The 253,217-nt window shown below is 49.4% G+C and overlaps 2 protein-coding genes across 3 annotated transcripts; one reads left to right on the top strand and one right to left on the bottom strand.

The window, feature by feature from the left end:
* Positions 1-23,735: 23,735 nt before the first annotated feature.
* ZHX2 (zinc fingers and homeoboxes 2) lies at positions 23,736-179,884 on the top strand. Of its 2 annotated transcripts, none has more exons than XM_082721771.1 (4): positions 23,736-24,598; positions 95,257-95,327; positions 163,971-166,733; positions 178,600-179,884. In XM_082721771.1, the coding sequence occupies exon 3, from the start codon at positions 164,205-164,207 to the stop codon at positions 166,728-166,730; it is 2,526 nt and encodes an 841-aa protein (XP_082577897.1). In that variant the 5' UTR covers positions 23,736-24,598; positions 95,257-95,327; positions 163,971-164,204; the 3' UTR covers positions 166,731-166,733; positions 178,600-179,884. The 2 variants fall into 2 exon arrangements, with proteins under 2 accessions (XP_082577897.1, XP_082577898.1); XM_082721772.1 differs by lacking the exon at positions 23,736-24,598 and adding an exon at positions 57,142-57,969.
* A 26,275-nt stretch (positions 179,885-206,159) lies between these two features.
* On the bottom strand, positions 206,160-235,793 carry DERL1 (derlin 1). The gene is made up of 8 exons (XM_082721769.1): positions 234,733-235,793; positions 222,520-222,631; positions 216,654-216,718; positions 215,409-215,435; positions 214,741-214,836; positions 213,692-213,744; positions 211,791-211,901; positions 206,160-208,386 (listed from the first exon to the last, which is right to left on the bottom strand). Exons 1-8 carry the CDS (start codon positions 234,883-234,885, stop codon positions 208,245-208,247), a joined length of 759 nt encoding a protein of 252 aa, XP_082577895.1. The 5' UTR covers positions 234,886-235,793; the 3' UTR covers positions 206,160-208,244.
* Positions 235,794-253,217: the final 17,424 nt, after the last annotated feature.

The raw sequence follows: 253,217 nt of genomic DNA, 5'->3' as shown, positions 1-253,217 counted from the left end.
CCCTTGGATAAGTGAGGGCGCTACTGCGTAATACTCCACCTACTTCCTCCAATGGGTTGTTTTAGTCATTAAATAAAATAAAACCTGGAAAAGCATACTTTCCTTAACTGCGAAGCCCTATACAAATATAAGGAAGAATTTTAAGTTCTTACTAGTTATTTGTGCTTTTCTTTTTCCTTAATTAGTATCAACACTTTTACATTCATATGAAACAGATCGAGTTGTCCATTCAGGATAATTAAGAAGTAAGGTTTATTTTAGAAAGACTGTGGGATGTTGGAGTGATGGTATGTCTTTTCTTCCTTTTCTTCTTTTAGGAAATAATATGCAAATGCCTTTATCTTGCTAAGGTTCTTCCACGCAAACTGGACTAGAAAATATCTTGCACCTGAACGAGATGGGTATGTTTACGTCGTAAATAATAACCCAGGGGAAGGACTAACTGACGTGAGCAAGGAAAGGACAATACATAGTTACAACTGGAACGTCACTGGGTGACGCTCCAAAGCAGGCAGAAGATATATACGGTCAGAGATTGTTTGGTGGCCCTCCCTCTGTGTAAGCCAACCCTTTCCTTTCTCACTAACACCTGCATTGTACGTGTCCATGTGCGTAGTATGTGAGTGTTGGTATAGGCGTACTTTTTCCCAGTCTTTTTTAGCTTGGTTGTTTTCCTGGGGTGGTGGAATTTTTTTTAAAGATTGATTTAATTATTTAATTATTTATTTATTTTAGGAAGCGGGGAAAGGCAGAGGGAGAAAGAGAGAGAATCTCAAGCAGACTCTCCACTGAGCATGGAGCCTGCCTCGGGCCTCGATCCCAGGACCCTGAAATCATGACCTGAGCTAAAATCAAGAGTCGGATGCTTAATTGACTGAGTGGGATGGGAGTGTTTAATTTTATTTTTGACAGAGTCGTAATACATATATGTGGCATTAAAATATAAGAAACTATCCTTTTTATGGAAGGCTGCTGCACAGCTCTCTGGGGTTATGCTAGAGAGACAATTCCAGAAAGGGCAGAGCTGGCAAGGGAGACGACTGTTTTCTTTGAAGCGTTCTTGAGGTGGGTGGAGTCTTGACGTTCGCCTTATCCAACCCTGTGCACCTCTGCACTTCAGAGATAAGGACATGGAGGATGACCAGAGAGGGAGACTGACTTGCCTGAGGTGACAGAATTTTTCAAGCCTTTCCGGAGCATCTCCCACAAGCAAGACTTTATTCTATCCTTGAGGTGGTTCCAAGATGAATAAAGTGTGAGCTCCATACTCAAGGAGGTGACAGACTAATGGAGGGGCATTAAATGTCCTCTAACACAAGGCAGAGTGAATCAAGTCCAGAAAGAAGTGTTTAAGAATACTGAAAGAACTGAAAAGAATTCCTGATTGGGAAATTAGAAAGGGTTTTATGGAGAACGTGACATCTGAGGAGGACATCAAAGACAGAAGGATCCAGGACACATAGGACCCACACTGATCTATTTATGGTGTCACCTGCTGTCTGAGGCATCCATTTTGGAAAACAACATCAAAATACGAGCCCATAAAAAAAATAACGATAATAAGGCACGAAGGGAAACTGAGAAGAAGCGCGGGCTGGGAAAGGACGAGCGGAATGAAGTCTGCAGGGGATAGGAGAAAAAACACGGAGCACCTGCTGGGATAGTGCTTCAATTTAAAACCTAAAAGCAAATCAGAGAGTAAGTATTTTCTGGTCATGCTAAAAAGGTAAAAACAATTCCGCAAGATTAATAAACATGATTATGGTGCACTGACATCCTGTGTATAAGCTCAAGGAGAGATGCCTGCTTAACTTGAGGTCAGGCAAGGGAGACCAGCTAAGGGGGAAAAATGGACAGAAAAACAATTTTTAACTAAATTCCCAAATGACGGGTGGTTGAAATGCCACCGTGAGTGTGGGGACACCGAAGTCCTGCTTTGTGGGGAAAGGGACCAGGTCAGAATGGGGAATAATGACCTGAGAAATTAAACAGCGTGATGTCATCACCTTGAGTGATCATTGAAGCCCCATGGTTGGGGTGAAATGACCCAGCAAGAGTGAGGGTGAGTGCAGGATGAGAGGTGCCCCGGGACTCTGGAAAACCCTCAAGGGCAGGATGTAGCAAGGAAGAGTCAGTGATGACTTGGCTGGTTGCAGGTTTCTGCTGCGATGGGAGTAGAGGGCAGCTCTGTGTTTTGCGGTAGATGCAAAACAAGGAATTGTTCTTAAACTTGTCCTCTAGGGGCTCCTGGATCACTCAGCTCCTTAAGCATCTGCCTTGAACTCAGGTGATGATCCCAGGGTCCTGGGCTCAGGCCCTGCATTATCAGGGCTCCCTGAGAGTCTGCTTCTCCCTCCCCCTCTCCCACTCTCCCGCTCTCCCTGCTTCTGCTCTCTCTCTCTCTCTCAAATAAATAAAATGTAAAACAAAAAACCTGTACTCCAGATTGCTGTATCGTACTGCAAGCAGGAATGGGTACAGAATGATTTGATCTGCGTAGCAGGACACTCCAAAGACCAAAGGAGACTCTCTCAGGCAGCCCTGGGAAGGTCATTTGCCCTCGGACAGCTAAAGAGCTTCATTAAGACCTTCAGCCACACTCCCAGCCACACACCTATACCTCCACCAACACCACCACCTAGAAATAAAACATTTAATTAGGGGACCAAACACCACAGCTTACACCTGCTGTCTTAGCATAACAATTGATGGAGTCTCCAGTGTATGCCAGTTTGGAAAACAGATTAGTGGTAGCAAGGGTTAGGGACGGTGGAGACAGGGAGTAGGCGTGACTATGAAGGGGAAGCAAGAGAGAGATCACTGTGGTGATGGACTAGTTCCACATCCTGATTGGTTACACAAACCTGCACCTGTGATCCATGACACAGAATGATAGACATACATTGTATTGATGTCAAGTTCCTGGTGGCGATACTTACATAAGATGCAATCATTGGTGAAAACTGGGTAAAGGGTACAAGAGTCCTCTCTATAGTACCTTTTCAAACTTCCTGTGAGTCTACAATTATTTCAAAACTAAAGGGTTTTTTGAAAAAAAATGCTCTAACCGCATACACCAAGTGATAGAGCAGACACTGTGCAAAACTGAGGTCTGGGCAGCCAGCACTTGCTTGGATCCTTATAGTTGCTAATAGGTACATAAATCTCAGCTGCTTCAGGCATGGTGCTGGGGGAGACTCCATTCTTTGAAGCTGGGAATTACAAGACGGGAGACTGAGAATTCTCTGTAACTCTTTCATTAGCTGTCACAAGAAAGTAACTGTTCTGGCATGAATGGGCAGAGACAGATATAAGTGTGGAAATGGATCAGTGGAAGACCCAGAACCAGCTCAAAGACAGCAAAGGAGATCAGGAGGACCCAGGAGAACAGCCCTTCTTTTGGTAGCTCCTGGCCATGAGCTTCATTATTGTTCAGGAAGCAGAGAATTAATAGTTCAGCCCAGGTCTGCTTCATAGGATAGCTGTAAATGCAGTGGGGGTAAACCGATTTTCATTTACCCCATATCTGGACTTCTGTTGTTCTCAGCTACTCAGTTTTCCTTTTCAGGACCACAAGGGAAAGGAATCCCATGAGACCTTTGGTTTGTTTAGTTTTGTTTCGTTTTTAATGTAAATCACTTCCACTTACTGAACGTCATATGTCTACACCATTCCCATATCATTTCAATACCCCCATACACTTACCAAGTGGATATTGTGATCCCCCCCCCCACTTTGTGTTTGAGAAAACCAAGACCCCAAGAGGTTAAGTAACTTTCCTAATATCACACGGATAATAAGGGCCAGGATTCAAGACCAGCTCACTTCAACTCCAGTCATCCTCACCTTGCTGCACCACCTCTCCTGGGTGGAGCGAGTCAGGGGTAGCGAGAGTTACAGGGTCACTGAACTCAATGCCATCAGTCACAATCTCATTGCTGTGGTGGATAGACCAGGAAATGCACCCCTTGGAGAACAGTACCCGAGCCTGCCCTGTGCTCCATCGACCCTCCATTTCCCCCGGAGTCAGGAGTAGCAAGGACTGCTCGGTTCCTTCCATCCTTCCCTTTTTCCCTGGGGGTCTGGGTGAAGGAGAAGCCCCTCCACTTACACCAGGAGCCACGTGCTGATAAGCTCTTAGCTCAGAGAGCCATGGGCTCTGCGCAGACCCACCCATGCTGTCTTCCGGACCCTGGACTGTGGGTACTTTGGGTGTGAGACATTAAACTAGACCCTCATGGTACAGCCAGAAGTCCTTGGCACCTTTGAATACAGAACAGAATCTAGGAAGCTCAACCACGGTGTCTCTTTCACTGCATCCTTTATGTAAATGGCATTGGCACATGAGGGGAGGGGAGGAGAGGAGAAGGGAAGGGAGGGGAGGACGAGGGAGGGGAGGGAAGGGCAGAATTTTCCTGGCCTGAGAACATCTCCAGCAAGGGCTCCACTGGGAAAAGCCTGCAAAATCTACTCTCACAGCGAAATCTGAGGATACCCAGCCAAGTCATTGGATTGGAAATTCTGAAGCCAAGAAAAGAGAGAAAGCAGCCGAGACAGCAGACATGTTGACCATTTGGCTCTGCAAACACCACCAAGGATTTTGTCTCCTGTTCACGTGACTCCGATGGGCAAATGGAGTGTCCGGGTCAGACCAGGAGAGGGTCAGGGTGAGGTTAAGCAGCTCTGAGATCTCTCAGCCTTTTTCCTCAGACATGGTCACAGAAGAATGAGAAGGGCTTGGAACAGTTAGCAGCCTAATAAAATATACTAAGAAGCTAGCCACTGCCATTTCTCCTCATGTCCCCACAGACCTGGGATTGCACCCAATTCACACGCATCTCATTACAACCTCATGACAGTCGCACTGATCAGGGTAATGATGTCCCCGTTTTACAGGTGAGTAAACTGAGGCTCAGAGACACCAAACAGTTTATCCCACTGACAATCAGCATAGAACCAGGACTTGAAACCAGGCAAACCAATTCCTGAGCCCACACTTTCCATGGCTTGTATTCTGTCTCCCACACGGATGATAGTGGGGGGTGCTGGGGGAGGGGGCAGAACTAGACCCCAGGGTCGCCCAGCTCTACTGTTCTTATACACATACAGTAACTCACTTAATACATCCAGTAAATGAAGATAACGGACTTACGATACTCATCACACGTTAGGAATATTATCAAGATGATACATGTGAAACTGACAGTAATAATGCTTGTAATCATGGCGGTGATGGTGGTGGCACCGGGAGGTGATACTGACGGAGAGGCGGGGTTTCAGGTGGTGAGGGTACTCGAGTTATAGAGCAGTGGGCAAAGATACGGATTGGGAGTGTCACAGAGACCTAGGTGCAAATTCCAGCTCCCGGCTTACTCATGGTATGATCTGAGGCAATGAGCGTCAATGAGCCTCAGTTTTCCTCATCTGCAAAATGGGAATAGTATCCCCCACAAGGTGTTATCGAAAAGAGAAACATGAATGTCCGTTTGTTAGCACCGTCCCTGGCCCTTGATGCACAGTGGCTACTACAGAGGGCAGAGGGACCCCAAGAGCAGCAGCAATGGGGAAGTTATCCCCACAGATATCAAGAGCTTCTCCCCAGTGGAGGGGGAGCTGGCTCCTGGTTACAGTCTCCACAGCACTTCCAGCGGAGGAAAAACTCAGGAGCCTTCACTTCGAGAGGATGCTTTTAATTTGGCCACATTCAATGTTCAGCCCCCGAGTAGGCAGGAAGACCTACCACACTCACCCACAATGCAGGCGCCACTCACTTAACCATTAACCCAGCTGGCTGGAGCTAAGCTGGGAAACAAATGAAGGTTATCTCTGGAGCTGTTACATCACCTTCTCACCCCTGGCCCTGGCACCTCCTGGCCTGAGACTGACCCCTTGTCTGCTGGGACTGAAGCTGCCTTGCCCCATTTCCTTCCCCCTCACACCTCCCCCCATCCTCGCTGCTTTAACCCTTCCCTGTCTAGCCGACATCTGTCATTTGAGATTCTGAGACATCCAAATTAATAATAATAATAATAATAACAAATTGCTTGCCTGTGTTGTGGGCTGGCTGGGACACATGGATTGGTTTATTTCCACCTCACAACCACCCTGTGGGCTGGTAGAATCATTTGTCCCATTTCATAGGTGAGGAGACTGAGACTCAAAAGGCGAAGTCACTTTTCCTAGGTCACACAGCTTATAAATTGCAGAGCAGGTCCTTTATTTGAGGCGTGTTTGATCTTGGATCCCAGGCTGATTCTACCAGACGATGCTGCCTGCCTTTCAAAGACTGAGTCCACAGGAGTGAGAGTTAATTGAAGAGCCAGGATGGAGGGGTGGTGTGTGTTGGGGGGCGGGGGAGGGAGAATGCACTTGGCCGAGTCTCAGATCCCCCTAGGAAGGGAGCCCCCCCTCCACCAGCTTCTCTCTAGACACTGACCCGACATAATTGTGGTCCAAATGTCATGGTCAGTTGTGAATCTTAGAAATGATGCGTCATGCTTTCGGAAAAGACAGACGTTAGAGAGGGGGGAAAAAATCGTGGCATGCCCTTTATCTCACCAGTTCCACTTCTAGAATGTTATCCTTCAGACATACTGGCACATGTGTGAATTGACATATTTACAAAGTTACTCATTGTTTGTAACAGCAAAAAAATTGGAAGCAACCCAAATGTCTGTCATGGGGGAATGGTTAAAGAAATTGTGGAATGTGCATATGATGAAATACTCCGCTGCCATAAAAAAAAAAAATTAAGAATAAAGCTCTAGCTGCAGGGATATGTCAGAATACGTAGGATAGGAATCTCTACAACATATTGCTAAGAAAAAAAAAAGTAGTCATGGCATGTATGTTATGCTGCCATTATGTCAAATATGGGAAGGAGGAGGATCAATACAGATGTTTTCCTAGATATGCAGAGGTGGTCTCTAAAAGGATGGGGAAGAAACGGGCACCATCAGTTGCTTTTAGAAAGGGATCTTGGTGGCTAGGAGACAGGAGTGGCACAGAGAAGTGCCCCATCCCATTACAGACCTTCTGAATTTAGGCACCTTCACCCAAATTAATTTTCTATATAGAGTGCCTGGCTGGTTCGGTTGGTAGAGCATGTGACTCTTGATCTCAGGGTCATGGGTTCAAGCCCCACATTGAATGTGAAGCCTACTTAAAAAAAAATTATCTATATAAATATACACACATGTATGAATAATCGTAAAGGAATGTTCGTGGCACATTAATAACGTCACTGGACACGGCATCGGAGACCTTGAATTTGACTATTGTTTTTGTCACCTTGGAAAAGCAACTTGATGGTTCTGAATCCAGATTTCTCCGACTGTAATAAGGCTGAGGGTGGGGGTAGTGATAACCACTTCCCAGGGATGACGGAGAGGGTTAAGAGGCAGAGTGCATTTGGTTATTATTCTCTCTCCTGATATTCGTAGAGCACTTACTCTGGGTCAGTTGTGAGCTCACAATACATATGAATGAGGTGTGTCCAGCCACGAGCCCCCACCCCCACCATTGTGTATCATGGGGTTCCAGTCTAGCCGGGGAGAAGGACATGAAATCACTACAGACCGAGGCAGTCGCCTGTTGTCATAAATCCTGCAGCAGCGGAGAACTGACTCTGCCAGGCAGAATCCCACTGGGGTTACAGAAGGCCTTCCCGAGACAGGGACACTTAAGCTCAGACCCACAGGCATTAGCTTAGCCAACAGAGAAGGGAGGGGCATTGCAGGTGAGAGGTCTGAGCCAGAAATAAACTTGGAGAGTTCAAGGAACAAAAAGACAATAAAAATGATGGGGAGCAGCGAGCTGGAGGGGAGAGCTGGAGGCATAAGGGGGATGAAAACATCCTGAGCCTCCCGGAACCATGGGAAGGGCCATGGGGTAAGTTCCAGAAGCAGGGAGAAGCCACTGTGGTCCTACCCAAGGTGGTGTGACAGCAGGGCAGAGCAGGGCATGGACTCAGACGCCAGCTTCAAGTCCTGGCTCTCCCACTTTCTGGCTGGGTGCCGGGGGGGAAGCCCTATGCTCTCAATAAGGAGGCAAATAGTGCCTCTAGTACTGTGTGTGAGGTTCAAGTGCATCCCCGGGGGGGCTCTTAGCTTGGTGCCTGGTGCCTCATACACACTCAGCAGACGGCCATGCGGCGGCGGCAGCCGTAATAGCAGTTGTAATGCATTTGTGAAAAATCCTTCTAGAGCGAGCCTAGGCAAACAATGGCCCATGGATCAAATCCAGCCCACCTCCTATTTAGGGACAGTGCACAAGCTAAGAATGGTTTGGACATTTTTAGGGGTGCCCGGCTGGCTCAGTCCAAAGAGCATGTGATCCTTGATCTTGGGGGTCATGAGTCTGAGCCTCATGTTGGGTGTAGAGATGAGTTAAATAAAGAAAGAAGTCAACTTAAAAAAAGAAAGAAAAAAGAATGGTTTTAGTATTTTTAAGTTGCCTTTAAAAAAAAAAAAGAGGAGAAAGGTGAACATTTCCTGATGCATGAAAATTTTGTGAAATTTACATTTCAGCAGCCACACGTAACATTTTATCGAGACACAGTGGCCCGGATTCATTTACGCATCCTCTAAGGCCGTGTCTCTGCTGTAACAGGAGAATTCAGCAGTTGAAACAGAGACTTGCGGCCTGTGAAGGCTAAGATATTTTCTCTCTGGCCTCTACAGAGAAATTGTGCTGACTCCCGCTCTAGAGAATAGATTGGAGATGCCCGAAGATACAAGAAGAAGGACTGATCAGAAGGTCCTCAAGACTCTGAGCAAGAGACCACAGTGAAAGGGGAGAGACAGAGGCAGAGTCTGTAGACGTTTTTGGAAACTGGCAAGGGCTCCCCAATACTGGGCTTTCCCATCTTTCCTACCTGGGTCATGGTTGCTACTGTATCTGTCTGTACGTTTGAGAGGTTTTGAGGTTCGGTTCTCAGCTCCAACACATTGCAATCCCAGGCCCCTTGATGACAGCAGAGGATGATTCCAGACTCGGGAGACTGACAAGCTGATGACCAGATACATAATGCAGGCATCCTCTGAGCAAGCCCAGGGCTGGGCTATATAAATAGAAGCCAGTGTACATCAGGAAGTATTCCTGGGGCTGAGGTCATCCTCCCTTTACACTGTCATGGCCGACTCCAAGTGAGGGCTGGGTCCACACCTCTGCCCCACAACCAGCTTGAGTCAGGAGAACATGGTGACATTGAGCGGCATTGAGAGGGGGAGCCAGGACCTTGGCTGGGGGACAACACTCGTGAGAGAGGTAAAGCAACTGGGATTGTCCGATAATGGTAGATCCCACGTCTTAGCATCCACCGGGCCCTGGGGTGGCTGCAAGCTCTTTACATGGATTGGTTCATTAAGTCCTCGTGATCACCCTTAATTACATGGCCACTACCACCATATCTCCATGTCACAGACAAGGACAAAGAGACAGAAGCGTAACTTGCCCAAGGCAGCACAGCTAGTAAGTGGAGGTGTCGGGATGTTATTCCCAGAGATCTGGGTCAAGAGCCCCTGTCCTTAACCACTATGCTTCATTATCTCTTGGCTCTGGCCATCAGGGAAAGACCGTGAGTCATTTAGGAGCAACATTTAGGCCCCTTGGGTTTATTTTCCTTCACAATGCCTAGGGATTGAAATTCTTTGTCTACCAGATAGCATGTATTATATAATAATCACTTCATTGCTCTCTGGAAGTCGTGTGTGGCTATCAATCCTTGTTCATCAGTATGTAATACCAACCCCCAACCCCAACACACACACACACACACACACACACACACCCCACACACACAACATAGTCTCATCAAGGATGGATTAGGATTTCCAGTGGGCTTTTCTACAACCTGCAGATAAGTCTCAAAGTACCCACGTCACCATCCATAGGCTCTAGACAAAGGATGACTGTCTAAGTACACAGCTCAAGCCCTGTCCAGCTCTGCCTGACATAGCATCAGCTGAGTGGCGTGGGCATTATTATCTGCGTAAGAAAGGGAAATTAGACATCCCGTCAACAACAGTACTTACAACTGCCATTTATTAAATGTTATGGGCCTTCAATTTAACTCTCTCAACAACCAGTGGACTGAAGTGACTCAGTGAGTATCCTTAGTCCTATCTTTCACAAAGGATACAGAGGATCAGGACCTGCCCTTGCCACACGAACCTCAGAGAGAAAACATCAGAGATAGTATTCACACTCAGGACTGCCTGACTCTGAACTCTGCTCCTCACCACAGGGCCACAGCAACTCCTCTAAGGAATTAAGGGATATCTCAGGAGCAACTCAGTTCGATAGATTTTATTGATCACATACTATGTGCCTGGTTCTGGAGGAAGCCTTAGAGATGCAGTACCACAGAAACGGTCCCTGCCTAGCAACATTTAGAGTTCAATGAATACAACTATGTAGTTTATTCATTCAACAAACATCTGTTGAGAGTCTATATACCAGATCCAGACCCAATTCCAAGTGTTCAAAGATGCAGCAGTGAGCAAAAAAGGCAGTGATACTGTCCCTATAATGTGAGGTTGTTTCAAAACAATGTAATTGAGTATTTTCCACAGGCAGGAGGTAAGCTGGAAGGGAAACGAGAATCCTACACTTGGCCCCAGTTGGGGTGGGCCTTCCGGATCCTCCCGGGAGTCATCCAGTTGTCAGTGCGAAGTCTGGCCTGCTGAGGGCGCAGTCACCCACCCTGGCACTTACCAGAGCCACGTCCCAGGAGCAGGTGAGAGAAGGACCAGCTGCTTCATCCCCAGTTTTGCGGAATCCCTGGAGCTCTCCAGTTATCAGAGCAGCTTTAGGAATTCTCCTCACAAGTGCTCCAAAGATGATGAGTTTTGATCCACTTTCCTTTAGAGAGCCCTGTTTCATTGAAAAGCAACTCTGTCGATCTGGTAAACACAGCATAAGGTAAAGAGTCATTGAATTCCTCTGCCGTATGCCTGAAATTAATGTAACACTGTGTGTCAACTATTTTTCAATTAAAAAAAAAAAAAAAAAACACCACCACCACCACCACAGGGAAGGTGAAAAGCAAAAGATGCTAACCACAATGGGACCAAACTGGAAATTAATTACAGAAATAACAGAAAAATCTCCAAAGACTTGAAAACTAAATAATAATAGTAATAGTAATAATAATAATAAAAATAATAAAATTAAATATAGAACTTCAACAAAATTAAAAATTTTGTTCTGTGAAAGACCATGTCAAAAGTATGAAAAAAAAAAAAAGAGCTACAGAGTCAGAGAAAATATTTGCAAAACATACACCCAACACAGAAAGTGCTAGTCAGGTGATATGAAGACTTCCTAAAATGCAACAGTATCAAAACAATCTAATTAGAAAAGGGCAAGAGACACAATGAGATATTTCCCCGGAGAAAAGGTACAGATGTCAAATAAGCACATCTCCCATCCAAGTACTAAGCAGGCCGGAACCCTGCTTAGCTTCCGAGGTCAGACGAGATCGGGCGCGTTCAGGGTGGTATGGCCATAGACTCAAATAAGCACATAAAAGGATATTCACTATCCTTAGCCATTAGGGAAGTGCAGATTAAAGCCACAATGAGATAGCACTACACACCTATCAGAAATCTAAAATATTTTTAGTGTTTGCACTAAAAAGTGTTTACAACCTCAAATGCTGGTGAAGATGCAGAGAAACTGGGTCACTCACTCAGACATTGCTGGTGGAATTATAAAATGGTACAACCACTCAAGAAAACAGTTTGGCAGTTTGTTACAAAACCCAAAGTCAAACTCAAAGATCATAGGACCTACCAATCTCACTCCTGGGCATTTATCCCAGATGAATGAAGTCTTCGATTTCCACCAAATGTTTGCAGCATCTTTATTCAGAAGAGCCAGAAACTAGAAAAGCCCCAGATGTCCCTTAACATGTAAATGGTTAAATAAACTATAACACATCCATAACAAAGAATACGGCTCCAGAATAAAAACCAATTATTGAACCAGGCAACAACCTGCTGGAATCTTCAGAGAATTATTCAGAGTGGAAGAACCCCAGGCCTAACAGGTCCCATACAGTAAGCTTCCATTGATGGAAGATCCTAGAATGGAAATGACAAAATTATGGGTTAGATGAACACAGTGATGTTTGCCAAGGAAGAGAATGGGGTATGGATGTACAAGGGCAACATAAGGGATCCTCAGCCTGTGAATCTATAGTTATCTCAAAATAAAAATCTTAATTAAAGAAATAACTACAAAGTGAAAAACTATACCTCAAATTTCACAGGACAAAAAAAAAAAAAATCTTTTTTAAAGACTGCAGGAGAAAAACTAGTAAAAGCCAGTAATAAATAATAGTAATAAGGCCTGCGCTATTATTGTGCCAACACCAGCTTCTTCATTTTGAAAAATGTACCAGGATCATTGGGAGAAGCTGGGGAAGAAGGACATGAGATCTTCCTGTATTATGTTTGCAACTTCTTAGGAATCTTAAACTGTTTCAAAATAAAAAATTTTAATTTTTTAAAAACCACTGAACATTCTGATTTTCTTACCTCCGGTTAATTCTTAAAGGACCGCAGACCCATACAGGTCCCACTCCATAGATACTCCCAGGGCCCTGGAAAGGACATATTCTGTGACGTGCACATCAGGTATAAATCAGAAATCTCACCTCAGGCATACGAGACTCAAGCGTCTTTCATGTCTATAATCCAATTTCATTTGTATTTTAAGCTTCCATTCAGCCAATGTGGCAGAAATCATCTAGAGTAATTCAGCTCCTGGGGAGATGGCCCAAGTTTTGGGAAGCATGCATGAAGTCCGATATCAATTTGGGGTGAGGCGGTGGGGGTGGGGGTAGGGGAGAAACACCTTCTTACCTTCTGTGTCTTCAGTCCACACTGCCATCTTCTGGGGATCCACCATCCATCACCCCTGAGTTACTGGTCCACACAGGTCCAGAACCCTTGGGTTCCATCTACAAGGCTTCTTGCCCCCAACAGCGCCATTGATACCATAGTATCTGTCTCCTATGGCTTCTATCACAGATTACTACAAACTTAGTGGCTCAAAACAACACAGAAGTATTATGTCACGGGTATGGAGGTCAGGAGTCTGGAAAGGGGGTTGAGGAGCTAACATTGAGGTGTTGGCAGGCTCCGTTCCCTTGTGGAGCCTCCGGGAAGAATCCTTTTTCTTGCTTCTTCCTTCTACAGGCTGCCTACATTCCTTAGCTGTAGCTGAAAGACCCTGACCTTTAGCTTCCATTGTCACATCGCCTCTGACTCCAACTCTTCGCCTCCCTCTTACAAAGACCCTCACGATGACGTTAGGCCCACCCCAACACACACACAAAGAAGAGGTCACGTGAGCACACCATGAGATGGCAGCTTCCCACAAGCCGAGGAAAGAGGCCTCAGAACAAAATCCACGTCGCTGGCACTTTGGTCTTAGACCCCCTAGTCTCCAGAATGGGGACAAATGAATGAATGTTGTCTAAAACCCCCAGTCTGTGGTGTTTAGTAATGGCAGCCGGAAGAGACTAAGGTAGTCTGTGGGTTGTGTGAAATGTCTATCCAGAACCCAGCAGGAGGCTGACGTATTCACAAAGATGAAGGCAGTGTTGTGAGGGGTGCCCCTACCCATGCTAAATGCAGAACTAAAGAGATGTGGGCCTTCAGGAGCAGCTCCCCTGAGAGGAAGTGTGAAGCTGGGCTATACATGTCCGGAAACTGAGAGACAGAAGCAGAAGGCAGAAGGTTCTACCGAAAACCCCTCCTCGTGGAGGGGCATGAGGAGAGGCTTTTGTGACCACCCAAAGTGCATGTTTCCATTCATGTATTCATTCAGCATTTACTCTGCATCTCTCTTTTATCAGTCTTCTACTGCTGTGTAAGAAACTACGATAAACTGAGCAGCATAAAACAACACAAATTCACAATCACACAACTTGTACATCAGAAGTCTGGATGTGGTACCCTTGGCTTTTCTGCTCAGGGTCTCACTGGGTGCAAACGAGGTGGGGGCCAGAGCTCTACTTCTAATCTGGAATCTCAGGCTGTTCTTCTAATGACCGCTGTGGTTACTGACAGAATTCATTTCCTTGTGGTTGTAGGACTGAGAGGTCTCTGCTGTCTCATGATCAGCCAGCCAGGAACTGCTCTCAGCTCCCAGAGGGGGCTCTCAGGTCTTTGCCACACGGAACCCTCCATTAAGCCACAGAGAACCTCCCTTGTATAAAATCTCCCTCCTGTTTAAATGTCTCTGACGACTCCTCCTTCAACCAGCCAGAAAAACCTGTCTGCTTCTGAAGGGCTCATATGAGATGCCTGGGTGGCAGCTACCTTCTATTAAGGTCATGATCCCAGGGTCCTGGGATGGGGTCCCACCCTGGGCTCCCTGCTCAGCAAGAAGCCGGCTTCTCTCTCTGTCTCTTCTGTGTGCTGCTCCCCCTGCTTGTACTCTCTCTTTCTGACAAATAAATAAATCTTTTTAAAAATAAATAAATAAAAAATAAAGGGCTTATATGATTATATCAAACCTATCCAGATAATCTTCCTAATCTCCAGATTTTTAAGGTCAACTGATTTGTGACTTTAATTACATTTGCAATATCCTTTCACAGCGGGACCTCGCTTAGTGTTTGAGCAGCCAGGCGCTGGGAATCTTGGGGCCATCTCAGAGTTCTACCTACCATAAACCTATGTTAGGCAAGACAGTAGGACAGAAATGCCTAGCAGAATACACATCCACGAGGGACTTACAATCAAGCGGGCATGGCAAGTACAAAGAAGGGACCTGATTACAAAGGAATAATTCGAATTCAAGGAAAAGATAATATTCTGTAGGACTTCAGAAGTGGCCGGTGTCACGCTCTTGGGAAGAGTGGTTTTTCCAAAGGTAGGGACAATCGATTTGAGTCTTGAAGCATAGGAAGAGGGAAGGCATTCCAGGTAGAGAGTGCTGCGTGTACAGGATGGAGAAACGGTAACAAATCTGGGGGGTGACAAGGAACCCAGTGATGCTGAGTCTTCAGAGGACAAGGCTAGAAGCGGCAGAAGACTGGGCTGGAAAAGTTGGTTGGGACCCATTTGTGCCGGAGGACCCATGCCATTCCAGAGAAGCAACCAAAGATTCGAAGCAGGGAAATGACCTAGCAAGATGTGTGTTTTTGGAGACAGCAAGGATAATGAGGGCAGAAATTAGAGCCAGGAAAATGAGTTAGTTGGTATCGATAGCATTTTTCGTTCCTCAAACTAACCCTATGCTTCCAGAGGGAACAATATTATAACTGATGGATCCGTGAGAGGCAGACAGATGTCGGCGGTAAGGGACACGTGCCGTCGCCAGTAACGTGTGTGACACGAGATGGTTTTAAATGATACATGGACACAGCAGTAAATAGCTCTGACTCAGAGAGAAAGTTACTCCTTTCCAATTCTTTTTCCAGCCTTTTAATTAGCTCAAGGAAAAGTTCTCAGTTTGGAGGTAATCTGTCTTTAACACCTTTCTAACACCGTTCTCCCAAGTTCCACCTTCTGCAAATAACAGTATCTGGCTACATTAATAGCACTACTAATTTCTGTAGATTATTTTTTTTTTCCTTTCATTCGCTCCAATTACTATTGGATTTTTTCCATAATGATAAAAGCTATTATTATTATTATTGTTATTATATAAGTATATTTGCATTTTCAAATGTGAATCAGTATAACTTAAAAATGTTAAAGAATTCTGCAGATGGTCTATATGCTGCTGGGGCAGAAGTCGTGAAGGTGGGTTATAAACGAGTCAATTTGGGACACACGTGTGGAATGGGAGTCTGGCAGGATTCGCAGTCGGTCTAACTTGGGTGCAAGTCCCACTTCTAACTCATTAGCGCAACATTCCATGAATAATTCATAAACCTTGCTGGGCCTCAGTTTCCCCCTACAAATGAAGGAGATTTTACACCTCCTCAGAAGGTGGTGACAATTAAATTAAACAAAATGAAAGAAATTTCTGGGTGCCTCATACACAGTGGGCACCTGTATTTCACAACGCATGTCTCTGAAGAGGGAAACCTCAGTTTTTAGAAACAACAGAGACTTAACTCCAGCACTCACTGAGTATCTATGCTTGGTAAATATTATCTAAGAGCATTCGTCTGCTCAACATCTGGGACCTGTGGACGGCAGTTGGTTCTCTGGCTGAATCCAGATGTTTTGTGAGAAACCGTTTATTTAGGAAAAACATTTAACTCAGAGAGGCCAGCCCTGGCATCACAGACAGGCCCCCAGGGCCTTGTCTTGGCTTTCTCTAAGATCTCAGGACGCTACATCCTGCAGAGATCCGTTGGAAGTGGATCTGGGACATTCAGATACATATGCAAATGAAGGTACATAGAAAATACCTCCCACTTTTTTAGTTATCTCTTGCTGTGTAGTAAACCTCCCCCAAACTTCGTAGAGCTTAACAACTACCATTTTGTTATCATTTTTCACTTCTGTGAGCTGACTGGTTACACTGGGTGGTTCTGCTCTATGTGATGTCAACTAGAGCTGTTGTCACCTGGAGGGTCAGTTAATCTACCAGCATCCAAGATGGCGCACTCATGTGGCTATAGTCTGACTGGGTGTTAGCCAGAAATCACAGGAGCTATTGTCACTAGCATGATTTTCTTCCATGACGCCTCTCCATGAAGTCTGGGGTTCTCATAGAATGGCGGCAGGATTCTAAGAGGAAGGAAACAGAAACTGCCAGTCTCTTAAGGCCTGGCTCAGATGTCCCAGTATATCATGTCCATTGCATCCAAGCAATCTCAGGAGTAGTTCAGAGTCAAGGGGAGGGGACATAAACGCCACCTCCTAATGGTGACATAATTTTCATACAGGGAGGAAAATGATTATTATCTATTATTTTCACATGAGAAAGGATTGATGGCAGCCATCTTAGGAGACTATGTACCACACCCCTTAAAACTTTCCCTTTTTGCAGAGGGTTGTCACTCTAAAATTATGTGTGTATTTCAACCCAGTAAGTATTTATCTAGGAATTTATCCTAAAGAAGTAATCATGGATGATTCAACACAGGCTGTCTCTTGGGAAAAGAAAATGAAAGTACCTGCTATTCGATAGTACTAGACCAGTTCAATCCAATGGTGGTTGAGGATGTGTTTTGAGTGTCAATGGCCTGGAACGAGACAGAGTTAAGCTTAAAGCCCAAATCCGCCACTTAATATTTGGATGATGTTAAGAGAATTACTTGATTAAGCTCTATAAGTCTCAGCTTCTGTATCTGTACGAGATAAAATGTGGGTTGCTGTGATGATCCATGGAAAGGATTTAGCACATAGTGAATGATCACTAACTGGGACGTGCCATTATTATTTGCAGTCGTTAAAGCTATGGTTTTAGTACAAATATTTCTAATCTCCCCATCTCCAGGCACATAACACTTTCATGGCTCCATGTGAGTAACTTTGTGACCAGTTCCAACCAATGAGTGGTAAGCGAAAGTGATACATTATTTCCTGGCTGAACATTTAATTATCTGTACAAGATCTTTTTTTCTCTTGCTCCACAATTGACAAAGTCTGATGCATGTGTTGACTATTTTGTTAGCCTGAGTCCCTGAGTGACTGCGATGGTCAGAATTCTCCTTGCTAACTCTTCATGGACATGTAGCAAAAGCAAGAAATAAAGTAGTTTTAAATTACTGAGATCAGGGTTTGTTTGCTTTTTGTTGTTGTTGTTGTTACTGTGGCGTATTTGAGCCCATTCACTCTAGGGCCATGCTATTTTGGTTGTTGTTCAATCTTGCAATGAACAATATTATTGTGGTCCTATTAAAGGTGACATATAACAAAGCATTTAAATTCTCAATGACAAGAAAAAATAGCCATAATATAAGAGCCGCCTTCACTATGGAGGGCTCACTATTCACAGGGCCACTTACAATATGTTTGTACTTCCCACCAGATTCCCTTCATTACTGACCCAAATATTAGCTCAACAAAGAGACCATTTCTTTCTAACCTTTTACAAAGTTTTATCCACATTCACGCAATTTATCACTACCTAATATATTACATAGTTACTTATTATCTAGTTCTAAAATAAGCTGTTTATCCCAGGAACCATGTATGAAGCAGAGTAGACTTTTTTTTTTTAATTTAACACAGGCATACCTATATAGCAAAATGTGCATTGTGCTTTCTTCAGGGTGGTAAAATTGAGTGCTACCTATTTATGGAATATATTTATTTTTACTTAGGCACTCTTCCAACAAATATGTTTTATTTATGTGAATTTTCATTTTCAATGATTATTATGTATTATTTTCACATGAGAAATGATAATAATAGGTAACATTTACTGAACACTCACCGTGGGTCAAGCACTAAAGCTCAGTACTTTACATGAATTATCTCCACCTCCCTGGGAGATAGGTCTAATCATTATCCCCATTTAGTATTCATAGATAAGGGTACTAACATTTAGAGAAGTTAAATGAGCACTGGGGCTGGAATTCAAACCCCAGATCTCTATGCTATAGCCAAATAACTAACCAATGTATACATCAGGATGCAAACACAAGCTCATTGTAAAGAATAAATAGGCACATTCACACATGTTGGCTCATGGGAGGCTCACGAAAACCTTACAAGGTAAGCCAGCAGGCGTTATTATCCCCACTTCAAAGACCAAGTCTTGGGTCCATATGACTGCATCTTGCCATCCACCTCCTACCACATCTTTGCAACAGGTGCTTCCTGTCCCCAACTCATAAGCCTCCCCCCCCCCCCACAATACTTGGCTATGCACATCTTTCCTTGGCACACCGACTGAAGACACAGCTCTGTTTCTTCGTGGCAGACCTGAGGCTTTGTTGCTTGTAAGCAAGTCTGCATGGGAATTCATATAAGTCAGAAGTTAGGAGACTTGGGGTCTGGTCTGGGCACTGCCACCAACAGAGAGCCTCAGTTTTCCCACCTGTGGAATGAGTTGGCTGGAGAAACAGATCCCTAAGGACCAATGCAGAGTCAACACTTTTCGTGCTGGGAATCCAAATGAGGACTGACCAGCGATGCTCTTCCTCACCAGACCAAAGCCCGTGCACAGGAGAAATAGAAGCCTGGAGTGCAGGAAATGAAGGTCTCAGCGAAGATCATTCTAGGTAAACAGTAAATGTGTGCATCTTAAATAGCATTGACTCCCTATTACTGGATGAGCCCTATTACTGAAGAATGCACTTCATTCATTCATTCATTCATGCATGCATCCATCCATCCACTCATCAGTCACTCACTGTGCACCTACACATAATACATCAGCGGGTTTAAGAACATGAACAGTAACGAAGGAAACAAAGTGCATGCTTACAGTAATCTTACATTATAGCGGAGGGACAACAAATAAATGGATAAGCACATTAAAAAGCATATGGTAACAAAGACCTTGCCCGGTCATAATTCTCTTCCAGGGTATTGCAAGAGAGGGGGACAAAGTCTGATAGGGCCACGCTTTGGTCCCCTTTGGGTACCACAGCAAATGCTAAAGAAGGGGCACAGAAATAACAAGACCCGGAGTTAAAACATGGTCCTGGATGTAGTCTGAGAACTTGAAAACCACTGCACACTGTATACAATCACTGCAGCTTGTAAAAGCCTCAGTAGTCTGCCCTGTAAAATGGGCTTACCCTACAGGAATGAGGCAAGGATCAAACCAGACTACAAAATCAGATAAGTAAAAAGCTCTGAGTTTTCCCCACTCTAAACTTTCTGTTCTACACTCCAAGCAGGTTCAGATTTCTGCAAAGTCAAGCTCCTGCTAAGATTTGAAAACATCAAGTCCCCACCCCCCCAACTTTCATCCCACCACTGGCATGGGATTCCATCTCAAGGCACAAGACATTCTGTATCAAGCCATGGGGGGAGGGGCTGCAGGCACAAAGGGAAACAGCATCTTTCTAGCAAGCTCCGGGTTTTCTTCCCACTTACAGGTATTTGGCAAAGCAATCTGAATGTTCCAAAAGGTCACACTCTGCTTGTTTTTTTTTAAGTTTTGCCAATAGTGGCTGTTCTATGCTACCGTTGGTAAATTGATATTTAATAGTTTTCATTTCTCCTATCAGTCTCATAATGGAAAAATTAAAGTAATGTAACATATGGAAGGATATATACCAAAATTAAAAGCAGTACCTCCTTGGACAGCTGATAATCACTTCCTTTCTCTTGCTTGCATCTCTGTATGTTGTGCTTTCTTTTCTCATTCATTTAAAAAATATTTATCTAGGGATCAGACAGCTGGAAGAGGCGAACCTGCTATTTACATCTTAGTTCCAAATCTTTCTGCTCTGCCACTTTTCTTTTGGGTTTATAAACCAGTGTGGATTTGTTGTCTTTAGATTAGGGGTTCCACAGGGATAATGCTGCGTTTTTGTTTTTGTTTGTGTTTTTTTCTTCTCCTCCTGCAATTGCTAAATTTGCAAGACTTCCTAGCCAGGCCTGGTTTTCACCCAATTAGGAACAGAAGCTGCTTTCTCCCTGCTAGGCATCTATAAAACACAAGGATAGATTCTTGTCCTTCCTTGGTTTCAAAGCCGCTAGACAACGATATGAATCCAGGTTCTACGACTTACTGCCTGGGTGAGTTGGAGAAGTTTCTTAACCTCTCTGAATGGCCGTTTTGTCATTTATAAGATGACAAAGATTACTTCACAGGGTAGGTAAGGATTTGATGAGATGATACATTTGAAGGGCTTGAACCTAGCACAGCCTCAAAATGTAATTGCTGTTAACAAAAGTGGTCTTGGGAAGCACTAGAGGCTGTTCTAGGTTTGGAGAGCAGGCATGGAAGGAGAGCTCAGGTTGTTACTAAAAGGTGGAATCATGCAATCATTACCAACTCTGGGTCAGACCTGTAGTTAACGCAATTTTAATCTTTGGTCTCTCCATTTGCCTCAGGTAAGCTTGGACATTTCTCTGAGCCTCAACTTCCTCATCTGTAAAATGGGCATAATAATATAACTTCCCTTAACAGCGCTCTCAAAACGTGATCCAAGGACCCTGGAGGTCCCCAAGACCCTTTCGGGGGCCCTCAAAGTCAATGTCATTTTCCGAATAGGGCAGATTACTTCCCCTTTTCTCTCTCATGCTCTCACAAGTATACAGCAGTTTTCCTGAGGCTAAATGACCTATGACAAATGGCTAAATGACAAATGTCATTGTTCTGACGGCTATCAGAGAGTGTGTCTGTAAACTTCTGTGTTTTAATTTTTTTCAGTTTAATTTCTAATATGGTAAATGTCAGTATGTATCTAACTCACACAGGCAAAAGCTTTTTGGGGTCCTCAATAATTATGAGAGTTTAAAGGGACCTGAAATAAAACATTTTGAGAATCACTGCCTGGTACAGTTGTTGTAAAGATTAAGTAGCAACTGGCATATGCATACAAAGTACCCAATAAACAACATCCTTATTATTACTGATTCCAAAGCTCCTGAATCACATAAGGGTCCGTCTACACCGGCGCATAAAGCAAACTGAAATCATGGCACTCAATGCAAAGGCGCCCTTGTTTTGTTCACTACTGCTTATGTAGCACAAGCCCAGTCCATGCTAAACATTGAACAATTTGCAGACATTGCAACCCACCAGAAACCTCACGGTTTCTATGACACCTAAGTGCCCTGAAGACATGGGAACTCAGAGAGCAGTGCTGAGGGCTAGCCTGCTTGGCTCAAACCTGACCCTTCCCACCCCATTAATCTCTCACCCAGCCAGAGGCCAAGGGTAACACAGTGGACGCACAGGAACCTTGGCTTATAGAAAACCATCTTAAGTGATGAACCATCAAAAGGAGGTGAAGGGCGCCCGGGTGGCTCAGTGGGTTAGGCTGCTGCCTTCGGCTCAGGTCATGATCTCAGGGTCCTGGGATCGAGTCCCGCATCGGGCTCTCTGCTCAGCAGGGAGCCTGCTTCCCCCCTCTCTCTCTCTCTGCCTGCCTCTCCATCTACTTGTGATTTCTCTCTGTCAAATAAATAAATAAAATCTTTAAAAAAAAAAAAAAAAAGGAGGTGAAGACCCAAAACGGGAATAGTTTCCTTAAGGTTTCCTTAATTTCCACCGAACAGAACTACAGACACTTTTAAGGGGGAATGGCAGTGGAATGACCTAGAAGAGTGAAGGCTAAGAGTCATCAAGACTTAGAAGAGTGGAGAGTAAGCAGTACAAAATTATTAAAGTTGGTGGGGGATCCTTTTTTTACTTTTTTCTTGTAGGCTTCAGGCACACCCTCGAGGGAAGAAAAATAAAACAGTATGCCTAGATTCTCATGTTGATGGCAAATACATTAGGATCTTAGAAGTTATCAAATGAGATTGAGAAAGATGCGACGCGATCTGGGTCTTGGTCATCAAGGAAGCCGTTATTTAATGAGTCCGTTGAGAGCTGCGTCATTCGCCTCTCGGGTCTGTGAACATCACCCAAGAGACCCCTCCCAGGCCAGGACCTTGTTTTATAGGCCGTTAAGAAAACGAATAGACAGCACCTACATGAGCAATAACCGAACAAACAGGTGCAGACCAGCAAGACATTTTGCATATGAGCTATTTTTATTGTCAAAATTTTTGGAGCCCCAGTGGGGCTACATTAGAGAAATTGGAGCCCCTAGGGGAGAACCTAGAAAAACATTTCGGCCAGTTTCTCTCCCCAGCCTAAGAAACTAAAATGTCAAAAGGTCACGCAGTGCTTTGGCCACGCGGTCCGTCCCCAAGGCCAGCCGTCCCCACCCCAGTCCCCGTCCTCGCCTCTGGCCACTGCGCCGCGCACGGCCACCTGTTGCTGCCCTGGCGCCCAGAGCTGAGTCGCAAACCGCCGCTAGAGTTCGTTCTAATTCCCCGGAGCAGAGACTGGCCGGGAAGCCCCGACGCTCCGAGCCTGCTAATCCTCCGGGCGGGCGGGGACTCCGCAGAGCCTCCCAGCCCCAGGCTCCCTTTGTTTTCTCGCTGCGCTCAGACTGTCAGAAGTAGACCCCAGACAGCGTCCCTTGGCCACGGCTCCGCTCGTGCGCGCTTGCGCCCAACTCACACCAGGAAAGTCTGAAGCGTCGAGATGCCCTTGGAGGGGAAACGGGTCGGTCCCGGCAGGAATGCGAGGCGCAGACAGGTTGCCCGTGAGATTCCGAAGCGTCCCCTGGATCCCGAATTCCTCAGGGCTCCTTAGCGTAGCAGAGCTGCAGGAACGCCGCGCCCAGAACGCAAGCAAGCTCACCGCACCGAGGCCGCTGGCGAAGGGCGGCGAGATCCCGGCCGGCTTTTACTCTAAAACGCCCGAGGGGAGCCAGGGGGCGGCGGTTAGGGATCCCTTCCCGCCGGGAACGCCGGAGTCCCAGTTCCGAAAGTGACCCGCCCTGCTTCCGAAGGACTTCCCTGCGAGCGCCGCAGGGGTGTGCATTTCTCCGAGTCTGAGAATCGCAGCGAACGCCGGCCCGACTAGAGTTTAAGTCAGCTCCCGGGGCGTCTGTTTGTTTATTGGCTCTTAAGAGAAAAAGTTTGAGGATCTTTAACCAACCTCAGACCTGGCGCAAGCGCAAATCTCCGAATCTCCCAGCAAAAGCCATCTAATTTCAAGTTATATAAGTGGGGGCTCTTTCTCACCCTCCCTACCCCAAGCCCTCTTATTACTATTCCAGGAGCAAAACGTAACTCGCTTTAAAAAAAAATTTTTTTTAAAGTTATTATTTCCCTGAGCCTAAAGACGCGGAGAAAGGGCAGACAGTGCCCTGGGTGCGTGGCGGCCCCACCCGCGCGCGCGGCCGCTAGAGCCGAGAGAGGGACGCGGAGTCTGGGGGTGCCGCGGCTCAGGGCCAGCAGCCGAGCCCCGCAGTCCCTCCGTCTGCCACTCCACGTGGTCAGGATCAACAGTTTGTTGAGCTCATCAGTGACACCTTGAACTTTTCATAAAGAAAATGGGTATTGCACCGGGAGGGTTTGGCCGCGGCCGCCGGGCCGGGTCGTGCTTAATATTCAATGATCTCGCTCGCGCCTCCCCCTCCTCCCCTCGCAGAAATTCCTCCGAGTCCGTTACTGGGCTCAGACTTTTAAGTTAATTTACTGCCCCCCCCCCCAACCTCGGCTAGTAACCAGCGCCTTTAGGGCCAGCCTCCCCCCACCCAGCTCCCGCCTGAAAATGACATTTCGCCGGCGTCTCCGGAGGGGGCCGAATTTCACTTTGTAACTTTCTGCGGAACCCGAGCCCGGGTGGCAGCTCGGGTGGTGGTATCGTATGCAAATACGCATGCTGACGTTACAGATCATGTGGGTTTTGGCGTAGATTCCCCACTGATCGAGACATTTTTTTTTCCCCTTTTTTTTTTTCCCCTTCTTTTTTTTTTTTTTTTTTTTTTTTCTTTTTAAAATTTTGGCCACTGTTCCCCGTACGGGGGCTTTTCCTGTCCGTCTGTCTGGCAGGCTGGCCGTGCCCCTCTTTCCCACGGAGCCCGAGCCCGGCGCCCGGTGGGGAGTGGGGAGTGGGTGGGGGGAGCCAGCAGAGTTCCATTTTGGAACGCCCGTGCCGCGTCTCCGCGCTCCCAGCCCGGGTCCCCGCGTCCCCAGCCCCGGCGCAGGTAAGAAACTTCGCCTCGGCGCCCGGCACCCCCCGCCCGGCGCCGCCAGCCCCGAGCCCCGCACGCCGGGCGCCGGCCACTCCAGCCCAACTTTCCCACCGCCGCCGCCGCCGCCGCGGCTCCCGAAAATGTGTTGTTAATGGGACTTGGCCGGGTTTGTGATTGGAAGGGGGGTGGGGGTGAGGAAGGGGGGGGCGGTGCGGGCCCTTTTTTGCGGGTGGGAGGAAATCAGAGGATCCGGAGGGGGGGGCGATTTTTTTTTTTTAAGAGTTTTGATTACAAGTTTGGATAAATGGGAGCCAGACCGAGGAGGAGGAGGAGGAGGAAAAACATGTCTACGTTTCCCTATGTCGACATAAGCCACAAAAAAATATGGCGTCCGCTTTCGACAGGGCGTTACGTAGACCCGACTCTGTTTTTATTTATTTATTTCGTGGCCGGCTCCCTCCCTCCGTGGCCCGGCCGCGGCGCTTTGTGCAAACGGGGCAGGTCCCGCGGGGACTCCGGCGGGACGTGGCCCGGCCCGGCGGCTTTGGCAGGCAGGGGGGCTGCGTGTGCGAGCTGCCCGCCCTCCCCCGCGCTCCCCTCTTCTCCCCTCTCCCGGTGACGATTCGCCGTACTGTGGTGGCAGGAAGCATGACGCCGTGGGCTGAGGCTGCCTCGCCTCTCGTCGCCGCCGGTGGCTGCGGGCGGCCGCCGGAGCTACCTGCCGGGGGCAGGGCCGGAGCGCGGCGCCGGCCCCCACGCCCGGCTCAGGTGGCGGGGCGCCCGCGCAGGGGACCGGCGGGGGCTGGGGGGGGGCGACCGGGGGCGGGGTGGGGGGGGCTGGGGGTGGTGGCCCCGCGGTCCGCCGCCGGCCGGCCCACGCCCGCGGCCGCCTCTGCCAGCCGAGCCCACGCTCGCCCCCGGAGCGGCAGCTGGCGCTGGCGTCCGCCCCGCGAGAGAGAGGTTCATCTTTGTTGGTGTTGCGGCGTCTTTGTGGCTTCAGCAGGACTTGGTATCCTTGCCTCTGCCAACTTGCCCTTTCCCGGCCGCTGTGCAGGAGGCTGCGGAGACGGAGAGGAGCAGAAAGTTGGGAACCAGTGAGCATCCCAGGACGGTCCCCTCGGCCCCGTAGCTGTGCGGAGCTCGGAGGCGGAGGAGGAGGGTGGCTCGTGAAGCTGGGGAGAAAACTTGGGGAAGCCAAGTTGTGATTTGCTCGGGCTTCCACCTGATTGATCGGCTTCAAAGCCAGTGGGGTCTCTGCATTCTGCTGTTCGGGACGGCCTTTTGTTTGTCCGGAGTTGGGGGCGGGCGGGGGGGGGGCGAATAATGACTTTCCCTGGACCCATATCCTTTGAAAGATGCATTATCCCGCCGGCCCAGGGGGTGGTCTACTGAGTCTTGTCCGGCCCTCGAGTTCTTCCCCTACCTGGTCCCTGACGATCGATCGCCGTCTGTCCAAGTCAGCAGCTCTCCGGGTCTGAAGCGGGCCGCCTTGGGCAGGTTTTCGAGGGGCAGGAATCCCTCCCCTTCATCCCTTGGATAGCTCAGACCTCCCACACTTACCCTCTTAAAACACCACACACACACACACACTCACTCACACTCCTTTATGTAGAGCAGAAATTAATGCCTGTTGTAGTGAAGGGGGTGAGCTTCTGAGAGCTCTTCAAGACTTCAGTCAAAAGGTGATTTTCTATTTATGAGGGCCCTGAGTTGAAGCAGTTCAGTCCCAGGGCAGTAATGTCAAAAAGCATTTGGATGACAACCAAGTGGAATAAATATCTTGTAAAATGGCATGTTTAAAAGTAAAAATAGATTAATGGAGCCCTCAAGTGCTTGAATGGAACTAACATAAAGGTTTGATTCAAGTTTAAAGGGAAAATTATATAAAGCTGTATACACATCTTCTTTTAAGGCAGGGCGCCGAGGGAATCTACAAGTAAGACTGAGATGCATCGCTGACAGTAACCGGACCTGGGATCTGTGGGAATTTTGTGGGTGCTGAAAAGCCAGGCTGAGATTGTTCCTGTGCGCATGTGCCCCTTCTGGCTCAGTTTGATGTCAGTGGGGACGCACCTGAAGTTAACGGCTCTTAGGGGGAAAATCAGAGGCCAGGGATTTAGGGGAAATCTGATACATTAACCAAGCCCCATGGAAAGGAAAAGATAGAATGACAAGTGTTTGTTGGTACTCAAGGATATTCTGATGAAATGCAGGGTATCTTGACCTGCGGAGAGGTGACCCCCACCCCAGGTGTCTCATCTCCATCAGGGCCGTGTGATTGAGAGGGACGCCATGCACTTGACAAAAAGAATAATGACAGTGTTCGATCACGGTGGCTAACATTTACTGTTTTAGTGGGCCAGGCACAATGCTTTCTATTCCGGGTGCTTTCTCATTTAATTCTCACCAAAACCCTGTGAGATAAGGACAGTTATTATCTCCAGTTTGCAGTTGAGGAAACTGAGGCTCAGAGAGGTGAAGAAATTTGCCCAAAGCTGCAGAGCAAAAAGGGAAGCCAGTGTGCAAAGGCCTTGGTTCTTTGCCTTCAACACTCCTGTTCTGGCAGCTCTGGGATAAGGCGAGTCCTCATTAGTGTGGAAAAGTAAAGGGACAGGTGTAGGTGAAAAAGGAGGAATGGTGACCCCTACCCTGGAGTCTGAACTCCAGAATTTTCCTGGGCTTCATTTTTTTATTCATTTATTTAGCAACTGTGTGTTGATCTATTTGTTCATTCAGCAGCTATAATCATCCTGGGAAGAGTGCGGTCATTAGCCCTTTTTATATGCCAAGAACTTTTATAAGTGCTTCTGGTTACTTTGTCTTCATGACAACCCTGTGGGGTAAGTACTGCTGTTCTGTCCCTTTTATAGATGAGGAAGCAGAGGCAGGGAGAGATTCTCCAACTTGCCCAAGGCCCAACAGTAAGTGAAGTGCTAGACCCCGGAACATGCTCGCTTCAGGCTCCAGTGTGCTGCTCTAGACATTATAGAGATGCTGGGGAGGTAGAGCCCCCTAACCTCAATGCAAAACACTGCCCCAGGCCCTAGGAGAGGCTGGCAGGATCCAGACGCCAGGAATCTGAGCAGCGGGCAGGCCAAATCAAGCAGGATTAACTAAGTGCTGTAATTGAGAAAAGCACAATGAAGGGCATAATTACTGTGCTCCGAGGGAATCGTGGAGGATTTCCTAAAGGGGGTAGCGTCTGAACTGACCCATGGGATGAGGAGGGACAGTGTCTGGAGGTGTGTCGGGTGTGACTGCGTTCAGCTGTTAGCAGCAGAAATCCTGACCGCTGGCCACTTAACCAGAGGGGGCGTACTTGTGTCAGTCAATGAGAAGGGTGGGTGGGACGATGTGTCACTGGAGACCCGGGCTCTGTCTTTCCGCTTTGCCATTCTTAGGTACAGGCCTTTGGCCCCAGGTCTATGTTTTTGAGGTGGGAAGGTGGTTGCTGTGGCTCCAGGCTTCACATCCGCCTTCCAGGAAAGAGAAAGCAGGATGAGTGAGGCTTAGAGCATTTACCTAGTGTGGCTTTACTGTTAATGTGGGAAGAGTTGCCTCTCAGGGACTTTTGTCCTTAGCTCGTTGGCCAGAACTGTGCCGCCTGGCCACCCAGGGAGGGACAGTCGTGTGTTTTGGGGTAGGCACATTGCTGCCGTGAACAAATTGGGGTGGATGGTGCAAATGGTTGTTGAGTAAGCGGATACAGTGTGTGTGGCCTAAGAGGAGAGGAAGAAAGGTTTTCCCGGCGAAGGTAAAACCACGTCGCTGTGCCTGTTCTGAGGGGGTGGAGAGGGGGATGCAAGGAAGGTTGTGCAAAGCGACGATGCCCAGACTTGGGGGTGGACGTGGAGGAGGTTGGCTTTTAATGCATAGGTACCGGGGAGCTACGGCAGGTTTCTGAGGGATGTCATGTGTTTAGGAAGGTAAGACTGACAGCGATATGCCTTGTGCAGACAAATCAGCTTGGTTCTTATTTAAAATAAAATGAGTTCTGGAAAGTTTTGGACCAAGGGACCAGTTTTGCCTTAGGGCAGAAAGAAGACTGTGCAGTAAGGAAGGAAGGATTGATGGGGAAATGTCTTTTAGGTCCTGCCGACAGGAATCCAAAGTTAACCCGATGTTAGTCAGCTTTTCCCAGGGGTAACTAGCTCTGCCTTATCATATCTCAGTTCGTGGAGCTGAAAACCGTGGAGGTAGGTACGGTTACTCCCCAAACACTACACTTGGCCTTCCTCCTGACCCTCAGACACCTGGGTCCTACCTGCATTAGAATAACTTTGGTCATGACCCTTCGCCCTTGCTTTATTTTTTTAAGATTTATTTATTTATTTATTTAAAAGAGAGCAAGAGAGAGGGAGAGAGAGAGAGAGCGTGTGCGAGCATGTGCATATGCGCATAAGCAGGAAGGGGGGGGTGGAGAGGGTCAAAATCCTGAGCAGACTCCCCAGTGAGCATGGAGCCCAAAGCAGGGTTTGATCTCATGCCGCTGAGATCATGACCTGAGCCAAAATCAAGAGTCAGACCCCTCACTGACTGAGCCACCAGGCGCCCTGCTTCACCTTTGCATTAAATCAGGGGGTTGCGACCAAAGGGCATCAGAGGGCCTTCTGTCAGGTTCTTCACTCTGGATTCCTCCAGCAAGACTCACGTCCCTGATTCTCTGCTAATGTGGTTAGCTTTATGACTTTGGGCTGTTACTTACCTCGCTGAACCTCAGCTTCCACATCCCGAACACGGAGATTGTTCCAGTAGCCGCCTTACGAGTTGTTGTGCAGCTTGAGAAGAAACTTACGAGAGGGCTTAGCATAGCACCTAACACCGTGTTCAGGACACGTCTGCTGTTGTCACCGTCATCACGCCCAGCATCATCACGGCCACTGCCTCATGCCTCAGGCATGTGACTCCCCGGTCTCCCTGAAGTGCCAAGTGATTAACACAGGGGATGTTTATCATTGATTCCAAGAACCCCACTGTCCCCATCTCATCGAATGGTCCTCCCTCCTCTCTCACTGAAACGGACAGCCTTCCTGGAATATCGCAGGGAGACCTGGGGCAGCGCTCAGGGTCTGTAATGTGCTGTGTCATGGTCAAATCCAGACAGCGTGGTTCTGAGAGGATGCTCGGCTACTCACGTCCCCTGTGGTAGACAGTAAAGTAGACATTGCTTTTAGTATTGACAAGGTAGTTTCATTTTTAAATAGAAAAAATAATCCTTCCTGTCTCCCCTCCCCCACCCTTCTGTAAGGCCCCCCACCCTCCATCAAACAGGTTGTGATTTTAAGAACATCCACCCACAATCTGTTTCCTGTTCCTAGGCTTAGAGTCATGCATTTGAGAGGGGTTAGTTGGCAATGGTGTGAGAGAGAGAGAGTGAGTGTGTGTGTGTGTGTGTGTGTGTGTGTACACGCACACACATGTTGACTCCCAAGGAGAGAAACGGTCCTGACAACAGTACATCAGTTTCCACCCAAACTTTCAAATGGAATTTTAAAAAGCCAGAGCCAGAACCAGTTTTCTGGCTGACACCTCGCTTCACCCCCCTGGTGAACAATTCACCTGTTAAAAGGCACAGTTCACGCACTTTCTTCCTTCTTCTGCCCCCACTGCAACCCTCTGGTATAAGAAACACTCAGTGGAGATTAAATCTTACTACACAATGTTTCACTGCGATAGTAGTTACCACTGCGAGTCCGCAGTGAACGAAGGCTTGTACTACTGATCCATGGGGGAGCGATGTTAAGGAGTGTGACCGGGCAGTCGCTTTGGTGTAAGAGATCGGTGGTATGTTTTGGGGGCACACAGGCTTGGTTTAGGATAGAAAAGTGAGAAGCATGTGATGGGTTTACTTCTAGATTTAAAGCCATGCTGGGTTTGCCCTGCGGGGGGGAAACCAGCAAAATCCTGGAACCATTCGCTGTCAAGTTCAGCTTGGGGAGTGGATTCATGCATCCCCAGGGCCTCAGAGAGAAGCCAAATTGAGTTCTTTCCGTCTTTGGGAGGGAATCCTCTCTGTTGGAGGCCCAGGATAGACTCTGGGAGAGAGAAGGAGCCTGCCATTGAGAAGGGAGGAGGCAGGTTGTAAGTGAGAGTTCTTGGGATACAAGTTCTCGTTGGCCTGGTGAGGAGGCTGCCACCGCAGCTTTTAGACTCCAGAACGTCCGCGGAAACCCGAGGAAGGTCCAGGAGTCTAACCTGAGGAGGGAGAACTCCTGCACACATGCACGGGCTGTGCAAACACGAGAGCTGGAATCAGTGTTGGCTCCAGAAGAACACTCCTCAGCGGGGCTGACTTTCGTGCCCGCCCCCAGCTGTCTTGGCCCTCACCCCCCTGCCTTGTCTGCTCCGACTGGTGAGATGGAACGATGACAAAGTTCCCTATACACCCAGCCACACTGCAAACACATGGTGTTGCCGCCTGGAGAACAGCAACACGCCCCCAGCTGGAACGCCTCCTATGTACCAGGCACTGTGCTGAACACTTTCCTCTCACCGTGGCGTTCATTCAGTTGTGACCATGAGGAGCGCTTCGAGAGCAGGAGGGTTGCCCCATTGCAAAGACAGGAAACCAGAGCTCAGAAAGGTCAGGTTCTTGCCGAAGGTCACAGAGAGAAGGTGGCCAAGTCGGGATTCCAGCTCCGATCGGTCTGATCCCAAAGCCGGTGGATGCTCCCCGCTGGCTTCTGGAGGCTGGGAGGAAGGATGGGGAGAAGGGACGGTTTCAGGACGCGCTTCTGGGCAGTCTGATTGCTTTTCTGCTGAAGGGGCGTAGGGCTGTGGGTGTGCATGCATGAGTAGGAGTGTGTGTGTATGTGTGAGTTTAGTCACAACAGAAGAGATTTCCAAAACCGCGCTCGTTATCCTTAGTCCCCCAACGCCCCCCCGCCCCCCACCCCTGCTCCAAGAAAGACAACTCTAAAACCTCCGTCAGGGTCTGTGACAGAACATTCTTCAGGGGGTACTGCTCCCTCTCCACCCCCTCCCTGTGTGTTAGAGAGAAGGAATCCCAGGGGGCTGCAAGCTGCACTTGGGGACTGAGGAGACTCTGGGCGCTACTTTGGAGATGCTAAACACCCTCGCCAGCCAGTGGGGGAAGGAGATGGAGAGAGCAGGCGTTGGGAGGGTGGAAATGGCTGTGTTGCTGTTTTTATACAATAAAAGAGGATCATTGTAATTGGGAGCCCTTGAATCATAACACGTCTGCCTATGGCTCTCTCCAGCTGCAGAGCCATTTAGTTAAATAGCACACAGAAACCTCCTTTCAGCCGGTATTACTTTCCCGCTGTTCTTAAAATGCAAGACTGAGCTGAACTGTGGTAACGACAAAGCCATCTCAGGCTCCCCCAGCCCCCGGGTGTACCCAGAGCCCCCACGGAATCTCCCTGGCCCCTGGAGGAAGACATTTAGAAATTCTTTTCATTTGTACGGCACCCTTGCCTTTTTGGAAACAGCTCCTTTAAGATATTTGCACACAGTCTGGTGAGAGCGAGATGGCACAGCCAAGTTGTTTGGGGGTGGGGCTGGCCCAGAAGGGGCAGAGAGAGGCCAGCGTGCCGGTGCTGGTAGGGATGGGGTGTGTCTGTGCCTTTTGTGGGGAGCAGTGGGAAATGGAGAGATATGGACTGACAGCTAGAAGCTGGAAAAAGAGATTGCCCCCTGGCCAAGAGATTTAGGGGAAGAGACTCTCCCGGTGGCTCCTGGCAGGAGCAGAGAGAACCCCTCCCCTCCCCTAAGAGCGCGCTGAGGGTTCATTATCCTGTAGAAAGGCCTGCTACTTTCTTCTGGGGAACTTTGTGTTACAGAATTAGTGACGAGCCTGCCATGAACTTCTGCCAGAGGCAGGCTGTTCAGGAGGAGCTGGGAGACTTCACATTGTTTCCAAGAGCAAGGGCGCTCGGGCCCACGGGGCCACAGAGTAGAAACCGTTGGGCTCATTCCGAGGGTTAATGGTAGACATTGCGAAGATGGAGGGCTGTATTCGGCACTGTGACATTGAACATGGCCTGACTTCAGCACTTTCGGAAATGGGATTTATGGGTCTTCCGGTACAAAGTCTAATGTCCTCTGGGATCTCCGGAGGAGGATATTGGGGAGCCAGGGATGAGTCTCATAGCCACATGGTGCACTGGTAGGATCGGGGAATGTTCCAGCTGGAAGAAACTTCACAGCGCCCCGAGTCCATCTGAGGGAAACTGAGGCCCAGAGAGCTTAGCCCATTCACCCAAGACGACATGATCACCTGGCAGTAGATCGCTCGTGCTCATCTGTAGGGCCCAGCTTACAGCTCTTGTACCCTTGTGCCTTCCCTCACTACTCTGGTTTCTGTCTGGCCAGCAAATGCTCAGCAGCTGCTGGAGGAGGAAAAGGGCGTCCCGGCTTGCAGGAAGGTCTTGGTCACGGGGCACTTAGCAACCACGGTTGTCCTCATACTGACGTGGTAGGCGCAATGCTGAGCACCCTTTGTGTGTCAGCTCATGAACGTCCGAAGAGATAGAAGAACTCTCTTATCTCCGTTTAACAGGTGAGGAAGAGCATATCAAGAAGCCCTTTGTCCAAGGTTTCTGGGAGCCAGGCACCTGCAGCTCCTCCCTCCAGGAGGAGGGAGGCACCAGCCTCTCCTGCCCTCCGTGCACCTGGGGCTCCGCTGTCCCCGATTAGAACTTGTGGCTGAGCCACCAGCCTGTGCTGACGGTGACACAAGGATGAGCGCGCATTTGGGGCTTGACACGGGGCGTCCTCACACATAGTTCCCCCTAACCCCCCGTTTATTGAATGCCACCGTGTGTAGGCTCCTCAGGCTGTCACCCCACAGCCCAAGTCGTTAGTCCAGCGCCCCAGCCGAGCAGGGGGTGTGAGGGCGGAGCTGGGACTCCAGCACAGGCCGTGCAGTCCAACCCTGAAATAGTTTCAGCCCCATCAGCCCTGCTGCAGCCATAACGTGCTATTGGGGGGGGGGTCCTCTGTGGGCAAGGACAGGTCACTTAGGGACACCAAATCACCCTAAAAGTCCCCCTAAAACTAAAGGAACTGGGGCACTCGAGGCAACTTTCAACTGAGCATTAGATACTTATTTGAGCATATTAAGATGTACCAGTTATCTCACGAAACAAACCGAGCGTTGCTGGGGGCAAGGGGGTAGGGAGAGGGGGTGGGGTTATGGACATTGGGGAAGGTACGTGCTATGGTGAGTGCTATGAAGTGTGTAAGCCTGATGATTTGGAGACCTGTACCCCTGGAGCAAATACTATATTATATGTTAAAAAAAAAAAAAAAGTACCAATTATAGGCACCCCTGAGTGGCTCAGTTGGTTAAGTGTCTGCCTTCGGCTCAGGTCATGATCCTGGGGTCCCGGGATCGAGCCCTGCCTCAGGGCTTCCTGCTCTCGGGGAGCCTGATTCTCTCTCTCCCTGTGTCTCTCCCACATCTTGTGCACGCCCTTTCTCACTCCCTCTCTCTCTCTCTCAAATAAGTGAATAAAATCTTTAGAAAAAACTACCAGTTACAATATAGAGGGTGCTGTGTGCCAGGCCCTGTGCAGCTGTGTACGCAGGTGTTAGCATTAGCGCGTATTTTAAAAGAACTTAAAGTGTAACGTACATCTCTTAAAACTCACCCATTTATAAAGTGTACAACTAGGTGATGACTAGTGTGTTTACAGCTGTACAACCATCACAACAGTCTCATCTTAGAGCATCTCCATCATCTCAGAAGGAGATCCTGTGCCCATTAGCTCTCACTAACCAGCCCCTCTGCAGCCGCCCGTCCCCAAGCCTTAGCAACTGAATCCACTCTCTGTCTCTACAGACCTGCCCTTGCTGAGCATTCCATACAGGAAAAACTGTGTAAATGCCCGGTCTTTCATGTTTAACTTCTTTCACTTAGCATAGGGGTCGTGAGGCTCGTCTGTGTTACAGGACGCATCAGGACCTCATTGTTTTCACGGCTCCGTAGTATTCCCATGTGTGCCCGTGTCTGCGAGGGCCGCCATAAAAAATACAGCAGACCCAGTGGCTTCAACAACAACAGACATTTATTTTCCCATGGTTCTGGCGGCTGGACGTTGAAGATCAAGGTGTCAGCACACTCGATTTCTTCTGCGACCTCTCTCCTCGGCTCGCAGATGGCCGTCTTCTCCCATGGCCTCATGTGGCCTTTCCTCAGTGCATCCCTGGGGACCCTCTGTGTGTCCACACTTCCCCTTCGAAGGACACCAGTCAGACTGGATTTGGGCCCACACTCCTGGCTTCATTTTAACTTAATTCTCTCTTTAAAGGACCTGTCTCCAAATACAGTCACAATCGGGAGTACTGGAAATAGAGCTTCAACATGTGAATTGAGGTGGGGATATAGGTCAGCCCCTTTTTTGTTTGTCCATCCACCTGCCAATAATTGGGTTTCTGTATTCAGGGCTTTGGAACCATGCTGCTGGGAACACTTGTGTGCGATCTGTATGGGGGTGTGTTTTTACTTCCAGCAGGAAGAACCTAGGAGTGGAATTGTTAGGTTAGGTGGTCCCTTTATGTTTAACTTATTTTTTAAGATTTTATTTATTTATTTGAGAGAAACAGAGAGAGAGAATGAGCAGCGAGGAGGGGCAGAGAGAGAGAGAGGCAGACTCCCTGCTGAGTGGAAGCCTGACATGGGACTCATCCCAGGACCCTGAGATCATGACCTGAACCAAAGGCAGATGCTTCAACGACTGAGCCCCCCAGGCATCCCTATGTTTACCTTTTTGAAAAATTACCAAACCATTCTCCACAGTGGCAGCACCATCTCACATTCTCTGCAGCGGGGCAAGAGGGTTCTGGTTTCTCCGAGTCTCCACCAACCCTTGACATTGCCCTAAGCCCCATTTTACAGGTGAGGAAACTGAGCATGGCGTAGGGAGGGTCAGTCACGTGGCTCGAGGGCAGAGGTGCGGGATCACAGGCCAGTCTGACCAGGAGACTACCCCGGGCGGGCCCGGACTAGGGTGAAGCAGGGGCGGCCTGGCTCCTGCAAGTGTGGGGCCCGCACTGGAGAGGAAGGGCCCCTTTCAGTTTCATGTCCTTGGGTGGCTAGTTGGCCGCCTGCCTCACCCCTGTCCTTGCCCTGCCGCTAGCCTGCTCCCTGCATGTAGGGGACTGCGCTTAGTGTTGGGAGCAGCGTGCGGGAGATAAAGATGACCGAGCCACAGCCCCTGCCCAGGAGGAGCTCCCAGGCATGCTGGGCAGTGTGTGCATTTGCTGCACCACACACCTGGCCTAGCGGGACTCGCGACGGTGGAGCCCCTGCAACCAGGGTCGCTGTGTGAGTCCCAAGGGGCACCTAGGCAGTGCCCCAGAAGTGCTGGCTCAGACTGGTGTGTTATCACTGACCTATCTTGGACCTTCTCTATGGCGAGGCTAACTCTGAGGCATGAGAGCTATCCTTTTGCCTTGGATCCATGACTGGGGCCACACCCCTACCCCACTGAAGCAGCCATCACCCAGTGAACAGGAAGTGACCGGGGTGAAGGAATGGGCCATCCAGGCTCTCCTCGGACCTGCTGAGCCGGTCCTGGGAGTGGTGGGTCCCATCCGTGGAGCCCAGCGCAGGCTCTCCTTGGCATCTGGCAGTCCCTGGCTGGGCTGTCAATGCTCTGTGTCTGGTTCTGCTACCTCCCAAGCCAGAGTGTGATTCCTGTGCTTCCAGGTGTTAGAAAAGACCTGATAGATCATGCGTGGGGCCTAGATGAGCCAGGGAAGGGGCTTCGGGGCCTTTCTGAGGAATTGGCAGTCCCCTGGTTTCCCCCAGCTGGGAGAAAGGGCCCTGTCCGTGGCCTTGGTTATAACCAGATCAGCCTGCTGCTCGTTGAGGGCCGGGAGGGGTGTACGACCTCCCGGGAGGGATTCATGGAATCAACCTCAAGATTTCTGGATATAGAAAAGATACGTGCCGCTTACAGAAAGGATAGAAATGGGTGGTTCTAAAACACCCAATCTGATCATGTTTCATTATCCTTCTAAAAACCTCCCCGTGTCTATGGTTGTCCAGGAGTCACAAGCTCAAATGCTTTCAGGGGCTTTGCAGGTCGTATACGAGAGAGAAGGGGTGTAGAAGGCGGTGGCAAGTGATGGGAAATGGGTCAAAGTGAAACGCCTAAACCCAGTCTAAAGGTGTCCAAAATCCATTTTTTTTCCCAATGTGTTTTTCTATCCATTTTAATGAGGACCTCCCCTTAGTCATTTTTAGCCCATAGGATCAAGTCCACAAATCTCTGACTCGCACATGACAGCTGTCTAAGAGCTGAGCTCTGCCCACCAGGCACGTTCTGCTATAAGCAGTGGACCCCTTGCCCTGTGCCCCGCACTCCAGCCCGACAAGACTGGCCCCTAAACTCAGGTGCCATCCTCTCTCCTTTTCCTTTCCCCCAGAAAGACTCCTCCCCAAACTCAGCAAGACCTACTCATTCCTGCTAGAGGGAGAACTTGCTCCCTCCTCCGAGAAGCAAGTGTGCCATAGAAATAACCCCTTAGAGATCTTAGCACATTGATTTTCGTCTGTCTCCTTGAAAAACTGTGAGCCATCCCACCACCCCAAGGGAGGGTTTCCTGTTTGTCTCCATGTTCCCAGCACCGGCTCGAGGCTCACCCATTTAGTAGATTCAAAATGAATGTGTCTCGTGTGATTGGACTGTTACAAGGATGAGTAAAGGACCTTTTCACCGGAGCCTGTGTGGGAGCCTGTGCTCTGGGTCATCACGAGTTAGCAGAATGCGCTGCTGCTCACTGCTGCCCCCGGTGGCGAGTCTAGGACAGTCACTGGACCATTTTGTAACAGGAAGCAGTGTGGAGGAAGCTTCCGACCCAGGCTGGTTTCGTCCCAGATTTAGGATCTTTGGCCAAACTCTGCCAAACTCCCTGCCTCACTGGCTCCTTCCCACTGCCTCGTCTGGACCTCTGGCCTCTGTGTGCGGCCTGGACCCACTTTCTCCATCTGACTTGTCCGTCCCCTCTGTAGCCTCTTGGGAACACGGTCTTCAGCTTCCCGTAGGGCACCTACTGCAATTTGACGGGTCGTGGTGCATGGTCTTTCTACTACTTCCAATAGTATGCTGTTTTTTACTTTTTTATTTTATTTTATTACCCAAGTCTAAACTTGAGACCAGACTCTACTGTCAAGGTAATAGAGAGGAAGGAAACAAAGTGATTGAATGCCCGCTACATGCCAAACACTGAACCAAACATAATGTGTACTCTACGTTGTTTTAAATTATTTAATTCTCCCAACACCCCACTTGGTAGACTTTTTATACCTATTTTATGGATGAGGAAATTGAAGCGTCAAGAAATTAACTTGGCTGAGTTATACAGGAAATGGTGGAGCTGGGATTTCGAGCCGGGTCTCAGTGACATTGGGCCCCAGGGACTTGCCACAGCACGATGCTGGAGTGTTAGGTAAAGAGTATTAAGAGTCTGTGTGGGGGTGCCTGGCTGGTTCTGTTGGAAGAGCGTGCAACTCCTGATCTCAGGGTCATGGGTCTGAGCCCCATGTTAGGTGTAGAGATTGCCAAAACAACAACAACAAAAAATCTGTGTTAAATGCCTGAGCAGATGGGATACCAGGGACACTAGTTGTATATTGCCTTCTAGAGTTTAAGATTTTGCTTGTGAAAAGCTGCAAGGTAGCCTTACTACTGGAGCATCTTCTTCCTTTCCCTTACAAGGTGCCTCTTGGCACTCATATAGCTTCTCATTCCCAAGATGCATTTCCTCTTACAGTTTTGTCACCAATTTTGCCCCCACTCTGGGGAGGGAAGGAAAAAATACCTGTCATGAGAGAGTTGGCCACAGTTAGTATATCTCAGCAATCTTGCTGGGCCATCTTATGCAATGGGAAAATGGTCTCCCTGAGATTTCAGTCTGGTGCGGAAGGACTGGCCATTCTGGGACAAACATGCATGAACCCTCTGGAATGGTACTGAATAAAGATACAGGAGCAGTCAAGTGAAGCTAATCAATGATGCCATGACAAGGAAACCCCCAGATCCCACTCCCTTAAGAGAACAAGGCTTATCTCTTGCCCTTGGGAAGCACGCTGAAGGTCAGTAGCTCATCAAGGTAGCTCTCTTCCAAGCTGGAACTTAGGGATCCAGGTGGCCCGGATCCACATCATTTGAAGCAATTGGCTTTCAGGCTGCTGGAGCATAGGAGAAGAAAATGAAAGGGTCCCCTACACACTCTTTAAAGGTATCACCTCTCCTCACAGGACCCTGCCTACCTGTAGGATGCTGGAAAACCAGGAGGTAGTGGGTGGTATGTGAATGTTTGGTGAGTTATTTCTATCCCGTGAGGCCCAGGGTTGGGGCTGTGATACTTCAGCAAGTCATTGTTCCTCTCAGCCTTGCCAAGTATCGGGGAGTAAAGAGGATCGGTGGCAAAGCCCAGAATCGAACACAGCTTCTTAACACTTAGTCCAGCGCCATTTTGGCTTCTAAGGTCAGTGCTCAATTGTCCCGCCCAGTGGGTTGTGGAGGAGGGGTCCTGATGCTTAGAAGGCCCCCCACAAACATTAAAGATAAGAAATGTTTGCAACATATTTACCTTTCCTATATTTCATGGAAGACCATTACAATTTGGTTTGACATTGAATGTCCAGTGTGGCCTAAAGAAAATGAACTTGAACGAGCCCATATGTACCCCCAAGCACGCAAGATGCCAATGCAAGGGTAACTCTGAGAGCCAGCGTTTGTGTCGAGCATGCAGTGTACCAGGCAGTCTCAGCTCTGTGTGGGTTCATTAATGTGCGCCACCCAACTTCCCGAGAGGGTCCTGACTCTCTCTCCTCCTGAGAGAGGCCTGCTTATCTGCATGTAACAAACGAGGAGCGTCAGAGGCTCTGGGAGGTGACATGGCTGTGAAGCCCAACTTCACAGGCAGCACTAGCTGATTCTCAACCCAGCACTCAATTTGTGAGGTTGGGAGTATGTTGAGGATGCAGGAAAGGCTAAGGATTAAGTAGCAGTGCTATTCATGTGAGCTGTTGAATGCTTTGGGGTTATGCAGGCATGCCTCTCCTTTTCAAGGTGTACGGAAAGTGTTCTGGAAGCTGGCCACTTTGTCTGTCCAGGAAATAGTCAAGCACCTACTTTGCATCAGGCACCATGCTATATAGTAGGGATTCTACAGTGGTGGACGAGATACTATTTTCAATCTGGGTTTGATATATTCCTCAATGGAACTTCCTAGATTTAAAAAAAAAAAAATGTCCTTGAAAGATAACCTCCAGATCATGTATTTGAGTTTTGGCTTCAAAGACATGGCATGCAGCTGCTGGGCTCTGCTTCAGAAGTCGGGACCCTCTTCAACCAGTCGGTCCTTCACTTAACCAGCCCAGCCTCTGCTGGTTACAAACTGTGCACTAGTTTGTGTCTCAGTCAGCCAACCAATAATAAAGCCAACATTTGAGATTACCTAGTCTGACCCTCTGAGGTTTTGTCTTTTTTTTTTTTTTTTAAGTTGTATTTATTTATTTGACAGAGAGAGAGCACAAGCTTGGGGAGTAGCAGCGAGAGGGAAGGGGAGAAGCAGGCTCCCCATAGAGCAGGGGGAGCCTGATGAGGGACTTGATCCCAGGACTCAAGCTGAAGGCAGTTGCTTAACCAACTGAGCCCCCCAGGCGCCCTCTCTGAGATTTTAGTAGAAGTAACCAAGGCTCTAGGATGTGAAATGCTCAAGGCCCTTATTCTTTAAAATGTTTCAATATCAAAGCTCCCTCCAGAATAACAGATTTTACCAATGATACAAAAAGTATTCCTCCCTTTTCTGCACTTCCATTTATGAATGTTAAGGATACAGTGTTTTGCCTCTCATAGGCACTTGACACCTTTGATCTTAGGCCTTTTCACTAACCTAGTGCCCAGGGCGGGGCGGAAAAGCTGACAGCCTCCTCTCCTGCCTCACCTCAGACTTGAAGTGTGGTTAAGGGAGCCCCCATTCTTCCCTTCATCACAGAAAAGGTGAAAGACACGTACACGTACAACATCAGATTATTAGCAGTGAACCTGGGCTAGAACCCTGTGCTTTTTCCTTGTGCTTTGCTGTGTGTGTGTGTGTGTGTGTGTGTGTGTGTGATTTTCTTGCTTGTATGTTCAGTATTCGATTTTTATATGAAGCTCTCTCCCAAAACTAATCATTTTAGACTTCCAGGGTCAGGAGGTGGTGGCGGGGGGAGATACACATGCAGAAGTATGTCTATGAGACGGTTTTGGAGAACTTCACATTTTTTCGCTCAGGGTTTGAAGTGTGGCGTTTGGGCCCCCAGAAAGTAATAGTGTGACTTGGTTATCTCCTGGGAGGCGAGGACTTGGTTTTCATGATGCTGGTAACCCGATGAGGGAAACTGCAGGGTTCCATCTCCCTGACTGTGAGCAGCTTTCTGTGTAGGTGTCCGAGCTGGATCCCGGGGTGTGGGCAGCCTCCCTCATTCTGGGATTCTGGAGGAGTCCTGTCCTCCTGCTGCCCACCAGCCTCTGCTTTGCATGAATAACAGGCATTTGAATTTACTGATGAGAAAAACAAAATGCTTTTGACTCCTCTCACTCATCTGGAACAGCTGGAATCCATGTGTCTTGCAGGTCAGATGAACTTGACCGCGGAAGACACCAGCGATCATTATGCCTCATCCTGGCTCCCTCCTGTCCTGCCCTGCTCCCCCTCCTGGGTTCACATGGGCCCCTAGCTTTTCTGCTCTGCCAGACACCCTGCAGGGAAGCTGGTGGCAGGCCTACAGCGCCTTCTGGGAGGGGTGCTGGACAGCACAGCAGAGCCCTGAGCTGCGGCGGCCACCCGTTGTGCAGAGTAGTTGCTCAGTAAATATTTGTGGAATCTCCGAAGCAGGCAACACCCCGGAGCCCCCCATGACCTGGATCTGGGACACAAGCTGTTGGGAGATTGGGCACATGGGCCATTTGTTCTGGCAACGAATGAAACATCTTGGCCCTGTGTGCTTCTCCCCTGTGTGTGTAACTCTGAGTGCAGGTGACCAGCAGAGGCTTGCCTTGGTCAGGAGCATAGCTGGTGGTCCCTCTTGAGCCAGGTCATTTTCCAAGGGAGGAGAGAGCAGGGGTGGGTGGGGAGACAGGCTGGGAGGGACAGAGGATGGAAATCACATGAAACTGCCTAGCAAACAAACAAAGAACCTAGGTTTCCTTCCCCCAGGTGAAAACCAGGTGAGAGGCTTGCCCGAAGGACTTCCGAAAGCAGAAGAAAAACCTGCAGCTGGAGGTTCTCTCATGTGTCCACAGGTGCTCATGCACACACACATCCAAAACACAGCACAGCTAGGAAGTTTCATGGTTTTGAATCCTTTGTATTGTGTACAACTTTAATAGCAGAAAATACACATTGAACTAACGGTTTGTGTCGTAAGTTCTGAGTTAGAGAGACTCAGCTCTGCAGATCAAGGCTTTCCATGAATGAGGAGACCATACTGTGTAGTGTTTGCTTAAAATAACAGCCCGTGAGAAAATTCTTAACCCTGGGTTTGCAGAGAGGCTCTATTTATTGCTAATTACCTCCTTCACTGGGGGCACCTATCACAACATTCTCAGGGGGATACAGGGCAAAGTATCATTTTTAATAAAATAATTACTCGAGTACACATATTCCTACAAATTTCCCCTAATGCCCCTTTTTTTGTGAAGTGAGTTTCATAGGTTGGGACTTGATGTCTTTCCTCACAGGCAGCATTGTGACAGGGAGCTTACATCTGGGGGCTCTGGGAACACTGGGGGACACGTTCCTTTCAGAAGAGAACTCGAGAAATTAAGGAAGCGGAGATGTTGGTAGTGTCCTCGCAACCCCCAAATGCACATTTGGAGAAGAATAGCTATCAGCTCTGGGCAGTGGCTGTCTTTCTGTTCAGATGGGTCGACGTGGAACTTCTCCACTACTCTGGAATGAGTATGTGGCCTGAAAGAAATTCCAGGTCCAGAGGCGGGTCAGGAGGCCTGGGCACACCCAGCGCAGCCACCGACTACCCCGCTGACCTAAGAGCAGGTCATTCATTTCCTCTAGAGCCTTAGCTTCCCTGCTTGTAAAGTGGGGGTGGCCTTACAGCCTTGGAGTCACTTTCCCTCTGCGAAGTCCATAGGTTCCTCTCTGTCCACTCCAGGTTGGCAAGATTCCTGCAGGTAGGGCTGCCTGTCAGAGGCCCACGGCCACCCTGGCTCCCTCAGAGCGGCCTGTTGACTCAGACCTTTCTGGAAACCTTGTACAAAAGAACTCGACTTTCCACTGAAATTGCCCATGGAACTATGGTGACGTTTCCTTGGAAAACCCACGTGGTGTTGAGCAAGCAGCCTGCTCCACGCAGCTGCTGATAGTCCAAACTCCCAAGGCAGCCGCTCTGCAACTGATTTACAGGGAAGCATCGAGAAGGGACGGCTGGAGGGGGTGGACTGGGGGGGGGGGTGCAGGGGGGAGGCGGTGGCTGGAGGGAGGACTGGCAGGTTCTCAGGTCCCGGTGCCTGGCTGGAAAAGTTAATGGGCCACCTCCGTGAGCGGGGCAGAGCTGGCCGGGCTGCCCTCCCAGCCCGCCTCCTCTGGAATGCCGTGTTTATTTACGGCTCTGTGGATCCCTGTTTCTCTTGGGAAATCACTTCTCCCAGGGCTGGGGGAAGCTGGCAGGATGTCTCCAAAGAAGGCTCCCTTCCCCCGCAGCTAGCGCTCTCGGAGACCAGGGGGTGGCATCGGGAGAAGCTCTAGAAGAGGGGGAAGTGGGTCCGCAGGTGGTGCTGGGGACGGCTGCACCGGGAGCCTGACCGAGCCCCCTCTCCTTCCCCCCTTTCCGGGTTCGGAGCCCAGAAGGAGGCTGGGGACTGAAAAGTGAAAGCAGCCAAGCAGAAGCGGATTTCCCTCTCCCTGCCCCCACCCCGCCCCAGCAGACAACCCCAGGATGACGGCAGGAGCAGGGGTGCGAGGGCTCTTAGGTTAGTAGGTGGTGTGAGCCAGACTCGGTGGTTTCACCATCTGGCGTCTTTCTATTCAAGGCTGGGATGGTGGCTCCGGGCCCATCTCACAGTCACTCCTCCTCGCTTCCTCCGGGGACTCGCGTCTCAGCTCTACTGCTCCGTCCACCGGAGGCCTTCCCCGGAGGGGTGTCCGCTCCCGGCCCCTCGAGACTCCCACCGCTCGCTCTCGGCACTGTCGAACTTTGGGGCCAGCTTGTTCTTGGTCGTGGGGGCTGTCTTGTGCCCCGGGAGGGTGCAGCAGCGTCCCCGGTCCTCCTCCGCTGGACCGATGCACCTTCCCTCCAGTTGGGACGACCCAGAGTGCCTCCAGATGCTGCCAGATGTTTCCGGCGACCGGTGAGGGGGGGCGGGGGGACAAGGCCGGCCCCTCCCTCTGCCAACCATGAGCCCGAACCACGCTCTCCCTTCTGTTTTCTTCACAACTGTCTTCAGGCCTCTTCACTCTCTGACCTTGTTTCCTTGCTGGATGCCCAGCAGCTCCTTATACTCACCTGAGCAGCTTAAAAAAAAATCCCCAGCCAGGCCACACCCCGGGTAATTTGGTGGGACTCTTGGGAGAGACTTTATAAAAGCTTCCCGGGGTGGGGAGGCTGGGGGTAGTTGCTGGGCAGCCCTGGGGGGTGGTGAGGGGGAATCACAGCTCTCTCCCTCTAACACTCACTGCGGGAGGGAGGAGCTCGGTGGCCTTGACCACAGCTGTAAGCACCGAGGGGGCTGCCTGGCACATAGTAGGACTTGGCACTGAGATACCGTGAATGAGCAAAGGCTCCGAGAACCCATCCTCCCCGGTCGGTGTTCTTTGTTCTTTCATTGCTGTCAGGCATTCATTCAACAAACACTCACTGAATGCCTGCTGTGTGCCAAGGCCGGTGCTAGACGGGAGGGGATGCCAGGCGGAGTAAAACTTGACCCCGTCTTCTCGGCGCCTCCAGTCTCTTAGGAGGCAAATATGCAAAACTCGAGGTCGTCCGTAGAATGAGATCACTGCTAGGCTGGTGCTGTGTAGAAAGCAGCTAGAATGTAGACTAAGGAACTCCTCAAAAGACAGTAGAAAGGCACCTTGTTTCTCTTAGTGAGGTGGTGCCCGTACATGTTACATTTGACTCTCACGGTAGCAGAGCAGACTGAGGTACTGGGAGGCCACATGACTTCCGAGAGGGGTCACCTCCCTACCTGTGGCCCCGTCTGGACTCAAACCCAGACGTGGCTCCCTCGAAGGCCCAGGTTCCTTCCACCATCTGCTGCCGCATTGGGAGCCAAAACTAGAGCTCAGGATCCTGGGTTCCCTGTGTGCAGAGAGCACGTTCAAGCGAGTTACCAGAGTACGTGGGCCTGTGGGAGGCTGCAGGGCCCTCAGCCCTTCCTACCTGAGGGGGGAGGCAGGCGCGGGACTCACCAGCACTCAGCAGACCCCGCTCTGGGCTGCTCTGTAGGGGGCTGTCATCGCCCTGCACCTCAGGGCTGCCACTCGGGAGGCAAAGCAGGTCCGGAAACCAGAGAGAGCCCCCAAGCAAGGAAACCCAGGTGTCGGCAGTTAGAAGCAAGGCCGAAGGACCCCAAGGGAGGAAAGGCAAGGGGACGCCTGGCCGGCCACGGCAGCATCTGCTCGCACCCAGAGGAGCGCCTCCCAGCTATCGTTCTTGTGTTTTTAGTTGTCAGTCTCATTTTTGAGCACCTGTTGTATACGGAGCTCCAAGCTGGGTTCGAAGGTCCGAAATAGGCATTCTGCCCTGAAGGAGCTGGCAGTCACAGACAGGGGACCAGAGTGCTCTTTGCATAAACCTCCTCTCTGCAGACACCCGCCAGCAAGAAAGCATGCAGGTCCCAGATCCTGAGCTCAGCGCTCATGGCGCTCTGTGGCAGGACCCAGCCCCCTGGCGTCATTATCTCCGCCTGGAGCTCTCTGCTCCTGGAGTGTTAAACTGCATACAGCTCCTGAAAAAGCTTCATCTCTTTCTCTTCTCCCTCTGGACCTTTACACATTCCAGCACCTCTTCCTCGTTCCCAGAATAGCTCCCCACCATGAATGAATCAGGTTAATATCACCTCCTCCGGGAAGCCATCCCTGACTAACACACCAATCCAGGTGCCCTTGGCTGTCGTCGAGGTCGCTATTCTTCCTATCAGAGTAGTCGACACATGAGATCGTTGTCACATCTTATCAGTAAGCTTTGGGAAACCCACGGATGCCTGTGTCCTTTCCACTGGGCATTAGACTCAGCCTGGGTATGAAAGCTAGGCCTGAAGCAGCTCAGCTTCACAGCTTCCTAATTGTGGGGCTTGGGTCAGACTTTAAGCCTCAATTTTCCTATCCTGAGAAATGGGCACAGTAATGCTTCCCTCACAGGGGTGTTGTAAGCATTAGAGAAACTTAGGAAGATTGCCAAGAACACAGTAGATACAGGTATCCAAGTAAGAGTCCCAGCAGGAGATGGAATAGTGAGGGGAGTTAAAGAAGGGACCGTCTCCAGGGGGCTGGGCACGGGGTAAGCAGAGTCAGTAAGAAATGGGAAAACTGTGAGCAAGCAGCTGAAGGGCCTACACCCCCTCCCCAGCCCAGGCATGAAGGGGCAAGGGGGGGTGGCCACTGGAGCTTAAAGAGAGGCTGTCGTATGTAATAATAGGAGGTAAGAACCAACATTCATTGTGTGCCTATGACGGCCAGTCACTGTTCTAAATCACTTAAGCTGCATTTATGGGGGCGGAGGTATTCCTGTTTGTCCCATTTGGCAGATGGGAAAGCTGAGGCACAGAAAGATTCATTTGGTCTGGGTCCCAAAGTTGGGGGTGAGACCTCACTGTCCTTTGACTCTCTGCTCTGTGCTGGTTCCTCCCACTGGTAGAATGCACCTGGGAGCTCCGGGGGGAGGACACCCGCTGAGATGGCCCACAGGGGCCACAGAGCAGAGTAGAGCAGGGTGGAGAGGGGTTCTGTGGGACGAGGGGAGGCAGTGCAGCCCAGAGGGCAGTTGGCGAGTGGGAGCTTCTGTGGCTTCTGCTGTCCCTGTGCACCCTGTGCTTGGGCCACCAGAATATGGGACAAGCCTGGCTGGTGGGCGGGCGCAGATATGTCCCAACTGACTGGACGAAACACTGGCTGGTGAACCAGGAATCGTAGCCATATCACCTAGGCCCTAAAGGGGCATCTTTACTGAGTAACGAAATTGAAACTATCATCCCTTTAAGCTTCTGGTAATGTAGGAGATGGATCGCTCCTAAGAGTTTTAATACTATTACATATTTGTTGACTCGGTGAATTCTTTCTGACATTTATTCAGGATTTCCAGACTGCATGGGAAGGAAAACAAAACACCGTCGTCAAGGTTATAGGTGCAGATAGAAAAATCGGGATTTCCATTCGGATTGAAATGTTAGGCATTTGCAGGTGGCTTGTGAATTTAGAGGGAGAGTTTAGCACTCCCGTCTGAGACCACCCAACCTGGATGCAACAGGTGATGTCCTGCCAGGGGTCAGGTGATGTCCTGCCGGGGGGGGGAGGGGTGGCAGTACCCCACAGTCAAGAGAGAGCTCACGGTATGGACCATACAGGGCTTGGCGCAGACCAGGGTGGAGGAGGCTGGGCTGGCCATGGAAGCCTCAGTGGTAATATCTGACATTGGCTGTGCAATTCATGTCGGTAACACAGGTTTACTCAAGTGCCTATAACTGCCTTCTAGGGTGGGTTCTGTTCACAGACCCATTTTGGAGATGAGGAAACTGAGGCACCGGGAAACTAAGTAATTTGCCCGTAGTCCCCCAGGTGAAAAGTGGAAGACCCCTAATTCAAGTCCAGAGTCTGACTCAGATCTGCATCTCTTAACTGCGCTGTTTTTGTCTCTCCATCACATAAGGCCCTCTTACTTGACAAGTGAGATTCTGAGAGGGATAGTGACTTGTCCAAAGTCACCCCGCCTTGTTGGCAGGAGAGTCTGAATGGGTCTTAGGGACTGCTTCTGGCTCTGAACCATCCAGTCGCCTTGGGCAGCTCACTTACGTTTTGGTTTTTTTTTTCAGTCTACTTACTTCTCTGCAAAACGGGGCTAAGAATTATACCTTTGAATACTTTGAAGAGATGACTAATCATGTCTGCCCTGACTCCTTTTAGATGCAAGGACCATGTATGATGTATGGGGACGCCTCGGGTAAACTGCAGGGGCTGGAACAGGGTTCTGATAAGAGCACGTGTAAAGCCGCGGGCCTGGTCCGCCGAGTTCAGAGCACACAGATTAACCCACACAATTCGTCGTTCCAAATTTATCATCCTCAACACACTCCTTCCCGATCTACAGCTGAATTCCCAGTTACAGCGCCGGGAGTAGCTTGCCAGAGCACCAAAGCCAGCGAGAGCACAAAGATTTGAACCTGGCCAGTCTGGGTGGGAGCTCCTAACGAGGAGCTGTTATTAACAAAGTTGGCAATGTTACATTTTGCACAGCGCCCATCCTCTCAAGCTCTAGCTATAACCACGAAATAAAGGAAAAGCTTTTCTTTAGAAAACCTGGATCTGGAAGGGACTGGTCTTTTTTGCAACATCCTAGCAGAGAGGAGCATAATGCTCTTTGTAGCGTCTTCCAGGATGACAGTGAGGAAGCAGCTAGAGGCTGTGGGCCTCAGAGACCTGCCCTTGGAAGTCACGTTGGCAGTGCTATCAGAGGGTACGGAAGTGGCTGGAAGAGGAAAAAACCCAAAGAATCTAGAAAGAAGTGCTGGAAACAAACCCCCCAGGGACAAAGAAAGTTCACTTAGGTATAGTCCCATGGTGTTTCTTAGTTATGTCCTCTGTGAATGATTTTGGACAACAGGTGACCCCAGAAGCCCTTGTGGGCCTATGTGCCTGATGTGACCTGAGCCACATCCTTTACCAAGCCCCAGACAGCTTGGCTCTGGAGTGTAAAGTTTAAGAGCAGGACCAGAAGTGAGGCAGACCTGAGTTTGAATCCACACTCCACCCTTTTCCAGCTGTGTGACTTGAGGCCGCAGGACGCTCCCGTTTATTCATCTGTAAAAAGAGGCAGTCATTCTATCTATATCAGCTAAGATGTTTTGCAGATGATGGGAAATCCCATACTTCAAGAAGGGACCACCAAAAGAACCAGGGTTAGAAAAGGTAGCCTACGGGGGGTATGTTGGTGGGAATTAGTTTTTATCACAAGCTGGTGGTTTTCACAATGAGCCTCTGTAGTATTTCATGTCTTAATTATGAGCATTTACTTCTTTGCTAAAAGTAGTCTTAAGGCATTTTACAAGATCATGTAAACCCAGCACCATGCCCAGTGCTTGGCAAATAGTAAGAGTTTAATAAGTGCAGGCTGTTCATTTCTGGGTCCCTGGATGACTTGCTGTCACTAGTTCCTGAATATTCCAGGAAGGCGGTCTGGGCTTGCGGTTTCTGCAGAGAGCAGCGGAGTGCTCCAGAATTATGGTGGGCAAGGGGAACAGGTGTGGTTTGGACAGATCTCTTCTTGCCAGATGAATCGACTTGCTTCCTTACCCTTATGCCAAGCCCCCGCCGCCAACTCCTGGCAGGCAGGGCTTGCCCCTAGACTAGCTAGTGATGGTCTTAGGTGTTTTAAATCTCCAGGTTCCCTGGACTGTGTCTAAGGCTGTTTGGCCAAGGCTGTGAGAGGGAAGAGTGGTGGTCAATAGAAGCAGTCATGGGCTCACCAAGATCAGACTGAACCAGATGTGCTTGTTTTTTCAGAAATGGCTTTGAGGCTGGTAGATGAGGAAAACACCACAAGTCAAGCCTCTCTGGTTTTCATCAGGCTGTTTGAGAAAGTCACTCGTGAGCTCCCGGCGAACATGATGGAGAAATGTCGAATGACACCACCAGATAAATGCAGGTTAAATGGCTTCACGCCAAACGGCGTCAACAGATTGGAGTAAAATTGTCCGGACTGAGGTTCCCGGTGGCGAGCCTGGATCTCTGGGCTCACACTCCTATTCCAACCTACGTGCTAGTTCTAGAAGCCATCCAGTGTTCTTATGAGCTGTAATGATACATGAAGACCCTTCCCCTTTAAAAACCTTAGTTTTCTCATCTGTAAAATGGGGATTTTCTCATCTGTAAAACTGCCTCCCCAGTTTTGTTCTGAGGATTAAACCCCTGCCTCATTGGCTTGTTGGAGGGACAAGGCAAGGAGAGAAACCTGGTCGTACCGTGCCTGACACCTTGCAGACCTTCAGCCCCTGGTCACTTGCATTTCGCTGTGGTCAGGGAGAACATGAAGCTGGGAGCCATGGTGAGTCTGTTGGCTGAGGGACACAGCCTCCCGGAAGATCTCAGGAAGAATGGGCTCTATCTAGTGACTCCTAGAACAGCATCAGACTCCACGTGAGCGAGACACAGAGGCCTGAGGCGCCCAGATCCTGGGTGGGAAAGGCTCTAGGGACTGCAGGTCCATGTTCGGGGGTGGAGGGGCAGCAGTGGGGAGAGGATGATAGATATCCTTGAACAGCCTTGGTAGCAGAGTGTGTCCGGAGTGCAGCACTGGGAATAGCGCCTCTTCTGGGACACAAGCCTCATTGTGGAACTGTGCTCAGTTTGGAGTGATATCTGCTGTGTGGGACACCCACAAACTAGTAAGTCCAAAGAGAGTAACTAGGATTGTAGGCAGTCTGGAATCAGGCAACATTAAGGCTTCGCTTATTTAAATTTGGAACATTTGGAGTTTTAGGGGTCAGAAATGGCCCAACCCTGTTACCTGACGAGGTTCAGGACCCATCAAGAGGGACGCGAGCGTCAGACAGGTGGAGATTAGAATATCCACTCTGTTCCCCACAGAACCAGGCTAGTGAGCATGACTTCCATCCATCTGTTGGCTGGAAGGTCTCTCTAGCACTCCCTGTCCTGCGATAAAGAACCCAACGAGGGAGCTGCGAGCTTGTGGAGCAGACACACTTAACTCAGGGCCGTTGCTGTTGTCTGGCGGGGAAGCCGGAACAGGCCGACTACAGCAGTGGTGTTTGCAGCTTAGCCTCGCCGAGTCGAGAAATGGACGAGTCACTCATCTGGCAACCAGATGCTTTACTCTTCTTACAGGCCTTCATGGGCGAGGGGGATGGAAACTGTCCAGGTGTCTGGGTGAGGATCCCTCCTCACGGAAGGACGACAGGTCAGGAGTAAGAATCCCCCTTTCACATTTAGGAAGGCTGCCCGAAATTCAGTAAGCACTTTCTTGGTGTACAGAGTGCTTTCTTCTTCATCCGTCCATCCGTCCATCCGTCCGTTCACTCATTCAGTGAATCTGCACTATTGACTGATCACCTGTAATGTGCCAGGCAGTCTTCTAGGCTCTCGGGGAACAGAACCAAAAGAGAATCCTGCCCTTATGGAACTGACCTGCCCTTATGGAACTTGGCCTGGGAGGAGACAGACAATTAGTGATAATCATCATAAGTAAGAAATCCAGGTACTACGCTAGAAAGTGATAGTTGCTGTGGAAAAAAACAGTAATCCAGTATTTGAAAATGGTGAGGGAGTGGGCCATGGGGCTATTTGAGGAAAGAGCATTGTAGGCGTGGGACAAAGCTGGGGCAAAGGCCCTGTGGCAGGAGCGTGCCTGAAGGGTGGGAGAAAAGCCAGGAGACAGACGTGTAGAACAGAAGTGAAGGGAGGGTCGTGGGCCAGGAGGCACGGGCACTGGGTGGCCTAGGGCCTTGAAGGCCCCACTCAGGACCCTTGTCTGTCTTTGTGTGGGACGCATTATTTGCTTCACAGCACATGATAGGGTGTGATGGGATGGTTCTTCCTATTATCCCTTTTTATAGATGAATAAACTGAGGTTCACAACCAAACTCTCTGTATTTTACAACTGAGAAAATTATGACCCAGAGAGGAGTGACTTGCTCAAGGCCAGAGTGGGCAAAATGGCACTGGACTAGGACTTGGGCCCACTGATTCTCAGCCCACAGCCCTTTCTCCCACATTTCTGCCCCAGAAATTAACTTCCTTTGAAGGAGGGGACTCTGAGTCTCTCTGGCAGATGCAGATGTAGATCAGAATCTTCTTTCTGTTGAGGGGTTTGGCATGAGAAAGCTGGGAAGCACGCATGTTAATAAAGACTGGACGAGGGGCACCTGAGTGGCTCAGCTGCGTAAGCATCTGACTCTTGATTTCAGCTGGTCATGATCTCAGGATAGCGAAGTCGGAGGCTCCACGCTCAGTGGGGGGTCTGCTTGAGATTCTCTCTCTCCCTCTCCCTATGTCCCTCCCCACCTCAAATAAATAAGTACATCTTTAAAAAAGAGAGAGAGAGAGAATAAACACCAGATGAGTCAAAGTCCATTGGCTGTAATATGACCACTGTAGCCATTCTAGTAAATTCTGGTATGTGCTGATTGCTTCCTATGTACAGTCCTATTGTGAACTTCTGCTATGTATTCATTCATTTATTACTCATGATCACCCTGAGGGAAAAGTACTGTTCTTACCCTCGTGTTACAGTTGAGGAACTGAGGCACAGAAAGATAAACTGCTCACGGTCACAGCGCCAAGTGAAGAGCTGAGCTAGACTCAGAGTTCAGGCAGTCCGGCTTCAGAGTCTGTGCTTTTAGCCGCTCTGTTCGCCCAGATGGACCAGACCCAAAGGAGGTTTCACCAGCTGCAGGATATGGGTCGCCAAAAGCCTGTGTCCATTTCCCGTGAGCAGCTGGGGAGTGGTTGAGAACCACCTTTCACTTTCCCACATTCTTACCTGAAAGATGCTCCTTTCTCGAAGCTTCCCCCTCAGACACGCGAGAATTAACTGGCTCTGAAATAATTCACCCGCCTATGAAAGAAGTCCCAAGTAGCTCCACTCTCTCATCCCCTCTGTGACGGAAAGCACGATTGCCTGTGCTTGGAGTTCTGTTAGGAGAGAAAGAAGCCATCCCCGTGGGTGGAAAACTGGTCTCAGTATATGCTGATCGCATCATAGTAATGATGACACGCATCTCTGTGGTGCTGACACTTTCCAGCAGGCTGTCACACTCAGTCATTGCGTCAACCAGTCCCACGAGGGTTCTGGGTTGTCACCATTTTATAGATGAGGAAGCTGAGATGAAGGGGGGAAGGTTACATGATTTGTTTAGTCACACCAGTGGTGAGTGGAGAAAGACTTGTACCCAAGTCCATGTCCAAGTCCATACCCAAAGCTCTAGCTGCCACTGTATGCTGGCGGAGCGGCCATACTCAGTTGATTGACTGTATTTGTAGCCACTAAGACTGCGGGTTTCACCCCTGCTATCTTGGATCAGGGCGTTCCTATGACCTTTCGTGAGTAAGCTGAAATGGGTAAAGCAAAGACGTGATTACCGTTAACTTCTATGGGAAATATTTTAGCACTCCCAGACCCCCAAAACCACCTCTCTCAGACTTTTCAGGTACCTTAGGACACATCTTGCTCACAGATGCACAAAGCCGAGAGCACAGATGCTCGCAGACACACATCAGAGCTCTGGTGACATCAGGGACCTAGCGTAGGTTCCCGGGGAAGGAACTGGGTGCGGCCCCCCTCCCTCCTCGGGCTCGGGCTGCCTCTCTGACCACCGTGGCAAAACCAGCACTGAATGCCATCTTTGCTTTTTGCCTTTTTTTCCATAAAAACAAAGTGGATTTCTTTCCATTAGCGAAACCAGGTACTAACATAGGTCATTCCAGAATGCCAAGTGGCTTCACACACACTTTCACAAAGGGGATACCTCTGTATTCTAGATGTGAGCCCTTCAACCATGCTTTTATTATTATTATTCTATTTATTCTATTATTTATTATTTTATTTATTATATTATAATATTATTATTCTAGATGTAAGCCCTTCAACCCATCTTTTTTTCTGCTGAAAACAAGCATAAAGAAGCCATGGCAAATTCCTGGGTATTTACTTTAAACTCAAAAGCTGTTGGAGACACCGGTTTCTAGGACCAGGTTTCCACTAAAAAAGATGGGTGTTTTTCCCCCAGGATCTGGCTTGCTGGGTCTGTTGTACCAAATTAGGTTGCCGATGGATTAACACCCATTGGCCACGTTGAGGAGTTTGTGTTGATATTACTGTTGTGAAAAAGCACATATTGGTCCCCAGCATCTATATGCCTGTGACTCGCGTTTTTTTTGTTTTTTTTTTTTTTCCTCTCTTTTCCATTGCACGCAACTTTTGCTTACAGACTCCTTGGCATAATTGACACATTGGCTCAGGCCTCCAAGACTGCCAACTTGGAGCCTTGGATCAGTGAAATCAGTTATGACAGATGTGATTATTTACAAGAAAATAGAAGTCACTATAATTAGACCTTCTAAGGAGTACATTTGGGTGGAGAATGAGAAGGCACAGTCTAATCTGGCGTGTGGTGTTTGGATTTGAGCCCTGAACAGGTTCTTCTCTGCTCTGTGAAAGAAGGTGTTGGGGCGTCTGACACCCTCCACACACACTACCATTTATCAATTCTCATGACGGAGCTATTGATAGATAGAAAGGCGAGGTGGTAGAGTGAGCATTGAATTTGGCACCAGAAATGGTTTCAGTTCTCGGCTCAGCCACTTGTCCTTACATCAATATCTTTTTTTTTTTCAGTCATACAATGGGGATAAAAAAAGAAGCCCTATCTCATCATAGTGTTGAGAAAATTAAAAGTGATAAAGTAAGACAGGTGTCTAGCGTTGTGCCTGATAGAAGGCATCCTGCACAAAGTTCTTACCCGTCTGGAGCACAGCCCTCCATCTCCTCAAGCCTAACCTTTTTCATTGGAAAATACAAGTGAAAAACCATCTCATACAATGGCTGTGAGGGTTGAAGGAAATGAAGTCTGTGAAAAGGGCTTCATAACCTTTTGTTGCTATTTCATGCTTCCATCTTCCTATTATTATTATTTTTTTTTAATCCATAGTAGTTTTGATTTATTGCTTGCATCATGAGCCCGGCATGATAGTAAACAGGGTTGGCTTCTCTGGTAGGTACGCAGGTACAGAGTGCCTAGAGCTCACAATACTTTTAGGACCCTAGGAAATGTTTGATTTTAATTTCCCTTAAAATCAAAAGAAAAAAAAAGTGAGTATAATGAGAATGAATATAGGGGTGCCTGGGTGGCTCAGTCGTTAAGCGTGTCTGCCTTTGGCTGGAGTCATGATCCCAGCGTCCTGGGATCAAGCCCCACATCGGGCTGTCCCACTGCCCCTGCCTGTGTTGCCTCTCTCACTGTGTTTCTCTCTGTCAATTAAATAAAATCTTTTTTAAAATAATGAATATAAAATCAAATATAAAAATAATAAGCAGGGGCGCCTGGGTGGCTCAGTGGGTTAAAGCCTCTGCCTTCGGCTCAGGTCATGATCCCAGGGTCCTGGGATCGAGCCCCTCGTCGGGCTCTCTGCTCAGCAGGGAACCTGCTTCTCCCTCTCTCTCTGCCTGCCTCTCTGCCTAATTGTGATCTCTGTCTGTCAAATAAAAATAAAATCTTTAAAAAATAGTAATAAACAATCATAAGCATAGTGATTTATCTGACCTAGAGTATATGCTTCTTTATACCAATGCAATAGTAAAACTTAATTTTTTCTGTATTTTATTTGGGGCTTTTGTGTGTGTGTGTGTGTGTTTTCTTTTTGGTGGGTTTTTCTTGTTTTGTTTTTGCTTTTTTTAATGCTGGAGGGTACCCACAAAGGCAAAAATGTCTAGGGCTCACAAAAGATATATGCACCTTTAGTTGTAGGATCTTTATAAATGTTCGTTCTGGCATTCTCAGGAAGGCTTTTTTAAAATTCTCACTTTACAGATGAGGAAATTGAAGCTGCAGGAGATTAAGAAATTTACCCATAGTCACATGGCCAGCAAGAGGCTGTATTAGTCAGGTTGGGCTAATAGCTATAACAATACCCAAATTTTATTTTTATTTTTTTTATTTTATTTCTTTTTAAAGATTTTATTTATTTATTTGACAGAGAGAGATCACAAGTAGGCAGAGAGGCAGGCAGACAGAGAGAGAGGAGGAAGCAGTCTCCCTGCTGAGCAGAGAGCCTGATGCGGGACTCAATCCCAGGACCCTGAGATTATGACCTGAGCCAAAGGCAGCGGCTTAACCCACTGAGCCACCCAGGCGCCCACAATTCCCAAATTTTAATAGCTTAACACTTGAGGGTTCATTTCCTGAGAACACAATACAGTGTGTCTGTTTGGCAGACTGCCTTCCACACAGTGATTCAGGGACCCAGGCTCCTTCCCTCCGTGGCTCTGTCTCCTTGCACTCCTAGAAGTGCTCCCCATTCAGTTGGTAGAGAAAGAACCACAAGTGGGAGGTTTTTCTGGGATGTTTTTTAGGGCCAGACCTGGAATTGGCCCAGGGCACTTCTGTTGGCAGTCCATTGGCCAGCATGTGGTCACATGACCACGCCTTACTGCAGGGATGCCTGGGAAATGGAGTCCAGCCGCAAGTCTAGCAGGAAAAGAAGAACATGGATACTGGGGAGCACTCCCAGTCCCTGACACAGTGACAGTGTTGGATGCCAGCCCACATCTTTTGTACACAAAGCCCGTGTTCTTTCCACTCTATTTAGCTGATTCTTGTCACAAGCTCCTTTATGGGCCCTTTTCTCCTGCCAGACTTGCCCACTTACTGTGCCCAGCACCAGACTTTCACCTGCTCGGTCCCCGCTGCCGTGGTGGGTGCTGGGAAGAGAAATGCCTCCGGAAGGAGCTCCTCTTACCCTGGATCCGTGCTCAGGCAAGCTTGAGAAGGCTGTAGCCCAGGGCTGCGTTCTCTGTGTCTCCCGGTCCTGAGCCCACTGGGTGCTTCTGGGCACGTGCTAAAGCCAGGGAACACCTCCTCGGTATGAAATTAGAAGGCTGCATAGAAGGTTTCAGGGAGCAGGAGAAAAGAGGTTGGATCTTGGAGTCTTGGCTAGACCATGAGCCCTGGGCCAGGCCTCAGCAGTAAAGGGGGAGGTACCCCGGGATCTCAGCCCTCAAATGCTGCAATCCTGGTATGGCTGGTTATTTGCCAAAAATGAATCATGTGGCCTGCCCTTAATCTGTTAACTGATGTGTTGCCTTTGAACCCTCATGATGCTAAAGGACTAAACTGCTGGAGCCAGCTGGAGGCCAGATGCCCTCTGGATGTTTCCTCAACTGTAGGGCAAGCTCAGTGACCCTGGCAATGTTCTAGCAGGGCTGGTGTTGGTGGGCACCCAGGTCCTGCAGAATCAGGCCAACACCATCTGTTAGGAGACCCCTGCGTCTAGTCAGAATAGCTCCCTCCTCCAGGAAGCCCTCAGTGGTCCCTACCTGTTCAGAACTCAAGGCACTGGTTGCCATTCCACGTTAAGGTCCTGCATTGCCTTGTAACACTTGGCAGTTGGCACACAGCTCTCCTCCCGTCCCCTGTTAGTCTCTCACGCAGGCGCGAAACCCTGCTTAAAAATGTGTCTTGCTTCGAGACTTGGCATCCAGGACTCGCCCTGGGAAGAATTTGTTTTTGTTTTAATGCCGAGGACGTTTGCATGAAAACAGGATCTTTGTTGCTTAGGAATTGATCAACTCCTGCTGCTGCTTTTCTTTGCTAAAGTGCCAGCCCCATATTTGTCACAGGCAAGCGAGTGACGGTAGGGACAGCTGGGGCCTCCACAGATAAGGGGATCCTGGCCCTACAGGGAGGGCTGCAGAGGCCACAGAGTCCAAAGGGAATCCGGGATCCACCCAAGGCTGAAAAGAGCTTGCAGGTGAGCGGTGCCCTTGGCCGAAGAACCGTCTCATGAGTGAAGATTTTCCACGAGTCCAGTTTGTTCTAGATGTTTGGGGGAGAAGAGAAGCGGCAATACCTTAGGACATGGCCTCCACCTGCAAGGATAGAGAGTAAAAAAGATGACGTAGGAGTCGGTACGTGTAGCAGAGAGGCGGGAGGTGAGGAGTCGGGCAGACTCGGGGTCTGCTCCTTACCCGGCGTGTCTGCATGGACACGCTGCCTAACCTCTCTGCGCCCCACTCTCCCCCTGTGCGAAAGATCACCCATCTCTCGGGCTTATGGGGATTAACTCAGATGCTAATCGTTACGTGGTTGGCATAGTAGGCCCTCAATAAAGCCCAGCTATTATTACAAATATTAAAAATAACAATTCATAATAATACCAGATGCTCTCCATCCTAAGGAAGAGATATCCAGATGGCCACGGAAGGCTATTTAGAGAAAGGACTTGAACTAGATTTGACACAGCTGTGTCCACTGCAGCCGATTCCTGAGGAGGTTTTGGAAACAGTGTCCAAGAAATGGAAGTCAAATCTCCCACGTGAACGTGGAGGGGGTCTCCAGGCCCCCTGCTCTGCAGCACCCCTGCCCCGGCCACCACCCAAGTGTGGCCCCAGCCTGGCCTGACAGACATCCCCAAAGAAGGGACAGAGATGAGAAACGCCTGGGGTGACCACCCGACCGGTAAGACCCTTCCTCTTGCTTCAGTGCTTGGCTTCCAGAGGGTAGTGGGGTGTTTATGTCCCCAGGCCCACGGGAGGCTAGACACCTTTCTCTCTCTGTGTCCTGAACATATGCTAATCAAAGCTGAGAGCCTGCAGAAAATATCTGCTTGGCAAAGCCCCGCTCCCTTGCCTTGGCTTGCCTACCCTCCCCGGGCTTCCCCGCCCATCTGCCCATCCAAGGGCGTCCATAAATCCAGCTTTCGGAGCCCTCAGGGGCTGGCAGGGCTGCCATGGACCTCAGTCACATTTCGATGGAAACAATTGAAAACCACTTGGCAAAAAAGAAGGGGTGACCTCATGTTTCGTAGCAAGAATACATTTTTTCCTCGCCATTCTTATTCAAGCCCTAGGGGCAAAACCGGCTGCTCTCCAATTCCGTCAGGCTGGGACCTTGGGGATCCCTATTGCTTTCTCCCCTGTCCCTGACCACCCCTCGCGGGGAAAGCACGGGGAGGCCGGGCTGCCAGGGCCGTCTGTGGCCCCTCGTGCAGGTCCTGGAGGAACAGACTGGGCCTCTCCCTCCTGACTGAGGGGGAGTCCTGACTGGCCAGGCGGCCTCCGTTCCCTTAGAGGCGAGCCTATGGCCACAGGGGCCTGTGGGCGGCCCATATATGGAGCCTGGGGAATGTGGGCTCTGGCAGGCCGCCTGGAAAAAATGGCCGTGTTCTGAGGGCCAACTCTGCCGAATTATAAATAGCACGGCCTCCCTTCCCTTCCAGCTTGCCGCGTCTGTCACTGAGGGTTCACAGTTTAAGTTGGAGAGGACCAAACAGGACCGGGGGGGCAGCGAGTGAGGGCGGGGGGAGCCCAGGAGTTGGAGCTGCTGCCTTGGAATCGATAGAGAGAGCTGTCCCCAGACCATGGGGCCGGGAGTGGGACACATTTGGAGGAGAGGGACTGCTGATCGAATGCATTATTATAAGCCAAATAAATATTGGCGGGGGCGGGGGAGCTAAGGGAACCTCTAAGGAGATGGTCTTAGAGCATTTAAAAAATAATAATAAAAATCAGCTGCCTAAGAATATGAGACCTTTCAGCTGTTGTGGCTTCTGCCCACAAAGGCCCATCCATGGTGTCTTCTCCCGGATGATTTCTCAGTGGGTTTTGTGTCTCCCTGACATGGAAGGAGCAGGGGCACGCACACCTTCTCCACAAATGTCTGCCTGTTTTGCTCACCACATGGAGGGTTATGAATTTAGAAGGCGTTAGAAAAAAAAAAGAAATAAAGGAGTGTACAGCTCTGGCTGTGGAAAGCCACCCAGCCGTTTATACTTGGGGAAGAGTGATCAGTAGATGTTCCAGCAATTTCTGAGTTCTGGACAGGGGAGGGCTGCTACCCCAGGGACCTGAAGTTCTCATTTGTGCCCTTGGCTTTGGTTGTACTGGGTGCTTCTGGGGCCAGGGGCCAGGTCTCCTGATACACTGCCCAGCCTTCCGTGATCAGAACTCCATGGCTGGAACTCGGGGAGCACTGCTGGGCACGATGGGACACAGACATCCCAGGCCGGGACACCCTCCACGGGGGTCAGGACCTTCTGTGCAAGAGAGCAGGCAGAGCTAGCCAGCGATCACTTGTGTCCTTTGTTCCAGAGCTTGTCACCCTGGCGTCCATCTCAGAGATTTGGAAGTGGGCTTATCGATTGGTTTCCTCCCTTCATAATCCTCATTTCGTAGCAAATGAGCAGTCTCATATGTGCCTGGAACTTCATGTGCAATCAAACATTAGAAGAGAAATTAAAGAGGAACAGACAAACCTTTGTATCTTTTGAACACTTGTCAACCGGAGATCTGTGGACCTCACTGGATTTGGGCAACCGGTCGGCATGAGGTCCGAGTGGGTGGACGTTGGAACTTGGCCTCATGTTAGATTTGGAAAGCCGGTCTCAGGGAGGGGCTTGAAAACGGTGCTTCAGGAGCCGCAGTGGGGGAGGTGCCTCGGAGGCGACGGGCCCTCGTCGCCATTTCAGACAAAGTAGGTCCACTGTTACCTGTGTTAGGTATCAGACTGCATCATTTGGAAAGGGGATGTCAGGTCTGAAAAAGATTGGAAACCACTGTTGTGGCTCACTGTGTCATTTTAGTGCTGTGTAAATGAAAGGGCAGGGGTTTTTCCCAAGGTCACAGCCCAAGGTCAAGACCTCCTCTCTGCCCCGGGCTAGCTTGCTCTGTGATTGCAATTCTCCTCTTGGGAAGGGAGATCCCAGAGCGTTGGGACAGGGGGACAAACGGGAGCATCTTATCAACACCCTTCCTTTGGTAACTGAGATCAACTGAGACCTTTGGTAACCTCCCCAGGGAAGGGAGGGGAATTTGTTCAAGGGACAATGAGTGGCCGATGTGGGACTTGAAGCCACAGCAGGTGCTCACTAAAAAGTCATGATGTGCTATCCGAACCCCAAATGGTGGTGTTTGATCTGGTCAAGACAGCTTTGCAGAGGAAGTGACACTGAGCTGCGAGGAAAACAATGACTGGTGACAAGGAGGCGGTGAGGGGCAGGGAGAGCATTGGAGCAAGGAGCCCCGTGGGTGCCTGGTCGGGTGCTCCCTACCGCTCCTGGGCAGCAGAGGCTTGGGGAAGGGAAGACCTCCCATCTGTCTGTGTTGACCTCTCGTCTAGGGCACGGTGAAGGTGAGTGGCATTACCACTGGCCTTCGGTGGGGGGAAGGCGGTTCTGTGGGCTCTTGGAGCAGTCCTCCCGCTGACCTGGAGCCCAGCTTCTCATGAGCAGAGCCTGCTCCCGAGAGAGGCGTTTCTGCGAAGCCCGGGCAGAAGGGCAGGCTGGAAGGCTTGGCTGTGGCTGGAATACGTAATGGGCCTCATCTGATGTGAGCGCTGAGAAAGTCCAGACAGCTTTCTCGAGACAGGAAAGGACATCGCAGGGACGGTGGGCTCCGTTCGCTGGGAAACTCCCTGTGGCCTCTGGGAGAAAATATTCATCTTTTTCTCAGGCTGTGTACTTTGCATGAGTATAGGCCCTATTCAGGGCCCCGGGCCTCGGGTGTACCATTCATTCCTTTATCAGAACTGGGAGACGACTTGGGTAAAGATCCCCGGAAAGGTGGACATTGATTGTGGTCACCCAGATACACTTTTCAAAATAAATACATGTTCTTTGCAACATAACATCCTAGCAAAAGGATTCCTGTTCTTATACTCTGCTCTCTGGGGAAAAGCAGTGTTCAGGCCATCTAGCGTAATCATGTGCTTACTATAGCTTCGTGAATCCCGCAGAACTCAGGGTGAGTCCAGGACAGCCCAAGAGAGAATGCAGGGCTTAAACCCAGAAGCCAAGCAGAGCCCCCCCTAGTCACTCCCACTTTCCTTTTTTTTTTTTTTTTCCTTTAAAGAGGGCTCCATGCCCAACATGGGGCTTGAACTCATGGGCCCATGACCCTGAGATCAAGAGTCATGTGCTCTACCAACGAAGCCCACCGGGCGCCCCCTCTCCTACCCTCTGAGATGCATTTGGAGGAGGGACTTCTGTGCAAAATGTCTTCCTTTGCATTCGTGAGATTCCTAGGCTCCATGCTGACATGCTACCTCGCTCCTGTGAGAGCCCGCAGATGCTCCCTTCATTCTTCCGCTGTCTCTGGGCCAGGATTTCTCAAAGTGCGTTCCAAGGAGCAGGGGTCCTGCACAATGCTCAGTGACAAAGGGGTTCCGTGGTCATGGTGGTTTGGGAAACGCTGCGTACCAATGCACCCTGCACCTTAGTTCTTGGCTCACATATCTACCGCAGATTTCTTCCCAGACCGCCATCGCCACCACCATCAGCACCTGTCCCCTTACCTGCTTTGTTCCTCACAGTCCCTTCATATCCTGATTTTATATTTATCTGTTGCGTTTCATATTGTCTGTCTCCCCACACTAACAGGGCTTCACACACGAGGGACTTTACCTGTTTGATTCGGTGCCATATCCTTTGTGTCCAGAATGCTGCCTGGTTCAATTAAGCAACGTGTCATCGGACAGTGAGCCCGTGAATACATTAATATTTTCACACCCTCAGGACTCCTCCATAGAGAATCCTGTTTAATTTTATTTAACTCCATATTTTTTTTCATGTTAATTTCCCCTTTTCTTTAAATGCCCAGTTCCTCTCACCACATAGGCCCAGGTCCGGTGCTGGATAGTGATTTGCTGCACGAATGGCCTCTTTGCTGACTGACCCTTATGCACAGCCCATGGAACCAAAATTCCACCAAACATGCTCCAGGACAGGCTGTTTCCTGTCAACCCTCACAACCTCTCGCCACCCATTACAGTATGGTGACCACTCTACTCCTCTGTAAAATCGCCAAGTGTCAGAACCAGAAGGTACATCAGAGAGCATCCGCACCCAGGGCTCTTGGTTTTGTTGTTTTGTTTCGTTCTGTTTTTGTTTAAAGTAAGCTCCAAGCCCAACATGGGGCTTGAACTCACAACCCTGGGATCAAGAGTCACGGGCTCTACCAGCTGAGCCAGCCATCCCTCCCACCCCCCGCCGTGCTCTTGTCTTTTAGAGGGTGAAGTGGAGGCTTTGAGAAAGCAAATGGGCTCCTGTGTCTTATTCAAGTTTTCCTCCTGTGTTCATTTTCTAGGGCTGCTGTTAAAAACGACCACATAAGTCAGTCGTCTGAAATGGGTCTCACTGGGCTAACATCGGGGGGTTGATGGGACTGTTCCTTCTGGAAGCTCTCTCCTTCTGGGGAGAATCTTTGTCCCTGAGTTTTCCAGCTTCTAGAAGCTGCCTGTACTCTTTGCCTTATCGCCCCTTCCTTCCTCTTGAAAGCCAGCCGTGGCCCACTGAGTCTCTCTTGAACCGCATCACTCTGGCTCTGGACCTCCCACCTCTGTCTTTCACTTCTAAGGACTTTTGTGATGACATTGGACCCATCCGGATCAGCCAGAATAATCTCCCCATCATTGCATCCATAACCTCATCACTTCTGCAAAGTCCCCTTTGCCGTGTAAGTTAACATATTCACAGGTCCCAGGGATTAGGATGTGGGCATCTTTGGAGGGGGGTCATTCTGCTGCCACGCCTCCCTTCACACCATCTTCCTCTTGGGACACCCTCGGGCAAACTTCCATTCTCTTCCCCTCCTTGTTGTCCCAGCACTTTCTTTCTTTCTTTTTTTTTCCTCCTTCTTAAAAATTTATTTGTCAGAAAGAGAAGGAGCACAAGCAGGGGGAGCAGCAGGCAGAGGGAGAAGCAGACTCCCCTCCGAGCAGGGAGCCCGATGTAGGACTCAATCTGCAGACTCTGGGATCCTGAGCTGAAGGCAGACGTTTAGGGGACTGAGCCACTCTGGCGTCCTGCCCTAGCACTTTCTGCCACTGCTTCTCATATCACTTGAGAGCTTGTGCTATGTCTGGTGGTGAGGCGAGGCCGTGACTTCCTCATGGGCAGGGCGGTCAGCTCTGTACCTGGCTGTTAGCACCCTCCTAGCACTCGGCTGGGGTGCACCTGCTCCTCCCCCATTTACTACACCAACCCCCTGCTTGCTTTCACTGACCTCATGGGGCCTCCCTGGTGGTTCCGATGTGGTTCCAAACCCCCCAGGTTCCGATGTTTGATTTTGCTTTGCAATCAGTCCTCAAGGAGATCAAGAGACCCCCTCCACAACCAGGTTTTAAGTCTTCTGGCATATTCAAATATGAAAAAATATGCCAACTGATTACAGAAATCATGGATCTGTAAAATATTTTAACCAGCAGGTTAACTCTTTTGGCATCTATAATGCCCTGCTATAGAATTATGAGTTTTGCAAAGGTTTATACTAAAAATACTTTAATTCAGGGTATTGGACTGCCACATACAGTCCTGTCAAAAGTTTCCATTTATGCCCTTTTCTGCGGGGAGAGTCCCGGTCCGAGGAGCCTTCCCATTCATATCCCCAAGCCTCCAGACCTGGTGAGAGGTTATACTCAGAATAAAGGCTGAAGAAAACACTTCTAGGATGCAGTTTAGTACGCAGGATGAGACCCTGGGCAAGTCCCAGTCTTCACCCAAACTGTTGTATCCTTAGCTGTCAGCGAGGGGCTTGGAGCCCATGACTTCGAGGTTCCCTATTCGCCAACATCCTGTTACCTGGGGGGATCTGTGATTGATGCCGCCACCTGGCTTCTGGTTCTAACGTAGCTGAGATAGCGGCTTTGCTTCTGGCCTGAGCCAGTAAGTGATTGCTACACTGTCCTTCCTTTTTGCGGATGTCCTTGCACGTTCCTTCTGCTCGCCACAGTATTCTTAGCCTGGCAGAGTTGTAGAGCGCTGGATGCTGGCACACCAAAGAGACCCCGTCCCGTCTCCCCAACCGAGGTGCAGAGAGAGTGAACTGCCTTCCCCAGGTGTTCAGGTTGGGACTTGAACACCGGCTCCCCTAACTATCTACCCCCTGGTATTTCTGCGATGCCCTGATAGGGCTGGAAGAGCAAGGGAGGTGTGTTCTTTGCAGTGAGTGCATTGGAAAAGTCATGGAAAGCCCTGATTTTTAAGCATCTTGGATGCTTTTAGAAAGAAAACAGGACCCCCCCCCAAATCATAAACAATAGAAAGCAATTTGCATGTTTATGTGTTACATGCTTTTCTGTATCTATGTTCCGTTTTACAATAAAAGCACATTTTAAAAGTCACCAAACTGAATAAAAGGGGTTTGAGTTCTGCAAAGTAGCCAAGAACCCTCTTGGCTACTTTGTTTCTGAGCTCCTTCAGATGGTTCTTATTCCGTCCCCGCTCCCACCCCCTCCCTCCAGCCCTTCTGCTCACCATGGCCCTGCCTTACCCCACAGCACCCATGGCTTGGGCTGGTCCATCCATCCATCCGACCGTCCATCCATCCATCCATCCATCCATTCATTTGCTTGTGCACCCATCATGCCGTTATGATGGTCCTCCTGTATTGAACGCACTGTGTACCCTGGTTGCCTTTAAAGACACACAGTGTGCAATGGTAAAAGCAGCCCAGACTCTGCTGTCCAGCAGAGACCCGGACATCATTGTTGGCAAAGTAAGGGGCCTGTCCTATTTTAGACATGCAGACCCAAACGCAGACAGAAGTCAGGCAGGTAGCAGGAATGGGCGAGGCTAGGGATAAGGTAGCAGGAATGGGCGAGGCCAGGGATAAGGAAGAGGAAGCAGTAGCAACTTGGATGAAATAAGAGAGTCCATGCCCCATCTAAAAGGGACACCTGCCACTGAGCTCCAGCTTACTGGTCCCATGCAGGAGTATGGGCCAGTGGTGCCAGAGAGCCCCTTTTAGTTTTTTCCAGGGAAGTTGGAAATCTTGATTTTTATAAGATATTTCCAAAATGCTTAAAGCATCATATAGGTCAAAGAAAGCATGTCTGAGGGCTGAATTCAGCCTCAGCCACCCGTTTGCAAGCCATGGACCAGAGATTGGTAGATTACACTACAGATCTCCCACGCTGATGCGAAGGGAGGCGGCCACACATAATTTCTTTGTGCCTGGATGTGTATTTCTTTTGTCTCAGTCCAGCCACATATTGTCCCTGGGAGACCGATGGTGCTGGATACCAATAGCCATGAAGGACTGGATCTGTGTGTTATACTCCTGTGTGCCCTCTGCATCAGGACCGTACTGCACTGGGAGGCAAAGGAGTAACCAGCAGTCCCTGCTTACTCTGTACGCAAGGACGGTCACCTTCAATGATACTATGACATCGGTTAGGAAGTAGACTGACCTACAGCCTGTAGGGGAGGCCCCTGGTCTGCGGTTTATGCTTCTAACCTAGTTTGTGCAGGTGAGAGAAATGGAGTCCTGGTGGGTTAGGACATTTGTCTAGAGAACCCCCACTCCCCTGCAGGCCCCAGGCCCAAATTAATGTATTCCTCCAAGCCTTGAACGTCTCTCTCACCCTTTCCTCATTCCCTCCTCCACTGTCCCCTGCTCACCAGGAGGAGATGACAACCAACCGAAGGACAGACCTCAGACCTATCTCACGTACCAGGGGCGGGATTGGGCTTTGGGCAGAAAAGAAGCCCATTATGCCCCAAATCTGTGACCGCAAGGGAGATCGCACCTTGTTGCAGCTGAAGGGAGTACAAAGAAGCACTTGAAGCCAGTGGCACCGGCCTGCTTTTCTTCACTGGAGGGAAAATGAGCCAGTATTCTCCTTGTGCCCTATTCCCACCAGCTCCCCGCTTAACCCCCAAGTTGAGAGGCCCCACTTTTTAGCAGGTTTCTCTGCTGGACACTCCAAGAACATATTAGCATATTTTGCATTAAAAAGGGACTTGGAAAATGAATTAAATGATTGGCAGGGTGTTTCAAAAGGGTTTTCCAAACTACTAGTAATTGTGTGGTTTTCAAATTCACCATTCCTGCCTGCAGTGCCCTGGGCCTGGCAGCCGCTTAATCAGGAAACATTGTACCAAGCAGGGCATATTTATGGCTCATGATACCCAGTGATTGCCTGAACATTACCTGGAGACTTGCTAAAGAGAACCCTGTCCTAGTTTTCCAGTGGAGCTGGCAGTCATTCTCCTTCCTTACAGAGCTGAGATTTACGCCAGTTCAAAATCTCCTTTTATGAGAGGGTCTGGGTCGACCCAGGAACAGTCTGCTGAGGCGCCAGGCAGTGTAGACAGTATCCAGATCTAGACAACAAGCTAACAGAGGTGGATCCTGGGGGAAGGGACCTAGTTGGTCCCTTATGGCCTTGCTCTGGCCATGGAGGCTCTGTGTAGGAGCATGAGTGTAGTGGAAGCTTCTAGAATGTGCTTCAGGAAACATTGCTGTAGTCCAGCCTCTCCATTTTTCATGTGAGGGAGATGAAACCCCAGAAAGACTCTTACTTGCTAAAGGTCCCAGGCCATTTTTACTCTTCCTTAAAAAGTGGGAGTCAGATCCCCTGACTCTAAATCCAGGTTTGTTATGTTTACAGGTATATAGAGAAGAAACAGTAAGCCAGGATGCCTAGCTGTCTGTCGGTAGAACATGGGACTCTTGATCTCGGGGTTCTGGGCTGGAGCCCCCATGTTGGGTGTAAAGATTACTTAAAAATAAAATATTAAAATAAATAAATAAATAAATAATAAAATCTTTAAAAAAAAAAAAAGAAAAAATTAATCAGAAAATAAGGGTGTGGAGTTGGCTAGGATTGGAAGGGGATGATGAGGAAGTCTGAGATGGAGGAACATAGAAATGACAAGCTGTGGGACAGCCTTAGGCCTTTTGGAATAACAGTTGTTATTAACATTATAATTAATCATGATAATGATACTGGTTGCTAACATCTGTGTGCTTTTTTTGTCCCAAGCACTGGGCCAAGTGCCATGCCTGTGTGACCTTGTTTAATCCTCCCAACAGCTCTGTGGACCGACTTAGTACTGCATAGCCCTGTTTTACAGATGAGGAAACTGAGGCTCAGGGATCAAGTAGCCAGACCAAGGTTACCCAGACTTGCCTGCAGCAGCAGAATCTTTAGAAGGAAAGGAGAGAATCCGTAAGTCAAGGACCCAGAAGCCCCCAGCTCCCGGACCGTCTTGAGAACAGACAAAGGAGTGAGGACACCGGAGAGCCCCAGGGGCGCCCAGAGGGTGCCGGCCAAGAGAGCAGAGTGAGAAGCTCGGTGGGGAGAACAGGGGCTCAGTGACCCGGATTCCCACGTCTGTGCAGGAGCAGCTGTGACCCGGGTGTGGAAACGCAGGTCTGGAGCTCAGGAGAGGAAGGGAAGAGAGGTGGCCGGTGTTTTAGGAAGGGAGAGAGAGAGAGTGCCTGGGTAGTTTGTGTGTGTGTGTGTGTGTGTGTGTGTGTCCGTCCTCCTGCAAGCGCACGAACACACACTCAAACACAGACACATCCCCCAGGAGTGACTTGGAAGGGAGAGTGTGTCCTCCAACAGGCTCAGCCAGGCTCATTATGTAGAAAAGGGGAGATGCCTGATCAGCCGCGAACCCAGAACCAGGGAAGACAGGGATGGCCGTGACCCACACTTGGGTCCACTGGTGTGACTAAAGGGATCTCGGGATGTGTCATCCTGTAACCCTCCTTGTCTGAGCGGAGAGCCCCCCACGCTGTGGGGAGATAACTATGTGAGGTGTAACCGTAGGCAGTGCCCTGAGCTGGCCCCGTGGGCTGAGGTGGGCTACAGGACCAAAGAAGGGGGGCGCTGCCTTGAACGGGGGAGTGGGTCATCTCGTCTCGTGTACTCTTCCCTCCCTTTGCTGGGGCTGACGGGTCGTATATGTGAATGGGCTCCTGGATGACTAACTACAGAATTTTCTCCTCGGGAATGCGAGCGCATGGTGGGTCCAGGCTGTACTGCACCTGTGGGCTGCTTTTATTCTACGCAGAGTATCCAGAAACAACAGATGACCATTCATAGAGCCTACAAATTGAGCGTATTGATCTTTTTTAAAGTCACGAAAACACTGCATTTCAGCCCAAAAGTTAGAAAACATTTACTGAACTCTGAGCCAGGAAGTGGATAGAATGTGACACACTATTTAATGATATGATAATAAGGTTAGCGGCTTGTAGGGTGCACTAGGTAAAACAAGGAATATAGAGAGTGCGTGTGTAGGAGAGTAATGTTTTTTAAGGAATCCAGACAGTCCCAAAGGCAGAAAGGTTAACTAGAGTGCCCAAAGTCACACAGCTGGTCAGTGGCTGGGCCGGGATTCCCCACAGAGTATGTCCTCTTAGTCACCCCTATACTACACTGCACAGTGTACCTCATAATATGTTTTAGCTCCACATCTGCAAATCCAAAGTAAGTGGAGTGACTCTGCAAAATTTACACTAAAACAAGGCCTATAACCTTTTTCTCTGATTAAAGGGCCTCAAGAACTCACAACAGTGGTTAGAATTTCTGTACTTTTTTTTTTTTAAAGATTGTATTTATTTGTTTGAGAGAGAGAGAGAAAACGTAGGAGAGGGAGAGGGGGAAGCAGGCTCCCCGCTGAGCAGAGAGCCCGATGTGGGGCTCGATCCCAGGACCCTGAGATCATGACCTAAGCCGAAGGCAGATGCTTAACTACTCAGGCCCCCCAAATTTTGTACTTTTGAACATTTACTTAATGGGTTGATAGCCCCTTTAAAAGGATGTGCATGTACCCACGTTCATATACATCAAAAAACAAGAAAAAGAACAATATGAAAACTCTCCCACTTCATTCTAGGAGCTGGGCAAGAAAGTCTCCCTACTTGAGCTTTCTTGGGGACTCTTAGTCCACTGGGGCTGCTACAGCAAAAACGCTCTAGACCAGATGGCTTGTAAACCACAGAAATGTATTTCTCACCGTTCTGGAGGCGGGCAATCCAAGATCAAGGCTCTGGCGGATTCGGCATGTGGTGAGAGCTCACTTCCTGGTTCACAGATGGCCCTCCTCTTGCTGTCCCCAACGTGGCAGATGGGGTAAGAGGTCTCTCTAGAGTGGCTGGTCTCTCTAAAGAGAGGTCTTGCTCTTTCAGAAGGACACGAATCCCATCCGTAAGAGCTCCAGCCTCATGACCTAATCGTCTTCCATATCCCCACCCCCAAATGCTATCACATTGGGTGTTAGGATTGAACATAGAAATTTTACGGGAACACAGACTTTCAGTAGAGCAGGAACCAAACATCAAAGAGTGGTTCCACCTTCAAGTGCTAAGGAACGTAGGGACAGAAACCAAACATACAAGCAGAGTCATGGGTCAGCCATCACAAGGCAATAGCTCCAGGAATGGAGGGCTCTGAATTTTAAAAATGACAAAAGGATGCAAAATAAAGGACCCTCAGATGGCATTCACCTTGACGGGCTTTCTGCATATAGAAGGTAAGTTTGGAAGGAGGATTGGCATGGACAGATTGTAAAGGGGACTCTGGGGGTGCCGCTCCAGGCTGGGAGACTATGAACACGCCACGTGGAGGGACTCGATCACGTTCCGTTTTGAACACGACTGAACATCCAAAAGAAGGGCACCCGACCTCTCTTCCGGTCACGTCCAATAAGATAGCCACCCCACCCCTGCACCCCGGCGTCCTTCAGAGGCCCCACCCTCCCTTCCAAAATGAGACCCAGTTTACTGAGTCACCCACTGGCCACCTCATTTGCATTTGGTGGTCAGAGCGGGTCAGGGTGTAATTCGGATAAGTTAATTTTGCAAATTCTGAACAGTTCTAGATGAGGAGCGAAGGATGAGAATCTGAGATTTAAAAAATACATTTCAGAAATGCCATCACATTAGAGCGTCCTTTCAGCCCCTTGAGGTGGCCACCAAGTAAACAGCTTAATTTCCATCCCTGTTGGAGGTACAGAAGGCAGCATTCACACTTGCCAGCAGATAAATGTCTCCTGTCTCTAGCGGTGCTTAATGGCTTTTAGTGGAGTTAAGGCTGGGAAGCGAGGGACTGACTTTCTCTTATTGGTAGGACGGAAACACCAGGGAGACCATTTCTTTTCAGACAGATCCTTTCCTTCTCAGATTACCAAGCCACAGCCCAGCCAACTCCTTTTCAGCTCTTTCAGGTAAAATGGAAGACGGAAGCCACCCAGCTGAGGGGCGGTCAGTGGGGGGCTCTGACTTGTGCTGGGCGTGTTGGATTTGTCCACTGAGAGATTTGCATTTCTAATCACAGCCCTGTCCTGGGGTGCTTCAGCCCAGTGGCCGGCTGTGCTCTTTAGCTCTGCATGTATTTAGCTTGCTGGGACCCAGGAAAGAGTCTTCAGCATAAATAAATAGCTGTGTGGAAGGCGAGAAAAGCACTCGGGGTGGGGAGGGGGCTTCCCCAGAGCAGCCCTGGCGAATATTCTATGGCTATCCCTCACGTGCCCTGGGTCCACTTAGGAGAACCTTTTGTTTATTTATTTTTTTAAGATTTTTATTTTTAAAGGAGTCTCTACACCCAGCATGGGGCTCGAACTCACAACCCCAAGATCAAGAGTTGCACGCTCCACCGACGGAGCCACCAAGCACCCCAAGAAACTTATTAAGTGCTGCACTCTTGAGATTTTGAGATTTATTGTCATTTGACTGAAAGGAAGTAACCAGGCATGTCCGTCCCAGCATTAGCTACAGGACAGAAAATTGGGAAAAGAAAAGCGATATCCAACAAGAGGTGAAGGGTGAAATAATTCAACGGTTAAATAAGTTAATGGTTAAATAAGGAGTGGAAACCCACACAAGTCTATTTAGCAGTGTGATTTTTTTTTTCCAAGTGTTAAACGTTAAATGAAATGCAGGATAACGCTGTATGTATCGTTTAAGAAAAAACGTTTCCCATGTAGATGGAAATAGATCAAATGTTAACAGTTAAACCTTAGGCATGGTATCAGAGACGATTATCATATTTCTTCCCTGATTTCTGTATTTCCTACGATGGATTTTCTTCTTTTTTTAAGTAGTAAATATTGAGAATTTATTGGGATTTATTGAGAATATTTTTATTGTGAATTGCTGAGATGGTGCTTTTTGCCTCCTACCCTGGAGGGAGGAACCACACTGTAGAAAATCCCTCGGAAACCCCACTGTCCCAGCACCTGTGGCCAACACAGGGAGGAGCAAACTCATGCCCCTGCAAACTGGTCAGGCTTTGTTCACAAGGGATTTTTTTTTTTTTTTTCCTGACCATAGAAGTTAAATGTCAAAGCAGGATACTATCCTGTGCCCTGTTTGCTTGTTTGCTTTCCTTTTTTTTTTTTTTTTTTTAAAGATTTTATTTATTTATTTGACAGAGAGAAATCACAAGTAGATGGAGAGGCAGGCAGAGAGAGAGAGAGAGGGAAGCAGACTTCCCGCTGAGCAGAGAGCCTGATGCGGGACTCGATCCCAGGACCCTGAGATCATGACCTGAGCCGAAGGCAGCGGCTTAACCCACTGAGCCACCCAGGCGCCCTGCTTTCCTTTTTTATCTCCTGGAACGAGAACATCAGCTTTGCTGCCAGTAGGACCATCCAGGCTCTGCCCCTCCAAGCACTGGGTTGCTCCCAAGACACAGGACGCACGCATGTACCTGATTGCCCTCACCTGTCAAGTCACTCCTCCCCGAGTTCATCGAAACCCTCCTTGAACTTGTTTATATTTTTAGCTGGTATGGCCTCTCGTGCCCAACCAGTTCCATGTGTTTTCCGCCCTCCATGTGAGGTGGCAGAGGCCTGCCCATTGGGCATCCCCCGCCGACCTCCCTCAGACCCCGAGGGGTCCTCCCCTCTTCTGCACATCCAGCATGGGGCCAGCAAAATAAGGACGGTGGTGACACATGCACCCTTCTTAGCAAAGCCCGCCTACAGACAGAATCGATTCGGTAGAACGGACAAACTTGGGGTTGAAAAAGACCTCAGAAATTGTTTAGGCCAGTGCTTTCTGAAAAGTTCACATAATGAGAGTCACTATTTCTAGAAACCAGTGGAAATTGTACGGTACCCAGGATACGGTGGCACTGGATGCCTAAAAATATCATGGGGCCGAATGTGCGCGCGGCGCTCGCGTGTGTGTGTGTGCGTGTGTGTGTGTGTGTGCGCGTGCGGGGGGGGGTATTATGTTTTTTTTTCCTCTGGGCTGGAATTGAATAACAATGGTCACTTTGTTTGGTCAGAAATCCCAGCAGTTATACAAGTGCTTTGTTATTTGTTCATGGAGAAACTAATTAATGTAGGAGAGACAGAATCTTTTAAAAATTTGGCCTATGCAGAAGTTAGACATTGACAGGATTCTGCTGATCTGGGCCAGACCTGTGAGGTGGAGCGGGCAGGAATGTTCCAGCATGCCTGACAGATGCAGAGGTGGGCTGCAGAGCAGCCCGCTGACCCCAACTGAGGAGGCCAGGGCGCCGAGCCTGGGACTATAGTCAGGCCGTCCAGCTCTGAGGCCTGGGCTGCCTCCAGGGCGCCTCATCTGCCTCTCTGTTGCAAACCAGCCCCTGAGATGTGCGTCCTGTACCTAAAGAGACTGTATTCGTGCCTGTTCCAGCAGTGACCATCAAAACGAGGGTCATGTCCATGGCCCTCCTTGATCTTTCAGTCTCTCCTAACTGTGGAAACAGGTCCGGGGTCAGTAGGATATGGTGGGAATGAAGGTAGGCTCTGGACTCCCGACAGCCTCGGTTCAGAGCCTGCCTCCCTCTCTCACCAGTCCAGGATCCCAGCTTTAACTTCCCCGAGCATCAATTTTCCCACCTATAAAATGGGACTAAGGATCTGTGTGAAAGGGCCTTTGTGAGGACTGAACGATGTAATGAGTGATAGAAAAGTGCCAGTCCGTTGCCTTCATAAAGACGAGTCTCTCGTGTCATTGTTATTGTCAGTATTTCGTGGGAGGACCACCGTTAGGACACTGTGCCAGCTTTGAACCCATTTTGCTTCACCAGACCAGTGACCGTTACCCCACTGGCTGTATTGTTTGCTGTATCCTTCAGGGGAAAACAACCCAGTAGCTCCTTGTTCACCCAGTTCCCGTTTCAAAGGCAGCAAAGCAAGGCTGGGATGACCTACGTGACTTACACAAGGTCACACAGCTCACTGGGGCAGAAGAAAAGTGCTAAATCTAGAGCTTTTCACTCCACAGTGCCCTGTTCCCTCTGCAGGCCTGCTGTCATCCTCCAGACCGGGAAAATAGGGAGAAACCAGAGAACAAAAGAACCAGATCCCAAAAACCCTTGCTTGGGTCCCTGAGCATTTGCTGCGGGCCTTCTGCTTCCTTTCTTTTAGTGGCTTTAGATGCCGCCACGGGGTAGGGGGCTGAAGGTTCCTGTCCCACTCTCCACCCTTCCTGCCTTCCCCGGACTGCGCTCCGTAGGAGCCTGAGAACCCCGGGCCGTGGGTGGACGACAGGCACAAGGAAGCCTCCCTACCTGAATCAGCTGCTTTCTGAGATGTCAGACATCCTGGGGCCCCAGAACTGAACGAGGTGAGCGTCACTCCTGCCTTTCCCCGGGCTCACCGGTGGGGAAGGGCAGGCACAGACTGTGAACCGAATCCCAGAGAAATGTGTGCCCCTATGGGTTTGGGGAAGAGCATTCCAAGCGGAGGAAGGGTCTAAGCAAAGACACTAAGGTGTCACCTGACACTTAGCGCGGAGCTCTGCACATCGGTGTGGTCTGGTCGTTCTGAGCATGTTTGCTAGACTGTGAGCCCTTCTAGGCAAGAAATCATAGCGAGTCTCTGTCTTCTTAGCCTCTGTGTTTGTGGGGGCCACTGACTGCTCGGAAGGCACCTTCAGGTGTATGATTTTACTTAACTTGCTCAGTAACTTGGCGAGGTCCGAGCTTCTACCATTTCAGAGATGTGGAAACCGAGGCCTTGGGAGGGTGAGTTGGTGGCCCAACTACTTAGTGATTAAGCCTAAATGTGGGCTCAGATTTGAGGTCTGATTCCAACTCCACCATGAAGCGCACCCTTCCGGCCAACACTCGGGAAAGGGGCCGGGATTCAGGGCTTGACTGAGAGGGAGACACTCCCTGGGAGGGACCCCAGGAGTCCGGGGCTCCGGAGAAAGCACACTGGCTTCCGAGAGGAGGCCCCCGGGGTGGGTCTCTGCTCTGTCAAGTATGAGTTGCAAGGATTTAGAATAGTTCTTTCTCTTTGAGACTCAGTATCCCTGGCCGGAAAGTGAGGAGATGTCAGGAGATCCCTTCTCAGAAATCTGTAGAGCTGGGATCAGAACCTTGGTGTTCAGCACTTTCTTCTTCCCTGTCCCCAGCCCCTCCCCTCCCCACCCCCCAGTCTGGAGTTTCCTCCAGCCCCTGTGCTTTCCTGTCCCTAACCCCCAGCTCAGTGGAATTACCCCAGGGAGCATGTTAAAATGCCAAACATCAAGCTCCATCCCAGGAACTGATGATCCCTGGGAGATGGGCCTGGGAACCTCCATTTCTCCCCTAACCACCCGTGGGGAATTCTGATCACCAGCCAGACTTCGCAATTCGTGCCCAAGCTCCATGATCCTCAACCTTCTGCTGGGGGGAGGGGGCAGTCGTACAATGACTGAGCCCCACCCGCAGAATTTCAGATTTAGTAGTTGACGAGTTGGACCCACCAATTTGCATTTTTTAACAAATTCCCAGGTGCTGCGGGGCCACACTTGGAGAACCACTGCCCTTGTTCGTTCCTGAGCGCCCAGCTGTCAGCCAGAATGAGTCCTGTCAGTGCATGGACTTCTTTTTTTTTTTTTTTTTTAACAGAAACCTTCAGAATGATTTAGATAATTATAGGAGCAGCTGCGGTTCGCTCTGATGAACGCTACTGGCCCGGCTCGCTGCTCGATGTCTACACTCGGTTTCTCGTTCAGGATTCGAAGATCCATTAGATGGCTACTCTGAGACTGTACATACCACCAATGCAATCAGGGCTTTCTAGAGCAACGTTCCAGCTGCTTTGCTTACCCCATGGGGCCTCTCTGTACTGGCTCGGCCACGAGTGGTTCTATTATGGGCATCTCGAGCCAGGTTCAAGGAGGTTCACCAGGCAGGTTGGGGGTGGTACTTCTGGCTGGAGGAGCCTTTCATTACTTCTGCTGCTGGCCTAGGGCCCACACCGCGGGACAGCACAGCTGCCCCTCCTCTCATCATGAAGCCCACTTCTAGAGGACCCCTTGTGTCCCCAGGGAACGTTGCATCGGTAGCTCTTGGTGCTCCCTGGGTTAAAAATAGGGGTCTACTGTGGGATCTTGGACGACCCCAAACCTGGTGGGGTTCTGCCTGGTTTCTCATCTGGCTGGTGTTCTGTTTGCTTGTAAGGGTCTTAGAAAAGGACATTTGGTGTGGGATCCCAGGAAATATTCATCAGATACAGTGGACAAAGTTGTGTCATGACTTAAACTCTGGTGCATCTGGGACTTTCTTTCCCTCTAATGTGTGACAGTTTGTCCACTGTTTAATAGGAAGCTCCCAGATTTGGGAAGAAATACAAGATGGAGTAATTAGAGAGGAAATACAGTGACCATAAGGGCTTTTTCTAGACTTAGGTCTCTGTTCTCACCAGTGATCAACACACCACACACACACACACACACACACACACTTCATGCTTCTGTGTGTGGTTTGTTGGATTCCCCTCTCCGCCCCCTCCCCCGAAGTTATTTTTATATCGGGCAGGGATCTCAGGAAGTTATCCAAGCCATTAATACCTTTCCTGCAATATCTCCTACTTCCCCTACCTGTGCTCTTCTCTCTATGAAGAAAAGAAAGGAAGAAGGGCAGGAAAGAAGGAACAGCTCTCAGACGCTGACCCCGCAGGGTGGGCCAGAGATCTCCGACGCCACGGAGTCATTCAGTTATCCTTTCTGTTTTAGAAGGATAGACAGGAACCCTTGAAGCCAGGTTGGTGCAGTAAGCTGACAGTGGACTTGGCATTGAAAGTAACAGCTCTAGTCCCAGATCTGCCACGGAACCATGCCACCTTCTCCAAGCTCCACGCGGCCGGTGTGACCTGCCCAGTCGGGTCAAAGAAAAGAGTTGGAAGATGTAAGAGCATCCCTCCCATCTGGGAGCTGGAAGGGATTCTAGAAATCTAGATGTTTTACTTTACCAACAAGCACACAAGGCCCAGAGGCTGTAGAGCACCTTCTGGGTGGAAGAGAAGGCCTGGGAGAGGAAGCAGGCTCTGGCCGTGCTTGCTGTCTCCTTCTGGATGGTTGCTTTGCTGCCGCTGAGCGAAGTAAGCAGAGAAGCGGGAGGAGGACTCTGGGAGTCTCTGGCCAGAGCACCTTGGTGAGCTTTCGAAACAAGGCTTGGTGACAGATTAGTCTGGTTTTCTTTGTGTGTGTGAGCGTCTCTCTCGTTTCTGTCTGTCTCTCTCTCACACAGACATGTCTAGCAAAAAGGCATGCTCTTTTTGCTCTTCACAGGAGAGAATTACACTCTTTTTCACGGATCCTGGGGAAACCTGCGGGGCATTATCTAACTTGGCAAGTTATTTCATAAGACATGAAGGAGGGACGCTTCAAGTTAAGGAGAACTTCTGCCCAAACTCCTTTGTGTCTGTGGGCTTGTGGCCTTGGACTTGCCCAAAGCCCCAGCCCCCTATTATCCCTGTTCCCCTCCCACAAATATACACACTCCTGGTCCTGCCGCCCCCAGACACACAGAGAGTAGAACTGAAGACCACAGGCTATTGAAACAGCCAGAGGGGAGCACCTGGATGGCTTCGTTGGTTGAGCAACAGGCTTTGGATTTGGGCTCAGGTCATGAGCTCGCAGTCGTGAAATGGAGCCCTGCATTGGGCTCCGTGCTCAGCTCAGAATCTGCTTGAAATTCTCTCTCCCTCTGCCCCTCCCCCCACCACTCACACATCCCCCCTCCAGCCCCCGCCCCCCCAAAAAACTCTTTTTTCTCACTAGCTCTTGTTTCTCACTAGCTCACTAGCAGTGTGACCTTGGGCAAGTTACTTACCCTGCCTGAGTCGCAGGCTTCCCCATCTGCATGATAATAAGAGCCCGTAACATTGACGTGAAGCTTGACCTTTGCAACGGAGAAGCATGGAAAGGGCTTCATCCGGGGATGGACACCAAGTAGCAGCTCGGTAAACATTATCAGCCACTGTGACACATGTTAGAGGGACATTGAAGGTCATGTGATGGCTGTATCATTTTCATAAGGGAATTGACTGGTTTATCATTTCAATGAGATCTCACTAGGCCTCCAGCAATCTGGCTGCATAGTTAAAAGTCTAATTTTCCACCCAGGGAAGAACAAATATCATCCAAGTGTTAAGCACTCTGTAGCCGAGCTGTTATCTTTGAACACCGAGATGCTCTCGTGGTAGCTTTCAGTACTGCCTTATGTGCATAAATACCCCTCTGCCCGAAAAGGATATAAAATTCTAAACAATGAAAAGGTACTGATACAACGGAACTGGAAACCATGAAAACAGGAGTAAAAACACAAAAGCCCAATTGTCAGGGGGAGAGAGGTTCTGTGATGCTCTACTTTCTAGTTTACAAAACACGTTTTTATAATCCTGATGTCTGGTGGACTCCCAGCCGGCCTGGAAGGTCAATGTCACATCCGTCACCCATTCCGCAGGCAAGGAAATGGGGTCTCAGGAGGAGAGCCACTGTGTGAGAATGACACACAGTCAGACAGCAGCCACATGCCCCGGGGCCTTGTGGGACCTGGTAAAGGAATGTGGACTGTCCTGAGTTCAGAGGAAGGCCTTCAAAGGCGGACGCTGGAGAGCGTTGCAATCTGCACCCTTCTAGATCTCTCGGTGTGGGGAGAAGGAGCATGAGTGGCAAGAGGACGGTCACTCGGAAGGTGGCTGGGGAAAGTCAGACGAGAGAGGAGGTGTTCACAGAGAGGAAGAGAAGGGGGTGGGTTGGAGACATGGAGGTCACCAGCCAGGCTGACAGTAGACTAGGTGAGGACGCTGGTGGCGAGGGGAGAACCAAAGATGGCGCCCAACTCCGGGGTGGGCTGGCGGGCGGTGGATGACGGGACATCCACGGGAACAGGTTTCGGAGCTGGAGGGGGAAGGGAGTCCGGAGATCCATTTGCATTTATTTTGGGGAAGGAGGATCCATTTCCCCAAACACGCGGTCCTCTGATGGCAAAGAGCCGGTCGGTCGTATTCACTTGCTCCTGGGTGTTGAATAAATGCTTTCAGTGAGCAGGGTGAGCTCGGGCCCTTCCCCAGCAGCCTGTCTGTAAAGAATGCTGCCCCTGGCAAGGCTCTGTGTTCCTTCTGCCGCCAGGGAACCAGGGAACCATTCATGACCCCTTCTCAGAACATTGGGCCTGATACAAGAAACAAACAAAAAACCCCAATGTCCTACCTTCTCATGTTTCAGGCTTTCGGTAACTTTTTCTTTTGCCAATCTCCATGGGATCTTTCCTCAGCTAACATTTGAAAGTGATTCTTTTTTTTTTTTTTTTTTTCTTTTAATGTTGCACTCAGGCCTTAAATAACCTTTACCTGTGGTGGCTCATTGAATAGAGGAAACCTGGTAAAATTATAATAACATCAACAACGATAACAAGCTTTTGTAGCCGTCCATTTAATTAAAAGACCTCGCTATTTTATGTGAGTCTTAAGAAAATCTCTGAGGTAAGACACGTGGTGTGTTCAGCTCTGTGTGAGAGGCCGGAGAATGCGGTACCCAAGCGCATGGACAATTGTAGTGATAGTAGTAGCAGTAAATTAAGAGTTAAAGCAGGAATTCCTGGGTGGCTCAGTCGGTTAAGCGTCTGCCTTCGGCTCAGGTCTCGATCTTGAGGTCCTAGGATCGAGCCTTGCGTCAGACTCCCTGCTCCGCGGGAAGCCTGCTTCTCCCCCTCGTTCTTCCTCTGCTGCTGTCCTTGCTCATTCTCTCTCTCTCTCTCTCCCTCTCAAGTAAATAAATAAAATCTTTTTAAAAAATGGAGTTGAGGCATTCAGAACAGGGTCTGATGCATGAGCATGAGCTGTTGTTTTTATGATTAGTTTCTAGATGGAGAGACTGAGGCACCGTGAGCTTGTGACATACACACTCAGTAGCAGAGCGGGCTCCCTCGTGTGTATGCTGGATGCCACTCTCTAAAGGAATCTGTGTTCCAAAGTGATATTCAGTTGGATTGAGGGGCTGGTGCCAGGACTGGGTCCCCATGAAATTCGTTGCCACAGCCCTCCCTTGCAAGTCCGTCTTCTATCTGAGGCGGGGAGCACACCACCCCGGACAGCCCAGATCCTGTCCTCTCCCCACTACCTTTGCTCCCGGAGCCCTCCCCTCTGCCCACCATCCTTCACTCTTCCCCATTCTCTGAAGTAGAGCTCAAGCCCCGCCCCCACCCGCCTGGCACTCTTCTCCGATGCGCTTCTGCAGGGAAACCGTCATGGGTACCACGCAGAGGCATGTGACCTCCTCACCCAGGTGACTCGTCACCTGTATGTCTTGGCTCCCCCTGTTGGGTAGATGGACACAGAGGCTTTGTCTTGTACTTTGTGACTCTCCTTGCTCTGTGTTCCTGGCCCAGTGCCAAGCCCAGAGCAGGTGCCATGACATCCTGTCACTGATTTCTAAAAAATAATCACCATAATCATCCCTAGAACCCAGCTTTGCAAAGGGGTGATGTACCCATCCAAGTTGTTCCCTTGGGGAAGCTTGTTTCAAAGGGGGTGCCATGGCTCAGAATCCCAGGCCTCCCGAAGTTCCCACCACTGCTTGTTGGCCAGGCAGTGTCCTTTGAAGATGGTTCTACCTGTCCCATCCGTGGAACCAGGAACGTGACTTCCCCCAGAAACGCAGTTACAGGGGCGGGGTGGGGGTGGGAGAAACGGGTGTTGAGAATAAGAGCCAATGATCTAATAATGTGCCCGGTTTCCTTTTTGCCTAATAACCTGCCCGTGAAGACAGCTCCAGAAAAGGGCTTCCAAATGTGGCTCAAGCAAGGGTCACATCACTGAGCTAAATATAAAAAGGTTTGCCACGGGGACCTTGTTGAAACAAAGGTTCACTTTGGGCTGAGTCAGTTCAGCAAGTGTGGTTAAAATTTGTCCGCAAAGAGGAATGAAGAAGTGAGTGAGCCTTCGGGTAAAAGCTCATTATCTCCCAGCCAAACTGTGTGTCATTATATTTGTGTACATGTGTGCCTTCCGTGGAGGGACAGCCCCCCCCCCCAAAATAGACAGTCCTGCTTTGAAGCAGACATAACGCTCATTCCTTTGCCTTTCGCTGTCCTTCCCTGGCCCCCGAATTTGTTTCAACCCAGTGACTCCCTCCACTGACCTGAACTTAATTATTTTATTCTTCATAAAGAGAACACCTCCCCCTGCCCCGATTCCCACCCCACCCCCCAAATGAACTGACCTCTCCTCATTAAGTGTCCTAACAACCCGGTTTTGTGTGGGAAGAGATGTGGACTCTTTTCGCAGGCCCCACTGCCTGATCTCTGTTAAAATGATGAAAATTTGACAAGGCAAGGTGAGGGGGGTGGAGGAGGCTGGGGAGGATGTTTTTTCCCTGGATCCCCGATATTTGTTTTTTGTTCAGTAAAACATTTTCCTGGGCGTCGGAGGGAGAGGAAATGGACGATCTCTGTTTCTTCAGAGACCGACACCAGCTGGCTGTGCGCACTGCCCTAGCCCTCTCCTCTCTCCATCCTTGTCCTCGCAGCCGGGGTGGGGCTGGAGCCAAGCAATTTCCAGTGCGTGTATCACGGGGAGAGGAGGCCGTTTAGAAGCTCAGAATGGCCACAGTTCCCGAACGATAGTTAGGAATCCTGAGGTCCCACAGAAGCGTGTTTACTGCGGCAGCTGCCCCACCAGGGTCCCGTCGTAGCCGCTCCCAGGGGGCCCCCAGCAGCTGTGAACTGAAATCACCAGCTTGGACAGAATTCCCAGCAAAGCCCCTGGTCTGAGTGGTGGCTGCCAGGAAGTCGTGGAGTCGCTGGACGGGGGCCTTTCTGTGGTTTTCGAGATGCAGAGGTGGGGATCATGAATGGGAAAGGCATGTGGCCTCCCGGCGAGGGGCCCCCAGGGAACCCGGTACTGCCTTTCCGCAGCTCTGCTCCTCGGCTTGTCCTCGTGGCTCTGAGTTCCACTTCCTCCCTGGAGACGCAGGGGTTAACTGTACCTACCTACTGAGTGAGTAGCTCTGGAGCGGACATTTCCAGCTCTGCGGCTCACTCGCTGTGTGACTCTGGGCAAGTTACTTGGCCTCTCTGTGCCTGGTTTTCCTTTGTGTATTAGTTTCCTGTAGTTGCTGTAACACATGACCACAAATTTGGCAGTTTCACAAACAGGAACTTCCCCTCTCACAGTCCCGGAGTTCATGAAGCCAATGTCAGCAAGGCCATGCTCCCTCTGGAGGCTCTAGGAGAAATTTTTTCCTTGCTTCTTCCAGCTTCTAGAGGCCACTGGCATTCCTTGTGGCTACATCACTCCAAGCCCTGGCTCCGTCTCCCCATCATCTCCTCTTCTCTGTGTCTCTCTCCTGGGTGTCTCGTGAAGATGCTTGTCAGTGGATTAGAGCCCGTCTGGGGATTATCCAGGATAATCTCATTCGGAGACCCTTCATGACGCCTGCAAAGACTCTTTCCAAATAAGGCCACGTTCACAGATTCTGGGCACGAGGACATGGAGGTCTTGTTTGGAGGGGCACGATTCCACCCACCGGGAATGACTTCCTTCAGCCAGGGCCCAGCACGCACACACACTCCCCGTTTGCTCCGTCGTCATCCTCGCGGAACCACCGTGGCCTTCAGGGGCGCCCTTCCTGTTGCGGTGTGCGGGAACGGCGCGGGGCAGCCGTTTGGGTGGGGCCACCGTCCCCCGGTTCAGGCCCCCATCACCTCTCTGGTGTACCACTGCCATCCTGTTGGCTGTCTTCCCGGTGTCGTCTCGTCTCGGGACCACTGCCCTTCCGCCACTTCCTGCACACACCCCACGCCTGTTGACTCTCCCCACAGCCGCTTTTTTACAACCACAGGCCAGATTCTGCCAGTCGCCTGTCCCCAGCCCTCCGCTCGTTCCCCTGTCCCACTCAGAGCAGAAACCAGAGTCCTTGCAGGCACCCACGAGGCTCCACGTGACTGCGTGGCCTCTGCCCCTAGGCCTTCTGGCTCAGCCTGAAATGCAACACACACACACACCCACACACACACGCCCTTGCATTTGCTCTTGCGCTTGCTCAGTCTAGAACACTCTTTCCCAGCTGTCTGGGGTTTTCTCCCTGGGTTCCTTGAGCTTCTGCTTAAAAGACACTCCCTCAAAGGGTCTTCGCTGATGCCGGAAGGGTCAGAGCCGAGCTGGCACTGCCATACATCCCCATTCCCTGACCCCGGCTTGTCTTCAAAGCACACGGTGCGCTTGGCATTGTCCACTTATCTGCTTGTTGAATTGCTGACTTTCCCCCCCTTACATGCAGCTCCGCAAAGGAGGGAGCGGGGTCCCTGCCGATTCCTGGCCCCCGCTCCTGTTAGGGGCATGATCAATGTTTCCCGGGTGATGGGGATTATTATGGGCTGGGCTCTGCCTTTGCGTTCATGACCGCGTATCTCCCAACAACCAAGGACAGCAGCGTGGTTATACTGTTACTTGCCGGAGGGGCAGAGGGAGTAAATCAATGTCCCCCAGCAACCCCACTGGTAGGGGTTGGCGGTAGGATCAGAGCTGACTAGTCTTACTCCAGAACCCACTTTCTGTATCACCATCTGCCATGAGGCAGAAATGCCAGACTAGGGGAGGGACCTTCGGGAGCTGGCGTGTGCTACGCTGCAAGTACCAGAATGACCGTAGCCGAGCCCTCACCGAGCAGATGGCTCTGGATTGCTTTGGGTCGCCCTCTTGTTTAATTTCTCAAACTTTGAGAACCATTTGTGCTGTCTCCCTGGGTGGCAGAATGTGAGGTGGTAAGAAGGGTGTCTGTGCAGTACCGTTGCTCTGCTCCACTACTGTCAGATTTGGGTGGCCTGGAATGTTCCAGAAATGGGGCACGCGTGAATGTGTCCTTTATTCCAAAACAGGTCAGTCGGTTTTACTGCCTTCAGTAAACATGGCGTATTGATTAGAATCAAATATTTTGGTGAGGGGCCATGCAAACAGTACATTTCCAACTCTATGGCTCAGATACCCCGTGGCCTTAGTTAAAAATAGTGGCCCTCCTCCCAGGTGCGAGGCACATGCCAAGCTTTATACTTACTGACTCACTTAGTTGCTCAAACTACTCTTGGGAGTAAGCACTCTTAAGAACCCCAGTTAATCCTAGCCAGAGAGACATAGAGATGTCCAATAACTTGGCCGAAGTCACACAGCTAATAAAAGGCAGAGCCTGGATGTGAACTCAGGTCATCTCTCTCCTGAGGATGAGACTTAAGCAGCTCTCTTCCATGACTCAGCTTCAGCTGTAAATTGTGGGGAGTGCATTCAGTCCTCTTTCTAGCTTGAAAAATCTATGTTTTTGAGGCTGAGACTCGGAGTAGTTTAGAGTCATTGATGTGCGTGGAAAAGGCTCGGTGAATGGGCACGAGGCAGGGCTGAGCCAAGGAGCTCGCAGGGCTGTCTCCAAGATGCGGGCTCCCTGCTTGCACCTTGTGGTCTTGGCCTCTGCTCCTTTTCTGGCCTTGATGGTTCGCAGAAATAAGAGCCCGCAGGTGCATATCCCTGTGGCCACCTGCCCCTTCCCCCTCTCCCCTCCCCCGACATCTTTCCCCTCTGCATGGGAAAAGGAAAATGAAACCCTTATGGTTGCCTGGTATTAACTTCAAAGCAGCCTCGCATCTCTTTTCTTGTGTTATTCACACAGAAACCCTGTGTGGACAGGGAGGGAGAGTCCCATTTTACAGATGAGAAAACAGAGGTTGAGAAAGCTGATCTTGAGGTCCCATTCCCTCCTCCTGCCTCCTACGAGTGTTTCCTGGGTCCTTCCTCGGGGATTTTCCTACTTTACTGTAATCATCTTAGTAGATACCTTTGATCGCTCCCAGCTGCCTCCCGCACTGCTGCCACTACTAGGTTAGGAATTAATACCCATCACAAAAATAGTCATCTTCCATCGGTGCCCTCAGTGGGTCAGGAACTGCGCTGGGGGTGTGCCTATTTTGTTTGCCCCTACCCCCCCCCATACCTCCTTGAGATGTAGAGCATTATGGTGCCCATTTTACAGATGAGGTGCCTGAGGCCACACAGCCCCAAGATGACACACCGTCGCGGAGCAAGGAAGTGTTAAACCCAGCATCTGTACGGGTTAGCACAGGGTGTCCGAGGTCCCCTTCCTGATGGAAGCCTTGGGGGGACTCCTGGTCATGATTCCTGGATGGGGCAACATCCAGTCTCCTTTGGTGTGATGTGTAGAGCGCCCCCCTCCCCACCGCCCCAGCACTCTTGCCTCTGCCTCTCCGGCCCACAGAGCAGCTCCGCTAACTTCATTGGCAGCCACTCTCCACCACCTGCTGCTCTCTGCTCAGGCCATGCCCTTCCTCCGGACCTCTCCCCTCTGCTCCCTTCCCTGGAATTCACACTCCCTCCCGCCCATCCCTCCGTGAGCAGGCCATGGCCGCCATCTTAGCGCAGCCTCCTCCGTGCAGACCCACCGTCTTCGGCACCCCTCTCCCCACCCAAGCACCGCTCCGTCCCAGGGCACCCTGAACCTCTCCCCATTCTGGCACAGCTCGTGGGGTGTCACCGGCACCTAAGGCAGCCTGTGGAGAGATCCGAGGGACATAGGACAGCAGGTTGAAGAGCCTGACATCTGAGGGGCCCTCAAAGACCAGTGTGGCTTTTATGGAAGAGGTGGAAAATGTATACCTTGCCAAAGGGCATTCTGATTCCTCACTGTTTGTTCGTTTCAGATTTTATTCATTTATTTGACAGAGAGAGAGATGGCAAGAGAGTGTACACAAGCAGGGGAAGCAGGAGAGGGAGAAACAGACTTCCCGCTGAGCGGGGAACACAAGTGGGGCTCGATCCCACGACCCTGGGATCATGACCTGAACCGATCTGAGCCGAGGGCAGATGCTTAATGACTGAGCCACCCAGGTGCGCCTGATTCCTCATGGTTTTTTAAAACGCCATGCCAGCCCAACAAAACAACTCTGTGGCTATTCGAACTGAGCCCCGAGTCACCAGTAGGAGACTCTTGGGAGCCCCTCAGGATTCTTGTGCTTTACTACATTGTCAGTGCTTAAATGAGGAAGGGAGTTAGGAAGGAAGAATTTACCTTCTCAGGCTGCTGTGACCCAGACCCGGGTAGCTTAGACAACAGAAACCTTTTCTTCTCACAGTCCTGGAGGCTAGAAGTCCGAGATCAAGGTTCCAGACAATTCTGTGTCTGGGAGGACCCCCTTCCTCACCTGCAGACAGCTGCATCCTGCCGTGTCCTCACACTGGCCTGTCCTCAGACACACACGTGGAAAGAGACAGCCACCTCTCTGGTGTCTCTTCTTGCAAGGCTGCGAATTCCATGGGGTTGGGGCCCCGTCGTGAGGACCTCATTTCACCTCCATTATAGAGCTCCCGTCTCCAGAGACAGTCACACTGGGGTTAGGCGTTCGATATATGAATGGGGGGGGAGGGAGAGGCAGAGGGAGCTAAACATTCAGTCTCTAACACAGAGCATTCCAGATCATTTGCCCCACATATGGGATTCTGGAAACCCTGAAGGCAAGCAGCAGAGTCCAGTGGTTAAAGGCATGGGCTTTCTTATCAGAGAGAGAAGTTCAAGCTTGAAACCTCACGCGGGCACTCCAAGTGGCTTTGGACAGCCTACCCAGGTTCTCCGAGCCTCAAGTTCCAGATTGTAAAAGGGGGACACAACCACGAAGTGTGTGTTTGAGGATGAACTGAGATGAGTGCCTGTCCGTCATGCCTGCCTGTTAACTGAGCACGTACTCTGTTCCGGGCGTTCCGCTGGATGCAAGGCAGGGTGCGCAGAGCCCTTGTCCTCGTGCTTCCTGGAAGAGCCAGGTAGTGAACAAGTGAATCTGGGATCTGATGACACACAGGTTATGATCACTTGCGGAGGGGGCATGGGCTATCAGGAAATAAATCAGGCAGCAGAAGAACGGCAGCAGGGGAAGGAAGCCCTCCCCGGGGAGGCAACTTTGTCACGAAGCCCAGAGCCTCCGGTCAGAGGTGCAGTGGCGGGAAAAGCAAGCACAAAGGCCTGCAGGTGGGCTCGCTCGGTGACGGCGCAAGCTGGTGACACTCGCCCGATAGCTGTGCTTACTCTGGCCGTGGCCCTACCCCCAGGGTCCACCTCCCGTGTGGGGACGCAGGGCCTCTGCCCAGCCCTCCAGGGTGCCGTGCCCACCCGCCCGGCCTTCGGAGGAGGGCAGCTCAGCGAAGGTCGGCGTGCTCAGGAGGGCCCGCTGGTGCAGGGACGAGGGCGGCGGAGGAGGCTGTGTGGGGAGGTAGGGAGGCCGGCATTCCCGGGGAGGGGGGCTTTGGTTGAAGAGCCTGACATCTGAGGGGCCTTCGAAGACCACTCAGGCCAGACTCAGGTCTGAGAGAAATGCCCCAGGCGCCGTGTGGATGACCTCCGTGAGGGCTGACAAGGGCAGCCGCGGCCTCCATTGTCACAGCCGGCTGGGCAGGCTGTCAGCTCGAGAGAATGAGCTCCCCACTCAAGATGTAAGGCCCTGGGCGGAAATCCAGCTTTGTGAGTCACAACCAGATGCACATCTTGTCAGAGAAAACCATGGCCGCGGCGAACTGGTCATGGTTTCCTGGAAACTTCCTGAGTGTCGGGGGAGGGGCGCTCCAAGGATGGGTGCCAGCCGCGGCTGAGAGAGGAGGATGTGCTGGGGGGGGCTGGGCCCAGGCTGGCGGCCTGGAGCTGTGCCTCACGGGGTGTAGGGCTGAGCCTTCCAGGGCCCCCCACCCCAGGGGAGTCAGAGCCTGAGGCCAGCGGACTAGCTGAGGCCCATTCGGGGGGTCTCCGTCTCCCCTCCCACACAGCATGCCCCACGTGTGGGTGCGGGAAGAGCAGCTGTGCTAGGAGAGGGGCTCCTTGAGTCCTCAACCCACCAACCTGGATTCAAATCCAGGGACTTCTGCGAACACAGCGTCTCTGGCCCTCAGTTCCCTTGCCTGCAAAGTAATGGGATAAATTGGGAGCTCTCCAAGGTTCCACCCAGCTGGAATATTCCAGCACTTCTTCATTTCCCTCCCTGTAGATAAAAGAAACTGAAGCCCGAGAGCCAGGGGGTCGCTCAGAGCCAGCGCCGTCGCAGGTGGGTCTGGAGCTCCTGCTCTGGCCAGATCTGCACCCCTCCACCCTTTCTCCAATGTCCCGCCTTCTCTTCCCAATCTTCTCGTCCTGGTGGCCTCTTTCCCTCTGCTCTTTCTGCCTGTGCTTCCAGCCTGCCAGACGGCCTGCAGCCACCCCAAGAAAGATGTTCCCACCCTGGGGTGGTAGGTCACAAATCAGAACCAGGATAGGAACTCCCAGGGCCATCCAGCCACCTGTGTGCACTCGCTGGTAGTAAGCGGGCGGGACCTTGTCCTGCCACCTCCCGCCTGGATCCCACACATCTTCACATCCTTCAACCCAGCCAAATAACACCTCCCCCAGGAAGCCCTCCCGGATCACTCCAGCCAGAGTTACCACCTTACCAAGACTTTGCCACCCGCACCACTTTACAACCCCGCTGTTGGCATTCTCACTTACTTTTGTCGTAATTATTTGTGCATACATCTTAGCTCCTCAGTGCAATTCCAAACTCAGTGAAATCAGTAACCAAATTGCCTACCAACAGCCTCCCTTCGACATCTGGTGCAGTGTTTGTATTCTAAGTGTTGGGTAGACAATTGTGGAATAAATGGAGCTTTCTTTCTTCATTGCAGAAGGGTTCTTTCCCTTCAGAATGAATGGCTGGGCGTGTCAGAGCATCTGCTCTAGAGCGAGATCAGGTTGAATCTTAGCTCTGCCATCTGCACGCTCCGAGACCTGGAACGAGTTACTCACGCTTCTGTACCTCAGTTTCCTCTCTTGTAAAAGGAGGCTCGTTGTAATCACCCCACCCACCTGGGTGACCATGAAGATTAAACTAGTCCTGCATGGAAAGGGCTCGATAGAGTGCCCAGCACAGACTTGAGTCAATAAATGAAGTTGTTAAATTTCAGGGATCCTATATGCAAATTTTTATTTGATGTTTTGGGATCTATGTGACACTGCCTTGCAGAATTGGCGCCTGGCTTGAGTTAGGTGCTAAATCCTTTTTAATCCTTGTATCCTTTTGAACCTGCTTTGGATATTTGATGCCCACTGTAGAAGGTCCCCCAGGCCCCTGGAGTAGGAGCGGGGGTGGGGGGGGCCAGAGCCGGTGGGACGGCTCGCCAGCCTGGGACTAGCATACGTGAAGCGCTTTTATTCAATTCATGTGACTCGACAAATTTGGAATGTGTTAGGGAGTTTTTCCAGCTATGAGTCAGTACATTTATGCTCTCTCACACACATAAAAAAATTTAAAACGAAAAAGAGTTTAGCGAGAATCATTTATGAGTGCAAAGTGGAAATCTGTGGAAATTTTATTTTGACCCTGAAGGCAAGTCATACTTAAGAATTTAATAAAGGGCTCCAAACAGGATGCAGTGGAGAAAAAAAACACAGCTCGCTGCCTTTTCCTTGTATATTCTCAGCCACTGTGTTGCACAGACGAGGGTCTAATTTGCATGGCTTTATTAAGCACCTCCTGAATACCCAGATTTGTGCTAAATCTGGTGGGGGGGAAAAAGGGGAGCCGAACCAGCATTTATTAACTGCATGTATGTGCTTAATAATAATCAAGGCAGGAGGGGAAGAAAGCTGTCTTGAAGGTCAGGAGGCAGTGTGGGAGAAAATGGAAGAATTGTATTCAGACACATGCGTTCAAGCTCCTACATTCATAATATCATCTAATCCCCATCATGTCCATTTTTTGGATGACAAAACTAAGGCTCAGAGGACGTAAAGTATTTTGTCTGTGGACACAAAACTCGTAAATGGTAGAAAAGCATTATCTAAACCGGGTCTACCAGTTTCCCTCTGAGGGTTAAATTTAATGTCCGCAGGAGCTGTGTTTCCCACCGGGACATGATGATGGGGAGGCAGACATCCCCTCCCCGTTCTAGGAGACCATGTCTGCCGATGGTAACCCTGTACTGCTTTCCTACAGACCAGTCTCTTCAACCACCTTCTGCCACTCGCTGTTAAGTCCTGCCTGTCAGGGATTATCCAGAACCTGCTTCTCATTCAGGCTGATCCTCTTTGCTGTTGTTGTTTATTTTAAGTAAAGAAACCACCGCCCGCCCAGAGGGCTTGTGTTTCCAGCTCACTTTCCTCTCTTTTGCAAGGGCTCATTTTCATAGACTCCCAATCTCCAGGGAGCTGTGTTTTTCCCTCTGAAACATGAGCTGTAATCAAAGGTGTAGTCGTCCCCAACATCTGCCAGCAGCCACCGGAGCCAGGGTTCCCCTGAGGTCTGACAGAAGGAGGCTCAGGCCAGGTGCCCCCGGGGACAATTGTGCCCTACACAAATCAGATTGCCCTGTGGTTGGCCTTTGTAAAGATGGCAGGGTCCCAGGGATGGCTCTCTGACTGCTGGAGGATGGGGTGGGGGGGGCGTCAGCAGGATTCCACTGACCACTCAACAATGACTTTTGAGAGCTGCCATGTGTCAGGTCCTGCAGACACGGAGCTCCCAGCTCTTTGGCGCGTTCCCATCACTCACGGGTAGAAGGACCCGATGTCTTAAAATGCCTGCAAGTCCCTGAAAGATCTGGTGCTTGCTCTTTCTTTGGCCTGCTTGGCTACGGGGACTCCAGCTGGCTTCCGGTGTCTGTATCCAGCAGGGACCCCCCCCCCAGCTTTTTCTTTGCCTTTCAGATCCGCCCCCCTCTGCCGTATTCCCAGGGGCCCCTCCTGGTGAGCTTGCCACCATGGCCATGTGCCACGATTGGCACAGTAATATCGTCGAAGTCTCCAGCTCCAACCCGGCTGCAAAGGCTCATCTTATCTCCCCAGACAGCGGTGAGCAAAACAGACCCAGCCCAGCCCAGGGCCGGGCACCTCTTCCCTGAGTGTCTATTGATTGCACTGAACAGGTTTGAAGAGGAAATATTTGGAAATGAGTAACAGATCAATTCTAGAATAGAATTCAGCTTGTTCGAGGCGTCAAGCCGTGCCCGCACCCCTTGGGGAGGTTGTGTCCTCTGTGCTCTTGAGGGGATCTTAGTAGAAGAGTAGTTTGGGCTTGGAGGAGAGACGGCCCAGTTTGCCAGCAATTCCAGCCATGGAGCCAAAGTTTAAGAGCCTGTTAAGGGGTGGGAGGGGGGCACTAGAAAGACTATATCTGGTGAGTCCAGAGTTCGAACCCCAGTGCTGGAAGTTGACTCCTGTGACTTGGGGCAGTGTATTTGATCACTGAAAGATTCCGATTTCCATCTGTATAATGGAGGTGTGGACGCATGCTTCTCAGATTTGCCGTGGGAGAGAGAAAAGGCGTGTGGGGGACTCGGCTCAATGCCTGGCACAAAACGAGCGCTCAGGAAGTGGCGGACATCGTGCTAGTCACTCGCTAGTGATGCTCTTTGGAATTAAAGGCTGTCGTTGGTGATCAGGGTAAAGCAGTGTCTGGAGCAAAGACAGGCAACTTAAGACCACGCCTCCCGCTTGCAGAATGACGGCTACACAGAAGTGTCTGTAGCTTCCCACCTTTTTTGTGCTTGACCTTAATCTCGTGTCCAGTCTGGACTAGCCCCGGCCAGAGCCCCTCCCCCCCTCCCCTATATTCCACGGTCCCTTGCCCTTTCCTCAATATGAGGCCATCACCACAGGACATAATGGCCTGTTTACCAGACCTGGAGTTTCTTACTCATCTGCTAAATGTTTGCTGAATGAAGAAATGGAATGGAATAAATTGTGTTAGTGGGAGTGACCGTGGCGGTGGAGGGGGGGTGTTTTTCTCCTACAAACTGTTCAACTAGCTTTTCCTTTCCCCCTCAGGTGTCTAGCAACCAATAGGCTTAAAGTAGGCCACAACGGGAAGGGGGGGGGTGCTGTAGGGGAAATCCTACGGGCAGATTTTTCCTTATTGGGATTTTGCTCCATATGACAGGCACTTTCTGGTGAAAGGAGTCTGGAGCAGGGAGACTGGAAACGTGTGCACATTTCAAGCTTGAAGGACATCGAAACGTCCTTTAATCCATTTACAGTGCTCCCCACGAAAGCTGCCATTTTCCACGTGCACCAGGGCACTGGATCCCCCACGCGGCCCAAGGAGGAGGTTCTGTGAGAGCCCCACTTGGCTGGTAAGGCAGCCGAGGTCCGGAGGAGAGGAGTAATAAGGCGCGCAGGCACTGAACAAGGGTGTGAGACTCAGACTCAGACGTCCCGTCTCCGAGGCCAGTACCCTCCCCCGTGCTGGTTAGGATCCGGCGTCTTGTGGGTGATGGCACAGCGCTGGGTCCAGGGATAAATAGGGAAAACAGGACTGACTCACTGAGACTCCCCCCAGCTCTGAGAATAAGTCCCTGTGCAACCCCAAGCAAGTTGCTCTTCCTCTCTCTGCTCAAGAAGCAGCAGCCCACCGGCTGAAGGATAAGAATAAATATCATTAGTAATAGTAGTCGCTAATGTACCTGCTGACGGGTTTATAAGCGTGTTAGGGGGTTTCCTCCCTCAATCCTACAGGGTAGGTTAGGGCTAGTTAGGGGAAGGGGGGGGCAGAGCATTGAAGGAAACAGATTAAGGAGACCCATGGGGCTGCCCAGGCATGGCGGAGTAGGGGCCAGGCAGGGAGCCCAGAACACAGAGGGGCAAGGTGAGGCAGGGCGAGACGAGCAAGGGCTGGACCCCGCAGGGCTTGGGAAGCCCTGGGGTAAGGAGTGTGGTCTCTATCCTGAGACAAAGAGGCATCCATGAGCTGTACCCCCACCCTCAGCCCCCATACCACCTCTGCGCACATGGTCCGACTAGAATTTATCTCCTTCTTTTTTTGATACTGGGAATTCCTGAAAGGTGAGGGCTGGATCTTACTTATTTATGTCTCCCCGGTGCTTAGCACACAATCAGGTATATACGAGTACTCCAGAAATGACTGTTAATCAAATGTCTAATATATTCAGGATTTAGGATGAACACACTCAATATTTAATAAGTAGATATTAGTACCTATAATGCAACCGACCTTATGAAGGCATTTCTGCTATAAAATAATACACGCATTCCGATAAAACTTTGCTTTTTAAAACATTCAAAGATCACAGCGCTCTGGGGGGCCGTGGGGGGACAGCAGAGCACTCACAACCCACACAAGTCTGTACTGAAGCACAATCCTCGTGATGATACAAGCGCGGTTCAACGGGCATGCTGAATTTTGAATTTAAAAAAATCAGTAATCTAGGGCCTGAGTCGCTGCAGGGCTGGCTGTATTTTACAAAGGAAGAGGGGGACTTGATGGAAGGGGCTGGGCACTGGTCAAGGCTAGGAAGGCAGAAGGGGACGGATGCCTTTCCCAGAAGTTCCGGTGAAAGGGCAGCTGCAGTCTTTGCCGCAGGGTAGCCGAGATGGGTGGGCTAGCCCATGGCCCTTGCACAATGACCTGCGAGAGCTGAGCAACAGGAGTTGCTAAGACAGAGCCCATGGCCACGCTGAGCCGAGAGGAGAGCGGCACAGGTGGGCATCCGCTGCACCCAGCTGTGCCCAGGTGCTCTGCATCCAACTGCCATCACGTGGAGCAAACATGAATGGGCTGGCAACATTTCGCCCATGACCCTCTGCAACCTCCAGATTTGACCAACGTCATTCCCCCATCTACGTATGTGAGCTCATCTGCCTTAGGGAAGCCAAGGCAGTGGAAGGAACGATCTATCATGTAATATGTGAGTAACTGATCAACCAGGCACCCCAGCTGGCCAGTTTCCATGGAGAAAGGGAACCGTCATATCCCCTGTGTGAGCTGTGGACCATTTTCCTCTTGATCCATGAGTCTCTTCTGTAAATGCATTAAGTGAGCAGAGAGCCTCATAAACCTGTGACGTCATCGCTGTCCCCACCAAGAGCAGCTGAGCTATCAGAGGACCTCAAACCCAAGCTACCCCAAAGCTGTGTGACCTCAGAAAAATCACTTAACCTCTCCATGCCTCATTTTCCTCACCTGAAAAATAGCACTGATGACACTCCCCGAGTTCTTTAAAGGAGCGATTAGCTGATGGATGAAAAGCTCTTTCTAAACTCTAAAGGGCTTTGCAGAGTATTGGCCTCTCTGCACGTCAGTGCCTGGGATACTAAGGTTCAATGGTCCCCTGGGGACCTCTCCCGCTGGATGGGTAGTTCTAAGTACGGGGGCCAGAGAGCTGGCCCTGGAATCCGCATTAATTAACCACTGGTATTAATGTAGAAGCTTGAATTCTCCTGCAGGAAGGAGGCCCAGAACCTTTAGTTGGAACATTTTTGTGGGCCCAAATGCAAGTGGGGAGGAGGGAAACCAGCCTGCTGTGTGTGATGCCCCCTCCCTGAGCGCTCTCTGGGATCCCGGGGACCCTCCTGCTGGGGAGCCTGAGGTCGTCCACCCACCCCTGGCCCACTGCCCTTCCCTTGGCCCTCCCACCAAGCCCACCCCTTTGACCTCCTCATTCTGGGCTCCATCCAAGATCACACCACGGCGAGGAACACTGGCTTGCTTGGGAATCGCACAAACATGGGCTTGGATCAGCTCTGCCACTTACAGGCCGTAAGACCACCATAGCCACATCGTAGCTTCTTGAACCTGTTTCCCCTCACCTGGAGAATGGGCTATGCCTGCCTCCCTGCCTGCCTGCCTTCCTTCTGTGGTTAGAGATGAATATTACTATCCCTCCCAAGATTGCCAAGGAGAACTCTGCAGACCTTAGTGTGCCCAGGAATCACCTGAGAAGCTTGTGGCAGAGGCAAGTTCCGACTCTGTAGGGTTGGGTGAGGCCTGAGACACTGTTCTTCCAGCAAGCTCCTGGGCAAGCATCCCTTAGAAGAACAGCAGAGCAGGTGAATACAGTGCCCGGTGCATGGTTACACGACCACAGGACATATTGCCGAGAAGATTCTCCTCCCCAGTCTCCCACCGCCGGTCAAAAGGTTCTTCCTTGCAAACAGGCATAGATGAGCCAAGAACCCTCTGCTCACCGCAGAATTCTTAGGGAAACAAGAAAAAACAGGTTTTGCTTGGGAGACAGGCTGGGTGTGGGGAGTGAGGAGCGCGGCCTCCACGCTCATCAGCACGCTGCCCCACGCGCACACGTGCGCTGCAGGTGGGCCTCTGCCGGCTGCAGAAACCTCTAGAGCTCAGGCCTCAACTTGCCATGCTGGGAACGCAGCCTCCGAGCCGGGCACACGCCTTATTCCTCCGGCTACAGCTCTCCTGAGGAATTTTCAAAGCACACACACAGGGTTCGCTTGGCAGGAGTCTCCCAGGATATAAATACGCATTTGGGGCTTTTGTTTTAAGGACTGCAGTATCTTTTGGACTTGAGGCCTGCGCACCGGGCTTTTCCCCTCACCTTCATCAAAATGGAACCACACACGGCCAGCCGCTGCTAGGACAGACCCCAGGGACTCCAGGAGAGCCGGAGTGAGGTGCGGGAGACACTCCCCACCCCGCCCCGTCTGATCGTGCTTTTGGTTTCCCTCTCCTGAAAGGCCTGCATCTCAGCGAGTTGCTGACTCACCCAGGGTGAGGGTCTTTCCCCTCCCCCCACCCTTCTCAGCATCACCGCAAAGCCCAGAGGTTTTGAGGTTGGTTTAATGAGCAGCTTTGTCCTTCCCATTTCCTTGTCTTTCCTATCCTTTCCCGTCCGGGCTCTCCGTCCCAGTCTCCCGGGGCCGCTGGGCTGCCTGGAAAGACCGTTGGATACCCAGTGGCTCTGCCCTGCTTTTAATATTGAGTTTCTCTTCTTTGTAGGTCTTGACACACCGACTGCTCTTGGAGTCAACACGTACCGAGATTCCCAGGATGTAAGCGATCCGGGACTGGTGAGTCACCACGTGTTGGCCAGAGGCTGGGCCTCGGTTGGATTTCAAGAAGGGAAAGGGAATGAGGACGGGGCATGGGGCAGCCAGACCTGGAGCCTGTCTGGGGTGGGGGCAGCTGGCTTTCGCAGCTCGGACTCTTGCTTCCCTCTAGGTGGACCTAGAAATGGCGCAGTGCAGAGAACCCAGGTGTGAGTCCGTTGGAATTCACTGGGGCCCTGCCAGTCCCTCCCTAGAAGCAAACCGAGGCTGTAGGTGCCTGGGTTTCCGTCTCTGCTCCCACGCAGCAGCTCAGATGGGCCATCCAGAGGGCCCAGGCTTGGAACTGTGTCCAGGGAACCTCTAACCAGGACTAGGGAGATAATCTTCGAACAGAGAGGGAATAACCTGATTCACAGGTTTGTCACCCCCAGCCCTGAAGAGACCTGACCAGTGAGAAGTGAGAAAGCCACCTTTGCGCATTTGTAGGGCTGTCACTGAACAATGGGCAGCTTTGGCCCAGCCTAAGGACGAATTCCTAACAAAAAAGGTACACCGAGGTGAAATAGGCATCAACTATAAGTAGTGAGTTCCCTGTCACTGGGAGAATGCAAGTGTGGGTTGCAGAAGTATCAATGTTGAAGAAAGGAGCAGTCTGGGGAACAGACTGACTCTGTGGTTGGGATGCCCTGGAACCCCCAGGGGTAGTAGGTGAGGGGTGAGGGGCTTGTGAGCGCGCACTCTCTGAGCACTGCCTGTTTGGTGGGGCTCTACGGTAAAACTGTCTGGAAGTTGCTGGATGAGATGACCGTCACGTCTTCCTAAGGCCTATTGTCCGTCGGCCCCTGCTGTACCTGAGCTACCGTCAGACAGCCACACATATGACGGCGCCTCACGGGCGTGATAGGATGGGCAACTTTCCAAGCACGGTGGCCATTTTGATTAGAGGCTCTGGGGAGCCCTGTCCCCTGCCAAAAAGACCACCAAAAGATTAACCAGCTAGTCCTGCCATCGAGAGCTTTGATCCAGGCCACACAGACCAGAAGAAAAAGCCATGGGGGCCGCTGTGGCAGGATTCCCCTAGTACCCTAGGCTGCGGGAGGACAGTGGGGGTGGTTTCCTAAGGGCGCCGGGGCTCTTTGGCAAGACCAGTACCACAGACTCAAGCTAGCGTGAGAAGAATCGCTCCCCAGACCCAGGTGCAGAATTTGGGCTGGAGGGACACGCACTGGGAACCGGACGGTCTGAGGAATGGGCCCCCGGGCTTCCTTTGTGCTTTGTGACTGGGTCTTCTTGCCCTGGGCCTGGGTCAGCAGCAGCTGTAAATTTTTATCAAGGACCCCTGAGGACAGGGTGCCGTGGGAGGCTGGAGACAGGTTTTCTTTAAGAAACTGACAACACGGATGAGAATTGAGTTTGACATTTGACAGTCATTGTGTGTAGACTCTATTCAGCTGAGTCCTGAGCGCTGTGGGGGGCTGGTGGGGAGTGGGTGGGAAACAACGAATGGGAGGGGAAGGGAGGGCTGAGCAACACTTGTGAGCCATGCCTTGATGCTTTCTTGGCAAAGCTTTAAGCAGGAGTAGGGCTTTGAAGGCAGGGGCTGTGTCTTTGATTCACAGGACTTGGCACATAGTAGGTGCTCAGTAAGTGATCGTCAAATGACCAGAAAGGAAAGTGATGGGGAGGTGCCATGGGAGGTGATGGCTAGTTAAGAGGAGCAGGGCTCCTGTAGTCTATCGCCCCAGGTTCAAATCCTGCCTCTTCCACTAGCTGCGGGGTCGGGGGCCATGATCTTATATACTTCAGTCTTCTCGGCTGATAGCAGGATTGTGATACCTACCACAGAGGGTGGCTGGGAGGAGTCCATGAATCAACTCCTATCCAGCGGCTTGGCCCTGCGCCAGTACATAGTAAGTGCCCAATAAACAGGAGCCCTAGTCTTCTACATGAGGGACATGACCCTGGATGAAGGTTCAGTGTTGGGACAGCGTGAGGCAGAAGACAGAGCTCTGGGCTGGGAGTCAGGAGCCCAAGCTTAACTGGGGTTTGGGGGGGCAGGGAAGCTATTGCACCCCTGAGCCCACTCTGTAAAATGGAGATGCTATGAGAAGACGTCTCCGTTTGTCCCAGCGCTCTCTCTGATGCGCCGTTGTAATCCCGGCACCCAGCGGAAGGCAGGGGCTGCTCAGCCATTTATTACTTGTTGGGGGCCCTCCTGGAAAGTGGTCTGACTTCTCAGGACCTCCCTGTCCCGAAGTGAACTGAAAACCAGGGCAAGCCTCCTCCTCTTGCAAATGATCTTAACAACTTGAAAAGCACCGTACAGAAGAAAGATTCTGTTGATACAGATGGAAAATCATTTAAGAGCTGAGTTTGGGTGGCATGAACTTGAGCCTCACAGCCAGTGCTCCCTCCCCCATCCCCTCCTGAGTGAGGTCTGGCTGCCTCTTCAGCTGGGAGACGGATTCTCAGAACAATGCTTCAGTTTATAAAAGGCGCCACGCACCACACTGGGACCAGTAGCAGGGATCAGATAAAAATTGCACTTGCCTGAACTGGGTATAGCTAGCATCTGTGAAAGTCCAAGCCTCTCACTCCACAAGTGCCCGTATTTGCCCTGCAGGCAGACCTAGAAGGATCTAGACGGCATTGCCGGGAGGGGGGGGGGGGGCCCTGGAGGATGGTATGGGTACACACCACTAAGAGACACCTGCGCAGCTTGGACTGCCAGAAAAGCGGGAGATAACACTAGGCAGGCAGGCTAAATGGGGACATACTGCCGGCCCATTCAAGTGGCCACTTCTGAAACCCAGAGGTGGGCTACCTTCTCCCAGGGTGCGCTCCAGGCTGTTCGGGTGTGGGCCAAGTGCCAACAGGCCAAGCGAGCCCCGCGTCTCCAGCATGGGTCAAGGAGTGCCCGCTGCACAGGTGTGCATCCCGCAGGTGTGGGGAGCCCAGGACCCAAAGGAGAGAAGTGTGTGGAGAGGCAGGGTGATGGTGTTGCAGGCGGGGTAGCATAGGGATCAGGGAACAGGAGTTAAAACAGGATGGCAGGCAGTAAGCAACAGAGAAGGGGCAGTCAGGGACCTAACAAGAATAAAAACGCCAGGCACCTTTTATGGAGACCCAAGCATGTGCGTGTTTTAGTGACTGAGGATGACCCCTCCACCAGGGGCGCTAGAGAGCACAAAGCGCAGGTGCAGCTAGGACGCATGCGTCAAGTGACCAAAAGTAAGTGTGGGCGAGGTTCCCCAGAGCTCCACACTCCAGGGGGAAACCCCCCATCCCTCCCGCGAAAGTTAAGCCCCTCGCTTTAACCTCCCTACAAGTAGGTGAGACCCAAGCCTCCTGGGGCGGCTCCCTCTCAGAGCCTGCTCGCACTCCCTTCTTGAGTATGTTCTTTCCCTTTCAGTAAACTCTTTGCTGTTACGTTTTCTTTTAAAAAAAATAAATTGCATTTGCCTGAGACATTTATCAGGCATTAGCAGTAGACCTGGACTATAGAATGAGCTCATCCATGGGCCTGCCTTTTGTCCCTGCCCATCATGCTGTGACCCTAGCTGGACTGTAGGACTGTAGTGTGAGCCAAAGCCATCTAGGGCCCAGGCACTGCCCACCCCCCCACCCCACCCCGCATTGCCTGCGGGCTTTTAAAAAATGTCTGACATTTTGGCAAGTGACCCCCACTTCACTGGTACCTTTAGTGGGAAGGGACCAGGGATGAAGGACCTTCCTGGGCAGCTTCAAAGGGGAAGCATTCAGAGGAAAGAATCCCCAGTCCCTGGCTCTGTCATGGCTGCAGCTTCTCTCAGCTTCTGTGCTGCCTCTGTTTAGATGAGATACTGGGCTAGGGCAGGGATGGTAAATAGATTTCATCTTTTGGACTCCGATCAATTGCTCATGTCTGCAGGGGCAGGGTGTTGTGAAGGAGTCTGGGGAATATCAGGAAATGGTGTGCTACAATGGATTAGTGATGTCTGCTGAGGCAGCCGTGATGGGAGAGAGGACTTGTGGCATCCCGGCCAGTTCTTGGATCCCTGCATAAAGCAGTTTCTAAAACCAGTCACTCGCTACCCCCATACTTTGGACTTTCCTATCAGCAGCCTTGTTTTGCATCAGAGAGGCAAAGCCTAGGCTCAGCTTCATTAACCTGGACCACGTTAGAGCCAACCCAAGTAAGTGAGAAGTCTTCATCGTTGGGCGGCTCCTGGATACAGGGGCACTTTTCCCTTTCAGTGAATGGAATCAAATGAGCTAGCAACTAAGTAACTGGCCCCAGTGCAGGGGACCACAGTGATCCATGCTCAGCAAGTCTGACTACACGACTGAGCGTGCCTGACCCATTCTAGGACGCGTACTCTGGGCGCTGACGATGGGTACAACTGAAACGCTAATGAAAGCGGGATGTTTTTGAGGTAGAAAATCATTCAATGGGCAGCTTGGCTTCTATTTCAAATTGCCAGAGAATTTGAATTAGACTTGGCTGCACTCGCTGGGAATAAGCTGTTTTTGCAGAATTATATGCACAAGATGAGACAAAACAGTCCAGAACTAGATTTTCCCTGAGTTTCTCGATCTGTAAAATGGGGAAATAATATACCCCACAGGGCTGTCCGGGAGAGGAAGTGATACAAAAGGCGGAAGAGACCTCGCAGGCGATCTCGCTCCCAAAAAGATGGTCAAAACACTGCTCTTCCTTCTCCCCCGTACCACCTCCTATCTATAGTCCCCCTGAAAGCATAGCTCTCTTCTTACAATATGTTCGAGAAAATGCTGTTACAGATAGATTTTTTTAAAATAGCACCATACTTTTCGAATGACTCCTGTTAGCTTTTCTCAGAGGCTCTTCCTTCTTATTCTCAATGATTTTTCAATGGGAGAGGTCCCCTTAAACCTTAAACTTGAGTTACCCTTGGTCCTCTGGATGGAGTAGCAGATGTTCCCGGGGTCCTGAAGGGCATGTGTGTGAAGGCTTTCGTTGCATGTCTGTCCAGAGGATGCCGAGCCACGCGGTGAGCAGACCATGTCCACATCTTCCCTTGGACTCAACAATGTCAAAATCCAAACGCCACACCCAGTATAGGGAGAGTCGGGACAGCGAAGGTGGCCAAGTGTCAGATAGATACGAAGTGATTGGAGTGGAGGCATGCCAAAGGAGGGCATCTACTTGTTAAAAACGGGTAAGAAATTTGAAATGGAACTCCCGTTTCGGCCTTAGTCCCTGACAATCTTCAGGAGAAAGATGAAGTTCTCACTTAAGAAAAATGAAGGCCAATTAAATCTTTGAGGCAGGGAGAGGAACCCACACGGCTGGAGGAACGAGACCCCTGGTCACAGAAGCCAGCGACTGGGTGGGGGGAAGGGGGCAGGCCTGGGAGGCTCAGGAGAATTTGTAGGACTCCTGGCTTATTGGCTGAGAGGAGAGGTTCTAAGGGGGCAACAGAGCAGTGCACGCACACCCTTTCTCCCGGCCTCCTGGAGCGTCTGCCCCATCCTCTCTGGCCCTGGCCTGGACAACCTCATGCTTCTCTGTTGTCCTCTCTCCTGAGGCCTGGAGCGGAATGGTTCTGCAGCCCATGCCATGCCTCCCTGCCCGAGGAGCCTCCTTTGCCCAGCCCCAGGAGAAGGCCTGGCCAGCGAAAGACGAGTGGGTCCCTCCCTCTTCCTCTCCTTCTTCCTCCTGAGCCTCCACTCCCTGGGTCCTAACTCTGCCACGGTTCCCTCTCCTTGTCCTTGTCCAGCCTCATCTCATGGCTCCTGAGGATGGGGCCTAGAGTGCTGTGGGGGCTTGGTGGGGAGGGGAGTGGGGTCTTGAGGTCAGAGGGCATGGCCAGCATAGGCTCCCCTGAGGAGCTGGCACCTGGAGGCCCCGGGCAGGCAGGGGTGTCCCCTCAGCACGTCCAGCAGCTTCCTCTGAGGCTCTTGTCCCCCCCCCCCCCTCGCCCAGATTCCCATGGACCTTATGGCCCCAACTACAGGGTGGTTGTGACGACTGAGTTTGTGGAATGTGCTTGCAGCGGGGACAGGCGCAGAGTCAGTAAATCAAAATCGGTCAGTAAATCAGTGCAGAAATCAGTGTGTCCTGTGATCCCCGGATTGACACGAAGACTGTGAGCTTCCCAACCACAGACAAAGTCCTTCATTCTGCCTGGCGGGGGGGAGGGGGGTTTTTCTCCAGGAGGCTCTGGGCTAGAGCCGGAGGGAGGGGAAGGATTTCTGCGGATTGGGAAGTCGGGGAAGCGTGCCCAGAGGCGCAGAGGGAGAGGAAGTCTGGGACATTTGGAGGGTCCCGTTAGTCCCGTGTTGGCTGGAGGAGGTAGAGCCTGATGGGGGAGCCCACGGCAGTTGAGATGGGCCAGGTCAGATGAGTCAAAGCCCGGAGATCTCAGACACCATGCTCAGGATTGGACTACCTGAAGGAAGCAGCAAGCAGCTTTCAGAAGTTTGAAACCAGGCAGGTGATGTGATGCGGTCTCCAGTTTAGAAATGGAATGTGGTCATAGCGCAGAGGGGGGGCTGCAGGTAGGACAGAGCAAAGGCAGGATGGACACACAGACAGACAGATGTGGTTGGAAGGCAGCAGCGAGAGCTGGCCCTAGAGAGAAGGCATGGGGGGGGCAGTCACAGCAGGGGTAGAGCAATGAGAGTTGCCCCCAGGGTCCCATTCAGAGAAAGCATTGATTGGCCTGGAACACAGAAAGTGACGATAGGGGGGTCAAGAGGGAGCCCTCAGAGCCTGGCTTAGAAACCTGGGAGTGATCCTGCTGAGCTGGGGAGTGAACAGAGAGGGAGAACGTGCCAGGTAGTTCACAAGTATTTGACGCACTTGTGGGATGCCCAGAGACTAGGAGGCAGTGGAGAGCGATGGTGAAGCGGCTGGTCTCAGGGAGTCCCAACAGCAGGAATCCAAATCCTGACTTGGCCACTTACTAGCGGTGTGACCCCGGAGGGGTCATTTCCTTGTCCAGAACCTCAGTGTCTTCATCTGTGTAATGGGGATTATGCAGTTCTTAGCTGCCTGAGAGGCTGTACAGGTCAGTGCAGGAGCATCAGGAGCTATGGCTGGCACAGAGTGAGTGCTCAGTAAGAGGATGCTTGCGTCCCATTAGCAGCGGTCTTGCTGTTAGTTTCGGTGTCAGCATTTGTGTCACCATCGTGCTGGAAATGTCCAACACGGGCATAGGCCATTTCAGGACAGGGTGGACTAATTCAGGAGTCATCCATATCTAAGTCTGTGGTTGTCACCCTGATGGGGGTAGTCCTGGGGGAGGAAGAGAGAACCATCATCTGGGTTCTTCTCAAACTGTGTCACCCTCCCCAGCGGTGGCATACCCCCAACCCCGCCCTCGCTGTCCCGTGAAAAATCAGCATGGGCAACTGTCACCATCACCAAAGGGCACGTGCCACATCCCTCCAGCCGACTGGGAAGGCGCAAAGATGGACAGACAGCTGACAGAGGGGCAAGGCAAGGCCACGGGGTGATTTCATTCTCTCTCGGGGATGGCTCAGAGCAGAAAACAGAACCCAGGATGCTATCGGTATTTAAGAGGCAAGACCAGAAAAAAAAAAAAAAAAAGTACTCATTTGGGAAACCAAGCTACCACTGTCCCAGGTGCCACCAATCTGAAATGTGCTCGGGCCTGCTGGACTGGACGTGAAGACCCCATGGTGGGGGGGGGTGCTTCTCCACAGGGTTGGGTGTGAGTTCACATCACACTCCCATTCGGATGTGTGAGGGGCTTTGCTCCTTCCTCCAGCTCCTCTTGCTCCTGCTCCAGGAGAGATGGTGTCCCGCCTTCCCCTGTGTCTGTCTGACGCCCCGCCCTACCGCCCTGCCCTCAACCCGGTTCTGTGGTCTTTCCGAGCCCAGGCATCACTGGCCGAGGAAATGATAACAGTTGAAACTAGTAGGTAACAGTACTTAAGTGGGTATTTGATGATAGTAGTCAGACTTTTTAGTTACAAGCTGAAGATCTAATTCAAGCTGACGGAAGTCCAAAACAAAAAAACAGTTCATGTAATTGAAAAGTCTGAGCTGGCCTGGCTTTGAGCCCAGCAGGACCTAAACCATGTCAGCAAGGCTTCGCTTCTCCCCATCCCGAGACTCCGATGTCTTCTGTGCGGGATTCGCCCAGCCCAGTTTCCCCCCAAAGATCCAGCAGCTTCTCTCGGCAACCCCCATGGGAAGAGGGCTTGGCTTTGATGGCCATCCCAGCAAGTGTCCTGGAATTGAGGAGTTCGGGTCGCACATCCCACCAAGCAGAAGCCCAGGGTGGCTGGCTGAGCAGCGCTGGTGAGCACACACAGGAGGCTTCTCCTTTCTGTCACAAATGGTGTGTCAGTTCCCTCTTTTTCTTTGCTGTGATAACAAATACTTTGTGCCTGAAACCACACAAGCTTACAGTCCTGGAGGTCAGAAGTCCGAAAGAGGTCTCACTGAGCTAAAATCAGGGTGTCAGCAAGATGCATGCCTTTCTGGAGGCTCTGGGGGTGAATTCCATGGCTTGCCTTTTCCAGCTTCTCGAAGCTTCCCTAATTCCTTAGTTCATGGCCTCTTCCATCTTCAAAGCCAGCGATGGCCAGTTGAGTTTCCTTCCTGCTGCATCACTCTGAAACTGATTCTTCTGCCCATCTTTTCAGCCTCTAACAACTCTTGTGATGCATTGTGCCTACCCAGATAATCCATGTACTCTCTTTATTTTAAAGTCAGCTGATTGGCAACCTTAATTCCTCTTTGCCATTTAAAGTAACACATTCACAGATTCTGGGGATTAGGGCTTGAGCCTCTCTGGGGGCTGCTTTTCTCTCCTGCCACCGTCATTGTCATAACTATTGTGACATTTGCCTAGCACTGGGCACGTCCAAGGCCATTTGCTAAACTCATAACCACCCAGAGGGAGGGTACAGCCAATATCCCCCACTTTACCAGAAGGACACTGAAGACCAAAAGGTTCATCATTTCCAAGGTCACAGACTCAGTAACAGTAGAGCCGGGACAGGATCACAGACCGACCAGACCCCAGAGGCTGGCTCCTTCCCGGGTCAGCTGGTGGAGGATGTCTGGAGTCTCAAAATGATAGAGCACAGAGATTGTTTCCAACGTCGTGGAGGTGGATGGCTGGGGTGGTGGGAAAGCGGTCTGGCGCCAGACCTCTGGGTTTATGTGCCAGCTCTGTCCTTTACTAGCAGCGTGACCTTGGCCAAGTCACCCTACTTTTCTGTGCCTCCCTTCGTAAACTCTAGAATGAGCAGTGCAGGACTGCAAGGAATCACCGGGGCTGGTTTTATTTTGTTTTTTAAAGTCAAACAAATTCCTAGGCCCAAGTTTTTCTTTTTTTGTGTGTAGCTTCAGCCCGCTCTTAGTGGGAGAAGAAGCCATGTATGCGTCGCCTTTCACTTTGCTTTCCTCTTTTTCCTGTTTCCTCCTAAGACAGCATGGCAAGGATCAGCCAGCTATGCCTATCTCTGAGCAGCCTGTGTGCTAAGAATGGTTTTATATTTTTAAAGGATTTTAAATATATATATATATATATATATATATATATATATATGCGCAACAGAGACTGCATGTGACCCACCAAGCCTAAAATATTGACTATCTGGCCCTTTCCAGAAAATGTTTGCCGACCTCGGAAAGAACATGGCGTGGCAGCAGAGTTGACCAGACCTGGGTTTGGGTCCTGCCCTGGATGGTCAGGGCCCAGTTAGACCTTTAGACCATGAAAGCACCATGGGGCCTCTCTTGGGGCTTTTCCTCCCAGTAGTGGCAGGGCAGGGGTGATGGTCAGTATGTGATCGGGCACGTACTCTGGCCAAGCGCCGTGGAATCTGGACTATAATCCCCGTCACCGGCCCTCTGAGCACGCATGGTCATGACCCCTCTGACACGTGGGGAAACAAGCAGCTTGGGAGAGCGGCCACTCCCTCACGAGCGGCACAGGGGGAGGAGACGGAGCTGGGATTTGAACCCAGGCGGTCTGAGCCTGTGCGCTGCCTCGTTGTTGTTGCCGTCGGTCCTCCTTTCAGGCAAGGAAACTGTTGACCACGCCTGTCCCCGTTACTTTCCTGACCTCTCTGACTTTCCCTAACTCTCTCTGGCAAAAGACCTGCTCACTGTGAGAGTAGGCAGAAACAGCTCGAATGAGTATGTGGAAAATTTTGGTTCCGGCTTCCATCCATCCGTCCATCCTTCTGTCCATCCATCCATCCATCCATCTATGGAGCAAACAGTACAGCACCAGGTACTGGTGAGGGAACATCTCTTTAACAGTGACAACGGGGGCAAACCCCAGGTCCCGGGTCCTCTAGTTCATTGTGATGGGGAGGCACACAGGGAAACTCATTAAATTGCATCACATACTTGATTAATATGCTATAATTTGGGCAGCACCAGACTATGACAGTACCCCTCCCCCCACGCAGTTGCCATGGCGACATTAGTTCAACAAACAGCTCCTTAATAGTTAACAAAAATGATGCTCCCGACAGTCAAGCAGAAGAGCAACCGCATTACAAAGGGCTTCGAGGGGTCTACGAGGACATTTCTTATGAGGCCATCAGTTTCCCCTGATCCCTCTATGCGCGCCATCCATCGCCGGAAAATACAAGTGTTCTGGGGGCTGGGAGCCCGCGTGATGCCAGGCCTCCGTTCGGTGCAGCAACGGAGAGTCGTCCCTTCTTTAATGCAGAATGTCACAACGGCTCCGTGAGGACGGGTAGCGTGATAGCATTATTAAACGCTTCTTTGTACACCAATCTACTAATTTCACCCCTGCTCGCCCGAGGCTGCTGAAAGCCTTGTTTGCTTCCTGTGTCTTGAATCCAGCTGGATTGTGAGATGGCGTGTGGAGAGCCCGGAGCATGTGTGTGCCACTGTGAGAAGGAGCTCGTTTCCTCTCCAAGGCACCATCTGGTCCCACCCGGCCGATTCAGGAAGGAGCAGGTGCAGGGATCAGGAGACCCAGTCCTCTGCCCTCAAGGGGGCCGATGCCGAAAGAGAAAAGACTGGGGGGACACAGAACGTTCTATGGCAGCCTCCCCTAACACGATGGTCTGACATGTGCTAAGCACTGAGAAGGCACAAATTAATTACACATCCCGGACCCCCAGTGGGAAGGATGGGTGAAGAACTATAATAAAGTAGGGAGAATGGAGAGGGCTGTCAGGGCGATCTGTTGGCTGTGTGCTCTTACGGAGGTTACTTAACTTCTCTGTGCCTCTGTTGTTGTTGTTTTTTTTTTTCATCCAGAAACTGGAGATAACACTACCTATACGACAAACTGTTGTCATGAGGTTTAAAAAATGAAATAAACGTATAAAAAGCACGAAAACAGTTCTTAAAATACTCAAAACAGTAGGCACATGGTAAGTATTAAGTAACTGCTCACCAGAATTTCAGGTTCCCATGGCACCATGCATACAATTATAATAATAGCTCACATCTATCAAGGGCTTACCGTGCCTCGCACAACGCCGCGTGTGCTGGCATCGGACGATCTCATTGAGGTCATGGCAGTCCCATGAGCTAAGGCCTCTCCTTACCTTTGCCGCCCTGCAGACGGGGAGGCTGGGGCTCACAGGGGTTAGGGAGCTTGCCCGAAGTTGGGGCTGCTAGGAAGGGGGAGAGGGGTGTAGTTGGTCTGTGATTGTCACCTGGCAAAAGGTGGGAGTGGCACTGGGCACGGGGCACAGGATCCGGCTGGCAGCCCCTGGGAGGGCCGGCTGGGCACCTGCCTCTTCACAGTTAAAGGACAGGATGTGAAGGCAGAGGAACAATTCTAAGGAGGAGGACTCTGGGGGGGCATTTGAAGGAAAACCGTGGTCTGGGCGATTCGCCAAAAGGCAGATTCTTGACCTGCAATGGGTGCTTCTCGTAAATAGGACCTGTCCACTTAAAATATACTTTAGAGTTTTATTTTTAAAAAGTGGATTGGAAGAGGAAGGGTGAGACATAAGGGGGAGAGAAAAGCCTTTCGAATTTTCCATGGTCTTGTATCGGGATTTCGTTGGCATGATGCGACAGTGTCTACTACATTAAGCGGGTGTGTGTATGGAAAATGGAAACATTTTGCGCCAGGATCTCCAGCAACAGAGAAAGGATAGTTTAGATTGTGTAGCAAATTCTAACCAAACCCAGAGCATACTGTACTTTTTAATACGCACATATGGATGTGTGCGTATCCATTACTTATCGCCATGAGAACCCTTCCTAACAGCCAGCCACCAGCCTCACTAGTGAATGACAAGAAGCGTTTAGTTAGCTTCTAATCTTCAGGTGTTAGCCTTTGTGGGTTGGGTTCGCTCATGAACCCAGCAGTCGGATACCTTAGCTAAAGGTTAAGTGACTCTGCTGATCGTGGCTGGGTTTACCCAGATCTTTGGGATTGGCTGATCTAAGATGACCTCAGCTGGGGCGACAGGGGTGAGTCGAGCAGGCGCCACATGTGGTTAGCCCTGCCTCTTGCTCAGGCATGTTCTCCTGGTGGTGGCCGAGGAGCAAGGGCATAAGCTGGAAGGGGCCAGCGCTTCTGCAAGCCTTGTCTTGCATCTTGTCTGCTAGCAGACATCCAGTAGGCCAACGCAAGTCACATGGCCAGTGTCACAGTGGGAGGCCTTAGCAAGGTTACGGGTCCAAGGTTACGGAGGGAGAATCCTCAAAGACAAACTTGGAATAGTCCTATCATTTCTTCTGGTCTAGGAGCTACAAGGTCACCTTGACTGCAAAGGGAGTCCTCGATGCCTGGTGTTTAAGTCAGCATCTTTGTCTTCAACATGACACCTGATCCCTGACCCATGGTGCCTGCAGTGACCAGTAGGACCCATCACTAGAGAGGAAAGGGGGACCTGGCATACTCCCAGCAGCACTTGGTTCAGATACACGGCTTGTCCTAAGCTGCTTCTCCACGGAGCAGGGACAGTACGCCTCTGGGAGCTCAAGGTTAGCCATGTGCCTGCTGGCAGAACTTGGTACCCAAGGTTTGCCCTAAAGGCAGTTTGTCTAGAAATACAGGTCAAACGAAATGAAGATCTATCTAAGGAATTCTTTTTTATTCCACATCTTTTTTTTTTTTTTTTTTTTTTTTTTTAGATTTTATTTATTTATTTGACAGAGAGAAATCACAAGTAGACGGAGAAGCAGGCAGAGAGAGAGAGAGGGAAGCAGGCTCCCCGTCAAGCAGAGAGCCCGATGCGGGACTCAATCCCAGGACCCTGAGATCATGACCTGAGCCGAAGGCAGCGGCTTAACCCACTGAGCCACCCTGGCGCCTTTTTTAATAGTAGCCCAATACCTTAAATTTATGTCATGCTTGATACTTCTCATAGCAGTAAGGACTGGCATTATTCCCACTTCCCAGATGAGGAAACTGAGGCCCAGGGAGCTGAAGTGATTTTCTCAGAGTGACATAGCCAGGTGTGGAATACAGCTCTCTCCCTCCCTCTCTCTGTCTCTCTCTCCCACCACTGATCTCCAGCTCAGCCATAGGGACGGTGTTCAGATCCCGGCTCTGCCTCTGGTAGACATGTGGCCTTGGATATGTCACTTCCCTGACTCCCTGGGCCTCTGGGGAGAATCTTAACCTCCCTGATTGGGCTGTCATGAGATGGAAATGAGTGTATAATGAATGACTGAGATTCTTGAGTTGGAAGTGCTCCTAGCATTCTCCCTTAATCCTCAAAACCACTCTGAGAGAAGTACCATTCTTACCCCATTTTTATCACTGGGAAGCTAAGGTTCAGTGACAGAGTGCCCTGCCAGAGGTCCCCCCACGGCCGAGCTGGGGCTTGGACACAGGCTGCCCACCCGCAGAGCCTGGGAGTTTCTGCTTCCCACAGGGAGATTCAGCAAGGACACTGATAGTACAAGCCACCATTGTCCCTCTGGAAGCTTGAGATGGAGAAGCACAGTGGCGAGAACGTGCCCCCGAGAAGCAAAGGTAAAAACCCTGCCCCCACTCTAACGAGCAAGGAAAACAGATGCTGGCCCGGCATCGGGTCCCTTCGGACAACAGGAGCTCCATGTTTGAGAACCCCTGGGTTCACACCCCCGAAAACAACAGGGAGAAAAATCCTACCAAAGCTGGAGTCCCCTGAGCCCGATGACTCGGAAGGCAGTGATGTCATCTCTGTAAGTCCTCCCACTTGATGAACCCTGAACGACCTAGACGACCAGATTCCTCTGGTTCGGATGCGTCCTCGCCAGCAGTTAGCGTTGTTGCTCACGGGAGCCCCTCCGTCCTCCTCCTCACACACCAGGTCTCGGTAGAGCTTTCTAAGCATCTTGACATCAGCGCCTTTAAACTCCTGGAGGGAGGTTGGAGCAGGGATGAGTATCTGCTTTACAGTTAAAAAAAAACAAAAAAACAAAGGCTGGAGCAGTGGCGTTTGGCTGCCAGCCTTTAGGGGAGGCAAAAGAGGTCAAGGCCAACACAAACCAAAACCATTCCTCTGTGTTCAGTCAGAATCTTGGGTCCAGATTTCTGTTTTATCATTTACTATCTGTGTGATCTTGGGGAGGTTACTTTATTTCTCTGTGCCTCTTTTTGCCCCTCTGGCAAGTGGGGTGAATAGTGTTTACCTCTTAGAAATGGTAAGAGAGGGGCGCCTGGGAGGCTCAGTGGGTTAAAGCCTCTGCCTTTGGCTCAGGTCATGATTCCAGGGTCCTGGGATCGAGTCTTGTAGCTGGCTCTCTGCTCAGCAGGGAGCCTGCTTCCCTTCCTTTCTCTCTGCCTGCCTCTCTGCCTGCTTGTGATCTCTGTCTGTCTAATAAGTAAATAAAATATTTTAAAAAGAAAAAGAGGGGGTGCCTGGGTGGCTCAGTGGGTTACGCCTCTGCCTTCGGCTCAGGTCATGATTCCAGCATCCTGGAGTAGAGCCCCACATCGGGCTCCCTGCCTGGTGGGGAGCCTGCTTCCCTTCTTCTCTCTGTGCCTGCCTCTCTGCCTACTTGTGATCTCTGTCAAACCAATAAAATAAAATCTTAAAAAAAAATTAATAAATTATAAATAAATAAAAAGAAAAACAAATGGTAAGAGAATCGAGCAGTTCGTCCCGGTCACGGGTTTCCAGCAGTCTCTGGAAGGAACAGACGAAGCATGGGGTAGATGCTACCTGTTGCCATTACTACGAGCCGTTTGGATGAATCATAAATGGAAACAAAGTAGGGCTTGGCAAGTGTAGTTTGTGGACAGAATCCTTATCGGGGATGAGAGTGGGATCCCGAAGAGATCTTGGGGAATAAAGATACCAAGGAGTCCGTGAGGACAGGGGACGTGCCAAGGTCTCCCTGCTGATGAGAGGCCCCACGGAGAGGAGAGCCCATCTTCTCTGACCCCCAAATCTAGAATCCGCACCCGTGTCACTAATGGAACCTCCCTGTCGCCTTAAAACTTTCAGCCGGCAAATTTCATGGAGCTGTGAACCCAGGTTTGCATTAACCATGCAAAAAGGATACAGTGTGTATCTGAGCACACTTAATTAAGCACTAGGTTTAATTAACTTAAATCAATCTCCCTCCCTACTCCCGTGCCCCCCTGAAAAGTATAGTCCTTAACTGGAAGTTCTGATTTTAGCTGTTTCTAATCAGACTCAAAATTGCTAGCTTGTTGTCTTAATCTGCCCCTGAGATATCAGCCTTCCCTGTGTGATTAATCTTTCCTTTCTTTGGCCACGTTTCAGACAGAGATGAGCTTTGCTCCGCAGCTTATCATGTTGTGGTTATTGTTCCCTGAAAGGGATGAATGGGAGCCACCGCCTTTTCTTGCCTCATTTGTCAAACACCCACACCCACACACCCCTCGTTTTATTTTTCATTCCAAAGCCAACAGATGAGCTTTGCACTTTTGCAACTTGGCTCCACCCTCAAGAACCTTCATTAATTTAAAAAAATTTTTTTTCTTCCTTTTGATAAAGAATAGTGACCTGCCCCAAATTGCAAAATAATGAAATGCACAAAACCAGACCTTGGGTCCCCTGGAATTTCTCCTTTTCCTCCCAAGCCCACCAGGGGCAGCTGTGATGCCTTCCACCTTCGAGGCCTCCTTCAGCCTGCCCGGTCCAGACCCCATGTCTCACCTGGACCTGAGGGGTTCCCCCCTCAGGTCTGGCTAGTCCTGCTGCTTGCAATCCATCCTTCACACCTCAACTAGAATTTCCTTTTTAATATACAAACCAAATCACACCACTCCCAGGATTGTAACCAGCGAATAGCTTCTCACTGCAATTCAGGCGATGTCCAGACTCCGTCCCCTGACTGCCCAAACCCTAAATAAAAGATCCTGCCTTCTCTGCCCATCCAGCCTATAGCCTCTCCTCCACAGAGCATCAGTCATGCGGGCTTTCTTCCTGTCCTGGGGGACACCAAGCCTGTTTCTACCTTTTGTACTTGCCGCTCCCTCCATGTGCAATATTGCATCCTAGCCCGGGTTCCCGAGAGAACAGAGGCTGCGACAAGGCTGCTAATGCTTGGTGAGGGGACCGGGACAGATGTGCAGTCCCAGGCAGCACTGAAAACAAGGGGAAAGGAAAGTAAGAAAGAGAAGACAATGCCAGATCGCTGGGCAGGTTAAGCGCTTAAGTCCGACTCTTGATTTTGGCTCAAGTCATGAACTCAGGATCGTGAGATCAAGCCCCACATCAGGTTCTGTGTTGGGCTTGGAGCGTGCTTAAGAGTCTCTCTCTGCTTCTCCCTACCTCCTCCCCTCTCCTCCCCGACTCCCCTGTATGGGCTCACTTTCTCTCTGGAAAAAAAAAAAAAAGAAAGAAAGAAAGAAAGAAAAGCAGTTAGCACAGTTTTACACATTACATGTGGTTTAGGCGTTTTCCTTTGCGACAAGACCTGTGTGTTTAAGGAGCCAGGTGGCAGAAGGTGGCAGCTCGTGGGTTAGTGTGAGGTGGTGGAGGGAAGGTGGAACCCGAAGAAAGCTGGAACACTAGCTGTAGACAGCGGTGGCTCATTAACACACAAGGTAAACGGAGGTAGCCGGCGCACACTGGCGGTGTGTGCACCTGTGCGGTGTGTGTACTTCTGTGTGGTCCAGTCCAGTTGGACAGAGTCTGTCCACCTGCCGTTTCTGGTGGATGAACTTGGCCATGAGCACGTGAGAAACCCATGCCATATTCCACTCTAACACAGCAGTCCTGTTGGAACAGACTTGATTTTCAAGACAGGCATTAGGGCAGACCCGACAGGGTTGTGCTCAGAGAAGCCCATTGGGGTGAGAGCTCCTCCTCACTTCCTGTCTCGCTCATCCCAGGTCCCTGTCAGTTCTGACTCTCCTTCTTGCTCAGGGGGCCGAGCTGGCCCCTGTGACAGCCACCAGAGAAGCCAGAGTCCTTAGAAGGGCTGATCCGATAGGACCAAGGCCGGGAAGCCACTGCAGGCCCCACGTAGAGGGTATGACATTGGCCATGCTGCAGCCAGCCCCCCCATGAGAAGAGAGGTGGCATCAGAAGCGAGCTGTGGGCACCCAGCGCCTGGGGGCCTAGCCGTGTGGGGAGACACCTGTGCGGGGCCCAGTTCCCACTCTTGCCTGATCCTGGTTCTTCAGGTTTCCACTTAAAGACACTCTTTGGGGTGGAGTCAGGGACCGTAGACAGAGGGGCAGAACCCCAAACCGAAACAGGAAGCCCCTGGAGCCGGAGCGCGGGCGGTGGGAGTTACAGTCGGTTCATGATTGCTCTGAAGCCGTCCAGAAAATGGATCACCAGAGCAGGAGCGCGAGGACAGCCGCGACCAGGGATGGACAAGAGAAGCCGCGGGGAGCCGGCGGTTTCGGGCCGTCTTCTGGACGGGGAGCCGCTAGACTCGCTGATGGGGAGACTGGGGGGAGCAGAGGAGCAGGCCCATCGTGACTCCTCTAGGGAGACCCTTCCTGCTCTTGAGAAAGTCACCAGATCGTAGTTCAGAGACAGTGCGGTATTTGGCAAGTTGGTGACAGCTTAAATCATCAAGATGTTGAATTCGTTGTCTCTGGAGGGAAACATCCAGAAGCCGGTGGGCCTAGTGGCAGCGCTTGGCTGAGATCAAAGCAAACACCCCCAAGACGTGAAATGCAGGGAGGGGCACCGCCTGCTGCCCAGTGAAGGACCGGCCCCGCCCCTGGGGGTGGGGCTTCACGCGGGAGGGTTTGGTGGTTTTGAAAGTTCTCCTATACTGAACGGTGGTTGTCAGCAGTGGGAGGAGCCAGCGGGCCTGTTGTCCCCACCCCCCCGCAAGGTCTGGGGACATTCTTGGTTCATCACAGTTGGAGGCAAAATCGCTGCTGCCCTCCAGTAGTCGACGATTTTAGCGCGCTGCTCCGCGTCCTACGATGCCCACGACAGTCGCCCTCAAGAAAGTTAGCCGGCCCCAAATGTCACGTGTGCAAAGGCTGAGAAACCCTGATTATATCCTGAGCACCCAGCAGTCGTGGAGAAAAGCCTTTTCAGGCCTGTTGCAAAATCCCATAGTCTGGGACATTTGACCGTGTGGCCTGGTGGGCTCTGCTGGTAACCACACCAGATCTGGGAGTTTCTTGCTCTGTGTATTTAAGACACATTAATGGAGAGTTGAATACACATATATTTAGCTCAGCATTTCCGAAAGGTTGCCAATTCAGGAAAAATTCAATTATAGTGCACAAACCTGCTGTTAAAAGTTAAACAGTACACCCCCAAAATCGGAAACAACCAAAGTGAATGGTGAAAAGTGAATGGGTAGGCAAAGGACAGTGTATCCACGCAATGGCGTGTTATTCAGTCATAAAAAGAAATGAGCCGGGGCGCTCAGTCACTTGGGTGGCCAGCTGGCCTTTGGTTTCAGCTCAGGTCATGATCTCCGGGTCCTGGGATGGAGCCCCACATAGGTCCCCTGCTCAGCGGACAGTCTCCTTGTACATTCTCTCTCTCTCTCTCTGCCCCTCGTCCTGTACATGCACGCACTCTCTCTCTCTCTCTCTCAAAGCAATTAATTTTTTTAAAAAGAAAAAGCAATGAGCCAATAGGCCAAGAAAAGATTTACAGGAGGCTTAAATGCAAATTGGTAAGTGAAAGACGCCGATTGAAATGGCTGCATACTGGGTGATTCCAGCTCGATCACATTCTAGTGAAGATGAAATGAGAGAGATGGTAAAAAGATGAGTGGTTTCCAGAGATGAGCAGAGAGGGAGAGAGGGATGTCCTTTGGGACACAGGAAATTTTTTAGCAGGGAAAATCTTCTGTGGGATATTGGAGTGCAAGGGCACATGTCACATGTTTGTCAAAACCCATTAAATGTAACACGACAGAGCAAACTCTTAGGTAAACTACGGACTTTGGTTAATCATCAGTTTGGTTGTTTCAGTATAGTTTCATCAGCGGTAACAAATGTCCCTTACCAGTGCAAGACAGTGATAAGAAGAGAAATGGAAGTGGGGAGAAGAACGCTATGGGAACTCTGGAGTTTCTGCATATTTTTTCCATGAACCTCAAACTGCTCCAAAAATCAGTCTATTAATTTTTAGGATGTGAAGCAATGTAACAGAATTAACAAAATTATTGTAATTATCATAATAGCTAATACTGAGTGCTTCCAAAGAGACAAACACATAATAAAAAGTCATCCCTGTCATCACTATTGGTGAGGACATAATGGAAGAACAGAGTAGAAAGACTGGCTCCCATTTAGAGAATATTACTTAGGTCCAAGCAGATAAGATGATGAGCCTTATACATTTAATCCCCATCACTGACCTGGAAGGAATGTCCCGTTATCATCATCTTCATTGTATAGACAGGGAAATGGAGACTCAGAGGTCAAGACACGGGCGCAGGGTCACAGAGCGTCAGGGGCAGGATTTGAAGCAGATCTCATTAATAGGCTCATGTGCACACACATGGAAGTGTGTGTGTGTGTGTGTGTGTGTGTGCTCATGCACACACAACAGAGAAGGGAGAGGGATGGGGTAATTGGTGAGTGTGAATGGATAAAGGGAAAGGAGAAGGAAGAACATCAAGAAGTGGGAATACACATACACCCAAATGAAGTTTCTCCCCTTCCCCTGCCTTGTGTCTGGGTCTCTTCCTGTGGGTGTTACCACCTCTACCCCGCCTGACCACCAGGGCTCATCATGGGAGGGGGCGTGGCAGTGACCCAGGCTCACCAGTGTTTCCCTTGGGCCCCGGCCAGCCTGAGAGCTGCATCTGAAGCCAGCCTCCTGCCCTGGGTGGTCCTGGAGAGCTTCTCTTGCCCGAGGTTGTACAAAAAACTCCATCCAGCAGCAGGAGCCCCGCCCCCCTTCCCCACGGGTGTTCTCTTTTCAAAAGGGAATGTGAGGACCAGGCAGCAGCCATCCCATCCTGAAATGGGGACAAGCAACTCAGAATCCCAAAGAGCCACCTCTAGTTCCGCAGATAGTGCCTGCTGCGTTCGGAGTCCAGAAACAGCCTCTTGTCTCCCTCAGAAGGTGCTGGAATGAATTGTCCCGCACCACCCTGTTTCCTGAGAGCTTCTGGTCAGGCCACCCTGGACCAAATAGTGAAGCAAAGATCCAGCCGCCCCATCTGGCATTTTCGCGTCTTTATAAGGTGATGTCTTACATTGAAAGAAAGGAGGCACTACTCTCTCTCCTACTTTGGCCTTGTCTCCTTTTTAACCATCTTGGGATCTAGACCCCTGTCCCCCACCACTGACGGAGAAGCCCACTCGAGGACCTGGATTTTGTCCTGGCCTTCTCTGCCTTCTGCCCTGTCTGCACAGCGCCTGGCACAACGTGTCCTCAAGAAATGTCTGAGGCATGACACTGAATGACTAACAGTCTCGACTGACCACGGGCCAAATATTCAGAGAGGCATTTTTCTGCCCATTCCAGGAGATTTCAGGACGACCTCATAATTCTCAGATTGTTTTTCAATCACCAGAATCGATCCCCACCCCCATCCCTCTCCACAGGGTCATCACCAATGAACTGTATGAAACTGCAATTAACGTTGGCGCTGTCTCCCTCGCCCTCCCTTCCTGAAAGGGGGCACACAGGTGGTGGCAAATTGACGAGCCAATAGTAATCGCATCATAGGGGAGGTGTGAGCATTGGCAAGGGCTTTTGCAATTAAATTAGGTGGAGAAATTCAGTTTCCGAGGAAGGGACAGCAAGGGGGTGACGCCTGCTGCAGGGGACCTGGCTTCTCTTCAGAGGCACTGCGGGAGATGCTGCTGCCCAGCCCAGGAAGAGGGTGTGGCCGCTGGGATTATTTCCAGCATAATTGGCTTCGCACAGCTCAAGTTTTAGCAAGCAATCAATTTCTATAAGCCCTTTTACAGTTGGAATTCAGAAGCAAATCTGTACGTGCTCACCCTGAGCATTTTTTGTTTGCGTGTTCGTTCTGTTTCCTTGTTCTTACCAGGATCTAGTACCATCTTTTAAAAAAATCCCCCACCGGATCCTGGAAAGATCCCTAGTCTTCCCACCCGCCAAGCCAGACCCTTCCCAAAGAATGGGCTTTATTAAGAGTTTCAATCAGCGCGGTCTTAATTTTGTTTCTCTCCTGCAATCAGGGATTCATCAGCTCGTAGTTCATTAGAATTACTCTTATCGCCAAGAAGAGCACAGCTGGGCACTCGCTGTCTGGGTCTGGGCCGGAGCTCTCTGCAGACAGGAGGGGCCGATGGCAAAGGCAGAGCTGCGGACTCCATCCTGCCAGGTCCACGGATGCCCCTTGGAGGCAGAGGGCTAAGGAGGGAGGCAGTCTGACCTGCCAGACTGGACCCACAGCCCTTCTCTTCTCCCTGGACTGATTCTAGAACCTTCCTATAGCTCCTCACTGTGACTTTTATTTTTAAAGGCACATTTTTTTTTTTTTTTATTAGAAGGGATGAGCTTTCCTCTAAGAATTCTTTTATTCCTGCCCACTTCTCTGGTTTTCCTTTTGCATAAAATGGGCAGAGACCAATCTATTTCCTAGGATTCTTGGGAGATAGGGAATATAAGGTAATTGGCATTTTCAGCAGTTCTGTTTTATGTACTGTACATGCACTATGTCCTTTAATTTCTGCAGAAACACTGAAGTGATTTTTTTTTTTTAGTTCATATGTTTATTCGTTCTGTAAAAACATTTTATCGAGCATCTACTACATGCCAAATATTATGTAACATGCTGGGGCTGCAGCCCAGGCACAGTCTCTGCTCACAAGGAACCTGGGTTCTAGTCACTGCTCTTACACCATTTCATAGAACAAAACACTGAAGCTCAAAGGCATGGTCACTTGGCCAGGGTCACACGGCCACTTGTCTGGCTCTGAGGGGAGTCCCTGCTCTGCTGCCTTTGCTGCATTCCTGGGGCTGAGCACAGTGCTAGGTACCAGAGCTTTCTCAGTGTCCAAAGCTCCCCACCTCCCCCCTCTCCCCCCCCCCCTTGTTTGCTTAGTCTTGATTACATGTCCTCAGGGGGAGAACAGTGCCTGGGAATTAGGATACAATGGGTATGACCTCAGAGAAGTTGTTTAAGTCCTCTGAGCCTCAGTGTTCATACCTGTGAAGTAGGGATACGTACAGCACTTCAGGTTATGATAAACTCCCAAACGCCCAAGATATGAGAATGTCCTTCAAAGGCGGTGATGTCCTGAACCAGGAGGAGTTGTTTCTCGGCACTGTGGTGGGCCTTGGGTATCTTGGGAACCTGTTCATCCGCTCCTGACACAAGGCACCGAGTTTCTTCTAGATGGTGAGAGGTGGTACAGCCTAAGAGTTATGACTGTGGTTGACATTCCAGCTCCCCATTTACTGGTTATCTGACCTTCAGCAAGTCATTAAACTCACTGTGCCTCAGTCTTGTCACCTATGAAATGGGAATGATGATAGCACCTACCTCAGAGTTGGTACAAATTACATGATCGTGTTCCGACAGCCGGAGCCACTCTGACTCCGTGATTTCTGCCCCCACGGCTCCATTCTTAAAGAGTTCAGCCAAACCTCACGATTCCAGGACGTCTCTGATGATTCCATTTCTCAGTCCGAAAATCAAATCTAATTGTTTCTGGAAAACATTTGGCGCTCTCTTCGGTTTTAGAGTCCTCCCCTTCAGACTGGGAGGGGTTTTTTTCGTTTTGTTTTGTTTTGGTCTGTTTGTTTTGTTTCTTTAATGTGGTGTTCAGAAATTTAATGGAGCAATTTCATGTCCATTTAGCAAAGTAGATTGTCAAAGGAACAGGAAAACTGGAGACCGGGTTCTCATCCCAGGATGTTACCTCACACACAGAGCAGTTTTCGTGATTTTCTGATGAAGAACTCAGAGACTGTTCCCCCCGCCCCAAAGTGACTCGGTGGTAAAGCCTCGTCTCTCAAAATCACATCAGCTCGGTATAACCAAACAGCCGTTAGTGTGGGCCAAGTGAATTGAGCCGTCTAGACACAGGGACAAGTCCCTGTCTGTGTGTAAAGGACGGCTTTGTTCTTCTTGCCAGGTGCGGTGGCCCAGATCACTGGAAGGCCACATTTTGGTTTATGGGAGGCCTCCAGCGGTCTTGTGCAACCTGGAAACCCCAATTCATGAGGAGACATCATGGCTCTCCGTCCTCGTGAAGCAAATGGCACATTTCAGGACCTTCAAAGGGAAATCGGCAAAGCAATACTTGCTGCTGTGTCCACGCTGTGCCCATAAGCCACCATTCATTCAGCATCTCCATGGATGGGACAGACCTTTCCTAGGCGCTTGGTACACATCAGCTTTAGTGTCTACCCAGAAACCCACCTTATCCATGAGAAAACTGAAACTCAGAGAGGTCAAGTGACTGGCCCAAGGGGACCCAACTGTGGGGTTAGGGAGCAAGGTCTTCTTTATTCCAGAACTCTTATTGTCCTGGTGAACCACTGGGGAGACATGAGGGATGAGAAAACAGGAGAGCCTCAGGGAAAGGTGGGGGTGGGGGTGAGGAGATGGTGTTAACCATCAACGGAAAATTGTGGCCACTCATCATGGCGATGTTATGAACTGTTCCCTTTCAGAAAAGGACCTAAAAACGAATGAACAGATCCATAGTTGACTCAGTTTTGAGAAAGAATGAGGTGGGCAAGCGTGAATCCCCAGTGTCAGATGCAGAACGCAGCCTAGTCGGCCTGCTTCTCTGGGTTTCTTTCCTCCTTGCCTGCCTACCTCACAAGCTTCGCGTCATAGGATTTTCCTTCCAGTCCAGGGAGGACCATGCCGGCCCGTTATGTCCTGCCCACAGAAAAATACTAGCGGCTAATACTTATTTAGCGCTGTCTGTATGCCAAGCCTCGAGGGAAGCATTTACCTATCTTAACTTCTTCAAGCTTCCCAAGGATCCTGTGAAGTAGACCCCATCATCGTGATTGTTTCAGAGATACGGAAACTGAGGCACAGGGAAGCTAAGTCACTCGCTAAGTCACTCAGCTAGAAAGTGGCCATGGGGACCGGACGGGTGCCCAGGCAGGCTGGCCCCGAGCTGCGGCACCCGTGGGCTCCTGCCCCAGCTCAGCAGAACCTGCTCCTGACCTTGTTCTTCCAGCCACAGCCTTGTCTCGCCCCGACTTGTCTGAGACTCACTCACTAGATCTCCTCACAATTTTGCAGAGTCCTGGGTGTCCAGGCTTACGGGTTCAGTTGACAGCCATGGAACATCCCTCCGTTCAGCAGACCTGGACTGAACCCCTGCTGGGTCCCAAGCACCAGTCTAGGCACTGAGTCTGGGTCCTCATCCTTCCCTCCGTGGAATTCCAAGTCTCCTGAGGGTAGGGTATGTCTTGAATTGCCCTCGGTTTCCAGAACTAGAGCCCCACAGGGACCCCCTCCCACAGCACCAAGAGCATTTCTTCTTCCTGACATTCTTACTTTTTCTTCCCCATTCCTGGGTGATGGCAGCAGGAATTTTGGCCTCACCATGTGGCACCTGCTTGGCTCATAGTAGGTGTTCAGGAAATGCTTCCTTGTAGTCAAAGCTCATTCCTGGCATCTTCCCAGTTGGATCCACACAGGGATGGTTGACAACTACACCAAGAGAGACACTGCTTAACTAAGTAGCCATACCAGGCTGCAGAAACAGGGTGTCCATTTATGGCATCCTTCAGGAACAGCCACTTGAGTTTGAGATGTTGACCCTAAGGACAAATGCCATCGTGGGTGGGGAGGGAGTTTGGGGGGGGGGGTGTTACTGCCTTTGTCTTACCTACCTCTGAAAACGCTATGCCTTAGCCTCCCCTTAACCCAATTCCACATCACACCTCCCACCCCACTTCCCAGTCTCCTGACTTACATGGAAAATCAATGTATTTCAAGTAGGAAACAACTAATACAGAGCGATTTCACCTGAGGTGGAAATTATGCAGGCGGCTTAATGCAACGGGAGGGAAAAGACAAAAATAAAGTGGTGTTAGCTAGTACAGTCACACTCGGAATTCCGAGCTGCCGCTTCAGTCACTGCATTCGCAGTGAGGAGGGCAGGCTGCGCGTAGGACCCAGTTAAAACTAACATTCTGTCAAGTTTTAGGCTTTCTGGAAAAGAATGTGAATGGAAAAACAAACTGCAGATGTTTGTTCTAATCTTCAGCAGGGACACGAATTGTTTTGCAGCCTTCAAAGTATCCTGCTTTTTCCCTCTGCCCCTGCTTCACCTAAGGGGGGCAGGGGCGGGGGCGGGGGAGGGTGCCCTCTGGGAGCAGGATGATCTCATGGAGGCCAGTTTATGGTTGGAATGATTTCTCCTCACATGTGAGTGCCAATTTCTGAGGCTCAGTGACATTCAAATTGTGCTGGTCCTCCATTTTGTCCTCGTGCGGGCTTTCACGTGGTTGTTTTCAAAGGCTCCAAAATGGCAGTTGGCCACTGCCGGTGACGTCACAGCGTCCTAGTCAGGCGTGAGCCCTTGCCCACTCTACTCTTCCTCCTCCAGGAAGCCGCAGGATTTGTTATGCAGCCCTGAAAATGTGGCTCTGAGATTTCAAATGTCTGCTCAGCAGACCACACGGGTACTGTTCTTAGTATTCTAGCCAACTGTAATTGCTTTGCCGTAAAATGGCCCGTTTCCTACATGGATTGCGTGCCTATTTTAAGTGGCATGGACAAATATTATTTCTTTTCATAGTTATGCATGTATTCTCAGGAGTATTAAGGGAAAAATGTAACTAGCTGATCAAACCTGTACTTTCATGGGATTATTGCTTAGAATGATGCTAGAATTTACAAAAAAAAAAATAATAAGAACAGCACGGGTAGTATTTGTCTAGGGCGTACTTCACAACATGTGGTACAAATGACAAACGTTGGAGGAACAAGGCTAGAATGCGAGCATTTTCAGTTAACTTTTTTTTTTTTTTTTAAGATTTTATTTATTTATTTGACAGAGAGACTGCAAGAGGGGGAACACAAGCAGGGGGAGTGGGAGAGGGGGAAGCAGGCTTCTTGAAGAGCAGGGAGCCCAATGCAGAGCTTGATTCTAGGACCCTGGGATCATGACCTGAGCTAAAGCCAGACACTCAAAGACTGAGCCACCCCGGGGCCCCTCAGTTAATTTTTTTAAAAAACTCCTGTGCCTATGGTCTGTTTACCCCTTGTACTCCTGGAAGATGGAAGAAAAATGTCAGTGGGCGTCTGAGTCACAGTGGGGAATCCCTCATAGTCTCACTGAAAGAGCTTTGCTCAGTGGAGTAGAGGTGAGGCCCTGGGATTTGCATTTTAATTAGCTTCCGAGGTGGGTTGGAGGTGTGACTTCCCAAAGCATTGCCTCAGAACACGCTTCCAAACAAAGATGGGTCCACTCTGCCACAGAATGTTCACGCCCCCCGCCCCCACCCCCATGAGCCACGCCTGCCCTCTGGGAATAAAATCTTTTAAGGCCTAATTTAATTGTTGAGCGATGCTTCCTCTTGGAAACCACTGGGACATGCAGATTTGGGGGCTGCTTGGCTAGTCTGGATTTCGCACCCTCAGCACTGGGGACGGTTTGGGGCTGGCTGGCTCTTTGTTGTGATGGATTATCCTTCCATAGTGGGATGTCCAGCACTGTCCCCGGCCTCTACCCACTGAATACTAATGTCGCCGCCCACACCCCCATGGTTGTAATGACCAAAAAATGTCTTCAGACGTTGGCAAATGTCCCCTCCGGGGACAAAACCAGCCACCACTGAGAACCACCAGGCCCCTTCAGAAACTTCATTCTCCCCTGATGAGTCTTTCCAGTCACAACTGGACTCAGAAGAGGAGGGTGAAAAGGGTTTTTCTGGCTTCCCATGACGAGGACTGATTTACTTGAAAACTCAGGTCCCTGAGTGTGAAAAATAGGCTCCCAGAGAAATTATTCATAGCTCTCTGGCCCTGGAATTTGTATTCTGCTCTTTTTTCAGGAGCCTTCAGGCCCGTGGTATGTGAAAAAAGAATGTTTTATGGAGTGCATGAAGCAGAATGAGTAGCTTGCAGCCTGGCGTAAACCTACTTTAGATCGGCTATAAATTCAAGGAACTTCACAGAATCAGAGTGTAGCTAGGACGGGTCAGCTAGTAGACTGCCCTTCGGGGGAAGTCGACTGAACCTGTCACAGCCTTTCTTTGTGCTGGACACTACAGAAGCTAGTGAGGGTACAAAAATGAAGATGGTCAGGTCCTTTCCCTTAAGGGGCTTAGGTCCCTTAGACAGAGTCAAGCAAGTGTCCCACAGAGGCAGCACGACATAATGTCCTTAGCCATATGGCCTGACTTCAAATCGCACTCCACTTACACCAGCTGTGTGACTTCCAGCAAAGTCCATAACCTCTTTGTACCTCTGTTTTTTCAGTTGTAAATGGGTGGCAGAAATATAACTGGGGGGGTAGAACTGGGGGTATATAAGTTCGTATCGCAAGGCGCTTAGAAAGGGCTGGGTTAGAAAGCCCAGTGGTGAAGGGCAGATCTTGGAGTTGGGAGACTTGAGTTCACATCCTGGCTCTTCTGAGCTTAGCCAAGTTCAGTCTCTTTGGGCCTCAAGTCCTCCGTCGATAAGATGGGATGATCACACACCTGCCCCACAGCATGATGGGAAAGATGGCATGAGCTGGTCTGTGACATGTCCAGGCCAGCCTGGCACACAGTAAGCAGTGAATAATTTGTTATTTTGTGTTATTGTTGTTGTAATTATTGCTATTATAAATGGATTTTTACCAAACTCATAAGAGATCAGAGACCATTTATTTCGAGTGAAAAATGAGATAGCCAAGGGCCCAGACAATTGCATCAGTTCCCTGACACTGTCCAGAAATGGCGAGAGGGAGCTGGGTTCCAAAGGCCACCTGGGTGAGCACAGAGTCAACTCAAGGGAAGTGGTTCCGGAATTCACACATACAGAGCCCCAGACCAGGCCTCTGCGCCACAGCAGCTCTGTGGGCTTCCCCCAGGGCTGGGCCACTGCTTCTCAGCATTCTTCTAAGCATATTCTTTATTTAGATATATTAATAATTTGATGATTAGTACAGACACTCCAAATTGCCTATTCTGCTTCTTTCTTACCTTTCTTACCTGTGTTTAAGATAATTTTGCCCATAACTAATCTTTTTTTTTTTAAGATTTTATGTATTTACTTGAGAGAGAGAAAGAAAGAGCATAAGAGCAGGGTGAGGGGCAGAGGGAGAAGCAGACTCCTCCCTGCTGAGCGGGGGGCCCGATGTGGGACTCGATCCCAGGACTCCGGGATCATGACTTGAGCCAAAGGCAGAGGCTTCACCGACGGAGCCACCCAGGCACCCCATGCCTAATCTGTCTTATCTCCCTGATGCAGAATTCTGCCAACAGATTCACACTGACAGGCAAGAGCCTTTAGTCTCTCTCTCCAAAAAAGTATTTTCCGGGCATTCATTGTCATGACCTGGGTCTTTAATGAAATTAAAATCCAACTGATGACATGAAGTCCCACACCTGCGCTAATTATCCATGTCCTGGGATGGGCTTCAGATTCAGAAGGAAAGTCGTGGGAATAATGACCATATTACCCCAGCCAGACATCCCAGAAAAAACTGTGGCCCAGCCCCAACACCCAGCAGCAAAGAGTAAGTGGGGAACCTAAACTTCTACCCTCCCTTGGTAGCAAGGGGCCCCAACCTTGCCCTTGCCCCCACCCTCGCCCCCACCGGGGGGGAGTCAGAGAAGGCAGGGTAGGGAGAGGACACTTTCCACCACCCGGGGCTCACGACACCCACCCTGGTGTCCGTGCAGGCCGCACAGAGGCAGTAAGGAGGCACTCCTACCTCTTCCCACCTCGGGAGGAATTAACGGAAGCCTATGGGGAACTTCTGTTTCTGCCCGGTAACGAGGAAGCTCCCCACTTGAGCACAAAGTGAAGGCCAGTGAAGAATTTGGACTCCCAGCCGGCGGTAATGAGATGATACCGCCCCCTTCTCCTGTCAGAGCAGTATCCGGGAAAGCCAGCTAAAACACGTTTAAGAAAGTTCCAAACTCTCCTGTTACCCAGTTTAAAAATCACTCCTACCAAGAACCAAGAAGACCTCAAACTGAAAAAATGAAGGAAAATCCACATATGCCAACAACACCGAGATGACACGGAGGTTAGAATTATCTGACAAGGATTTTAAAGCAGCCATTACAAAAGTGCTTCAGTAAACAATGATGAACACACTTGAAACAAATGAAGAAAAAAGTCTCAGAGAAACAGAAGGGGGAAAAAAAGAACCACATGGAAATTTTAGAACTAAAAAATACAATAACTGAAACTAAAAATTCACTGGATGACCCCAATAGAATGGAGGGGACAGAAGAAAGAATCTGTGAACTCGATGATAAAACAGTAGAACTTACCCAGTCTCAAGAGTAAAGAGAAAATAAACTTGGAAAAAAAGGGAACGGAGTCCCAGAGGTCTATGAGACTCTAACAAAAGATTTAATACTCATGTCTTCAGAGTCCTGGAGAGAAGAGGAAGGCAAGGGGACTCCAAAACTATTCAAATAAGTCATGGCTGGAAACTCCCAAATTTGGGAACAGACATTCAAGAAACTGAGTGAATCCCAAACCAGGTAAACCCAAAGAGATCCACACCAAGACACCTCAAACTCAAACATCTAAAAACTAAAGACAAAAACTTGAAATCATTGAGAGAGAAATGACACCTTACTTACAGGCAGAATCAATAAGAATGACAGATTTCGGGGCGCCTGGGTGGCTCAGTGGGCTAAAGCCTCTGCCTTCTGCTCAGGTCATGATCCCAGGGTCCTGGGATCGAGCCCCGCATCCAGCTCTCTGCTCGGCGGGGGACCTGCTTCTCCCTCTCTCTCTGCCTGCCTGTCTGCCTACTTGTGATCTCTGTCTGTCAAATAAATAAATAAAATCTTAAAAAAAGAGAGAGAGAGAGAGAATGGCAGATTTCTTATCAGAAGCCATGGAGACCAAAAGGAAGTGTCACAGTGTTTTTGAAATAACTGTCAACCCAGAATCCTATATCCAGCAAAAACATATTCTTCAGGAATGCAAGGGAAATCAAGACATTCTCCTATGAAAGAAAAGGAAAGGAACCTCTTTGTCAGCAGACATACCCACAAAAAATGACTAAAGGGAAGTTCTCGAGACATGGGGGAAATGATGGAAGAAGGAATGTTGGACCATTGGGAAAGAGGAAGGAACCCAAACCTGTTTTCTACTTTGCTGCCTATCTTGAAGGAAAAGGACCATAAAAGCAAAGCAGTGAAGGTATTGAAAAAGGAAGACAGTCTTAAGTCTTAAGAATCCTTGAAGGAAGAGAGGATGGATGACTTGATTTCTGCCCAAGGTAGAGAAGTGGTCTGGGCACATGAGGAGGGGACATAATCTGCAGCTGATACACACAGGTTCTTGCTCTCTTGAATCAGTAGAACAGATTGACTTGAGCTAGGACACAAATGTAAGGCTGTCCAGCTTTTTCCCTTCTTCATGTTAGGTTGGTGTTACAGTTTCTCTTAGAATCCTACAACACAACCATACTTACGTTAGACCACCACGCCATTTCCCGCAAAAACCGAGCTGCAGTTAGAGAACGGGTGAGAAAATTTGTAAAAGTAGTATCAGTTCAAAACTTTTCTATCTAAATCCAATTTCCTCGTTGGATTAGGTAACGGTGACACCTGGGCCGTGAAAGTAGCCAGTTTCCATAATGATCAGGAGACAAACATAGTTAACTCCAGCTCTTTGAAATGTGCCCTTGCAGTAGGAATTGAATGGAGGCCATCAGTTAAATAAAGCGAGCTAAGAAGGTGAATAGTTAGCTGATGTTTACTGGGAGCTTATATCTCAAGTATCTCTTACATTTACAGTTATGTTTGGTAATTAATGAGAAATCGGAGACAACCAAGAGTCCATCGATGGGGTTGATGCTACATTTAGACAATGAAATCTGCCCAGGAGAATACAGATGAATCCTCCCATGTGGATGGGGAATGACAACCGAGATACATGGTTGGGTGAAAACACAAGTTGCTGGATAATGCATCTAGTGCAATCCTGTCTGCACGTGGTTGGGTTTGTGCACAGGGAAAGGATGTACACTAAACTGTTAAGTGCGATTACTTCTGGGGAGTGGAAAAGATTTTTCGTAGGAATCCTGTGCTGCTTGGGTAATGCAAAAACTAAAAATGGTTTGAACTTACAGGGGACCAAGGGCATGAAAGCCCACTGCATCCCAGTGGTCGGTCAACTTGCCCAAACCCCCTTGAGCCTCAAGTTTCCTCAAATTGGGAAATCTCCCAAGAGTGTTGGAAGAAAGTGACTGGAACAAGCTAGCTGGAAAGAGCCCAGCCAGCATGAAACAAGTCCTGTCCCATCCTAGTTGGGATGCCCAGGGCCAGGGAGTCCGGTCAGAGAATGTTTGCCCATGTATAGAATGGCTAATGACACGCATCTCATAAGGGTGCCGTGAAGATGACATGAGGTCACAGGTGTGTAAAGTGTCTGCATCGTAAGCTCTCAGGGGCGTAGCAATGTTGGTGTCTTTATTTATACCTGCCCCCTCCAGCCCCTGGAATAGATTGTTGTAAAAGGCAGGTGGCAAACACTACAGGGGCGTGGAAGTGTTTTGGTTTTTTTTTAATCCGAACCAAATGGATTGTAATGCCTCCTGCTGCGTTTCCCAAATATACATATAAAGAGTTCGCCTTAAGTGACAGTATGGTGAGGGGCCGCTGGCAAAAGGCAGAAGAAGACCTGCCTCCATACTTGCCCGGTGACCCCACAATTCAGTTCACAGAGGCAGCAGGTTCTACGTGGGTGATATGGGGGTGACAGTCCTAAGCCCTGTTATCACCGTCTTCTCTTCAATCTGACCTTAAACTGAGAAGGGTCTGGTTCCCATGCCTACCCTGCATTTGAGTATCAGAGACGGATTTCAAAATTAATTGGGGGGGGGGTGTTTAAAGACGCTTGCCAATGGAGGGCTATAACTGGGGGAATCACTGCACAGCGAGAAGGAAGGCAGAGGGAGAGCTTTCATCTTTCAGAGAAGATATCAGTTCTTGGCATCGTTTTCAAAAGGAGATGTTTGGCTCCTGGTCTGATCTGAGCGCACTCCCTGGGCCGACCTGAGCTCCACGGGCAGCCAGGGACCAGCCGGCTCCGGAGAGGGGTGCGGGGTGCTAGCGGATTAATCACTTTCTTAATTTTCCTTTGTGATTTCCTCCCTCCATAGATGTCGCTTAGTTCTAACTTGTTCTGTAATTTAAGATTTCTTCCACCTGGTTCCAGAAATCTGTGGGGGTTAGAACACACCTGCATTGGGACAAAGTTTATCTGATTTGAGCTTCGTCGCCAAAAGGAGGGAGATACGGCGAAAAATAGGACAAATGAATACTCATTGCACTTTAAGGTTAATTTATAGACCTTGCATCCCTGGAGGTTTCTAAAAATAGACGAAACACACATCCTTCTGATTCACTTGCCTCCAGGGGCCAGGCCCCACACTCCTCCTCCTCCTCCTTCCCCTAGACCAGTTCTGCTTCTGGATTCCACTCACTCGGCAGAAGCCTGGGAGGTGCCTGCCTGCTTCCCTCCAGCCTCCTGGGTGATCCTCCTCCGTCAGCTTTCCACCCCCGCCATCAGTCTCTCATTCAGGGCTTCCTGTCTCACACCTGGTCTCTTGCAGGGCCTCCGCCTGTTTACCCTGTCCCCTTCTCCGTGCAGCCAGCCTGACCTCGGAAAGCACAGGTCTGATCATGCTTTTCACCTGCTTAAAACCTTTCTGCCTTCATTGGCTGCTGGGAGAGTCCTGGTTGCCTGGGGGCCTCTCCTCCCCACGATCAGGCCTGTCCTGCCAACCTCACCCTCGCTGCCCCCCAGCCACTCACCCTGTGCCCCCCTGTCCCACATATGCACACAGAACGGATCGGCTCTCATTTCCCCTAAACATACTATATGCCTCTGAGCTTCTGTTCTGCCGCCTGCCTGCCCAGACAGCCTCCTTCCCTTTCTTGGTCACCTGGTAAACTCCAACTTGCTCCTCAAAACCCACCCCTCCTCAGAGCTGTAAATCAAACTGGGAAAAATCAGAGCCAGGTCCACCAAGACCTGCGGGACCTAATCAGCATAATAGTAACTAGTTTCTTTCTTGAACTCAGGGCACTTTCCTGTAGTCGCCTTAACTTGGTCCCTGCCCCAACTCTGAAGGCAGGTCCTCTTTTTATCCTGGTTTTGCGGATGAGGTCACAGATGTTCGGAGTTCAGGGACGTGCCCGAAGTCACCCAGCCTGCCCGTTCGTGGCAAAACTGGGGTTTCACCTCGAGTGTGCCTGCCGGGAGCCTGTCTTTGGTCAGCCGCAGCTCTCGGCCGTCCAGAGCAGGGTTTTTCAAACTGCCCGTCACAATTCATGCGGGAGTTGTAAAATCCGTCTGGTAGGGAGAGCGGGCTACATAATCTGTGGCGCCCAGAGTGAAATGAAAACACAGGACCCTTGTTCAAAACACCAGGGGAAAGCTTTTCCTCTCATCTGTAGTCTCTCAGGGTGTCCTGGTGGTTTTTATTCCCCACTTAATGTCACACTCCCTCAGGCACCGGGAGACTCGTGAGAGAGAGCAGACCCTCGGAGCATGGCTGGGGGCTGGGGATGGGGCGGCGGCAGCCCCCACCCTGGCCTTCACTTACACCACACGGGTCTGAAGATAAAATGATTAAGAACTTCGGGACAATGACTACAGAGCCTAAAAGCCCACGTGCGGGGGCCCCCTTGTGAGCCCTGTCCACTGTAGGGTTTGTGTGTCCCTGTTAGCAGGTCATGGCAGGAAGTTGTTTCCCAAGCGAATAGAAAACAAAAGAAGGTATTAGAATACGCTCTCCGTGGTGAGGGTAGCATTCTGTTCGCTTTGTTTTTGTACGTAGGTCTACGCACACACAGGATGACCACGTGAAATCTATTTCTCTCTCTTTTAAGATTTTATTTATTTATTAGAGAGAGAGAGAAAGAGAGAGCTCACATGTAGGCAGAACAGCAGGCAGAGGGAGGAAGAAGCAGGTTCCCTGCTGAGCAGAGAGCCTGATGCAGGGCGCGCTATCCCAGGACCTGGGATCAGGACCTGAGACTAAGGCAGCTGCTTAACCCACTGAGCCGCCCAGGTGCCCCATAAAATCTGTTTCTTACTGTGGATCTCAGCCAAAGAGGTCTGAAACCCAGTGGGTTGGCCTGTGACAGTTGGCTGTCAACTGCTAACTTTGAATTGTTCCCTCGCTCCAGGATGCCCAGAAGACAAAAGAGGCTACTGCCAAGGTGAGCCGTAGAGAGTAGAGCTGTGGTTGGGCAGAGCTGGAGGGGGCCCACAGACCAGGCTCTCCGTGTCCTCGACCCTTTTCCGTCCTCCGCTGTCACCCCCACACACTCAGACACACGTGCTCCCTCCTTCTTCCCCTTTCCACCAGCTCTTCCCACAGGACGGCCTTCTCCAGGAGGAGACCACGTGCCCTGTAAGGCACTGTCCACCAGGACTCCCGGCGGACACAGGCTCAGAGTTCTAACTCTTTGGTAGCCTTTCACATTTTTCATGATGGCTTCGTGAGGATGGTGGCCGGGCTTCCAGGAGTCATAACCTTGATCGTCACATAGCTCGCTGTTTTGAAAATACTGTGCCTTTTCAGTGTGTGCCACTAGCACGCAGCATGGCCTCAGACAGCTCTGACCGGCAGTGACAGACACAGTCTGGGACAGGCTGTCAGACACATCTCCAGACAGAAACAGAAAATATGGTCTGACGTGTCCACCGGCCCCCTGCTGGTCGGGGCCCTGGGCACCGGTCAGCCCACGAACTGTCCTTTCAGAGAAGCCTCCTGGCATCGGGTGAGCTGGCCTGTGTAACAGCATGGTCTCCGGGCCCTGGAAGGGACATGCGAGGGGAGGTGCGGTGGATGGCTAGCAAACAGCGCTCCCAGGGACAGGGATCCCCCTCGTGGAGCCACAGATCCAAGGAGGACCCTTCTGTTCCCCGTGCTGTACGCCAGGGGCTGCCAAGGGCTTCAAACGCCTTGTCTCCCGAACAGCCCCTTGCAGAAGGCGTTTTTATCTCCATTTCGCAGACGCAGCCACGGAGGCTCAGAGAGCCACGTATTTATTCATTAGCAAATACAAAAATACCTGCTAGGCACCAGGTCCTCCAAAGACCACAGCGGGCAGAGCAAAGGGGTCGTTGCCTCTGTGAACCTTACAGCACAGCAGGAACCAAGAAGGAGTGGGAACCCGGGTGTTTTTTTTTTTTTTTTTTTGACAGTTTTACTGAGGTGTAATTCACATTCTGTGCAATGCACTCCCCGAAGCGGACCATCCATGGTTTTTAGTATATTTGTAGTCATGAAACCATCACTACAAGTTGAAACTACTTTCCATCACCTCAAAAAAGGAGAAACCACGTGTCTGTCTGCAGTCACTTTCCAGTGCCGTCCAGCCCCGAGGCCTCATTCTCTCCCAGCCCTGGGCAACCGCTCATCTAGTCTCTGTTCTCTGTAGATTGGCTTCTTGTGGACATTTCATACAGATGGAATCTTATAACATGTGGTCTTTTGTGGCTGGTTTATCTCACTTACTGTGATGCTTTCAAGGCACGTACAAGTTGTAGCATGTCAGCACCCCCCCACTTTTTTTTTTTTTGCCAAGTAAGACTGCAGTGCCTGGATAGACCATATTTTGTTTACCCGAGCTCAGCTGATGGATGTTTCCACTTTTTGACTATTAAGAATAGTGCTGCTATGAACATTCATATACAAGGGTTCGCACGGCAGGAATCCGGATTTAAACCCTGTTCTTCCTTTCTCTAAAGCCTAGTCACTGCACGCCTCAGCAGCTTCCGTGCCCCCAGAAGACCGTGCCTTCCTGAACCTCCTGTCTCATGTTTTGAGGGAAAGAATTCATCGTCATGGACCACAGCCTTAGCAGAGCCTGGTAGACTTGTTGGCCGGTCTGAAACGCCCTCTGAGCTCTCCGGAGCCGGACCGTCCAGGAAGTTCTCCAGCAACCGTGTTCCTCTTCATCCTTCCCTCAAGACAGGAACAGGCAGAGAGCGAAGGATGAAGCACTCTGTCCCGAGCAACCCTGAACTCAGGGGATTCGGGGGCTAATTGAAAAGTTTGTGCGGGATCAGCAATGGTGCTTGAAGTGGCCCTCTTCTGCCTCAGACTCGCTCAATGACCACAGAACGTGTGGGTCAAGTCACCTGTGGTTTTTTCCCTCAGCCAATCACCAGCTTGCCCGCCGAAGGACTGTCAAAGAAGGACTGTGTCACCAGCAGTTGTTGATAGAAAGGAGGGCTATGTGCCTAGAGCCCAGCAAGCTACCAAATCTGTGGATGAATCCATCCTATAACTGTGGCCTTTAGGAGCTCATGTGCCTCCTAGGTCAAGCCTTTCCTGATCTCCACCCACAGGCCCCACATACTCTCTTCTCTGATTGTCTATGATACCTTATGCTCAGAACTTAATTCACAGAACTTAATCTGTTATTTCATTTCTGCCTGTGTTTTTATCTGCCTCCTTGAACCCAGGGAGAACAGCTAGCTCACTCAGAGTCCAAGCACCTAGCTCAATCTGCGGTGCCTGTGGAAGGAAGCAGGCAAAGCCAGAGAACAGCACTGAGGAGCTGCTGTTCTCATTCTGCTGCCTGATCCTGGCAGCCGGTTCTCTGCCAGGCTGCCTGGGCCAAGATGGCAGAGTGAACTAAGCCAGAAGGAACAGAAGAGCGCTAAAGGAACTTGAGTCCCACAAGCCAGGGTCACTATAACCACGAAATGGCGCAGAGGGGAGAGAATGGGGTAGAGGGCACAGCAGCGAGAGCAGGTGGCATCTGCCTTCAAGTGACAGGCACGAGGGCCCCCCCCCTGGTTATTTCCCAGCCCCGCCCGCAGACCTTGGTTCAGCCTGGCCCAGTTTCAGGCTCATTATTTGCTGCTGCCAGAGCGAAATGCTCCCTCCCATCCCTGGGTCCTGAGATCTGCCCTTTTAGACCCATCCTTTGGCATTTTATTGCCTCCAAGATTCGCCACTTATCAAAACCCCGACTAATTAAAACTCGCAGCTGATTTCCTTTCTTAAAACTGTGGACCTCTGCTCACTAAGAAGTCTTACAGGTTAATTCAGAACCTTAAGTCAGCTCCTGGAGAAGTCGTTTTTTCCCTATTGCTTTGTTATCTGAGTTCTTTCAGCTCTCTCTTGGATTTTTTTGTGATGTTCAAAGCCTGCAATTCAGTTATTCCCAGAGAAACTGCTTGGTGGGGGCTCGTCTGTCTCTCGAAGATTATTCTGGCTGCGATGAATGTTGGACCATGATTCCCAAAGGGGAGCATCCTGCCTTTCTTCTTTGCCGTCCCTGAACTTAACTTTCGGCTGGGTCTGTCACGTGGGGTTCTTTGCAGCCAAATCTGGGCCTCTTCTGGGCCAGGCCCCCTCCGTGTTCCCCTTCCCCCTTCTGAGAACAGCCGTTAGCATCTTAAAGCCCCGGCAGGCTGCACCCGAGTCCCCCAGCACCCACCCGCCCGGTCTCCAGGCCTGATGGATAATGCCATGACACCTGTTAGGAACAGGACCCAGAGCAGCAGGCAGGCTCCCCTGCAATGGCTTCCTCCACGGGGAGGCCTTGCCAGAGTTCCCGCAGACCCGCAAGCAAGCGCCAGCCAGCCCGAGAACGTGGCCGGTGAAGGCTCTGAGCCCACCCTGCTCCTCTTTTCTTCTCTTAACTCTGCTTCCCCGGGTCTCCCACCATCTTGATGTTTTGTAACCCCAAAGGATAGCACGTTCTTTTCAAACTTGGAGAGTTCTCGAAGTGCGCCTCCTAGATCGTTTGTGGAAAATAGGAAATAAACCGTAAGAAATTTTGTAAGAGGGCCTACACTGATCATTTGGGAATTTCAGTTGGAAAATCGCCTCTCTCTTTCTGCTTTCACTTTCTTGGCTTTATGCTGCGAGAAAACATTTGCTCTCCCTGGTATGGGTCATTACTAGGACCCCGCCTGGGCCTTGGGTTCTAGCAGACTTGCAGAGTTTCTCAGGAGAACGAATAAAAGCAGGAAAAAAATTTTTTTTTCACATCTCCTCGCAAGCAGGCTCCTTCTTTTCTCCATTCGGGAGGAGTCTCGTTTTGTGACGGCAGTGGGAACACGGATTGTTTGTGGCGGTGCTACTGCTGCCCAGAGAAAGGGATGGATGAATTCAGTGTCGGGCAAGGAGAGGGGGTGACGGCTCTTCAGGTCTCCAGCTGTCCTAAACGCAGGTTTCGGGCACAGGAGGCTTCGGTGATTCACCTTCTCCTCGTCCTCCTGCAGCCCCCGGGGGATGTAATGACCAGCAGACTCGGGTCCCCAAGCGCAGGCCCTAGCGGGGAAGGGCGGACAGGCCCCTTGCCTTGGTGGGTTTCAAACCGCCTGCCTTGAAGTGCAAATGGCAGGTGTTGGCTCCTCTGTGCCTTTTAGAGCATCCGCCTGGCTCTTTTATGAGATTACAGGCACTTTCATCTCAGCTTTGGCCCCGTTTTTCCTCCTTCTCAGCAAGGCTCCAAAGACAAGCATCGAGGCGAGAACAAGGAGAGGAGGCTCATTGGTGCCTGCGTCCCCGCTGGGCAGGGCGACCTGGCCTGTGCATCTTCCAGCCGCGTCCCTTTGAGCCGTGGAGGCTGGGAAGGGAGCACGGAGGACCAGGTTAAGAGGGGTCCTTCCCCCTTGGCGCCGGGAGGAAGTTGCATTGCATCCTGGGAACGCTCTAATCATCCTCTTTGCTTTGTGCCTTCCACTTCAATCCAGTGCACAGGGGCTCCGGTGCCTTTCTTTTCCTTTTTCTTTTCTTTCAAACCTCGAGGTACTTTTTTAAGGCTCGGAGCCGAGAACACAGCGCATCTCTTGCGCTTTTGCTTTATGTCTGCACGGACACGCGCACGCACCCTTCCTCCGTGGCTCTATCTCCTCATCGTCTTGCTTTTGCAGGGTCCCCCTGCTTTAGAAGCCCTAACGGGCTTTCCTTCCCATATTGCTCTCAATGAAAGAAAGGCGAGCTTCCATCCTGTCCTAAATCCTGATGCCTTCCTTCCATCTATCCATCCTGCCATTTAAGCGTCTCTTAGGGAGCCTGCCCTCTGTGCTGGCCGCTGTCCGAGGAGCTGGGGATGTGACCGGGAATAAAGCAGAGGCCTAGCTCCTGACAGTCATGCTCCTTCCAGCGTGCCTTTCCCACCCTTCCTCCCCTTCTAGATCTCTCTCCCACTGCTTGCCCCGGACCTCTGCCCACGAGACACCCAAGCCCTTCACTGAGCCAGCATTCCCTTTCCTGTCTCTGCACTTTAGCTCAGGCATCTTCACCCATCTGGGGTGCACAGAGCCCCATCCTCAACTTCACCTGGCTCAACTGTTGTCTCCGTGAAGCTTCCTGGCACCTCTGCCCCCCAACACTGGACACTGGCAACAACTTCCTCTGTGCACTTGGGGCCTATGCGGCATTAGAGCTATGACCTGTGTTTCTTAGGGCTCCTCGCCCTGAGCTCACATTTGGGTCACTGTGCATAAGGTTCTGTCTCCCCATGTGTCATGGTGCGACCCCCCCCCCCCAGGCCCTCATCATCTCCAGCCCTCTAACTGTTTCTGGGAGTTAGCAAGGAATGGCACAGGGTTCTTCACTCTAAGAGACCACTGTGAAACTACTTCCTGCCTCTGCCAGAGAAGGACCTCCTGTCCTTTCCCCAGGAGACCACACAGCATCTGACAGCACACCCAAATTACCACAGTGTCCCTCACCCTCCCTGTACCGAAGCCCACAGTGGGCTGTGCTGGGACCAGGAGAATCCTGCCCCCACGCAAGCCACGTGTTACATCCATGATGGTGCCCTGGCCATGCTGCCTCACACAGAGACTTTTATTGAAACAGTTCTGTCTGTTCTTACTTATTCCCTCCTCTTGGAATCAGATATGAATTCTTGGGGTCTGGGCCAAAGGATGATCTGATAAAGATCAGGTCCAGGCCACAGTCAGAACTACATGTCCTTCTGGTGACTAAGGCAGTATTCCTGAGACAGGACACATGTACTCCCTAAAGACACATTACTTCCCAAATAACCCTCAGGCCTTAGGATTCAAAAAAATTATTGGCAGGCCTGTCCTGCCAGAATTCCAAATGTGCCCTGACATGTTTGAATCCTAAAAGAACCAACATAGGCTGAGGAAGCGTATGTACCACCATCTCACTTTCCTGGTCCAGAGCAGACATCACTAATCAATCACAGTACAGTTTCTGCCTTGTGGAACCATTAGGTCCAGAGCAGACATCACTAATCAATCACAGTATAGATTCTGCCTTGTGGAATCATTAGGCCCGGAGCAGACATCACTAATCAATCAGTACAGTTTCTGCTTTGTGGAACCATTAGGCCCAGAGCAGACACCACTAATCAATCACAGCACAGGTTCTGCCTTGTGGAACCATTAGGCCCAGAGCAGACATCACTAATCAATCACAGTACAGGTTCTGCCTTGTGGAACCACTACTCTTATCTGGGCTCATCCAGACTGTATAATACAACTAATGACTACTGTCTCATGAGCTCTTACCTTGACTCAGTCACCGTTCTGAGGGCCTCTCATTAAATTCATTTAACCCTTACAACTATATGAGGAAGGTACCCTTAGAGATGAGAAGACTCAGGTGCAAGAATTAACAATAGTTCCCCAAACAAAAACTGCATCCTTCCTACCTTTGTCATTTTGGTCATCCTGCCATCGTTTTTATTAGGCCCCGAGGTGGGCCAGGCACTGCAGTAGGTGCGGAGGACAAAAGTAGGACCTAGCACAGCGCTTGGGTGCAGCCCTGAAGAAATCCTTTATTTTGAGGCGAAAGGGGATGCAAGCTAAATTCCAGAGCAGGAAGCTGAACTGGAGACTGCAGGAGTAAGCTCATTCAGTGAGTTTGAAATGAATGAGAGTAGAGAGAATAGAGCTGGTGCCTGACTAATGTCTTTGATTCCCAGACCGGCCGCATTGTTCTTGTAGAAGCTCCCTCCTCCCTCCCAACATCCCCAAGCTTCACTGAGAGCATCAGCGTTTGGGGCAAAGCCACAGCCCCCCGAGGTGTGGGTGGGTGCTGTCGGGGAGGGGTCCAGCCTTCACAGCCCCCTCCCCAGGCCTTCCTGTCCCACGGTTTGGACGGAGTTGGCTCCACGGAGCAGAGGCAGCTCTGGCAGCCCTGCCCAGGGGGTCAGAGTCACTACCGGGGACCCAATGACTCTCTTGCAGTCCTAGGGGAAAGGCCCAGCGGGATTTGTGTCAGTTGTCCAGACCCTAGGACCTCTGCTTCCCCAGCAAATCCAGCAATACTTTTTAAACGTGAACTTCTGAGCCCCTTACCCAGCCTGTCTTTTCCTCACCTCCGTCCTGCTTCCTGTGTTACACCCAGGCAGGCCCCTTCTCACCTGGTCCTCGGCGGACACCACAGCGGTCTGTCAGACCTCTGTGTCTTGGCCCCGACCAGGGGTCAGCCCGCACCTTTGTAGAGGACCAGAGAGGGAATGTTTTAGGCTGTGGGGGCCAGAAGCTCTCTTTCACAACTGCTCAGCTCTGCAGTGAAGTGTGAATGCAGACACAGGCATGTCTGTCCTCTACCAATAAAACTTTATTCACAAAAGCAGAAGGTGAGCCATAGTTTGCCACCCCCTGGCCCAAACTATTGTCTCTTCTAGAACATCTGCTCATTTTGTCACATCTACGCCTTCCTGTCCTTCAGGACGCAGCTGGCGCCCCACCTGGCTGGGAAAGCCTCCTCCCCCACCCCCCAACTCAGGGCCCTGTAGGCTCATCTCCTCCTCCTCCTATTCTCTTTCTCCTTATCGGTTTGCATCTAGCACCATCATGAGTGTCTTCAGCTGTGCCATTAGATGGAGCAACGTGCGGGTTTCATAATCCACCTTTGGCACATGAGCAGCCATTGGAAGATGGGCTTGATGGCTGTGTACCAGGGAGGCTGGGAATACTTCTTTGTTCTTTCTGGCACAACCAGGGGGATAGCATGACATTTATTCATTCCACATGTATTTATTGAGTATTCACTACATTCTTGGTACTCCTTTTTTTTTTTAAGATTTTATTTATTTGAGAGAGAGCGAGTGTGTGCACACATATGCGGGTGCAGCGGTGGGGAGAGGAGCAGAAGGGGAGAGAGGGGGACAGACAGACTCGGCGCTGAGCTCAGAGCCCAATGTGGGGCTCGATCCCAGCACCGCAAGATCACAACCCCAGCAGAAACCAAGAGTTGGATGCTTAACCGACTGAGCCACCCAGGCACCCCTCCTTTTTTTTTTTTTTTTTTTTTTTTTAAATACGGTGCTAGCTTCAAGCAGTTACTAACACCAACGTGGAATGATGCCATGTTTGAAAACCACCAGATTAAGAAATGAAAGAAATTCTCAAAGATAAGAGGGTGGCAAGAACTAGTCGAGCTACAACTTCCAAATGTATAAAGTACTTCTACATCCATTCTCTCACTTAATCATAAATGACAACTCTCAGAGGGGAACGGTAGTCTCGCATTTTACAGATGAGAAGACTGAAGTCAGAGGCTTGTGGCCTACTGGAAGTCACACAGCTTCCAGGACACAGAGCTTGACTCTAGAACTGTTTCAGCCATGTTTTCTCTCCTAAAACAAAACCAAACCACTTTTCTGCTTCTAAAGGTAATAATCCAGGGTATTTTGGAAATTGTTGCAAGTATATAGCAAAAATTTAAACATCATAATAATCCCGATGCCATAAAGAGCCAACATTAACATCATCTGCGTGTTTTTTACCATGTTTGCTCATTTTTTGCAAAAAGATTAGGGTTATATGTATTTGTGTATAGCTGCATTTTGCAGGCCCTTTTAAAAAGTAAAGTACCAGTAGCGTCCCGTGAAATTCCCCCTTCTTAATGTCACGTCTTTGAGTTTTGATAAAGGCACGTAGTTGAATAACCATCACCCAGATCAAGCTATAGAACGATGCTGTCACCCCAGCCATTCCTCAGTGCGCCTGGTGGTCGCCCCCAACCCTCAGTGCCTGGAAACCACTGGTTTTGTCTCCATAGCTTTGCTTTTCTAGATGTCACATCAACGAAATCGCCCAGTGTGTTGTAGCTCCGTGTTTCACTTAACATCATCTGAGAATGTTCCCGTGTCATTTATATTCTTCAAAAGTATTATTTTTTAATGACTGCCTGGCACTCTGCAGCCTACTGCTCCCTGGGGCACCGCAGCAGCCTCCCGGAGAATAGAAATGAGAGGTAGAAGGTCACTTTGGAAAGAGCAAGGGCAGCTGGGATCGGCTGCACGCCTGTCGCCCTTGACGAGAGGTGTTGGCCCATCTGCCTCCAGGCCAAGGTGGCCCGGCTCCGCAGAGGCACACCGGGCCCTACGGAAGCACAGTCTCCGGCACCGACCTTGGCATGCAGCTCTGTGCTTCGATAGCACTCGCCGAGATGTGGCTCCTTCTGGATTCTGAGGTTCGGATCACCCCACGGGCCCACTGGGAGGAGGAAAGGCGGTGGTGTATGGGAACGTGGGGGCTCCAGGACTCGGTGCGGGGGCTGGTTTTCCTGCGCTCCCATCCCCCGCTCCCCTCCCCGATGGTCCAGGTCCACCTTCTGGAAAAAGGAGCGATGAGCTGTTGGACTGAGCATGGGGTGTTGCACGTAAACTGATGACTCGCTCGATTCCACCCTGAAACTCACAATATGCTCTGTGTTAATGACACTGAACTTAAAAAAAAAAAAAAAAATTTAAAAACAGGAATGCCTGGGTGGCTCCGTCGATGAAGCCACTGCCTTTGGCTCAGGTCATGATCCCAGGGTCCTGAGATTCAGGTCTCTGCCTGCGACTCTGCCTGCTTGTGCTCTCTCTCTCTCTCTTTGACAAATAAATAAAATCTTTTGAAAAAAATTTTAAAAGACAAAAAAAAGAGGTGAGTTGCTGTTACTGAAAAGTATTAAAAATACGTTGTCACCTAGTCGAAGCTGCCTCTCTCCAGAAGTTGGGGAGAGAATTCAAGAAAGGGAGTCCAACTGTCAGAGTCAGGATCTCTTGGGAAAGAGCACACAGGGGCTTCTGCACCAACCCAGGTGCAGAGACATCCCCGCCCTGCCCCACCCCCCAGCACACAGCCCAGGGATGACCCTTGCAACTCTTAGTTACCAAAATGGCTGCCTGCCTTCTGGGCATTGATGTTGTAGCAGTTTCTTTGCCACCCCACCTGGCCTCTTCTCCCTCCTCCTGAGTCCTGCTCAGACTTCTCCCAGCAAAGCAGAGTCAGTATCCTAGTGTGTTGCTACGGAAAGAATGGCAATATCACTTTGAGTTCATGAAAAAAAAAAAAAAAAGAAAGAAAAGAAAAAGAAGAAGGAAGGAAGAAAGAAAGAAAGAGGAAGAAAAGGAAAAAAGAAAAAAAATAGGACAAGCAGGATTTTTTTTTTTTTAAGTGTTACGAAACTGGAAGAAAAAGTGTTCCACCACTAAATATATCCACTTACAAAATCAGCAGATGTGAGGGCTTACACAGCGTCAGTCTCTCAGGCCCGCGGAAGACTGCAAAGCATTTTCACGCCATCATCCCACGGAACTCTGAGAGACTGTTGGAGATTTCTAGGTTGATGTCTGGAACCTTCCGTGTTGGCCAAATGGATGACGCAGTAGCCGTTCAAGGGGTAGCTTGAAGTAACTGGACTCGGTTTCGTTGATTTCTTTCAAAAGCCTTCCTCCTGTTCCCTCTCTCCATCCCCACTCTACGTGCCAGATCATTCCAACTCAGACCCCCGTGGGTTCCTGCTGAAAGCCAAGGCTTGGAGCCTGAGCGTGCACCCCAGCTCCGCCATAGACTAGCTCTGGTCCATGAGCTGCAGTTTCCGTGTTCGTAAAACATATACACCCAAGGGCTCGTGAAGCTGAGCAGAGCACGGGACACACCTCGCACAGTGGGCAGCCCGAACCCCCAGCCCCCAGCCCATGGGTGCTGTGTAATACTGATTCTCCTGCCTTCTTGTCATGGTTTCTCTCTGCCCTGGGGTCTGTCCCTGCTGCAGGGGGCAGTTCAGCTGAGGTCTGTCATCCCACAACAGAGCCAGGCAGGTGGCCCCTCAGAAGTAGAACCCCATGCAACCTCGGGCCTTCCTCCATGTCGTTCATTCACGTCTTCTTAAAACCACCTGTCCTGCTCAAAGTCCGGCTGTAGAACCTCTTCTCACATTCTTGGGTGATGTCTTGGGTCTGCCTCTGTTCTTAGGAGGTCTGCCTTAGGAGGCTGCCTAAAAACTACACCAAAACTTAGGAATGTCAAATAGGAATCTAGTATGTCTCATAATTCTGTGCGTATGAAGTCCCACAGAGAGTACTAGCTGGAGTACAGCATGGTACTCCATGATGTCTGGGGGCCTCAGTGGGGTCACTTGATACGATGAGTCTAAAACAGCTGGGGACTGGTTGAGCATCTCTCTCTCTCTCTCTCTCTCTCTCTCTCTCTCTCTGCGTGGTTAGCTTGGGCTTCCTCACAACATGGCAGCCTTGGGACGGTCAGCTTGCTCACAAGCGGGCCCAGAGCTCCCAGAGGAAGGAAGTAGAAACTGCGTGTCCTCTTAAAGGCCTTGGTCCAAAACTGTCACGGAGTCACTTCTCCCACATTCTATTGGTCAAAGCAGTCACAGGGCAGCCCCAATTCAAGGGTGCAGGGATGGAGGTTCATGACCCCCCAATGGAGAAGTGTCAGAGAATCGGCGACCCTCTTTAATCTGCCAAAGTCACCGCACCTGTCTGTGTGCTTGCTCTAGAAGGAAGGTCTGGGAAGCTGTTGGTGGGGCCTAAAAGAGGAACCAAAGAGCAGAGCCAACATTTCTGCTCCCCAGCGAAGGCAGGGTTCTGAGAACACACTCTTCGGGGTAGCTGGTTCCTTAAAGGGCTGTGTGCACAGCAGACTTTCAGAGTGGACGTCCCCTGGGAATGCTCTCCGACAGACAGCTAGCAGGTGCACAACCAGCCCTCCGTCTCTCTTGAGTGTAAATGCCCAAAGAAACCACACATCAGATTTGCTTGAAGTGAGGCACTTCCATTTCAAGTCCCTGTGCTCTTTCCTAACGAAAGGTGGGTCCGACTTCAAAACATTGGCAGAAGCAGCCAGGCCAGGCTTCACCAGCTGGTTCCCTGGGCTGTGGTTGCCTAGAAAGAAAAGATCCCTGCTTTGTGGGGGTGTATTTAGTTTCTTAGGGCTGCCGCTAACAGAGAACTACAAACTGGGTGGCTTAAAACAACAGAAACTCACCATCTCCCGGTTCTGAAGGCCAGAAGTCTGAATCAGGGTGTTGGTAAGGCCAGGCTCCGTCTAGAAGGCACTTAGGGAAAGCTCTGTCCCCAGACCTTCCTCCTGGCTTCTGGTACCCTCAGGCGTTCTTTGGCTTGTCGGTGGCCATCTTTCCCCCATGTTCTTCCCATTGTCTTCCCTTAAGCGAGTCTGTCCCTGCATCCAGAGCTCCCCCTTTTTATAGGGACACCGGTCACCGTGAAGAAGGGCCCACCCTAATGACCTAATTTTCGCTCGATTACTTCTGTAAAGATTCTATTTCCAAATGCACTCACATCCTGAGATGTACTGGGAGTTAGGACCTCAACATATTTTTAGCAGAAACAGAATTCAACCCTTAACAGGTGGTGAGCAGAGACACGAGAGACACGCTAGGATCAAATCCTGACCCTGTTGCTGTCCCACGCCTAATCTCTCTGTCTCGAAGGGTTATCACCCAGGCCCCCAAAATAGAAGCTCTAGAGGGCAGGGTTCGCAGCTTCCCACGACAGTGCTGGCATATATTGGGGGCCTCAATATCAACTTTATGAAAGGGAATGAGGGAGGGAGGTTGCAAAGCGGGGAGGGAAAAAAAAAGGAATACATGAACCTGTCAGCTGATGGTCAAACCGCCAGCAGCCCAGAGAGACCAGAAAGTCTGGGAATGCCCTTCCCCGCCAGGTCCTGGTCCTGAGTGGCCAGGTCGTCAAGGGTCTCTGAGTTCTTGCTGCAGTTACTTCTGCTACCGACCATACCGGAGTATTATTAATAGGTCTCTCTGCTACTGACAATACCGGAGTATTATTAATAGGTCCCTCGCTCTCCTTTGAAGTGGTGTCAGCAACATTCTGCTATTGAAGAAAATGGGGGTGGTCCCAACTGAAAAGCTCACAGAAGCCATCTCAGCTTGACCTCTCGGCATTTGAAATTTGGGGCTTTGGAGGGAGTTAAACTGATTTGGATAGAATGGGGGCCGTGATCGGTTGCAGCACGGAGTACTAATTTGCTGTCCCCCTTGAAATCAGATCATTGCCAAGGGAGGTTCTTGGTGGGCCTGTCTTCTGCAAGTTGCATCAGGCATCAAGGAAACGTGCAGGACAGAGGATGAAGTAATCGATGGTCAGAAAATGGCCACTGAGCCCCAACTGAGTGGGCCCCTCTGCTCAGAGCTGTGGAAGAAGCAGGGACGAAGAGGACCGGGTCCTTGCCCAAAACGAGCTCTAGACCCACCAGGAAAAAGAGATATCTAGACAGATAAGTGAGAGGTCCCTGTGGAAAGTTCCAGTTGTATTGTTTGAGAATAGGGTAGGGAGCAAACAATCTGACAGAGGGAAGCTGGAGAAATTCTTCTGGGAGGAGGTGTTTGAGCTAGACTTTGAAGGCAGGCTAGGTTGGCCTTCAATAGAAGGATTTGGGAGAGCGGGCCGTTCCAGACAGAACAGTGTGGGCAAGGCCTGGAGGTGGGTGAGGGCAGGGCAGGTCCTAAAACGGTGAGAGCACGCTGGGGTGGGTCAGAGACCCAGGCAATGGCAGTGGAGCTTTGAAGGCGATGCTGAGGGATTCAGACACTATTTGGGGAGCGGTAGGGAGTGAGCGAGGTTTAGAGGAAGGTGTGCCTTGATCTGTTTTTGAGGCAGATCACAGGGGCAGCCGTTGGGACAAGGTCCTGGGAAAGCCCAGTGGCAGAGCGTGGAAGATAATTGGAGGCCCTGGCAACAGCGCAGGTGACACAGGAGGAAGGCCTGGGGGGTGGGGGGAACGGATTTGGGATGGAGGGGAGGAGGTAGATAGAAAAGACAGGGCTTTCTGACGCCTGCTGAAGGGGGAGAACAGCCCAGAATATGACCACGCCTAACAGGGCAACGGAGTGGGGAGAACCCCCATCTTGGACAGCCCCCGGCAGAAGCAACACCCATGCTCCCAACTCTGCTCTCCCAGGAAGTGGCTGGCCTGAGGCCACTGCTTCTCAAACTGGGCTGCCCTTTGAAGTCCTCTGGGGCAGCTTTTAAAAATACCAGTGCCTGGATGGATCCCACCTGCAGGGAATCTGGCCCAATGGGCAGGGGTGTGGCTTGAGGTTGGGGTATTTAAGAGCTCCCCAGCCGGTGCCAACGTGGACAGTCCCTGCCCCGGAGAGTTCTCTTGCTGTACAGGGTCAGGCCGTCCTGCTGCTGTCAGTTTGTCGTCATTCATTGGTAGGATTTCTTCATTAAATGCTCTGTCTTGTATGAGACGGTAAGCTCCGCGAAGACAGGAATTGTGTTAGTTTCCTGTGGCTGCTGCGAGCACGTTTCTGTCAAGGCTGCTGCTTCACGGTCGGGGGGAACCCGGGAAGACCAGAGAATTCCATGCCCCGCCGTTTCCTCTCTTCTCCAGCATCTGGAGCAGTGTTCCTTGCCTTCCTTGGCTCTGGCCCTGTCCTCTGCCTTCAAAGCCGGCCTCTTCTCTCTGAGCCTGCTTCCCTCTGCCGCTGTCAGGAGGCCGTCCTCTCTGCTGGCTCACATCTCCCTCCCCCTCCCTCACCAAGAAGCTTACGACCACATTCAGGGCCTATCCGGGTAATCCAGGATTACCGCCCCTTCTCAGGGTCCTTCACTTGGTCACAGTCCTTTCTACCACGGAAGGTAACCTTCACAGGCCCAGGGATTAGGACCTGGATATCTCTGGGAGGGCCCTTCTTCAGCCTGCCTCATGGGCTCCTGTTACTTTTGTTTGCCTCTGTGGGCTCGCCACCTAGCACAGTGCCTGGGACACAATGACATAGTGACATGGTGTGAGCAGGGAAATAGCAGAAACCCAGGGCACCGGCCGATCAGAATCACACCGCGTTAGAGCCAGACTCGTGGGGGTGCGGCAGGAGGGCTGAATGCGGTGGTGGAAGAGCCAGGCATGGGGGATTGCCCTTGGTGCGCCCTAAAATGCATGTCACTTCCTAGCACACACCCCTTCCTCACCCCATTCAGTGGCTTTCCATTATCCTGGGGACAGAGCCCCGTGAGGCTGTTCCCTCCTCAACTCCCCCAGCTTTCTCTCCTCTCACCCCCGCCACCCCGAACTGCCCCTAAAGTTGTACCTGCAACCCTTGTATCATCGCTGCTTCTATAATTTCCTTTCTCGTCTAGTAGATCTAAACTCTGGAGGACAGCCGTGAGCTTACCTTGCCCCCCCTCCCCGATTTCCAGCCCCAAGGGTAGAACATGGCCCTTAGTGGGTGCCCTAGTACATGTCAGGTGAATAAAGGAACGTCAAACTAATAAGTTGTTAAGAGCCAGACAGCCTCGCTTTTGAGCATATTGGCTTCTCGGGGGACACTGGATGGTTAGGTCATTCCCTAGTGCCTGCACGAGTGGCTGGCTGACAAGTCATTAAAAAATATTTGGCAGGGGTTGGATACAATGAGCCTGCTCGGACAGAAGAAGGTTCCAGAAGGAGAGTTTAGCAAGAGCCTTGGAGTCGTGTCGTGGGAGACCCCAAAAGCCCGTCAAATGAGATTCAGTGGATAATCGGGTGCCGCAGCGGGCCATTACTAAAATAGGAGTTGGAGTGAAGTCAGAGATGGAGGGAGGTTTACCTGGCAGCAGGCGGCAAGGCTTCACCCACGGAAGGAAGGAAAGTCATTCCGTGTCAGTAACCCAGACAAGACGTGACGATAGCTTTAATGTGGAACCATCTAGAATGTCCCAAACAAATGGTAGAGCTTGGATTCAGAGTGAGGGAGAGACACTCAGGAGCTGATGTACCATACCCCGGGCACACGTATAAAAAATGGCACAGGAGCGGGTGTCCGGGGTGACTGTGTGTTTGCAGAGAGCGTGATGCCTCCCCATTGTGACCTATTCAGTCAGCAAGGAAGGAACCCCATTTCTTATTCATGGGATTTTGCACCTTCATATCCTCAGTATCTATTTCTTTAGATTTCGACCAAGCTCCCGTACCTGGGATCAGAGCGCATTGACACATTAAGACTGGCCGCCAGAAAGTTCTCTGGAAAAGGACAAAGCAATCACAGTGACAGGCCTCCCCTGCCTGAAGAGAAACCCACTAATATTTTTTGTCTTCTGTCCTGAAATCCCATAACACCCTTCGGTACCCATTTCCCACACCGATCTATACAGTAAGCAGTGGCCAGGAGCGATCTAACTATTTAGGGAGCTGTCGGTACCACGGGGTTGGTTATAATGAACTAATCTTGCTTTCCACCAGAAAGGGAAACCACAAAAGCAAAGGAAGACTCGAGCTTGGGTTCTTTGGTTCAGCGGTCTGACTCAGCGCTGTGTCCCCTGTTCGCACAGCAGCAGAGCACTAGTGAGAGGAAGGTTCCAGCTCACCGAGGAGAACCTGTTCTCGGCCTCAATGGCCTCACGGGACAGCCGAGGCTGTGGTGTTTCCTGCTCTGTCTCCTCGGGGGTAGGAGCTCCTACGGGACGATGTGCGTAATCGAGCTTTGTGCGCTGTGATGCACAGTCAAGACCTGAGGGGTGTTTCCACTATGGTGTTGTCCCCATTACCAGTATTGGTGTGGACGGGGTGGGGAGGGCTGCTGGCAAGAAGAAGCAAGCAGACCAGTGATTTTCCCCCTAGAGTGGCAGCTTGCAAAATTGCTTAGAACATGTGAGAGAGGAATTCTGGAAGAGTGGGCAACCTTTACCCATTCTTTCCCGAATTGAAATTGTTTAAAAAAAAAAAAAAAACTTTTCTAGAAAAAATATCTTTCTAGAGTCCTTCCATACTAGACGGACTTGGTAAGACTTATGCCTCAAGATAAAAGTGGCCCCCAAGGGACCTTCCCTTCCCGCTTTCCCTCTGCTTCTCAGATATGTGGACAGTGGGGAGACTGGGAATGCGGCCGGTACATGTGTTGGAAGAGGGAGCCGGAGAGGGTGGTCCTCACGCCTGTAGCCTCCAGCCTTGGTCTGTCCTTCCAGAAGACATCCCACCAGCAGGGTCAACGGGAACCTTCTCCCTTTAGCCCAGAGCTGGTCCGTGGGGATATCACAGGAGCCCTCCCCGGTTAGAGAGGGCTGTTTCGGATCCAGGCCGGCCATGCCTTGTCTCTGGGCAGCCGGAGGCCACAGGGTCCTTGGCATAGACCACAACACGTCTCTCTGGCTCAGTGTGCTCACTCGTAAAATGAGCGGGGCCGGACAAGACCAGGTTTAGGTTTGTAATCTGTGCTCCGTAGCGCCCAGCAGCACTGCGTTTGGCCTTGCCTGATCAGTGCCGTTCAGCGATGATGGAGCACAGCCACACAAGGGTCCCGTGCCTGCACCCCTGGGTGCAGATCCCTGGGGATCTGTGCAGGAACTGTAGCTGCTGGCTGGGCGGGAGGGACTGGAGTTCGCGGCGAGGGCCCTGGGCCCAGAGAGGAGCCTGCCACCATTCAGTGACTTACTCCAGGACATTCATCCCTTGGATGAGCTTTAAAAGCAGGAAGAAAGGAAAGGGGAGCAATGAAGAGGAAGGCGTGAGGAAGGGGAGGAGGCAGGCTGGCGCCTTGTCCCCATCAGCTCACCTGATCCTCATCACAGCCCTGGGAAATGAGAAGCAAAATGTGCATCAGGTCGCCTTAAAGACACGAACACTCTGACAAGGCTCAAGGCAAGTCTTCGCCTCCCAGAGCAGGTGTTCTAAGGACGGGGTGCGCCCAGTCGCGGCTCGCTGTGACCTGGGCGTCTTCGGGCGGTTCTGTTGTCGTTGCTGGGCACTTCAGAACATGCTGACGCCTGGTCCCCACCCCAGGATTCCGGACGCGTAAACCCTCTGGGGTGTAGTCTGAGCCTCAGGACATTTAAGCTTATGTGATTTATAGTTGTAAAAGATCTTTCTGGAAGATAAAGGACCGGAGGAGGGGCCAAGAATGGGAAGCTGAAGACCAGGCGGGAGGGGGGAGGCGGGAGTGGGGAAGTGATTGCACGGACCCCACGAGAGATTCTGGGGGCTCTGGGGGGTGGCGGTGGGAGGAAACAAGAGAGGCAGGCAAAGCAGGAACCTGCTTGGGAGGTGCTGTGGGCAGGCCAAGCTGGTGCATGTCCGTGCGTGCTCACACGTGTCCCTCTGAAGGCTGTCGTCTCGGAATGCAAGGCAGAGGGCATTCTCCCAGCTGTGGTAGACTTCGGGCCACCGAAGGCAGCCAGTGCCGGCCTTGCAAGTCAGAGCCCAACAGAGCGGGGGTCCTGGCTCTTGCTCATTCCCAAGGGATGGCTCAGGGGACTGGAGCCTCTGGCTTCCGCCCGGGAGCAGGGAGAAGCTCCCCTGACCGGTGGTGTGGGGTGAGAGGAAGGTCACGGGTTACATCCCCGGGTCACCTTGCCCCGTGCTAGTGTCCTGCGGCTGCGGTAGCCGACTGAGCAACTCAAGACAATACAAATGGCCATACAGTCCTGGAGGTCAGAAGTCAAACTTCAGATTCCTGGAGCTAAAGCCACGACGTGGGCAGGGCCAGTTTCCCCTGGGGGCTCTGGAGGAGGCTCCCCTTCCCTCGCTTCCCCGGCTTCCAGTGGCCATCTGCATTCCTTGGCCTGGGTTCCTCTGTCCACCTCCAAAGCATGTCTGCCCCTCTCCATTTGCACCCTTGATCACCTTCTCCCCATCTGTAGTCACAACCCGCCCCCCACCTCCGCTTATAATGATCCTTCGGATTCTGTTCTGGTTAAGCCAGGACCATCTCTCCATCCCAGGGTCTTTCTCCAAATCCCCTCATCCAAGTCCCTTTTGCTATATTGGGTCCCATTCACAGGTCCCAGGATTGGGACCTGGATCTCTTTGGAGGCCGTAATCCCACCTCCTACACGCTGTACAAAGAGACGCAGACCCATCGCCCCTGGAGGCAGTTTAACCCCAAATGATTTTTGTCCGGGATGAGACTGGCTTGGATGAATGGCTTTGTGGAGAATGTTCTATCAGAGAGGAAGAATAAACCTTCAGCCTTTATCCCAGGCTTTGAGATGAAGGGGAGTCTCTTGGAGGAAGAGATGAAAGAGGTTCAAGAGAAAGCTGTGGGTTTGGGGGTGCAGAGGATGAGTGGGGGGGGGGTTGGAGACAGGAGTGGGGGACAGGATGGGGAGAGGGATCTGATGGGAGCATCTGAGCAACTCCTGAAAAGCCCGCATCTTGCCCTGATCCGTGCCCCAGGAACAGAGAAAGCCCCATCTCCCGGCTCCGGGAAGATGGAGTGTTCGTGCCTCCGCCACAAGGAGGGAAATGAAAAGGTTACACCAGGAATTGTCGATATGATGAATCCCTGTGGTCTCACGGCCTCTCCAAATGTTTTGATAGCAGCATTTGATGGATTGTAAATCAGAGCAAGCCCGTCTTAAACATTTGATAGCACCTTATTTATTTATGTATGTGACACATAAAACCAAAATTGATTCCTCTTTCTTTCTGTCTCAGCAAGATTTTTTTTTTTCCGGCTTTCAGAAACCCGTCCCTCTGCTCCCAGCCCTGCTTTGCCATGTTTGCCGGTGTGTGGGGGTGTGTGGCGATATGTGGTGGCGGCTGTTAGGATTTTCTCTACCCAGAAAAAAGGACACTTTGCCTTGGAAAGGATGAGAGCATGGGGAGTTAGCTTTGTTTCAACATGTGTCTTAATCTTGTTGCCTTTTGTTTTTTGTTTTATGAGAGTCTTGCTCAGAGAAAGAGATGGAATAAGATAGTTACAGTGTGATAGATTTGTGATATGAACCCCAGACCAACACGAAAACAATTTCCCGATCGTTTCCCGATCGTCCTGGCTTGCATTGGAGCTCCCGTGAGCCCCGCCAGGGGATCACATCCACTTGGCCTTTGACATACTCTTGCTACCGTGATGATTTCCAGTTTATAATACATCACCTCATCATCAACACTGCTACCATTTATTGAGTGTTTATGGGGACCTGGTGTCACGATGGGGTTTTTAAGCATTACACCGTTTACAGCAACCTAACAACCCTGCGAGGTAGGCATTAGCTCCAGATTTATAGATAAAGAAACCAGGTCTTGCAAAATATCTTGCCAGTGTCAAACAACTGGTAAGAGTTGGGCGGGGCCTCACTTCAAACCACAGTCTGTTCTAATTCCAAAGCCAGTGGACTGACTCACTCTGCTTTACCGGCTTCTCAGCTAAAATGTCGTTGACCCACTGCGACACTGAGGACACACAGCCGCCCAGCAGAACCCATTGCCCTAACACAATGGCCTTTGAGAGACACTTCACCCACCTGCCCTGGGAGAGAGGCCACTCGAAGTCTTATAATGATGGTGAAAGACAAGACTGCGTCCTCTCTCCATGCTTGCATTCTGCCCCCCGCCACCCCCCATCTCATGGTGTGTCTTACCTAATAGACAAGCTTGTCACCTCTGATAACCTTTCAGCTTTGATGCCCTGTGGACCTTCTTGATTCTGGTCTTTAGTCTTTGGGTTCTTCCATTAAAAGCAGAGTATGGGTGGAGGGGCCCCTGGGTGGCTCAGTCGGTTAACCGTTCAACTCTTGATTTCAGCCCAGGTCAGGATCACAGGGTCGTGAGATCGAGCCCCAGGTCGGTCTCCATGCTCAACATGGAGCCTATTTAAGATTCTCTCCCTCCCTTTGCCCCTCCCCACCACCACTTGCTCGTTCTTTCGCTCTCCAAAAAAAAAAAAAAAGGAGAATGGTATTTGGGCACAAAGTCTTTATTTGTAAACCATCAAGACAAAGCTTCATTTTAACTATTTAAAAAAAAAAAACTGTATGTTAAAATTTCCTTTTTTTTTTTTTTTTAAAGATTTTATTTGTTTATTTGACAGAGATCACAGTAGACAGAGAGGCAGGCAGAGAGAGAGAGGGAAGCAGGCTCCCTGCTGAGCAGAAAGCCCGATGCGGGACTCGATCCCAGGACCCTGAGATCATGACCTGAGCCGAAGGCAGCGGCTTAACCCACTGAGCCACCCAGGTGCCCCTAAAATTTCCTTTTTTAATCTGCTTTATAAAAACTATTACTAGAGATTAAACTTTTTTTCTAGTCTTTTATCTAGACTCCCCGATGACACCCCCTCCAACAAAACTTTTTGAGAGCTGTGTGGAGCTCTCAACTTCCCTCATGTCCAACTATTCCTCACTTGTCCTAAGTGAGGGAAAGAAGAACTTGCTTCCATTTTAAAACCATCGAAGATTTTTGTTTTCACGCGGGTAAGTGAAAAGTTGTGCTTCTCCATGACCCTTTTGAAAGCCTTTCCGAAAGAGCATCATTGCAGAGAACAGAATTTTTAAATAATAACTGAATCGCTTGAAAATCCCTTTGCGGCGAACACAGAATGTCCCCCGCGGTCAGCGAGTCTGCCCCTCTGTGGTCGCTGATTTGCACAAGCGTGTCAAGGAGGCTCGTTCTCAGTGGAGTCCCAGGCCCCGGATTCAGGTCCTCCAAGAGGCGGCCCCGGGTCCTCTCACGGACAGGGCTGTTCAGTCACCATCATGCCATTTTTCAAAACTCTCTGCAGGGGCTCCTGGGTGGCTCAGTGGGTTAAGCCTCTGCCTTCGGCTCAGGTCATGATCTCAGGGTCCTGGGATCAAGCCCCGCATCAGGCTCTCTGCTCAGCGGGGAGCCTGCTTCCCTCTCGCTCTCTGCCTGCCTCTCTACCTACTTGTGATCTCTCTCTCTCTGTCAAATAAATAAAATCTTAAAAAAAAAAAATCTCTCTGCAGAGCACTCAGCACTATCAATGGGCTGTTTGCCATTTATTTCCGTCTCCCCCTCCAATCTCGATCAGAGACACCTGGAGAGCAGGAATCTTCTGTCTCACTCCCTAAGTATGACCGGCAGCATCTGGCATATAGCAGGCAGGGGGGAATGAACAAACACACAAACGAATGTAGGAGTTGTGATCTCCTTTCCAAGGCCCGTGTTTCCATTTCTTAAAAATAGGTCCTGTGCTCTGTTTCCCTTTTAAAACACCAGGAATGTTGGAGGATGGGAATGGGGTGTCCAGATGCACCTGGGGGGTTGGTGGAATGCACCCCTCGCCACCAGCTCCCACTGCTTCTCGGGAGGTGCTCGAGACAAGGTCAGATTCACGTGTAGACACATGGCGTTCAGTCATGGCTTGTGTTGTGAGGTGTGTAGTGCAAGCAGTGTGTTTCTAGAAAGAGAGCATTAATGTTTGTCAATGACTTACTTCTCTGGATGAGCAAGGATGCACGGCTAACCCTCTAATGGGTCTCTCCCGCTCCCACCCGGAGATTCTTTCTTGAGGAGAGGGAATGGTGTGGAATTAGAGCTGTCACAACCAGAATGAGACAATGTTGCAAATGGGCATGTCACCTGGCACGTCTGTCGTGGCAGGAAAAGGCTGAGAATTGCTGTTTTAGAAAGGGATGCTGGCGGTGAGGAGGTTGGCCTGAAACTGTGTCTGTCGAGATGTTTGCAATTACAGGTGACAGAAAACCCCATCAAAGTGACATCAGTGTGCTGGATTCGGGCAGAGCGGCATTCAGTGGGCTCGCTGTCTGCATCTCTCAGGCCAGCGTGCTGCTCAGCTCTCGGGCAGGGTCCCCCATGTGTGGCAAGAAGGCCACCGGCAACCCTGTGCTGTCACCCAGTCGGTTTCGGCAACTCCACCGGAAAGGAGTGTGTGTCCCCCCCCCAGTTGTTCTGAAAGAACTGGCCGAGGGAACCACACTGGTTCTGGCCGCTTGGCTGGGGTTCTGAGCCCATTCTGGAGTCACTTATCATGGCTGGAGTGCTCAGACCCAAGTCCCACACCCACCGCCGGAGGTCCCATGTGGACCCAGCGTGGGCAGGGGCCTTTCTCTGCCCAGGGCTGACCTGCCATTGCCAGAGGAGGGGGGGAAGCCCTTTGGCCCGGAGCGGGGGGCCAGCCACAGACAGGCGAAGCCCAAAGGCCAGGCCAAGACACAGGGAGTGGCTGTGGTTGCGGCTGCTGGGGGAGGGCATGGGGGGACTTGACCTTGCACGAGGAGTGGGGGTTTGGTAGGCATGGGGGGAAAGCAGTCAGGAAGAGGGGGGATGCTGAGTAAGCTGTGGGGTGAGGGAATCCGGGTTTCCAGTCTCACTGACAGAGAAGATGATGGGACTTTTATTTGGAGTGAGGAGCTTTACAGAAAGATCGGGTGTGAGGCGAGGGATCCACGAGGTTCTAGAAGTGTCACATTTGGGGCGCCTGTGAGACTCCCCGCGATGGGCCTAGATGCCCAGAATACACATTTGGAAGATTCTCAAAGGCCACCATCCGAGACTGCCGAATTTCCCCATCAGATATCTTCCAGGTAGGGCGACTGAAGGGAGTCTCCTTTCCAACTGAGCAGGAAAGGATCATCTGGGTTGTTTTGTTTTGTTTTGTTTAAGGTTTATTTATTAATTTTGGAGAGAGAGAGAGCGCAGGGGGAGGGGCAGAGGGAAAGAAGCAGACTCCTCGCTGAGTGGAGAGCCCTAGCTGGGGCTCCGTCTCATGACCCTGACCCTGACTTCATGAGCTGAGCTGAAATCACAAGTCAGACACTTGAACTGATTGAGCCACCCAGGTGCCCCCATCTGATTTTTTCACTTATGTGTTTGTTATTTTCCTGGGGTTTCGTGAACCATCTTGACCTTGTTGTGTTTTGTTTTGTTTTGTTTTTTTAATCAAGTTTCAGTGGAGAACGGCCCCTCCAGCCTTTGCGCACACAGTGTAGCTCCGCTGTCGGCCCACAGTCCGAGTGGGAGGGCTGGGGCTCTGCAGAGGGGGCCGGGGCCGGAAAGGCTGTTCGGTGGCTAGCTCTTTGCGAGGATGAGTGTAGAGCTTTGGGGTGGAGGAACTGGGGGAAGGCGGTTTACCCCACACAGTCAGGGAGGGGGAACAGATTTAGCAGTTGGAGAGAAAAGCATCAGCAGAGTGGGGAAGGGCAGAGCACACAGAGGTGAGGGGTGAACAGGGCGGTCCTGGAGGAGGGAAGCCAGTCAGAAAGGCTGAGGCTTCAGTAAGTTGACGTAACTTGTCCAGGCTCCCCCAGCGACAAAGGGCAGGAGCAGACGTGGAAAGCAAGTCTCCTTCACTCGGGGCGGGAGCTCCTAATCTCTGCCATGGAGAACAAGAGTTGGTACAGTATTGTACGGGGGCGCCTGGGGGGCTCAGTTGGTTGAGCATCTGACTCTTGATTCTGGCTCAGGTCACGATCTCAGGATCATGAGATCGAGCCCCGTGTTGGGCTCCAGGCCCCATGCTGGGCTCCACCCCCTGCATCAGGCTCACATTCAGCGTGGAGTCAGCCCAAGATTCTCTCCCTCTCTCTTCTCGCGCTTGGGCGCACAAACACCTCTCTCTCTCTCTCTCTCTCTCTCTCAGACAAATAAATAAATAAAATCTTAAAAAAAAAAAAAATGTGTCAACCAGGGCAGAATGAAGCAGCTTTGGGAAACTGGGTGTTGCTTTTCACTTTTGTTTTGCTTTGTTTACTTTTGTAGGGAAATGGGAACCCGAGGTGTTTGAACCCAGAGGGAAGGGGCTTCGGGGAAAGGAGAGGAGCTGAGACTTCCGACGAGGGCTCAGCTAGAGTCCCCGAGGAGCAGCAGGCCAGTGGAGGGGCTAGCCTCGTCGTGAGGACACCTGCTACCTCCCCTGAGGTGGAGAGAAGAGGGATACGTGTGGAGATGGGGAAGGAGGTGCCCTTTGTCTTGTGACTTGATCGTCTCATAAGATAGAAGGCAAATCTAAAATAGACAGGCAAAGTTAGGAAAATTAAAAATATTGGCACAGTTGCCATAGAAATTTCTAGGGGCATGAACAAAACATGAGTAAGAAGATCTCCGAGCCGCACGACTCCGATGAGCTGAGCTAGCGTGAGTGCACGGCACCCTCCCCAAGGGTTGGCAGCTGAGGAGGGGATGGGGGGAATGAGGTCAGGGGTCGCAGGGCAGACTGGAGAGGGGGGAGGGGGAGTTGGGGTGCAGAACAAACCGTAACCGTACCGCTTAGCCTCACTTTGGCACTAACGTCGGCTCACTCACTCAGATCACCTGTTTGAAGAACCAGAACAGGCCGGCATGAAAGGTTCTCCTTCAGCCTGATTCCGCAGGTGGAGAAGCCCCCCATTTCATAGATGTGGAAACTGAGGCTGGCCTGGTGAATGAGTGCGCCGCATTTGGAGTTCTCCGGGCTGCCTGTGGGTTTGGGTCCTGTGAGGTGGGCATCCTGGCTGTGGCCAGAGAAGGAGGGACACCTCCATTAGTGAGTGGCAGATCCGGGGTTGAAACTAGAGGAGAGTGGGCTCCAGCCTGTGTCCCTTTCCACAGTCCAGGCAGGCGCTAGTGACAAGGGCTGAGGGGGAGAAAGACCACGGGAGGCCAGGTCCTCTGTGGAATCTGTTGTTTCCGAGTAAACGAGTACCTTCTGGGCTCCGGGCTCACAAAGGCCCGGAACGGGTCTGCCTTCTCGGGCTTCGTCCCTGGCTTTCTCTGTCTCCTGCCTTTACTGCCCTGCCTCGGGTCACCACGCCTCCCCCACTGCTAGCGGGAGACCAGCCCCCTTCCAGAGCCCTGTGTTGCCTAAATGCACGGTGACGCTAATGAGGGTGGCTGCAAAGTTCCTCTCATCCCCGGAAACTGGTTTGGCTAGAGGACGCCATGCAAGCTTTTTTCTACCGAATAAGAGAGCCTCTCAAAGTAACAAGTGGAAAAAGACATTACAATTCAATTAAAATCTTCCCCCTTTGAACACTCCCAGAGGGAGAAAGCCACTCCGAATTGGTGAGAAATCTAATTTATGGGCTCAGTGTCAGGAAATGGAGTGGTTCACAGTGAGCAGCTGTGCGTCCCGGGGACCAGGCCGTGGGTGTCAAGCCAGAGCTCTCTAGGACCGCAAGCCCGTTACCACTCCGGGCCTGTTTCCTCATCTGTGAAATGACGATGATGGCCACGTGCTGGTGTCATGGGGATCACGGAGATGATGCACGGACCCGGCATGTGGTTCCACCATCCTGCCCGCGCGTCATAACCAGACCAGCAAACTCCTTTTCTTTAAGAGAAAAGAAAAAAGTCCAGCTGAGCACCTGAGCCATAAAAACACAAGAAATAGCATCTTTTTTTTTTTTTTTAAGATTTTATTTACTTATTTGACAGAGAGAGACACAGCAAGAGAGGGAACACAAGCAGGAGGAGTGGGAGAGAGAGAAGCAGGCTTCCCACCAAGCAGGGAGCCCAGTGTGGGGCTTGATCCCAGGACCCCGGGATCAGACCTGAGCTGAAGGCAGACGCTTAACAATTGAGCCACCGCCCCCAAGAAAAAAGCATCTTAAAGTTCACCTCTGGGGCCCCTGGCTGGCTCTGTCCATTGAGTGTCCGACTCCCGATTTCAGCTCAGGTCATGATCTCAGGGTGGTGAGATCGAGCCCTGCTTCAGGCTCTGCGCTAGGGGGAGGGAGGTCTGCTTGAGCTTGTCTCCCTCTGCACCTCCCCTTACTGCCCCTCTTCCTCTCTCTCCTTCTCTCCTTTTCTAAAATAAGATAAATGAATCTTTAAAAAAAAAAACAAAAAACGAAAAACAAAAAACCTTCCCCACCCCCAGCCACCAGCTGTGCTGCTGTGGACTGTTGTGTCTAAAGCGGTCTTATGCTCTGTTACCAAGCACCCAGCGTTCTGTTCCCTTTCCTTTGAGCGTCCCTGTTTTAATACAGTTCTTCCCTCACTTCTGCATTGTCCTTTGAATTGTCATTGCCCTCGGGGGCCAGGCCTTCTACTCCGCCCAACCTAGAAAGACATTTCAGTCTTCACACTGTAGAGGTCGCCTCCGCCCACCCGCGTCTGAGTTAGGAGAGGCGACGTGTCGTACCTGCCCAGGCCACTGCACCTGGAGGCACATCAGCCCAGTAAAGATTTCTATGCCTGCTTCTGGAGGTTTGGGTTTAATAAGTCTGCACAGGAGGGGGCTCAGGAAAGGGATTTCTGCAAAGCAGCCCAGGTGGTATCTAATGGGTGAGGAGCCACGTTGTAGGCCCACCCCCCCCACACACACACAAAATTCAAGTTTGGATTTAAGTAGGCTGGGGAGAAATCAGTAAAACTCAGGAACTAACTCGGGGTCACCAGTGACATTTCAAAAGTGATTTCCATTTAACAGGTGAGGAAATGGAGCAAGGATGGAGACAGGTGGGGGGCGACCTAGGCAGCCAGAGCAAAGCCCAAGACCCCTGCATCAGGCTCCTTTCTTTCCACACCCCCCCACCCCCATCACCACCACAGGGCACCTACCCTTCCGGATTCCTTCTTCTGAGGCAGCAGTGGGCTGGGGGGATGTTGTAACTTCAGACCATAAAGGAACAATCACACACTTACACACACATAGGCGCACGCACGTGCGCGCGCACACACACACACACACACACACACTCAAGGTCTACCCTTATGAACTGAGGCAGAATCCGTTAAGAGCTCTGTCAGAAGGCCCAGCAAAGCTAAAAGCATCTTTTTTGGCTTTGATGTCTTGACAAGATGCTTCCTTTGAAAGCCCAGAGACAGCCCTGTTATTTCCTCTGACAGCCGCAGCGGAAAGCCCCCTGAAATGAGAAGCAGCGATCCCCCCACCCCTGATGCCCTGAGGTCCGATTTCTTGAGAGCGGCCCACGTGCTCCCGGGGAGGTGCGACGCCAGCCTGGGAGGCCCAGGGGGCATGGGCTCCCTGGCTGGCTCTGACCTCTGCTCCCCCTTGGGCAGAGACCCCCAGCCACCAGGGTCTCTTAAGTCTGACTCTTCATCTCTCCCCACCCGTGTGCCTTCCTGGGGGAGTCAGGAGCCTGGACGTTTCTCGAATCTGACAGCCAGACTGTGTGTCAGTCGCCTTGCGACTGAGTCTCCAGGGGCTGGTTTGACAGTCTGACCCATTTTTCCTTCCCCTGAGGGCCGCAGGCCACCTGTAGGGAGAGGCCAGGAAATGCTACCACCCTGAGTCTGGGGAGGAGGGGTGAGGAGGGATGACCGTGGGGAAGTGCATTTTCAGGGAAGCTTCCAGAACCTTCCTGCTCCACGCCTGGCTCACCTCTGCGGGGCCATCCTCCACTGGGGGCTGCAGAATCTTGGTCCCACCCTGGACTCAGTGAATCAGAACCTGCATTTTAACAAGATCCCCGTACAGCTTGTTCCTAGCTCTGCTGCTCTGGGCTGCGTGACTTTGGTCAAGCTCCTTAACCTCTCTGAGCTTCCGAGTCTGCAGAGGGTCTCTGAAAAGTGACGCACTTAAGGCTTGACATATACTAGGACTTCCGTGAATGTTAGCTGGCGTTGGTAAGGGGAAAGCGATTGAGGGAGAATTGGTTTTACCACATTCAGACTCGAACCATCCAGTCATGGGGAAGGAGGTCCAGACTGAATGGAAGAAAGTTCCAGATGCAAAGCAAAGAGCCCTCACCATGTGCTTAGTAAACAAATGTCACGGCAGAGAGAGGAGTCTCTCCAGCAGCCTGTGCCCTCACTGTTTAATTTGGGGTTTGTTCAGATTATTGTTCATCTGCTTGGTTCGGGGCTTCCTACCTTCCCTGATGTGCCTTCTCTTCCTGCCACCCCTGCCCCACCACCCCAGAGACGTATCTCCAAAACCTGCTGCTCCCATGACTCTGTTGCCGACAGAATGAAATGACAGCTCCTTGCCATGGCATTCAAGGCCCTCCACAGTCGAGGCCCAAGCTGACTCGCCAGCCTCTTCCCAGCTTCCACCCTGACTCTGCCCTTTGACCTCAGTCCCGTCATTCCCAGACTCATCCTTGCTCCTGCTGTTTCCTCTGTCCAGGAGTCTGTTCCTCTGATGGGGGTCCCCCTCCCCTTTCTCTCTACGCCAGGATCCTACTCCACCCATGGGGCCCTGCTCCACCAGCAGAGGCTGCATCGTGGGCCGGGAGCACGGGTTCGGCTTGGACTGACTTTGTTCAAGTCCCAGCTCTGCCGTGAACTTGCCATGTGAGCTCGGGCAAGGCACCTCGCCTCCCAGCCTGGGCGCATTCCTCCGTCAACGGAGGCTCGCAACACCTACCTCGCAGACCTGTTGTGAGGACTCATCCACGAAGTGGGAGCGTTTCAACTCATCAGAGCCGTGTTGTCTTGTTTCTAGAAGAAGATAACCTCCTCTGGGAAGCTTTTTGCCTTCCTCCCGCCCTGTCCTACGGAATGAGGCACGGCGTGCTCTGTGTTTCGTTAGCTCCCTGCTTAGGGTCGCAGGCCACCCCACTCTGCATCTTACCACTGCTTGACTTTCCTCCATGGTGCTGATCAGCATTCGGGCTTCTGCCCGTCTGTGCCCGTGATCGTGAGCTCCGCCAGAGCAGAGATTCCAGTGTCCTGGGTGCGTCTGCACTGGTCGTGCTCAGTATTGGCGGATTATGTGAACGGATCACTTTCGTACCGTGGGGGGAGTTTGGTTGGCACTGCCCTGCCTGGCTGTTACGGACTGAGTCATGTCTCCCCCAGCCACCCTCCTGCCGCTCCGCCAAATCTGTGTGTTACAGTCCTACCCCTGAGAGTGGGACTGGGTTTGCAGAGAGGGCTTTTAAAGAGGTGAGGAAAGGGGCACCTGGGCGTCTCAGATGGTGAAGCCTCTGCCTTCGGCCCAGGTCATGATCCCAGGGTCCTGGGATCGAGCCCAGCACCGCGCTCCCTGCTCAGTGGGGAGTCTGCTTCTCCCTCTAGTTCTCTCTCTCTCTGTCTCTCAAATAAATAAATAAAATCCTTTTTTAAAAAATTGTACTTCAAATGCCCAAATCTCTTGGCCAGTGTGTGCAAATTTAGCCACCTTCCGTTGTGTCAACAGGACCCTCTGTGGAAGGTTAGGACCCCCTTCCCCTGACAGAGTTTCTCCATTCCTGTGAGCCCTAGTACATGCACACGCAGGTACAAGGGTGCACACATGTGTGCATACAGCCTCCTTGCCCCGCATCAGCCACAGTTCCCACTAGGCAACCATCCTGCAAGTAACTTAAACTTTCAGCCAGCATTTCTAGAAGGTGTACTATGGCCCAGGTGTGGTTCTGGGCTCTGGGGAAACAACAGTGAAAAGTTTCTGCATTTATGGAGTTTATATTCTAAAATAACACCATCTAGGTGGTAACACCATCTGGGTGGCTCAGTCAGTTAAGTGTCTGCCTTGGGCTCCGGTTGTCATACTGGGGTCCTGGGATTGAGTCCCACATCAGGCTCCCTGCTCAGCGGGGAGCCTGTTTCTCCCTCTGCCTGCTGCTCTCTCTCTCTCTCTCTTTCTCTGACAAATAAATAAAATCTTTAAAAAAAATAAAATGCAGTAAAATAGCACCATCTAGTAGAAGGTACCTCAAGGATAGAAACAGCCTGCGCTGTTTAATGCAATAGCCATGGTCCACCCAGGGCTGCTGAGGACTTGAAATGTGGCCAGTGTGACTGAGGAACTGGCTTTTAATTTTATTTTCATTCATCTAAATTCAAAGAACCGCATGTGGCTAGTGGCTGGCGGATGGAAAGCACAGTTCTAGAGGAAGAAATAAGTAAGCAGGTAAATACTGCCCTCTCCTCTCACCCCCCAAATGTAGGCGTAAATCTTAAATATTGAAAAGTGCTACAAAGAAAGCGAAGTAGGGTAAGGAAATAGAGTGATGTGGGGAGGCATTTGTTTCGGAGGGGTGGCGGTCAGGAAAGTCCCCTCTGGCAGGGAGTGTGATCACTGAGGAGTGCTGGGGTAGGACGGTCCAGCAGAGGCCCCGCGATGGAAGGGGTGCCCCTGCTCCAGCAGCCGGAGTGTGATGCCCGAGAGGGAGCAGGAACCCCGGGCCGGAACATTGGAGGGTTTGAGGACTGTTATAAGAGGCCCGGAGAAAGGGCTTCCTGCAGACAGGCAGCGTGAACTGATTCTTATGTTAAAACATCCCTCTGCTCTGCCGAGGAAGGAAGCAGGAGACCCAGGGGAGGCTGCCGCAGGCTCCCAGGTGGGCAGGAGAGGGTGGTAGCTGAGACAAGGCAGGGAGAAGGGGAAGCGGTGCCGAGCGGTCTGATACCAGATTTATTTTGAAGATCGCATCGGCAGGATTGCGGATGGATTCCCTGGGGCGACACAAGGAGGTTTGGGGCCAGAATGAGCGGTGGTGGAACCACTGACGGAGATGAGAAACCCTGGAGGAGGCAGTGTATGGCTGACAAGGGCCATTTGGGTGTGCTTAGCCAGAAGACACGGTCCCCTCTGCTCGGCTGTGCCCATGTCCTCTCCTCACCAGGGCCACAAGGGATCGTCCCTCGCTACTGCGGACATTGCCCAGCGTGGAAATTCCAGGGCTCCTCCTTCGGACGGCTGCGTCCTGGGTTCACAAGGGGAAATGGCCCTCCCTGGGTCCTGGTCAGCTTTGCACCTGAGCCCCTCAGCAGATGGGCGTGGGTAGAGTCCTGCAAAGTTGCTCATAAAAATAAGTCTTCACAGGGTGCCGGGGTGGCTCAGTGGGTTAGGCCTCTGCCTCTGTGTTGTGATCTCAGGGTGCTGGGATCGAGCCCTGCATCGGGCTCTCTGCTCAGCGGGGAGCCTGCTTCCCCCTCTCTCTGCCTTCCTCTCTGCCTACTTGTGATCTCTCTCTCTGTGTCAAATAAATAAATAAATAAAAATAGGTCTTCTCTTTCACCTTGAACATTCTGTCAGTGGGACTCCCAAGCCCAAGCTACTGGGAAGGTCGAGAGGTGGTATGCCATCTCTCCCACTCCCCTGCCTCCTGGATGTCAGCCATACGGGTTTCAAAACCCACCTCCCTTCTCCTTTAACCACACAACAAAAGGGCCCCTCCATATCAGCACATGCATTTAGACGCTCAGCATGGCTCACTCCCCAGCCTGCCTTCCGCTAACATATCCTACTCCTATTAAGCAAATTGTTCCTGTACTCCCCAGTTAATATTTGTTTAATGCAATTCCAATCAAAATTTTAACAGGATTTTTATTTTGCAGATGATTCTGATTTATGAGAATTGATTGAGGTGAATAAATGATCAAAATAACCCAGAAATGTTTTGCAAAAGAAGAGTGATAAGGAGGAATTCACTCTACCAGATATTAAAACACACTCTTTTAGGGGGAGGGGGTTGATGTCACGTGGTAGCTGTATTTTTTTCTCAGGAGCCTCTATACTGTTTGTCACAGTGACTGGATAAAACATACTCTATTAAAAAAAAAAAAAATTAAGTGAGGCACAAGTACGGGTCCCAGTACCTAGATAAGAGGCACAGAATAGATGACTCAGAAACGCCCTAGTATATATAAAAATTTAATGTATGACAAAGATGATTCCATATCTAGAAAAGATAACACAATATGTGCTATGAGATAATTGGTAACTTTCAAGAAAAATGGTTAGAATTATATCTTTTAGCTTAACCCAAGATCAGCCCAATTCCAGATGTAACAAATAAAGCTAAAACACTCTAAGAAAACATAGAGTAATATGTCTCAGTTATCAAAGAAGACAATCACTTTCCTTTTTATTAAATGTGCAAATGATTTTTATTTATTTTTTCTGTTGAAATATGATTGACATATAATATCCTGTTATTTTCAGGGGCACCTTGTAGCGATTCCATGTTTTCCTGTCATTAGGAAGTAGTCCCCACAATAAGTCTAGTCACCTTCTGTCACCGTACAAAGTTATTACAGTATCATTGACTATATTCCCTATGCTGCACTTTACATCCCCAGGACTTACTTTGTTTATAAGTGAAAATTTGTACCTCTTAATCATTACCCTTTCCTGCCTGCCCCCGAGCCCCCCAGAGTTTGTTTCTTGTAACTGGAAATCACTTTCTACATATAAAATCACAATGAAAGGAGCCACAAAAGAAAATTTGCTGCCTCCAAAACTTAACATTTTTACATGTAAAACAAGAAAAACATCATCTACAAGAGTATAAGATAAATGATAGACTAGAAAAATTTTGTAACAAATATAATAACATACTGATATTCTTAATCTGGAGAGAACTCCTACATTAATAATAAAACCACTGAGCATCATAAGATAAAAATGGCATAAATAAGCAATTCAAAAAGAAAGAACACACGTGGCAAGTAAATCTCTGGAAACAATTCAACCTGATTAGCAATCAAGGAAAGCACAAAGACATATGAAGACAGTTTAACCCTACCTAATTGGCAAGGCTTTTTCGTGGTAGTATTTCCTGTAAGTAGAGCGGTAAATCGAGCGTTCTCGCTCACTGCTTGGGGAAGGTCTGGCTGATGCAAAAGCTGGCCAAGTGAGTCAAGAGAACTTCAAATGTACCTACTCTTTGACCCAGTGCTTCTGTATCTAAGCAAAGGTAGTTGTCAGAAATAAGGACTCAGGGTGTTGACCATAATTTTGTTGAGAAGAGCCAAAAATTGGAAATAAATATCCAGCAAAAGTTGGAAGGCTAAATACATTATGTGTGGTCTGTCCCTACAAGAAAATACCATGCAGCCATTTTCTTAATCATTATTTTGCTCAATATTTGTAGAAATGAGGAACCTTTCTATGAGTGAAAGGAAGGCACTACAATACTTAGGGTAATTTTTTTTCTTCTTTACACTTCAAAGCATTTTCTGGATTTTCTCTCCTGGTGATTTTACTCTTACAATAAGAAACAAACATGGATACCCATTTTCTAATGCCCATGAAACACCGCTTGCCCTTCCCAGGTCTTGCTTCTGATGTAGCATCAATTAAAGTCGCTAGAGGACCCAGTGACATCTTGTCTTCAATATCCCTTCCACCAGCCCACCCACCACTCAGTGCCTTTGTTGCTTTTCTCTGTTTGCCGCTAGACACGAACGAGTGACCTGCACCCTCCTTTGCTTGCTCTGGGCCAGTTCTCACGGCCGTTTCCAAAGAGAGGAAGAGAAGAAGATGACCTTTCGTTTTCATGGGCCCCACTCTGACCATCTGTCCTTACCTAGGTGTTTCCTTTGGGGTGCCAGTCGGTGTGGCTTAGAAAGAAATGCTAGTTTCTTCCACCTTGTGGAAAAACACTGACCCTGTCTTTGTTCTTATCCCACAGATATGATGCTGCCTCTTGTGTGTAGCCATTGGAGCAGTGACAATTTTCTGGGCTGAGATCATTCTCAACACTCAAACATTAGACTTCAGCATTCAAGGAAAGCCAAAGCCATTGGAGGGGGACTACAAGCCCAAAGCCTTTTATCTTACTTGTTCCAAAAATCTCACTGCCCCTTTCCTACCTGCCCACCCCTGCCCACCCCCAAGATTAAACTATTGCACACAGACAGGCAGCATGGCAAGCAAGCGAAAATCTACCACGCCGTGCATGGTTCGGACCCCACAAGTAGTAGAACAGGATGTGCCCGAGGAAGGAGACAGGGCCAAAGAAAAAGGAATCAGCGCGCCACAGCCTGAAGCAGCCAAGGACAATTGGACAGTGGAACCCGAAAACTCTTCCAAAGAAAATGAAGTGATCGAAGTGAAATCTACAGGGGAAAACCAATCCAAAAAACTCCAAGGTGGTTACGAATGCAAGTACTGCCCCTACTCCACGCAAAACCTGAACGAGTTCACGGAGCACGTTGACATGCAGCACCCCAACGTGATCCTCAACCCCCTCTACGTGTGTGCCGAATGTAACTTCACAACCAAAAAGTACGACTCCTTGTCCGACCACAACTCCAAGTTCCATCCCGGGGAGACCAACTTCAAGCTGAAGTTGATCAAGCGCAATAATCAGACTGTCTTGGAGCAGTCCATCGAAGCCACCAACCACGTCGTGTCCATCGCCGCCAGCGGCCCCACCAGCGGCGACGGTGATCCCGGCATCTCCGTGAGTAAGACGCCCATCATGAAGCCAGGGAAACCAAAAGCTGATGCCAAGAAGGTGCCCAAGAAGCCCGAGGAGGCCACCCCCGAAAACCACGTGGAGGGGACGGCCCGCCTGGTGACTGACGCGGCTGAGATCCTCTCGAGACTCGGAGGCGTGGAGCTCCTCCAGGACACGCTAGGACACGTCATGCCTTCTGTCCAGCTCCCACCAAATATCAACCTTGTCCCCAAGGTCCCCGTCCCGCTGAATACTACCAAATACAACTCTGCCCTGGACACGAATGCCACCATGATCAACTCCTTCAACAAGTTCCCTTACCCAACTCAGGCTGAGCTGTCCTGGCTGACCGCTGCCTCCAAGCACCCAGAGGAGCACATCAGAATCTGGTTCGCCACCCAGCGCTTAAAGCACGGCATCAGCTGGTCCCCGGAGGAGGTGGAGGAGGCCCGGAAAAAGATGTTTAATGGCACCATCCAGTCGGTACCCCCGACGATCACCGTGCTGCCAGCCCAGTTGGCGCCCACCAAGATGTCACAGCCCATCCTCCAGACAGCATTGCCGTGCCAGATTCTCGGCCAGACCAGCCTGGTGCTGACTCAGGTGACGAGCGGGTCGACGACCGTCTCTTGCTCCCCCATCACACTTGCCGTGGCCGGAGTGACCAACCACGGCCAGAAGAGACCTTTGGTGACTCCCCAGGCTGCCTCCGAGCCCAAGCGTCCACACGTCGCTCAGGTGCCAGAGCCCCCACCCAAGGTAGCCAACCCCCCTTCCCTGACCCCGGCCAGCGACCGCAAGAAGACAAAGGAGCAGATCGCGCATCTCAAGGCCAGCTTTCTCCAGAGCCAGTTCCCCGACGACGCGGAGGTCTATCGGCTCATCGAGGTGACCGGCCTGGCCAGGAGTGAGATCAAGAAGTGGTTCAGCGATCACCGGTACCGGTGTCAAAGAGGCATCGTGCACATCACCAGCGAATCCCTTGCCAAAGACCAGCTGGCCCTCGCGGCCTCCCGACACGGCCGCACATACCACGCGTACCCAGACTTCGCCCCACAGAAATTCAAAGAAAAAACCCAGGGTCAGGTTAAGATCCTGGAAGACAGCTTTTTGAAAAGCTCCTTCCCGACCCAAGCGGAACTGGACAGGCTAAGGGTGGACACGAAACTCAGCAGAAGGGAGATCGAATCCTGGTTCTCGGAGAGACGGAAGCTTCGGGACAGCATGGAGCAAGCTGTCTTGGATTCTATGGGGGCCAGCAAAAAAGGCCAAGACGTGGGGGCCCCCAACGGTGCTCTGTCTCGGCTCGACCAGCTCTCCGGGGCCCAGTTAGCCGGTTCCCTGCCCAGCCCCTCACCAGCAATTACGAAGAGTCAAGAACAGGTCCATCTCCTGCGGAGCACGTTCGCCAGAACCCAGTGGCCCACCCCCCAGGAGTATGACCAGTTAGCGGCCAAGACCGGCCTGGTCCGGACTGAAATCGTGCGTTGGTTCAAGGAGAACAGATGCTTGCTAAAAACCGGGACCTTGAAGTGGGTGGAGCAGTCCCGACACCTAGCCGGCGAGCACGGTCACGGCCACAGCCACGACGCGGCGCCAAGGAAAGCCGCGAGAGCCGTCGCGGCCGAGAGCCCGAAGAATGGGAGCGAGGTGGCTCAGCCCCACTACAAGGACCCCAAAAAGCTCTGCGAGGAGGACTTGGAGAAGTTAGTACCCAGGGGGAAAGTGAGCAACGAGCCGGCAAAAGACGGTGCGCCGGCCAAGCCTTCGGAAGGCGCCTCAGACAGGTCGGAGGGCAGCAGCCGGGACGGACCCGGCAGCGAGGAGAACGAGGAGTCGGGCGTCGTGGATTGGGTGGAGGTCACGGTCGGAGAGGAGGACGCCGTCTCAGACCGGTCCGACAGCTGGAGTCAGACCGCAGCCGAAGGTGCCGCCGAACTGGCCGGCTCGGACTCGGACAGCATCCCGGCAGAGGCCGGCCAGGCCTAACAGGTAACTCCACCTGCTCCCCATCTGGGAACGAGGGGAGGGCGCCGGTTTTCTCCCTTTTCATTGCCGGGGTCAGTATAGGTTTGTAGGGGACCGAGATGGTGACACAGATGATGGGGTCTTATTTTTAAAAGGAAGGAAAATAGTGATGCCATCAGGCAGGGTCGGAGGAGCCAGAGTGGGTCGGGCAGGACCAGCCGAGAGGGTCCTTGGCTTCACATTGGATGGAAATCAGATGTGAGCCAGCGGAAAGCGAGAGCAGAGTTTACTGAGGTATAGAGAGAGAGCAGATACAGCCGGAGGGCCTGGGAGACGCGGAGAGGAAAGGACCATGGATCCCATCTTGGCTTGGGGTCTGGGGTTTTCCTTGACGACTTCGTTCTAGTCATCGGTGAACTGGTAGGAACAAGGTCAGCATCCAGTCATCCTCCTAAGTTACTCATTCCCATGATCCCAGAGGGTCTGTCACGTCACGATGTCTAGGGCCAGTCGTCTGCAATAGGCTTAGACACACGCCAGCCGTGCCCGGTCATTCCTGGGATGTTACCGATTGTGCCGGAAGCCTCCAGAGAAGTCACTAATTCCTTGCCCCTTTCAAGGAGGACACACATGAAGGCGTGTGTAGGGCGGGGGTGCAGGTCCTCGCGAGAATGGAAACAGGAAAGGCAGCAAGAAGCAGACTTTCGTGGACTCCTTCAGTCTCCCTGTCTCACTAGGCGCTGGCAGATTCTCTGTCCTCATTTGCAAGGCTGATGGGTGACAGCGCCACCGCCTGTGGCCTCTTATGGACACCTCCCTCTGGGGCCTGTCCATTCTAAAGTCTAGATGCAATCGTCACGGAGACACATCCTTCTCTTTCTTCGTGTTTGCTGCTCTAAGAAACAAAGGATGTTTTTCCTTTTTCTTTCCATCCTTTTTTTTTTTTTTCTTCATTTTCTTTCCTTTTTGGATTTTTTTAGAGTAGTTAACCAAGTCTACTGGCTTACTGGCTAGAGATCTGGGGTTGTTTCTTTTAACCTGACAGGTCTGGGTCTTTGCCTTGGCCCGGCTAAAGGAAGGCATGGATGTCACCAAGTCACCCAGTTTCTAATCGTGCTGATTGGGTCCCTGGAACCCCTTCAGTTCTGGAAGAAACGGATGCAAATGAGGCCCGAGGAGCCACAAAAGCCTGGGAAGGGAGGTTGTCATGGTTACTAATGGCCGTGTCATCCACATGATGGGACACGGCGCCCAAGCCCGATGTTTGTGCTTTCCGGAGAGGTCTGTACACATCAAGGCCTAAAGGCCCGACTGCCGGCTCCGCAGTGGGTTCAGAATAGAGCGGGCAGCGGGGCGAGGGCCACGGGAGGCAAAGATCACCTCGGCCAAAGCCGAAATGTTCCAAGGACAGCGTGGAACCAGGAGGAAGACGTGCGATTTACCATCTGCCCGCATGGGCTTCTCCAGGGGTCCCGTAAAAGGCAACAGAAGGGGACACCCCCATGTCACCTTTTCAAGTAATAAAATAAAGTAAGAACCTCCAGAATGATTGATAAGGTCCCAAAAGGAGTCCTGGAAGATACCATACCTCTTTATTAATGAGTCCGGACAACTTTGACTGGTGAGCCACTCGTTGGTTCATTTATTTTGCAGTGGGATAAGGTGCCTGGCCACAAATAAAGTCTTCTGGAAACCTTGTTTTTAGCCAGTTCCATGAAAATTTCACTAGCCAGCTAGTGAAAATGATTTAAAGAACAGCCGGTTGCAGATGCCATCAAGTCTTCCTTCTCCCCGACCCCGACTTTTCAGGAGGGAGCAATAATGGGTTACAGGTGACAATGCAGCATAGAGGGAGGGACTAGTGATCAGAGGGGGCTGAAGGCTACAGAGGCCACCAGTAGCACCCCAGGCCCACCACCATCTGGATGCCTTGGTTCCTCTCTCTGGCTATTTTCCTGCCTTCTTAAGAGACCCTACCAGCCCAGCCTGTATCTGCCTTGTTGAAATAAGGGAGAGATTTTTTTTTTTTTTTTTTTTTTTGGTCCAGTCCAAATCTGCCTGAAAACTCCTAGCTTGCCTTGTCTTCTTGACCTTTTCCAATGCCTGACAGAGTCTACATGATTGCTTTTTCCTCCTGCCATGGAGTGGACAACAGTCAGTTCAATTCAGCAAATCCATTCTGCACACCTACTGTGTGCCGGGCTCTGTGCTAAGCACCAAGACGACGGGATGAAGAAGACAGATGAGGGTCCTCACACACATGGAGCTCAGTCAGGCCAAGGAGAGAGGAAACTGCTCTTTCCTTTACTAGCCGGGGTGATCCATGGTGTGACCAGGAGACTAACTCAGGCTGAGGTCAGGGCAGGCTTCCTGGAGGAAGGGACATCTGCCTCAGGGGCTAGCTGAGGGGAAGGAGTTAGCCCATGTACCAGCAAGGAAGAGAGGTTCATGTGGAAGGAGTAGACAAGGCAAAGTTCCAGAGACAAAAAAAGGAATGGTACAGCTGAGGAACCAAGTTTGGGCATAGCCAGAAAGCCGAATTGGGGGTTCAGCAGACGATGGGAAAGGACAACTGGAAGAAAAGACGATGGTTTTCCCCAGCAGGCAAAGCTCTTCTGGACCGAGTTTGAATAGAAGAATGCCGAGTGTCCCTGTATCGCAGAGTGAGCTTGGAGGGCACGTCCAGATCCCCATCCCCGAGTGGCGGTTGTCTGGGGATGGCAGCTCCCGGAGCCCCCTGAGGCCACCTGTCCCCATTCCCTCTCCCCCAGGCAGTACCACCGCCAACAGCCAAAAATGCCCACCTGTGTTGGCTGCCACCGTGCCTGCCCCTGACCTGAGACCAGAGAGAAACATGAAGGGGGGACACAAGGCTAAAACCATAGAGAGCAGCTTTGGAGGGAAGGATAGGAGGACGGAAGGACAGGAGGACGGAATGACAGGAGGACGGAAGGGGGTACACGGACTCCTGAGGATCCAAGGCAGAGAGTTAGGCACCTGACCACAGATGGTCTCACCCAGTGGTCCTAGTGACGCCAGATTTTTTTTAAAAAAAAAAAGGTTTATTTACCCACTTTAGAGAGAAACAGAGAAAGCAAGGGAGAGGGGCAGTGGGAGATAGAAAAAAAAATCTTTAGCAGACTCCCTGCTGAGCATAGAGCCCAGCTCGGGGCTCGATCCCCCGAACCTGAGCTCATGACCCAAGCCCAAATCAAGAGTCGGATGTTCAACCTACTGAGCCACCCAGGCACCTCCCCGCCTGTAATTTTTTACAAACCCAAAAACAGAGGCTTGAAACCAAGGAGCTTACTGTATTCTCCGAGCCAGCACCTCAGTTCCATCCCAGAGCCCTGGCTCCTACCACCGTCTCTGCCTCTCTGTTTTGGACAGAAATTCTCCATTTCTGGCTGATCCCCCCACCCCCATGGTGGTGTTGGGAGGCAGGGAATACCTAGAATGGGCCATTAAACATTAGCTAAATCAGAGATGAACGAACTCGCTGTTTTCTTCCCCTCTCTCCCCCGCCAAAAACCGGGAACACCCAGAAACCCCCTTTTATGTTTCTTTATGGTAAACACCACAAGCACGAGCTGAGAAATGTTCCTAAGCAAGATGCTAAGAGCTGCTCAACACCTGGTGACATCCGATGTCCCTAACTGGCTTCCTGGTATTTCTGAGGTGCCACTTTATGGAGGGACGGGCTGCGGTCCGCCCTAGGACTGGCATCCTGGACACAGGCACCCCTGAAAGGAACCTTTCAACTTGGAAGAAATCCCTCCAAATTACTTCACAGCTTTTATGAACTGAACACATGGGTCTCTTGAAATTCATAAATATTCAGCGATGCCTTTATTTAAACACGTATTTATTTAGGAAGCTGCCGTTGAGTTCAGTTGTCGCACGTATAATAATCCTGAAAATAATGCACCGTTTTGGCTACGGAGAAGGTGTTAGGGGATGTGTATACGAGAGAGGGAGGATGAACTTGGGTGGGCAACTGAGAGCAGATGCCGGGGTTCCCCCTTGGTGCGAGCTAAGCATCCCCTCACTGAAGCTTCAGAAAGCTTACGTCAGCGTTCGATTCAGCCGGGCTCCCTTGGCCATGAGGTTGGACAGAAAGGTAAGGAGGCCTAGCCAGACCTTGAATTGTGTTGTCTTGATTCAGCCTCTGGGTCTAGTTATCAAAGCCATCTACTAAGAGACCTGTCCCGGTGAGAGGCTGAACAGTAAATTTCCTCCTTTCCGAAAAATGAGTCAGAATACTTGAGCCCCACATGGCCAGACATATGCCTCGATGTTTGGCCAGATGGAATATCCCAGAACTCCTACTACTGAGAGTTTCTATTTACTGGCCTGTGCCATGTGCTTGGGATTCTTCTGCACACATCCAGTAACTCGCCCAAACTTCATTCCATCCCTGTGAGATAGGTGTGGCTTTCTTCCCATTTTGCAGAAGGCAAAACTGAGGCTCAAAGAGATTTGCCCTTGTTCCACAGCTCAGAGTTGGCGGAGGCTAGAGGCCACCTCTCGTCTGTCGGGTCAGTGCCTGACCCAGGCACAGGGACAGCACCACCACAGCTCAGCCTGGACCAACAGGGCTTGGCCGCTTCTTAATACAATACACAAAAAAATGAATACACAAGTATTCATTTGCTAATTCTGCTCCCTCCCAGTTTCTGACAATTTCCAACTCACGATTAGGGATGGTTTTGGAGAAGAGATAAATTTTGTGAAATGCCAGAAAAATATGGGGAACATATTGGATGAAAACATCGTTCAGCTTGCTTCAAAAATTTAAGGCTACCCAGTGTTGCATCGTGGCTGCCATTTAGGATCTGGGATATGTGTGCCCCCCGCGATCTGTTCAGATTAGGTGTCCAAATACAGATATTCGAATGAGCGGATGGATGGATGGATGGATGGGTGGATGGGTAGATGGATGAAAATGTAGTTGTCTGTTTCCTGGTCTCCCCTGCACCAGCCCCTTGAACACAGGGACCATATCCCATGCATCTCTGAGTCCCCAGTGCCTAATGGGGAGCAAATACCCAGCAGCAATGTACTGAACCACCCTGAGAATTAGCTAACGTGGTTGGCTCTCAGTTGTCTGGAATCCAACATTTCAGGCGTTGGCTCCTCCTCCTCGTCTTCCGTCACTTGGCAGACAGCAGGCAGAGAGGAGTGGCGCCGGGGCACTGCTCTCCAGTGTGTGCGAGCAGCTGAAGGAAAAGTTCTGCTGAAGAACCCGTCACTGGGCGATGCTTCTCGGGGACTGCGCACTAGCCTGGCGGCCCCAGCACTAATAAAGTTAAATGCGACACTTCTGTTTACCTGATTCTGGAGCTTCTCACAGCAGGAGCTCTCATGGTGCTTTGGGAAGCTTCTAGCAACTTAGGAGCTATGACGTCTGAGTTCCCTCATCTGTCAGAGGAAGGATGTGGGCCCCAAGGAGAGGAAGTCACCGGGCCAGAGGCGTCTGTCGTAAGTGACGTGGCGCCTTCGTGCATCAGGTATCTGGGGAATGCCTGCCGCATGCCAGGTTCTGGAGGTCAGGGGGGCTGCTGTGCCCAGCGTGTCCCTGTCCTCATGCCCACAGTCTCGTGAGGAATGAAGCTTTAAGCAAACAAAAAGGAAGGACTGCCATGCTGACAAGTTTTTTTGAAGGAAAGGTCCCTGGTCTGTGAGACTATGGAATAGGAGAATTTGACTTGATTTCAGGGGTTGGGCGAGTTTTCTCGAGAGATAATAAATGACTTGAAATCTGAAAAGTCAAGCACGATTTGGCTGAGCCGTGAGGAGGGGACCACATTCAAGCAGAAGGTACAGGTACTCAAAGCCCCTGAGGCCAGAGGGAACTTAAGACATCGGGGACCTAAAAGGTAGCCATTGTGGCTGTGATTTGCCTGAATTCACACTCTATAGACATGCAGGGGTGAAAAGCCAGAGTGCTATGTGGACTCACCTATAATCCAAATTTCTCTTGATATTCTTCTACCTCACCCATAAAGAAGATTCTGCATGGTTCTGTGTGTAGGATCCTGTAGAGAAAGGTTGAGACGCTCTGAGATGCTCCAGGAAGGAGTGAAAGGAAAGTCATGTTGGAGAGAGCTGGGTGTTCAGACCTTCCTACCCCCCGTGGTAAATGGAGGACAGATGATGGAAAATTCTAGAGCATCCACATACGCATTACTTTATTCTGTCTTATTAGTAAGTGTTTGTAACCTTAACACTTATGGTATTAGTCAACGAGGGCTGCCAGAATAGAACAGAGTGAGTGCTTAAACAACATAGATTTCCTCACCGTTCCAGAGGCTGGAAGGTCAAGATCCAGGTGCCAGCAGGGTTTGGTGGCTGGTGAGGCCTCTCTCCTCGGCTTGCAGATGGCCACCTTGTTTCTGTGTGCTCTCCTGGTCTTTCCTCTGCACATGCTCACTCCTGGTCTCTCCTTATAGGGACACTAGGGCCCCACCCCTATGACCTCATTGAACCATAATCACCTCCCTGAAGGTCCATCTCCTGGTACAGTCATACTGGGGATTGGGTTTCTGTAGATGAATGGTGGGGGAGGGGACATAATTCAACCCATGGCACTAACAGAGTTGTCTCTTGTTGTCAGGATTAAATTAAATAATATGAGTGAAATTCCCTAAATGCATTGGGGAGGGGGACGGCACGCATTAGTATCAGCAATGCTCAGCTGCCCACTCTGCATTGAGTCCTTTCTCTATGGAGAAGACCTTGGTCAACTGCTTCCTGCCTTTCCAAGTTGACTTTTCAGTTGAGGCCCCACTTGTACAAGCTCAAGCCTTTAGGTGTTAATTGCATCTCAGAGGGGTGGGGGTCAGGGTGGGAGCTGAGCCCTTACTGTGCTGTACTTTGCATGTGTTGACAACGCTCTGAAGTCAACATTTATTTATTTATTTTAATCTTATGGTGGAGGAGAATGAGGCACAGAAAGGTAACTCATCCAAGATCATTGAGCTGGAAAGTGGGGGAGCTGGCATTCAGACCCAAATCCACGTGCGTAAACACGAGGGCTGTGCCTTATGAATTTAAAATACAACTCTGTTTGCTCAAATACTTTGGACTCCTCTGGATAAGATCCTCAGTTGGAAAAAGGGCAGAAAGAACCAGTGACCCCTCTGATTCTTCCATCCAGCCTCCTTGCAAGCAGCCTGGGGGAGATGTACCTGGCTTTTAAATCTCAGCAATTCCCCCAAGCCGAGAGGCTCCCCAAACTGCTGCAGGAAAAAGAGCGCTGGCCAGATGTGTCTTGGCCAGATGTGCCTGAATTGACCGAGGCCTGGCATGGGAATGATTTAGGATGGGATGGAATCTTCCCGGCCCCCCGGGGACATTGCTTAATCACTCTCCCTGCCACCGTGTTTTCCTTTTCCCAATTCTAATTAAAATCAGACCATGCCCCCTTGCAAGACAAGAAAGTTTGCCTCAAATATTATTAAGATAATAAATCACTATCACAGTGCTTGTTTTTCTCACGGAGTACCGTGTTACGCTCTCCTGAGTCCACAGGGCTTTGGGAAATCCCTACAGGGAAAATTAAAGAGACACAGAAACAGAAAGGTATCACATGGGAAAAGAATACTAATTTTTTCATGTTTCCCCAATGGATAAAGTAATAAAGAAGCAGATTTTGCTAAAGAATTTGATAGTACTTTTTAACCTTCCAAGCTGTCCCCAAGATAGAAAGGGAGGCAGAGGGTTCCCTGTCCTGGGCAGGGTTCAGGGAGAGGCTGGACATCTGCTCGGTAGAGATGATTGAATAGTGGCCATATGCGAAGGGCCCGACGACCTTGCTGTTTCCTCCCATAGCCGAGATCCAGTGCTCTAGGATCAAGTAATCCACTGGGTCCTGGTTCTCTGCAGGGGGAGTGTCCCCGACCAGGGACCAGTGGTAAGATTGCAGCTCGAAGCCCAGGGGATTCTCAAGAGGCCACATCCTCAAAGTCACTGTACTACTGGAAGATAGAAACCTAGAAGGGAGCTCCGTCACCAGTCTTGGGTAACCAGCCACGCCTCCCAAAGCACTGTGCTTTTTCCCGTTTTTCATTCACTAATGAACTTTGGAGTTTACTTTTGGGGGCCAGACCCAGTGCGGCGGGGGGGGGGGGGTGCGGGGCAAGGGGTCTTGCGGTGAATGTTCTGGGCCCCGCCCATGTCCTCACAGGATGGACAGTTAGCCAGGCAGTGTGAAGACAGTGTGACTCGGTTGTACTGGGATGCCCAGGTGCGGGAGCGCCTCACAAGGAGACCGGAGGGCACCAGGGAGCAAGGCTTTTCGGGAAAGTAGCCTGTGGCTGGCCAAGGCTGCCCATAGGGAAGGCGCTGGGGCCACTGCTCTGTCCCTCCGGGGGACCATGCCTTCTGTTTCCAGCGGCTTCCCAGCCTCTCTCTGAGAGCCCCACCGGCTCCCACAATCCTGCCCGCGGCTATGCACCCTGGGAGAGGTCAAGGAGAGCTGAAGTCCAGCGGCTCCCAGGGTGCCTCCGAGGGCCCAGAGCCGACCAAGGACATCCGGGGTCTCTGCAAAAGCAGCTCTGTCTCCTTTTCTCCAGGTCACCCTCTTGCCCTTGCAGTCTGTTTTGGGGAGGTTTTAAGGATTTTGTTCAGTAGTTTTTTCTTCCTTAATACGTCTGGTCGGAGGATTGTGTGTGTCCGTGTCCAGAGGACCCGACACAGGGAACCCGACACATTGCCAGATGAAGAAGCACCGTTACGCTGAGGTGTATCTAAAAATGTGAGACTTTTGGCCTTTGGAGAGACGTGGTTCCGTTCCATTTTTGAGGAAAGAAAATAGGTCTACTCACACGCACGTGCACACACGTGCACACACACACACCAGTGAGTGAGCTCACGGACCCCTAAAGCCTCGATTTTACACACGTGGCCTTCCTCGAGGAAAAGCTGAAGCGGTATTTTGGGAGCACCTGCTTGCTTGGCCGGCCTCACCTATAACCCCCGCGGCGGCCCGCAGGTGTGAAGTGTGGAAGCGAGTCTCTGGGAGGTTAAGCGGCAGACACGGGCACACAGCTAGGAAGGGGCACGGGGACACACCTGGGATCCCCACTACTCCGCTCTTCCTGCTGGGACCCACCGCAGCCGGTACCCACGGTCGGCCCGGCTGGGAGAGGGAAGAGCAGTAGCTGTCTCCCCGCCTTGGGCCTCCTTCCCGGAGTCTTGAGCCCTGCTCGGGTGGACCTCCACCCAGAGGAGCCCCCTTTGCAAGGCTTCTGAGAGACCCTGGTTGCCGGGGAAAACCCAGTTCCTTGGGGAGCACAGCAGGAGGCCAGCTACGGTCCATGTGCCCACCTGTGGCCACCCTGTGGCTCTCCGTGGGATCAGCAATAGGCACACGGTCATCTCTGGGCGACCGGAACCGCCAGCCCCTGCCTTTGAAGCAGACATGCTCACCCCTGTCCGCAGGCAGCTCCATGCAGGGGGAGACACGCACGTAGGACACGGAGTGTGGACGCGGGTCCGGTGTGGAAGAGCAGTTCCCGTTGGACTGGCCTTGGAGGAGCTCAGGCTGCACCACTAACTACTTGCCTGACATCATTTAATCGCCCCGAGCCCCCGTTTCCACCCAGCATGGTGTGCGCCACAGTCACCTCCCTCCCAGCCTTCTGGAAGGAGCGGACGAGGGGCGTTCGCATCAGCACCTAGCATCTGGCCTGGCCCGGAGCATGCATGAGAGAAATCCCAGTTACTGTCCGTGCTGTCACAAGCAGGGTCATTCCTGGTTTTGACAGCGCTGCTGAGAAATCACGTTGACTTGGGGAGCTCACCCTTCCTCCCGAAGCTTCCCTCTTCTGGTGCACGGAGCGATGTTGGCCGCACCCGGTGTCAGGAGCCCTGGGGCTCTTGTGCCGGACCAGTCTCGGGCAGTACCAGATCCCAAGGACGCCCCCGGACTCCGGTTTCACCCACAGACCTTTCCCTTCACAAGTTGGCTTCTTAACGCCGGGTTCGTTGTCCTTGTCATGAGTTCCTGGGAAATGGGGGTACGTTTGACCTCCCGGCGTTGGCAACGAATGACAAGATAGGTGACCTGCTGAGGCCTCTGGCTGAGAAGTGCAGGCCGCGTGCCCCCGGGCCCCTGTGCCAGAGCCTTCCTCGGGGCCCTCCCTACCCCTTTCTCAGCCAGAGGAGAGGCCTGACGAGGAGCAAGGCAGAGGACAAGCCGGTGGCTTCAGAACCTGCAGATTCGATACGCTTCCGGCCTGTCACAGGATAGTAGCTGTCCCTGGGACAGCCCTGCGCCCTCCCCTGGGGTTCCTCCCCGCAGGAGCCCACAGGGTAGTAATGGTGGTCTGTCTTCACGTCCTAGGGCCGCCTTCCAGGGGGTGGCTTACACAACGGAGATGTGTTCTCCCTCAGTTCTGGAGGCTGGAAGTCTGGTGTGGGCGGGGTTGGTTTCTTTCTGGGGGCTGTGAGGGGAGAGTCTGTGGCACGCCTCTCTCCTAGCGTCTGGTGAGGAGCTGGCCCTCCGTGGCACCCATGGGCTTGTGGCTGCGTCACCGTGGTCTCTGCCTTTGTCTCACGCGGCGCTCTCCCTGTGTGAGTCTGCGTTCAGCTTGCCTGTTGGTGGCATCACCAGTCGCACTGGAGTGATCAGGGCCCCCCCCCCCCAGTGACCTCATGTTCACTTGATTACTTACCTCTGTAACGGAAGATCCACATCGGGTGACATTCTGAGATCCCGAGGATTGGGACATCCACAGAGCCTGTTGGGGAGACACCGTTCAGCTCATCAGACGGTCCTCGCGCTGTTCTCCTCACTTCAAAAAATATAAGAATTAAGCGTTTCTGCATATGGACTCTTATTAGATACTGTTTGTTATGAGCATAGACTCTGGAGATGGCCTGGGTTGGAATCGTGACCGGTCCACGTCCTTGCTGTCTCATCGTGGGCAAAGCGTTTAGCCTCCCCGTGCTCAGCCATAAAGTGGGACTCATGGTCACACGGTTGGGTCGATATGAATGCCAAATTAATAATACACCTAAAATGTCTCACTTTGTTATGATCCTACCGTGCTTAGAAAAGGCTGCACCTAGCAACAACGACAAAGGTATATAATACGATATAGAACACTTCCGAAGTATCTTATATACTACGTAACCGCATACTGGACACTCTTCCAAATTCTGGGGCGAATGTCAGCTTCCTTAATCATCTCCGCAACCCCTATTAGTAACCGTCTTACAGAAGCAAAAACTAAGTCCTAGAGAGGTTAGGTCACATGTATGGCCCCACCGTCAATAAACAGAATAGTTAGCACCCGAATTCAGTTTGCCGGACTCCGGGACCTCTTAGGAACCACTGTGCCTGGCCGCCTCTCCAAGAATAAGGAAAGGGCCTTGAAATGAAGTAAACAGTTGCACCACCTCCACTTGCCCAGAAAACCCTCCTGTTTTCAAAGGCCTGATTCTGGAGGCACTTCCTGTGATGTCAGACTGGACTCAGAAACACACACTCCTTTTTAACAACTAGCCCCAGGGCGCCTGGGTGGCTCAGTGGGTTAAGCCTCTGCCTTCCGCTCAGGTCATGATCTCAGGGTCCTGGGATTGAGCCCCGCACTGGGCTCCCTGCTCAGCATGGAGCCTGCTTCCTCCTCTCTCTCTGCCCCTCCTCCCTGCCCATGCTCTCTCTCTCCAATAAATAAATAAAATCTTTTAAAAAGTAAAAAATTAAAAACCTGGCCCCAAACCTGGGCATTTATCTCTCCCCCAAGCCCCAGGATGGCTTCGGAAGGGGCCTTCCCCAGGAAGAGTGACCCCTGCCTCCACTCCCCCAACCCCCCCCCCCACACCCCACAAGGGAATGAGCATCTCCTGACATCTTGTTTCTGGTTTTGTGTCATCTTCCTAGGGACGTCTGTTGGAACTGCATTGCTGATAAAGGGGGCGTTCTGTCTTTGACGAAAGAAGAGAACCTCCCTCCCCGGCCATGGGCCACCCTGGCCAGAGACTCCAAGTGGAACCACTTAGCGGGCACGTGGCTGCAGGGAACAGGAACCCCAGCCCTCACTCACGCCGCCCGGAGGACCGGTGGGAATTGTTCATAGTGCCAAAGTCCTACTACTGCGTTTTCAATGGGTCCCTGTAAATAGTTTGCTCCTCTGCCCTGGCCCCCACCTCTTGCTATACTGGAACCAATTTGTACAATGTGGGAATTTTGTTACCTTTTTAATCAAGGGCAGCATCCTTTTCCAGCACTACCATTGTAAGGTTTTTTTTTTTTTTCCCAGGCGGGAGGGCTGATCACACGTGCTTCTCTCTTTTTTCCTTTTCTTTTTATTTTTAATCTTTATTTTATTAATTTTGGGCAGTGGGGGGAATTGTTAGCATTAGTGCCGTTATATCTACTGGACTTTAGGTAGGGAGAGTTCATTTTTTTTTTTTTTTTTTTTTACGTAGTTTGAAATTTGCGCGATTTCTCTGTGGGAAGGGCTTGGATTGGGGCATCTGTCTCCACTTTGAGAGGGTTTACAGATGATGGAGCTTCCGGATCAGATCCATTTCCAGTTCTCCCCCACTGGGGTCCCTGTTTAGCCACGCACAAGGCTTTCCGAACTGCCAGCAGGTAGATCTGGTTTCTCCACCGCCTGGCCTCTTCGGCTGACCGCGGGCCGAGCCAGCACCAGAGACCCCAGGGGCAGGTGGCCTCTTTTCAGATACCAGCAGAAAGGGCTCCCCCATTTTTAGCATTATCATTACTTCTATGAAATTAAAACAAGAGGTCTTCCTATCTAGATGGTACAAAGATGAACCGCTTCAGTTTTTGGTTTCTGTTCCTGACTGGCTTTTCTCCGTGTGGTTTTTGACAAGATTTCAGCTTGAAGCCTCACCATGAACTGGTTTTTGTTTGTTTGTTTGTGTGTTTGTGTTTGGGCCAATTTTAGATTCTGGAGTGCACTTTTTTTTTTTCTTTCCAGTTAGTCCTAACTTCTAAAGAGGAAAAACCAAGAGACATATCTGGTGTAAATGTCGCAATATGAGTTGTGTTTGCAACCCAACCCTCCCCCTAGCCCCCCATTTGGGTACCCTGCACAAATAAAATGCTAGGGAGTTTGAAAAAAAAAAAAAAACCATTTTTTCTAACTTGTTGCTCATTTGTTGTAACTCAATAAAGCAAAGACTAAACATTTTTATAACCTTTTCCTCTGCTCCTCGTTCTTCATTGCCGTCTGGCTCCCAGGATATGTCACAAGGGCTCCAACACCCCCGCCGCCAATCTCAGAGCTCTTATGACAGATTCCTTTGACATTTCTCATTTTCTGTCTTGGGGACGTCCGACAGCACTAATGGGACTTTCAACACAGGGCGTAAATGTTGATGTGGAAGCCTGTCCTAGCTCTTCTACACAGAGAAGGAAGGAGGCTCTCCCTTCTCCTCCACAAATAGATTCATAAACTATGGCAGAGTGGGAGTGAGACCCGCAGGCCACGTGCCGCACACCTGCGCACACTCAGGTGACCCAAGGTAAGTCACTACCCTCCCCGGACTGCCGAGAACTGGTGATGAGGACACTGCCATTTCTCAGAGAAGGCTGGCTTTTGTGTCTCTGCCCAGGTAAGGTTTAAAGAGTCCCTCACTATGTGGGGAAAGGGGAACCCTCTTACCCTGTTGGTGGGAATGCAAGCTGGTGCGGGACTCTGGAAGACAGTATGGAGGTTCTTTAAGAAGCTAAAAATAGAGCTACTCTATGACCCAGCAATTGCACTACTGGGCATTTACCCTAAAGATACAAATGTAGTGTTCCAGAGGGACACGTGCACCTGAATGTTTACAGCAGCAACGTCCACAATAGCCAAACTATGGAAAGAGCCCACATGCCCATCAACAGATGAATGGATAAAGAAGATGTGGTTTATATATACAATGGAATATTACTCAGCCATCAAAAAAATATGAAATTTTGCCATTTGCAACAATATGGATGGAACTACAAGGTATCATGTTAAGCGAAATAAGTCAATCAGAGAAAGACAATTATCATATGATCTTACTGATAATGTGGAATTTAAGAAACAAAACGGAGGCTCATAGGGGAAGGGAGGGAAAAATAAAACAAGATGGAGTCAGAGAGAGAGAGACAAGCCATAAGAGACAGTTTGTGTAGGAAACAAACTGAGGGTTGCTGGAGGGGAGAGGAATGGGGGGAATGGGGTCACTGGGGAATGGGCATTAAGGAGGGCACGTGACGGAATGAGCCCTGGGTGTTATATAAGACTGTTGCATCTCTGACCTCTACCTCTGAAACTAATAATACACTACATGTTAATTAATTAAATTTAAATTTTAAAAAAACCTTAGACTAAAAAAAAAACTAAAAAATAAAGAGTCCATCACTGTTCAGCGTGAAACTCATCTACCCAGTGGTTTTCAAACGTGGGCAGGCCCCAGAATCACCTGGAAGGGCTCCTTAAAATTTATGAATCAGTAGGTCTGGAGCAAGAGCCTAGAGTCTGCATTGCTAACAAGTGTCCAGGAAAAGCTGACACTGTTGGCCCAGGGAGCCCACTTTGGGAATCTCTGGTCTCGAAGTTTAATGTCACAGGGACTAATGGACTTTGGGCCAGCTTATCTAAACTAAGCATGTGTATGAAGCATGCATAAGCATATTCTTCAGGTAGTCCCCCCACTTCCTCCCACACAGGAAACACTGAAAAATCAGGGACTCCAGATAAGTTGGCCTTTTCCAGAAGATGCGCTCAATATTGAATATCGTAGAGTTTTGATCTTTGGCTGAAAAACCACACAACCCTGCAGTGGTTCTTATTTGTGGACTCCTGTTGCCTTGGAGAGACCTGCCCGCTGATGTCTTGGACCAATGTCACCTGCCCTCCAGGACTCCCCGCCTGTGGGACAGGATGGGACTGGGGCGAGTAAGCTTCTATGGGTGCAAAATGTAAGGAACCAAGGCCATGCCAGCGCCGAACTTGGACGTGCAGGACCCCAAGAGAGGGCATCTCCTTAAATGTCTCATCCCAGGTGCTGTACTTGCCTCCCCCAGCGCTGCCAATCTGCTGTGCCATCCTCCAACCCTGCTTCATTTTCCTCCATCTTGCTTTTCACAACGTGTCATCATATGCCCGTTTATTGCCTTCTGCATCCCCCTGCATTTGCAAGCTCCACGAGGACAAGCTTTGTGTCTCTCTTGTCCCCTCTCCCCTGTCCTCCGGCCCAAGCTCAGTGCCAGACACAGAGGAGATGCTCCCTAGAGGACTGTGGGATGGATGGATGGTGAATGGATGGACAGATGGGCGAATGGACAGACAGGTGGATGAGGAGTTCTAGCTCTGCAGTCAGCCCCAAGTTCGAATCCCAGCTCTCTGGCTCACAGAGCTAGGTGGGCCTGGGGGGGTTACTTAGCCTTTTTCGCACCCCTGCTTCCTCACTGGAGACCTGGAGGGGCAGATCTTTACCATGGGGCCTTTGTGAGGATTAACTGAGCTCAGGTATGCAGGGAGCCCAGCACACAGGCGCTCTACAATCGTCCCCCTCTTACTGCCGTGACTGGAGAGTGACATCAGGCCAGGCCAAGTGATGGCTCTGTCTTTCCATGTCCGGATGGGATGTGTGCGTGAGAAAGGCAGACAGGAAGAAGCTGGATCCGGGTCTAGGAGAGGATATTTCAGACACCTGTGCTTCTGGCTTTGGAGACTTTGCCATGTGTAGCCAATACTCTCCTTCCTCCCCTTGATGCCCAAACTCTGCCTACACCCCCTCCAAAAAAAAACCCAAATCCAACACGCATGTTCGTAAGTAGAAAGAGCGGTACAGGACCTCTCACAGGTGGAAGAGAGCAGCGGCGGGGTCTGACCGGCTGCTGCTTCTGCCCTATCTTTGCACTACAGTCTCTCCCAGGGGGTTCCACTCTGCTCCCCCTCCACTCATCTGATTCTGGGGCACTGCCCAGGGCCGTGACCACCTGCCCCGCATAGGACACTCCAGCCCTCTAGCCAGAGCCGGTGCGGTGCAGGAGCACTCCGGGCTGGGGGAGAGAGTTCCCTTTTCCCATTTAGATGACAGTGTGTGATTAGCCTGTTGCCACCTGTAGCCAAAGCCCCTGCTGGAGACAGGAAGCTGGTAGGTGGAGAGGAAGAGACCAAAAATATAAAGGAGCAGAAGAGCAATGAGAGAAAGAGGTGGCTGGTGGTGACAATGACAGAGGCAACATCATTTGGGTCTCTGGACCCCACCATTCCCCAGGTCAGCATCCTCTCTTTCCCGTTTCATAAACACTAACAGACTTCTCTTTTTGATTTAAGCCAAGAACCTGTTACTAGAAACTCGGTTCTGATGGGCTGATGAGACTATGAGATAAAAATCGGAGGAAGGACACTCAAGGGACACAGCCGCCTGTTGGCTGGTGGCTCCTGGAATGGATGGCTCACCTCCAAGTCCTTGCTACTCAAGTGCGCTCCCTAGATCAGCGGCCCCAGCCCCTGCTCCCACCCCCAGCCCCATCAGAGTGCTTGTTAGAAATGCAGATTCTCTGATTCCCTCCCAGACCTGCTGAATCAGAACCTGCAACTAATGATCAAGTGATTCACGTCTTCTTTCAAGTCTAACAAACCCTGCTCCAAAGGCATCAAAAAGCTTGGCGGGCGGGGGGGGGGGGTGGGAGGGGGAGAAACCTAACCCTATAGCACACCACAGAGTCTGTTCTCTGAATGCAAACTCCAAGGCCTTGGGGAGCTGGGAGGCAGAGGCAGGAGCAAGGCAGAGGGCGCGTGGTACACCCAGTGTGGGCATCTTTGACCTTCTGAGCCGCCTGGTGAGCAGCCACTTCCAACCAACGGCTCTCAGAAATGACAGCTCTTGCTGGCCTGCCACAGCACAGCCTGGAGAGAACAGCCCGTCAGCTCCCTCCTACTGACTCCTGAAAGCTCCGGGCTGGTGTGCCTCGCAGCTGGATGTGCTGATAAACCACAGCAGAGACACCATCGTTGTCCTTGAGGGGCTGATCAACAAGAATCAATAAAAGAAGACTTCTGTACATCCGAGAGCATGTGGCCAGTCAGGTATGTCAATTACACTGCCCTTGACTTTGAGGAAGGGGAGGCAAAGGCGCCCATCAGTAACTCCAACACTTTCACCCAGTACAAGCCCCCAGTGCGTGACGGACTGATCCTCGCAGGATCCTCACAGGAAAGAGATGGAAACTTGAAACGGAGTGATTCAGGCAGAGCTTATTAAAAGTGCATTGTTCAGGGGCTCCTGGGTGGCTCAGTCGGTCAAGGATCCGACTCTTAATTTCAGTTCGGGTCATGATCTCAGGGTCATGGGATCCAGCCCTGCGACAGGCTCCACAGTGGGCACGGAGCCTGCTGGAGAGTCTCTCTTTCCCTCTGCCCTGTCTCTCTAAATAAATAAATAAATAAAACGACGTGTTTAGAGTTTATTGTTTACAAAGGTGTAGGCAGGGCTTGGGGAAACCAACCAGCGAAGATGTAGGGGGCTTGGCCTGAAGGGGTGAGGGTTAGGGCAGCTGTTGGAATCCACGGCAGAGAAACGGACAGAGGCGGCGACCAAAGGAGATGTGGCGTTTAATAACCATGGTGACCCAGCGGGGGGGGAGTTGGGGGAATAAATATCCTGACATCATTCTCCTCCCGTCCTGCGCCCTCCTGCCACTGCCTTCCAAAGGTCAAACCCACTCAGAAGTCCGAGAGCAAGGGGATCTATGAGGCAGCCCACCAGAGTCTGGCTCCCAGCACACAGGGCAGGCGCGGTAAGGGCAGAGGGAGGAAACAGAGGGCCCCACACCCAGATCAATCTATTGGCCGGACCAAAGATGGTAAACGTACACCAAGCGCGCCATGTGCCCCACTCCACACCTATGACAGACATCAATAACCAAATTGCCTTTGCCTGCTGGGCTCCGACAGACTTTTACAATATTGAACACAGAACTCCACCTCGAATCTGTTAACCTTGAAACATGAGATGAAATATGTAAAGGATGCATTGGTTGCCTAGCGACTATCCCTCCCCTCGTTCTTCCTCACTAACAGAACCAAGGTACGGCCCGGGCACCAGCACACCCCAACGCTGGGGGAGAAACTCAGTTTCCCTTGCAGCTAGGAATGGCTAATGAGGCACACACAGAGGGTGACGGCGTATGTTTCAGTGATCTTGAGGCTAAGTTTCTGATGGCTTCGTTGAGCCCCCAAACCAGTGCCACCAATGAAAGTTTCAAACTTCTCTTTTTTAATTGGGTTGTAATTGACATACAACGGCCTATTAGTTTCAGGTGTACAAGATGAAGATTTGATATTTTTTACATTACAAAATGATCCGCATGCCAGGTCTGGATGCCCTTCGTCCCCATACAAAGTTATTATATGTAATGTTGATTATATTCCCTATGTGTACATTACATCCTCAGGACTCATGTATTTTATAACTGCAAATTGGGTTCTTTAATCCTCTTTACCTATTCCACTTCTGTCTCCGACCCCTCCCCTCCCCTCTGGCAATCACCAGTTCTCTGTATCAGTGAGTCTATTTCTGTTTTGCTTTGTTTGTTCATTTGTTTTGTTTTTGAGATTTCACATGTAAGTGAAATCATGTGATATTTGTCTTTCTCTGTCTGACTTATTTCACTTACCAAAATACTCTCCAGCTCTATCCATGTTTTCACAAATAGCAAGATTCCATTCTTTTTTATGGCTGAGTAATATTCCATTATGTATGTCTATACCACATTTTTTTTTTTTTACCAAATCATCTATCCATGGACAAGGGCTGCTTCCATATCTTGGCTATAGTAAATAATGCAGCAATGAACATAGGGATACGTGTATCTTTTCAAATTAGTGTTTTTATTTTCTTTGGAAAAATGCCCAAAAGTGGAATTGCAGGATCATAGAGTAATTCTATTTTTACTCCTTTTATAAACCCCATACTGTTTTCCATAGTAGCAGTGCCGATTTACATTCCCACCAACAGGTAGGACGAAGGTTCCATTTCCAAGCGACTTGATATGTGAGAAAAGTTCATCTCTATCTGGTTAACCCACCACTCATTGGATTTGTCTGATACTTGCCAGCAAATACACTCATAGCTGACACAAAATATCTGTGCCATATTTATGCTAGATAGATGTGAGCCCCTTTACTCATACATGTATTTATTTATCTCTGTGCTAATTGCCATGTGAGAAATGAGGTAGGCTTGGTCTGTTTCCTCTTCAAGGAACCGTGATCTGTATTTTGTGGAATTGGTAGGAGTTCACCAGATAGATAAATGAGAGAAAGGCACAAGAAGCAGAAATGAAGGAGTGTATACAATGTCAGAGTGTTAAGTACAAGGAATCCAGCTAGCAGCCCATGATGTGCAATGAAAGAAGAAACCATCAGTGTTGAACAACCAATTCCATTCAGACCCCATCATGAGAAAACAGAAGTGACTATCTACTTGGAAAGAACCTGACAAACAGCCCAAGATGATGTTGTTTGCTCAGATGCTGGGAAATCAAAAAGTAGTTTGGGATTTCCCAAAACAAATAAAATATTATATAAAACAGATGTAAAGTGAAACAAAGTGTGTTCGAAGCCTTCTACCTCAGACTTGCTTCCCACTGCTGAATTTGAGTCACAAAACTTGGGAGCTGGTCTGTACTTCCAAATTTATCTCCTAATTCCCTCCCCAGGCTCTTCTTGGGGCCATACTGGTCTGTTTGCTGACTGGTCAACACTCCCTCTGTCAGTGCACTTTCCCCTGTCAGAATCCCCCACCCTATTTCTTGCCTCACCCCCTATTCTTCCAAGCCCTGCCGAAGTCTTACAGGACCAAATGAAGGTAAATCTTGAGTGACTGACAGGAAGTGAGGTTTAAGGACGCCTATGCCACTGGTTCTCAGGGAGCCCTGCTCTTCTGAACTCCTACAGCATGCGCCATCAGCAGGATCTATCTAGTTCTGCCCACGTACTGCTTGGCTGTTCAGCCTCTTTTCTTCCTTTTCTTCCTACTTTTCTTCCTACTTTACTTGGCAAGAGGATCGGTGGCCTTTACCTGGCGGCATCCCTCGCACAGTCCCTTTCCCGCAACACTCACAACCCTCTCCCTGGGGGAGCCCGCTAGGCACCTGCTCCTTCCCTGAGCCAACCACAGGCTGTGGATGTGGCACCAGCACAGAGTCAGACCCTCTGGCCACAGGGACTTATGTGACTCGGGCCTAGCCAATCACAGCACTCATCTCTGACCTCAGGGAGTGGCCCAAGTGATACACACATGACTCAGCCCAACCAATCAACATTGAGGGTTAGGAAAGTTTAAGCTGGGCAGGGGGAAGAAGAAATCTGAGGTCATTGGAGGGTTCAGATCCAGCTAAGGGTTCACTGGTCTTCCCCAGTTGTGTGAGCCCAAAGATCCCCCTCTTGCTTAAGTTAGTTGGAGTTGTGTTACTGTCATTCAGAAATGAAAGGGTTTTGAATAAAACAGATGCTGTTACCCCACTGCCCAGCGCACCTCTGCAGAAGTGATAGCTAGAAATGCAGGGGCGGGTTAGATTATATTTCAGAATGTTTTGGCTATGGCTCCGCTTGTATGAAATATCCCAAGTAAGCAAATCTATAGAGACAGAAAGGGGTGGGAGTAGGAATGTACACAAAGGATTGGGAAGTAGCTAGACAGCTACAAGCTAAGTGAAATAAGTCAGTCAGAGGAAGACAGATACTGTGTGATTTCATTCTTATGTGGAATTTAAGGAACAAAATGTAGGAGCAAAGGAAAAAAAGAGAGAGGACCCAAGAAACAGACTCTTAACTCTAGAGAACAAAATGATGGAGCCCGGCATCAGGCTCCCCACTCAGCAGGGAGTCGGCTTGACCATCTCTCTTTGCCCCCTCTCCGCCCCTCCCCCCCATTCTCTCTCTCTCCCTCTTAAAATAAATTGTTTCTTAAAAAATCTTTTAAAAAGGAAAGAAAAAAGAAAACAGAAACCAAACAGATGAAGTTAGATTGTGAGTTATAGGAATTTAAGGCACACACACATGTTTTGCCCCATAACCTGTCCCTGTGTTTCCGGTCTTGAATGGCGGCAGCAGCATCCAACTGCCCAAGTCAGAAATCCGGGGGACAGTTTTCAACGGTCATTCCTCCTTGAGCTTTAACCAAACAGCAAGTTTTCTCTCCCTTCCCGCCCCCCAATATCTCTCCAGTGACCCATCTACCACCCCCATGGCTACTGTCATCCCCAGACCCTCACCGTTGCCCTGCACAGCCTCCTAACATGTCCCCCTTCCCCAGCCGGCCCCATTGGCTGTGTGGACTGTGGCTAGAGTAACCTTTCCTACAACCTAGGTCTGATCACATTTCCTGTCTGCCGGTCAGTGGCTCCCACTGCCTACGGAACAAAGCCCAAGCTCCAGGGCTCTACAGACAAGTTCCTCTTGGCTCCAGCCCCTGCCTGTGCCTCCCATCCTCACATCCACTGTACCCCCTGCCCCATCCCACTTCTCCCTCCCTCCGTGTGTCCCTCTGTCTCTCCATCTCCATCTCTCTCTCTCCCACACACAGACACACACACTGTTCAAGCCCATCCTGACCACTTACTTTCCTCTACCCGCTCCAGGTTCTCTCTTGCCTCGTGCCTGTGCACCTGCTGTTCTTGGTGCCAGAACTTCCCTTTCCTTCCTACTTTACCTGGCAAACTCCCCTGACTCATGCGAGCCCCAGATGAGTATCAGGTCCTCCAAGAACACTCTCTTGACCCCTTCCAGCCAAGTCACTTGCTTCTTCCTCTGTGCTCCCAAAACCCCTTTTGCATGTCTCTAGTATAATTCTAGACACATGGTATTATTACTATCTCTGTGTTTGCCTGCCACAGGAATCTGTGGTCTCCTTGCAGACAGAGTCCAGCCCCGCAGGGACAAGGCAAGCGTGCATTCAATCGTGGGTTGTCGGAATAAATCTGCGCCAGCAATATCACAAGTTTAATTAGACCAGGGTTGGTATATTTGAAAATAAAGATTTGCAGGGAACATCCATGATGGAATCAAAGCGATGAAGGTCCGCAAACTTCTTCCCTTCACCCGAGCGGCCCAAGGGAACCTCTAGTTCACCACCTAATTCTCCTTTTCCCCTATCTCCTAGGGAGACCAGTTTGTAGACTTTCTTGGTGCAGGGTCTGGAATGAGCGAAAAAGGACAGCAGAAGTGTCAAATGAGGAGCAGAAGGACTTAAGCCAGGAGGTAAAATCACCCTGTGTAAGAAAGAATGGAGAGAGGGGGCACCTGTGGCTCAGTGGGTTAAAGCCGCTGCCTTCAGCTCAGGTCATGATCTCAGGGTCCTGGGTTCGAGCCCCGCACTGGGCTCTCTGCTCAGCAGGGAGCCTGCTTCCCCCTCTGTCTCTCTGCCTGCCTCTCTGCCTACTTGTGATTTCTGTCTGTTAAATAAATAAAATCTTTTTTTAAAAAAAAGATTCTCAAAGAATGGAGAGAGGAGAGAAAGTTCGGGAAGTGGAAGTCACCAGAGCTGGTAGAAAAGATAAGAATTCTTCGAAGTTTGGTTAATGAACATCTTCAGATTGGAAGACAAGAGAAAACCAGCCAAGAGGCTAACCAGCGTAGGAAGCATGATGCCAGTGGGTTAGATACCTGGCTTTGTGGTATTTCAGAAAGATGAGGGGGAAAAGGTAACTATGTTTTTGTCGGATTTTGGCTTCTTTGGACTGTACTTCTATGAGCGGTTCTAGGACTGGACCATGTGGGTCATAGTTGGAATAGGATTCCAGAAAGTCATTGCAGTAGAAGCAAAATGAAACAAAGAAACCGATTGAAAGCATGTCCTGCTATTAATAGGATGAAACTCACTACCCATTTCCATGGATCTTGCTTGTCTTACACTTGCTCGTGCTGTTCTGTCTGGTAAGAAGTCTGCGTCCTGGAAGAGCGGGAACACGGGCAAGCAGCAGAGGACACACGTACATGACTGTCCATGGCAAGGCACCTGAATCCTAGCCCCTGCTTTACTGCTAATGGGTGTCTGACCCCAAGAAGGTCACGATCTCTCTTTAAGCATCAGTTTCCCTATTTGAAAAATGAGGAGGTTTAGACCAGAGGACCATTAACTAACCGGGCATTCCAACGCTCAGATTCTAGGATGATAGGAGCCTGGGCCGCCACGCCTCTTAAAAGTCTCCAGATTCCAGGTCCCAAATCCCTACCCTCAACTGAAGGCTTTGGGGAGATTTTTCAGAACAGCAAGGAGCTCAAGAAACTTGAGGACAAGAGCTCTGCAGGGTTGGAGCGAAGACCGTCAGCATGCTCCCCTAGGGGACTTTGAAGAAACCTACGTGTCCATAAACAGTGTTTCATTCAAGAGCAGCAAAGGGCAGCATGGAAAGTTGAAAAGCAGGCTGCGCCAGGATATTCCTCCGAATCCAGAACCCATCACTCCGCATCTCTCCTCCAGCCAAGCAGCATTCACAATGGCGCCGTTGGAGAAACAGGGAGCCTTTGTTCGGCTGCTCTGGGAAGGCAGCCACCCTCATCTGTGCCCGGATGCCATCTCTGCCCCACAGAGGTGAATAAACCCCAGGCACCAGCCACCTGGTGAGGCTGAGGACTGAGCTGACCTCAGCAGGAGGAATTCCTCTTTAAGGGATCGTTAAAGCCCTGTGTGCCCTGGAAGTTGTCCGTGGTGCTTCTGACTCCTTGGTGGGGTAGACCACGAGCCCATGGCAGGAAAATGGCTAGCATCCCGGGGAAGAAGGACCTTCCAGGGGATGTGCAAATGGCATCCTTTCCCCCACCAGATTCCAGAAAATTTAGACTCCAGAGAGATTTCTTCAAGATTGCATGTAGAGATGTGGCCAAGACCACAGAACTCAAGTGCCAGAGGCAGGACTTGAACCCAGGGTTCTCTGAGGCCAAAGCCCATGCTTTTAACCAAAAGGCTCTAGAGCTTCCTCAACCGGTTGTCTTGGCTCATGACCCATTCCAGAAGTGGAAAGAGCATGCGGCTGATTGGTGGGGTCAATGCCCCAAGGGTTACAGACCCTGAGGAATCTCCCATTGGCTCCCAGACCAGGGGAGTGGATGGTATGCCTTCTTGGGAGTCTGGCTTTTGTGTTTGTGGTCACGGCAGGCTGACTGGGAATGGAGACAAGGGTTGAGTAGAGCCTTTCAAAGAGCTGTGAAGAGAAATAAAACCAGACTTGAAACAACTGGGTATCAAATGCGGTTACTGATCAACCCCTGTTTACTCATAAGAACGAAGGACCAGGAGATGAAGGGAATTTGAAATCCACATCATGACCTATGAAACGGCTCCATTTAATTACTTATTCCAGCTACCTCCTAAACCAATTTTTCTTTCTCTTCCTTCTTATCATTTGATACACGTCGCAAAGAACCGTGGAATACCCAGCATCTCTCTCTGGCGGGGCTCTCGCACACTGTTCTGTAACGATCAGTCCATGTGACTCTTCCTCCTTCGTTAGACTGCGAGATCCCTAAGGCAAGGATCTTATCTTACTCATCTTTACATCCCCAGTGCCTAACACATCATAAGGCTCTTGGTCAATATTGTGGGAGGAAGGAAGGGAGAGAAGGGGGGGGAAGGAGGGAATTGAATAAGATTAAAAACATAAGCATCTAGGACATACATTTAAGGCTTTTCTTGTACAGCGACCAGTTATGACAGATCCATGGTTTTGATTGGATCCAGGTTTGAACAAACTCTAGGAAATATTTAGAGGCAAACGGGGGAATGTGAATATGGATGTTATTAGATGACACTAGGAAATTATCGTTCCTTGTTAGGTATGTGACTGGTGTTGGGGTCACCTAAGAAAATGTCCTTATTGTTTAAAGATGCGCAATGAAGAGGAAAAATGGCATGAGCTATATATAATTCACTTGTAAATATCTAAAATACTTCAGAAAACAAAAGATGGCAATCGACAATTATTAACTCTAGATAATGAGTATACACCTTTGACATTTTTGTGATACAGAATTCCAGTAGAACAGTTTTCCAGTATAACCACAGTACAGTTACCAAATTCAGGAAATTATCCTTGCTAAAATACTAACTCCTTAGATACAACTCATACTCCAGATCTGTGAATTGTCTAATCTTGCCCTTTATACCAATTTTTTTGTTGTTGTTTCCAGAATCTAATCCTGAATCACATTTTGCAGTTACTCGTCATGCTTCTTTGTTCTCTTTGGATCTGAAACAGTTTGTCTGCCTTTTTTTGTCTTTCATGACATTGATACACTGTTTCGTCATGTTTGTGCAAGTGTGTCCACAACTCAATTCTCGAATCCTCCGGGATTCTGGCGGGAATGAGACGTAAGATGTTGTGGCCTCCGCCGTGTGACATGTCGGAGATGTCAGCCGTCGATTCAAGAACCATGTACACAGCATGTAGTAGGGGCTGAGCTCTGGAGTCCCCAGACTGAATCCAACCATGGCCTCACTCATGAGGAAGACAGGGAATGACTTCATCCCAACGCACACGAGCTGGCATGGTGGTGAGCAAAGCAGTCCAGGGCAAGGCATGGGAAGAAGAGAGGAGGAGTCGCATTTGGACAGGTCTTGACGGTGGGCTCAGAGGTTCCCCACAGGGCTGGGAAAAGGGGCTTTGCCGGATGTGTTTGGAAGCAGTCCCTAGTGTCAACAGGCCTGAAATCTAGAGACCGTAGGATGACCAGGTTGGCGACAGAGATAGACAGCAAAACAATAAAGATTATTTTCTAGAAAGACGGCGTCCCTCCTTGTACCCTGTTTCATAATCCGCTCCACTCCTTTCACAACTTGCTCTGGACACTTTTTCCACATCAACAAATGCAGCTTAAGTTTTAGTGGATTTTTAAAAGAGCCATTTCTCGTGTCAGACTAGGATCGACTTCATCAATTTCTTGCCGATGGACACGCAGGTTGTTTGCAGTTGCTTTTGCCACTATGGTCCTTGTTCATGCTGCTCCCATTTCTCTGATTATTTCCTTAGGTAAATGGGGTGGGAGAGGCTTTGGCAAGGTCAAGGCCAGATCTCAAGGATTCAAGCCCTGAGTCAGAAAGAGGGGCATTAGGCTGTCCGTTGTCTTTTCCTCACCCCTTCTAAGCTCCGTAGAAGCTGTTTCCCCGCCTCTGTGAGCCAACGGCAGCCCGAGCGTGAGAGCCGGCTTAAACGAACGACTCACACCGATTATTGCCAACACAGATGACTTAACTGTCCACGTGGGCACATTGACATTTTCTAGACATAAAAGTTAGGACCTAGAAAGACTCATGTCCTGTCCCAAGACGCCAGAAAGGACAAAGAGGAGAAACAAAGGGGTTTGGAAGCCACTCTGCCTACAGACAGGGAAGAAGGTGGAAATGTCACATGGTGAGCACAACTGGGAAGGAGACAGCCAGACTTTGAAACCAGGGGATTCAGATCTTGTACTTTGGGTGTAAAGGCTGCATAATGGAGTTTGGGGGCTGGTATAGTGCTGGGTGGTCCGAGGAAAGGTGGCATCGCCTCTCCTACAGCCCTCCAGTCTCCTGCCGTGGTCTCCCAGGGCTAAGCCCAAGCAGAAGCCAGTGGCGAAGGACTCTGGGGGATGCAGACCCCGTCAGATGCACGTTTCTATTTCAAATGTCACAGCATCCGGAAGGCTGCCTGCCTTCCGCAGCATGCCCAGCAGAAAGCAGTAGGCTTGCAAGGGCATGGAATAGCCCAGTCACCTGACGAGGTCCAGCCTGAGGAAGGCAAAAGTTCAAAGGACTCAAGTGGATTCTGGCCAGGATTCCAGGACTCCAGGCCATCGGTTCAGAGACACCAAAATGCACGGTATTGGAACTCATCGAACCCAGCACCCCCAGCCCTTGTTTCAAAGATGGGGAAAGAGCAGCCCAACGTGAGTAATTTGCCAAAGATCATCTGCTACCTAGTTCCATACCCAGGACCAGAAGTGAAATAGTGTGACTCCAGAACCAGTTTTTGTTTTTGTCTTTTCAAACGATACACATCCTTACTAGGGTCAAGCATCAGAGTTGTCTTTGGTAAGCTATCGATTCCCTTGTTCCTAAAGTTGCTGAGCCATAAGTGGTTAATTATCCCTTGTATATTGTGCCCAATAGAAGCTATGAGAAACCAGAGCCACCTCACCTTTGACGGGCTCAAGCAAGCAGGGAGTTATGAGCAGTCTTCAGAGCTCAAGGAATAATGGAGGACAAGTCTTCCTCCAAATTTGAAAAATTCATCCACAGTGTCAACACCACTCATACAACATTCACTTCCGGAGTGCTTACTTTGTGTCCAGCCCTTTAACGGCTAGGGAAACAAAATTGACACATGTTGGCCCTGCTACAAGTGGGCCCCATCGTCCTTACCCTCCGTTGATCACAGGTTCCTCCAAGACCTTGACCAGTTCACCCTTGACCACCCAGGACCTATTATGTAGTCCAGCACCCAGGTAGCGCCCAATTTGCTCTTGTTAAACGAAATGAGCTCGGTCTAATGCAGGAGGCAGACAAGTCCATAACAGCCCCAATTAGCCATAGAGAGAACTGGGAAAACAGAGTGGGGGCATCAATTCATGGTTGCCTTCCTAGAGCAGGTGCTACCTGAGCTGAGATCTGAGCCCCGTAAGAGTAACCCACAAACAGGAGACGGAAGGAGATGGGGTTTAGCAGAATCAATCTGATATAGGCCTAGGTTTTTCTCTCTTCTCGTTCTCAGCTCTACTTAACTGCCATCCGCCTCTCCTTGCAGAGCTGACCGGTTTTTCACTCTCAGATGAGAAAACAACCTTCAGTTGTCCCACGGAAACCTCCATGTGAGCCTATCTGGTCTCCTTACGAGAATCATGACCTGTCTGGAAGGCAGGTGGAAATCACAGTAGTTGCTCTCACCGGGACTGACGAGTATGAAGAGAGAGGGTGTCGGCGTCTGACCAGGAGCAGGCAAAGGGCGGGAAGAGCGTGGACAAGGTCCTAGCAGAGGGCAGTTTCCAGGCCTGACCTGCCCTGCTCGCTGCAGGGTGGAGGGTCAGGGCCAGAGTCCCCAGGGTCACCGGGGACAGCCTCTCCTCTCATCTCAGGGTCACACTGGACAAAGCCACAGAGAGCATCCACCCCAGAGCCTGACGCGCCTCGGATTTCGGAACAGGTGACACAGCCTCTCCAGGCGCTGGGAGCTTATGAATCAGCCTGCTGCTGGGCCCAGGGCCAGCTGGGTCTCTCCTGGGGCAGACAATGTGCCCAGCGAGTCCAGTCCTCTCAGCACGACAGGCCTGGCCTCACTCACCCTCCTGCCCTTTGCCTACCCTCGCCTCCAGCTCCCCATTTCTCTCGCATCCAGACCTGAGCAAAGGCCAGCCATCCCCCCCCCCCCCCCCCCGCACCTAACACTCTGCAAAGGCCAGCCATCCCCCCCCCCCCCCCCCGCACCTAACACTCTGGCTCCACCCCCGCTCTTTTATCTAGTTAGCCCCCTGCTCCTTGGTTAGGTCACGGCTGAGAAATCCCTGCTTCTAGAAGTTTCCCACGATCCCACCCCCAGGTCCTGGAGAGCTGTAGTTGCCACACTGTGTGCCCGTGTCTCCCACCAGGGCTCCTTTGGGACAGAGACCGAGTCCTCCCCATCCTTGTGGCCCCAGCCCCCAGCACGCGCCAGGCCTGTGACTGGGCCAGGCCAAGGGAATACATGAGCGTCTCTTCTCTCATGGGAGCCACTGAGGGACTGATTCAATTTTGCAGGATGCCAAGGCCAAGGTCACTCCCCAGCTGAAGGGTCCTTCAGTTGGGGTTGGGAGAGCTCCGTGTGGAGAGAGCTCTCTTTGCATGAAAAACCACTCACTCCTTTCTGCAAAGCACTTCCCCTGCCCTCCCCCAGGGGTAGGTATTAATCTCTCAGGGATAGGAGAGTCTACACTATGTTGTTGCCCTGTGCTGGCAGTGAGGGGCACAGATCAGAGGGCAGGTTTGGCACCAACACCGGCAGACCACATCCGCACACCGTCAGGGCCGCTGGACAAGGCGATGGCCCCAGAAGGTCCTCGTGAGGTCTCTAAGCACAGGGGACAGGGCTGCGCTTCCTGACCGGCCCTGTTAGCAGTCTCCCTGCGTCCCACCTCCAAACAGAAGCTAAGCTCCCACCCAGCCAGCCTCTCCTGCAGTGGGGAGTGGAGCATCTGGCGCAGTCAAATCCGCCAGCGGGAGCTTCTGGAACAGAAGCGAGGCACGTGAGCGTAGAAGGCCTTTGCAGCATCCGTGTGAGGCCGGGTTGGTCGGGGAAGGGGTGTTTGCTCTCTCCGGAGCTGTATTCCCGCAGGCAGACCCAATTCCCAGCGCAGTAAGGGCCCCGGTGGCTGGCCTGTTCGCTCTAGTGCTCGCTGGGGGGCACTGTCTCGCCAGATCCTCTCATGAATGTCAGTGGGGGGTGGGGAGGGGGCGTCACTCACATCAGGAGTCCCCAGCCTTCCCAAGATTCTCTGATGCACCCAGCAATCTTTTGATATAAACATTAAAGCTAATATATCATGTCCTCACAAAAAGTATACAAATGGGGCACCTGGGTGGCTCAGTCGGTTGGGTATCTGCCTTCCGCTCAGGTCATGATCCCGGGTCCTGGGACCGAACCCGGTGCCAGTGGGGAACCTGCTTCTCCCTCTGCCCCAACCCTCCCCTTGCTCATGCTTGCATGCTCTCCTCTCTCTCTGAAATAAAAAAATAAAATCTTGCAAAAAAAAAAAAAAAAGTTAAAAGTATGCAGATGGTAAATATGAAGCTATGACATTTTTATAAAGGGAAACATCCCCATGTCAATAAATAGGATATTACCAGGATCCCCATGCATCCCCAGGGCCCACCCTTTCCAGAAAGTGTCCCCTCTCTAAATATAATCATTACCCTAAATTCTAACAGCATCGCTCCATGGTGCCTCTTCTTGAATTTTAAATACTTGGGAGCGCAAAGCAGATACCATCCTGCATCCGGCTTCTTTTGTGCAACACCGTTCCTGAGATTCCCTTCTGTTGCTCTCTAAGGCGGTGTTCTGTCTGTGTTCCCGGCTGTATAGTACTCCGAGGGGGAAGCAAGCCTCAGTCTGCCCATTCTGCTGCTGATGGACATTGGGATGCTTCTAGGTTAGGCTTCTGATCAATGACGGTGCTGTCAGCCTTCTCACACGTGGTGCTCCTGTGCATGGCCATGCTGGGCGGTCTAGGAGGGGAGAAGGACTGGGGCCGGCTCAGATTTTGATAGAGGAAAAAAAATGTGATTAAAAAAATTTCCCCCCAAGGGCGCCTGGGTGGCTCAGTGGGTTAAGCCTCTGCTTTTGGCTTGGGTCATGGTCTTAGGGTCCTGGGATCGAGCCCCACATCGGGCTCTCTGCTCAGAAGGGAGCCTGCTTCCTCCTCTCTCTCTGCCTGCCTCTCTGCCTATTTGTGATCTCTGTCTGTCAAATAAATAAATAAAATCTTTTTTAAAAAATCTCCCCCCCCCCCCGCAAAGACTGGTGCTAAGGGACACTATCACTGTTTTGCAGGAGTGTGACACGCAGATAGACAGGGTCACCACCTCTGGGCCTCAGTTTCTTTATCCACAACCACAGCCCCAACCTCATCAGACTGTTGTGAGGGTTGAACTGATGACCGATCTGAAGGAAAGCGGAAGCAGGCCGGCCAACGAACACCGCTGTGGAGAGTCTCTGTGCCAGTCGCCTCCCCAACATTGGCTCCCTGAGGTGTCGCCCTCATCTTGGGAGGTGGGCCTCACTCTTCTCTTCATAGAGTTGAGGGAAGTAGAGCTCAGAGGCTTGTGTGAGGTCCTAAACGTGGCTCGCGGTCACAGGGCCGGTAAAGGGCAGCGTCCGCTTTGCCCACGTCCGTCAGACGCCCCCAACCCCCACCGTCCGTGCTGCACATCTGGGAAGGTGTCTCTGCCTCCCCCACCCCCACCCCCACCCCCCCCCCACCCCCGGGGTAAGGGACTCCTCCGTTTCCTCTGAGCCTCGGGTGGACTCATTTGCCGCATGGCGACAGTAAAACCATCAGAGGGCAATTGTGAGGATGAAATTAGTTCATGGTTGGGCAGGGAAGGGAAACTAACGTTTCTGAGGAGAGCCAAATGATTTACACATACTACCTGAGTTAATTTTCACAACAGCCTTCCAAGATGGGAGCCGGATTAGTTCCCTGTAGCTGGGGCATTCGGGTGTGTCATGAATTGTGACTCAGGCGTCCCAGAGGGAAGAGAGCCCTCCACTGCCCTCATCACTCCTGAATTCCAGCTCCTGCCCAGGGAAAGGTGTCCCGTTGGAATTAACCCCACAAACCCCACAAAATGGACAATCTCCCATCCCTAAGGCCAGACCCATAACTTCTCGAATTGCCTTTGCTCCTCAGACCCTGAAGCCAGGCCTGCACCCCCCAACACACATACGTACACCCCACAGGCCCTGCACAGCAAGCTCCCCCCACCCACTGCTATCAAGAAAGCCATTGTCAAATGCACACACTCAAAATGCTAAAAGACTGCATTTTTATTTTTCAAGGGCCCATTCCTAATCACAAGAGGCCACTTAGTCTGAGTGGGGCCCAGTAATGTTGATTAATGATTATGCATTTCTCAAGAGAGTGGGGAATGTTCAACTCCGGCTCCTGCCCCCCGGCCCCCCCGGGGTGCGCATTAATCAGGGCGACCTCAGGGTGGGGGACGACGACATAGAGCTGTGTCCAGTGGCCTTTGGGCAAGAGTGATGCGAGGCCCCAGCACAGGGGGTGATTCTTGGTGTCCAGGTGCCTCTGCAGCCATCCCTGGTGCCCTGGGCCCCGCCTCGCCCCCCGCCCTCCTTACCAGTAAGGGGCTGGCAGGGGGCAGAGAGGCGAGGCATTTCTCCACTTCAGTGCCCCACTCACCCCTCCGATCACGCCACGTGGTTGTGAATATTAATCAGACCCCACAGGCCCCCAGGTAGTTCATCTAAATGATTTTAAGGCTTGTCTTTCATTCCCTTTCTCCGTGGGACAGATACAGACATCCCTAATGAGCGAGCAATCCTAGCTCCAACCCACTATCAACCCACTATCTCTAAAGGAAAGTCTGTCTCTGGGTATTCAGCTCTGCCCCCCAACCCCTCCCCGCATCGCCCCCACTCCTGTCCTGGGCTCACTTCCCACTGGGCTTGCACCCACATTTTAGGGACGCAGAATCCCAAGAACGGGCTCAGAGCAGCCACAATGGAGGCGAGGGAAGAGAAAGAGAACCAAGGGGAAACGTTGAGACTCAAAAATTTCCATTTGGGGACTTTTCACAGAGGTGAGGCCTCGGGGGGCCGTGCACACCCTCAGGTGTGAGACACAAAATGGAATGAAGCAGAATGAGGATTTTAAGAGGTGCCGGGGTAAGGCAGCCAACCGAGGGCTGCCACCCTCACACGCCACCCCACTGGGGGAGTGAAGCGTGGGACAGTCACTTTGGAAAACTCCTAGTTTCTACTACCGCTGGAGGTACACGCACTCTGAGACTTGGCAGTTCTCACTTGTGGGAACTTAGGTCAAGTACTGCCTTACCCAACAGGTACACGTGTCAGTATGTCCCCCAGCAGATGTGCCCGGGAGTGTTCCCAGCCGCACTCCTCCTTCTAGCCTGAAACTAGCCCGGTGCCCATCAGCAACAGCACAGTCGAGTAAATCATGGTGCGTTCATACTGTGGAATGATCTTCAGCCACGAGATAGGGAGCGACACAATCACATACAATAGGAACGACTTTCACAAGCATCCCATGAAGTGAAAGCGGCTGGACACAAGACAAGAAGCAGGGTATGGTTCCATTTAGAGCATATTTTAGGCAAAAACTAACTTATGTGGTGACAAGTCAAGATGGTAGCTCACCTCGGGCGCTTGGTGACTGGCAGGGGGTTCAAGAGGGCTTCGGGGCAGTGGAGATGTCATATTCTGATCAGGGCGCTGGTGACATAGGTGTGTTCCACTTGTAAAAACTCAAGCTGTACACTTAGGGTGTGTGAACTTTCGTACATGTGCAGTATACAATATATTCACAGTTAGTTACTTAGTTAGCAGGCTCCATGCCCAGCATGAAGGCCCACGCGGGTCTTGAACTCAAGACACTGAGATCAAGACCTGAGCTGAGATCAAGAGTCAGATGCTTAACCGAGTCACCCAAGCATCCCAACAATATTTATTTAGAAATTAAAACAAAACAAAAACAGCAGCATTGTAGCCAATCTGTTCTTTGGGCTTCTTAGTAAAGATCTAAATCCCTGTAAAATTGTGTTGGTTGGCCGGGCCATGCTTGTGTGAATGTGATGTGTCCTGAGACCATGTTTGTGTCCTTCCAGTGTCATGGATGTTCCACATACGCCGTCAGGAAGACTTAGGGTCCTGAGCTTCCCTTGTGGGTAGTTGGGAGCACGTGACGGAGTGTTGGCTAACAGCAGGTGGGCGGAAATTATGTATGCCCCTTTCCACCGGGCACCTGAAATCTCCTCCGTGATGCTCTACTTGCTGTCTCTTTCTCAAGGTGTTTAAAATCTTTGCACTAATTGAAAGGATACTTTCAGAACCCCTCCTCCTTCTCCCGTCCCCTTCCTTGGCCCCACCATCCCACCTGCCCACCCACACTGGACTGTGATTTGCACAAGAAATAGATCTCTGGGGGCACCTGGGCAGCTTAGTGTGTTAAGCATCAGCCTTCGGCCTCGATCATGATCTTGGGGTCCTGGGATCCAGCCCCGTGTCGGGCTCCCTGCTCAGCAGGGCACCTGCTTCTCCCTTTCCCACTCCCACTGCTTATGCTATCTCTCTCTCTAATAAATAAATAAATAAAATCTTCAAAAAAAAAAAAAAGAAATAGATCTGTTGTGATGTGCAGAATTGGTGACTGCTTGTTACGCTATTAGTCTAACCTGACTGATTCACATACACTATGCCTTTCAAAAGAAGCCCCTTGGGTCCTGGCTCTCCAAGTGGAACCTTCTCTGTCTTATAAAGGGGAGTGGAAGTGAACATTATTGGGAAGAAATACTGGTTTCTCACTCCTTGCATTGCCACAGAGAGGGAATTTCCCAGGAAGGAAAAGTAAACTGGAAACTCTAATTGTTTTCCCAAAGGAAAGACTCTTGGGATTGGTGAGTCAAGGAAGGAACTGAGCTTGTTCAGTTTGTGAAGCTCATTAGGCCTCTGGAAAGCCACCTTCTGGGCTCTTCCCCACTGTACGCTTATAGGAGCAGACACTCCTGTCCTTGTTTTGCCATGCCCGTGACCAGGGAGGTCAGTCTTTCAAATTCTGGGGTTCCGTTTTAGGACCTCTATGTGACTACGCCCCTATAACATATCTCCCAACCCATTTTTCTCAAGAATGAAGCTAACATTTTGATCTCTATCTAATAACTGTATCTCTCACTTGGCTCCAAACGGAGGAAAGGAGGAGAGTGATTTATTGGTCCTCTAAAATCCAACAAAGACTAGGAAAGCAGCCATTCTCTGTAGCAATGATCCAAAAAATGATCATTTTGAAAAATCATTTTGAACATCAGACGTTGGGGAAATTTCAAAGGGTTTGCAGGAAAAAAAAAAAGGAGGAGAGGCAAAAAAGGGTCTGAAACAAGGGGTACGTTGTGACATCAGCAGCTAAACAATTTAGATCAGATTCCAAAGTTCCATTTCTGAACTGCCTGCCGGTGACAGGGGTCTCTAGCTGACGCAGACTGAGAGAGGCTCAATGCAAAGAAAAGTCTCCTGGTCAGTTTCTAAATTAAAGGCCTTCTGGAAGCAAAGAAGAGGGGCGTCCAGGTGATCTCAGCTGATGGGACAGTGGTGCTCAACCTTTCTTTCTGTCTTGGGCAGAGTTCAGTTGTCTCATCCGAAGGGAGGAAAGATGGTCTCCAATATCCCTTCTAGGCCCGTGAGAGAGCTGAGAGTGTTCCAGCAAAGAGAGAGAGAGGGAGAGAGAGAATCTCAAGCAGGCTCCATGCCTAGCACAGAGCCCCATACAGGCCTTGAACGCACAACCCTGAGATCATGACCTGAGCTGAAATCAAGAGTCGGATGCTTATAGACTGAGGCACCCAGGTGCCTCTCCCCTGTGTGCCTCCTAGAGGACACTTGTCATTGGATTCAGAGCCCACCCAAATAATCCAGGATAATCTCCTTGTCTCAAGATCCTTAATCACATCTGTGAAGATGCTTTCTCCAGAGAAGGTCATATTCATAGGTTCTGGGAACTAGTATGTGGATGCATCTGTTGGGGGCCCCCATGGAACACTGCAGAAAGCATTATCAGAATTTCGAGGAGTATGTAATAATCAATTCAAAATAATGTTTGAAATAATTTGAAATAATAAACATAATGAAACCACCTTAATTTTTTAAAGTTTATTTCTTTATTTAAGTCATCTTTATACCCTACGTAGGGCTCAAACTCACAGTCCTGAGATCAAGAGTCACAGGCTCTTCCGAATGAGCCAAACTGGTGCCCAAAATTGTCTTAATTTTTTTAGCCATAGATCTCCCCTGGTTCTCTGATCAGAGTCTTGCTTTGTGTCTGGCGAATAACTTTAATAAGCCTTTTCAAGATGGGTAGGGTTGATGAACGGCAAAGCTTTTATTTTGCTGAGTGTAGAGTTTTGGAGTCAGAGCTAAGTTGACCAAGACAGAGGGGACTGGAACACCCACTCGGGGAAAGCATGGAGAGAAGGCCGGAAGCCAGTGGACCACTCCAGAGAACTTCGGTTATGAAATGGATCCATTCCTTCAACAAATATTTATCTCAAAGAGGCCGTGCATGCCAACCTTCATGCCACGTAGGGGGGATGAGAACTCACACCCTGTGATGTTCAATGCCAACCCTCTTCACCTTCTCCCCCACCCCCCAAATCTTCAGCAAAATCCACACTGCTTGGTAATGCTCTGGAGATGAACTTGAGGGAGGACATGGGGGAAATAGAGCCTTGTTCATGAGTTGGAATGAGGGCAAACCCAGAGACTCTTCCAGAAGGCCACACAAGGTTTCGGGTACTAGGGGGGGCCAACTGGGACTTCTTAGGCACCTAGCATCTGCTTCCCTTCTCATGAAGCAGGAGCACTTCGACTTGCTTTGAATGTAAGTACCTGCAGGGTCTTACCCCGCTGCAGAGAGTCTAAATGGGACTGTCAGTCAAATGTTTTTCCCTCAGTTCCCATCACGCGAGAGTCGCAAGGTCAAAGGTAGGCCAATAAGACTTGGGGACTGAACCCTAAAAGGAGAATTGCAAGCATAAACCATAGAGCTGATCTAGCCCAGCAGGTGTGGTTCAGATCGGTTTCTGCTCCCTGCATCCCTGGTATCCTTTCCATGCCGGGTGGCTCGGCAGCCCCTTGGGATCTGTCAGCTACTATATGTCCTTCCAATTCTCTTTCGCCGAAGTTAATCAGAGTCGTTTTCGGGTACCTGTCACTAGAGAACCCTGATGGAAGTGATGAGGAAATTCCCAATCCCTCCTCTCCACTGAGAGGTCTGGGCACATGCAGGTGTTGAAGGCCTGCCGTGGTGACAGCTGTCTCTTACATCCTTAAAGCCGGGTTTGGGACTCCCGCATCACGACAGTTTGGTGGTGGTGGTTATTTTTTTTAAAGATTGTATTTATTTATTTGACAGAGAGAGAGATCACAAGTAGACAGAGAGGCAGGCAGAGAAAGAGGAAGGGAAGCAGGCTCCCTGCTGAGCAGAGAGCTTGATGCGGGGCTCGATCCCAGGACCCCGAGCTGAAGGCAGAAGCTTTAACCCACTGAGCCACCCAGGCACCCCATCACGACAGCTTTGACCAAAATCTGAAGTCTCCCTTAGGGGTGCCTAGGTGGCTCAGTCGTTAAGCATCTGCCTTCGGCTCAGGTTATGATCAAGGGGTCCTGGGATCGAGTCCACATCCAGCTCCCTGCTCAGCAGGAAGCCTCATTCTCCCTCTCCCACTCTGCCTGCTTGTGTTGCCTCTCTGTCAAATAAATAAATAAAAATCTTAAAAAAAAAAAAAAAGTCTCCCTTAAGCTAACAGTGACTGCCTTAGTGATCAAGAACACTCACAGGACCAGTGCCAGCCCTCAGAGAAAGGCCGACACGGGGAGAGAGACAAGAGAGGGATCAAATCCATCAAGGTCAGAGGAAGGCTTCCAGTGACAACTTGAGCTTCATAAACATTTCCCAAGGGATTCTTAAACCCTGCACCTGAATCCAATCCCACACTCCCTGTGGGTCTTTCTGGCCCTGGTGACATGACAGGGGTCTCTCCTTCTCCCTAAGCGCACATGCACTGGCACAGGCCACAGGGGAATTCCACGGGGGAGACAAAGCTAAATTTATACCTTCAGTTAATCTCCCCGTGTTCTCTCCTGCCTTCAGTCTCCACCGGGGGGTACAGCTCCGTGGTAGAGCATTTGACTGCAGTCTACACCGAGTCTCCTTTTGCCGCAATCGCAAGCGTCACACCCCTTAGCTGATAGTTACTCACTGTAGATAATTGTTCGACTTTTTTAAATTGTGTTTTAAATTTTATTTATTTCACAGAAAGACACACAGTGAGAGAGGAGACACAAGCAGGGGGAGAGGGAGAGAGAGAAGCAGACTTCCCACACAGCAGGACCCTGGGATCACGACCTAAGCTGAAGGCAGGCACTTAACAATTGAGCCACCCAGGTGTCCCCCGTTCAGCTACTTTTTTAAAAGTACCTGAACTTTGAATCCAGTCTTCCCAGGATCTCCAGCCTCTTCTGATATCCTCTTCCAGGGAACTAGGATTCCGCTGTATGAACAAGTCCCCTAAGACTCCTAGGAGACCGGACCATCAGCTCTCTCTCTGAACAGGCCGAATTCCTACCCAAGCCATCACCGCAGCCCACAGAGAGAACACAGCCTGAAGACCGAGAGCGGGTCCTAATGGCATCTGCCCAAGCACTACTCAAAAGACTCCGAGTTTTTATCATAGATATAATTTGTATAAATATATTTACATAAAAATACTTTTATATTTGAAATTTGTATATTTTTAATGTTTTTTTCCCTTTGCGAAGCACAAGACAATTACCCCCAGGGACGACGGAAAGCTCATTTATGCCTTCAGCTAAAGTTTCCGTTCTGCCCTGCCTTTAGCCTGGCGAGAAAATCACCTTCTGTTGTCATTTCATGCCAGATGCTGACCTTTGGCCTCCACAAAAGCAGAGCAGCCGCGGAGGTCTTAACTCAGAGCTGGGTTCATGTCTGGTCTTCGGCACCTTGTAGCTGCTTGACCTTCAGTGCCTTAACCTCTCCGAGTCTGAAGTCTCCTCACCTGGGAGATGGGGATAACACTCCCTACCTATTAGGGTCACAAGTCAGTTCCCAAACTCAGCTGGATAGCAGAATCCTCGTAAACTTTCAAAACATGGAGAATGAGAGCGATGTAAGAAATGTGCACCCTTAAAAAAAAATCCCAAGTGACTTTCTGGGACAGGAAGCCTGGCAAGCATAGATCTGAGGCTGACGTTCCACGATGCGGAAAGTTCCTGGCGCGTTCAGTACCCAGGTGTGCTACTGAAAACAGGATTCTACCTACCAGAGTTGGGAGGGAAAGGCGAGCACACGGAAAACCATTCTGGGCTTTCACTGTATGCATAAGGCCCTACAGATCATGATTCCCTCCCCTCATCCCAGTGACAACTGCCACAGCCACTCTGGAAAGCAAACAAGTCAACTGGCAGGAAGCACATGTCTTCTCCGCCCCACCTTCTGAGCTACTAACAGGGTGAAGTCCAAACAGAGAGGACTGGATTTTCCCCCAGGTGAACTTTTGCTATTAAGTTAGTGCTGAGAATTTTAAGGGGGTAAGGGACCTCAGAAACAGCGCCGCCATGAATGGAGCGGCTGGCAACCAACATGGCCTGTTCGGTCAGTGTTACACAAAGGCAGCTTAGAATACAGGATACTGGCGATCTGCTGTCCCCCGAAATGAACAGGATCATTCCTTCCTTTCTGGAATGTCTCCATTACCAGGAAAGGGGTGCAGCGCCGCTCCGTCTCATCACCCCACCTTGTGATGAACAAGAGGGCCCAAGGCCTGGCATGCAAATGTGGATGGTTCATGGTCAAGAAAAAAAGGCTCAACTGAGGTCACGGCATCTGCCTCCCCGGGATTAAACACATTCCATAGAGCTCCAGGAGTCAGACCCATGGGCTACAGAAAGGCCATAAGACACACTAGAACTGGATAGGATTCCTAACTCAATGGTTATTAAAATCAAAACCCAGAGATTCTGCTTCCAGGAATGAATCCTACAGCTGTTCCCGAACATGTGAACAGAAGTAGATACTAAAATACGCTGCGTCACTGGGCAGCGAGAATCCCGGGACGCGCCTAAATGCCCGAGAAGGGGCTGGTTCCAAAAGTTACGTAGTAATCCAAAAGAGGTAGCATAGTAGGTACGCGGAAACTGAAGGCAGGCAACCGTCGTGTTGTACATTTTAATTTACAATTTTTACCAAGAAAAAGGCATAGTTACAAAAGGGGAAGTTCTTTATACAAAATAGGGATTTTTATTTCACTCAGTAAGAGAATCCACTGGCATGTCTTGCCTCCCCAAATCAAATCTCCAATAACTCACTTAGCTAAAATTATTTCAAAAAGACAAGTCATCCAGACAAAATTATCAGCTCCCTAAATGTGTTTGAGAAGAAGAATTTAATAAACATTTGGCCTTGAACAGAGGTATTCTACAGAATACTTGCACCTTTACCAAAACTACTGCTGGGAGGCAGGTGAGGCATTAAGGGCATACAAGAGCGACGAGCTCACTTACCACGAGAACATTCTTACACGGTCAGTTTCTGCCCCTGTACAATGAGTGCACATGCGACATCGTAGGAAAAATGGCTTCTAAAAGTTTACAAGTAAATTTTATTGTGGCCACAGGTCAACAACAAAAACATACGACAGTTAACGGTTCAGATTCTCTGTGCCTCCTATTTGATCATATAAATTAAATATGGAGAGGTACACACAAACTTTTATTAAAAACAAGCTGTTTTCAAATCCCCAGTTCCTGGTAGAACACACAACACTACCGCCTGAGGGGTGGGGGGCAAAGTAGGGGCATACTGTTAGAGCACAGAGTTTCCTGAGAAGAAACCAATCAAAATGTTCAAAGCCTTTCTAGCAGACTCCAAGTACAGCGCCCACTCAACACTGCTCCTGGCAGGCTGCTTTCAGTCTGAAAACGTAAAATAAGAAACTGAAACACCAAAGCCTTCAAAAAACTTTATTGGGGGATAAGCCTAGCTCTGATGGAAGCAGCCCACCTATGAAAACCAGCAGCTGGTCTGATGTACATTCCTGACTTATACATTCGTGGCTCAAAATAAAGAACATCAAACACAAATGATTCGAAAGCCATTACAACCCCAAGTTATGGGATCCACCTAGATGTGCCTGTATTGGCTCTGAGGATAGGATCTCTGCACCTTCTTCACGACTAACCAAAGCATGTGGCCATTAAAAGGGGGGGGAGAAAATTTAAATAGGGTATAGGGTTCTCCTCTCCACACTATTCCATGAACAAATATCTAGAAGGAAAATGAAAATGAAATGTGATCAATGCCCAGGTGTCTCTCAAAGAGAGCAACTCCCTGTGACAAATGTGATTTGGAACTTTCTAGAAGAACACAACCCAAACTACTGTGGGTCCACACAAAACCAGTATGTCCTACACGAGATGCAAAGGGATTAGGCCCCCCGCAGTTCGCACCTGGCCCCCCTGCAACTCCACTGTAGTTTTCATCACTTCACTTAAGGAAAAACTGCCTAGCAACCACCTCATGTCTCACTGACACCGGTCTGTGGCCCTCACTGACACAGTGGTGCTTTTTTTTATAAGAAGCATCTGCAGAGGTGGCAAATGGTTGTATTGGACACGTCACAGCAATTCCAAAAGCTGACGAAGCTCTCCATCGGCTGGTGCAGTCTTCTCCCGTATGGTTAGAGTTCTGCCACCAAAGGGTGTGGGGGGTACGTGGTGGACAAGTTCTTTGTGACCAAGCCTTGACAGAAGTCAATAAATAAGAGAGCTTGTCACTGGCAGAACCGTTTTATGGGCAACCTCCTCTAGCTGCAAATGCGGGGGCTGGGAGAGGAAGGAGGGGGCGTGTGTGCGAGAAAGAGGTAAAAGGTCCTTTGTCAAGGGTTTGGTGACCCAACCCCACATGCCCGGCTTGGTGTCAGCAGACCGGGACCTGCCTAAACCCATTATTCAGACGGAAAAGGAAGAGAAGACACCAAAAAAATATAGTCAGTTCTGAAATTTGCACAGTTGATATTTGTTCTTCGTAGCAGTAAGGACTTGAATGAGAATCACGAAACTTGAGGAACACTTATATTTTTCTTCAGGATTTAAAAAATTGTGTCTTGTACTGAAAGACTACATTCAGTGTGGGTCGGGTCCAACAGCATTTGCTAGAACTCGGTTGTTAAGCACACCCAGCACTGGGAGGAAACTTCATCTGCGTCGAGTGGCTGGTGGGCCGGCCCGAGGCCGCTCCTTCACTGGTCCCCAAGCCGAAAGCCCTGTCCCCAGTTGTGTCTCCCGCCTCCACCGCCGTTCTGGTCCGCAGCTCGCCTCATGCTAGCGGGGGGCACGCCGAATCCCGACACCCCTCCTCTCCTGCTGGGCAGCCAGCGGTACCTGGGGTCGGGGGAGTGGGGGGGGGACAAAAGGAGAAAAAACAACACAATCACTTCACAAAGCGCTCTGGACCGTGCGCGCGGCCTCCTTTCTTGCTGTCCCCATAGCATCTCACTGGAGTGGATCAGCCCGGCCAGGGCAAGGCCGGGGACGAGGTCTGACCTAACTGCCTTTTCAGCATTTCACTCAATGCCCTGATCCCCGGCAGCACTCACTTTTCGGGTTTCTTAAATTTACTCCTTTTCTAGCCTAACTCATGCTCAAAAAAAATTTGTTTCCTGATCACAAAAGTAATTCAGGCGGAACAGTACGGAAACAAAACTATTACTCCCACAAGCCAAACCACCAGAAAGAACCCCCCGTATATAGCATGTTGACGGATCTAAGTGCGGATCCAACGGGATCAAAGCACAACACAACAAATTCACGTGTGAAAGCCAAGTCCGCAGTCTGCATGTTGAGGCCCAAATGGCATCTCCACGCCGCCCCTGGGCCCTGTGGCGTCCGTCAGGGGGGGACTGGAGCCGCCGCTTGGTCTTGGGGTCTGGGCTGTGTTTTCCACGGGAATGCCTGACGTCCTCCGGCTGCTTCTCTCCACTGCCGCGGCCGTGCGAAAGCTGAAGCCCGGGAAGGGCACCCGCTTTCCCCGTGGCCGATTAACAAACTAAGAATCCCAGAACAGCTAAGAAAGCTTCCACCCTCGTCTGTGTTCTTCAGCATCTTGCCCTCCCTTGATCCTTAGAAAGCTGAGAATGTGTTTAAACCTATTCCACTTAGTGACTCAGGTCATGATCCCGGGGTCCTGGGATCGAGCCCCACATAGGGCTTTCTGCTCAGCGGGAGACCTGCTTTTCCCTCTCCCACTCCCCTGCTTGTATTCCCTCTTTCTCACGGTCTCTGTCAAATAAAAAAAATCTTTAAGACAAAACAAAACAACAAAAAAAAAACACCATCTTAAAACAAAACAAAACAAAACAAAACTATTCCACTTAGCTCCTCATGTTTTCAATCGTGCTTGAAGGCAGAGACCGTCACCAGATACCTCCGCTCAAAGCCCTGACGGCACCAAGAGCAAGCCCTGAGAGCCACCTTGGCCGTGGCGAAGAGCCTGCCGAGCATGACCGCCTCAGACGGCGTCTCGCTTACGCCAGGTGCTGCCTGAGCCGACACTAACCTCCTCTTCCCCGCAACCCTACGGGGCAGGCGCTATGCTTAGCATCCCATTTTAGAAATGAGAAAACCAAGGCCAGAGTAATCGTCAGGATCCCAACCAGGCAGCCTGGCTCCAGAGCTGGTCCCTGCACCGTTTCCTGCACCTCGGGCTGCGAGCCGCGGCAGAGGGGACAAGCGGGGCACCATTCAGGGGACAGCTGCCCGTGACTGGAGTCCTCATTTGTTTACATCATCCCTGATGCCTTCGTGTTCCCGCCAAAACCAGACAATGAAGCCCTTTCAAACAGAAAAACAACTGCCTGCGGAGAGGATCTACTTTTCTAAACGGAAGGCAGAACAGTGATCTTAGGGTTCTAGAACTTCCATCATCCCTTTTAAACAAACGCAGATTTGTCTGTAAATCACAATGCATTTCCAACTCCCGATTTCTCAATATTCCTGATGTTCCAGTACAATAATATTCCTCCAAAGTGTATAATAAAATAAAACAGTTAAAAGGGCTGTCTTGCTTTGCTTCATACTCTGAGACAATATGGAAGCCATCTCCACTGCTTAAATGGATAGTGAAATTAAATGCAAGTAATTACTACAAAAAGACACCCAATTATACATAATCAACAAAAATTTATGGTAATTTCAAAGCAGTTACTGCTTTTGCAAGGAGCTACATTTTGTCATCTGATCTTTATGCAAAATTTAACAGAAGGGCTTTTCCACCAACAGAGAACGCTCAAATGCAAGGCAGGCTCCAGTGTGCCCTTGATTTTGCCACTAGAATCTCATACACTTTGTTGCCTGCAATCGAGAAATATCTCCAAGCCGGTAAGTCAGAAATATGGCCATTTAAAGTAAAAACTGTTGGCTAGCCACCAAATGACCAAGTTTTTTGTTTTTTTTTTTTTAAATTGATGCATCTGCCATCTGACTTGATAAACGTAGATCAAAAATCCAAAACCTGCTGCTATCGTGTCCTTTGATAATTAGAAAGCAGATTGGTCATTTGTTTTTTTTGCCTGAAGCCAACTGAAGGCTCAGAAGACAAGTTTCTTCCTATGCACTTAAAAAAATAATAATAATACAACAACAGTGTACTTCTCGGTTTGTGTATTTCACAGACGGCTTTCAAAAACTTCCCGCCCCCCCTCCCCCACTGACAAATGGGATGGGGGGTGGGGCGGACCTCCTCAAGTTTCCCTGCTCTCACTGACCCCGAGGAAGAAAGACGAACTGCAAATACTAAAAGGAGCAAGAGGTGGAGGGGTTGTTTTATAGAAGTTTTTCAGGGGAAGCCAGGACTGCTTGTCCCCAACTGGGGATCAGGAGCAATCGTCAGGCAGGCTGTGACACCCGGATGATGATTTCACTGGTCCCTTCTTCAAATGCCTTCTGTTTCCGTGACAGAAAGGCCAGCAACTTCCATGCTTCAGTGTGTCGGCATCTCTTCTGGCTCATAAAATCCCACCCCAGCCCCAATGCTAGGATTTACTGCCATATTTACTGTATTTATTACCATATTTACCACCACCGCGTGGCCAACAGCAGACCTTACCACCTGCAGTCGTGGGAGACAGGGCGCCCCTTGATTTACAGATTAGCGAGGTGCAGCTTGGAGGTTTTATGAAGTCACTCCCCCTGATAATCCAAACTGGTAGACAAGGGGACGGACTTCAACCCAAGCCTGCCTCAGAACCAAAGCAGTGCCCTCAGCCTCCTCGCCTGAGTGAACCTTAGAAGCAGAGAAAGAACCAGCCCGCACTTCCTGGGTGCTTGGGCTATACGAACCTCGAGTTTCTCCCTTTCACTGTGAAAAGTTCCGGGTATTTTCTGTTCTATAACAGCTCACAGAGAAAGGCTGAAGCTGCTAACCAATGAGCTAACTGAACCCCTTTGCCTCTTCTCTGGCCAATCTCGTGTAAAACCAATGCTGGCACACGGCGGCCCACACTGGAGCTTTGCACAGTGCCCCACCTGCCCAGCTGAGCTACGATGTTCCCAGTGATGCCCAATGTTTGAGTCAGCAGCAGCCCCCAGCTGAAAGGGCTCCACAGAGAAGACCGAGCTGTGACTTTGATCCCTGGCTTCCTGTGACCGTGTGACCGGGGCCAGTCTGTTGGCTCCAGTTTCTCCACCCGCCGAAGAGGTAAATGCCGCCCCTCATGGAGCTCTGAGGACGCCTCCTAAGACAAGGGCAGTAAAATGGCTGTTTGGTGAGGAAGAAAAAAAGCACTTACAAAAACTGAGGTGTGGAGAGAAAATTTCTTCCTCCCAAGTCCATCGGGTATCTGAACATTAGGAAGAAATAAAGATGTCCAACAAGATTTCCAATGAGCTCATTGATTACCCTGCAAACAAAGAGTCCAATTAGTTTCAAGACATGCAAGTGGTCAAGTGAGACGTAGCCAGTTGTAAGCAGTAGCCCAGGGAAGAGAGCCCTCCTGGCAGCCCGCTTCTGGGCCCTGGAGCCTGTGACAGCTCCACAATGAGTCCTTTTGTAGTCTGCGTGGCAAAGGCATTCTGAGGGGAAGGGAAATCGGTCCTGCGGGGGTCCAGCTGCCCTCCGACAGCTCTTTCAAGCCCCATCTCATCCTCAAAATATTGTTTTTGCTACTTCCTGCCTCCAGAGTTGGAAGCTGCAAAGCAAGCTTCCGACTGGTTTAGTCGTAAATACTGTATTTGTAAACCTCAGGGCAAATCGGAAGGCTGACAAGAGAGAAGCAGGGGAACAGGGGTGAGGGGGAGGCAGGACACGCCTGTTTCCCCCATTCCTGGAGACACAGCACTTCTCCCTTGCCTCCGGCATCCTTGCGTGTAAGACATCATGAAGATCACTGAGCATAGCTGACCTTCACCTTGTACTTCTAAAATAAACATTGACCTTCAGGTTTTTCCAAGGCTTACATACAGGCCACTTCAAGGTTTTATAGATCCACTCCTACTATCACATATCCTTCTGTGTCTTCTCCTGCCACAGGAGTCCTGTCAGGGACAAATCAACATTGGCAACTACTCCCAGACTCTGCCCTTCTGGGCGGCAGGGCGGCTGTACCAGGCTCAGAACTTGCTCTGCTCTCAACAGAGTCTGTTTGCTCAAGTCACTCATTTCTATCACTTCGCGGCAGATGTTAGGACCACACGAGCAGATATGTCAGACATAGTAAGAACTGGTACTATTAAAATCTGTTAAAACATTTAAAGTATTTGGTAGCGTAAGAAGTGGGAGTTCACAGAACAGTTGCATCTTGATCTCTTCCTTTTAAAATTCTGACTGGATGCAATAAAGCTTCTCCTCTCGGCGCCAATTCCGGGCTAGAAATCTGAGGCCTATTTGGCTAAAACTTCTGTACTATCAAACCACTTACAAAACTACTTCCCATCTGAGAATCTTTTGATGACTGGTGAGCAGTCTTCAAGGCATCCTGGAAATGCCTCAGGAATAAAAAAAAACACGGTAATTTTACACATAGTTCTTAGAGGAGTCAAGCGCAGACACAAATTAAATCAGTTCCTTGTCTGCTCAATCCGGACAATGAATCCAGAAATATTTATTCAAAAATACATACCCGGAAGTACACTGTGCGTAACGATGAGCTAACAAAATAACCACCACTCAATGCTAAATGTGCTTAAAGCCCTGCAATTTAATCAATTACGTCAAAATGAAATTACAGTTGACCCTGGAACACAGAGCTGAACTATGTGGGTCCACTTATAGGTGGGGCTTTTTGATAAATATAGTATAGTTATGTAAATGTACTTTCTTTTCTTCAGGTTTTCTTAATAAGACTTTCTTTTCTCTCACCTTATTATAAAAACGCAGTATATGATACACGTAATACAACACAACATTTGTGTGAACTGACTGCTTCTGCTATCAGTAAAGCTCTGGTCAACAGGGGACTGTTAGCAGTTCGGTTTGGGGAGAGTTAAAGAATATACACAAATTTCCAACTACACAAGAGCTTGATACCTCTAGTCCCCATCGTTCAAGGGTCAACTGTATTTCCTAAGTATAAGGTTCCGACGCATCAATGTTGAACTTCATAAAACTTTAAAATTTTATAAAGATCAGCTAAAGAACAATGGAAGTCTTCAAAGGATTCGCTTCCAGTCAAATAAATCTAATATCACTTACGATCCTCCGATGATATAGTTGAATCCGAGGATAACCCAAGGTAAGTAACAGGCCTAGGAGACAAATACACACAAACATGAACAACCACACTAAAAAGGACCTAGCTGCCAGGCGGCTGGAATGGGTAAAGATACACCGACAAGAGCTTTATATAAATCCTTTGGAAAGTCACTGCAAAAATTTCTCAGACCAATCTAGCATGATTATACTTAAAACTTCCTATCTAATGTTATACTCATTCAGGGGCACCTGGGTGGCTCAGTCGGTTAAGTGTCCCGATTCTTCTTCATGATCTCAGGGTCATGGGACTGAGTTGCGCGCGCTCCACGGGGAGCCAGCTTGAACTAATAGCCTCCCCCATGAGAAAGCTCTCCAGTTGAATTCAACATTCGAGCCTCTGATTCAACACATCATACCAAGAGCTAAGGGAGCTGCAAGGAACTTCACAAGCTAATGAAGAAAGGGTTGTAGAGAAAGAACTTGAAGGCAGAATGTGGTTAAGTACTCTAAGAGAAACATAACGGCTCGTAGGGCCTAAAGGCAAGACTAATTCCAGACAGGAGACCAGGAAGTATGTTCAGTCCCAACTCAAATGAAGAACAGGTAGGCTTTACAAAAGGAAGAAAATTTAAAAAGATGGTACTGGTGGAAAACTGAGAAGGCACTAAGGGAATTGTCTGGGGACAAAAACAATCTGTTCTAGCTAAAGTGTACAATCCGTTAACAGGAAATGATAAGAACAGATTTTAAGAGGCTGCTCCCAACAAGTATCTTTCCTTCCCCCTCTCTATCACACACACAGACATGAGATCACTCAAGGTCACATGCCTCAGAGGCCTGAAACACAGAGTGAGTGAGAAGAGCCAGCAAAGGATTCCAGGTTGGCTAAAGACAGGCAAGGGACTGAGCTGAGGAGAGGGGGCTGCCTACTGTACACTGCTCTGCAGTGACCTCTTCTGGACGAGTCAGAAAGTGCATCTCTGAGCTGAAGAGGGATTTTTTTTGCAAGGACAAATGAAAAGGAAATTTTTCCAACTACGTGAAAGTACCTTAAATCGTGTTCCAAACCAAAATGATACAATCATGTCTCTGTTCAGCTGGGCCCAGACATAAAGGACTGACATGATCAGAGGAATCATCAGCAACTGCAAAAGAAGTCAACATGTAAAGACATGGCTCCAGAAGCACTCTCAACAGGCTCAGAGTGAATCTACTTTTTTTTAACCTCTCCCCTACAAATAAATTCTCCTATGGCTTTATAAAAGCTAAAAATAAATTCAATCATCAGAATTACAAACTGATCCTTTCAGTTAATCAATTATACAATGCATGCTACAAAATCCTAGAATAAAATATAATTATTTTAGATGTATTCAGAAATATCAGGGTCAAGCTTGGTTATTTGAAAAACAGTAGGCAGTAAAACTTTACTTACTATATATTTGCAATTAAAAAAATACATATCCACATAATGCAAAGAAAATACTAGAGAATCATCACTCTGGATGCCGAAACATAACAAAGAAGCCGGAAATGAGCCAGGAAACTAACAGTTTAGATAATTCATATAAGACTTTCAAAATAAAAGTTGTAATTCTATAATTTCAAAATGCCACGTAATTAACCACAGGGTTAATGCAATTTAAGCTTCTCTCAAAGGCCATTAATTGTAAATCTGAAACATATAAAAGGGCAAACAGTTTCTAGGGACACTTACCTGCATATCCATTGCTAAGCCAGTAATCTTGGTTTATAAGGTTAAAGATCAGAACAAACAAAGCATTGTGCACCTAGCATCAGTTCATTTCATTCCTGTGTTCAGAAAGAAAACCCTTTTCTGGAGTTCGGGTTGTTTAAAACATCCCAGAACACAAAGGTATCTAACAATCTCCATCATGAATATTCTGTTGTAGTATCTGACGACAAGGAAATGGGAGATGTGGCGGCTTTGGCGTAGGACTCAGTTGGCCCCTTGTGTCCTCTCTGCCTTGCTCAGTGTCTCAGCATCTTGTCTTCAACCGGAAGACGGAGATACCTGCGGCCTGAAACTAACTAGGGTTCTACTCACATCCAGGGCTCCATAGCATGGTGGATATCCAGAACAATTTTTTTTTTCTTCCCTTAAAGGAGGGGAAAGGGCATCCGAAGTGCCACATGTCCTGGCTTGGGGCCAAGTTTCAATGGCCGCTAAGCCCCAGAGCAATGTTAAGCTCACCAGCTGGGCACAGACTGAGCGATCGTGCCCCCTCTGCGGCCCTCGCCATCTGCACAGGTCCGCAGCTGGAAGGCTGCTGGCAGCAGGGGCTACGACACAGAGAAACAAGCCGGGCCCTTCCAGAAGGACCAAATTACTGTGTAGGCCCTGAGGACAAGGACAGCAGTGAAATCAGAAAGGGATGCTGGTTGTCAATTAATTTTCTGAGATGGAGCACAGATTCCAAAAGCTGTCTCATGGCACGGGATCTCTTTGTGCTGCAGTCAACAAGCTGTCACACATGAGACACAGAGAACTGGGAACAAGAGGAGAGACAGCAATAAAATTCAACCGAATGTGGAAAACCCGGCAATGGGAAGGGAACGCCGTCCCTTGGGGGCTCTGTGATGCATGACAACTTTAAAATCAAACCTTAACTGAGGCGCCTGGGTGGCTCAGTTGGTTCAAGCGGCTGCCTTCGGCTCAGGTCATGATCCCAAGGTCCTGGGATCGAGCCCCGCTTTGGGCTCCCCGCTCAGCGGAGACCCTGCTTCTCCCTCTCCCTCTACCTGCCACTCTGCCTACTTGTTCTCTCTCTCTGTCAAATAATAAATAAAATCTTAAAAAAAAAAACTTTAATTATTTGTAATTATTCATTGATGCAAACAGATGCAAATACTATAATTTGAACTGTTGTACAGAATACTACTTCCCCAAACCTGAAAATAATGGTTTACTTCTGGCCCCAAATAACAGACTAAAGGATACCACGATGCAAATCCAGTTAAAGAGGAGCATGAATAAATAGTCTGCCGGCCTCCCATCAAAAGCTCCTAGAAACAAAAATAAGCCAAATGTCATGGTTCAGAATTTCAGAACAAAGCAACTCCTCTGTAAAGAAATACTTCAGAAAGTTAGAGAGAAAGCCAACATGAGAATATTTTTAAATTCCTCCTCTCAAGCAGAAGAAAATCTTTTAAAACATCTAAAACCATGCCCTTGGGGCACCTGGCTGTCTCAGTCGGTAGAGCATTCGACTCTTGATCTCGGGGTTGTGGGTTTGAGCCCCGCGTTGGGTGTAGAGATTACTTAAAAATAAAATCTTTAAAAATAAATAAAACCATGTCCTCAATAAAGCCCTAAACTCCAGTCAAGTGAGCAAGGCTAATCTGTGTTCTCCTAACTGAATTCTAATAAGGACCTTCCCCAACCCCCACGGGGCTGAAAGACCCACGGCAAGGAGAGTCAGCGCTACGGGCGTCTGAGATCCCACCCCTCGACGACTCGCCACCCACCAGCCTCTGCTTCCCGGAGACACATCTGGGCTCACCTGGGTAATCCTTACCCCTCCACTGGACCATCAGCTCTGATGCGAAAGGAACCACAGCTGCCTTGCCTACCCCTGTGACTCCTCCAGCAAGACTCGGCTGGGAGCTTCTCACTGTTGTGTTGTTATTAGACACGTGCGCACACACGCGTGTGCACACACGCACTACCACGGAGTCTGACCCTGGGCTTTCTGAGAAGATTCAATCTCCTCCTCCCAGCTTACGAGGCCGGAGAAGAGGAGGAGTCGGGCCACAACCCTTCCCCGAGCCTCTGACTCGGCACCTTCACGCTACGTCTGGGAGGTAGAAAGGCCAGGCCCCGTTTCCACAGATGAGGACAGGAAGTTAAACGACCAGAGTGGCATGGCTTGGTAGAAGCGGGGTGAACTCTAATGACTAGTCTAGTGCCCTTGTTATTACACCATATACCAGACTCTGTCTCAGCCCTGGACAGGATAATCAACACTGGTCTGGCTCTCCCTTCTCAGGGTGATTCCTCGTGCCTTCAGCTGAAAGACTAGAAAAGAGGCAGAGATAAAAAACAAATGACTGTAAGGTCACATGAGCTCAAACAGCTACCTTCCGCCTCTGGACACCCCATTGTAACAGCATGATACATAGTCAATTAAAAAGAAACTCTAACAAGTATTAGCAAGGCAGGGGAAAGTATCTGTCTAAAAGATAACAAGCGGGGCGCCTGGGTGGCTCAGTCGGTTAAGCATCTGCCTTTGGCTCAGGTCATGATCCCAGGGTCCTGGGATCGAGGCGGGCTCCCTGCTCAGTGGGGAGTCTGCTTCTCCCCCTCCCTTTGCCCCTCCCCACACCCTCTCCCTGCTCGTGCTCTTTCTCTCTCAAATAAATTTAGAATTCTTTTAAAAAAAAATTAAAAATGGGGTGCCTTGTTGGTTCAGTTGTTGGGTGTCTGCCTTTGGCTGGGGTCATGATCTCAGGGTCCTGGGATCGAGCCCCACATTGTGCTCCCTGCTCAGCGGGGAGCCTGCTTCTCCCTCTGCCTCTACCTTTCCCCACTTGTGCTCTCTCGTGCTGTCAAATAAATAAATAAAACAAAAAAAAAAGGTTTTTTTCAATTAATATAATACAAGTTTCTAGCAGAAGTCTCTCTGTTTGTTTTTTTTTTAAGATTTTATTTATTTATTTGACAGACGTAGATCACAAGTAGGCAGAGAGGCAGGCAGAGAGAGGGGTAAGCAGGCTCCCTGCTGAGCAGAGAGCCTGATGCGGGACTCGATCCCAGAACCCTGAGTTCATGACCTGAGCCGAAGGCAGAGGCTTAACCCACTAAGCCACGCAGGCACCCCAGAAGTCTCTCATACTTTCCCAAATTTCTCCCCTCGTGTCTCAAAGGCACACTGCAGCCCCAGTGTTGAGGAGTCTTACTAGTAGGGGATCCCTATAGATGAATCAGAGCTGAAATTCGAAACAAACTCTGAATTTCAGTAACAGTTGTGCTTCTTCTGATTTGGTTTCAGCTTTGTGATTTGTTTTTTGTTTCATTACGTTTTTTTAAGCAGGCTCCCTGACCAAGGTGGGGCTTAAACTCACAACCTGGAGGTCAAGTGTCACATGCTCTGGCCCTAGGCCAGGTAGGCACCTCCCTGGCTTCATGATTTCTGAGGATTCTCTGGACTGAATACATGAACTACTGCAATCACACCAACTACAGTACTATATTATCTGACAAGTTTGCAACTGGAAATTGACAAACCTACTGGCCTCCAACTGCAGTCTTGCAGTTCAATTCAGAAACCTTACAAATAAGGCGGCGCTCCTGTGGACAGGACTCCTGTGAGTCAGGCAGGAAAACGTGCAGGCGGCAAGCGTTCTGTCAGGATGTGAACACCAGGCCGAATGGCCCAGAGAAGACTGGGGATCAGCGAACCCGGGCTCCGGTCCTAGCTGTGTTACCTCGAACAGCTTGGTGACTCGCGGGGCATGTCACCACCTCTCCAGATCATTGTTTTCTTGTCTGGGAAATCTTATTTTAAAAGGACAGGTCTCGGGGTGTCTGGGTGGCTCAGTGGGTTAAAGCCTCTGTCTTCAGCTCAGGTCATGATCCCAGGGTCCTGGGATCAAGCCCCACAGAGAGCCCGCTTCCTCCAATCTCTCTCTGTCCGCCTCTCTGCCTACTTGCGATCTCTCTCTGTCAAATAAATAAATAAAATCTTAAAAAAAAAGACAGGTCTCAAAAGTTCCTCTTGACACAAACGTTCATAGCTGCCTTATTCATAACAGTGAAAAATGAAAACAAGTCAAACATCCATCAGCTGATGGATGGAGAAACAAAATGTGATAATTCCGCACAACGGAGTCTTATTTGGCAACAAAAAGTAGAGACGTACGGATACGTGGCACACGGAAGGACCCTGACAACCCCACGCTCAGCAAAAGCAGCTGGTCACATGGTGCACGATTCCGTCTGTAAGAAATGTCCAACAGAGGCAAATCCAAAAAGGTGAGAGGAGACTAGTGGCTGCCTAAAAGCTTAAGGGGAAGATGAGGTTGGACAGAAATGGAGAGTGGCTGTTGAGGGGTATAGGGTTTCTTTCTGTGGTGATAAAATATTCTGAAACTAACTGTAGAAATGACTGCACAACTCTGTGAACACTCACCAAATTGTATGCTTTAAACGGGTGGAACTGGACAGCACTTGAATTACAGGTCAATAAAACTTAAAAAAATGCCTCTCTGCTCTGTGACTGGAGAGTAGGGAAGCGGGGTAGACTTGTAAGAATTCAAGCAGACAAAAGGGATCTATGGGCTAATAATCCTGCAGAAGAGTCTTTTTTTTTTTTTAAGATTTTATTTATTTACTTGACAGAGATCACAAGCAGGCAGAGAGACGGCAGATAGAGGGGGAAGCAGGCTCCCTGCTGAGCAGAGAGCCTGATGCAGGGCTCAATCCCAGGACCCTGGGATCATGACCTGAGCCAAAGGCAGAGGCTTTAACCCACTGAGCCACCCAGGTGCCCCCTGCAGACAGATCTTAAGTGTTATTCAGGTATTACAAATTCGTTACATGACCTGACTAGATAGAAGGGAAGAGTAAATGGGTTCCAGGACATCAAATAACCAAGAGAAAACAATGTACAAATAAAATGTGGTCACAGAACTGTTGTAATTTATGTCTTGTAATAGTGTTATAATTATTTTTTTAAGTCCTTATGTTTCAGAGGTGAATATTAGAATATTTACTGATGAAACGATATCACGTCTGGCATTTGTTTCAAATAATCAGGGGTAGGGGGACAGACATGAACAGAGATCGAATAAGACCAGTGATGGGACCATTGTTAAAAGTCAGCAGAAGTTAGGGGCACCTGGCTGCCTGAGTTCGGGGAGCGCGTGACTCCTGATCTCCAAGTCACAAGTTCGAGCCCCATGTTGGGTGTAGAGATGACTTAAATAAATACTTAAAAAAAAAAAAAAAAAAAAACGTGAGCAATAGTTAAAAAGGGGCTCACATATACATGCAGACACACACTATGACGTGAATAAACCTTGGAAACATTCTACTAAGTGAGAGAAGTCAGCCACAGAAGAACTCCTAAAATGTCTCAAATTGTCAAATCCATAGGCACAGAAAGTAGCTCAGAGCTTGGCTAGTGCTTGGAGAAAGGGGTTGGGGATGCAGAGTAACTGCTTTGGGTTTTGGGGGGTTGATGAGGACATCTTGAATTAGACAGTAGTGGCGGTTGCATAACACTGCAAACAGACTAAAGACCAAGGGACTGGGACTCCTGGGTGGCTCAGAGGTTAGCCGTCTGCCTGTGACTCAGGTCATGATCTCAGGGTCCTGGGATCGAGCTCCACACCAGCTCCCTGCTCAGCGGGGAACCTGCTTCTCCCTCTTCCTTTGCCTCTCCCCCTGCTCACGCTCACTCTCTCTCTCAAATAAATAAAATCTTTAAAACAAAACAAAACCAAAAAAGACCACAGAACTGTACACTTTAAAATGGTCACAACTGTCATTTTCTTGTTATGTGAATTTTACCTCAATAAAAAGGCAAACAAAGGTTTATCAACCTTTCTCACTACTTTTGTCTATGTTTGAAATTGTTCCATAACCAAATGTTTAAAAACCGGTGATGGGTCATCCACACTTAGAGTTTACTACTGATGTAAAAACAAAATTACTCCAACAGCCCCATCCTCAATGAAATCCTATCAAGGAGTAAAATGCAAAGCAAGTCAGCATCAGTATCAGGCCCGTCTGGAACAGGGGAGAATAAAAATCACAGATCCTGGGGGCTGTAAGGACCAACCAGGATGTGGTGGTGAGAATCCCAGCTGTCCGTTTTGGCTGCGCCCAGACACTACCTTTCCCCGAATGAGGGGATGGGCGAGGTCCCTCCCTTCCGGCAGTAACAGTCCACGACCAGACAGTCTGTACTGACATCATGATTTCCTTTTAAAAACACCTCATACAAATGCCAATTTAAGGAAAAATCATGTTGGACACCGAATGCCCATCCTTCTACTTCCCTGCAGCTATGAGATGAATTCACAACTCTCAAACTGACTTCGATTGAAGGGTGGTTCGGGATTCTCTATCCTGAGCTAACCGCGAGCAGGTTTATAAAGCCTCTGGAGTCAGCCAACCTTCTCAAAATCATTTAGGCTTAATGAAATTATGTTCGCGTTTCGACAGAGCAGTATCAATTTATTCCTTCTCAGCATAAGCAACTCAGAACAGCACACAGAGTATTGTACAAAGGAAATAAGGAACGATTCACAAAGAAACTTTCAGGAAAAGATTTTTGTAAAAAAACTTATCCATAACATCATATGGGTAGTCATACCTGATAAACTACCGGATTATTAAATCCCTGCTATAAATTTTACAGGTGAGTGATTCGATCACAGAGAACAAGGCTTTCATAGCATAAAGGAGTACTTTTCAGCCCCAATCTGGGAGATGTATATACTTCAGCCCAACTGTGCATTGGACCACATGACACATGACAGAAAGGAGATGCCAAATTTCAGTGAGAGGCACACAGCTCAGCCACGAGGGACAAGGCGTGGACAAGATGTGTAAAGGCTCCGGTCTTCTACTTTTTCACGATAAAATGGTGACTGTTACTTATGCCTCATGATGATGTTGTGAGGATTAAAAATCAAGTCCTCAAAGCACCTAGGGCAGTCCCAGCACCGGTACGACTTACTGAGCAATTCCCATCTTTATGCCATTTCCTCAGAGGCCAACTGCCCTCAAAATTCTTCCAATACGTAAATACGAACTGGTAAATTAGAAACAAATCTTAAAACGACTATGGATAACATACCTGTTTCAAGTCGTGTCGAATACTGATATAAGAAATATAAATTGACCAAATAAAGAAATCCAGTTCCTGGGCCCACAGGGAAATAGAAGGTGGCAGTGATTGGCCTCCAAACCTGTCCAGATTAAAACAGACACAGCGGTTAGTTTCTGCAAGCCTGGTTAATTTTTTTTTTTTTTTTTAAGATTTTATTTATTTGTCAGAGAGAGAGAGGGAGAGAGAGAAAGCACAGGCAGACAGAATGGCAGGCAGAGGCAGAGGGAGAAGCAGGCTCCCTGCGGAGCAAGGAGCCCGATGTGGGACTCGATCCCAGAACGCTGGGATCATGACCTGAGCCGAAGGCAGCTGCTTAACCAACTGAGCCACCCAGGCGTCCCAATTTTTTTTTTTTTTTTAACTAAACAAAATGCACCCTTGCAAAACATTCTCCTCTGTGATGGTGGCTACCAAAGGGATACCACCAAAATAATTCAAGAAAACTGAAGAAGGGCTCTCATCAGCTTCAATCGTATCAATTTGGAAAAAATACTTCTAGCCAGGTTGAAAAAAATCAATACTATAGAAGCACATGGTCAGTCTTTACTGGGATAAGGCATTCACTTAAGACTGTCAAAATTGAACTGTAAAGACAATTTCCAACAGGACAATAATAATCTCTATGCAGGAAAAAGAATATCGTGGGATAACAAACCTTGCCCAAAATTGTCATACTCAAAAGGCAGAAGTAAAATAGAAAAGTTTGTATTCAAATCCCTGTGCTATTTAGGAAATATGGATATATGACTTCACACTACTAAGTTTCCCTCCCCCACCCAAAAAAAAATTACAGAAGGGTCTCCAGTAAGAAGTGAGCCTCCCTCCTACCCCGCATCTCCCAATTCCCTTTAGCAACAACAATCGGTTTCTCGGATTTCTTTCAACAAATAATGTTACTACAGTTCCTCCCTTTTCTTCCTCTCTTGCATAACACAGCTCTATACCTTGTTTCATTCCCTTGAGGAAATATTTTTGCTGTCTTTATATAAAGTATTCCTTTTATGTGAATGTTCAAAATTCATTTACACTGTTACAATGCCACAATGCCTATTCTTGATTATCTTTTTTATACACGTCCATGTAGGATAAAACCCTGTAAATTAATCTGCTAAATTCACAGGCATTTGAGTTCAATTTTGCTAGACACTGCCAAATGCCTACAAAAATATTTAACTGACTTACGCTTTCTCCTACAATGTAGATTAATGCCTGTCTTCCTTCCACACCCTCACCATTAGGGTCTTCTATATTTACCAATTATTTTTTTTAAATCTTCAGCATTTCCTTTCTTCGTTTTTCTGCTAGATTTGCATTTCTTTGTATGTTCTGGAAATTCCCCTTTCTCGCCGCTGTAAATATTTTCTGGTCTGTCATTAAATCTGTGCCTTGATGGTATTCTTGCCGTACTTTGACATGCAGAAGTGTTCGTTTAGGTCGGGCCTAGTTAGTACTTGGATGGGAGAAGTGTTCGTTTAATGTCGGCAAATACATCCCTCACAAGCTACATCCTGCTCACCAACTACTTCTCCACTCTAAGAATATGTTAGTGTCACAGTTCCACTGTGACACAGTCCCCATTCCTCTCAGGAGTGAGGCAGTGATCCGACTTCTTTTTCTCGATGGTCACTCAGCTCTCCCAATCCCATTTACAGAGTAACCCGTACTTTCTCCATTGACCTGAAAAGCTACTTTCATCATATATTTATTTCCTTTTGTATTAAAGTCTTTAATTATATTAAAGTGCTGTCCTGTTTGGAATTGAATTCCTATACCAATATCAACTTATTTCAATTTCTAGTCTTATAGTATGTTACAATATCTGGTAAAGTTACATGATTAAATAATCCCTCTCCCATTTTTCTTCCATGTGTGTCTTAATTTTCTTGGCTGGTCTCAAAATTTTATTTTCCTAAAAGAACTAGAACTGGGGGGGTGCCTGGGTGGCTCAGTGGGTTAAGCCTCTGTCTTCAGCTCAGGTCATGATCTCAGGGTCCTGGAATGGAGCCCCACATCTACACTCTCTGCTCAGTGGGGAGCCTGCTTCCCGCCCCCACCCGCCCCGCCTCTCTGCTTACTTGTGATCTCTCTGTCAAATAAATAAATAAAATCTTTAAAAAAAGAAAAAGAACTAGAACCAGCATCTTTGTGATACCAGTGTGATACAACTCCCCACAAGGAAGAAGTCTTTCACAGCTTTTCTAAGTTTTGATAGACTCAACCACCAAAGCTGAATTACCTATTGCTTGTAATATTAGCCAAGTTACCTTATTGCTTGTAATATTGGAAAACTGAGCCTCTTGGGCTAAATATACAACTCCATCTGTGAATAAAATTTTGCATCTTATTCTATTGTTGTTAAATAACAGTGATTGAAGAACACAATGTTAAATAACAGTGATTGAAGAAGACGACTTTCCCAGACCACAGAAATACCAGCATCATGCTGGCTCTGGCCTCGCTATACATAAGCATGAAAGACATGACCCCTGCATCAAGGAATTCTCAAGTAGTGGGTTATCCAAAGAAGCAAAAGACTGATCCCAACGGTGGGAAAAATTGGTCTCGGAAAAACAAATACAAAGTCCAAAAGAACTGCAAGAGCACAATAAACAAACAGGGACTGCTGACAATTTGGGTGTGGCTGGAACCGAGGACATTAGCTGTGGGGGCTGGCCAGACACCAAGCTACCCAGTTCCACTCTCCAAGTGCAAGAATGTAACCCTCACAAGTTCAATTCCACCTGGAAGAAAACACGCTTTCTGGAATACCCGAAAGAGCTACTTTCCAAGAAGCCTGTATTAAACCAGCAAAGCAAAATAGGTCAAAACTCATTTTGATTCATTCACAACTTCATCATAGGTACAGTTTAAGAGAAAGAACACCGGAAGTGATTTGAGAAGGCCTAGCTGCAAAGTTGTAGCTTGCAATGCTAGGACTTGCCTCAGTTGGCATCTGTAAAAGCGGAATGATCTACTAATACTCGCCCTACTTTGATTAGTGGTTAAAAAAATAATAATAATAAAATAAAAGTGTGGTCCTCTCGTCATTTACATACAATGACTCAGGAGATAGATTTTATAGTTGAAGAAACAGAATGAGAAAAGGTTAAATAATAGCTAGTAAGTGGCGGAGCTAGAATTTAATCCCAGACAGCTTGACTCCAAAGTTTATGACACAAAACCCTGATTTTTTTTTTTACAATGTCTCTCACAAGTGATATCATTATTACGAGGTATAATTATAATTAGGAAATGTTTTAAGTACTACTGTGCTTGTATAAGCCTGATTCTCCCTGCTTATGAAGAGCACTGGGATTGAAGACCAGAAGCAAGCAAGCCCTGGCCTTGGCCCTTAAATAGCCCTAGGGCCTTGGAAAAGTCTAAACCTTTGTGTTGGTGTCTTCATCTACCCAGTGAAGTCTGCCCTGACTCCACCTTCCTTATTTCCAGATTTTGTAAAAGGCAGGAATTAAGAAAGTGGATTTAAAAGGTCCTTTGTTTAAAAAAAAAAAAAAGGTATGTGTGGGTGTATGATTATTACAAATCTCTTAGGAGACACACACTGACATGGTTTTTACAAATTCCCATTTTAAGCTACCTCCATATTCCCGTAAGTTACTCAGGGCCTCGTTTTGGAAAAGAAACCCTAGTTTTTTCCGACTACATCTTTCACTAACACTGACGACATGACACTATTTTTAGCCACTGTGTGCACCTGTGCTTTGGAAATCAGTGTCTGTCAAAATATCTCACTCCTTTTCCCCGTTCATTAAGCTTACCCTTGAGTTATACTTGGCTTTCATTGATCTAAGAGACTTAATATTATTTTTTTATTACTTTAAAATTATAATTTAAAAACACCAGGAGAAAGCTTATCTCTTCAGAAAACCACAATATACTTCTGAAATCCCCACTGACAGCTAAATCCCCTCCTTTGCTCTGATATGTAAATAGTTAGGATGAGAAAATGGCTTTTGTTTTCAGGGCTGGGAGAGGTTGGTGGCCCATTTCTCAACCCTGGAAAGCCTTCGCGGATCCCGTAATGGGCAGCAGGTGCAGCACCAAGAGGGCGGGGCCTGCGGGCAGCCAAGGGGAGGGCAGCAGCTCGTTTTCACCCCCCAGCACCCGGTCCTCATCCCAGCCGTTTTATAATGAAAGCTGGGCCCTCATGAGAGTTTAGGTGATTTGCCAGAGCTCCTCACTTCAAAGCAAGAAGTCCACATCTTCACTGGCTTATAAGGGTTTAAGAAAGGGAAAAGGCAGTGCTCTTCAGTTACTGGTCCCAAACCTCCTGTTGAGAGAGTGGGTGGCAGCTGTCCTTGAACTAAAAATCTCCCGAACAACCTGCTTCTGAAACCATTACAGATGCTACCCAGAATCTAAAGTGGGGTTTTTTAAGTACCCCAAACAAAGATTTTTCCCAAAACAGTATGGACCGGTTGACTTGGAGTTAAGAAATTCTACATAGGTCACCAACAAGAAAGAGGGGGAGTACCTCAGTGCCAAATGCTGATGTTAGCTAAGTGTGGGCTTTTTTTTTTTTTTTTTTTTTGGACAACCTAGGTAGGCAAGAAAAACAAGTGAAAGGCACTCAGGTTCAATTGTGGACTTTGAAAGAGCTATTAGAAGCCATCCATTCGAGAAACAAGAGTGGGGCGTGAACATGCAGAAGCAAAAAAAAAAAGGCAAAAGGAAGTATACAGGGGGCACTTGGGTGGCTCAGTGGGTTAAGCCTCTGCCTTTGGCTCAGGTCATGATCTCGAGGTCCTGGGATCGAACCCCGCATCAGGCTCTCTGCTCAGCAGGGAGCCTGCTTCCCTTCCTCTCTCTCTGCCTGCCTCTTTCTCTGCCTGCCTCTCAGCCTACTTGTGATCTCTCTCTCTCTCTCTCTCTCTCTCTCTCTCTCTGTCAAATAAATAAATAAATAAATAAAGTATACAACCATGAAGCAAATGCTTAGCCTCTGAGATCAGAAGCTTAAGGAGAAGGATGAACTGAAACCTAAAAAGAAAGATCCCAGTGCACTCAGGAAAGAGAAGTCCCCAATATCCTTCCTGCTTATTCTTCCGATAAAACACACAGCTGGACCCACCTTACCACACCCAGGCTGCGCCCACCTTACCACACCCCAGCTTATCCACTTTTCCATTCAGGCCAAACTTAACTGGGTATAGTCAATGATGAACTGTCTGTGCACCAAGCGTACCCCTTTGTATAACTGAGTGTGTCATGGCTGCAACTGAGAAACTGGGGCAAAAGTACCGAGCAGCTCTAAGGATTGCCTAGGATCCAAGATCTGAACCACTACCATGCGTGCACACAAAGGAACCCACGCAGATGACTGCTTGAGCACAAAGAGTAACTCAGCACAAGTGTTACACGTGGCCACAGTTCACTGGGACCTTAACGAAGGATTGGGAAGATCCCTGGAGTTCCCACCATGTACATTTCAAACCATGGGTGCTTGCCTAGTATATGAAGTAGAGAAAACGAGGCACAGGAAGCATATGAACAAAAGCACGGAGACACAGATGTTATATGGAATGACTGCTTGGCCTGCACAGACATCTACCAGAAGGTTTTTCTAACTAGAACATAGGGGAAAGTGATCTGTACCCACATCTGAGGCTCCAGAGGTAGGAGGTGGCTGGGCGGGGTCCTTATAGGATATGCTAAAGAGTTTGGATTTCCTTGTAAGGTCAACGGGGAGCTTGTGAAAATTTTAATTAAGGAGCATGACAGGATCAGATTAGATATTTTAAAAGATCACAAGGTAGTATAAGAATAGACAAATAGATCACTGAAATAGAATAGAAAGTCCATAAACAGACTGATATATTTATGGCAAGCTGGTGTATTATCAAGGTAGTATTTCAAATCTGTGGGGAAAAGAAATTTTACTGGAAGGCCAAACAGTGTGGAATAATTTTTAGTGGGGTCAGAATCCTGATTCTACCAGTTACCATCTGCATGAGCTGGGCACAGAACATAACCATTTGGTGCCTTCCTTGTTCCCTCTTTAAAAATGTGTTGTCTAATTGTCGAAACAAGCCTGATAAGAGGGGATGAAATCAAATAGTCCATGACACAAGTTAAGTATTGTTCAGTAAATGTCAGTGATTATTGCACTAAAAAAAGAAGAAGAAGCCATTCATTCTACTTGTAGGTATGTATCCAACAGAAACGCATACCTGTGTTCACCAAGAAATGTACTGGAATGCTGACAACACTATTCTTTATGGCCCGAACTGGAAACTATCCAAAATGCCCATTACCAGAAGAATGAGTAAAGAGATGGTCATCTATGGTAATCTATCTACAATCATGTGCAACAAAATGGGTGACTCCTACGCACTGTCAAAAAGAGACCAGACACAGAAGAGTATATACTGTAAGATTTCATTTATATAAGGTAAAAAAAAAAAAATGGCAAAAATAATCTGTGATAGTAGTTACCATTGGAGGAGACAGTTATCAGAAGGGAGCTGTAGGATAGTGTGGGGGGTGTTGGAAATGTTCTCTTCATGATCTGGGTACTGGTCATATACAGGCATTCAGTTTTTAAAAATTTGACAAGCTCTAAATATATAATACATATACTTTACTACTGGTATACTAGTAATTCCACAAAAAGTTAAAGCTATAATCTAATGGGCAACCTTATCTACAGACCACAGCACAACTGCCTGAAGTGGACAGGACTGTTAAGGAAAGCTTTTAAAGCTGTACATACCAAGACCCTAGCCACTGAAACTCTAATCCAAACCTTGAGGCTACTTCTATGCTCAGTCTATAGACCAAGTTCGCCTCCCTTCTGGTTATGTGCATAATAAGTCTCTCTTCCCCAATATGCTCTTTTTTTTTTTCTTAACTTTATTATTTAATATATTTTCTTTTTTTAAAAAATATTTTATTTATTTATTTGACAGACAGAGATCACAAGTAGGCAGAGAGGCAGGCAGAGAGGGGGGGGGGGGAAGCAGGCTCCCTGCCGAGCAGAGAGCCCAGTGCAGGGCTCGATCCCAGGACCCTGAGATCATGACTGAGCCAAAGGCAGAGGCTTAACCCACTGAGCCACCCAGGCACCCCAACTTTATTATTTAATTCAATTAATTAACATAGAGTGTATTATCAGTTTCAGAGGTAGAGTTCAGTGATTCATCAGTCTTATATAATACCCAGGGCTCCTTATACCCCATGCCCCCCTTAAGGTATTTATCCCAAAGGCACAAATGTAGTGATCTGAAGGGGTACCTGCACCCCAACATTTATAGCAGCAATGTTCACAATAGCTAAACTGGAAAGAGCCCAGAAGTCCATCAACACATGGATAAAGACGATGTGGTATGTATAGACATAAGAATGAATATATATCATATATCATATTTATATATATATGAATATTACTAATCTGCTAGGGTTGCTGTCATCAGGGTTAAAGGTGATAACATAAGCAAAAGCTTGGAAAATATAAGCACAAGACCCAAATCACGGATCTGGCTAATGCCACCTCTTACGATTCCTGAAAACAAATCATTGCAACTGAGAGTTCATCTCTTCTCATCTAAAGTCAGGATACTTTTAAGGGGGCAAAATATGGGATAATAATCCAGGAGTTATATTTCAAGTTTAGTTACAAATTAAAATTAAAATCTTCCTGCCCACAGAGAAAAGGTAGTGATGGCAGGACTTATTATTGGCTAGTAAATAAAAATGGGCACTATTTTTTAATAGATTATTTACCAGACTATTTATGGGGACTTTGCATTTTTCTATATGAATTTACGTAACAGAGGCATGAAGCAAAGAACATACCTCCTCAATTTGAGGATACTCGTTTTTATGTTTCTAAAACTAGGATGTGGCTATATATATATATGGAATTTCTATTCTCCCATCCCTCCAAAAAGTTGTACTTAGTTGATGAAGCACCTTATAATCAATGGAGTTAGATCAGAGTCCATATGGTATTAAACTATCCCCACTTTCGGAAAGGATAAGTAACCTGCCTAAGGGCAGAGAACCAGTAAGGGTCTGAGCCAGGCCTGGGGAACCATGACTCAACTACTTGAAATCCCATGTTCATTCTATTTTAAGGGAAAGCAGATAACTGACTTGGAAGAAATCACCCTCAAGAATGTTTGCTAAACACTGAACTGTGTATTTTGGTAGATACTATGCGAAGGAGTTAGACGAGACAGCTCAGAACTATCTTTGACTCACTGAAGTGGAAACCGTATCCGCAGCTGTCTACCAAGTGCAGTGACACTTGTCTCGGGATGCCTGTGGGAGCTGAATGAGCAAACACGGAAACGCAACACACACGGAAGGGGGCGAGCTGATTCCGTCCAAAGCAACCGGCAGCACGGGGAGACGATCTCAGACACCTCCCGGGCCGCAAGAAATTACCACCTCTCCTAGTTAATCAAGGACCCATACGAAGACATTTCATCATTATGACTTACTTGATGGATGGCTGTGAAACGTGAGGGACTAGGAATTTGGGACAACAGCGTAGTGAGTCTTAACACTCCAACCCAAACTAAGAAAAGAACACTTGAAATTTTGCAGTTCCAAACCAACAGGCTACTCAGACAAGACCTACAGATGAGAAGAAGCGACTTTCATCCCTTCCAACATGAACCCACAATTCTAAATCAGGTTTTTTTTTTAAAGCTGTTCAAGACTCAGCTTCTAAGGAAAAGATGAGCCTTTAAGAGAAAACACAACACACGCTGTTTGTCACACATCTGCCTCTGAGGCGCAGTTCTTCCTTCATCTGCAAACGAGTTCCTCCAGGTGGGTCTGAAAGCGACATCTGTCCAGGATGGGTAGGAGCCAGAGGAGCAGAAAGAAGATACAGACATGGGCCTTTTCACAGGTGGACAATCAGCGCGCTGTCCCTGCTCCCAGCAGCTTCTCCCTGGTCTCGGGATGAGCCCAGACGAGACAACGTGTGGGAGATGGGAAAAGCATGGGAGCTGGGACGAGTGATGGTTCTGATAACCAAGTCACCGCTGTCAGCATTTACCTGGTCTCTTAGAAAGGCTTTCCTACTTCACTGGTCTCACTGCACAAGTGAGCAAGACTCTGCAAGGACGGCCAAAGAGCCCGTTTTGACCAGATCCTTCTCACCAAAGGATTTACAACCACTGCTCCTCCTGTACACACATTACCCAACATGCCACTCACCAGACACAAAGCATACAACATTCACTAGGTCACAAATAATTACCAAAGCAAATAGAAAACAGCGTGCAATTCTGACTGCGGGCCCAAATCATTTTTTAACATCCAACTGCCTACTTAACTTCTGCATCTGAATGCCTAAGAAGCACCTCTAGACTTAACGTGGCCAACACAGAACTCTTTATCCACCAACACCCCGCACCCAAACCTACGCCTTCCTAAACATTTCCCATCTTGGTAAAGGGCTCCACCATCCCGTGTGGAAACTGACATCTCTGAGTGCTGCTGCCTTCAGCCTCTCCCACTTCACATCCATTCAGCAGCAACCTTGGGCCGCTCAACTCCCAAATCCAACCACTTCTATCTTCGTGGCCACCCTGGCCCAAAGCATCTCTCTCGCCTTCTAACTTGATTCCTGCCTCTCCCCATATCAAGTCCATCCCACAGAGCAGTCAAAGCAATGTTGTCAGTCTTCTGTTCAAAATGCTCCCAAGTGGGGCGCCTGGGTGGCTCAGCGGGTTAAGGCCTCTGCCTTCAGCTCAGGGCATGATCCTGGGATCGAGCCCCACATTGGGCTCTCTGCTCAGCGGGGGGCCTATTCCTCCTCTCTCTCTCTCCCTGTCTCTCTGCCTACTTGCAATCTCTATCTATCAAATAAATAAATAAAATCTTAAAAAAAATAAAAATAAAAACAAAATGCTTCAAAGCCTTCTGGTTTATTTATTTATTAGTCCTATTTATTTCAAAATAAAGTCCAAGCCACAAAGCCTTGAGCAATCCAGGTCCAGGCTACCCTTCCATCTCTGCTTTATCGTACTGATCCCGCATTACTTCTGTCCTCACCTACCAATCCTCATTCCTACAGCTGATTCTAGACTAAGCTAACTACTCTTGCTTCTGTTTCTAGGCCCTGCCTCTCAGCCTTCCACTTACTATTTCTTCTTCTTAGATAGTTGTCCCCAGAGCCAGATCCTCCCAAAGCTGGCTCCTTGACATTCAGCTTTCAGTTCAGATATCATCTCTGAAGCCTTTCTGGAACATTCTCCATCAGATGTTAAGTCACTCTCTATCACATGCCTCTCTTTCTTCATGGGAGCTGGGACTTTCTGTCCTATTCACTATTGTGGCTCCAGTGCCCAACACTAGTAAGTTGCCAATTATTTCCACGCATTCAACCAACATGAAAGCACATGCTATGTGCCAGGCACTATTCTGTTTAACAAAGATAGCAGTAAACAAGTCAGGGGTCTGGTTCTCATGGAGCCTGATTTTCTGAAGGGAAGCCGACTAACAGATGCCAACAGGTGATATGTAGCAAGTAAAATTAAGGATAAGGGAGATGGCGTGAAGGACGGGTACTATTTTATGTAGAGCATCCATAACGCCTTGTCAATAAGGCGGCATTGGGGAAGAGACTTGAAGGCAAGGAAGTAATCATGGTTATCTTCCTCAGAGAAACAACATGCGCTAAGGACCTGAGGAGAGTTGGCTGCTGAAGGAACAAGCATTCCACTGTGGAGCCTAATGTGTAAGGAAGGTGGAGAGTGGCAGGACACAAAGTCAGAGCAGAAGTAGAGGGTCTTGTAGGCCACTGAAAAGACTTGGATTTTACACATCTGAGTTGAGAAGACATTGGAAGGTTTAGGGCAGAGGACTGACGGACTTGGTTTATATTTTAAAAGGATCACTCCAGCAGTCTAGAGAAAAGAACTGGGCTGAAATGATAATGGCTTGTAATGGAGAATGAAAAGGGCCCTGGATATATATGTAAAATTGAGCAAACAATTAGCTGGCAAATTGTGGGATGTGGAGAGAAAAGCCAAAGATGATTCTATGACTACTAGTTTGAACTCCTGTAATAATGGAATTGCTATATACTTCTAGAGCAAAGGACAAAGGGTATCCAGTTTGGGACATGTTAAATTTGAGATGCCTATTAGTCATCAGAGAGAGAAATTCCAAACTGACAGCTGGAAATCAGGAGGCAGATCTGGACTGAAAATATGTCTATTTGTATTTGAGAGTCTTAAGTGTATGGAATGTATTTAACGCCAGGGAGCTAAATGAGATCACCTACAGCTGGGGCGAGTATAGAGAAAAGTTCCTATAACTGATCCCTGGGGCACATCACAACAGTTAAAGGTCAGGAAGATGAGGAACCAGGAAATGAGAGTAACAAACAGCAGTCAAGAGGGGGAAGACATGACAGTGTTATCCACATGTCAATTAATGTGCTCAAATTAATGTCAGATCTTAGTATCTGACCTGCCACTGATTAATGATCTAAATCACAGACTCCAGTGAATAAGGATCATGTCTGGGAAACTAATACTCTCTTGCCAGAAATACTCTGGACAGTTTCCTTCATACTTAAACAAACAACGAGGCCTTCTATTTCTGGACCAATTTACTCTTTACTTAGTCCTTCATACATTCTATTCCATGCCACATACCAGGTACGGACTGGATGAAATGCAGACAAACAACTCTTGCATCTGACTTCAAACTACTCCCACAAAGGCGGGGGGGGGGGGGGGGGAGGTGCTCCATTAATACAAGAAGAACTGGATGTTGAGTAGTTGACAACCACATGGCACCCACGTGGGTGGCAGAGCAAGGTCAGAGGGTACCTGCTCCGGGCGGACTCAAGCTGCTAATCACCGGCGCCCAAAAGATTAACAACTATCAGAGAATTACCTTCCCGCTGCCTCCTTCTCTGAATGCAGAGGGCGGGGAGCATAATCTTAGAGGGGCGAAATCAGTTCCTTTTTACCAGGCCAAACCCACTGCTCCAACCATCCTGGCTATAGAGCTCCGGACCCCTTCGCCTTCACCCCGCCCCCCAACCACAGGACCCGCCCTAAACCGCTGGAGCGGTCGCACTACAAATCCCACCAGGCACCGCGCGCCCGCAACATGCCGGTGTACGCTCCGCAGCCGACAGGCCTCCTGGGACCTGCAGTCTCCACTCTGCTCGTCGCCGGTCAGTACCTGGAAGCGATAGAGGAAGGCTTCGGGCCAGAGGAAGAAGTAGGCCGGGCTGATGAGACCGAGTTTCCCAACCAAGGGCACCGCGACAGTGGCGGCGAACCAATAGCGCGTGATGGCCGGGATGCTCCTGAACCAGTCCCCGATGTCCGACATCTTCGCCTTTTAAGTGGCCAGAAAAGGCACAACCGTCCCACTTCCCGTCCCTGGCCCCTCAGGACCCGGCCCGCTCCGCGAGTGGAAGGTGTCGAGGCGGAAGCCGCCCAAGCCGCGGATAAGAAGGCGTAGATGGGCGGACGTGGCGCCACCGAATTCGGACGAGCGAGGGAGCGTTCGAAGGCAAACTTCCCCTTCCGGCGGCCACGGAAGACGTTGACCAGAAGTCCCGCCGCTTAAAGGGCAAGCACGGATTTTTGCCGCTGGGTTGAAAAGCTCGGCGGTTCGGGGGCGGGGCCATGGGGGCGGGGCCATAAGAGGCGAAGACACGACTGGTGGGGAACAGTGGTTGCTAGGGGCAACGGCAAATACTCCAACCAATGGCGAAGCTGAACGCCTGCTACTTAGTTCAAGCCGGGTTTGTAATCCAGGTGGGTCTTCTCGGGCGGTGTTTAAAAAGGAAGGAGGACCATCACACTCTTCCTCGTTTGTTCTTGCATTCGACGAATGTCTGTGCGGGGGCCTTAGCAAGTGTGAGGTGAGTCCCAGGCCCCGGGGATCCTGCGACTATCGCAGCTGTCGCGGTACCTTCTCTCCTGGAGCTTACATTCTAATGAGGATAGACAACTGCTAAATAAGTGAATACGGTAATTTCAGCGAGTGAAAAAAAGTAAAGAATATAATAAAATAGGAGTGGCTGGGTGGGAGCAGGGGACTGTGGGAAAGATAGCTACTTTAGATGAGAATGATCAGGGAGAACTTCTTCGGTGAGGTGACCTTTGAGCTGAACCACCCCCGCTACCCCACTACCGCCCCAGGCAAAGAACTGGGGAGTTTTCCACGCCGAGAAAACAGCCGCTCCAACCAGCTTCGAATGTTGGAGGGGCTGAAGGTAGAAATGATCTTAACTATCAAGTAGGATTTTAAATTACAAGTAGAAGAGAATCTGTCCTATTCTTAAAAGAATCTGTAAAAAGATAGGAAGATAGAACTTTTCCTGTGGTTTTCAGATGTAGGTCCTGCAGTTTAAGTTTGATTACACTAAAAAAAAAATTTTTTTTTTTTATTAAGCCATCCAATAAAAACCACTAGGGACACACCTGTAGTCCAGAATTAGCTTTATTTGCTGCAGAAGGGGGCACTGCACTCTAGAGGAACCTGGACCATCTCATCAATCAAAAGAGTGGGTGAAGTAAAATTTTGGTAAAACTTAAATGAAGCAGTGTTTTGGTGGGTTCAAAGCAAAGCAGTGCTGTGTGTAAAAGTGTTAACATCAAGCCTAGGCCTGAGCTGAGAAGCAGACCGGAGGTCCTCTTTCCTTTGAAATCTCAAATTTAGGATAAATGTGGACTATTGGCTCTGACCTTTCAGATCAGACCTTTCCTTATGGAAGGATTTGCACATAGATTGAAAATCACGTGTTAGAATGACCCATATAGTTCAGATCTGTCGGGGGAGAATGGAATTTTCCATCTATACCAATAAAATTTCAAACAGCAAAGTGTGTTCAACAATGGATTTTATTTTTTTTATTATGTTATGTTAGACACCATACAGTACATCGATAGTACTGTATGTATGTACATAGTTTTTGAACAATATATTATTTTAGCATTTCTTAGCACAACATCCCTGATGTCCATTAGCAAAAAACAGTTTGTACACAATAAAAGGGCACTAAGTATTCCACAGTCTGATAAAAACATGTAACATTTGGGGAACTAATGGATATCAAGCATAGTGAATATATGAGAAAACTCATCATTTATACAAAGCTGGTAGGAATATAAATTAGTATAACCTTAGAACATAATTTTGATATACAATAAAAGCCAGAGCATTGTATAAATAACATATTTGAAGATACTGCCTGAGATTCATTCTCTGCACCTCCCAACTACCCATTGTATCCAAGGTACAATAAGAGAAAATGGGTTATCTAGCTTTTGTGGAAAGCCAAGGAAGGTTTCTCTGATGAAATTGTAAAAATTACAATCTTGCTGTGCCTTAGTTTCCTCATCTGTAAAATGGGAGAAGGGAGAACAATAGTACTGCATTCATAGGATTGTTGTTAAGATTCAAATGAGATAAATTCATGTCTAGGCCTTAAAGGAACATCAACATTATTACTATTCTCTTTTCGAAATGTTTTACAGTGAGAGCGTATCACTTTTAGAAATAGAAATCTGCATTTTCAAAACCCTATCCTCTCCCACCATGTGATTCTGATCCAAGTTATCTGCAGACCATTCTTTGAGAACCGTCAGACTAGATGGACATTCAGGATTTTTCTGTTTCTCTCTGTAAAATCACTATATATTGTGATAAACTATTCTGGGCAAGAAAAAGGTGGTTTATTCTTAGCTCTCTTAAATAGAGGACTTCCCCAATGTTCCCAAACAGCTTGCTCTAGACTTTAATTGCTTACCTTGTAAGGAAGTCCCAGTGTTACTGTCATTAACACAAGTTATCATTTAAAAACATGCAGATAATGATTAGGTGAGTTCTAGGAAACATTGTGGAAGCGTGGGGGAAATAGGCGTTCTTATGAATTATTGATGAGAATATACATTGGTATAGCCTCTCTGGCAAGCACTTTAGTAATATTGAAACGCATTTCTAGGAATTGAAGCTTTAGATAGACTCCCAACTTTTTGTTTTCTTAAGTGCACAAGAGATTGGAAATATCTGATTATCCATCAATAAGAAACTGATTAAACTATGGTTTGTCCCTATGCTCAAATACTATCAACCTTTACTAGAAAACAATAACTTCCTACACCCCAAAATGGAATGATCTCTAATAATATAGCAATAAGGACACGAGAGTTACAGTACAATGTACACACTATGCCATGACATGGTTGTATTGTACAGAAAGCACACACAATATACACATGGTATTTGCTTGGAACAGCAGTTACCTCTGGGAAGGGAAACTCAAAGGCTGGGAGACAAGAGTAGGAAAGAGACATTTTACTGCATATTCTTTTATACCTTTTATTTTTTTAAAAGATTTTATTTATTTATTTGACAGAGATCACAAGTAGGCAGAGAGGCAGGCGGGGTGGGGGGAGCAGGCTCCCTGCTGAGCAGAGAGCCCGATTCGGGGCTCGATCCCAGGACCCCGGGATCATGACCTGAGCCCAAGGCAGAGGCTTTAACCCATTGAACCACCCAGGCGCCCCCTTGATACCTTTTAAATGTCCCAACTATATGTACTATGTATTTTAAAATTAATTTTTGAAATATGTAGAAAGGAGGTTTGTTCAGAAAGGAACAGGTTCAATGTCAAAAACTTAAAATTGAGAGGTAGAAAAGATGACCGTAACTGTCTTTCCTGCTGTGTTGAAGTGTATTTCCAATTGTTTCTCTTTAAAAAGGAGTTTAAAAAGCTGGTGGGGGAGACCAACAATTACGAGCACAATATTGCCTAGCTCCGAAGCTTGGCACTGAGTGATGCTGACAGACAGGGGCGGTCACAGCAGTCACACAGGAACACCATCCTAATGGATGCCTGCAACCCACGTGGCATCTTTGAGAAATTCAAAGCATGTTGCAAAGATGTAATTAATCCCTACGTGAACTAGTAGGCAATTTCATTAGCCCCATCTTACAGGTGAAGCTATGGCAAGAATAATCATTTATCTGTCATACCTGGCAGGACCGGTCCTATATTTTTAGTCATAAGTCTGGGAAGCTTTAAAGAGTTTGGCACACCAGGGTGGGGGACAAGGCAGTTACTAAACACAATATAAAGCATTTCACATGTGTTATTTTGATGTGCAGGTGTGCGCATGTATGTATGTGCTTATGTACTAAATAAAGTCAGTTTCTACAACCATAAAAGAATGAATCTGGATTCCAGTCCTGCCTCTGTCCTTTGCTGACTGTATGACCTTCACTGATCCTACGGGACCATGGGCAAGTCCCTAATAATTGTAATAGTATTATCTGCCGCTACATCAAAGTTGTTTGTTGTTTGTCTGTTTGAATTGAGAGGCTGCTGTTTACGAAACTCCAGGCTTGAGGTTCCCAAGTACTGTCTCCCTTCATGGGTACACTAACCCCACAGGCAGGTATAGAATTATTACTGTTACAGAAACTGAGAAACAGACCTCATCTAACTCATCCAAGGTCTCATAACAATGCCTGGTGATTCCAGTGCAAGTCTGAGTCCATCTTTGAACCGCTTTGCTAGACTTCAGTGACAATGTCACTGACAAATGTCAAAGTTCTTTATAAACTCCAAAACATCTCACACATACTAGTTTTACTCTAGTAACTAACACAGAGTGCCAGCAAGTGGGAGGCACTTAATGTTTTTTGGACGAGTAAACCAGGCTGGCCGGACCAGAGTTTATGCAGGAAGTATTTGGGAAAAAATAATCCCTTTCATATTCATAACTATCATTGTAATGACTAAATAATACTCTGCTAGTGGTGTAGCATTATCCTTTGACCGTTGTCAAAGCTGTTAAATACAGCTTGAACATCTTCACATGTATGTTTTGTATACTAATAGCTAGCTTCTTTTTCTTTTTACTAATAATATGTGTTGAGTATTAATAATTTGACACTTTATGGGTATGGGCTTAATAAGTCTTCACAAGAACATCTCAACCTGGGGGGCCCGGGTGGCACAGTCAGTTAATCATCTGACTCTTGGCTTCAGCTCAGTCAGATCAAGATCTCAGGGTCCTAGGACCGAGCCCCATGTCAGGCTCTGCGCTCAGTATGGAGTCAGCTTGAGATACTCTCTCCTTCTGCCTCTCCCGCTCTCACTGGCTCTCTCTCTAAAATAAATAAATAAAATCTTAAAAAAAAAAAAAAAAAGAAAGAAAGAAAATTTCAACGCTTCTAGGTACTTTTATTCTTATTTTTAATTGAAGAAACAGCCTCAGAAAAGTGAAGTAACTTGCCACTTGCTAGCAAGTGCAAACATAAGACTTAAAACCAGGTCTACGCAGAGCCCAAGGTTGTACTCTTTAATTCAGCCAGCCAACAGAGTGCTCTAGTCTGGGTGGTTACAAACAACGGAAATTTTTACCTCACAATTCTGAAGGCTAGAAGTTCAAGATCAGGGTACCAGCAAGGGCAGGTTCTGAATTTAGGGTCTGTTTTGAAAAGTCAGTCCAGCCCTACTGGCCCTCCCTCCCACTCCAGCCAAAACCCTCCTCCTCTTCCCTTTTCTTTCCATCGGAAAACATTTCAGATGCCTCAAGGGAATGGCCTTCCAGAATCTTATGACTATATATAGTTTTACAACATCAATAAATTATGTTCCATACGCACTAACAAGTATTGATTGCTTCCACCAAAAAAGGCCTCAGTTTGTGACTTCTAGCTGTGAGTTCCACAGGGATAAGATGTTTCTTTTGTTCGCTTCTGTATCTCCAGTGCCTACAACTGTGCCTAGTACCTAGTAGGTGCTCAAGAAATACTCACTGAAGGGATCAATTATTCATTTTAGAAATTGTCCCTAGTCCCCTCCCCCACTTCTCGTCAACATCCCCCTGCCTATGTTAGTGCTTCCCCACTTCCTTCATATCCTAGAACACCACACAAATCACCATCATTGCCCTCAGCATATTGTTTTATAATTGTTTCTGTGTGTGTAGGGTAAGGGTCTCATCCTCTAGAGTATACTCTCCTTGAAGTGGAAAAATTGGCTTGTATAACTCTTCATGCAAAACTGAATAAATCTGGGGCACCTGAGTGGCTTAAGTGGGTGGGTTAAGCCTCTGCCTTAAGCTCAGTTCATGATCTCAGGGTCCTGGGATCGAGCCCCGCATCGGGCTTTCTGCTCAGAGGGGAGCCTGCTTCCTCCTTTCTCTCTGCCTGTCTCTCTGCCTACTTGAGATCTCTGTCAAATAAATAAATAAAAATCTTTTTTAAATAATAAATAAATGAAATCTTAAAAAAAAAAAAAAAAAAAGACTGAATAAATTTCACGAGTGAATCCAGGTTTCTCCAGCTTCAAAATATATCCCCAAACCAACTGCTTTGCAACACCTCCCCTGGACTAGCCTCCATCCTGACCTCCTATCCCTTAGCACCTGGGCTTCCTCCGTGGACTCCTGATGGATGCCCCGGCCCTCCAGGGTGTCCTCTGCGTTCTCACACAGGAGCCTAAATCAGCTCCTGCCACTCCCTTGCTCAAAGCTCCGCTGAATTTTATTCTAAGTGTGATGAAAAGCTCTTCCCATGACCTTCAAGGTGCTCGATGATCTGAACCCTGGTTACTTCTGTGACTCATTCCTCCCACGTCTCCCCTTGTCACATCGTTTCAGCCTCATTTGAGTTCCCTGCCCTGGAAAAGCCAAGACAGCACACATGTTTGCTGGACCCATAGCTGGAAACATGCTTCCCCTAGAGGAGGAGTGCTGAACCCTATCAGACCAAATACCCTCTTCTAAAACAAATATTAGCTCCCCAAATGAAAACCATCAGTCACGAATTATAGTTCCAATAGAATAACTCTAATGCTTACTTGTCATAAATGATAAAAAGGAAAATAATTTATACTATAATATGCATTCTAATATATTAATTCCCAGGCACAACTACATTAGCAGATGTAATGCAATAGTCTGGTCTAGACTGAGTAATTTGACCAAAAAGCTACAAACGCAGACAGATACCCACGTGTCGTGTTTGTAACTCAAACATCACCACAGCCCGGCACTGGTTACACGATTATGCGTAATAGATGACAACTGTTGGGAAAGTTCTGAATAAAGAAAAGACATCAAAATTCATATGTAATAAAATAGCAGTCTGACCAGATTGAGCTATGTAAAAATAAAATTTATTTGCATGACAAGAAAGTCACCAAGTCAAAAGGTAAATGACAAAGTGGGAGAAAATAGTTTCAAGATTTATTACAGGTAAAAGACTACTACCTCCAAATATATGAAGAACTAGTTAAAAAAAAAATTGAGGGAGGAGTACCTCACTGGCTCAGTCTGTAAGGTGTGAGACACTTGATCTCGCGGTTGTGAGGTCCAGCCCTATGCTGGGTGTAGAGATTACGTTTAAAAAAACTTATTAAAAAATGAGAGGAAAAAAGACCAAAACCCAATAGAGAAATGGGCAAAATGCACAGATAATTAACCAGAAAATAGATTATCCTGAAGCATTTTAAAAGATATTCAACTTTTCTCATAATAAGAGAAATGCAACTTTAAACCATACTGAGATAACTATTTTTCACCTAGCAGGTTGGAAAAAAAAAATAGTATAATCCCTCAAGAATAGAAACACATATACATTTACCCTTTAACATAACAATGGCAATTTTAGTAACTTACCCTGAAAATAAAGCTGGAAGAGTACCAAAAAACAAACAAATAAACAAACTGTACAAAAGTCAGATACCAGGTTATTTATTGTGTTTTTATAATTGCAACATATTGGAAAGGACCCAAGTGCCCATACAAAGGAGATAGGTTGCAGACTTTTGTACATTCAAACATCAGAATAATTTGAAAGAATAAGGAAGATCTCTATGAATACATACAGAGTGATTTTCAGGATACCTTAGTAAGTGAAAAAAAATAAACTGCAAATAGTTTATATATAATATGCCATTTTTTATGTAAGACAGAGGAAATTGTACACACATACACATTGGAAACAGTAAGTATATGCACCATAAATTTAAACAATGGTACATGTCAAATACATTAAAATTTAAAAAATGAAACCAAACAAAAAAGAACAAATACAATCATCTCAGTGAGTCCAGTAGCTGCATTCCGGGAGAATTTGGAGCATACTAAGTCCCTGTAAATATTCTTTATGTTTCCATTTAAAACAGAATCAGGTTCTGGTTCATATATTACTAACAGGATTTTCACTTAACAGGAATACGTTGGAAACGTTCAGAAGGATGCAGGACCATTTTGTACACTGTAGGATGTCTGCCTAGCCTCCCTGACCCTTTTCCTAAACTCCTGTTGCGCCCTTAGTCATTGTGATAACCCCAAACAATCATGTTAGAAGCTGAAATACGTTCCCCAAATAGATGTATTAAAATCCTAAACCCTGGTACCTGTGAATGTGATGTTATCTGCAAATAGTATTTGCAGGTGTAACCACATTTAAATGAGATCATACTAGATGAGGGTGAGTCTGTCCACTGGATTAGCAATGACTTGCTATACTTACAGAAAGAGGAAATGTAGGGGGAGAGGGCTATGGGAAGACAAGGGCAGAGACTGGAGTGGCACGTGTGTAAGGCCAGGATTGCCCACCCGGACCAGGACCTAGGAGAGAAGCATGGACCGGACTGTCCCTCAGAGCCTCCAGAAGGAACCAACCCTGCCAATGCTTTGCTTCTGGACTTCTAGCCCCTGGAGCTGTCTGAGAATAAATTTCACAGTTTTAAGCCAGCCCGTTTGCAATACTTTGTTACAGCAGCCCTGGGAAGCCAATATATATGTCTTCCACAGAGCAGAGAGTACGCTGCTAAAAACCTGTCTCTGTGTCTCCTTCCTGCACGGCGCTCAGCTATCTGCTCAGACAATACCGGCCAGCAGTGACTTCCTTGCACACCTCAACCCAGGTGTCGTCGTGCCCTTCCTGCTCAGCCCTTTACCCTGCTTAAATGTGTCTTCACTTCGGGGTGCATGGGGGGCTCTGTCGGCTGAGAGTCCTGGGATTGAGCCTGGGATCAAGTCCCGACACCCTGCTCAGCGCGGAGTCTGTTTCTCCCTCTGTCCCTTCCCCCTCACGTTGTCTCTGTCTCTCTCTCTCTCTAACAAATAAAATCTTCAAAAAATTATTCACTTTTCATTGCCTGACGTGATATAAATTATTTTCTCAATCTTTCTCTGTCTTCTCAACCAGAATGCAAGTCCCGGCTAAGGGCCATTTTTGTCTCATTCACAGCCATTCCCAGCGCCCAGAACAGCCTTTGCCCACACAGGAGCACCACTGATATTTATCAAACTAGTGAATGAGGACCTCCTTTGCAGGGAGAGGGCAAGTGTCGTCTTAATACCATGAGGAGTGGAACAAAATAGCTTACCTGGCGAAAGCAAAGAGCACCTGCAAGCCAGAAGACTTGGAGGAAAAGTAATTCAAGGTGTTTCGTGGAAGCTGGCTATGCAAACTCCTTTAGTCATGGGACGTTGTTGCTGATGCCACAGATGTAATGTGCAAACGTGGATATGCTTGACTGGCAAGGCACTGGAACCGAAAAAGCTACATCTGTCACGTTTGTCTGAAGCCAGTCCAAGTAGACTGGACATGCGTTTAGAGAGCTCTGAAAGCGTTTTCTATCTTGTACATGCTGTCAAAGGCAATAGGAAAAAAATGTGTTGGCAAGAAAGAGTGCACGCTAAGCAGCTAGATTTGTGTGTGTGTTGAGATCCATGCGGGGTCTCACAGCCCCAGCACTGTTGACACCTCGGGTCAAACAGTTCTTTGTTGGTGAGGGGCTTCCCTGTGAATGGTAGGATGATCAGCAGCATCTTTGGCACCATGAGACAGTAGCACCCGTCTTCTCGGTTATGACAATCAAAAATGTCTGCAGACATGGCCCAATATCCTCTGGGGTCTGAGGGCTTAACTCTTGGTTAAGAATCACTGAGTTGCTTACAATGCTTGTCCACTCTTCCTCCTACATTTGCAACATCCCTTACCTCCCCAAGATGCGCTCGCGTGTGCGCGCACACACACACACACACACACACACACACAGTAGGACAACCCTTTCATACCCCTTCAAAGGAGGATGTATTCCCATATGTACTCCCACTGAATGTGCCTCTGGGATTTCCTGATGTCATCTGTGGTCAACCATCACATTAGGCATCTCCAACAAAACACATCTCTTGGGATCATGCAGGTGTGTAGTTCCCTTCTCCACTGAGTCTAGACCGACCCATGTGACTTGTTTTAGCCAATGGGACATTAGCAGGCCTGAGGAAGCAAGCAGAGGCTTGGTAAACACTTCTTCATGCAGGCCTATCCTACTAGAGCATTCCTGTCTTCGAGCCCAGTGCCATGTAAAGAAACTCCAGCTAGGCTGCCAAATGAGGAGAGGCCCTGTGGGCAGAGACATTGGTAGATGAGAAGCCATCTTGGATATTTAAGCCCCAGATGAGCTCCATCCGTGACCAAGGCTGTAATCCTTGGAGCAGCAGGACTGTTGAGCTGAGCAGGGTCAACTCACAGAACTGTGGAATTTAGGGAATCATTTTTGTTTTAAGCCAATAAATTCTGAGGCAATTTGTTACACAGCCGCAGACCACTGAAACGTTGGATGACTTGAAAAAATACCACGTTTTACAATTATCAGTGGTCTTGAGGTTATTTGTGTCCATTGTATCTGTAGAGGGATAGAGGGAACATACTACGTAACAGTGTACAATTGCTGACCTCTTTCTGATGACATCCCGTTGCTAGCTTGAAATTGGTCTTGAATTGTAGGAATATTTGCATGCTACAAACCAGGGCTTTTTTTTTTTTTTTGTCCAGAGGGTCAGTTGTTCCATTTATCAGCACATCACTGGTACTTTCCTTAGAAAGGCTTAAATAGCAATAATGCGATATTTAGGAGTCTGTGGTGTGTTGAGAGGGAACAAATGAGACCATCATGCAGAGGATGAATTCCCATCATAGCTTGGCAGAATATGCTTTGAGAATACAGATGAAGGTAGCACCAGAGACATCCTGGGTGTGCACATTTTTATCGTATTATTACTTTGTGTATATCTGTAGTGCTAAGTAATGGTCATGGAGCCCTCCAAATGATTGCTCTGTGCTACACTGCCAGTGAGAAAAGCATAATGTGGTTGCCCATTTCTTGTCTGTGGATAATAACCAGCAACGTCTGTAACATTCTGGGTGGTCTCATAAGGGAAGATATAAAAATTAATAACAGTCATGATAACAGCCAGCGTTCATTGAGGACTTCCACGTGCCAATACTGTTCTAAACTCTACACAATTCTATGGGCTTGCTCCTATCGTAATTCCGATTTTACAGATGACGAAATCACAGAGAGGTTAAATGCTATGCTCAAGGTTAGCGTACTGGGAGACGTTGGCGCCAATGGACTTAGGCAACATACTTCCGTGGAGAACGGGTCGGACTATGCAAAATTAAGACTCTGTGTTCATGGTACGCATGAGTTAGAGATTTTAATTTTATGCAAACCCAGATTACTCAGTCCCATGGGACATAGCCCCATCATTCTCTGACTCCAGATAGGTTAGGCCACTACAGGCAGAGCAACACCCTTTTAGTTCTCGGGGTGAAAGAGGCAATCCCATAGTGCGTACCCTATCTTACCTTTCCTTTTCCTCGTGCAGGAAGTTGCTTGCAGTATTTTTCAAAGCCATTATTTAACGACAACAGAAGTACTTGGGTAAAAGGGAGACGGGAGGGACGAGTAAGTGCAGAACAGAGGATTTTTAGGGCAATGAAAATACTCTGTATGAGATTATAATGTCCACATCCATAGAATGTACAACACCAGGAGAGAAACATATACCCCAGGGGCTCTGGGAAATAATGATGTGTCCATGTAGGTTCATCAGCTAGAACAGAAGTATCCCTCTCTGGGGTGCCTGGGTGGCTCAGTGGGTTAAGCCTCTGCCTTCAGCTCAGGTGATGATCCCAGGGTCCTGAGATCGAGCCCCACATCGGGCTCTCTGCTCAGCGGGGAGCCTGCTTCCTCCTCTCTCTCTGCCTGGCTCTCTGCCTACTTGTGATCTCTGTCTCTCTGTCAAATAAAATAAATTAAAAAAAAAAAAAGTATCCCTCTCTGGTAGGGGCAGGAGATATACGGGAAAATCTGTTTACCTTTCTCTTAATGTCTCTGTGAACTTAAAACTGCTCTAAAAAAATTATTTTAGAACAATTACTTGGGGAGGCACCTGGGTGGCTCAGTTGGTTAAGCATCTGCCTTTGGTTCTGGTCGTGATCCCAGGGTCCTGGGATCGAGCCCTGAGTGGGGCTCCCAGCCCAGCGGGGAGTCTGCTTCTCCCCCTCCCTCTGCTCTTCTCCCCACCCCCAGCCCCGCACAAGCACGCTCTCTCTCTCTCTCTCTCTCAAATACATAAATAAAATCTTTAAATAATTACTTGGGAAAGATGGTTTTTACTGTTGAGTAAGGCCACATAAAAATCAGAAGAGACTGTTAGGGGCAGATTTCTTGCGGGTCGCCCTCACTGGGCTGTCACACACGGCCCAGAGTGTGCACTGGAGGAAGAAGGCCACACGGTCCTCGAATCCTTTAATGCACAATAAACACTTTGTCCAGTTCGCCTACCCTCCCTTACACAATTCGAGGTATTTTACTCACAGTTTACTGGCATCCTGTCACATGTGATTGATAGCCTGTCCTCTGAGCCCGCAAATGTCATTAGGAATTTGTGAATCAAGATTATTTATTCAGCTCTGTGGGACGTACTCCCCACACTCTGACCCTGAGATCCTCTGCTCAGGGAGACCTTGGGGATAGACTACCACCGGCAGAGCACAATGTCAAGGTTTAAGCTTCCAACAGAACCTTCCCATGCTGCCTTTGACTAGTGCCTACCCTACCGCACTTACACATTAATGTCTCCGGCATAAAGTCTGCATATAATTTTTTAAAACCCAACGGCCAACAATAGAGGGATGATAAAATTACACCCCATCCGTCAGAGGGGATAGGATGCGGTTGGGACTAAGAGGGTGGCTACCGGCTGTCTTTCTTAGTACAGTTGTGGACATGATCCGGGTCAAGAATTCCACAGCCGCCTCCTCTCCCGCCCACGTGAAATGGCTGTAAAGACTGGAAAGTTGCAGTCACGGCCCATTCTGCCATGGAATAGGAAGCTTAGCTCTCTGGTCTCCTCCTTCCTTCAAGCCTGCCCGAGGCCTTTCAGAAACCGCAATCTATGTCAGCAGTGGGAATGATCATTGCATATGCGGAGGGTCTGGTCGCCTGTCAAAATCAACATCACGTTTCCCCCGCCACTTTGATACTGGGCCATTCCAGCTGTGGTCGCCACATCCTTTTGATGACACAGGAAACACTGCCCGCGGTTGCTTTCATGTATGTTTTATATGAGAACACCTAGACATGACTATTTATTTAAGTAACTTGGAGCATGTCTCTTTGATTTTCTTTTTCTCTTCTGAGTCGTGTTGAACGGGTGGGGGAGGGGCGCTGTGTCACAGTTCACCTGTAGTGGCCCTTGCCTCATGCGCCCCCTTCCCCACCACGCTGAACAGCTGAGTCATCTAGGAAATGGAAAACATGGCCTGGGTTTGCATCAGTTAGCAGCGTAACACCCATTTCTGTTTCACTGATGAAACACAACTCTTCCCTTTGCGATGTCAGCTTTCCTACAGGATACATCAGTGCACCCTTGTCATCGTAGCTCTTGCCTGTTTGGATTCCTTTTATGGTGACTGTCTCAAGTGAAACAACAGCTCCCACCCTCCTCCTGCCTCAAGCCTCAAACTCTTTTAAGTAATCTTTCTCCTGCGGTCAGAGGGATGTGTCCAGAAACCACAAGTTTCCCTAGAACCTTTTTTAGAATAAGATCCAAAGTCCTTAGAATAGCAGTCTGGGTCTCTTCTATTCTGACTTTGATGTTATTATTATGGAGGGTTTTTTGGTGCTGAACACTTTACCTGCATAATATCTCCTTGTGCGTCCTGTGCTTTAATTACGCTAAGCATTTTTACTTTCTAGAAGTGCCCCTGTCTTTCTGCAGATGCTCTTTCCCTCCCTAACGTCTCTGCCTCTAAACCCCTATTCATCTTTCCAGACCCAGCTCGTGTATCACCCTCTTGAAGCCTTCTCTGACTTTTTTTCCTTCCAATTACATCTATTTTAGAAATAGAAAGCAATGTTTTAGCTCAAATAACCAGAGTATAAGAAGGACAGGAGTCCAGGAAAGCTTCTGGGACATTTAGAGCAAGAGACATAAATGCTGCAGGAATAAAATGTTCTTTCACTATCTCTCCTTTTTTTTTTTTTTTTCTTTCTCCTCCCCAAGCTCCCAGCCTTTGCTACCAGAGACTTGGGAGCACTCAGTCTCAACTTCAAAAATCCCAAAAGAGGGGCACCTGGGGGGCTCAGTGGGTAAAGCCTCTGCTTTTGGCTAAGGTCATGATCTCAGGGTCCTGGGATGGAGTCCCACATCAGACTCTCTGCTCGGTGCAGAGCCTTCCCCCCACCTCGCCCCCCCCCCCCCCCCCGCCTGCCTCTCTGCCTACTTGTGATCTCTCTGTGTGTGTCAAATAAATAAATAAAATCTTTTTTTTTTTAAATCCCCCAAAATCTCTGATTGGCTCAGCCGAGTCAGACCCCACCCCTGAACCAATCATTTGACCAGTGAGATGTGGGCTAGAAGCATTTCCCAGAAGTGTGTGTAACAGTGCAGGGGCAGGGAAGTGTTGAGGAGATAGGGGGCCAGGGTAGGGACAGTGCTAGACAGGCAAAATTATCCCTGTCTACTGTCTAACCATACCCTCCCCAGCCCCACTTGACTCAGTGCTTTATTTTTTTTTTTTTAGTGCTCTCAACATCTTTGTTTACCAACACTCCTTTTAATGTGCAAATAAACCCTTTTCCCAAGGAGATAAAACAGAATCTTGTTACAAAAGTTCCCAGAGATTTTTAACCCACATTCGCAATAAATTATTTTCTGGTCCAGGAAATAGGTCTTCTGGAAGAATTCAGAACCACACCAATCCGGTGCAGGAACAGCAAAGTGAGATAATGGAGCCAGAGAGGTCTACATTTGTTTTATTTTGTTTTGTACTGTTATTTATTTATTTAATTTTTAGTAATCTCTACACCCGGTCTGAGGCTAGAACTCACAACCCTGAGATCAAGAATGACATTCAGTTCCAACTGAGCCAGCCATGCGCTCCAACATTTGACTCTGGCCTCAATAGTTTCCTGACCTTAGACAAGTAAACAAGGATGCCAATACTTGTTTCCTCATTTGCAAAATGGGAACAAAATTACTCTATGAGACAGGATGGTTTCCCTTATGCTGCAGTAACAGCAGGGGGATCCCGAATGCATGAGCAATCAATGTTCATGGTTGAATGGCACAGAGTTTTGGTGGCTGCATTTTCAGAACAATACTGCAGCTCCTGATAACTGACTCAGGAGGATTGCACTTCCTGGCCCCTTCTGTTTGGATGGAGCCATGGTTCTGGTGGTGAATTGGAAATAAAAGTTATAGTGACGTTTCTGGGCTCTGGAGTGTTTAATTGCTGGTATGAGACCCTTTAGAACTCTCTTCCCCCTGGACAGCAACCCAAAACTTTTGAAATGTTGGCTACTCTGTCAACCCCATTTCCCTAGAGGCTACTCTGTCAACCCCATTTCCCTAGAGACTAATAGGAGCGACACATGCTGTTGAGTTGTTTTAAGCCACCGAGTTTTAGAGTCGTTAGTGATTATGGCATAACTTCGTCTAACTGAACTGAATGAGGGGAGAAAGGGTATTTGAAGAAATTTGCTAAAGGCTATTAATTGCTTTTTACTTGGTGCTCTTTGAGAGATTGCAGGAAATACTTGAATTGTATTTTCAGTTGTCTTTGGTTACCATACCGGTCTGATTGACTTGCTCTCTCCTTGACTGGCATAGGTGTGGGAGTGTTGGAGAACTGGGTGCCAGGGGATAGCTGTCCTTTACCTTTTAAATATGTTGGGATTTTTTTTTTTTCCCAAACAGAAAGGGTTTTCAGATGTTAAGCAATCCAAATGTCCACTAAATGCCCTCTAGCAAAGTTGGCAAAGTGGAAGTGCTTCTCTCTCCGGATGATAGATTATCATTGCAAAAAAGAAGTCATTCGGCCTTGGTAAAAGTGGGATAAGCAAGAGGGCAAGGAGAAAGGACTTTGCAAATCAACTCCCTAAAATCCCTTGGACACACATAACATTCCGTCCATTCTGAGGATGTATTTGAAATATATATAAAGAAGAAACCAGGAGGAAATCTTTGTGACCTTGGATTAGGTAAAGATTTCTTAGATATGACACCAAATACACAATTCACAAAAGAAAACACTGTTGGGTTGATCTTCATCAACACTAATAGATCTACTCATTAAAAGACATTGTTAAAGGAATGAAAAAACAAGACACAAAAGGGAAGAAAATATATGCAAAGTGCATATGTGATTAAGGGCTTAGATCCAGAATATGTAAAGAACTCTCAAAACTCAATAAGAAAAAAACAGCCCAATTAAACATAGGATAAAATATTTGAACAGATACTTCACCCAAGATACATGCAGAAAACAAACGATCACATGAAAAGATGCTGAATGTATCATTTGCCATTCAGGAAAGGGCAGTTAAAATCACTGTGGAGTACCACAACACTCCTAGTATGGCTGCAATCACACAGACTCATCATAGATAGGGAGCATCTGGAACTATTCTACACAGTTGGTGGGTTGCAAAATGACACAACTACTCTGAAAACATCTGACACTTTCTTAAAAAGTTGAGTCTCTGCCTACCTTATATGGCCCGGCTATTCCCCTTCTAAGAATTTACCCAACAGAACTGAAAACATATGTTTACGCAAAGACTTGTACTGGAATGGTCATAACATCTGTCTTTGCAATAGCCCCAAATTGGAAACAATCCAAATGTTCCTCAAAGGTGAATGGATACATTAATTGTTGTGCATCAATACCATGGAATGCCACTCAACAATAAGAACAGGTAAACTGCTGGGGCACCTGCCTGGCTCAGTGGGTTAAGCCTCTGCTTTCGACTCAGGTCATGATCCCAGTGTCCTGGGATCAAGCCCCGCATCAGGCTCTCTGCTTAGCAGGGAGCTTGCTTCCCCCCCCCCCTCTGCCTACTTGTGATCTCTGTCAAATAAATAAAGTTTTTTTTTAAAAGAACATGTGAGGGTTCCTGGGTGGCTCAGTGGGTTGGGCCGCTGCCTTCGACTCAGGTCATGATCTCGGGGTCCTGGGATCGAGTCCCGCGTTGGGCTCTCTGCTCAGCAGGGAGCCTGCTTCCTTCTCTCTCTCTCTGCCTGCCTCTCAGTGTACTTGTAATTTCTCTCTGTCAAATAAATAAATAAAATCTTTAAAATAAAATAAAAGAACATGTGAACTGTTGATATACCCAACAACATAGTTATTCTCAAAATAATTATGCTGAATGAAAGTACCAGGCCAAAAAAAAAAAAAAAGAGTACATAGTTTAGGACCTATTTATATAAATCTCTAGAAAATATTCACTATGAGACAGAAAGCTGATTAACGGTTGCCTGCAGGCAAGATGTGGTGGGGATAGAAAGAGATTGAATTGCAAACAGGCAGGAGGAAACTTTTAGGGGTGATGGATATGTTCATTATCTTGATTATGATGATAGCTTCGCAAGAGCATATTTATGTCAAGTCATTAAATTATACAATTTAAATACATGCCGCTTATTGAATATCAATTACACCTCAGTTAGGCTGAAAAAATATATTTATAGGATTCATCAGTTATTGACTGAGTAATGATTCAGGAAAGAACTAGCAAATGGTCTACCAACTTGGGTTATAAACATTGGGAAATTATAATAAATAGAAGGCTGACAGCCTTTGGGGGCATGTCTCGTCATTCACCAGCCTGACCTTCAGATATGGCCCAGATTCAATCCAAAGATAAGCGCAAAGTGGGTGTCCAGAAGATCTGTAATATGGAAACCTCTTTAGCACATACCTGAAGTTGGACAGGATGGTCACATGGGCTGTGACAGCCCATTCAAGCTGAACTTCAGTCTGGTTAAACCAAAGTAGTTAAGGAAATCATTCAGCACGTTTGTCTCTGCTACTGATAAAAATGTTGCTTGGTTACCTGCATGGGATAGAAATATGAGAAATAACCTGTGTTTCAAGTTAAGTGCCCATAAGCTTAATATCCTAAGTTTCCTGACGAAAAACGCAAACATTCGCACGCACAGTTTATTATCATCTCAAATCATATAAATAAAAATGAGGAATGTGATTGTCTCTCCTGCAATAGGTTATTAAAAGTTGTGTGGTCTCTTAGAGCCACCCCTTGGTAACAATACGAAATATAAAATCTGCATTGGTCAATTTTTGTGAGAGTTTTACTTTTCGGCAGAGTTTGAGATTTTCAAATATCATGGCCTTATAATTTTGTAAAAACTCATTTTTCTGTTGTAGAAAATACGGAGACCAAGAATGAAAAGACTAAAAATCTAATCACGGCTCTCTTACTAACTCAATTCCTTGTCTGCAAAATGGGGGTAGAAGAAGTACCTACCTGTAGTAGGTTGAACACTGGCCCCCCGAAATATATATCCACAACCTAATCCCCACCC

Source organism: Mustela nivalis (genome assembly GCF_964662115.1).
Source record: "Mustela nivalis genome assembly, chromosome: 2".
NCBI lineage: Eukaryota > Metazoa > Chordata > Mammalia > Carnivora > Mustelidae > Mustela > Mustela nivalis.
This window is presented reverse-complemented; position numbering and strand designations above follow the sequence as displayed.

What these genes read in the sequence shown, in the direction of transcription:
- DERL1 (XM_082721769.1), bottom strand. Translation starts at nt 234,885, where the DNA reads ATGTCGGACATCGGGGACTGGTTCAGGAGCATCCCGGCCATCACGCGC. An exon ending in CCTTCCTCTATCGCTTCCAG is followed by an intron (nt 222,632 to 234,732) that starts GTACTGACCGGC and finishes TAATCTGGACAG; the next exon opens with GTTTGGAGGCCAATCACTGC. An exon ending in GCTTAGCAATGGATATGCAG is followed by an intron (nt 214,837 to 215,408) that starts GTAAGTGTCCCT and finishes CTTCTTTTGCAG; the next exon opens with TTGCTGATGATTCCTCTGAT.
- ZHX2 (XM_082721771.1), top strand. Translation starts at nt 164,205, where the DNA reads ATGGCAAGCAAGCGAAAATCTACCACGCCGTGCATGGTTCGGACCCCA.